The sequence below is a fragment of the Delphinapterus leucas genome, chromosome 21 (genome assembly GCF_059928025.1).
Source record: "Delphinapterus leucas isolate spDelLeu-1000000601 "Yukka" chromosome 21, BTC_Dleu_Yukka2, whole genome shotgun sequence".
NCBI lineage: Eukaryota > Metazoa > Chordata > Mammalia > Artiodactyla > Monodontidae > Delphinapterus > Delphinapterus leucas.
Window position 1 is genome coordinate 6,566,478 of NC_143149.1, and position 288,358 is coordinate 6,854,835.

The 288,358-nt window shown below is 44.3% G+C and overlaps 2 protein-coding genes across 10 annotated transcripts; one reads left to right on the forward strand and one right to left on the reverse strand.

The window, feature by feature from the left end:
• Positions 1–8,025: 8,025 nt before the first annotated feature.
• MCPH1 (microcephalin 1) lies at positions 8,026–240,942 on the reverse strand. Its single transcript, XM_089903583.1, is given in 14 exon segments — positions 8,026–12,263; positions 141,714–141,791; positions 164,930–165,092; positions 167,539–167,576; positions 191,535–191,644; positions 206,461–207,630; positions 209,084–209,173; positions 212,779–212,922; positions 213,630–213,770; positions 214,317–214,431; positions 217,437–217,524; positions 236,120–236,238; positions 239,435–239,526; positions 240,561–240,942. Coding segments are annotated over 14 exon segments (2,511 nt in total). The 5' UTR covers positions 240,601–240,942; the 3' UTR covers positions 8,026–12,140.
• On the forward strand, positions 73,834–150,651 carry ANGPT2 (angiopoietin 2). 9 transcript variants are annotated; one of them, XM_089903585.1, is made up of 10 exons: positions 73,835–77,045; positions 86,353–86,594; positions 114,751–114,906; positions 118,084–118,205; positions 122,778–123,010; positions 124,941–125,071; positions 130,190–130,291; positions 130,846–131,012; positions 135,314–135,411; positions 138,642–150,651. In XM_089903585.1, exons 1-10 carry the CDS (start codon positions 76,859–76,861, stop codon positions 138,800–138,802), a joined length of 1,599 nt encoding a protein of 532 aa, XP_089759711.1. In that variant the 5' UTR covers positions 73,835–76,858; the 3' UTR covers positions 138,803–150,651. The 9 variants fall into 9 exon arrangements, with proteins under 9 accessions (XP_089759716.1, XP_089759711.1, XP_089759710.1 ...); XM_089903584.1 differs by having other exon boundaries at positions 124,944–125,071; positions 135,314–135,444; XM_022570845.3 differs by having other exon boundaries at positions 73,836–77,045; positions 135,314–135,444.
• Positions 240,943–288,358: the final 47,416 nt, after the last annotated feature.

Genomic DNA, 288,358 nt, shown 5'->3' on the forward strand with positions numbered 1-288,358 from the left:
TAACCACTGAGCCACCAGGGAAGCCCTCTTGATTTCTTTTTCAGATAATTTGTTGTTAGTGTACAGAAACTGGTTTTTGTATGTTAATTTTGTATCCTCCAATTTTATTGAATTTGTTGTTTAGATATAACAGTTTTTGGGTGGAGTCTTCAGGATTTTCTACATATAAAATTATACCATCTGCAAATAGAGACTATTTTATTCTTCCTTTCCAATTCTAATGCCTTTTATTTCTTTTCTTGCCTGATTGATCTGGCAGGTACTTCCAGTATTATGTTAAACAGGGTGGTGAGAGTGGGCACCCTTGTCTTGTTCCTGATCTTAGAGGAAAAGCTTTCAACATTTCACCATTGAGCAGTATTAGCTGTGAGCTTGTTATATCTGTTGTTTATTATGTTGAAGTATGTTCCTTCTGTTCCTAATTTGTTGGAGTTTTTTTAAATCATAAAGAGATGTTGAATTTTGTCAAATGCTTTTTCTGTGTCAACTGCAATGATCATATGATTTTTTCTTTCATTCTATCAACATGATATATCACACTGATTTGTTTATGCTGAAACATCCTTACCCATGAGGGATAAAGCCCACTTGGTCTTGGTAAATGATCCTTTTAATGTGCTACTGAATTCAGTTTGCAGAACTTTTGCATCTATATTCATGAGGGATATTAGCCTATGGTTTTCTTTTCTGGTAGTGTCCTTACCTGGTTTTAGTATCAGGCTAGTGCTGGCTTCATAAAATGAGTTTAAAGGATTTCCTCCTCTTTGATATTTTGAAAGAGTTTGAGAAAGATTGATGTTAATTCTTCAAATGTTTGTAAAATTCACCAGTGAAGCCATCTGGTCCTGGACTTTGTTGGGACATTTTTTCTTTTTTTTTTGCAGTACGTGGGCCTCTCACTGTTGTGGCCTCTCACTGTTGTGGCCTCTCCCGTTGCGGAGCGCAGGCTCAGTGGCCACAGCTCATGGGCCCAGCCACGCTGTGGCATGTGGGATCCTCCCGGACCGGGGCACGAACCCACGTCCCCTGCATCGGCAGGCGGACTCTCAACCACTGCGCCACCAGGGAAGCCCTGTTGGGACATTTTTGATTACTGATTCAATCTCCTTACTAATAATTGGTCTATTCAGACTATTTCTTCCCACTTCAGTCTTGGTGGTTTGTATGTTTCTAAGAATTTTTCCATTTCTTCCTAAGTTTTCCAGTTTGTTGGTGTATAGTTGTTCAAGTAGCCTGTTATGATCTTTGTAATTTTGTGGTATCATTTGTAATGTCTGTTTTTCATTTATAAGTTATTGATTTGGCCCTTCTCTCTTTTTCCTTTGGTTAGTCTAGCTAAAGATTTGTCAATTTTGTTTATCTTTTCAAAGAACCAATTCTTATTTTGGTTAATCTTTTCTATTGTTTTCCTGTTCTCTGTTTCATTTATGTCTGCTCTAACCTTTATTATTTCTTTCCTTCTGCCAACTATGGTCTCAGTTTGTTGTTCTTTTTCTTGTTGCTTAAGGCATAGAGTTACATTGTTTATTTGGGATATTTCTTAATGTAGGCATTTATTGCTATAAACTTCCTTCTTAGAACAGTTTTTGCTGCATCCCATAAGTTTTGGTATGTTGTTTCCATTTTTGTTTGTCTCAAGATACTTTATTTCTCCTTTAATTTCTTCTCTGATTCATTGATTGTTCAGAAGAGTTTTGTTTACTCTCCATGTATTTGTAAAATGTTCACTTTTCCTCTTATTGATTTCTAGTTTTATACCATTTTGGTCAGACAAGATACTTGACTAATTTCAATCTTCTTGAATTTGTTAAGACTTGTTTTGTGACCTAATACATAGCCTGTTCTAGAAAATGTTTTATGTGCATGTCAGAAGAACATGTATTCTGCTGTTGTCAGATAGAACGTTCAGTATATGTCTATTACCTTCATAAGGTGTTGCTTAAGTCTGCTGTTTTCTGATTCTCTGCCTGGATACTCTATCCATTGTCAAGAATGGGATATTAAAGTCCCCAACCATTATTATATTGCTGTTTATTTCTCCTTTTGGCTCTGTTACTTTTTGCTTTATGTAATTAGGTGCTCTGATGTTGGATGCATTAATACTTAAAATTGTTATATCTTCCTGATATATTGGCTCCTTTATCATTATTATACTGACTTCCTTTGGCTTTTTTACCATTTTAAATTTAAAGTCTATTTTTTCTGGCATAAGTATAGTTACCTCTGCCTTTTTTTGGTCACCATGTGCTTGCAATATCTTTTCCCAGCCCTTCATTCTCAGTTTATGTATGTCTTAACACTAAAGTGAATTTCTTGTAGGCAGTGTATTGTTGGATCTTGTTCTTTTTATCCTTCCAGCTATTTTATATCTTTGGTTGGAAAATATAATCTGCATATATTTAAAGTAACTACTGATACCTAAAGACTTACTCTTGCCATTTTGGTCTTCTTTTCTGGTTGTTTTGTAGACCCATTCTTCTTTGAATCCTATCCTGCTGTCTTTTTGTGTGTGTGTGTGTTTCTTTTTTTTTTTTCCGTACGCGGGCCTCTCACTGTTGTGGCCTCTCCCATTGCGGAGCACAGGCTCCGGACGCGCAGGCTCAGCGGCCATGGCTCACGGGCCCAGCCGCTCCGCGGCACGTGGGACCTTCCCGGACCGGGGCACGAACCCGTGTCCCCTGCATCGGCAGGCGGACTCTCCACCACTGCACCATCAGGGAAGCCCCTTGTGTGTGTTTTGATGTCTTGTGGTATCACTATGCTTTGTCTTCTTTATTATGTTTTTCTGTAATTACTACAGGTTTCTTCCCTTATGGTGACCATGAGGCTTACATAAAATATCTTAAAATTATAACACCCTATTTTAAACTAATAACAGCTTAACCTAAATAGGGTTCTTATGCTTTACATTTTTACCTTTCCCCACCTCAAATTTTAGGTTATTGATGATTCAATTTATGTATTTTTATATTGTATAACTAATAACCGATTATTGTAGTTATGGTTATTTTTGCTACGTTTTTTTAAACCTAAAGTGGAGTTTTAAGTGAATTACACACCACCATTATCATATTACAGAATCTCTGACTATATAACATTACTGGTGAGTTTCACACTGCCTTCTTATGTATTTATGATGTTAATTAGTTTGATTAGACTTTCAGACCTATTTTATCAGTGTTTCCGAAGAATCACCTTTTGTTGGATGAATTCTTTCATTTCTTTATTTTTACTTTGCTAATTTCTATTAGCTTAATTGTTTCCTTCCTGTCCTTCTTTAATTTACTATATAGTTCTTTTCCCAACCTCTTTTGTTGAATATTTAGCTAATTAGTTTGTAGTGATTTTTTTCTTTACTAATGTAAGCAATTAGAGCTATATATTTCCCTCTAAATCTTGCTTTAGCTGAAGCAAGGAGTTTTTTCTTCAGGTCTAAATATTATCTTATTTATTTCCATTATGTTTTCTTTTATGTATCATTTGTATGATTTCAAACTTATAAGTACAGTTTTTGTACTCGTGTCATTGCTTTTCTAATTTTAGTTCATAAAACATGGTATGAAAGGAATGATTTCTTTTCTCCTTGATTGGAACTCCAAGCCAGACAGTCTAGCTTGTCAACTAGTATAGAATTTTTTCCTAGTCTCCTTCACTGAGTGTGTACTGGACAGAATTTCAGTTTTACCTGGAGGGTCTCCACTCCAATACCACTCACTAACACAGGCCCATAACCTCATCTGCTGACCCTGTTTTCTGTTATACAGAAGCCCCTGCTTCCCAGAGCCCACCCCCCCCCCCCCCCCCCCGCCCATTCCCGGGCAGCAGCCTTCAGCCCTCAGACTCAGGTAGTTCTCAGGATATGGCTCCTTTCTGATCCCCACCCACTGGGAATTTCCTTTCTTTTTTAGGGGTTCTGCAATACATTTATAAAGAAGTTTGTAATATTTTTCTTTAGTTTTCTAGATAGGTTGCAGCAGAAGTGTTTTTAGGTTATTAAGCCTATTCTACTTCTTCCCCAATATTTTGGAAGTCAAAAACTTGGCCATTATCTGTTTTCCTTGCATTCTTCCTAAATAAAGCCTATTCTCCTCAATATGATTCTCTCTAACCAAGGGAAAGGTTATGTGTAAGGAAGTAATGACGAGAACACAAAAATGTTTATGATCATTTTTTCACTGTATCTGCAATTAAGTCACCACTTGTTACATGAAATAAAATAGTGGCTTTAAATATAAACACAGAGGAGAGATAAGCTTGGTATTTATTTTAGTTATCAACCTACATTGATCCTCTACACAATACAGAATGATACGTTCTGTAAAATAGAGCTATTTCATGGAGAGGTGGCTGTTTACACATTTTGCTTTAGTTTCATGCTTTGGATCTAATTTTTTAATGCTTCACAGTAAATACCCTTGTTTTCCTTTCCTTCCCAAAGATCAGTGTAGAATACCGGTTTCACCCTCACTGGCACATCCAGGAGCACTGCATTCCCTTGAAAGGGCAGAGCTGAGAGATGCCAAACTTTAGGGTTAACTTGTCACTCCTCCCAGGGGTCCTGCTTTGGTCCTCTGAAGTGGCTCAGGAGTCAGCACTGCTGGTGACCCTGGGCCAGAAGGTCCCTCTCAGTGCTCTGAGAAACTATGCCAGTGGTTTATTCTCAGACACCTCATCAATTTGTTCTGATTTTTGTTTCTTCATGATTAATGCAGACCAGCTCCTGTGTTTCTGTTAGAACAAGAATAGTCATAGGTTACATTTTTATAGGGCCTAGTGGCTTATAAAGACCTTTCACACCTTCTTCTGATCCTTACAAAGACCGCTGCATTATTATGACAGGTGCAGTAAGTGCAGGATCATCACCACTTTACACATAACTTCCCTGACTCCCAGGATTCTTAGGTCAACCTGCCCTGGTTCTACCAAGTGGTAGGTAAAGACTAGAACCCAATTTTACCAAGAGGTTCCATGAAACTCCATGGATTCTCTCTGGGCTGGTGAACTGTGTGCCTGATGGCTTCACCCGGGTTAAAGTGTAGGTCCCAGTGTTCATCCTGCCTCCAGGAACCATCCTTGGTGGAGGGAGATGACAGGCTGGGCTCTGCTCCCCCACCCACCCCGTCAACACTTGAGCCTCCATCCCACGCTGCGAAACTGCTTAGATTCCTAAATCATCCATCATGATATGCCACCATACTTCCTTCAAAGCCTTCAAGGGCTTGTCAACTCCCCATGGATTCAAATCCAGGTTCGGCAAACATTCAAATACCTACTTTGTGTCACACACTGAGTGTATTAGTCAAGGTCCTCCAGAGACACAGAACCAATAGGAGACATTTATTGTAAGGAATTGGCTTGTGTGCTGATGGAGGCTGGAGAGTCTCAAGATCCACATTTGGCAGGCTGTAGACCCAGGGGAGCTGGTGGTGTGAGCTCCAGTCTGAAGGCCTGCAGGCTCGAGACCCAAGCAGAGATGATGTGTCAGTTTGAGTCCAAAGGCAGGAAGAGATGGATGTCTCAGTTCAAGGCAGTCAGGCAGGAGGAGATCCACCTTATTAAGGAGGTTCAGTCTTTTTGTTCTAGCCAGGCCTTCAACTGATTGGATGAGGCCCACCCACAGTGGGGAGGGCAACCTGCTTTACTCAGTTTACCGATGCAAATGTTAATTTCACCCAGGTACATCCTCATGGACACACCCAGAATGATGTTTGACCAAATATCTGGGCATCACATGATCCAGTCAAGTTGATACACGAACATCACACGGGCCTAGGGCATGTCTTCACCCTCTTCAAGGGGTGAATAGTTAAGTAAACTTGGGATAGTTTAATAGTTAAGTAAACATGCCATGGGGTACTGCTCAACAATAAAAAGTTACCAACTATTGATACACAGAGCATAGATGAGTTATCAGAGAATTATGCTGAGGGATAAAAGCCAATGCCAAAGGATACATATTGTATGATTCCATTTACATAACATTCCATTCCATTTACATAACATTCTTGAAAGGACAAAGTTATAGAAATGGAAAACAGATTACTGGTTGCCAGGAGTTAAGGAAGCGGGGTAAGTAGGTGTGGTTACAAAGGGGAATGTGGTCACGAGGGATCATTGTGATGGAGGTGGTCTCTATCTTCACTGTGGTGGTTGATACGTGAACCTCACACGTGATAAAACCGGTGTGCAGGGCAGAAGTTGAGACACAGATGTAGAGAACAAACGTATGGACACCAAGGGGGGAAAACCGCGGGGGTGGGGGGTGGGGGAGGGGATGGTGGTGTGATGAACTGGGCGATTGGGATTGACATGTATACACTGATGTGTATAAAACTGATGACTAATAAGAACCTGCTGTATATAAAAAAATAAAATTCAAAAATAAAACAAAAAACTGCACAGAACTAAACAGACAAATACCACCACCCCCCAACCCAAATATATGGATACCCAGACAAGTTAAATCAGAATCCTTGGCGTTTGTGTATTTTTAACCCCCCTCAGGTGATTCTGGTGTTCTGTCAGGGTTGAGAGTCACTGCCCTAAGCATTTTCAAAGAAATACCTTGGTCGAATTTTACAACGTATTTGCAACACACGGCTAGAAGCAGCAATTTGGTTTAAAAAAGACATTAAAATCTCCAAATCATTAATTCCTGTACAGAACTAAATGGTATGTAAAGTTATCCCTCTGAGTATTCCAAATCCTTGCAATTCAAGCAGCTTCCATGACATCATCTGGCAGCTTTTCACAAATGCAGCGTTTCGGGCCCCACCCAGATCTACTGAATCAGAATCTACCTTTAACAATATCCCCAGATGATTCGAATGCACGTTAAAGTTCGAGAAGCCAGCTCAGAATTTTCTCATACGCTTTTCAAACACAATTACAAGGCGGCATGATTGTAAGTAACTCTCTAGAAATTAAATCTTTTAATGCCCTAAATGGCACTTCTAAACACATGAGAGGATAATAGTATTTAATGTAACGCATGGTGAAAAATGTTTTATTAAAAAATGTGGCACTGGGTGTACAAGATAATGGGAGTGGCCAGCATGACACAAAGCAGCTTTAACTGACATCAAATGAAGTCTCATTTGTGACTCTACTTTTCAGTGTTGTTTGCCTTTCAAAGCAGTTTTCTGAGTTTGATCAAGGCTCTCCCTTATTCATAGACAATTTCAGTTTGTGCCGTTGTGAGTGGGGAGTTCTGATTTTAGATGGTTTTTGTAGGATTACTGCTCATTAGCTGAATGATGTTGAAGGTGTCAGCTTCTCTGCAAGTGAAGGGGAGGATTGGACCAGATGTAGTGGTTTTGAGATGATCCCATAAGTATCCACAGAGGCACTGAGGAGGTGATCCCATGGGGACGAAGGATCCTTTGGGCAAGGATTTGGAACCCTCTCTTCCCTCCCCATTCCTTAACCGGAGCAGTTCTGTTGCCACTTGATGCATCTATTGCAACTTTCATGCAACCTCACTTAAAGGGTTTTGCCATTTAACAAAGGCTGAAAACAACCGCTAATTACAGCTTCTTGGAAACACGTTGATTGAGTTTAAGGACATGTGTTTCATGAGGGTAGTTACCTGCACGTGGTAGGCATTAGTAAACGTTTTAAAAATCCATCATTACTAGTCCATTGGACATTCTCAGAGCTGCAGTTAAGCCTGACGAGCTTGCAGTGCCATGTAGGGATTCCGTGTTCAAACCCCAGTCCTTCCATCCACTGGTGTAATATCGCCAAAAAGCAGAGTATCCACAGATAAGAATACAAGTCCCACAGTCCCTAATCCACAATTCCCAAATCCAAATGCACTAAAATATAGGTTTTTTTTGAATTAGAGGCAAAATCTGACCTGAACACACGAGATGATCAATAGTTTTCTGTGTTCCACTCAATGTGGTATGTGTCATGGAAGAAATGTGAGGTTGCAGGTTGCTGCCCCTGAGTGCCTGGGCGGGGTCACATGCATCACAGTCCTTGCTGGCGGGGGTGGGGGGGGGCCTCGGGTAGCTGACGCTGATGGGAGTTAAGAGAGCAAGAGGTTTGTTGGGGGTAACTCCTAAGAAAAATAAAAATGGGAGGAAGCAGGATTCGTAAGGAGCGCTTGCGGACGCAGCTGTGACAGGACAGGAGGAAGGAAGAGAGGGTGGAGGAGAGGCCTCAGACACTGCAGGTGGGGATGGAGGTTCTGGAGCCCGGGTGCCTGTCAGGGGTCTTATATTAGCAGAATTGGCCAGGCCCCTGATGCCCGCTGGGCCCGATCCTTGCCCGGGTATGACCGCCCAGGAAGAGAGTAGCCTCGGCTTGAAAACTGAGGTGGATCTTTTTTTTTTTTTTTTTTTTTTGCGGTACACGGGCCTCTCACTGTTGTGGCCTCTCCTGTTGCGGAAGCACAGGCTCCGGATGCGCAGGCTCAGCGGCCATGGCTCACGGGCCCAGCCACTCCGCGGCATGTGGGATCCTCCCGGACCAGGGCTCGAACCCGTGTCCCCTGCATTGGCAGGCAGATTCTTAACCACTGTGCCACCAGGGAAGTCCTAGAAGATTCTTTCTTAAAGTGGGATCCGAGAGGCACAGCTCCAAGGTTGCCACAGTTTTTTTTAAAATTTATTGGTGTATAATTCATGCATGCACCATAAAAATTTACCCATGGCAAGTATACGGTTCAACGATTTTAGTTAATGTGTACAGTTTTACAACTAAAATCACAATCGAGTTTTAGACTATCTCCAACACTCCAAAATGTCTGCTGTCTATTCCCACTTCTACCCCCAGCAGCAGGAAACCAGTGACCTGTTTGTCTCTATAATTTTATCTCCTCTAGAAATTTTGTCTAAATGGAATCATACGATATGTAGTCTTTTGTGTCTGGCTTCTTTCAACTACCGTGTTCTTGGGGTTGGTCCAGGTTTTTGCCTGTATCAGTTGTTTGCTCCTTTTTATTGCTGAGTAGCAATCCATGGTATGGATATAGCACATTTTGTGTATCCATTTATCAGTTGATGGATTGCTTCTAGCTTTGGGCTGGTGTGAATAACGTTGCTGTGAACATTTGCGTACAAGTCCTCGTGCAGGCACATTTTCACTTCTCTTGGGTACATACCTAGGAGTGAAGTTGCTGCGTCATATGGCAAGTGTCTGTTTAGCTTTTAAACCAAACTGCAAAATGATGCAGCCACACCAGCAGCGCATGGGAGTCCTAGATTCTCCACATGCTGGTCAACTCTTGTGTTGTCAGAACTGTCGGCTGCAGCCATTCCCGAGGGTGCGTAGTAGCATCTCCTTGTGCTTTTACTTTGCGTTTCTCTAATGACTAATAATGTTGAGCATCTTTTCATGTGCTTATTAATCATTTCTATATGTTTTTGTGTGAAATGTCTTTTGCCCATTCGTTATCTTCTTGTTAATGAATAAAAAGTTCTTTACATAGTCTGGATACAGTTCATCAGCTATATGCTTCACAAATATTTTTCCTAGTCTCTGACTTGTCTTTTAAGTTTCTTAATGGTTTCTTTTGAACAGCAAAACTTTTTAAAACTTTGAGGTCCAATTTATGTTTTTATGAATTGTGCCTTTAGTGCCCTACCTAAAAAAATCTTTGCCTGACCTTTCAGAAAGATTTCTTGCTATGTTTTCTTCTAGACATTTTATAATTTTAGGTCAGTGGTTCTCAGCTGGGAACGGTTCTGCTCTCCAGGGGAAATCTGGGGATATCTGAAGACAGTCTGGACTGTCGCAACTGGGTGAGGTGTGCTAATGGCATCTAATAGATAGAGGCCAGCGATGGTGCCAAGCATAGTACGATGCCCAGGACAGCCCCTGCAGCACAGAATTATCTGGTCCAAAAATGCTGGTAGTGCTGAGGTTGAGAAACCCTAAGTTAGGTTTCTGGTCCATTTGAGTTAACTTTTGTGTATGGTGTGAGGTAGGGATCCATGTGCATTTTCTTTTTGTGTGTGAGGTAAGGACGTAAGTGTGATAAGGATGTAAGTGTGCTTCTTTCTGTTTTTTTTGTTTTGTTTTATCCTACTGCATTGAATTGACTTGGCGCCTTTGTTGAAATCAACTTGACCATAAATATGAGGATTTATACCTAGAGTCTCTATTCTCTTCCCTTGATCTGTAGTCTACCTCTATGCCAATAAGTTTTGAAATCAGGTAGTATAAATCCCCCAACTTTCTTTTTCTAAAGAAATGACTTTTTTCTACTAGGGGTTCTTTGCATTTTCATATACATTTTAGCATCAGCTTTTCAAGGTCTATAAAAACATCTGCCTGGTATTTTGAAGATTACATTGAATTTGTAGATCAATCTGAGGAAAACAGCCATCTTATCCATATTGAGTCTTCTAATCCATAAACTCGGTATATTTCTCCATTTATTTAGAACTTTAATTTCTCTCAGAAGTGTTTTGTTAAGTATACCGATCTTATACTTCTTTTGTTAAATCTGTTCCTATTTAGTTTATTTTTACATGATATTGTAACTGGAATTGTATTCTTAATTCTATTTTTGAATTGTTTGTTGATAGTATATAGAAACACAATTCAGTTAGCTTTGTATATAGATTTTGTATTCTGTAATCTTGCGAAACATGCTTAATCTACTTTTTTCTTTAATTCCCTATAATTTTCTACATATAGTATCATGTGATCTGAGAATAGTTTTACGTCTTCACTTCCAGTCTGTATGCCCTTAATTCCTTTCCTGGCCTTCTTCTCTCAGTAGAATCTCTGATATAATGTTGAATAGAAGTGGTGAGAGCCACATACCTTTCAAAATTAAAAAAAAAAAAAAGTTCAGAATTCTGAGACACTTTTAGCCGTATGTGTTTTGGGTAAGGGGTTGCAAATCTCTAGTAACTAACTTTTAGGCTTGTTGGCAGGATTAAATGAGGTACCACATAGAAAATGCTTAAAGCCAGGCACAAATCGGTGTGCTCATAAGAGATTAGCTTTTAGAGAGAGAATCTTCAGTGGCTCCTGGCAGGCTGGCATCAGGAATCTTAGCTGTGAGGATGCAGGCCTGGGTGGACACGTGACCTGGGTGGCACTCTGTGGCTGATGTGGCCGTGGGGTGGAGTTCTTTGTGGCTTGTCTCCACCAGGAGTCAGCACAGTTTTGTCAGCTGCCTCGGGAACTTGTGGTGCGATGGGAGCTCTGCCATAGTATTGATACCTGAGCCTCAAAGTCGCCAAGCCCAGGAGGCAGCGGGTGTAGTGACACGGGATTTACAAGGCGGGAGGAAGGCCTCCGGCCTGCCGAGCTGCACTGAGGCTCAACGTTGTTGAGGCAGGAGTATTATGAGGGGACTTGGGGTATACGTTATATTAACACCAAGAGAAAACCCTTCATTATTTCCATGTGCATCGTTACTGCCCTTCTAGGAGGGTTATTCTAGAAGTTGATCCCTCGTATTTGCTGAGGGACTTGACATTTATTTGAGGTAGAAATAGCAGCTGAGATGAGTGACAGATAAACAACATGGAGGGAACAGTATCACGAGGGAGTCTAATGGCACCTTCGGCCTTGCTGGGATTTAGCATCTCTCTCCTACACAAGGTGACTGGCCAGCGTGTGTACAATTTGGCCTGAATGCCCGTTTCCTGCAGGGGATGGTGAGCATCCTGGTGGCCTGCAGAGGCCCTGGTCTCCTGTGGGTGAGGCTCTCCTCACCAGAAACCAAGCTTGCAGAAGCGGGCCTACTTTGATGGTGCTAATTATCATTAATTGCGGCTCTTCACACCTGTCCTCATTATTATTTTGAGAAGAATCTCAGATACATAAGGTGATAACGGACCAACATCCTTCATACCTGGTAGATGATACGTTAATAAAGAAACGTAGAAACTCAGGGGGCTCTTTGTTCTCGGTAATAGAACAATGTAATTTCCATCCTTTATTTAACAGTATGGCTCTTCAGTGATAGAGGTTCTGGGACCTCTCAATTATGATCGTAACTAGGACACACAGACTGGCTTTAATAGAAAAGGCCCAACAGGGCAGGTCAGTGCTCCTCTGAGACACTCACTCAGGCATCAGAAAGCCACACAAAGGAGCTTTCTTCACATGAAACACACAGGCGGCAGACGTGATGGTGGAGAAAGGCATCCTTCCTGCGTCCACCCCTCCCCTCACTTGAGCGTCCGAGGATGCCGGGGCGGGCTGTTAGCAGCAGCCACGGGTTGAGCGGTATCTCCTTCACGGCAGCACCGGGTGGTTCTCTGAGGCAAAGGCCTTGTGCTGAGTGACTGAGTCTAGAGGAAGAGAAGCAGGTTAGCACTGACAATGGCCAGCATGTGGTAAGACGACAAACTCATCACAGATACACAAATCATATATAAATGATCCTGGGCGGCATGGTCCATATGTCCACAGGTCCATATGGCACATGTGGCTCTTTAAAATGAAGTAAAATCACATAAATGATTCAGTTCCTCAGTCACACCAGCCACATCTCAAATGCTCAGTTGTCACGTACCCTATTAGATGTAGCACACACAGGGCATGCCCTTCATGGCAGAACGTTCTAGTAGACAGGAGTGTCTGCCCAGTCCACGATGTGGGAGATCCAAATTCTAATCTCAGCTACAGCAAGTACTCTTTGGTACAAGGCAGAGTATAAATAATGAAAATCCCATGAAGGGCCCTGGCCCAGGATGAGCCACAGGTGCAGGGGAAGAGGCCAACACAGCTGTGCCTGCAGCCGCCTCCAAGCAGGCCCTTTACCCTTAATGCTGGATGGCTGACTGCTTCCGACCCTTCTGCTGCTGTTAGAATGAGAGATGTGCAATGGACTGTCAGTGCTGACTGACCGACAAATTAAAGTTAACTTATTGATTACTATTATTATCCAGAGGGTGAACAACGACTGTATATTTGAAGGACCTTAAGAAGCCAGGGTGATGAGCAATAGGACATGGAAAGCTGTGGTGGTTGTGAGATACAAAGCAGAAAAAATGGGTTTCTTTTATGAATAAAATAAAAAAAAATAGCTTATCTTAGTTATAGCTCAAGCCAGTGCGCCAGAATTTAATCACAGCCCTCCCACTACAAATGCACTTCCACACAGGCGGTCTGACCTGGTAGCTGAATCTCAGAGAATCATTAATGTTTGTTATATATATTATATACATTATATAATTATAATTAGTAATACATACAATAGAACCTTAACAATTATTATTGATATCCAGCATACCACTTAACTCTCTCTACAACACTGAAGTATTATTATGATTTACATTTTAATGTTAGTCCTTTATTCACGATTTGTGTTGCATATATTTTCTGTTTGTTGCTTGCCTTTCGACTTTTCTTATGCAAACGTGTATTTATATATTCAAATTACATCAATCTTTTATTGCATTTGGATTTTGAATCACAGGTAGAAAGCCTTCCCTATACCTGGTTATAAAATAATTCAGCCATATTTTCTTCCAGGTTTTAAAAAACCTGTTGATTCAATTTTTACATTTAGATTTCTGACACATGTCATTTTCGAAAGCCGGAGAAGACTGCCAAAAGGATGATGCTTTTTCTTAATCTAAAAATCCAATATAATCCCCAAATTCCAAATGTTTGTTTAAAAAAAAACTTGACATGTGTCTTCTGAAGTTTATATGGGGGAAAAATGCACGGGAAGACAACTTTGAAAAAGAAGAATGCGAGAGAATTTGACATACTAGATAGTGAAACATACTATAAAATTACGGTAGTAAAACAGGTAATTAACACAGAATAGGTAAATAGATCAGTGGAAGAGAACAAACTCCAGGAACCCACCCGTGCATATGTGGGAGTTTAAGAGCTGATTCAAGGGGGCATTAAAAATCAGTGGAGAATAGCTAAGTTATTAAAGAGATGGGATGATCCCTTATATCCCACAATGACTGCATTACAGATGGATTAATGCTCTAAACATTAAAAAACTGTGAAAGTATTAATAGAGACAGGAGATGAGATTAAAGTTCAGGGTAGGGAAACCTTCCTAAGTGAAACCTCAGTGTAGGTGCTGTGGAGAAATGGAGGTATTTGATTCCATCCAGAATAATAATTAAAAATTAGGGCTTCTCTGGTGGTGCAGTGGTTGAGAGTCCGCCTGCCGATGCAGGGGACACGGGTTCGTGCCCCGGTCCGGGAAGATCCCACGTGCCGCGGAGCGGCTGGGCCCCTGAGCCATGGCCGCTGAGCCTGCGCGTCCGGAGCCTGTGCTGCGCAGCGGGAGAGGCCACAGCAGTGAGAGGCCCGCGTACCGCAAAAAAAAAAAAAAAAAAAAAATTAAAACCCATAGAAAACACCATAAACAAACATAAGAGACAGAGAGGATCTTACATTTATCACAAAAGGTTACAGTCCATACTATACAAATATGCTGCAAAACAATGTGGAAAAGAGAAACAGCCCAATGTAAAAACAGGCAAGAGATAAGAATTGGCCGTTCATGACCTATGAATCCCCCCTCTAGGTACTCATGCTCATGAGTAACTGAGTAATTACGGCATATACATTAAGTAACGAGATCACCAAATATTGAAAATATGGGTAAAAAATATGGTACTGGTGAGGGTCTGGGGAACGGGAATATCCAGGTACTGTTAGTAAGACTGTAAGCTGGTACAGCTGTGTGGATCAAGGTTTAAGGTACACACACCCTAGGGCTCAGTAATTCCTCTTCTACGAATCTCTTTTACAGAAATATTCCTGCCTGGGACTGGGCCACACTAATTATAGCTCAAGACAGTCTCTTAAAATTGAATTCAAATCATTCCAGTTAGAACACACACACACACACACACACAGAATTTATAGAAGCAGAAGCAGTGGAAATAACCCCAAATGTCTAATTGTAAGGAGTGTGTAAATTAATCACAGCGCCTCCAATGGTTAAAAAGAATGAGGTTACTGTTTGTGTTAAAATGGAAGGATCTTCTAGACAGAGTTGGGATAAAAACTCATGAACGATATGTGATTCTCCTTTTATAGAAAACAAACCCTCAATGCATATGTTTATATACATTTATTTCTATGTAAATACATGTTAAATCTGAAACACACAGTTCAATCTTTAGTGTCGTTACTTTAGGGAAGGGTAGTAAGATTTTGGGTCTTTATGTATTTCTCTATTGTTTGAATTCTTTGACCATGAAATCAAGCGTCACTGTACACCATCCATCCATTCATCCATTCATCCATCCATCCATCCATCCATCCATCCATCCATCCATCCATCCATCGTGGTGGGGAAAAAAGACTGGCTGGAGAAGGGTCCAGTTTTTTTTTTTTGCGGTACACAGGCCTCTCACTGTTGTGGCCTCTCCCGTTGCAGAGCACAGGCTCCGGACGCGCAGGCTCAGCGGCCATGGCTCACGGGCCCAGCTGCTCCGCAGCACGTGGGATCTTCCCGAACCGGGGCACGAACCCGTGTCCCCTGCATCGGCAGGCGGACTCTCAACCACTGCGCCACCAGGGAAGCCCAAGGGTCCAGTTTTAAATTCAGATAAAACAGAAGCTACAACAAAGCCTGTGGCTGGCCCCTCCCACCTCTTCGACGGTGCTGCCTGAGGAATTAACCCCCTGCGCATGGTGCTGTGCAGAGTGGGACCAGGAGAACGCTTGAGGATTGAGTAATAGCTGAGAGCCAGGACAGCTGTGTCCAGGGAGCCCCTCTCGGCTCCAAGTTCCCCGCTGTAAACACACGCACGGAGAGTGGTTTCTATCCAAGTTCATTTGGCATCTGAAGACAGCCACGTCCCCAGATTCCAGTGTCACGTCAGGTGCACGATCCTCAAACACCCCATAAAGCATGACCACAAGACAGATGTTAGAGCAATGCCCGTCCCAGCCAGCGGAAAGGGAGACAAATAGTACACAAGCAGCTCCCATGAAATTTAAATTGGAAAGAAAAAAACCCAGGTTTTGTTTGTTTGTTTTTTGAACAGAGTTACTCAGCAGGTCTTGGCACACGTATCTGCACACGTTAAAGTTCACTGGCTATGATTCTGTGTGCTTGGGATGTGGAATCAACATGCCACCAATGGCTTTTTTTTTCTTTTTTTTAGTAGTGGGACAGGCAAGTCACTTTATTGAACTAAGACTCCAATTGCCAACAGCCGGATGTGGCTAACGGTCCTTGTGCAGAGTTTGGGGACCCTCAGGGCGCTGCTGGGAGCTTTATCTTGACTTACCAAAATGAGCTATGAATTTTAGGGCTGGGAAACCTCAGTATCTGTGTAGCCAGATATCCACGCATAGTAGTCACCTCTACTACTCTGCAGAGCGAGGGTCCCCCAGCAGACGCCAAATATTCCTGAAGTCCTTTCTGATGCTGAGCCCGGCCCGTACTTCTCTCTGGACCCACACCGAGCAAGTCTGTCTCCCTCTGCACGTTGATTCCTCTTCTGAATAAATCAGTCCCATCTCTGCTTCTTCACGGATCCTTACCGTTCTCCCGGGGGCTCAGAACCCAAGTCTAGGACTCCTCTTCTATCCTCTTTCCTAACACAGCACAGTGTCCAATCTGCCAGCAAGTGCAATTGGCTCCAGAGTTTTTATTTAACATATTAAACAGCTTCACACCACCTCCATCGATAGTACCCTGGTCCTAACCACCATCGTTTATCACCTGAGTCACTGCGAGAGCCTAAGATCACTCTCTCTGCTTCTATTTAAAAATATGTCTTAGAGCCCATTTCCCCTTCTTAAAATCCTTTGACTTCTATTTATTCTTAGAACAAAAACCACACCTCTAACTACTGTCCACCGGGCCTTGTGTGGTCCAGGCTCTGCTGCTTCCCCCCCCCCCCATCTCTCTGTGCTCTAGACCCACTGCCTCTGCCCACCTCTCATCCTTGACCCTAACTGTTCCCTTAGCTCCACATGAGCTCATCGCTCTGGACCACATTCAGAGCTCAGGTCAAACACAGCTCCTTGGTAAGTAGCACACCTCAATGTCTCTCTCCATACTCATACCCTGTTTTCTTCATAGCATTTATCACCGTCGGGATTAAAAAGAAATGCCCATCTTTAGAATGTAAGTCCCACGGGAAAAGGGCCGTACCCTTTTGAGAGATGCTCAAGAAATACTGCGTAAATGAATGAATGACCTGATGCCATGTGGAATATCTGAAGGAAATAGCAGTTCTCAGCATTTTTTTCCTGCTCTGATATTGGGCTGGAGACTTTCACATATCTGATACTTTTCCAAGGGTATAGCGCAAATTTGCACTGTGTCTTAGACAAGACAATCTAGTTGATTCCTAGCATGCCAACTTTTCCTTTCCACCCAAGAAACATGAGTGAAATGATATGACAGGGCTAGCTTTGAGTTCACTGTATTTCTGTTACATTTTACATTTACTACTGGGCATCGGAATACTAATGATTTTAGTAAGTGGATCATAAATAAAGACCAATCTTGCTGAATTGGTTACAACGATTCTCTTAGATTTTTCTAGATACACAACTATATCGTAGGCAAATACAATGATTTTTCCCTTCCTTTCTAATTCTGATCCTTCGTTTGTGTTTCTTATTTTATCCCCTTGACTAGGAATTCTAGAACGCTGCTGAGACACAAGGGTTAATAGCCATATGTATTTTGTACCTGACTTAAACCTTAAACTAAGATTTTCACTGTTAAATATATGTTGTAGGTTTTTTATAGATACCCTTCACTGTGTGAAGAAAGTGCTCTTATTCCTAGCTGATGAAGTGTTTTTTGTTTTTATCATGAGTGGGTACTGTATTTTCTCTAATGCTTTTTAACATCTACTGAGAAAAATCAATGGATTAGGAAAAAAGATTGAATGATATTTATTTCTACATTCTTTGGTTAAACCCTACCTGACTATATGTTTCTTAACACACTGCTAAATTTAATCTGTAAATATTTTATTTGGGATTTTTTTTTTTTTTCCCTGAGGTATGCGGTTCTCTCAACGTTGCGGCCCCTCCCGTCACGGAGCACAGGCTCCGGACGCGCAGGCCCAGTGGCCGTGGCTCACGGGCCCAGCCGCTCCACGGCATGTGGGATCCTCCCGGACCGGGGCACGAACCCGCGTCCCCTGCATCGGCAGGCGGACTCTCAACCACTGCGCCATCAGGGAAGCCCTATTTGGGATTTTTATATCCATATTCACAAACGAGTTTGGGCTAGCCTCGTAAAATGAGGTGAATAGCTTTTCTGTGCAGTAATGTGTAATGTTTGGTAAAATTTACTGTTAAAACTATCTAGGGGGAGGTGTCTTAAAAACGATTTTCTTGTGGCACAACGGTCATAACCTAAAATTTACTATTTAAGTGTACAATTCAGTGGCATTAAGTACATTCACAGTGCTGTGCAACCATGACCGCTCCTCATTTCTAGAACTTTCTCAAAATCCCAAACACGATCTCTGTGCCCATTAAGCAATAACTCCCCATTCCCCTCCCCCCACCTTAGACGCGATTACCCTCTGTTATAATTTCTCTATGAATCTGCCTGTTCTAGGTAACTCATAGAAGTGGAATCATACAGTACCTGTCCTTTTGTGACTGGCTTCACTTTAACATAATGTTTTCAAGGTTCGTTAATGTTGCAGGTTTAAGAACAGCTTTCCTTTATAGGGCTGGAGAGTATTCTACTGTATGTATGTATCACATTTTGTTATCCATTCATCTGTTAATGGACACTTGGTTGCTTCTGCCCCTTAGCTGTTGTGAACGATACTGCTGTAAACACGGGCGTGTAAATATTTGAGTCCCTGCTTTCAAATCTTTTGGATATGTATCTAGAATTGGAATTACTAGATCATAGGGTAGTTTGTTTTTTTTTTTTAATTTTTTGAGGAACTGCCGTTTTACATTCCTGCCAACAGTACACGAGATTCCACTCTCTCCACGGTTTGTTTTGATAATAGCTGTGGTTTTGATATGCATTTCTCTAATGATTAGTGATGCCGAACATCTTTTCATGTGCTAATGTCGTCACTGGAGAAAGGTCTAATCAACTCCTTTGCCCGTTTTTTACTCAGGTTTTTTTGTTGTTGAGTTGTAAGAGTTCTTTATAGCTTTCGGATATTAACCACTATTATTTCCAAGTAGCTTTTAAGAGCGGTGGTCACCTTTTTTCTTGCATGTGTCCAAGTCACTTGAGACAGAGACGGGCGAGTCAGTCCTTCAGGTCTCCCAGGCAGATGAGAGCAAATAAGGTCTCTGTTCAGGGAGGGGAACTGGGAAACCAAGACTGTCGGGATGAGTAAATGGCACAGGACTTTCCTACTGCTGTAAACATGGCTTTGCTTGGTTGGGCATTTGCCTGGTGGCCGTAAAGCTTTGATTTTTTTTCCCAGAGCTCCTGAAAAGTTGGTTCTGACGGCTTCTGCTTGTTTTTTCCACGTTTCTGTGGGAAGACAAGGGCTTGGAGCTTCCCAGTGTGCCATCTTGCTGACATCACTCTGCAGGCGACTTTCATGTCGGGTGGTGAGAGGCATCCTTCAGATTACAATTCATTTTTTTTTTAATGGTTGAAACTGTTTAGATTTTGTATTTCTTGAATCGATTTTGGTAACATTTTTCTAGAAATTATCCATCTTGCCTATTTTTAAATTTACTGGCATAAAGTTATTCATCACGAGCTCATGATTTTTAGCTACCCTTACTGTATCTGTGGTTGTAGCCCCAATTTCATTCTTAGTTTTGTTCATTGGACTCTTTTCTTTTTCACTGTTTCTAGAATTTTGATTTTGTTTTCCTCTCCCCCCCACCCAAAGAACTTTTTCTCTCAGATTTTTCTCTTTGCTTCAATTTTGTTAACGTTTGATGTTCTCTTTATTCTTTCTTTCTCCTACATCCCTCTGTATTAACTTCTTGCTACATATTCATCTTCAAGCGCCACAGTTTAAGAAAAATTGAGTCAAAAAGTAAAATGAGATAATTTAATCCGATGACTTTCCCTCTTCCTGCAAATTGGGGAAAGCTTCTTTGTGCCTGATCTTTGACGTGGACACGCTGGGCTCAGTCCAGCTTGTGGGGTGTCGGGGTCCGTCCCACGCAGTTTGAGAACCACCGCGGTGGTGGGTGCACGAGTGAGGAGAAGGTGCGGTGACCGAGCTGCATGAAATCTGACTCTTTACAAACGCAGACTCTCGGCTGGGAGGTGGGCAACCAGGAACTCTGGGTCTGCAATTCACCACGTGGCTCTGGCCCAGGAATTCAGATTCCTCACTTTCCTCATCTCCAAAAGGAGTCGTTTCCTGTCGACCATCTCAGAAATCATTTCGAGCAGCTTCACTCTGATAGGGCTGCCATCACCAAACACTGCCCATCGTGTGGCCTGAACGACAGACATTATTTTCTCACGGTCGTCAGCCGGGTGGGTTTCTCCCGAGGCCTCGCTCCTTCTGTGTCCTCACGAGGTCTTTCCTCTGTGCGCACGTCCCTAGTGTCTCTTCCCCTTATAAGGTCATCGGTCCACATAGATCAGGGCCACACTTATGACCTCATTCCACTTTAGTCACCTCTTTAGGGGCCTTGTCTCCACACACAGCCGCAGCCTAAGGTGTGGGATTTAGGACTTCAGCACAGGACTCTGTGGGGACCAGCTCAGTCCACAGCATGAGCTCCATCACTTAGGCAGTTAGCGATGAACACCGTAAACCTAACATGCAACAGCAGCGCAAACCTGGAACACAGACGAGATGCTCCTAGGATCCCTGACGGTGTCTCCGTGATCAGGAAACCCTAGGGCCTGGGGCTGTAACAAACGCCCTGTTGAGAGCGCGTGGGTCTGAGCCAGTCTCGTGTCAGCCCTCAGTGGAGACGGCCATCCTGCCAGTGTGCACGAGGCCCACACGCTATCAGCGATTTTTCCCTGAGAACACTGACATGGGGAGACATTCAAATCAAATGCTTTTTTATAAGTTATAAGAAAGTCATGCCGAGGCAAGACTTCTTTTTATTTTTTGGCAAGGCTGTTGAGACTTACATTATGTTCCCACAACAGTATAAAATGTATGTTTTATCACTTGAATGTAGCCCAGACAATAAAAGGGCGCCCGAGACTGGAAACGTGCCTATAAGAAAGGCCAAACCAACCTGCAGTGATAAGACCAGTGGGGATAAAAAGAGTGAAAAATGGTTACAGCTCAGGCCGCTGACCTGCGATGGATGCCCATGGGCCCCGCCACGCCAGCGGGTACCTCAGACACCAGGGTCTTCGTCTCTTAATGTGTAAGATGGGAACTATACTCTGTGGGCGTGCGGGGGAAACCAGAGTACTGGAAAGTGCTTCAGAACATAATACGTCTTTACCAACATCAGGTAAAGGTGACATTTTTCTTCCTGCTGCCGGAAATCTGACTTTTGTTTTCCCGTGTATTTTCATACATATTCAAGCGCCGCAAGTGTGGTCTTTCTTAAAAATCCCCATTCCTCCTCCTGGGTGAATGATTCATCAAGAATCTTGGCCTAAGTATGCTGCTGTTTCAGGGAAAACAGACACTGGGGAATGACTTGGGAACACAATCGGGACTGGTCCAGTGGCTTCGTTAGAAGGCAGCTCGGTGTGTGTGAGCTTCTGCTCGGAGCCAGTGAGTAAGACGTGGCTTAAGTTTCACGTGTGGAGCCCTAGTGGGAGACTTCTTAAGTTCACACCGTTCTAGGCCAGCAACACCAGGCGGTAGGATGATCATTTAACAGTTTTTAAAAAAATATTCAAAAACATTGGGTCATTGTTTTTAAGATACAGTGAAGGGATAAAAGTTTTATCGGACAGATTCCAGTGCTAGGACGTCAAAGGTCCTGGGGAAAGTGTCCACATCTGCCCCCGCCAAGGCGGAGTTTCTAATGGCCAAAAAAGTCTCCTCTTTGTCTATACCCTGTGACTCTATTAGGTCTGCAAAAACAAAGACCCCATAAAACATAGGAATAAGTGTAAAGGTACTAAAAAATCCTAGAACCTGGGCTTCCCTGGTGGCGCAGTGGTTGAGAGTCCGCCTGCCGATGCAGGGGACGCGGGTTCGTGCCCCGGTCCGTGAAGATCCCACATGCCGCGGAGCAGCTGGGCCCGTGAGCCATGGCCGCTGAGCCTGCGCGTCCGGAGCCTGTGCTCCGCAACGGGAGAGGCCACAACAGTGAGAGGCCCGCGTACCGCAAAAAAAAAAAAAAAAAATCCTAGAACCTTTATTTTGGAAGGTAAATTACAAATCTGAAAATGGGCACACCAAGCTACGTTCAAGATTTTAAAAACAGTTTGAATAAAATAATGAGCTCTCAGGGATTCGACCTCACACGGCACCTGATATTCTAGTTGGAACAACTCTAGTTGATAAATTCTGAGTACTGCTTTTCATAAGTTATCACAAAATGACTTTTAAACTGGTGCTTTAACATGGTTTTAATTTTAATTTAAAAGTGGTTTTATTGCTAATTTTAATTTCACATTTTGACAATAAAATATTCTCTGGAAGTGTGTGTACTGAAAGCTAATGGGAAGGATAAAAGTCTCCAAGAGAGACAATGCTGCTTTGGCAAAAGGTCAGGAACGATTTTTTACGTGTCAGTGGGTCCCGTTGCCCGGCGGTCCTGGACACTGCCCCCTGCAGATGGGAGAGATTTTGCACCCCCGTGTTGTCTCCTCCGATCATCATGTTTACTACTCTGTCTCGTACACGAGGTAAGTAAAATTAGGTCCAGAGAGACCCAAGTGACTTGCGTCTGGTCAGAGAATAAGCTAGCGGCAGAAAAGGTGATGCCCTAGATTGTGTGTTTTGTAGGTCTGTGCATATGTGTAGAGACAGAAAAATGAAATCTCCTTCATCTGCACAGAGCTGGAGCTATTGTATCGTACCTCCGTTCAGAAAGAGATGCATATAAACTAACAGAACATGTGTTTTTCAAGTATTTAACACTCATGCGACAAGGCTGGGGAGGACCCAGTGCAGACGGGGCCTCGGGACTGATGTTACAGGTGAGGACTTCACCATGCCGAGAGCCGAGGATTCCAGGACACACGGTACCTGGGAGTTGCCAAGGGCACACGTAGATGGTGCGATCAATGAGAAATCAGAAACAGGACATGAATTATGGGAGGGGAAAGAAACAAAAACCTAGGTCCGCAGTTCCAGCTCTGAGACTCAAAGAACTCCAAAGGGCCCTGTGGAAATTACACCCTGGGCTTCAAGCAGGTAAACATTCGCCTCCTGAAAATCCACCATCGGGGGGGTCAAGTGGCCAAACCCCAGGAGGAACCAGGCAGACAGCTGCCTTGTGCACAATCCATGCACAGAAGTGCACCAGGGCCAGGAAAGGGCCGGCTGAGGTCCCCAACCTGGAAATAAGAAGAGTGCAGACCTAGGCTTCGGCCCTCTGCACGGCGCATGACTGCAGACTTGGGAAAGACTAGTTGTTGCTATGGGCTGTTGATATCAATCCTGTGCACAGTTCTGTTAGCTGAATGAGGCTCCTTTTTTTTTTTTTTTTTTTTTTTTTTTGCAGTACGCGGCCCTCTCACCGCAGTGGCCTCTCCCATTGCGGAGCGCAGGCTCCGGATGCACAGGCTCAGCGGCCATGGCTCACGGGCCCAGCCACTCCGCGGCATGTGGGATCTTCCCGGACCGGGGCACGAACCCGTGTCCCCTGCATCGGCAGGCGGACTCTCAACCACTGCGCCACCAGGGAAGCCTGAGGCTCCTTTTTTAAAGCACAATTCTGGTCTCTAGTCGGTGTCATTTTGATACATGCACTTTTCTAAAAACCAAAACCAGAACTTCTGTTTCAGAACATTGGATGTTTTGAGGGCTATATTCTTGGCATTTAGAAAAGAGTAAACAGCCTCTCTTGGCTTCTGGACTGTAGCTAAAACCATAGGTATTTTGAAATTAGTTTCCAGGCAAAGAATAAATTACTCTGCACCAGAAAGTAAAAAATGACTTTTGATTGTCATACTTTAAAAATATATCAAAGGCTGACCAACAGTCACTTAAAAGATATTCATAAAATGTGTTAATTATAAACGAATGCAACCTGGACAAACATGGTCTCTGCTAATGTGTCAAAGGATAATGTCTAGGAAGGGGTGAGAAGAGCCAGAAGTTTGGGATTTAGAGTCAAGGGAAGCAAATGGGAAGATTGAAAAAGAAACCTAGGCAGAGAGGGAGAGTGAGCGCACTTAAGACGTAAGGGTCTTGGCCAAAAGCGCTGAAACAGGGCTCGTTCAATGTCATGGCTTGAACTGTGTCCCCCAAAGCCCACAGGTTGAAGCCCAAACCCCCAGGACCTCAGAATGGGACTGTGTTTGGGAAAAGGGCCTTTAAAGAGCTACTTAAATTGAGGTCATGAGGGTGGGCCCTAATCCAGTGACTGGTGTCCTTGTAAGAGGAGATGGGGACGTGCAGGGAAGGCCACGTGAAGACACAGGGAGAGACGGCCCCCTGCAAGCAGGAGCGACGCCCCGGAGAAAGCAGCCCCGAGGACACTTTGATCTCAGACGTCTGGTCCCCAGGGCTGAGAATACCTCCCTGCTGTCTCAGCCCCGTGGTCTGTGGTACCGTACCGCAGCCAGGCCGACTAGTACGTTCATCCAAACCCAGTGGAGCCCCAAGTTCACCCCACCATGCTCGACTGCATCACATACGCTGCCCGAGTCCGCCTCCCCTGTGCCCCCGCAGCCCCCAGAGCTGGGGTAACAGATGAAGCCCCTTGTTGCTGGTGTCAGCTTCCAGCCTCCCAGGAATCGGGGCTCGTCTGGCACACCTCCTCCCTTGCAGGCTTGAGGGGGGTGTTTTGCCCAACGTAGCAGAATCGACGCCAGACACACACGTCACATTCACACAACACTTGCTTTTAGAAATAAAAGCCCCAGTCCTTTTGTGCTAAAACGTACCACTTGGAGCACGCAGACAAACGAGTATCAGGACAAGTGCCTGAAAGGGAGGGACAGTGGCGGGTCCTGGCAGCCGGCGCTGGCCGAGACCCCAGACGCAGAGCGAGGCAGTCACGCAGTGGGAGGGCCCAGGAGCTGGGGGCGGCCAGGCCGGTGCCGTGGCCTCACGGCTGGGGCAGCTCGGGGTCTACTGGGTCTTTCACACGAGCCGGGAGATCAAGTGGCACAATTCTAACAGGATTTCCTCTGTCCCCACGAACTGCACCCGGGCTGACCGTAGAAAGCAGGAATGCCTAGGTGGGCTTGTAACAGATGAAAGTCGTAAGAGTGCTTTTCTCTTTTCACAGGACTCTGTTAAGGCAGATACGTGGACACTGAGATATCCGGCAGAGGCCCCCAGGCTGCGTGCAAGGGGTCACGGGCCTGAGGCTCCCCTCTGAAACCTGGTCCAGTGGCCAGGAACACACAACAGAGGCTCTGAAGGGGACCCCCAATGGCTACTGCAATCACAAGGCACCTCCCTGTCACTCCCGAGCCCCCCCAGGACACAGCATCGTCTTGTGCATGGGTTCCTACCTCAGGTCCACCTTTCCGACAGGTACGTGACCGTCGCCGCCTTTTTTCTTGGGACGGGTCCGATGAAGATGCTGGCCTGGCGAGGGATGTGCGTGACCCAAACCCCACACAGCACGACCAGCTCCCCCAGCTTGGCTCTGAGCGGGCCGGTGGCCGGGGTAATGAACATGGTCGGCTGATCGGCAAACAGGGCTCCGCGGTACCGCCCGGCGGACGAGAGGCGCTCCTGGTGGCAGAACTTTGGGCAAAGGCGGGGGGAGGGTTACTCCAAACCAATGCATTGTTCACAACAGGCCGACTGCAAGGCTCACGTCCTTTTTCAGAAAAAGAACCAACTGAAGGTGAGGTTGCACACACTCAGTGAATTCTGAGGATCCAGGGGAGATGATGCCATTTAATGATAACGACGGATAACAAGCAGTGACGTTTCCTGGAGCAGCCTACAGTCAAAACTCCAAGCAAACAAATTTATAGGCCAAAAAAAAAAAATGTTTAGGCCTTTGAATTACTACAAATTCTAAACCAAATTATTGAAAAGTAATCAACTGTTCAACTGAGGGAAGAGAACGGCCTCTGCATTCTGAGTAACCCAGAGGAATGTGGAGGCAGGAGCCTTGCGGGACACAAGTGCCCTCGGCACCGGGACAGCATCCTTCGTCCCGGGCTCAGGGTTCCCGGAGCAAGTGACGCCACAGCCCCGAATGGCTGTAAATCCAGCCTCATGGGGTCAAGGGTGTAAATGGCAAAGCACAGAGCAGAAGTCCTAGCTGTGCCCTGCTAGGCCAGGTGGGGGAGGGGTGCGTCCTGATGGAGGAGGGAGATGATGGGACGGGGTTCCGAGACGGGGGCCTTGAACTGCCCGCCCTTCTGTGCTGATAAAGTCACGTCGGCCGGCTGGCCAGAGGCACAGTGGGGAGGCCCCGCTGTGCTACACGCTCATGTCACTAACTCCAGGTTCATAAAGACTTCTCTATGTGTAAATGCCCTCTGGGACATGTTGACGGTTATCTGCCATCCACATCTGAGTGCTTTAACCCGCATGTTTCCCTGAGGACAGAACTGAACATCTGAGATCAGCAGCTCAGAGAAATTAAGGACTTTGACAGGAGGTTTGTGAGAAAAGAGATGAAGGGGTGCGTCTCAGAGGAGGGGCCCGGGTGGGCGGGTGAGGGAGCGCCCGTTACCCAGAGGACAGTGGGTGGCTAGTACGGGAGAGGGGCTGACCCCAGGGTGGGCAGGCAGCGAAGGTGTTCCTCAGTCCTCCACTCCAACAAAGTCTGAGAAAGAAGAAATTGTCCCCCTACTAGGTTTTCATGCTCCTTTCCTTTTGCAGAAGACGATCCTACTGTAACAGCGACATCAGCAACAACAAAAAACCCCCCAAGACCCCACGGCGACATCAGTGGAACTAATGTGATAAACAAGGCCGTGGATTCATTCTCTTTTCCCACCCCAGCCTTGAGTTTTGCCATAAGCTTTGATGCATTTCACAGCTTCCCTTCGACTTGGGTACCTAACAGGACAAATGACCATTCTCCCTGTGGGGTGCCTTCGTTCACACTGTCAGCTACTCCCAACACCCCTGAGGCGCAGCGAGTGGAAAGGGTCATTCCTTTCATTTTTGCGGATGAAGACACTGAGGCAGAAGATATTTGCTTTGGTTCAACGTGACTCGAGCTGCAAGGAAAACCCCACCATCCGTAAACTCAGTGAATCACTGGGCCACCCTGCCCTGAAGCTGGGGATCAAGAATCTTACTAAAGTTGGATGTAGTCACACGTCCTAAAAAGTAGTTGCAGAGGTTGATAACTGAAACAATACCGAAAGGAATACAGTAAGCTGAGTGTCCCTGGGCTTTCTGTTACTCAAATCCACTCCTGTCTTTTCCTCTTTAACGGCAAGGCATGGTGGTTTTTTGGGTGCTGACCTCTGCAGGGCCATGTGTTCAAGACAGGGGTCCCTCCTCAGCCCAAGGGGAAGACTCAGGCTGGGTCCAGGCCAACCACAGGGATCCCCTTTCCCTTTCGAAGGACAGGGTCAAGCGTGGGCTGGACCCGATCCCGGCCAGTGGGACCTGAGAGTGAGCCTGCTGGGGGCAGTTTTTCCTCACCTGCTAACATAAGCAACTTTGTCCTGTTGACAAAGGACACCCAGAATTCCTGAAGCCACCTGAGGACCCCGGACACCCTGAGAACAACCAAGTGGGAAGAGGGGATAGGCCTGGATCCTAGGTAACAAATGCTTCTAAGCCACTGGCCTGACCAAACTGGGAATTGTCCTCCTCTTTTCCTTTTAATGTCAGGAAAAAAAAAAAATCTTCATTTTTAAGCTACTCTTTGTTGAGGTTTTTGTTTGCAGAAGCCCAAGCGACCGAATGCTGCAGTTCTCATGACCCTGCCCCTTACCAGAGGTGAGAGTTTGCTGTATATTTTTCTAAATTCTGTATAACACACATATACTTGGGACACAGTTTTTCTTGATCAAGGATGTATCTTGGTACACAGAAGAGCAGTAACTCAAACCTGTTTTTAATCCAGCAGAAAGGACGTAAGTGAGCCTTTCTCATGTTTAGAATGAGACTTCGGAAGCTAATTTGATGCTTCCTTCTTCTCCCGCCCACATTTATTGAACACTTACTCTCTACCAGGCACGTGCAAAGTGCCAGGAAGCAAAGCTGATTGAGATGCAGTCCCTGACCTCAGTTTAAAGCACGTACTGCAAAAGTCAATAAATGAAAATGCTTCCCTTTATTTATTTATTCAGCTTGCAATCAGAGGAAGTAAAGAATTACAAGGATCTGATTCTTCACTCAAAATAATTGAGACTAGGTGCATGCTGACTTTCCAATCCTAAGTAAAATAGTTTCTGGGGAAGTTTAATCAAGATTTAGTTTACTTAAAATTAAATTTAGGAATTTATCCTCCAAATACACTCCCCGATGTATATAAGGACATGTGTGTAGAGGAGTTCATTGCCATAGAAACAGCGATGATTGGCAGGTTTTTTATAAATATAAATAGGACACCTGATTCTTCTTACTGCTGAGTTTTAGTTAAAACCTTCCACTTACTGAAATGAGTTTAAGTATGGGATACTCCCCCAATACTTCCTTTACTATCCTCAGTCCCCGTGCTTTTGCTTCCTGGGTCCTCGTGATTGATGGGCCTCAGATGTACCAGTGCAGCCTTACCCTGGAGCCCAGGCTCTGCTCTGAAGGCACAGATCATAAAATTGCTTTGCTACTGCCCTTGACATTGCCTTAAGGGTTCTGACTGCGGCAGTCAACTTTCCTGTCTAGCAAAGCATCATTCTGTCCCCACGGGTACATTGTAAACAATGAGAATTGTGAGGCTGCAAGCAGCCCAGGTTAACAGAGTGGCCGAGAGAGCTCTACATGCCCTCTGACACGTGCCTCCATCCAGCTTCCCCCCGACAGGCCTGCTTTCACTGCAAGCCTTTTGGTACAACAATTCATGGCCATTTGCTCTAAATCCTAATTTCATTTCAAACTTTTCGACACACATACACCTGCCACCAATGGCCAGAAAAAGGAGTCTGGGCGGGGCATGTGGGCATTATTACAGGGTGGTGGAGGGTGGTGTGTTATTGTTTCCCTCTAAGGTGACCTCAGAGATAACCAGGTTTATCCATGTGGACTTAGAAGGTTCTGGCTAAAAATGATTAAAAGACAAGTTAAAAACATCATAACTCATATCACTGTAAAATGAACATTTAAGATGTGTTCATTTTATTTAACTCTGACAGACGCTATACTGGTTCAAAGGAGAAACAGGTAACACATTTATAGATTAGAAATACTGAAATGAAGTTGCAAATGGACCAAGATATTGGCTTTTCCTTGGGGTAGGGGGATATTCCCTTCACCAGACATTTCACTTCTAGCCCACAGATAAGAATCGTGAGCACTGACAGTAGGTCTTTACGGGCTAGGGTTGTGAAACAGCTCAAAGGCAATGAAAGCTGGAATCAGATAACCTGGGGATGGTGTGGGGTGCACGGGCTGAGACGTATAGTTTTCCAGTGAAGCGCAACTTTTTCCCCACAGATCCCAGGATGCTTGTTTACCAAAGGAGATCATGGAAGGAAAGAGGATTAAGTGGCATTTACTGACAGCTCTGGACTAAAGGAGCCTCCAAAATAACAGGCCAGGCCAGTAGTCTGGGCGAATCTGGGTGGAGCCCCCCCTTTTCCCTGTGAATGGTGGCATAAGATGATCAGTACGCAGACGTGTGTGTGGACGCATGTGTACATACATGACAAGGAGGCAGAAATCTCTCTGTCATGAGATCTTCGTTTGAACCCTTGGTTGTAGCGGATCAGTACTACTGAAGGCTCTCAGTTAAGGCCAAAGAGCCACTGGCTCTGCTTTATAAAATGTGGCCTTTGCATTTGTGCCTTCATTAAAAAAAGCTATACTGACTTAATAGGTTAGCTCAGAACATTCCAGCCTCTTCACATAGAAGTCAGTCAAGGGGGACCACACTGTTTACAGAGCAAAGCTGAGGAGAACCGCCCCCTGCCAACCCTGTGCTTCTAGCTTCAGTGACCCCGGGGTATTCATCCCCGACCCAGACGTATCCCCACCCTGAACCCCAGACAGGGGAGGGTGTTGACGGTTCATTTACTCCGGACGTGGGTGTTGGAGTTCACTAGCGATTCTGCTTTTCCCTCTGGGTAGAGTGCACCTTGAGTGTTAGTTTCCACAGGTAGTTTTGAGCCATATGGGGAAAAGGAGGTACACATCCTTCACGTGGAATTCTCATGGCAAACTATTTCCCGTGTTTGGGACCCGCAGCTCAGGGAGGTTGGCTTCTTCTGTTTTGCCTGAGATCACACACCACAGAACTGAGGGGTCAGGCCCCAAAGCCCTGGCCCTTCCCAGAACTTCACATGATCTCTGCTCCTTGTGGCAACAGAGGGACAGGAATACCCATCTGTGAAACGATGCCACACCTCTTCAGAGCTAAGACGCACTCTCCCACATTTTAGCAACCATAACCTTAAGGACGGGGCTGACACCGCACCATGGGGTGTGGTTCCGATTGGCCAAATATACCACAGAACTCTCTAATTTGTGCCTTGGTGTTTTTCAATTCCCTGTGCTTAGTTAGGGTGGCTATACAAATCTATGTATGTTAAAACTTATCTGTATACCAAAAAGCCTCAATTTTTACGGTTAACTTAAAAGACAGAGTAACAATTAAAAAGTATACTTTTTTAGCATTATGTTTGTCTACATCCCATTTTTCTTTCAAGGACAATTTAAGTGCTTCGTCTGTGGAGCCTCTTCTGAAGGGCACTGCTCTAAAATCCTATCCAGCGCAGACTGGTCCACTGAACTGGAACTCAGCACGTACCAGTGGCCGTAATCCAGTGGTGCAGAGAGGCCAGGCTCGCAGTGACGACAGTCGATAGGGCATTTGTAGCTGCTGTGGCTGCGGAGGTTTCGAGGGAGAGAAAATGCGTGACTGATGTGATGGTTAATGTGTCAGGTTGGGGGGGGGGGCGGGGGCTCAGGGATGCCCAGAGGGCTGGTGAAACATGATTTCTGGGTGTGTATGTGAGGATGTCTCTGAAACTTCCAAGCCTTTAAGGGTCTAAATAGAACAAAAAGGCAAGGGAAGGGCGAATTTGTTTTCTCTGCTTGAGCTGGGCCATCGGAGCTCCTGGCATTGGGCCTTTGGACCTGGGCTGAACCTTCCTGGTTCTCCGGGCTGCAGACAGCAGGTCCTGCGAGTTCTCAGCCCCCGGAATCATGCGAGCCCACTCCTATAATCCATTTCCTCCTGCATGTCTCCGTGTGTGTATCTGTCTCTCGAGAACCCCTGTGAACACAGCTGAGTCAAGGAGGAGTGGGGCGGGCCAGGCAGAAGGTTGCCTGCCGGAGGAGACGCGTCACATGGGAGGGTGATTCTGGGATCTTTTCCTTCATACTTTTCAATAATAAAAAGGTGACCACGTAGTTAAGAGAGCTGAAGATGCCCACCCCAGAAGATGTGGCTCACCTGCTCCCACGGAGCACACGCAGTGCCTGGCCCTGTCGCAAGGTCCAGGTAGGAGGCTGAGCCGGTGAAGTGTCCCCTCGGTGTGAGGACAGCTGCACCCGTGTCCCACGTGGCCTTGCACTTCATTGCTGAGCCCAGAGATGCACATGAGAGGGCCTGGGAGGAGAGAGGGGGCAGAGCCAGACCACGAGCCACGGTGGACGCTTTAGCTCAACTGGGTACCTTCTGGCTGGGGGGCTGTCACAGAAGACAGCAGGGACTGCGAGTACCAGGAAGGATCCTGGAGATGGCCTCAGCCACGGCTCAGCTCGCCTTCACAGACGAGGAACCCGAGGCCCAGGAGACGAAGTTCCTTATCTGACGTCACAGCAGAGCTTGCCTGCACTGCCTAAGGTACAAAATCCTGGAACCGCTGCCCGCTACCCTACAGTCAGGGCTGGGTCCATGACGTAACCTGTTTATTCGTTTGTCTGTCAGGCTACGTTACCAGGATACAGCAACGTAAGGACACAGTGTCTGCTTCCCCAGGACTTCCTAGAAATCACAGCAGGACAGGACACGTCACCTCATGGGATGGGAAACGAGAGCCGGGCAGGCTTCCCGGAGGCGGCATGTGATTTGGAGATGGGACAGGAGGATATTTGCTCAGGGAGGGGCGTGTGGGGCGGCGGTGTCTGGGATCGCACACGCTGGCACGAACAGCTCCAGATCACTGGGGGGGGGGGTGAAGCGCACGGGACCAAGGGCCTGGTGGGGGACCACCGTGACAAAAGCTCACTGTTAAAAGCCTGTAAGTCTGTACCAAGGTGGTGAGGCTGAGTAAGCAGGCACCAGACGGATCGTGATTCTACTGCATGACGTACGGTTCATGGGGAGCCATGAGAACCGTGGGCACACCAGGGCATGAAATCCAGATGTTAGGAAGATCATGCTGCAGACGGTACAGAGGGGCTGAGATCAGAGACAGACGACGCCAAGGAAAGGACTGCAGTGATTTCAGCAAGAAATGAAGTCAGGCAGGGCACGGGGAGTGGGAAGGGCATGGATTCTAGATGCAATGAACCTGTTTCAAGCTTCCTATTACTATGTGGGGTTAACAGACCCATGCACGCGTTTGTAGGGGTGCTCAGCTGTTGAGGTTCTAAAAGTTCCAATAAATAATGCCCCTCTTTCCCCCCACCCCAGGTTCAATACCAGCCGGGAGACAGACACAGGTGTCTAACAGAGATCAAACCCACTTTCATCATTCATAAAGCCGGCGGGACACCTGGGCCTTAGACCTGCGGTGTGGTGAGTTTGCTGGCCCTGCCCAGAAGGAGGTACCCACAGGGCCGCAGCTGGCACTGGACCAACTGCAGGGGCTGTCAGCGTGCCCCGCTCCTCTCTGCAAACCCTGCAGTGTGAGAAGCTGGTCTTCCTCTCCTGGGGGTGGGGGTGGGGCAGAGAAGGGGAGGCGGCAAGAGACCATGGGAACACATGGGGCTCCTCTCTGACACCCACCCAGAAGGCAAATCTCTGAAACAGTGACTTGAGTGGCTCTCACTGTAACTCCCCCAGGCAGTTGGCCCCAGTGAAACCGCTAGCTCTGGAGGATACATCTCAGAAAACAGATCCTAGTGCTATTTCAAAGTAGAAAAAGGTAGACCCAAAGGCAACTGTTTGGAAACACAAAATACAGTTAGAAGTTTCACCTTCTAAAAATGTCATTGCCAGGCTTCCCTGGTGGTGCAGTGGTTGAGAACCTGCCTGCCAATGCAGGGGACACAGGTTCGAGCCCTGGTCTGGGAAGTTCTCACATGCTGCGGAGCAACTAAGCCCATGCGCCACAACTACTGAAGCCCACATGTCTAGAGCCCATGCTCCGCAACAAGAGAAGCCATTGCAGTGAGAAGCCTGTGCACCGCAACGAAGACCCAATGCAGACAAAAATAAAAATTAAAAAAAAAAAAAATGTCAGTGCCTGCACTTGACCACATTAGGGGGACTGACTAGATCACAGGGAAAGTGAGCTGCCTGTGCCTGAGAAAGAACAAATGATGTCTGTCTGTGGTCCTGGGAAATTTTTACAAAGCTAAAGAAACAAACGGAACACACCTTTAACAATTCTGATATTTGCCTAAATCCCATAAAGATAAAGACAAGGTCTTCAAATGAGGAAACATGATGATCCCTAAAATGCTTAAGTCCCCACAATTTTCCATGTAAACCTGTTCTTCTCTCTGCAGCTTCCAGACCCCACCCCCCCCCCACCGCCAGCTCGGAACCTCTCACTTCTGACCTTTTGTTTCCGGCCTCCCTGTCACCTCCATGACCTCTCCTGTCCTCTCAGTTCCTAGGACCCCTCTTTCCTGGTGACCTTGTCCACGGCCCCTCACCCGAGCCTCAGCCCCGGGAGCTGCAGACTCTCCTCCCTCCCAGGCGCATGCCCCTGTCCTTCCGGCTGCCACTGCCTTCTCACGGTCACCCCCGTGGTGCCCTCTGCCCCCCGACCCAAGGCTTAACGTCCATGGTCAGTGGCTGTAATTAGCCCCTATGACGCCAGCCTTCACCCCCAAACGCGGTCAAAGCACAGCCCTGGTTAAACCCAGCCGCCAGCTGACCCTGCCCTGCAGCGGCGTAGCTGGAGGACAGCCACCCCGGCGGAGTCCATGCCCGCCCCTAAATGCAGCCGGATGCTGCTGTCCCTCCCACCCCCCCCCCCCACCTGCCCCGTCCCTCTCCTGGCCGGCTGCGCGCACACCTCGGCCCTGCAGCCCGGGATGGGGACGTCATGCCGGACATCCGTGGCTTCCCTGCAGCACGTGGTCCCGCGGACGCGCCGGCCCTCCTGAGCGGATTCCGCGGCCCCTCGCAGGCCAAGGCCCCGCTCACCGTGGTCCTCCACGTCCCCGGCCCGTGTCTCTGCGCCCCCCGCGGCGCGTGGCCCACACTGCCAGCCGTGAATCTGTCTCCTCCGCAGGCCCTCGTGCCGCTGGTGCCCCCGGCAGCTCTCCGCCGCATCTCGCGGGCGCCATCGGGACACTACACGCCCTGGCTTTCCGTTTCCCCGGCGGCTGCTGCCGCGCTGGGTGTCTGCCTCCTTCCCGACGCTCCACAGCAAGGGCCGGGCTCAGGGCTCGGTCCTTCTCCCCCCGCACTCACCCCACCCTCGGTGACTCGAGCAGCCGCCGCGCCGAGGGCGCCCCCGCTCCCCTGCAGACCCCAGGCCCAGCTGCCTTCTCTTCAGGGCCCCTGGACGCCGCAGACCCCGTCCTGGCCCCTCCTCCTCGCTCGGGCCTCCACCTGCGCCTTCTCCAGCTCAGCTTTGGCTGGTCCACCCTTCCAGGCACCCCGGCCGGAAGCGTGAGGTCGCCTTGACGCCTGCCACCTCCCATCGCGCGATTGGGACGCCTTCAAATACACGCGGATGAGGACGTTCTCGGTGCTGTGCTCTCTGCTCCAAGCCCGGCCAACGTCACCTCTTACCTGGACCAATGCCGCGGAGCTGGTCTCCCTGCTTCTAAGTCAGACTCGCTTTCCACGCCAGTTAGTTAGGGAAGCCAAACTTACCCCCCTGGGGGGATCAGGGCAGCAGTGTCCAGACAAAAAGGATTCCAAACAAGGGCAGCGCTCAGGGTGGGCGGGAGCCCGGAGAGAGTCCCAGCGGGTGGCAGGGCCTTCAGCCAGCCTGAAGGAGCAGGAAATGGAGAAGCACCAAGAGGAGACCGAGCATCCCAGGGGTGGGAAAGAGGGAGACACGGTGGGCAGGGGAGTGGGGCAGCAGAGCAGAGGACGGGCCGGCAGAGGACGGGCAGGGGCTGCTAGAGCAGATCCTCAGCTGAGGGAGATGGGGGTCTAGGAGTCCGGAATAGAATCTGCAGAGGATGCGTCAGAAAGGGCAGGTTCTGCTAAAAACAGAACTACCGTACGACCCAGCAATCCCACTACTGGGCATACACCCTGAGAAAACCATCATTCAAAAAGAGTCATGTACCAAAATGTTCACTGCAGCTCTATTTACAACAGCCAGGACATGGAAGCCACCTAAGTGTCCATTGACAGATGAATGGATAAAGAAGATGTGGCACACGTATACAATGGAATATGACTCAGCCATAAAAAGGAACGAAACTGAGTTATTTGTAGTGAGGTCTAGAGACTGTCATACAGAGTGAAGTCAGTCAGAAAGAGAAAGACAAATACCATATGCTAACATATATATGGAATCAAAAAAAAAAGTGGTTCTGACGAACTTAGGGGCAGGACAGGAATAAAGACGCAGACGTAGAGAATGGACTTGAGGACACGGGGAGGGGGAAGGGTAAGCTGGGACGAAGTGAGAGAGTGGCATGGACATATATACACTACCAAATGTAAAACAGATAGCTAGTGGGAAGCAGCCGCATGGCACAGGGAGATCAGCTCGGTGCTTTGTGACCACCTAGAGGGGTGGGATAGGGAGGGTGGGAGGGAGATGCAAGAGGGAGGAGATATGGGGATATATGTATATGTATAGCTGATTCACTTTGTTATACAAAGTGTTATACTTTGTTATACACCAGAAACTAACGCAACATTGTAAAGCAATTATACTCCAATAAAGATGTTAAAAAAAAAAAAGGGCAGGTTCTGGTGCGGAAGGTGCAGAGTGGGTGAGGCTGGATGAAGCGTCACAGAGCAGAGAAGGCAGTGACTCTAAGGTAGATCTTAGGAGACAAGAACTATCGATCGCAGAGTGCAGAGGATCGCAGAGCAAAGGGGAGCTCCTGATTAATTCTCTAGTCGGGCGATCCTAAGGGCAGTGATTCCACTGGGAGAACTGGGCGACACCGGGGAGCCGGCGGGAGGGTGAGGGCTCGGTTCTAGGTACGCAGAATCGGACAGGGTGGCGCGTCACCACGTCGGGGGCTGGGAGGACGGTTCTGGAAGGTAGCTCACAACTGGAGAGCTGGTCCAGGAGCCGCCTGAACGGCGGGGACAGCAGAGCTGCGAGGGGATGGGATCGTTTCCTGCTTTAGTTGGAAGTTCAGAAGTTTGAGGTTTGGATGTTGTAATTCGTAACACTGTTAGTGAAACACTTTTAAAGAGGACTAGAAAGGGTTTTTGTAAGGAAAACCCATGTCTCATGTTCTCAGATTTGGGGAAATGGGCTAAGAGATACCTTAAGTGACCTCAGGAACATAAGAAATGGGTTCTGTTGATTCCAGGCCGGTGAGACCCACGGGGAAGCTGATAAAAATCCTTCCTTCGGCTGGAGATGGTCTTAGAGGGCTGTATTTTCTAAGCAGATGACGTTAGCTTTTTTGTTTTTTATCACGAGGAAAGAAGAAAGTCTTAAACCAGGGAGCTGGAAAGAAGGAAGGTAGGCGCTTTCCCCTCTCCGGTTAGTTTTGTCATCACTGAGAGGAATCTGATTTAAGGAAGATTATGGCTTTGGCCAAATGTTGAACTAGTAAGGCTGTAGAGACCAGCTAACTGCGTACCATGAGCCTTGACCCTAAACGCTGGGAGCGCTGGGACACAGAAGATTTAGGGTACGTGAGGATAGTGTGTTCTAACCAGTAACCGAGAAGACGGTTTGAAAGGGTTAAGAAAAAGGTCAAAACCCGCGAATAAACACACCTAATTGTAATGAACAATTTCTTAGTTTCATTTCACCAGGGCTAGCGTTCCCCAAACCCTGTGACAGCAGAGCACAGAGCAGCCCTCGTTAGAGTAATTTTCCTGTAGGGTCTCGTATGTAGTTGTTCTGCCCTGTAATATATCTGCTTGTTTAACTATTAACATGTTTTAAATTACTTCTCAGTAAGTAAACATAACAAACACGAGAAAGACGGGGCACAGAGCTCAGTGTAAAGAGCACAGTTGCAGTAACATCTACAAGTGGTACACTTCTCAAAGCTGCTCACATTTACGATGAAAGACTCCAACACGAAAAGGATTATTCGAGTCCACCTTTTTCATCTGACTGGTAAGCAGAGCAAGGTAGGTGCACGGGACTGCATTTGAGTAAACTAAATGGGTGTGGAACGACGGGCCCTGGACCCTGATTCCCAGGTCCCCACTGGGGTGGCGCCCGGGCTGGGGTGGGGGAGGAAGACGATGGGGATAAAACAAGGACACCCCCCCACCCCCGTCAGATCCTTCTCTGCCACCGAAGCCTCGACCCTGAGCTTCAGTCTGTGCGGCCTGGGCGACTCCAGGGCTGCCCGGGGGTGGGAACAGGGCGGAAGCCCACGGCCATGGAGTTAAGGTGCTCAGAAGAGTGTCTGGCAGAAGATGCCTTCACCCTGGCTGGATTCTCAGCAGCTTTCGACACTTGGAGACGTCCCCGCCCTGCTCTGAACCTCGTGTCATGTCCCCTTGGCCCTGGGACCCGTCACCCCTGGTTTTCTCCCTGGGCTCGTCCTCCCCACCGGGCCATTAGGTCCCGAGGATGGCTCACAGCCCAGGCGGTTAGAGCCCTCCTGGCAACAGATGGCCAGCGATTCACTTCTGTCCTCGCTGCTGACCTTCCCTGAGCTCTGGGACCAGAGCAGCGCCCCCACCCAACTCTCTCTCTGGATGACTTACAGGCGCTATACACTCCACACGTCAAACCTAACTTAACTCAGGTCTTCATTCCCCAGCCCGGTCCCATTAGATAAAAGCTAACAGTTACTCAGAGCCTACTGTGCGCAGCCCCTCTAAGCGCTTGATGTGAATTAGCTCATTGAAGCCTTGTCACTGTTTCCAGTTCACAGATGAAAATAAGGTGCAGAGGGTACAGGGTCACACAATTAGGAAGTGAAGGAGCCTTGGAGTCTAACCCAGGCAAGCCGCATTCGTGATAGTTACATCCCACAGCTTTCAGAATCTCAGGGGACGGAACCAGGAGCCGTCCTGGACCTCTCTCATCCCCTCACTTTCTGTATCCAGCTCATCACAAGCCTTGTGGGTTGTAGCATTCCAAGTCCAATCATTCATCTTCACCACCACCATGAGCATCCTAGTAGAGCTTCAATAATTTCTGTTCCAGGTGACTGAAATAGCCCACGAGCTGGGTCAGGCATGCACCCCTGCATCCTTATCACTCACCATTTTTCTTTTTTAAAATTGAGGTATTAAATGCATACAGTTAAGTCCACAAAGTACGCCAATCTTAAGTCACAGCCTAAGTTACGTACGCATCTACCTGTTTAACCACGGCCACCAAGGTGGTGGTCTCCAGGCCTCAGGGGGCTCCCCCGTGCCCACCGCAGAGAACTCTCCCCCTGCTGCCTCCACTGACATAACCTCTGTTCTGAGCCCTGTCATCATGGATGCTTCCCGTCTGAGACTCGACCACAACAATGGAGGCATGTGGCACATACTCTTTTGTTTCTGGCTTCTTTTGCTCAACACGCTGTGTACACACACACATACACATACACACACTCCCTCCTTCTCTCTCTCTCTCTCTCTCTCTCTCTCTCAAACCCTCCAACAGCTTCCCATTACTTGGAGCAAAACCCAAAACTCCTAAACGCTTTCCATGGACCAGCCCCTACTTCTACCTGCAGCTGAATCTCCACCCTCCGCCCCGCCTCTGTTCCGTCACACCAGTCTCCTGCCAGCCTCCTTCTGGCCACGGGGCCTTTAAACACGCTGCTCTTTCCTAAATGTCTTATAAATACTAACTTTTAGAACATATACAGATAGCCAACAGGCACATGAAAAGATGCTCAATGTCGCTAATTATTAGAGAAATGCAAATCAAAACTACAATGAGGTATCACCTCACACTGATCAGAATGGCCATCATTAAAAAGGCTGCAAATCATAAATGCTGGAGAGGGTGTGGAGAAAAGGGAACCCTCCTGCACTGCTGGTGGGAATGTAAACTGATACAGCCACTATGGAGAACAGTATGGGGGTTCCTTAAAAAACTACAAATAGAGCTACCATATGACCCAGCAATCCCACTCCTGGGCTTATATCTGGAGAAGACTCTAGTTTGAAAAGATACATGCACCCCAGTGATCACTGCATCACTATTTACAATAGCCATGTAAATAGTCATGGAAGCAAGCTAAGTGTCCATCGACAGATGAATGGATAAAGAAGATGTGGCACATGTACACAATGGAATAGTAGCCATAAAAAAGAATGAAATAATGCCATTTGCAGCAACATGGATGGACCTAGAGATGATCATACTAAGTGAAGTCAGACAGAGAAGGACAAATATCGTATGGTATCACTTATATGTGGAATCTAAAAAAATGATACAAATGAACTTATTTACAAAACAGAAATAGAGTCACAGTCGTACAAAACAAACTTACGGTTACCAAAGGGGAAAGGGGGAGGATAAATTAGGAGGTGGGGATTAACATATACACACTACTATATATAAAATAGATAAACAACAAGGACCTACTGTACAGCATGGGGAGCTCTACTCAATATCTTGTAATAACCTATAATAAGAAAAGAATCTAAAAAAGAATATATAACTGAATCACTTTGCTGTGCACCTGAAACTAATACAACATTGTAAATCAACTCTACTCCAATAAAAAAAGTACTTTCAATCCTCATAAAAATGTGAAGAGGCATTCTCTCTCATTTCCCTCATTTTCTATACGAGAAACCGAAGACGTGGAGAGGAAGTAAGTTGCCTGGGGTCACAAAGCCAACGGGTATGGAGCTGCTGGACCATCCACCGGCCCTCGGGGCCACACTGCTCCCCCTCGAGCTCCCCCAGGATGCGCGTACCTGTCACTCCAGGCGAGGTGCCTGGCCCTGGGGAGGCTCTCAATGAACAGCTGCATGAATGAATAGGCGTCAGCTCTTACTTTCCGATGACACAGCCCAGGTACCTTGTAGCTTACTGGTGGCCATGCATGTGTGTACGTGTGTATAGGTACATGTGTATGTATTTATAATGCTGCAGGGGCACATTTTGTTTTTTTTGTGTGAGATGCCACTTGGAAGCTGAAGCTATAAAACTAGCCACGAGGCGACAGCTTTGTTACGAACTCACTTCTATGGGACACATCCCCAGGCTCTGTTGCACAAGTCTGCGGACGTCTAACGTAACGCCTCTCCCATATAAGTCATCTTCCTTCCGTTCCTGTTTCTCTTACTCAGTCACTCAGTGTCAAGACTTCAGGAACACCTCTGATTTCTCTCTCTACCTGCAACAACTCCTGCGTCACCTCCGGGCAGTGCCTGTCCCCGGAGGCCAAGGGACACGGGGAGGCCAGAGCAGGCCGGGCTCCAGGAAGAACCTGGGTTTAAGTGTCGGCTGCCAGTGAGGCTCTCGAGTGGCCTCGAGTGAGACCTGAAATCTCTGAAGTCTCAGCTTCTGCCAGTGTAAGCGGTCATCCTGTCTACCTAGCAGAAATGCTGGAAGGCAGGGTGAAAGTCGAGCCAGCACGACGCCTGGCTCCCAGGGAGCTGCTAACAAACGCCAGCTGTCGCTCTACCACCTTAGTTCAGGCCCTGCTTCCTCTCTGGCTGGTGTGTCCCCGGGAGCAGGACGCCTAGGGGTTCGGTGGGCATAGCTGGCCGTTCGTGGAGATTAGGGAGGCAGCGGCTGTTCAAATGGACAACTGAGATATTAAATGGTAATCCACATTTGCTGAGCATTTACATACAGCACATTTGTTAAACTATTCCAGCTGTGTCCCGCAAAGCATCCCATTTTAATTGCTACAAAAATCCTGGGAGGCAGAGACCATCACTAGCCACATTCCAGTCGGAAAACTGGGGTTCTGAGGAACGTGGCCAAGGTGCCGTGTCGGCAGGTGGAGGGACGGACATCCAAACCAGATGCGTCGTAACAGACACAGAGTCCTTCACTGCATGAATGCCCTTCGCCGCACCATGTACTGCTTTAAATGACACCCCTGCACCACCCAGGGAGGACCAGCAACCTCGGAAGCCCAGAGTAGGGCCGTCGTTTCACACCCATCAGTCCTTGTGATAGAAATTATCTGAGGATGCTCAGGTCTTCTATTCTAGAGCCATCTTTGTCTTTCAGATAAGTCTGAAATCATGAAATTTCCCTAGTCCAACCTGGAGCTTGATTTCCTTGCTAACGTGGGATTGGGATTTACGAAGATCGCACGCGGAGTCCCAGCTTCTCATCCCGAGGCCAGGTGACGTCTCTGTCCTTGCCCTTCTCACCGTCACACAGGAGCCTAAGAGAGTGCCTGGTACCCGACGGGCCCGCACAGCGCAAGGGCAGGGCAGGGAGCTGCCCGGGGTGCCGTGAGGGAGACGGAGGCAACTGGGGCTCGGAGCCTGTGCTCCAAGAAAATCACAGCACCCCCGGGGGTTAGAACAAGATCCATGTCCTTAAGGAACCTCGCGTTGCCCAACGTGCTGAGCGCGTGGCGGAGAACGCAGTCTGCACGTGAGACGGCTGCCACGCCCTGTGCACGCGATTCCCCACGTCTGACTGGGGACAGGTGCAGTTCCTATCGGTGGGGTGAGACGACCTGGTGGCTAGTCACCCTCACGTCTGCGTCGATTTGGGAGAAGTGGAAGCAGGCAGCTGTAACAGTCTGGCAACGGGGAGATTAGAGCACCACCAAGCAAGGAGACTGAAGACCAGTAAAAACGGCGCGAATGCCTTCAGGAATCCTTAGGGTTCTTGGCAGAAAAAGCCTCGGGCAGAAGCGTGTGTTGCCAGGCATGCAGTATGGTTTCTATAAATCTCCGTTGGTTTTTGACATTTTAGCATTATTTTCTATCCTTTTCCAGCTTTATTGAGATATAGCTGATACGCAATCAGCAGAGATTTTCACACTACAATGTTTTAGAAAACATTTGAGAGAAATTCCGAAGAATTTAAACAAAAAAACCAAAACAAACAAACAAACAAACAAAAGAGAGATGAGGGTAGAGGAGAGGCATATACAGTAACCCTTGGTGTTGGCGCACCTGGCCCTGGCAGAGACGGGTGACATCTCTCGGTTGTGAAACTCCCAGTAAACATAAAATCCGAAAAGATGAAAGGAAAGGCACATCCAGCGTGAAGGCTCCACTTTCCTAAGACATTTTCCTCAAATTCTCATTTTATGCAGACCGAGAAATAAAGTGCCCAAGGAGAATCACCCCTGGCTTAGCTTTCCCCAAAGTTACACATGAATGAGCCTTCCTGTCTACCCCTCACAACAAACCGTGGTTTAAGCAAAGGCAGAGGCATTTTCCCCCTCACTTTTACTGAATTAAGACGACTGACATTGGAGCTCGGCGCATGCCAAACTTGGATTTTTTCAAAGCGTCATTTGAGTTTTAAAAGCTACATAAGTGATGGGAACATAATCGTCTAGGGAATCCACAGCTAACTTTTTAAAAAGTCATAAATCTGGATTTCATGCCTCATAGTTTTCAGCAACTGCAAGAAATAGGTCAAAGCTTGGAACACGGTGGGTTCTTTCCCTCCCGTGTCTGAGGGCTGGCTGCCCCGGGCCTGCTCCACACGCTTTAGTGGCAACCACATCGGCTTTCAAGCTGTACTTGGTTCTGAATTGCTTTTCATTGCTCTAACGCTCATTTAAAAGAAAAAAAATGGTGATAAAATACACATGGAAATAACTCCTTGGCTTTGTAGAACTTCTTAATTTGATCCTTTAAAACTTGTCAGGTAGTTGGCAAGAAATTTGCAAACTTATAAAAACACTAGAGCAAGTCCATAGTGTAATTTAAAGTTGGGGGTTCTTGGCAAAATTTTGGAAAGGGCTGAAAAACCAACCCCGCGGGCAGGGCTCTGTAGGTCTTGATTGTACGGGGCAGTCTAACTCGGGCTGCGTGGTAGCATCACTTGAGAAGCTTTAAAATACCACTGCAAGGGCTTCACCCCATGGCAGTCAGGTCAGAGCACCTGGCGGGTGGAGGCCTTGGCCTCAGGAAGTTTTAAAGCCCCCTGGGTGACTCTGGTGGGCTGCTGGGCTGAGACAGGATCATAACCCTGGTTCTTAAACTGGCCTGCATCCTACAGACCACCTGGGGAGTTTTAAAAATACCAGTGCCCAGGCCTGGGTAGCAGGAGTTGAAAAAAAAAAAAAACCAAACAACCCCCCCAGGTGATCCTAATGGGTGAGAACCACCGTATTATAATCCTAGAGGCTCTGCAGAGTGGACGGCTTCACGCTGGACGGGCCCGTGTGCAGTTCCAGCGGCCACAGGCCGAGAAGGCATCTGTACTAAATGCGTAGCAAGTGGGCACTAGTCGCCCTACATTGATCCATCGCCCAAAGAGGAATAAATACGGTCCATGACTCAAAAAGCTTGAAAGAGGAGGGGGCAGAAATCCTGACATTAAATCAGTTCAGCCAGTGCGATGTCCATTCCAAGGCAAATCAGCACCCGCTCAGAGATGAGCTTCCTTCCGCAGAGCCCTGTCCTCCGCTCTCGCTGGGGTGTTCTCTCTGGGTCGTCCTTCCTCTCCTGCCCAGGCGTCCTCAGGCCCGGGAGCCAGGCTCTCTGCTGGCAGCAGGCACGGTCTGGGGCTGGTCGGTCAGGGGTCCAGGGGTCCAGGGCTCCCTGAAGCTCTGGCCAGCCCTCGCCTCCCGGGACTGCCCGACCAGGGCCGGTATCCACCTGGCTGGCCCTCCTCGCCCAGAGCCCAGCCGAAGCCCAGCTTCTCGCGGGCATACTTGGTTGCTTCCCTGCCAAGCGCATCCTGGACAGGACCCAGCTTTGTGACATGGGCCTCCTGGTTTCCCATGGCTGTCAGTCCTTTTTTGGGGTTTGTTTTGGTCTCCACGTTTTCTCCCCCCGAGGTAGCTGCGTTCCATGCTGCCGCTCCCTGTGGGGACAGAAGAGGCGTTTGCTTCTGTCCCCTCCCTGGGGTTGACCATCACTGGCCGTCTGACTAGGGAAGTCGTCTAACTAGAGCACCATGGTGTTTTCATAGAAAGCGACCGTGGCACCTGACGCAGGTCAGGTGTTTTAATGAAGCTTTTATTCAAAGCCATATTTTGGATTGAGATTTATGAAATGGCCTACTGTGAATTTTATTTTTAGGTCAACTTATATCCACCATTCATTCTTAGTTCACTTTAAAATCCACTATTGTGAGTTTGCAGGTCTGAGTTGAGATGGATTTGCTTTCTCAAAAGGTCCCTCCCCCTCTTCTTTGAGGGTTGCTAGATGCTTTAGGTATTTTATTCCACATACAGATAAACGAAAGAACTTTGTCATTTGCAGGTTTCAGAAACCTATCTTTCCTTATGCTTACCATCAGGCATATTCTTCAGAGTATGAGAGAATATAGCAGCGTCCAGAATCTTGGAGTGCTATTGGATTTAGCAATTTGTGGGCTGCCGACAGGCACCAGTGAACTTAGCAAATATTTAAAGCCTTGCTTACACATTTTTTCCTGTTAAAATAAAACTTACCAGTCTAGATTTATTTTTTTACAAAGCAAATTAACATTTTTTATTTTATGGAAACAACTTCTTTAATTCCCAGTGCTTAAAAATGAAACACGACTTCTCTATATCCTTCGAATGATGGCACAGGCCAGTGTCCACAGACCCCTTCCCTTCCAAGACACAACCTGGAAGGCAAACGTCTCCCTTCGGAGGCCAGCACGTGCAGTCCAGCTGCTCAAAGCATAAGAGGATTGTTTCAGAAGATACTAGGGGTTTGCTGCGTCACGCCGGGGGTTTAAGCATTGTTCACATCTGTGATTTATTTGCTGCTGAGTCTCTGGTCAGAAATGCAACCCGGGCCGTAACATCTTTCTGATGATCTGCCTTGTTGTGTGGTTTCTGGGAACAAGTCACAGCGAAAGGCCAGGGGCCCCCGGCTCTTAAGTTTCAAAACAATTATCCCTGGGCTAAACAAGTTCTTCTTCAATGGATGTGAAGCCCCAATGGCGTAGGGGCCTAGGGAGGGAGGAGAAGAAGGGCAACTGAGAAACTCACAGGAAGGAGAGATCCCTTCAGGATGTCAACAGTTGGAAAAAGGGATAACAGATGTCCCAAACATGATGATGGTTCTAGATTTTAGGAGCCCAGGAAGAACGGGGGGCTGGGTGCCGGGAGGCCGGGCTTCCTTCTGGTTCTCTGCTCACAGCCGGCCGCGGGGTCATGATCCCGACGCTTCACCTGACCCTGCATTCCTTACAGGGGGGGCGTAAGCATGACAAGGAGTGATCGGCTTTCCAGGAAACAGCACAAGGGGCTGCAGCTGGTGGAACGACTTCTCCAGGCTTAGTTCTCACCTATAACGTGGGGTGATGGTGCCGGATAAGTTCCTAATGCTCTCTCGTGTGGCTGTTTTGGATTTGATGGTTCCTACTGATCGACTTCTTTGCTGTTACTCCTTTGTACTTATAGCGACTCATTTCATCCCCCAGCTAATTCCAAAAGCTTCTACTGCACTTAAGTTTATAATTCTCAGAAGTTCTGTCCGGATTACAAAAATGTGCTGGGGAATTCAGGTGTTCACTGGAACGTTCCATCGTACTGTAACCCACTCAAGCTAATAGTCCTGGAGGTTTATTACAGAATTATTTTTTTTCCCTTAAATTCATCACTTGGGTACTGGAGTCCCTACACAGACCAGATTTGAACGGTCTTGTTTCTGGCTCCTCTTTCAAAGGCTTTGCTTTTGGCTAAAACATCGCGGGCTAGTGGGCGCACACATCCGCTGGCCTTGGGGAGAGCTGTCACTGGGAAGCACAGTATGGCAGCCATGCAGCTGCAGCGACAGGCAGTGGGGACGGCTGAGCTGGGAGGCCGGTCCAAGGACCGGGACGCCCAGGTCTCCAGCCCAATCATTACAAAAAGCCCACTGACTTCAATGGAGATTGAATACGAATACCTTATCACACCTGCTTAGTGTCCCGTAGAATCACCTGCATACGGAATAGTGACTGCGCCAAGTTCAGGAAGGAGAGTGACTCGGGACGGGTTCAGAGTTACTGGCAGCCTACTTCCCATCTGTTGGAAACCCAGCCCAACCTTGTAAATAAGTCATACCTATGTAACTTACTGAAGGTGGGAGATGCTTCCACGCCCAACCGCCCGGCCCAACACCCCCCGCCGCCGCCGTCTTCACCGTCAATTACATCTCACAATGCAAACGTCCCTGGCGCAGGGCGCGTGCTGCCTTAAATTCACGTGAACGCGTAAACCACCAACGGCCTCATTTTCTGGCAATGCGTATGTGCTTAATTTATTCTTTTGTGATTAGCTTTTTTAAAATGGACTCTATTGAGGTATAATTTACAAAGGATAAAATGTTCCCAGCTTGGACGCACAGAGTCTGATGCTTTTGACAGGCGTACACACCCATGCAATCACAGCTCCATCAGGGTGGGCGTGTTCGCGTCATCCCCAATGTCCCCTGTGTCCCCTTTGCATTCCTTGCTGCCCCCATCCCTGGACCACCACGGGCCAGCGGACTAGTGTGGCCTGTCCTTGAAGGTCACGGGAAGGGAAGGACACGGCCCACGCGCTGTGACCGCCTTCGTTGGCTCGGCACAAGTGTTTGAGATTCAGCTACGTTGCTGTTTGCTCCTTTTTACGGTCGTATTTATTGTTGTGCTGTTGGATGAACATACCATAGTTTTCATGCATTCACCAGCTTATGGACATCTGGGTTTTTCCAGCTATTAGATATTATGAATAAGGCTGCTATGAACAGTTATAAATCTTTTTGTTGACAGATGCTTTCCTTTCTCTTGGGTAAATACCTAGAAGTGAAATTCCTGGGTCATTTGCTAGGTATGCATTGAACTTCAGTAGGAAGCTGCCGCACAGTTCTCTACAGGGTTTTACGCTCCTGTCAGCAAAGTACGAGTTCTAGTTGCTCTGCATCTTCGCTGTAACTTGGCATTTTAGTTTTGGCGTTAATTTGTCCATAGTGGGTGAGTGTGGCCATAGCTCACTGTGGTTTTAATTTGCATTTCCCAGATGACCGATAATGTTCAGCATCTTTTCATGTGCTTTCTTTGTCATGGACATAACTTCTTTTGTGAGGTTCTGTTCTTACAGCTTGCCCATTTCTAAGAAACTGGATAGGCTTTAAGAATTCTTTATACATTCTGAATACAAGTTCCTTTTCAAAAATATGGACTATGAATGTTTCTTCCCTGTCTGGAGCTTGCCTTTTCATTTTCTTAATGGTGTCTTTCAAAGAACATAACTTTTCATTTTCATGAAGTCCAACTTATCAATTTTCCTTTTATGGTCAGTGCTTGTGCTTGGGTTTGTGTCCCAAGAAATACACAACCCAAAGGTCATGAAGATTTTCTCCTACATTGTTTTCCAGAAGTGTTTTCAACCAGTATTTTTTTTTTTTTTTTGCGGTACGCGGGCCTCTCACTGTTGTGGCCTCCCCTGCTGCGGAGCACAGGCTCCGGACGCGCAGGCTCAGCAGCCATGGCTCACGGGCCCAGCCGCTCCGTGGCATGTGGGATCTTCCCAGATCGGGGCACAAACCCACGTCCCCTGCATCGGCAGGCGGACTCTCAACCACTGCGCCACCAGGGAAGCCCCTCAACCAGTACTTTTTGACGAAAGTGTAAGGTATGGAAACCTCACTAGAGACCAGACATGGAACGGGGAAGAGGAGGGAAAAAATAAGAAGAAGGATGAGAAATTTGGTGACAAAACAGAGCTGGCCCTCTTGATAAGCAAACATATTAATGGGATCATGAAAATAAGCACAGTCCTATAAACCCCAAGACCTCACAGAAACAGATGTACCCTAAAGGAGAATCAGGAGGCAGTAGGCACTTATCACTTTCTGATTTTTCTTCCTTTAAAAAATTTAGAGTGAATTCATTCCTGGGGAAACTGGGAGAACACAGGCTGCAGACTATTGCTTGGGAAGTGCCACAGCTGCCTCGGGCTTATAACACACTCGATACACACAAATATATATAAACATATACATGCATAAGATTTATTTTTTTACTTCAAGACCATGCTTGCTGGGCCATATTTAGCTTACCGCTTGTCTTAAAATAATCAAAATGGAATAGATTCCAACAGCACAAACAAGTCTCCTCGAGAGGGTAGTGAGAGGTCAGCCCCAGGGGCAGAGTTGAAAAGAGTAAAACACGCAGAGTTGGGCCAAGTAGTGACTAAGAGGGAGGGAGATAAGATCTGTCTACAAATACCTGGAGGCTGTAAACAACGGAGGGTGACACACCAAACCAGCTCACAACAAAGGCGGCCCAGGAATTCGCTGTGCATTCAGGAAAGGAAGTAGACAGGCAGGGGAGCCTTCCCACTGGCGCGCGTCTCGCTGGGATGGGCAAGCCCGGCCCTCCTCCCCCAACTCCCGCCCGGCCATTCTCCCCAGCTCCCTGGCGCTCCTCATCCCCTTTGCAGGGCCATCATCTAGATCATGGTTTCACATGACACGTGGCTGTCAGGCCACCTCCCACCAGGGCTCTCAGATCTAACTTCATCTGCCTTCACTCCACTGCCCAGAAATCCTCACAAAAACTGTGGAGACCACGTTCCTCTCTGGCTCCAAACGCTGCAGATAAAAGTATAAGGACCTTGGCAGCGACCCTGGTTTGGTCTTCAGGCCTCTACCATGTGGCCCCTGGAGACCTTCCATCCTTCCCAACAAGCACCTGTCCTGAATCTCTCTGCTCAAGGAGACTGGCCTTCCAGACCTCGACCCGTTGGCACCCACTGCCATGTCACCCCCTTCCAATCGGATTCAGTTTCAACCCAAGATATTATAGGTGTCTTCAACGTATGATGCAGGGGATTAAAAAAAAGAAAGCAAGTATGTGGACCTTGCTTTCAAGAAGCTCATAATCTAGCAGTAAGAGACACACAAACAATTAATTATAATTAATTAATTAATTAATTATATATGAATTATCCTTTTTATACTATAGTATTTATACCAGTGATATGAAAACAATACTGTAAAACCATAATAGAGGGTGAAATTAATTTTTCCTGGAAGGTCTGGGGACTGCTTCCCAGAAAGGCTTGTCCCAGGATAATCAGGAAAAGGATGTGTGTGTGTGTGTGTGTGTGCGTGCGTGTGTGTGTGTGTGCGTGCGCGTGCGCGTGTGTGTGGTGTGATGGGGGATGCTGATGGTGTGGCCTGGCAGGGGAGAGACGGACACACACAGCTCGGTGTCAGGCATGGTAGTGGGTCCCGGGTAGCCAGCTGGCATTGAGGGGCAGGGAGGCAACGGATGGTGGGAAGGTGGGCTGAGAACAAGTGTTGGGAAAGGTCTTGAATGCCTTGTTGCAGAGTTTGAACTTGATCTTGCAGGCAAAGGTAAGTCACCTGAAATGTAACATGACGAGATCTGTGTTTTCCAGAGACGCATCTATAAGGACAGAAAGCAGCGACAGCGGAAGTGGAGGGAGAAGGCGTCTGGAAGACACAGCTGGCGTGCCCTGCAGCCCCCGGGGGTTAAAGACGACTCCCGGGTTTCTGGTGTGTGTGGCTTGCAGGGCTACGGATGCAGTTCCGGGAGCCCCTCCTTCCCGCAAACCCACGTCTCTTCCTCGTCACCTCTTAATGGCCATTTTCTCTCTCTCTGCGTGGGCGCATTCAGCATTTATGGACTGACACTCCCTGCTTTTCTCTCACCTCAAGGTTTGCTCATCCAATTGTGTTAACAAGCACCGTGCTGCACTTTTTCCAGGTGATGCCTCTGTTCAGCAGGGTAGCCAAGGTGGAGATTAAGTCTTAGCAACACACCCACCTTTAGGTGGGGGGTCTGTAGCTGTAAAAGCAACCAAAAAGCATCTTGGGGGGTGGGGTGGGCTTCCAGACCTTTCCACATTACATTGCCTCATAGCATTTTTGGAATTATCTTATGTATCTCTTGCATCGTTTATCGATCCAAACAATGTTAAAAAGGAAAAAAAAACTGTATTTATACAAACTCAGAGGAGTGTATTACTTTCATTTCATAGTAATATTGTTTTGTTCAGTGTTATTCAGTCAATGAAGGAAAAAAACCCCACCTAACCAAAAGAAGTCTTTCCACGCAGAACCATAAAGTTTCTGTCTTGTCACATTTAGTGTCAGGCGAGTGTAAAAGCAGGAGGTGAGACATTGCAAGCCCAGACCTTCCTGCGGGACGGAGGCTTTGAGATCCCGCTCAGTGCAAGCAGGATGCGCATGTCAGGGTGATGTCCACGATGCTGCGGTCTCGTAAACGTGCCCAAGGCGGCAGGCTTGCAGACTTCAAAAGGAGGTACTGCCTGGGTTAGAAAGCGAGCCAAAGACCTTAACAGACACCTCATCGAAGATGGTCCTCAGATGGCAAAGGAGTGTATGAAAAGATGCTCCGCATGGTGTGTCATCAGAAAAATGCAGACTAAAACAACAGTGAGGTAGCACTGCACGGCCATTAGCATGACCGAAATCCAGGCAGATCCTTGTCACCAAATGCTGACAGGGGTGCGGGGCAGCAGGAGCTCTCGCTCACTGCTGGTGGGAACGTGAAACGGTGCGGTCACTTTGAGAGACAGTTCGCTGGTTTCTCATCAAACTAAACATGCTCTTATCGTCCAGTCCAGCAATCACACGCCTCGGTATTGATCCAAAGGAATGGATCAATGTCCATTGATCCAAAGGAATGGATCACGTGTCCATTATGTCCACGTGAAAACCTGCACACGAATGCTTACAGCAGCTGCGTTCATAATCGCCAAAATCTGGAAGCCATAATATCCTTCAGTGGTGAGTGGATAAGTAAACTGGGGTACCTCCAGACAATGGAATATTATCCAGCACTAAAAATAAATGTGCTATCAAGCCATGAGAAGACACGGAAGAACCTTAAATGCATACTTCTGTGTCAAGGAAGCCAATGTGAAAAGGCTATATACTGTATGATTCCAGCTCTATGACATTTTGGAAATGCAAAACTATGGAGAGAGTGAAAAGACCGGGGTTTCCAGGAGTTGGTAGGGGAGTGAATAGGTGGAACACAGAGGTTTTTAGGGAAGTGGAACTACTCTGCACGATACTATAATGATGCATACACGCATCCAAACCATAGGACGCACAACACCAAGAGCAAACCCTAATGTGAACTATGGGCTCTGGGGGACGAGATGTGTCAATGGAGGGCCATCAGTTGTAACAAACGTACCATCTGGTGGGGATGCTGTTAACAGGGGGAGTCTGTGTGTGTATGGGGACAGGGGGCGTATGGGAAACCTCTGTACCTTCCCTTCAATTTTGCTCTGAACCTAAAATTGCTCTTAAAAAAAGTCTTAGTTGAAAACGAAAAGAGGAGCGGCACAGCTGCTTCGGGGAGGGGTACCACTTGGTTAGCACCTGCCCCTTTTCAAAGCCTCCTGTCCCACTGTGTCTCTGCATCTTTCTGAGGTGTCTTTGAATGGATAGCGCACCTGTAACTGTGCGAATTTAGCAAAGGGCTGAGGCCCAGGCCACACAAGTTAGAGAAGGACGGGGGATCACCGGCAGGAATCCTGACTCCCAGGCATTCTCCGGGGACCCCGCCCTGCACTCCTTGCGAAGTTCCCCTGGAAGCAGCACCTGGCTTGTTAGTGCACCAGCGAGTTTTCATGAAGCTGAGCTCTTGCCAGGGTGGCTGCAGCTTCTGCATGTTTTAATACACCATCCCGGCCTGATCTTTCAGAAAAGGGTGGGAAATTAAACCTAAAGATTTCTGTGTTGACACAAACTCAGCTCAAGTCATTCCTATAAGGTGTTTTTTTTGTTTTTTTTTTTGGCTGTGTTGGGTCTTCGTTTCTGTGTGAGGGCTTTCTCTAGTTGCGGCAAGCGGGGGCCACTCTTCATCGCGGTGCGCGGGCCTCTCACTGTCGCGGCCTCTCTTGTTGCGGAGCACAGGCTCCTGACGTGCAGGCTCAGTAGTTGTGGCTCACGGGCCCAGTTGCTCTGCGGCATGTGGGATCTTCCCAGACCAGGGCTCGAACCCGTGTCCCCTGCATTGGCAGGCAGATTCTCAACCACTGCACCACCAGGGAAGCCCTCCTATAAGGTTTTAATACTAGGAATCAAATTGCTATCTAGCTTCTGCTATTAAATGTTTACTAAACAATAGCAAATAGAACATGAATCCACAATGCTTTTCATCTTTATTCATCTCAAATCCATTCCCCTGACCAAGGGTTGCTTTCGAAATAGCAGTAGCATTGAGGTAAACGTTTGTTTCACTTTGTTTTCCCTTATGTTGTACATAGGTAGCTACCAAAAATGCATATGTACAAATGTATAAGGAGAGAATGCCCCCTGCTTTATTTATTTAGTCTTGATAGCAGATATATATTTTTTGAAGTATACAATCTCTAATTGAATCTCTATGCAATTTCCTATACCCATCCAGTCCCACTGCTTAAAAAATACCAAAATGAAGATAAAAAGTAAATCCAGGGGAAAACTACCAGGAGACTATTTCCAACAACAGATGACTCAACGAGCACCTGAGAATTTGTTGTACTTGTATGTGCTGAGGTTCTGAACTTCCTGTTTCAATAAAATACCAAACAAGTTGTGTTTCCTTTATAAATAAGCTATTACATCAAGCCCTGTTCCTATAATTTCAGGTTTTTGTCTCCATTCCAACATTTTCTTTGGCAAATGTAGAAACATTCTAATTAAAGTGGAGAGGAAAACAAGCATCATTCATCACGATAAGAATAATGCACAAAAGCACATCCTCGTTTTTTCATTCTTTCGCGAAGTTATGCTGCACTTTGAACAGTGTGGGACTGGCGTCATGCAGTCCCAGGCTAATTCCCAGGTAATGACTTGAAGCAAGCCTGAGTCACTGGAGAATGGAATTAATTCCAAAGGTATCAATAATTCCTGTCACAAGCTTAACATTCTCTTAAAAATATCCTTCCGGGCCGAAGAGGAAGGCATTCCTTTAGGTAATCACGTAACAACATCAAGGTTTTCTTTTTAAGATTCCGAGATTAGAAGAGGCCTTCCTATTTATAACCACGCAAGCCCAAGTTGAAAGGAATATTCTCATTTCCCGGGAGTCTTTAAGTGTTCACGTTTATCAAAACTTTTAAAAGCCATATATTCGCTCTAAGAAGTACCATCTAAATAGGTGCAATGCTTTTTAAAATGCATGGTTGAATCACAATTAGGATCTTCTCACTGCTTTCCTGCTTCTCCCCAGTTAAGTAGGGTGTCTGTGTGTGTGTGCACGCGTGAGAACACCTGTGTATACATGTATGCGTTTTATGCAAATGAGAGCCAAAGCTCCTTTTCTTTTAATTTAAAAGCATTGTATTTTGGAAAGTCAAAATCTGAACTGCACCCAAGGGGGAAGCTGCAGTTCCGGTGTGACTGCAATAAGAAACAATCAAGTTCTTATTGCAATAAGAAACTGGAAAGTTCGAGGCTTTTCCACTCCCATCTGTTGCCAACCCTTTTCAGATTCCAGTTTCCTATCTTGGGTTACAACAGGCAAGGGAAAGCCCACCTGCTCACCCTGCACCCACTCTGTACCCTCCTTCCCTGGGGGATGTGCCGTGGCAGCAACATACAAGGTACAGGTGTCCCTCCGCCTCTGCCTGCAGACCCAAAGCTAAACGCGGTGCAGACGTGCGCGCTTCAGCTGGGAGAGCCGCAGAGCCAGGGTCTGGCCTGCCCTAAAGCACCGAGAGCGCCGACCTCTGCAGGCAGTCCTTCTGGGGGCCATGTCCTCCACTCCTCCGCTTCCTTTGCATGGCCGCTTGCCCGAGCGGTGTGCACGGGAGGGGCCTGGCCGACAGTGTTCACTGCTGACCCACGAGCTTCTCAAGGTGAGGGGCCCGGACGCCTTTCCTCTGCTGTTTGGGGCTGGCGCCAGGCTGTCTCTGGGGTCGGGAGCTTCTGCTTTGCTCGCTCTCTCCCGGCCCCTCTTCCCTTTCTGAGCCCTGCCCCGATGGTGGCTTCCTAAAGGCTGGAGCCGGCACTGCTTCCCGGGCGAGTACAGACTCTCCAACCTGGACCCCGGCCCGGGGCAGGAACACGCCATCTGTCCCGGTGACCCGCTGCCTTCATGTACCTTCCTCCTGCCCCTCCGCAAACTCCGTGTGTGGGACGTTCTCGCTGGGGGACTCAGGGGCAAATACAGGCACACCTTGCAATTGTAACACCAAAGATCACTTATTGCCATAAAAATATAATAAAACTTTGGGCTTCCCTGCTGGCACTGGCCAACGGAGGGGACACTGGTTCGAGCCCTGGTCCGGGAAGATCCCACATGCCGCGGAGCAGCTAAGCCCGTGCATCACAACTACTGAGCCTGCACTCTAGAGCCTCCGAGCCACAACTACTGAGCCTGTGAGCCACAACTACTGAAGCCCGTGCACCTAGAGCCCCTGCTCCGCAACAAGAGAAGCCACCGCAACGAGAAGCCTGCGCACCGCAACGAAGAGCAGCCCCCACTCACTTGAGAAAGCCCGCGTGCAGCAGCGAAGACCCAACTCAGCCAAAACATAAATAAATTTTAAAAATAAATAAATAATAAAAATTTGAAATACTGTGAGAATTACCAAAATGTGGCACGGAGACACAAAGTGAGCAAATGTTGGAAAAATGGTGCCAACACACTTGCTCGACGCAGGGAGGCCACAAACCCTCAGTTTGTAAGAAATTCAGTATCTGTGAAGCCCAATCAAACGAGGTGTGCCTGTACACACGTGCAGACGTGCTAAGCTCGCGTTGGCTGGAAAAGGACCGCATCCGCTGGCAACATGACTGTTGATTATTCAGCCCGCGCTGACCACCGTTTGCTACATGTGAGACTCTCGGAAGGTGCTGGGGGCAGAAAGACCAAAAGCAAGGACTTGCCCTCGGAAGCTCACCTTCCTGCTAAATGCAGGGCGAGCACCCACCTCTTGGGGGGGCGGGGGGGGGGGGAGGCGGGTTCACGAAGTGAAGCACGGTGTGCTTAGGGAAGCGGTGAGTTCGGAAGCAGCGCAGCGAAGTCAGAGTCTGATGCGAGCGGGACTGACGATCCTGAAGGACAGGCTGCCGGACCCAGACAAACCAGGAAGAGAGATGAGCCCCTTCTGCTTCGCCCCCTCCCCCTTCCAGGTGCCCCAGCTCCCAGATACAATCCAGGCAGAGAACTGGGCAGCATCCCGGCCGTCGGGGGGCGGGGGAGCGCCGGGAGGGAGTGAGCTCTGGCCCGGGGCCGTTTCCTGTACTTCATCGCTGGTATCTCAGTGCCGAGGGGCACCTGCCACCGGCACGTAAAGTCCACCTTACGTGTCAGGTTTACCACCTGTGAACAAAAGTGACCAATCCCTGCTCTAGAGTCTGTATTCCGCACTGGACTGGAAGGAGGCCCCTCCAGATGTGTAACGAGGCCCAGGAAGACGACGGCAGGAGACGCCGCGTCCTGCCTCTGTTTCCTTTCCTCAGTGTTTTCTCCCTACCGATGGTGATGATGGTAAAGATAGCCTTTGCGGAGCCTCTATGGGCACCCGGCACGCCACCCGGGACCAAAGTTAGCACAGCGACTCGTCCACTTCGTTCTCAGAGCAGGTGTGATCGTGGCCTCGCCAAGGTGCAGGGAGGTGACGGCACGTGCTGATCCGCCCGGGGAACTGAGAGGACTGTGTCCAGCCGTGGGGCGCCCAACCCGGTGCTCCAAGCCACCGTCACCTTCTGGGGGGCGGTTCGCTCCCTTCCTGTCCTCTGGGGCGGGGGTGTGCGGGGAGGTCTAGAGGATTCTCTCAGGTCCTCTGCTGATTTAATTTACCTATGGGACCAACTGTAAAGCTAAGTCTCACCATAGCATCTACATGAGGGTCTTTGTGTTCATCCTTTGCTTTTGTTCCCTCCAGCTTTGTTGAGGAGTAACTGACAAACGACAGCTGCGTACACTGAGCTTGTACGACGCGTGACGTTTTGTGTACGTACACACTGAGACAACGGACCGCAGGAAGCTCATTAACACACCCGCCTCCTCGCACAGTGACCTTTCTGTGGGCGGTGGGAACACCTAAGATCTACCGCTCGTTCTTCACTTTCCGCCCTTCTCCGTCGCCTGGGCTGGGCCTCGGCCATTTCACGGTTGATAGTGCTCATCGGCCACTGTGCTGTATCGCCCTCCAGAGACTAGGAATCCCAGCACACGAGGCACTTGTTTGGCCTGGATCTGGCTGGGTTGTGTCAGTTCTCGATTGTTGGCATCTGCCGTGTTCCAGGCTCCGCGCTGGTCGCTGGGCATACACGTCAAGCACTCCAGTCCACGGCCTGGTCCGCAGGCAGGCTCTTCTGTGCGCCTGCCCCCTCCCGCCGGCTACTCCCTCGTCCGTCCTCAGTCACGGGGTCACTACTGTTCCAGAGCCTGGACCTCCCTGTCTGTCATGAGCAATGGGGCCAACCGTCCTGGATGTGGAGTTGCTTCCCTCAACGGGCAGGTACCCTGGCCTCCTCTACTGTGTGTAACCCGTGAGGATGCGGTGCGGAGGGCTGCCCGTGAGGCTCTCCGGAGCTGCCTGAGCTACAGCAGGCGAGCTCACTGCATCCTTCCCCCGACCTCCCAGGCGAGGAAACTCAACCCCAAGGCGATGAAGGACTTGGGAAAGGGCACAGGCCCAGTTAGAGGCAGAGCTAAGATCTGAGCCCAATAAAACTATCAAAGTACCTTCCAACCTCCTCTTCATTTAGGTTAAAAATATGTCGCTCGCGGCTTACCCCCTTCAGTATAACACAGCAGAAGCGGCACTCGGGGAGCGTATGCTAACAGCATGTGAAAAACTGTGTCTGGAAGGACACAAAAATGTTATTTCTTTTTGTAAAAGAGGAAAAAGAAAAGAAACCTTCCCATTTGACCATTGTTTCAAAATCAGTTGGACATAAGCAGTGGTGCTTGTTTCTCGGTAATGCCCTAGGAGTTGCCTGGAGGGGCTCGGAGTGAGTCGGTAGGGCCACAAGGAAGGATCTGCACGATCCTTTGGGAGTGGGGCCCTCTCTCAGGGCCGGATCGCAGTGAAAGCGATAACGTTCTGTGACTGTAACTCCCATCGTAAGGAGCTGTTCTGGGTAAAACACTGGTCGTGTGTCGTCACCTGGCTCTCACTGCTCTGCGGATTTGCTTTGGTGAATTTTCTTAAGACAAACCATCCTCTACAAGAAACCCTCTCCAGGATCCTGCACAAGGAACGTGCCCGACTAGGTCCACGCAGAGCACACGGCTGGGGGGCCACGGGGACATGCCCGGCACTGAGCCCCACTGCACGTGGCCTCACCCCGGCTCTCCTCATCTCCCGCCGGTCACAGCACCGACTCAAGAAAACGGGGGCCCCGGGATGAGGGTGCCGTGAAGCCGGCCGGGGCCCATCACCTCTTTTCTCTCCAGAGCTCCTGTTTGCCCGCAGACAGACTGCAGAGCAGCCCGGATGCTCCGGACCAGGAGCCGCATTCGCAGAAGAAGAAAGCAAGAAACAGAGCCTGCTTTTATCAGATGACTACAATGTTAGCAGAGAAAAACCTTCATGGGGGAAAGGCGATCTTCTCCACTCGAGAAGCCCTCAGTGGCAATTCCACAGCACCGCACAGGCTCTGTAAACATATACTGATAACATTCCCCACACTGGGTTTATAAAGGTGCCCCAGACCTCCTCTCAGTCTGATCAAAGACAGAAATCCTCAGTGAAAAATAGCATCTGAACCGCAGCCTTGAGGCAGCCATTTGAGAGCAATAAAGCCCTAAAAAACCAAAACACAAGACAAAACAAAACAGAAGAAAAACAAGGGTCTAGATCACTTTAAAAGTAAATAAGTACAGCCTAAACATTATAGATTGACTTTGACTTAAAAAGAGGAAAGAGAAACTGACTACTGCAGGGAAACCGTTATATCTTCGAGTTAAAAGCAAATGAGATGATAGCAAATCTTTACATCCATGGTACGGAGCCCAGTGTAAACCAGAAGCAAGAGTGGGTAGGGGGTTTCTCAGCAGATGTTCCCTTCCGTGGCTGCTGGGCTGGCGGCTCTGTGGTGGGGTTCAGAGCCCTGAGAAGGGGTCACTGCTCCTCCTATTGGGCCACCAACCAAGGTCTGAGCATAGACCAAGCCCCTTCCTCTCCTGGGACTCAGTTTCCTTATCTGCAAGCTGAGAGGGCAGCTCAAGGACTCTGATACTGAGAGGGTCCCCTTGGGATTTACGAGCATCGAGTCAGAGTCCTGGGCTATTTCCTTTTGAAATGACTTTAAATATCTGAGGCTTTGATGTCCCACCACTCACCAGGTTCTCACCACCCTCCAGGAGCTGCACAGGTGCTTTCAAATGTCTCCTTTAATCCTCACACCAACCCTGTGTGTTGGGGTTATCATACCCGTTTAACAGATGGAGAAACCAAGGCTCTGAGGAAACTTACTCATTTTCTAGGAAGTACTAACATCTGCTTTTCTACCCGGCTACACTGGACTCCAAACCAGTGCCCACCTCCCGATGCAGGTAACCGCCTTGTCTGAAAAATCACAGAAAAATTCTGTGATAACCGGCAAATTCAGGATCGCTGTTGCATTCAGGGAGGGAGGGAGGAGAATGGAATGCAGGGATATAAAGGGAGCTCTAACTTTGTAATATTTTGTAAAATTTGCAGTATTTTATTTATGAAAAGCAAACAAATAATGGAAGCAGTGGCAATAGAATATTAACATTTGATCAAGCTGAGCGGTGGGGACATTTATATTCTACTATTTTATTTCTATAAGCTTGAAATACTTCACCAAATGTATGTATAAAGGAAAAACTTACTAACAAGACTCTGGTAGAGGTTCACAGTTTTCTGTTCTCAGTTTGCCTCATAGAATTTCCCCCTTCTGTCCCGCAGGCTTCGCCTGGCATTTTATTATGAAAAACTTCAAACATCCAGGGAAGTTGAAAGAATTTTACCGTGAACACAATTTATCCACGACCTAGATACAGACATATAATAAGTTTCCTATCCTTCTTTTGCATTTCAATAAACATAGAGTTTGCCACGGATCAAAATGAAGAATTCTATGGGTTTTAGACAAAGTTGCCACTAGTCGAATTTGAATGCCCTTGTATTCAAACCCAAAGCAGAAGCTATGAGTCTCTTCGTGTTATTTCTGTGAAATTCAACCATCAAACTTCACCAGTGATGCTGAAGCAGGTGCCAGAATTATTTGCTTCTCTAAGGGCCACATGTCCTGGAACGCAGTGTTTTATTTATAGCTTATTACCCAGCTGACAAAGCATGCTGGAAGAGAGACCCCAAAGAGGTTTCTAAAGGGCTCTTAAAATACTATTGTGTTTAAGGACATTTAGGAATTTTTAAAACCTAGAGGATGGGAGAGAAAAATACCTGTTGGTCTAACCATTCATCCCACTCCGGGGTTGATTTCAGTGGGGAAATTTCCATTATCAGCGCATATACTGACTTCAGGGGCCAGGAGAGAGGAATCGCTGTTACCAGGGTCTGTTCCTCGACGTCTGCTAACGTGTAAACAGCGCGGGAGAGCAAGACCCTAGTGATCGAACAGCCCAGCGTTCAGCCGCCACGAAGCCCACAGCACAGCGAGCCCAGCTACTGTCAGCTGCAGGAACGCAGCCGATCAGAGTGGTTGACAGTCGGTCACGGCGCCGAGTGAGGTGGCCGCGGGGCAGGAAGGCTCAGGTCTGAGGCCAGTCTCCACTGCCCCAGGAGGGTCAGAGTGGCCGCAGGCAGCTCGGGCTCCCTCCTCTACGAGGCGGAGTTCATCCTAATACCCGCCTCATAGAATTACTGTAGGAGCTGAATCAGCGAACAGGGGGCGGCGATGAACTTTGGGAACTCTCAACTGCTCTTTGGGGGCTTCCCTGGCGGTCCGGTGGTTAGGACTCGACACTTCCACTGCCAGGGGCCCGGGTTCGATCCCTGGTCGGGGAACTAAGATCCCATAAGCCGTGTGGTCCAGCCAAAAAAAAGAACAGGCAGTCTTCCACAGAAGATAGCCTTGAGAGATCTTTTCTATCAGTACCTTTAAGAGATCACGACCTGCTCGTTGGAACCTCACAGCTCTGATGCCAAATCCTTTCCGTAGGCTCCTCTAGTTCGCTTTGTCATGTTTCTGTGATAACTTACTGCTTGTGACAACGCCTCAACACAGATTGGCACCCGACAAGCCACATGAGGAAAATTGGTTTTAGAGCCACATTCCAGATTAAGCCCTTTGTCAGTCTGAACCCAGAAGCTGATAGATCCTCCAGTGGCCGGAGGCCAACTGGACTTGAGTTTGAGAAAGACCCCACCTCTTCCTCTTCCCGCCCAGGATGTCTTGTTCTTTGTGGTCACTGCTTTGTCTTCGGCTGCACTGGCTTACAAAACTTTTCAGAAAACATAAACCGAATGTTTTTCACTCTCTCCATGCCTGAAACGATTGCAGGCTGACAACATTTAAGACAATGTCATTCCCCTCCGCTCCTTCCACTACTGACCTTTTTGCTCTATGTTTCATTCTTATTTCTACGTGTAATGATGATACAGTCGGGACCTTAAGCTTTTTACTTACTGTCGTAACACACTCGCATGTTATTGAAAACCCTCTGCAAAAATAATTTTTCAAACTCTGCATAATTTACAGTCATTCTTCTGGTAATGAATGCTTGTTCCTCACTGCCTGACTTTTTGCTATTCTAAAGAACTTTCTAATGCAGGAAGTTTTAAAATGAGGGTAGCATTTGAAATTCAGTAGAACAAGATAACTCACAGGGACCACATGTGTCTTTTTAATGCACGTCTTTCAGGTATTTTAAAGTAAAAATATTTATGAATGGAAACTTCTCTTGAATTATTTTCATTTCAATAAGCATATATACAGAGAATTATCCAATGTATACTGCTGCATCGTCACACCTTGGTTTTATGACAAATAAGATACAGAAGCATTCAAACGCTGCACACTGACTTAAGAATGAATAAATCCTTGATACTCTGCATGTAATTTATTTAGCTAGAACAAGCACGACAGCAACATTTGAAAAGTCACTGAGGAAAACTGGGTTTTTAATGTGTTCTCATCGGACACCTTAGCAGAGCATCGCAACCAGAAGACAGGCAAAGCGCATGGCACATAGTAGGTACTCAAAGGAAGTTTCCCTTCCTTTCCCTCCCACGAACTCGTCTTCCTGAAAACAAAACTTTGTTGTTCAGGATTTCATCATTTCCAGATGCCTGCTCTTCAAATGACATCCAGAGCAATACACACTGATGTCACAAAGCCTGGAATGTCTGGTGGGAAACCAGCAGCAGGTGACCTCACTGGATACTAAGATCCTGTTTTCATGTCAATATCCTTAGTAATAAAATATGAGGAAAGAGAGGAAGTATAGCATGTAAGTGTTCCTCACTCACCATCCCAGCCTCAACTTACGTGGAAAAAGATTCCTATAAACTGAGGTGTCAGTGATTCAAGAAGGAAAAAAAAGAAAAAAAAAAAAGAAATCCTTAATAAGTGAAAAAACATCATTAAATACACCTCTGTGTCACTAACATTTCTCTAATGTCGGTCGCTATAGAACGAACCTGCCCTCCTGAGACTGGCAGGAAGACAGATGTCTGGGGAAAATTCTTGTAAATTTATCTAGGTAGTTTGATGACTTTTATACTCCAATTTTCACACATTGATTATTTAAGAAAAATCTGCTTGGAAAAGCAAAAGTCTGCTTTCAGTGATTGCCCTTTCATTCTTTCAACGTTGTCATTTCTGTCCCTTTACCCTTTTGATCATTTTTTCTGATGTCCTATAAGTAACAGCCGATTACAAACTATGTGAAGTCTCCCACTGGAGTCTCTTCCACTAGAACTGGGATTCCTGCCCTTCCAGTATGGTGCTAGCAGGTGGTGCAAGGCACGACTCTGGACCGAAAACAGCTGGGGGAGATGGGCAGAAATAGTAACCATGAGCCCAAGGCCTGGCCAAGGCTCACCAGTGTCCTGGGAAAGCCAATAACCAGGAACGTCTCAAGCATGGGGACCAATGCATGATTGTGCTCAGCGTCTATCCGGGGGCAGTGAGAGGGCAGGGCTCAGGGTGTGCCTACTGTCCTAAGCAATCCGGTGCTGGCCCACACTGAGCCATTCCACCCCGCAAACGATGGAGCCCTCCCTTGGGGCGGGTGTCCTCCTACCCGCAGGGAGCTGATCTTCCAACCACAAGGCTTGTGCTCCCAGGGACATTCTCATGAATGCAACTTTCTTTGCAGAGTTCTCCTTTTCTAAACCGTTTTTTCTTTTCCTTTCTTTCATTTTTTTTTTTTTTTTAAGTTTAAGTGAATTCAGTTCTTGCTCCAATAAAGGTTGCTGCCCTTTATAGACTGACAGCTTCGTGCTTGGCCCAAACCTCCTCCTGGCTCCCAAGTACACGGTTGGCCTGGGAGCTGCCGATACAGCCGTCTCCCCGTGGAGGTGAAGATGAGGGGCCCACATGCCTCCCCTGGTGGAGGCCAGTCTGCTCAGGACTGGCCCTGAGCTGGTCGGCACCCCCCTCACTGCCATGGACATGCCTCCTGCTCTGTCCCCCCATAGCCTCCCTCACTCAGCAAAGTGGAAATTCTTCCTTCACCTCTGTTTCCCAAAATGGCCAGACTTTGGGGAGCTTGAGACAGAATGGTTCAGAGATAACCCAGACGGCAGGGAGCCTGAACTCTGTGCACCTCTGTCCCCGGAAGGCCTTTGTCAAGTGGGCTAGACACACGTCAGTCAGAGGACGCTCACCTGCTCAGAGCTCACACTCGGCACAAGTTGCATCATCGGCTCAGGTGACAAAGCGAAGCATCCCCGCCGTATGCTCCTGGGGATGGCTAACTCACAGCCCTCTGACTTGCCTGTATCTGGGTTCTCCAGACAGGAGTTCCACAAGCACTCGCCTTCTTTCTCATGGACCAAAGCTCCCTTGCAAGCAAAAATGCCTTCTTACAGAGAAGCCCTGGGTTCAGCCTTATCACTGGGGGATTTTTAAGACCGCAATGAACCACCCAAGTCCCAAGACTGCTATCCTCCTGAAAAATTACCAAGTGATACGCAACCACACACAAACGTATGCCAAGAGTTGTAATCAGATTCCTAACAATCAAAAACCGGAAACGACCCAGAAGTCCATCAGTCACTAGATGCGAAACAAGTAACGCTCTGGATCTTGGGTGCAGTGGCGATCACACAACCGTGCGGCTGCCAGAAGTCGTCGACGAGGCCCTGGAAGTGGTGAATCGCACTGCGTGGAAGTCAGACCTCGATAAAGCTGGGAGAGAAGAAACCACGAGCTGAAACCACCGCCCAAATCTAAACCAGAAGGAGATCTTGTGATAGCAAAGTCGGAGGACGTCCAGCTGAAACCCCCCGTGGCCGAGGTAGAAGTCAGTTCAGAGGGTCCTGTATCTGCCAGACTCCAGTGAGTCATTTTTCCTCCCAGATTGTTTCATAAAAGAAAGGGGCACAGTACAGACTTCTGGTCTCCACAGCTCGGACCACCAGAGATGCTCAGGCCCGCTCACACCCCATCCACACGTGTCATCGACAACCCAAACCAGTGGGAACCTGCACAGGTGTCCTGGCTCCTGGCTGATGAAGAGCGCTGGGTGTGCAGGTCCCGGCTCCCTGCTCCCGGAGCCCTGACTCTCGGAGTATTTCCTTCAGATGGGGGTCACCACAAGGGGCTTCCAGCCAGGATGCCCGGGTCACGGGAGGCTGTGGGACAAAGGAGGTGCGCCACGGTAGGCAAAGCCAGTTATGGGGCTCGGAAGGCATGTTTCCAAACCCCTTATCTCTCAGCCCATCCTAAACAGCACTGCCAGACGAGCTCACTACTTTGTGCTCATGGCTTTTCCAAGGTCCTGCTGCCCCACAGACATGAACGGCCCCCATCTTCCTTCTCCAGATTTATCTCTGTCCCTAGGCCCATACTGGGGGGCTCATGGTTTCCTATCTCTACCCTGAACTTCTCTTCCTGTTCACCTTAATTCTGCGTTCTCTCCCAGAACACAAAACAAATTGTGTGCGTACTTCTAAACCCTAGGACTGGCACAGAGCAGACGCTCAGTAACTTTGCTCAGAAACTGGAGGTACCTTTGTGTTTTTCTTAAATTTGCCCTGCAACTCCCCTGGCATAATCGGTCATAAAGAATAAAATACAGACTGAGGTTTTCAGCCACCAGGCTTCATTTTATAAAGAGGAGAAAACAGCAGTGAACTGTAATTTCCCTCTCTTTTTATGGGCAGTACAGAAGAGGGACATGTAAATGTGCAGAAGAATCCACGCAGAATGATGGGGGTGAAAGCGACACCTAAGGCCACAAATAAATTTCAATGAAAGAAGAAAAAAACGAGAGTGTTCTCTCGTATCGTAACACTGAGAAAGGCAACCTTGAGGTGGAGGGGAAGGGAAAGCTTCCAGGACTTTAGGGCTGAGATATCGTGATTACATGTCTTATTTACCTGAGGTGCAAACGTGGGTGGACGGAGGCCCTGTAAGGCCCCAAGCCGGAGGGGAGAGTGTCCGCGTGAGGGCGCGCCTCCGGCTGGGGGGGACCACAGTCAGATTCGACTTCCCGAAGCGTTCACCCAAAGGGCCTCATTTAAACAGGAAACCGGCGGGGCGACCGCAGGCCATGCTGCTGGGGGTAGGGGGGGGCACAGCCCGCCACGTCACACGCACTGTGTTTGCCCGGCGTCTGTGTGGTTAAACCCAGGCCTCCTTCCCCGTGGAGTCCCAGGCAGGGCAAAGACCCCTCTGTGCGTGGCCGAGAAGTCATTCATTTGCCACAGAGACATTGTGTACTAGTTCAGACATGCTAGAAAATACAGTTTCACCCCCAGTCCTCAAAACTGAACCGCTGGAGGGTCGTTCATGTCTATAACATACCTGTGCTGTCAAGAATGCTGGAAGTGGGGTGGGGTGATGGGGCATCTACTAATTCTTGGGACCCATTAATCAAATTTGCCAATTAGACTCCACAGGAACCTTTCTATATTCTAGCTGGGCTTTCAGACTCTTAGGCACTTCTGAGACTGTCCTCGGCTCCCTATTTGTTAATCAAAAGTGGGGTAACTGTGTAACTGGGGGACACAGTTTGACCCAACCTGCTGAGCGGGAGAACGTGTTTGCCTTCAGGGGCTGCCCAACGTAGCCACTTCTTGTCAGAATATGAGTGCATTTGAAAAATGCAAGCAGGACAGGACCATTTTATTGTAAAGTCACTACGAACTGCTTCGGGTATTGTCAAATGCTGGAAAAGACTAAGTGAAGCTGTAGCCAGCACTGAGAAATGCTTTGTAAGATAACCTTTAACAAAATTTCCTCCCCCAGTTATAATGGGTTAGAAGGAACTGTGTCCTAGCAGTAAGCTTATGGTAGATTTGGATGTATCCGTACAGGCAGACAAAAAGGCCCGGGATAAGTAGAGATTAAAATTAAAAAGCATTAGGCCGGTAAGAGTTCTTTTAACAACAATCTCCATCTGCTATGTCTCCTTTTAAATTAGTTGAAATATTTTTGTGGGTGACTTTGTTTGCACTAACTTCCAACTTTTTATGGTTCACTAAACCCTGGATTGTGATAGGAATACAAACATTTAGGAGGAGGAGGAATTCACATCGCAGATGAACTTGAGAGTTCCTTCCTACCAGAGGTTCCAAATCCGTAGTATTATTTTTAAAGTGTGTATTGATTCTGAATTCAATATGTAATTTTAACGACAAATCCAACATGCAGATCTGAGGGTTTCAATTACAGACAAGCCTGGGAATTGGCAAGAGTTTCCAAGAAGTGACCGCGGCAGGAAGCCCAGGAGGGTTTGAAGGTGATCAGAGGCAGTGTATGGACAGCAAGTCTTGCAGGAAAACCAACGTATCCATTCGACTGGTGATAATTTCAAAGTAGAAACAAGTTTATACAATGAACCTCGAGAGCCACCAAAACAAAGTGCACCCACGTCAAGGTGGTAAAAACTCAAAATTTAGAACAGAAGGTACGTACAAAGTGCCAAAGAAGACGATGCTAAAAACAAGCAGACCAAGCAACCTGACGGCCACCTAGAGGAAACAGGACCTGGAGACACTGATGCTGTACGCATGGGCCTCTGGGGTCAGGTTGGCCTAGGGGCCTCTTCCACAGAGGAGCCCACCTCAGCAGACTCTATTTCTACGACGTAGGAAGGACCACTGCGTCCAGACGGCCTCACTCCTTCCTTTCTCACCCATTCCTAGCGTCCCCCAGCCGGCTTCCCGCTCTGCCTGCTCCTTGCAGGTCCTCTTCCGGGAACCGCCAAGTGCCTCACGCCCGTCCTTCACGCAGGTGTCTCACCTGAGATACCGGTGATCACACGCTACAAATCGGCACCTACCGGCACCATCTTCTATTCTTCTCACCAGCTTCTTTTTATTGTAAGGATTTAACATTCTGGACATCATATATGTATGTGTGTGTATTTTTTTTTTTTAACATCTTGATTGGAATGTAATTGCTTTACAATGGTGTGTTAGTTTCTGCTTTATAACAAAGTGAATCAGTTATACGTATACATATATCCCCATATCTCCTCCCTCTTGCATCTCCCTGTCCCTCCCTATCCCACCCCTCTAGGTGGTCACAAAGCACCGAGCTGATCTCCCTGTGCTATGCGGCTGCTTCCCACTAGCTATCGATTTTACAGTTGGTAGTGTATATATGTCCATGCCACTCACTTTGTGTGTGTATTTCTATTCGTTTATCTGTTCCGCTGCTCTAGTGTTAACACAACGCCCCAGGACGGCAGGGATTTCGTGTGTTTTGTTTATCGCTCTAGAACCAGTGCCCTGCGGGTGCATGTTCCACGTTCAGTACACATGCGTGCATGTTTGTGTGTACCAGTTAACACCCAAGGAAAATCTTCCATGGGACACTCCGTCGGTTGTCCTTGGCCTCAATCCTTTCTCCTTGAACCCTGCTCAACCAGTTTCCCGGGGGGGGCCCAGTCATCAGCCGGCACTGTGCTAGGCAGGGCGGGGTGTGCAGAGGTGAAAGTAGCATTTTCCCCGAGGAGTTTTAGTTGAACTACACAGCCGGACCATATGGGCCCAAATGCCTGGCTGTGCCCGTGAGCGCAGCCCTTCAGAGGCGAGGGCGAGTTCTCCCCAAGGACTGTGACCCTGGAGAAGACTTCGTGGGAAAAAAGTAGAGCCTTGAGGGGTGGGACGGCTTTGGAAGCAGAGAATGACCTCATGTGGACAAATGCTCTAGAAGAAAGAGCAGTAGAGGAGCAAAGGCCGAGAGACGGGTGGGCCATGATTTCCTGGAAACACAGTGTTTGTGATGGGAAAGAAGTAGAGAATTAGAAGGCGGCAGGGCCCGGATGACAGGGACTCCGACCACGGGGTCCCTGGGTGGGGAGAAGGCAGGGCATGGGCAGCATGGACATGGGGACAGAGGCGGGCATCAGAGTTGCGGCTCCTGTTTCTAGCGTGAGTTCACAGTATTCACTGCATTATTAAAAACAAACCAAGAATCCTAAAATCCAAAGATAAAGGAAGGCCGTGCACGGAGCAATGAAGTCAAGGACTGTGATTAATCCAACTCTGAGCATCGGCGGGTAAGTGAGTAAATACACACACAGATTGGTTATTTGCTTTGGAGTCAGACTTGGGTTTGAACTTAGCTCTGCAAGGTCGCTGAACTTCGCTAAGCTTCAGTTTCCTCAGCTGTTAAACGGGGCCCGGAAGAGTTATTATGAGGATTGAAAGACAGATCATGGAAGTAAAGTGGCTGAAAAACAACCAGTAGCAGCATCTATGGAGCACTTTGTTACATACAAGGCATCACTCCAAGTGCTTTACATACTCAAAAAACCACAGCTGCCACGTATGCTTCCCGGCACGCTGACGCTGGATCTGATGGTGGACGTGTCCGCACGGGACCCCCTCCCTCCCGCTCAGACCCCGTCCCGGCAATCACGGAGCCCAGGGCTGGAGGCTGCCCAAGGCCAGTGGGCGTCGGATCGGAGCCAATGCCGGCCAGGTACTAAACACTGAACCACACACAGTGAGGGTGTTTTCTTCCTGAACCTTCCTTTCCTGTAAGAATGTCTCGTAAGAACTGTTAGAACACGTTGCTCTGTTTTCACACGGGATCCTGATGTGTGTTACACGCTAATGATCAAAGAGAAAACCAAGGGAACGACGGGGAGTGATTGCTTTTATCCCTAAACTGTGCTCTTTTGGGTTCTATTCATGCGTTCTGTTCAATTGCCCTTCTTGGTCCCATGGTTACAAACAGTACCGGGTCATTAGATTTCAGGACAGCAAGTAAGTACTGTCGGCAACTGTATCGCCTCCTTAAAAACGAATGAAAGTAACGCAGCTATGGCCTGTGAGGGAATGACTATACTCACACTCAACGTACAAAAGTATCACACGTGCAGTTGTGCCACACTGGGTAGTGTCACGCCCTCTGGGCAAGTCACTTTGCCTTCCTGCATCCCTGTTTTCTATCTGCAAACGAGGGCTCTTTCTCAGTCTCTCTCCAGCTCTGGGATTCTTTCGATTTAATGTGATAAGGGGCCATAAGCTGAACCACCAAAGTGCCAGCCCTTGATACCAGTTCACGTTTGAATTATCGCGCGACTAACAGGGTGAAGTATTGGCGGGCATCGCGTCATTTCAGTAGGACAGGGGACCCTTTTCTGTGGTTGGCTGGTATCTGAGCACCCTTGTTTGCTGGGACAGCCCCCATCTCATGAGTCTTGGTGGGACGTAGGGCCGCCCGCCCACCGTGGAGTCTGAAGATGCCAGATTCTCACTTGCCCAGCTCACTTGGCTGCTAGGGTCCAGGTAACCAGCCAGACTGAGCCAAGTCGACCCACCCACCTAGGGGCTGGAATCTGATGCCAGTGACCCAGAGAAGCAGGCACGGGGCGAGGCCCTTGGCAGGGGCAGAACGACCCAGCTCGGAGTTGGTGCTGCTGGTTGGTGCTGGCCGCACATCTGTGGCTCCTGCTTGGGTAGCGGGGAAGTGACACCTCCCCGGGCCAGTCCGCGTGGGAGCTGACTGTGGCTTCAGCTACACAGCCTCATTACTATTGTTATTATTTTTAGAACTACCCAGTATTTTTTCAAAACATTCCATTTTTACACAAAGCAGAAAGCATCAGTTTCCCTCACTTATAACGAAGAACCCTTTCGGCAACTGCTGGTGACGTGTGCTTTGGGGACATAAAGAGCTGTCGGGTACCCTTTGCTTATTTTGCTAAAACCAGCCCATTATCTTATTTTCTCAGTCAGGATAATAGGCGAACCACTTGGCAAGGAGTGCTGAATTAAGAGGTGAATTTCACACTCACAGTAACAACAAAAGTATATATAAAGTGTCCAAAATCTACCTGTTAATTATATGCACAGCTCTTTTCATAAAGAAACCCAAGAGGAATATTTTACTTACTGCCAACGTTAGGACAGAGGGGTTTCAACACCTAAAGTCAGACCCATGGGCAGGCTGACTGCTGTCACGTGTCAAGGGGATGATCCAAGATGTCGCATTAATGAAGGCCATCTTTCTCTGATAATTAGATGGGGAATGGGCTGAGGAAGGGCTCTAATCTATGGACCAGACACGGCGCCCCATGTTATCAATGGCACTGAATTCTCCAGATCACTTTGCCGCTCATCCCATGGAACAGGGGCAGAGGGCAGGGGCTGCAGGTGGGTAAGACTGAGGCGGACAAGGGTCTGGAGGAAACGAATGAGGTCCTTCTACCCTTGGAGGCAGCTCCATCTGGGGCAGGTCCTAGTGACTGAGGCATCCCCGGTCCACTAGAGTCTTGGAATTCTGTCGTGGTGTGAAACATCCCAGACCCATCACCCAACTCCCATGCTGGTTCTTGGAGGGCTGGCCCTCTGCTAGGATTCCTGGGACATTTCTGCTTAAAACCCATGGACTTGGCCCTGTGAAGTAGCTCCAGAAATAATCAAGTCTATGGGCCAGAGGAGCCAAACTCTACTCCTAACACCTAACCCACCTCAAATGAGCTAGAATTAGAATTTGAACCATACGAGGCGTTATCTGTCTTTTCTGTTCATCTTCCCGGCTTCCTCTGAGAAGCCACACGTCTCCTCAGGCCCTGAAATGAGCCCAAGTTTGTCACACTGAGAACCTTTCAGATGGGTCTGTTTACCCTGAACTCTCCCTCTCTGTGGATGACAGAGCTTTTGAAATTGTTAGCGTCCCTGGGTTGCAGATGCCCAAAGTATATACATCTTGCATGCAGGGTTTTGGTTCCTGACTGAATTACATTAATTCTATTCTTTCTATTTTCTCCCACCTATATTGGCAGTTTGGTAGTAATGAACTAGTCTATTCTGGAAAAGAAGGGGAAAAACTCCCAATTACACGTGAGATTTTTAGATTGTGTTTATAAAATGATCCAGAAGTATTTTTCTCTTTTAATCGTTAAAGCACTTAATAATATTCTAAAAAAAAGGCCTAGAAAAGTTGGAAAGTAGCTCTTATGTTCTGAAAACAGTAATATTTTAAGCCCTAAACAAGCACATTATAGAAAGGGGTTTCCCAAAGTTTTATGCTTCAAGCCTTTTATTGTTTTCTCACTTTTCTTTTGCCAACTCAAATGTTGTTTAGAACTGATACTGGATAGCGAACAGCTGCAGGTCCTGGCTGAGTGTTTTCCTAGAAATACCACTTTGGGAAAGAATTTCCACCCTTTTCCCTCTCCCATGAGCCTTCAGAGTGGCTCAAACTTATTCTTCTCCAAGATCCCGGCCCAAAAGTTTATCAGGACAGTCGAGCGTCTGGAAGCAATGCCAGGGTGGTATCTTTAGCTGTTGGTGAAAGGAGAGGCCACTTCTGATGTACCCAGAAGGTGAGTGAGGGTCTCCCCAACACGGCAGGAAAACCCTCATTTCCAATTCAGAAATAGGAGATATTCTGCGTCTCATGGGAGGGTTCTCACGCAAAGGAGACCTTGGTGACACCCCATCTTGGGCTGGTTTGGCTTGTTTGTACAACTACTTTGACAGCAGGTGGAAGACATAGATTCTGGACTAATTAGGCTCTGGATCACTTAGATCCTGCAAAGAAAATTCACGAGAGTCATCCTAAGCTCTTTCTAGACTATTAAGAGAATCGAGAATTCCTTAATTTGTGTGTTGTGTTTTTTTTTTCTTACAACTAGCAGTCTTTCGTATTTGTTGAATTGAATAAAAGGAAAAACACTGAAAAGTGATAGGATTATAATAATATTATTGTGTTTAGTCACCTACTAAACTGCAATTTTATAGCAGCTGTTGAAAAGAAGCTCTAGAAATGTTTTCAAACACATGGACACCAAGGGGGAAAAGAGGGGGGATGGTGGGATGCATTGGGAGATTGGGATTGACATGTATACACTAATATGTATAAAATAGATAATAAGAACCTGCTGTATAAACATAAAATAAAATTCAAATAAAAAATAGAAATGCTTCTTTTTAAAAAAAATAAATTTATTTATTTACTTTTGGCTGCTTTGGGTCTTCGTTGCTGCACACGGGCTTTCTCTAGTTGCAGCGAGCCGGGGCTACCCTTCGTTGCGGTGCGTGGGCTTCTCATTGCGGTGGCTTCTCTTCTTGCGGAGCACGGGCCCTAGGCGCGTGGGCTTCAGTAGTTGTGGCTTGCGGGCTTCAGTAATTGTGGCTCGCGGGCTCCAGAGTGCAGGCTCAGTAGCTGTGGCACATGGGCTTAGTTGCTCTGCGGCATGTGGGATCTTCCTGGACCGGGGCTCGAACCCATGTCCCCGGCATTGGTCCCCGGCTCTAGTACGTTTATTAGACACTCAGTCATGCTGTGTGCATTCAGAATCTGTGAATGTGCTTATTGGGGCCAATTTACTCTGTATCAGGTGCTGTGCATGTGATAATTTAATTCAATGTGGAGGTGTTTACCTGCAGTTTTAGAGGCTTCATTCATATGCAACAGGCTCCAGAGGAAATGAGGTGATAGGACAGAGGTCCCATGAAAAAACTCCAGCGGGACCTCAGTTTAAAGAACAGAAGGCTGCAGATAAGGCGGCCATGGTGCAAGCACTGCAGATGGTCTGAGGGAAAGGCATCCAACTACTTAGAAAAGACTCAGCCCAAGGACTGGCACCAACCTCCCAGCATCCAGGCCGCCTCCCCTGCAACAGGACAGCAGGATGGCTGGGACGGAGGGGAGAATCCTGCACCTCGTCCAGAGTGGGATCCACTTGGCAGGACCCTCGGCTCGGTGGGGAGGGAGGCCTATCACAACAGGCAGCTGAGACAGAGAATCTGCAGGATGGGGGCGTGGCTCAGATCTCATCTTTATAGGCCGTTGTCTCTGGGCAGGTGTGGCTGGGGTGAATGCACAGACGCCATGTTGAAACAGCAGCAGCAACTGAGGAGGTGTGGCCTCGGGCGTCAACGAGTTCACGGTCAGTGCGGGTAATGAGCCATTGTCAAGGAGCCTCACTGTATCACCAGTGTGGACAGATAAGGGGCCTTCCTAAGGGTGGCATCCAACATTCTTCCTGCAGACTCGAGGGAGGATTCCTCTAGGAAGTGGCACTGGGCCTCCAGGAAGGAGGACAGCCTTACATAAGGGCGGATGCAATTAAAGAGCCTTAGGATTTCTAAGAAATTGTTTTACTGTTGCAAAATGAAGCTTTGCATGGTTACCACCATATTAAAATATCTGGGCTGCCTGGATTTTCCTCCCTGTTAGATTAAATAGCAAGCAAAACCACCAAATACTTAACAGTTTTTGGTGAAGGCTGCAAGGCAGCAACAGATTTTAATTCCCTTTCCGGTAATATTTTTTTGGGAGCTAGGGCAGGTGTAACTAAGTACCACAAACTGAGCGGCTTAAACAACCAAAACTTATTCTGTAACAGTTCTAGAGCCTGGAAGTCCAAGATCAAGGTGTCTGTCCCAGCTTCTGGTGGCGGCCGACAACCTTTGGTGGTTCTTGGTGGGCAGAAGCATCACCCTGATTTCTGCTTTCATCTTCACATGGTGTTCTCCCCATGGATATGTCTGTCTCCAAATTTCCCCTTTTCATAAGGACACCAGTCGTATTAGATCAGGGCCTGTCCTGCTCCGCTATGACCTCTTTTTATCTAATTACATTTCCAATGACCCTATTTCCAAGTAAGGCCAGATTCAGAGATACCGGGAGTTAGAACTTCAGTCAATGAATTTTTCGGGGACACAATTCAACCATAACAAAGACTCTCAAAGCAGTGACAGATTTACAAAAACTTACATGCTACTAATTATACCTTGCAGATTTTTTAATTTCAATCACTTGCAACATCTCAATGACACTATGAAGTACCTTTTTACTGACCAGACTGGGCTTTCTTTATTTACTATCATTATCTATCTCTTCCAGAGCAGAAATCTAGAGAATAGCACAATATGCCAGAATCCACAGAACTGGCACCACTGAAACTCCAAGGGTCAAGGTGGAGGGAGGCTACTTAGCTATTTAATTTTATCTAGAAAAACCTAGACTGTTAAGATTTACGCAATTTACAAAGCTGTTCTTTTTCATTATTTTCATATACTACTTAATGTTAGTTAAGATTATTTAACAAAACTGGCACTAATATTGATCATGAAAACAGGTCTTGCTGCTTCCAGCCCAGATCACTCTCTTGGGCTTCAGACCTACGTGTACAATGGCAAAACTCCTCCTGGGTGTTACACAACCAATTAAAACTGGGATTGTACAAAGGTGTATCCGTCACCTCCCTGCCTGAGCTCTCATGTGTCACCAGGCAGCCAGCTGCCAGCATCATCCATCTCTTACTCCTTTATCCAGGCTTGTTATTATCCTCTTGGTCAGTCACTGGAATTTTTGAATCTGTAGCTTGGTGTCTCTCATCATTTAGGGACAATGTTTAGCCACTGTCCCTTCACATACCGTCTGCCCTGTTCTCTCTCTGTCCTCCTCCTAGAGTTTGGTTAGACCTTCTCACTCCATCCTTCAGGTCCCTCCCCTTCCTTCCTAGTCCCCATCTCCTTGTGACGCTGCTGTTCTCAGGAGACTTCTTTTGATTTATCTTTTAGCTCAGTGAGTCTCTCTTCATATGTGTCTAATGTTCTGTTAAACATGATCTTTGGGCTTCCCTGGTGGTGCGGTGGCTGGGAGTCCACCTGCCGATGCGGGGGACGTGGGTTCGTGCCCCGGTCCGGGAGGATCCCACATGCCGCGGAGCGGCTGGGCCCGTGAGCCATGGCCGCTGAGCTTGTGCATCCGGAGCCTGTGCTCCACAACGGGAGAGGCCACAGCAGTGAGAGGCCCGCATACCGCAAAAAAACAAAAAAAACCATGATCTTTGCATTTTAAATTTCAATTCTTGTATTTTTTTCTTTAAGTTTCTTTTAAAATCTACAAGATTTTTTTTACTTTAGTTTTCTGCCTCTTTTAGGTGTTTACAAAATTTAATTTTATATCTTTAAGCATGGTGTTATGGGCTGAATTGGGACCCTCCAAAGGATATAAGTCCTAACTTCCAGCACCTCAGAATGTGACCTTGTTTGGAAACAGAACTGATGCAGATGTAACTAGTTAAGGTGAGGTCATAATGGCATAGGGTGGGGCCCTAGTCCAACCTGACTGGTGTCTTTACAGGAAGAGGGACACGTAAGGACACACAGACACATGCACAGGAGGACGTCATGTGGCGATGAAGGCAGAGAACGGAAGGGTGCAGCTGAAGGCTAAGGAATGCCGAAGATCGCCAGCAGGCCACCAGAAGCCGGGAAGGGCAAGGAAGGACTCCCCTGACAGGCTTCAGAGGGAGCATGGCCCTGCCAACGCCCTCATTTCAGACTTCCAGCTTCCAGTACTGTGAGGTAATACATTCCTGTTGCTTTAGGCCTCCCAGCTTGTGGAATAGTCTGCCCACCATACCCACAGGTGGATGCAGACATCCACAGATTCAACCAGTTAAAAATATTCAGGCAATAAAAATTCAAGAAAGTTCGGATAAGCAAGAGTTGAATTTGTTGTGTACTGGGAACTGTTTATGTAGCATTTACACCGTATTCGGTAATATAAGGAATCTAGAGATGACTGAAAGTATACGGGAGGACGCGTGCAGGCTATGTTCAAACACTATGCTGCTTTATACAAGGGACTGGAGCGCACACAGATTGCGGTATCTGCAGCGGGTCCTGGGACCACTCTCCCGTGGATACCAAGGGATGACTGTATTTACGGCAGCCCTAAGAGACAAAGACAGTAAGGATCCTTATTTTATAAAATGCGGCCAACAGCTTCCAGTCACGAAGCTCTTGCCAGTCTCTTTTTGCTATTCTTTCTGCTGACACTTGCTAGCGATACGTTTTCCTGTATGCTCATTTAGTCTGTCTACGAGTTGCTCATTTTCCTTGGGAGATTATCTGTAAGAAGTTGAGACCTATGGTGAAGGTGCATTCTTTTAGAAAGGATTCACATTTGCCATGGAACTGGGAGACGGGGAGGAGTTAACAGCACCAGCTGGGGACCACTTTAGAAAAATGCTCCAGGGCTGCAGGTTCTTTCTGACCATCTCATTTTTACTGTGAAACTAAAAGGGTGAGCTCGTGGCTACAATCCCCAGGGGCGGTCCCCCGCCCCCAACCCCGTTCTATTTAACAACAGGTCCGCCTCTGTTCTGTTTTCTTGCATTCTTTGCAGAGGTGGGGTGGACAGGTTTACTCCTGCTTCCCCGGGTGCTGCCGGTGGAGTCCTCTGGGGCCTCACGGTTATGGAAGGAAGTCTCTCAGACTCTCCACCATGTAGGGCCCTGGCCTCTGGCTCCTCCCCCCACCCACTGAGGCCCGGGTTTGCCAGCTGTTTACCATCCCACTTGATGCACTTGGTTCCTGCCTCCACTTAAATTCAAGCCTGATGTCTTTTTATCATCTTATCATTACACTGATGCTGTTAAAGTGATTTTGAAATTATTTTACCCAGAATTTTTAGTTAAGTGGAAGAATCAACCCCAACACCAGACCAACCCCATCACTGGAACCTGCATGGCCAGTCAACCTGGTGCCGCTGACTCTCCCTCTCACACACCCTTGGCCCTGGGCTGATGTTCTAGTTCAGGCACCTGAGTCACCACGTAGTTTCTCCCCAGGTCTCCCTCCAACCTCACTCTGCACGGCTCTCCAGGGGCCTCTCAATAGCAGGCTAGTCTACTCGCTCGGGGGAAAGTCCAAATGCCTAAGCAGATGCTTTGGAGCTAGTTCCCGTGGGGTCTCCAGGGCTCCTGCCTCCCCTGGCTCTCTGCTGAATTGCAGAGTGAATTTCCCATCCGTTCCATGGTCTCCTATTTACTGCACTAGCTTTCCACTGCCTGGAATGTAATTTCCTTCACTTCTAGTCTCTTTATTTTGAGGGAGGGACGAGAAGGCTCTTTTTAAATAAGTGAGGCATTTAGGTCTAGACAATCACTGAAAGTAGTTCTGGCTGTTCACTCCATCCAGGAGCCTTCCCCATGGGGCACTCTTGCCCGGTACCACCCAGGATCACCACGGAGGTGTCACGGCACTGTCCCTGCGTATTGGGAAGTAGATCTACCTCATTAAGACTCTACCAACTTGCTAAGAACAGGGTCAGGTCTCTACCCTCATCCTTTACAGAGATGGACAGCACAGACCTCTACTTCTTCTACTGTTGGAATGGTATGGCTTCACTCATTTGGGTAGCAACCTGATCACCAGATGATAGAGAAACAGCTTCTGGCTCTGTGTGTGCTAAACAAATGCTTAAAAGTATTTTTCACTGAGCGTGTGTGTGTGTGTGTGTGTGTGTGTGTGTGTACGTACGTGTGCGTGCATGCACAGTAGGTGTTTAACGTCTGGTGTGGTCTTCTTTTTCGCTAAAATTATAATGAAAGCATGCAGGGTTGTGTATTATCAGTATTGCTACTGATTTATGTCCTAACTTGCCTATCATTTGTATTAATGACTTTAATAACAACATGGATAATTTTGCCTGTTACCTGTTATGAGGCCAGCAGAGGGAGCAGGTGAGTAGTACAAGCAGATTTGATGTGTATTTTATAGGTATTATCTCTAGCAGCTTTTTGTTAATTTTTATTGCAGTCAAGCAAGACTTTCTGACCTATAAATTAAAAAGGTCACTGAAAGATACATCAGGATTTTGGGGAAAGTTAAATAATATATATATTTTTTTCTGTAAATATTCTACTAGAATAGTTTTAGGGCTTTAAAAACTATTGTTGAAATTATTTTTCTTGAGGGAAACAGATGCCAGGAACTAGGTATCTTAATCCTGCTATAAATGTCCTCTCTTCACAGGCTTTGTACAGCTTACTTCCTTTCATTTTTTCTTTTGTATCAGTCTTTCTTTGAATTTAGACCCCTTCCTTAAAATGAAACACTTTGGAAAGTACAGTTCATTATTAAAGGAGTACCAAAGAAATTGCTTGAGATAGGGGTTAAGAGGAAAAAGTAGAGCATATACATATGAGATTATTAGGAAAGACTTAAATCATCCGGTAGATACCATAATTAGATTCACGGAGGAACAAGAATGGCGGGGAGTATTTTTATACACTTGAATGCAAACCTCACTTCCTTTTATGCATAACTATTTCTTATAATTCTTCAAAAATGACTTTTAGGAAAAAAAAATGACTGTTAGCACAAATAACTCCATAATCAAGCCTAATTTCCCACAGGAAGATCTTTTATATCAAGTCAGTTAGACAGACAGGAATACCAAAAGGGGGTCATGTGCTTTTACTTTTTTTTACTTCTTTGACATAAGCAATTTTATTTATGTTAACCTATAACCAAGAGAGATAATATATCTTAATGGAAATAACACACATGACATTTTTATCTCTCTTATTTTAAAAGGTTTCTCAATAATTAAGATAAAATTTTTATAAATTTAGATTACACAAAGATTAATCTAGATGGCATTAGGCCACTTTCAAGAGAAAATTCATTCTGAGAGGAATTTGGATGGTTCTTTAGTAGAATGGTTATGACAAAGAGACTAGACACATTTTTCACAAGCAGCAGGATTTGAATTCTCTACAACTTTGCTGAAATGAATTTAGGAACATTTAATATAAAATTACAACTCATAAGCCCAGCTCAAAATCTCTGATGACTCACACAATAGTGTTAGTCAAAGGAAAGATATTATTGACTTTTCGTTGGTCATGGGCAAAACAGTAATCACTGACATCAATCCACTGAAAGGGAATGTTTAGCATTTTTTTTTCTGTGTACGGGCAGAAAACAGGACACAGAATTACTGGCAAAAATATTATCAGGCTAATGCACTCATCTATTGTTTTAGAATTTCATCCACTGCCTTTTTAAAGTTATGACTTGTATCTTGACCTTTTAGGCATTTTTTTGATGGAAAGATAAAATATTCCACAAAAATATTGGATGAAAATATTTAAAAATCAAACGGCATTTACGATAACTTCATGTTACCACGAGAAATATACAAACTAAAATATTCCTAAAAATTCAGGGAATTCATGATGAAATCTTAAAGAAAAATAGTAACTTGGATATTTCCCAAGTTTCTAGCAAATAAAAAGCGTTTTGGCTTGTCAAAGTCCTTAAGGTTACATATTGTACACAATGTGGCTTTACAAAACAAACTTTCTTGAGCAGATGCTGTGCTGGTTCATGGCCGTACAAACTGTAAAAGATTCAGGAATCTTTTAGGTTTCCTTTAAAAAAACAAAACAAGACAAAACTGTCTTCTCTAAATGTCTTTCAGACATAATGTCACAATAAACACTCAGATAAGTTAGAATGAATATTTGGTACCTTTTTAATTAAACGAACCTAAATAAGAATGACAGCCAATAACCTAAATAAGAATGACAAATAAAGATTTTTCTCCATATTAACTCTGATTCTTCCATCAGTACTAACCCCTGACACGTAGATTTCTATGGTTCCCTGTCAAACAGAAGTTACGCAGCTGCGAGAAGGAAGATAATTGTCCCAGATAAGGCGATGGTATCTAGGCCTCTGCCCTTTACTGCCCGGCACTTACTCTGTCTGCTCCGAGAATGAAAGCACGAGGGTCATGCAGGGGAAATGGCTGTTTCCCAGGAAAGGAAATTGCCTGAAAACACATCTGGCAAAGGCTTTTTCTCCTCCTCTGGCAGGCAGACACTTATTTTAACAAAATATACATTTCCTCACCTCCTGTAAAGGTGAATTCTATGGAGCCAATGCCCTATTCTAAGTGGACGACAATTTTCCTCTAAATAGAACGGGCCAGCTATTTTACGGCAAACGCTATGTGTGTTTAATTGCAACTAGCACAGGGAACTGTGCTAAACTAGGCATCATACTTCATTTCAGAAACTACGTATTCTCAGAGGTATATCACACTCTTGTAGCCAGCTACAACAGATGAAATTAAAGAGGCAAAGAAAGAAAAAAACTGTCAACGCCAGAAAATCAGAAAGGTGGCAAGAATGGATATATAAAGCACAACTAATGCAGTCAGACAGGAGGCTGGATTTCCAGAGATTCCGTCCTCAGGGAGCTCAATCTGACTTCAAGTCTGCATTGCTGTGTGCACTTCTGAGCGGACTATCCCGCTCACAGATGCCACGGGTCCAGGATACCGAAGCGGGCATGTGGTGGCCCAGCTCAAGTGACCAAAGGCCACCAAAGGTCTGGCAGTGAAATGGGTTCTGTCTCCGGGGTGTGTGTTTGGGCAGCACAAAGGCGACAGCCAGCGTCTCCAAAGGTTGATCTTTGCCATGGTAAAAGCGGGGTAAAGAAACCCATTGCTTTAAATTCTCCTTAAATCCATGAATGTAAAAGAAAGGCACAAGCAAGTCTGACGGAATCCTTGTCATCTTGCCTCACGGAGCCGTGGTTTCCACGTCCATCGTAGGGGCAAGGTTTACCTTCCACGGCTACACGTGTGTGTGTTGATATTTACGCTTTTACTCTTTTTCCTGTTTTTACAGTAGCTTTAAGGGGCTTTCTCTTTGGTACTGTTTTCAAATCCCACGGCTGGGGATTCTCCTTTGCGGCCCGCCAGACTCAGGGTTTAATATCGGTTCCACACGGTCAGTAGCTCTGGGGAGAGGCCGCACCAAAGCTTCTGCAAAACGGCTCCAGACGCCACCTGCGGTTCTTCAGGTTCAGTTCGACTAACATCAGAATGTAGTGGAAAGGGCTCTTCTGTGAATCACCACGGAGGGAGCCTGCTTTCGGAAGCTGAAATACTCATTTTTTCCTTTTCCTTTCCCCTTCCCCTCTTCCTTCCTCCCTCCCTCCTTTGCCTTTCTTTCCTTTTCGCCCATTGTGGCTGCTGCTTCTTCAGCTCTCATTCATTGCTGCCCACAGTTCGGAAAAAAAAAAAAAAAAAAAAGTAGCAAGAATAACTTCTTCTTTAGCAACAATTTTATGTCCAGTGAACTTCCTAATGGTTTCCCCGTGCACGGCACACTAAGTTGTAAACATGTTGATCTAATTTAGCCAATTTTAAAGAGGCCGGAACAGGGAGGCAGATGAGTGAGATGCCTCTAAACCCCCACCAGCCCCAGCCTGCCAGAGGCCTGGAGCCCCAAGTAGCCCGACGGTCTGAAAACAGCCAAAACCCAAGAGCGCCCCAGCCTCACTTCGTGGGGTATTTTGGCACTGAGGGCTCCTCCTACATCAACGCAGCACTTTCCAGAACTTAAGCCCGTGCCGGCCCTAGAGCTGGCCCCAATCACTGTCTCCAAGGCCTGCGGCCAGTGGTGACAGGACGGCGGTCACTGCGCTGCGTGATGGTGACCGGGCAGGTGTGAGACCGAGTCCGGGGACGTGCCCAGATGCGATGCAGAAAGACCCTGGCACAGAACGTCAATAGATGCGGGAGACCAGCGTGCCTCTCCAAGGACGCCTGAGTGGCGACTCCGTATTTTCCAATTAGCTACGGGCTTTCAACGGGGACAGCTGCCACTATGCTGGCTCCTCAGAAGGCAGGAACGCCCTCAGCCCCGCCTCCCCGGGCCAGCCGGTCCACCTGCGTCGCTTCCTTCGTCCAGCCGTAGACGTATTCCGGTAGATACTGAGTATTAAACTGGCTCCCTGGAAAGAGCAGAAGCCACGCAGGCCTCCCCAAATCCTGTTCGGTGCTCCACGCCTTGGGGGCTGCCCCACTTTGCACTGCTTTACAGTTGGCACCATATCTTGGTTTCTGGTTTCCAGGGCCACCCTTACACAGAGAGAGCCTCACAGGTGGCTCTGGGTGACCTGGAGCCTCCGGAAGGTTGGGGTCAGTTGGATGCCGTGATCCAGACAGAAGTGGATGCATGTCAACATCTGACCTACATTTTTGGGGCCATGACCAGTGGGAGATGCTTGGGCTTTCGCCACACGTTAAGCCTTCTGTTCAACAGGGCACTGAAGCAGAGGGGTCTTCGTCAAAGTCCTCTGTAAGGCTGACCTCTTTCTTTCCGGGAACAGGGTCACGTGGTCTTTTTGGTGCCATCAAATGAAGATTTACCTCACGACGGCAAAGCGTAAAAGGAGAACTTGAGGCCGTGCGTGCTAAGGTGATTAAATGGGAGCCTCCGAAATTTCAGCTGATGACATACAGTACGGGGGAGAAAACAAACGTTATTAAGAAAATAAACAGCACCACACACAGCTGTTCGGCAGAGCTGTTTGGACAAAAAAAAAAAAAATTGGTTGGGCAGGAAGGCAGCTTTGGGGAAGGCTGTGATAATATTTCTCGTTTTATAGCCCCATCTGCCTTTAGCGGTCCTGTCAGCAAGTCACTGAACGAAACTCAAGATTCTCTTTGAAACTGAACAGCTCTGAGAACCACAGTCAAGGCTGTGTTTAGCCTCCGTCCCTAGGCCTGGATGGAAGTAGCCTGCAGCTGCTGGTTGCCTGGTGCTTAGGAAACAAACAAGTATGGGGGGCGGGTCCGTAACCGAGGTGGGGCGGTCTTCCCGCCAGTCTGCCCTCAGAGCCCCCGCTCTGCCCCCGTCTGGGGTCTCCCGCTGGTTCTCCCACGTTGGCCACAGCGGACTGGCGCATCTCCTCTATGCTTCTTCAGTGACGCCTCGTTCCGGCCCCGTGCCCAGCCCTGACTACGGAAGGCATCGGCTTGTGCTTTGGGGCCCTGCCCACGCTGGCCCTGCACAGGTGGGATGTGTACCCTGGGGTCAGTTCTCCTAGTGCATCTGCCTCGTCTTACAGTTTAGATCCAGATTCGAAGTGGCACCGTCTTTGTGGTCAAACGTTCCTGCCCCTTCCCTAAGTCCCTTTTCCTTGGCCTGTCTCACACTCCTCAACTCTTGAAGAAGCCGGGCGGTGCTCGAGACATGGGAGGCTCCCTGTTTACACCGGCTGTGCCTTGAGAGTGGCCTTGCAACCATGTCACAGCCCCTGGCGACTCCCTCTGGTTGGCCGACTACAGCCCGTGGTCCCTTTGGAACGGCCAGTGAGCTAAGAATGGTTTTCGCATTTTTAAAAGGCTGACAAAAATCCAGACACTATTTCATGATGTCAAAATTATAATAAATTCAAATTTCAGTGTCCACGAATAAAACTTTGTTGGAACACAGCCACCTCCCATCGTCTGTGGATTGTCTCCAGCTGCTTTTACGCTATGACGGCAGACTCGAGTCGTCGTGACAGAGCCCGTGTGGCCCGCAAACCTGAAATATTTACTCTCTGACCCTTTACAGAGAACGTTTGCCAAGCCCTGGTCTAGCTAGAGCCTCCCCCCAACTCCTAGGTAAGAATTCCCATTTAGGGGCTTCCCTGGTGGCGCAGTGGTTGAGAATCTGCCTGCTAATGCAGGGGACACGGGTTCAAGCCCTGGTCTGGGAGGATCCCACATGCCGCGGAGCAACTAGGCCCGTGGGCCACAACTACTGAGCCTGCGCGTCTGGAGCCTGTGCTCCTCAACAAGAGAGGCCGCAATAGTGAGAGTCCGGCACACCGCGAAGAAGAGTGGCCCCCCGCTTGCCACAAATGGAGATAGCCCTCGCACAGAAACGAAGACCCAACACAGCAAAAATAAATTAATTAATAAACTCCTACCCCCAACACGCACACAAAACAATCCTATTACAAATCTGGAAAGAATAAATCATCACATTTAGCACATAGATTATCCAGTGTCTATTAGTAGAGTATTTAAAAAAAAAAAAAAGAATTCCCATTTAGGTGCCTCCAAAGAGCACTGCTCACCACACGTCTGGCCTTGAGAGGATGGGTAAGGAACATCCTAGCCAACTGCCTGCAGGACCAGTGCCCTTGGAGGCGATGCTGCCTTCCTGCGGGGTGTTCTCACCACAGCCCGTTGGTGAGGGGGTCTCCCTCCCTCTATTTGCTTATCTATGTCTGACACTCTGTCATGTTCCCCAGTACCCAGAAGACAAGGAGCATTTGTGGTACACGCTCTTCCTGTGGCTTCTTTTTAAACCACCATATCTGCCCGGATGATTTTTATCTGACGGATGATTTTTAAAACCACATATGCAATACTAACGCCTAATACTATGCGCTTTCAAACGAGGAAGAAACTTAGAAGAAAAAAGGTGCACCCCATGTTTCTGCTTCATGTTCAGCCAGAGAGTAACACAGTTATAATATCGGATGGCGCAAGAGCTGATTTTCATTTAATGGGAGGTGCTGATAAAGAAAGGAAAGTAGTATTCCTAAGTAACATGCATTATTCCATATCATTATAACTCTAAAGGTGCTACTGAGAAAGAATCATCTCATTTCACAAGTAGGGACATTGAGGCTTAGAGAAGTTAAGCATTTGCTTCAGATCTCAGTGAATCAGGGTTCTAACACTGGTCCCGTCTTCAAATCCTACATGCGTCCGCCTACAGTTAGCAGTCTGAATGAGTATATCTTCTTTAATTCGTTCCTTTAGTGGAAACCATGTGCCAGAATCAGGTTCTAGCTTTCCTGAGCCACTGAGCCCTTTGAGAGTCTGGGGAAGTCTACAAACCCCTTCTCAGAAAATGACACGGGCTGTTTTATTTGGAGATTAAATAACAGGATCTTGGGATAGATCAAATGACAATGTAGTGCTGAGTGCGCGTAATAGCTTGAGATATCCTAATAAAAACATCTGCAGTTCCTATTTGTGAGAAAGCCATAGCTATTGACCACTGCTGTTTCTGACCTATTCACAGCTAAAAGAAGGGCTATATTTCAGTGAGACTTCAGTGAAAAATAAAGATGTCTTTTCCTGTCAAAGTTCGTGGACCCCAAGAATTCTGTCCGGGGACCTTGGGTCAAGAACCCGTGCTCTGGAGGTAACCTCGGAGCCAGGCCGTGCACAGGAGGGACGTTTTTAAAGGTACAATTATTAGGTCTCTTGAAACAATTCACTGTACAAATCTCAGTCATCCAAGAATTAAAATCATAAAGTCCCCTGAAATCTGATCTTGCACGATTAGACTGACCCTGGATTTATGGATGGATGAGGTCCATCAGGTCAGTGCTGAACAGGCTGCCGCTGCCTGGAGAGAAACCTTGTGCACTGAGGCGTTAAGAGACCACCGCAAGGGCTCCAAGGCGTCCCCCCGCCCCCGCCCCCGCCCCCGCCGGCGGCCTCCTTGCACAAGCTGGCTGGTGAGTAAGCACACTGTCAATCTTTGAAGCGTTAAGCTTTAGCCATTGAAGGAAGTACCCTGGAGGGTTTATGGAGCCACAGAATTGAAACAGAAAAATCTTGGGAGTTACTGCAACCCTTGAATTTGACAGATGAGGACGTTATAGCTTAACTGAAAAGAAGTGATTCGCCTGAGTCCAACGCTGAGCGGGACTGATGTAACTGATCCTGGATAATGTGTTACAAAATGACGGGATTTGAGCAAATCCTGACCTAAGGAAGGAGAAGTTTAGGTATGCCTCTCTCAGCCTCCTCTTATTTAAATTCTGATTTCTCTGTGGATTATAATTTAGCGGGCCATTGATCAGTCCAGTATATTTTAAGTTTACTTTGAATACTGAAGTGGATATTTTGCTTAAAAGATGAAATGTCAGAGCTCAGGAACTGACTTTCCTAACACGATTTAATAAAGCGAGAGGTTGCTATCCCACTGTTTTAAGATGAAAGTTTTGCATACTTGGCTAATGGTTCACAAATCAAGTAATACCAACGAAACTGTTCTCCCTATGAAAAGGCAAAGCGTTTACCAGAGCGAGACCTCTTCCTCTTTGTTTGTAATAACAAAAATAAACCAAAGTCCTGACATATTTGTAGTATTTTTATTCCTAAAGGAAAAAACAGGAACTTTCATTGTACTTTAAAGTTATTGCCCCAGATATTTTACCAGCTTAGCACTGTGAAATCAGTTTCAGACACAAGAGACCGACAAGCTCTCTCTAGGAAATACTCAATTAGGGTGGTGCCTCTGAAATACCCAGGGGTCGTGTAACTGATCGCTTTTTCCCAGAGGGTTTCTGCAGCATACAGTCCTGGTTGGACAGTACACATCATGCAGAGATTTTTCCTGTGGCCTGGCTAGTGACCCCCCTACAGGAAGATAACGGACAAGCCGGGAGGGCGGAGCAGCCAGCTACACATGTCTGGCTGCTGTTATCAACTTATCATATAAGGAAAGGAAAGTGATTGATTCGGATCCTGACACCGCAGAATCTGGGGGAAGAGAGACAAAGGAGCATTGAGGCTGATCCGTAAGGCGAATGCAGCCCTCACGAGGGAGGATTATTCTTCCTCCTGCGATCTGACAGTTGGCTGCGGGACCGGGGAGAAGACGGCACTAAGAAAGCAAGGTCACTGCTGGGAAAGGAGGGAAGAGGAGACTTTCACTGATGGACCCTGAGCCATGGCCGCAGAGCCCCGTGTCTGAGAGGGCAGCTTAGCGCCCGGGAGTCTCATGCGCCTTGAAGTTTGCTGAGCTGGTGGTTTATTACCCACAGAAAGAAAGAATGTGGCAGCTTGTTTTCTTTACTCTGAGCTGTGATCTGCTCTTAGCCGCAGCCTATAGCAACTTTCGGAAGAGCATGGACAGCATCGGGAAGAGGCAGTATCAGGTTCAGCACGGCTCCTGCAGCTACACGTTCCTCCTGCCGGAGATGGACAACTGCCGCTCGCCCTCCAGCGCCTACGTGCCCAACGCCGTGCAGCGGGATGCGCCGCTCGACTACGACGACTCCGTGCAGAGGCTCCAGCTGCTGGAGAACATCATGGAGAACAACACCCAGTGGCTCATGAAGGTAGGGAGCCACCACTCCCTCGTGCACAGCTCCGACCGGCTCGGACTGAGCAACCAGCCTGGCGGGGTGGGAAGGGGGGCGATGAGCTTGGGAGAGAGCTGGTGGCTGACGCCTCTGAATGAGCTGCCACTTGCTGTAGTCTGTCCTGCCGCGTAAAGTGGTCGGGGGTGAAAAGTGACAAGGATTACTGGAAGGGAGTGCCAGGATCAATGGAGGGAAGTCTCTAAAGTCGGGAATCCTTATGCACAGAGGAAGCGCACTTCTCTGCACAACGTGTAGGCTGTTTTGTTTGTGCAAGTACTTTCAACTCGGTGATATCCTCTACCAGGGACGTTATAGAACCGGTTGCAGGCACGGGAGGGAAGCTGTGAGCAAGGGCAGAGACGGAGCCAGGAAAAACGTGACAATCACGTTAGTTACTGATCCATAACGGATGGAGTGAAGTGCTTTACCAATTTCCTGAATTTATTTACTAAAATAGGTTGGGGCTCTTGGTAAACAAGAGGAAATTAAATAAAGCAGACCTTCCATCTCTCAGAACCCGGGGGGCTTTATCCCGAGGGTTTGTCATTTGTCGGTAGGGGTGGGTTTTCCAGGCGTCTGAGGGGATTGGGCGCTGCGGCCCCTTCAGTTCCACCACGGGCTTATGAAGGTGACCCCTCGTGGGGCAGGCGTGCAGGGCATTTTGCTGCGGTTACGCCGTGACAAGACGGTCGTGTTCGCGGGGTTACCACGATCCCACTGTTTCAGGCTTTTTATAGAGAGTTTAACTCAAATAGGACACTGAAAGCTCAGTTTTGCTTTTACAAGCCATCGTTTTCACATGTAAAGCTATTTATACAAACCCCCAAATCACCCTGGAATTTTGCTTGATGTGGACTCGATATATTCTGCAGGAGGTTTAGACAAATTGCAATAAATAGATTAATCATTAACTATTACAATGACATCACATCACAGCGCTTACACAGCAGAGAACGTGACGGTTTAAAGCCATATGGGAACTTTAACAACAAGCTGATTCCCCTCATTCAAAACTTTGCCCCTGTCTTTCATTTCACCATAAACCTTCTGTCAGGACACCTTATCTTACTCTCAGAATAGATCTTGGCTCCGAATCTGTGTTTCTCATTAGCTCTCCTACCTTCAGAGAGGAAATGACCAAGTTATTACTCTGGTCCTGAGCTGAGATGAATGAAAGCCCTCGGCACTGCATTCAGTATAACAAGAGGGGTCGCTTCAAATCAAAGAACAGAAAACAACAAATGCGCATCAAAAAGACTCACCCTGTAATATGAAACTCATCAGTCGTATCTATAAGCACTATCCCTTCTGAGCAAATTCTCCAGTAATTTCTTTCTTTTCCTAAGAAGTCCCCTGTGGTGCTTTTAAAAATCTCCTAAAATTCATAGATGTGCAAATAATATTGTTAAACTTAAAAAGTATGCAGCAACACAGGTTCGAATATTTGGAAGACAAACCGTATCCTCAACAGCTGCTCACTCTGACTTCCCATTTCTCCCTGAGTTGTCATGCCCCCCATGGCACGGTTAATGCCAGGGCTGACGGCCACGGTGAGAGATGGAAGACACGTCATTCGTAGTAAACATTCTAATCTGCCCAACTGGTAAGTCGTCTCGTAAAATAAACGGTCGAGGAACACAGAAGAATGTTTTGCCAAATCAAGACCGCTAAATTGTATTTGCTTAATGAAGCCCACATTAGGTATACCTGAAACTCCATATACAGAGCTCGTATTTCTTTCCTAGATAAATAACCCCCTTCTTTTCGATCTCTGAGACGCTGTTTAAAGAAGGAAAAGGACAAGGAATTCTACATGAGGTGACCAACATTTTTTCCTTTCCAGGTTCAATCAGTAAATATTTGAACAGTAGCACAATGGTATTTCTGAATTCTTTCTTTAGCCATCTAGCTAAATGGCACCAAGAATGACTTCACGTTTATCTCTTCACGGGCTTAGCACCTGTCCTGGGGGCCTCTTGGGAAACGTGCACCTGAGAAAGTCAGTTTGTGCTCTCACTTGGCTTACTGGCCTCTGGTTTGGGAATGAAAGCAAAAAAGCAAACATGAAACCCACCTAAAGTGATTGAATGTAACCTCTCTGCTTGTTTTTTATCCCTGTGTTTTGTCACCTGTGATAATAAACACTGCTTTTCTCATAAGGGAGAAAATAATATATAATGGGATGATAGATAAGCCACAATGATCAACATCACAATCAAACCCCTATTGATAGATTATGACAGAAAGAAAAAGCACCATTCTGTGTTTTGCATATTTCCTTTTCTTTAGGGCTGCTTTTTATGATTCCGTATTTCCTTTCTCTCCCTGATCAACACTAAAAATGGGAGGGGAAAAAAAAACACAAAACACTTTTAAGGTTTTAAGAAAACTTGTCAAGAAGGAAAATAAGACCAAGTTTCTGGTTAACCTCAGGGTAGATGAGACGCATTTCAGCGTCTCAGTGGTTAGCATCCGTCAGGAGCCTGGACTAAGAAAGCTGTTTCGCACATCATCAAAAGATGCCACTCTGCCCCTTTAGTCTGCCAGGCAGAGGAAGTGTCAGAATTCTGAATGAGCGCAGAGGGACATGAATGGAGCAACACGGGGAAGGCTCACTTTCTGGTTAGCGGTTAAACAAGGACAAGATAAATCGTGATAGTCAGGACACCAAATACACCACAATGACCTATAAAACACTATAGGTCACATTCCCTTGCCAATCCTGCAACTATTCCAAACCTCTGCCCCCGTGACAGTAAACACACTTTATTAAAACTGACAAATAACTTAGCAAAATGGATTGTATCTTGCTAGGAGACCAGATTTTTTTTTTTCCCCCGATAAGAAGAAACAGGGAAAGGAAATAAACAGTTATTTCACATTGATGAATACTTTAAAGTTATCAACAACTGCGAAGTCTATTGTGCTTTAAAACAGTGTTTTGAAAAATAAAGCTAATGCCTGTTAAGTGGATGTAAACATTTCCTCGTAATCCTACTTATTTTTTTTTTAACGACAGAAGCACAGGCTGGGAGCTGTAAACCTGAATTGAGATCCTTTACTTTCTTTAAAATTAATACTATATCCTTTTAATAAAGTAGGAGAAGCATTCATCAGCTGATGTATAGGGAACAATCCAGTTTTGCTCCTAAAAACAAAACTGTTGTCAATGGGAAAAACTGATGGTGAGAAGCTCAGATGAACTCAGACTGTCAGCCCCTTCCCTACCCCTGCCAGGGACTGAGTGTGTGTGTGTGTGTGTGTGTGTGTGTGTGTGTGGGTGTGTGTGTGTGTGTGTGTGTGTGTGATCATGTGTGGTGGCAAAACACTCCTTAGCTGTATATCCAAACAAACAAACCAGAGCTTGGTTCAATAAAGGAAAGAAACAACTTCCCACTGTATCCACAGCCGATGTTCTACTACAGTACTGGAATAAACCCACCATTCCTGTACTGCCTTGCTGTCTCCTGAATCATGAAACGTGATTGTGTTTAGTGTTAGAAGCAAATTCTGTGCATTCAGATAGGCTGACTAAACCTTCTATTTAAGACTGCAGGAAGATGGTTACTATTGTTTAATTATCTATTAATATCATTATTGTAAGGAAGGCAGAGATGATTAAAGTTTCACTGTGGTAGGAGAAGTACACATATTTAAGGTTGGAAAATGCAGGTTTAACATACTGTTTACTATATACTATGTACGATTTATAGTACAACGTGTGTACTACATATATTATATAAGATATGCATATACTATATATAGTTTATATTATATATATATAGTATATATACAGTATTTGTTTTCCATGGTCAAGTGGCCTCTGCTTACTGAACGGGGCTGTCTGACATCCCGGGTTAACTCTGCAGGTGTCACACTGTGGGGAGATGAAGACTTGCCTGCAATCACGAAGTAGGAAGTGGGCTTGTGCATACACCTTCCATCATATCTGACTTTCTGTTTAGACACTAGATAATCCATATAGTCTCCTTACTGTATTTTGAAAATTGGTTGATTTTAACCAATATGGTCCTCTACAGTTTACAAACAGGTTGTACTCCAGGAGTTTATCTGTAAGCCAGTTACTGTACTATATGGAACTTGAAGAGGATACTAATCTTATAAATGGTGATCAGATGCTCAAGATGGCCCATTTTTTTTATGGATTAAAATAGTGCTTATTTTAATCCATAAAATAACTGAAACTATGTATATCTGTCATTCAAGAACAACAGTTCCAATCAACCCTACCACCATATGGATAACTTAACAATAACATAAAAATATGAGAGTAATATATGGGCCATGTAAAATTACAAAGTCAAACCTTTAAAACAGTAGAAAATAGGATGTAAATTCTCCTTCCCCTTAAACTTCAGCCCCTTTCTTCAAGATGAACACTTAGAGATGTATACTAGCCCTTTACTGTGACAAATTTAATATCAAAATGAACAAATTTCCTTCTTCTTAAAACCTGTACAGTGGTATTATACAGTGGTCAGAATCTTTTTCTTTTTCTTTCTTTTTTTTTTTTTTTTTGGCTCACAAGTGACATGAAAAGAGGTTGAAAGAAAGATTTTATTTAGGGGAAAAGAGCAAAATTTGGAAGACTAAGGAAAAGGAGAATATGGATTAAAGGGGTGTGTGTATGTATTAGAGAGAAAAGGAGACACGGGGGGAGGGAGAAAAAGGAGAGACTACCTGTGATGGAATCCATTGCCTATCAACACAGGAAAGGGGGCAGTAAATGGGATGGCTATTTTGACAAAAAGGAGGTGGCTTATATTGTTCCATATTCTGGACACCAAATGGTACCAGGGCCTGGACAGCTGTGGGTTTCCTGGGTTGAGATCAAGAGGGTATAGGCATGAATCATGAACATGCACAGATTGTTTCCAGATCAGATGCTCATAGTTTGCAGAGCATCTATATTACTTACTGATAATGACAACTCATCAAACTATTCTCTCTGTTATAGTAACTATACACATATATGCATATAATAATTATATATGTATACATACTTATTATAAATGTATACAAAAAGTATATATTATATAACATTATACACATCTATACCTATAAAATATAATTCATATGAGTCATATATATATATGTCATATATATATATACTAAATACTGTGGATTGTGTAGTACTGTAGTATGTATTTATTGAAAAAAATCTGAGTATAAGAGGACCCGTGCAGTTCAAACTCATGTTGTTCAAGGGTCCACTGTGTATGTGTGTGTTTGTGTATATATATATATATATTTTTTTTTTCTCTTTTCACTACATCCTTCTTTGACTTGAAGGAATATTTTTCTTCTAAATTTTTCTAGAACTTTTCTGATAAAAAGAGAGCCACTCAACTTTCCAGTGACACTTTTATCACTAAAGCAATAGTAGTAAATGGGGGATGGCAATCAAGTGGCACTGAATAATTTTAAAGCACTTTCCATACCTTACCTCATTTAGTCCCAGAAACACCTCTAGAACACAGACATGGTGGATATAATCCCACCTATTTTAAAATCACTCATGAACACGGGTCAGGGAATATCAGTGTGCTCTGCAGTGTAGGAGTCTTGCATGGGTTACCCAGAGAGGAGAAACAAACACGGAAAAGCACGCACGTCCCTCCTCTGACAAAGAGCAGACTTTTCCACGGGGCTGGAAAGACCGCAGAAAATCACTGGGAGAAGTGTGAGTGAATGTGAATATCGCGTTATTTCTTAGCTCATTAACATAAATGAGTGAACACTGCTCTACCCCTCCCACTCCTTTTGGGGTGTTTCCAGTTCAGGGCAGGCGTCACTGAAGTTCATTTATTTGTTCAACAAATATTTACTGAAGGCCCATGTGTGCCCAGGCAGTGCTCTAGGTGCTTGGGGCGAAGACAAAGACGAGGGTCCGCCCTGGTGGGGATACGCGGCATTACACCACCACATCCTGTTGGAACACGTGGGTCAGAAGGTGATAAGCGCCCCACAGAACATCGGGTGAAACGAGACAGACGAGCGGGTGCAGGAGATGGGAGTGTTGGAGGGCGAGGGGAGAGGGGAGCAGTGCCAGACAGTGTGGTCACTCCGCTGAAACCTCTTTTACGAAAGGACAATCAACTGAAACTACGTGAGAATGGTCATTTTTCCTGATCACCAAAGTCATCAGTAATAGGTGGATATTGCAGGAAGTAACACATATACAGGACATCCATTAAAAGTATTATGTATAATTCTAGCATTCTGAAGTAAGCACCTTACTACTCAGTACATAAATACGCCTATACAGGTATGACTATTTTAAAAACATGCTGTATATACTATGACATTATATACACCTATACCTATCTGACAACTTTTATCTATTTTATTAACAATAAATAAAGAAGACGGTCTGAGAGGCTAAGTAACTTGGCTGACACCCCAAGTCAGTAACAGAGGCGATTACCACCACCTGTGAGTCCTGTCTTAGGACAAGCACAGGTGTTCTGGGGCACAACCAGGGTGCGGACAACCTGGTCATCAGGTAACATTCGCAATCCTTCCTATGTGGGGTTGGTGCCAAAGCTGCAAAGAAAAAAAAAAAAAAAAAAAACGCAATCGGGAATATCCTGTGTGTAAAGTAATCACATGAAATTCCACTCTGTAGTTCAGAAGAGTAAAAGCAAACTATATCATAACCAAGAGAAAGTATACAAATTCTTACAAACCATACATACAGTAACAACCCTTCTCTGGAAGGTGACTGAGGGTGACGGCCTGAATTTCCCAGTACCACCTGAAAGTCTAGGCAAATAAAATTCAGTCCCAGGAAAGTAACGTGTGACCTGCCCTACCCTCTATTTGATTTTAAAACACAACTAGGGTGTATCTCTCATTTAGCATTCTACAAATAGATATCAAAAAAAATACCTTGACGTCATGCTGTCCATGTTTAGAATGAGAACGTAATGTCAAGCTCAACAATCTGATGTAAGCTTTCGATTACAGTAAAAAAAAAAATTCATGGTACTGTTTCAGAATAAAACTTTCAACATTTATCAGGATTAAAATGACTGTTTTATATACGGTTTGAAAATAAAGGGATGAGCTCTCCTCAGCCACCTGAACTGAAAGTCAGGTGTGCTAGCTGTCTGTCTTTAAATTAATATTTTAATTAGATATTTTGCCCATGAAATCACCTTTCTTTCTTATCCTAATCTTGGCATGCACCGCTGACAAAAGATGTTAAATGCACTAGAAATCTCTGAGAAGTGGGCCTGATCCTTTTACCATCATCACCCTTTCAACCAGCTAAAACCATTATCCTGGCAATTCAACTAGAACCTAATGAAAACCTCTGAAGGACCTGCCTGGGGGTGGGGGGTGCCTGGCCGGTAATTACTTTCCTCCAAAATCAGCCTCATTCCTTCTTTTCAGCACCCTTTTACCCGGCTGAGAATTATCTTTCAGAATCTTTCTATCAACCTGACAACTTAACACTACCAAGTATTCACTTCCAATGTTTAATACTTAAAAAACTAGCAATCAAGCAAACTAAGTGTATACATTAAGAATATAACCTGTCATTTAAAAAAATATGTGACTTTATATTTTTTCATGGACAATAGTGATTTTTAAGGGAAGAGAGATACAGAGGTCTTGGGAAATACACTATTTTATTGTGTTGACACAGTTTCCTAGAGTTTCCCATGGCTTGTGTGTGCTGAATATTCACAATAGTTGTTGGTCTTTTAGGTAGAGAATATTAATCAAGCCTTAAAAGGAAGCAAGCGTTCAACCTCCCCATTTCTCGGTCTTGTTACATTCTATCTAGACCGTATTAACACCGTCTCACATATTAAGTCTTCTTGATGTGAGAGGGACTGTTCCACCGGGGTGACTTAATCTACCGATTACCCTGCTGACAAAACCTGCCACCGGCATCTCCCCATCTTAAGATAAGTACTCAGGACATACGTATTAGCACCTTCATTGTGACAGCTCCAGCAAATTGCGGGGATGAAGGTTAAACCGAATTGTGGGTCAGCCTCTGTATGTCGCTAATTAACATTTAGGAATGGTCTGAGCATGCTTCACATGGGAGACTTCCACTCTGGCCGCCAGAAGCACACCTTGGTGGTTGGGTTCAATAGCAAAGTTGTCTAATGTCATGAACCCTCAGGAAGCAGGCCACGCTCTTTGGTATATAACCTGCTGAGTCGTGTGGGACTTGATAAGGACAGTTAGTCTGACAGTCTTCCTACACCAGGAGCTGCCCCCTTCCCTCTGTCTGAGGAGCCTCTGGGGCCCTCAAGACCACCACCCTGAAGGAAAAGGACAGAGGTAAAAAAAACTGAGACCATTCCAGGGGTTTCATTTCTGGACCAAGGCAGCCCCAGGAACTGAGCCAAACTAGAGCAAAGGGAATGATGTGTTCCTGCTCTCCTGAGTTTGGAATAAAGGGGTTCTATACCAAAAGAAGAGATCTCCTGGACACACTTGGTCAGATTCCAAGAAATCTAAATCTAAAAGAAACCGTGTTTACGCGTGAAGTGCATGCCATCACTGTTAACAAGCGTGCCTTTGGGCGGGCTTGTTATTTTCCTGCGTCTCTGTGTCTCCATGAAACAACTATATAGCCAGGGAGAGCTGGCTAGGTTAACTGGTGCAGTCTGAAGCTACGGAATGCAGGCTTTTCATTTGTTCCTCCTTATATGTTGCAAATGATAATTTTATAAAAAAGGCTGAATTGTGTAGAGCAGTTTTAGGTTCACAGCCAAAGTGAGGGGAAGGTACAGAGATCTCCTACATGCTCCCTACCGCCCCCCACATATACAGCCTCCCCGTTATCAATGACCCCACCAGATGGTACATTTGTTATAATCGACGAACACACCATCACCCAGGGTCCACAGCTGATAATTAGGGTTCACGCTTGGTGGTGTACGTTCGATGGGTCTGGACAAATGTATAAGGACGTTGTATCCACCATTACAGAACCATGCAGAGTGGCCTCACTGCCCTAAAAATCCTCTGTGCTCTGCCTCTTCATCCCCACCTCCTCCAACCACTGACAACCACGAATCTTTTTACTGTCTCCATAGTTTTGTCTCTTCCGGAATGTGATATCGTTGCAACCACACAGTATGTAGCCTTTTCAAATTGCCTTCTTTCACTTAGTAAATGACTTTTTTTTTAAGCATGATTAACTGTACATTTGTTTAGTGACCCCTTACCTTGATTATTCAACTAAGTTATTAACTAGCTAAGACCCTCACAGTGCACCTTCAGAAACGTAAGGTTTTCCTACCCACAGCAGGGACCTCAGGGGATTATTACGTGTTTCAGATAGGGTGATGAATGCACAAGTGTGCTGGAAACTGTAAGATGTCACAGTACTCAGGGACTGTCATTATAATTAATTTTAATAACGATACCAGAAACATACTTATCAAGTTCTGTACTATTATCTCACATGAAAGATTGTAACTCCACTCAGTCTTATCAGGTTAAATGATCTGACTGTATACCTCAAGGCACATCTTCACTGTAAGACAATGAACTTCCTTTCAACATGGAAAAGGACAGCTGCTAAGTGTGCTTGTAAAAGGTCCTGATTGTAACAGGTGGCTGAGTACCTCTCCGTAGAAACACTCAGCTCCAAAATCGTACGTGGCATCTTCTCCTAAACCACCCTACTTGTGCCCCCTTGCGCTTGCCGGTAATGCCATGAGCCCATTAAAACACTCAGACTTTACGGTTAAACTTACTATTATCACTTCAGCTTTCAGTAAGCTACGAGCAACGTTACTCTTCAGTATGTTGTTTTTATAGAAGACAATGGCAGGAACTATACGAATATTAAACAGCGGGTGGTCTGGGGTTAACTAGTCAACCTGCACATCTTGGTAGAAAAGATTCAAAATTCCTAAGAGGTATCGGTTCCTCTGGGCTCCTGCAAGCATTTTCTCTGCCATTAGATCTGTAGAATCAACAAGATATTATCAACTCTTGTTTATTTGCTGGATAATTATAAACATTAGTCTGAAGATAATTCAAGAATTCTTTTGAGTTTTATTAACTACTATCTAGTCTTTGGAATCTTGAAAAATTATTACATACAGATGTAGCTTCAAATTTCTCTAAGCAAAATGGTCTTCTTAATGGGAAATACTTGTACAAAAATGCTGCTGGAGAGAAGACATTTTGCTGAGTAACATAAAATAATCAGATTCCGACCAAAAGCCAATTATCTATGTTGAACATTTGGTTTTTGTGTATGAAATTCCTTATTATTTTTAGCTACTAAGGAATAGGTTCTTAAATTTCCTAAAAAAGTAAAATAAACTTATTCAGTCAAGCTTAATTCAAGAAAGTATTAGTAACAGGAATTCCTGACCCGAACTGGTTTTAACTTAACTTCAACAGTGAAATGCTCTTAAAAGCAGTGATGGCTGGGATAATTATATTACAAATTAAAGAATCAACATTAATCAGAACACCACCCCCTCAAAAACAATTGTTCATTTGGGGATGTGTAATTCATTGTCCACATTTTCAAATACGGTTCCCTTCTCGGTTACGACAAGCACAATAAACCTATATGTGCTTTCCCTCTAATTGGACGACGTTTAATATGTATCATTTATTTATTGCTACATGATTAGCCTGCCCTATGCCACTTAGGTTTTACAGTTGTAGTCTGATAGTATGCTACTTTTCCTTTCCCTTCTTCACCTGAAATACCACTACCATTAAAATAAATGGTCTCTGGATGAGGGGAAAAAAAGGATAAAAATATCTGGTGAATAAACAACTCTACTTATTTGGGACCCTTTCTCTATCCATTTCAATTTTAAGTGATTCAAAATCCTAAACACAGGTCAACCACAGCAGCTGTCGAGATAACCCAGCACCACTCCCTCACCTCTTCCCAAACAAGGGGGGGGCTTTCGACTCTACTTTGACACCAGCGTACTTGGCTGGTTTCTTTAAAAAGTCTATAGACTTCTTGCAAAAAGGATGCTGTTCATATGACAGCAGTCACGGGAGTTCAAAACAGAGAAAGCCTCTTTCTCCCCTTTGTTGTGGTGTAGTTGTTACTGTAAAGTGACAGAAGCAGGATGCTGCCGGTTGTCAGGATAGCAGCTGGTATTAACCAGGTGCACATGACCTGGTGACATCAGCTCGTTTAATCTCGCGACAGCCTACTGAAGGTAGATACCCTGTTCTTTTTTTGAAGAAACTCAAGCTCAGAGTGGTATCAGATGGCAGAAAGTTAGCAATACTAGGATAATTTCTTTATTTCCGAGCTTCTTATAGTAACACATCTTTTTGCGTGGAGCACTTCACGGTGGCCCCCTAACACCTGCCATTCTGATACTACACACAACGGTCACACCCTGAGTGTGTCCACCGCCAGGAGGAAGAACAAATACTGGAAATTGCGAGAAGACTAACTTGGGTTGATGTTATTGTTTTCACTGACCCCGGGGAAGGCTGAAAAGTGTTGAGATGTTGAGTGACTTGCTAGCTTCCAGAGATGTGAGGTTGCAGAGCAGGGATTTAAACCCACGTCTGTCCTGTTTCCGAGCACTGTTCCACCTCCTTCCAGCTCTGCTTTCTCACTCTCAGGACTGGAACCGAGGCTGATACGCAGAACAGTCAAACCCGGATGATTTGAGCCTCCATAGGAGGGCGACGCTGCACAAACGGCAGCCGCCGTCCTTCGGCATCTCGGGACACAGCAAGATGGCGGCTGCTGAATGTGCAGAGAGCGGCACACACATGGCTCCGTTTTCAGACATAGGGAGGGATTCATGAATAAGCAAGTGAATGAGACACTGAAATGTAACTCTTCCCAGGACAGCACTGTCGGAGTAAGGGACGGGCAAAATAAGAAGCTTGGAAGAGCAGGAACTCAGTCCATTCACACATACACCTCTGCTCCCCCAAACACTCGACTGGACCAGGTCAGCCCTTGCTTTTCGTTTACTCAGACGCTGGCTTAGACATGCCTCAGACTCTGAGCTGGCTCTGTTTTATGGAATCCAGCACTTTCTCCTTTTTTGAGGTATAACTTAGAATAAAATTAACAAATCCGAAGCGTGTACCTTGATGATAGATGTACACACCTGTGTAATGGCCACCAGGTGGCTCCCTCCTGCCCCTCCCACCCTACAGCCCCTCCTCTCAAGGCTGGCCTCTGTTCTGCCCTCTGCCACTACAGGTTAATTTTGCTAAGTTTTGTACTTCACGTAATCGGAATACAGTATGTATTCTCTTTGAGTCTTTCTTAAAAGTTATTATTTCTGTGATTCATCCATGTTGTTGTGTGTATTAAAATTTGCCCTTTTCCACTACTGTGTAGTGTTTCATTGTAGGAGCGTGACACAACTTATGTGCCCACCGTACTACTGTAGATGGATACTTCTGTTCTTTTAGGGAAGCTGACACTTCTCAACTGGACAAACCCAAGTATTGTGTATTGTCTTTCTTGTATCTTTGGAACCTGTACAGTTGGATTGACTTAAAGCTTCCTTGAACGATTTCCAAGACTAATCTACCTTCTAATGAAACCTGCTCTTCAGAAAATATTCCATACGTTGCAGAGTGGTCTTGGTGTTTATTCCTGAGGTGCTCAGAAAGGACTTCTGAGGAGTATTTTAAGTACTGCTCAAACATAATTCCGTCAAGGTTACAATGGGAGGCTAACAAAGAGATAAATAGTAGAGCAGACACCTGAGGAAAGAAGGAGCCGTATAAACATTCAATGGAAAAGAAAGCCTGGACATAAAATACAGGCCTGACCAGTACGACCTGCCATTCCCTCCGGCCTTACCTTCGCCTCTCCCCGACAACACCTTCTTTTCCAGCATCAGAGAGAGACGGTGCGAAACAAAAGCATTTTCCAGATTGGCGCTTGCTTTGGGAGCACCAGGAGTTTTCCTTTCTCAAATCTTTCTAAATGGTATTACACTTTAACACATATGACTTACGGTCATTGCTATGAAAACCCATTAGGTGTACTTTCTGCCTCATGGGGCATGTCAGCTCCTCTCTCCACGTGGGCGGCCTGATCTTGCTTCCTGAGCAGTTATGGGGACCACCAAGACCACAGCAACGGGGCCATGAAGAACCAAGAGATGCTTCCCTGAGGTCGGCCGGAGTTGAGCTAGTGGCCCCCAGGGAGAAGGATTAAGATGAGGGTTCATACCCCAGTTCTGAGTTTCCCACTGTCATTTTCAGGAGATTTCCAAGGCTAGCATGGACTTTTCCCCCCAAAGCCAATCACATTCCTGGAGACCAACGGTTTAGGGGTTCAGGAACAATTAAAAGAGGTCTACACATACCACCTGAAAGTGCTGGGATGCAGGATAGGCGTTTTGGGAAAAAAGCTTCACTTAAGTTCTATCTTTGGCCTCCTTAAGCCAAAGTGCTCCTAGAGTCACTCCAGGAGAGGGCCAAGATTCCAGTGGAGCCAACCACTCATAATCTGAGTCCCAAACAGCAGCCCAAACTCCAGTGTAGGTCCTTCCACCGAGGGGATTCAGCAAAGACGCTAAGCCACAAAGTTTAAGCTGGCGTGTGGACCACGTTAATTTGAAACCAGATTTCCACGACTGAGGGAAGCTTTCAAGAATTCACTACCGCTGATCAAATTAAACCGGCCTGTAGGCGTCAAGACCAAATCACAGCAGTGACCACAGTGATTTCTGGTTAAAAATGGGGGTAGGATGACTCATATTTTGATTGAAACAAACAAGCGAACCCTGACAACAGGAAAACTTCTGCCGCCTCTCCCTGCTCTCCGAGCCCTCGCGCCTCACTCCCACTTCCTATGTGAGCCCTCGCCCCTCGTTCCCATCTCCTGTATGAGCCCTCACTCCCCAGCCGCACGTGCACGTGAGCTTGTTGTGCCCACTGATTGCTCAGTGACACGTGGATCTGAAGTGACTCGTGTGAACGAGTGTCACGGGACTCTGAAAAAGACAAGGTGCTATGCTGCACTCTCATACACTACCCCTCAGAAAGCACTGGCTGATATAAATACACGACCCCCTAAAGATGAAGCAAAGTGAGTCAGCCATCCTCCGGTGGCTCAGAGTGATGCCGTGGCCCCTCCCCTCACTGATAGAGAAATCTCTCTTAAAATGATTATTTTTTTTCCCCTTCAAATTGTGAGTAAAAATTCAACATTGCAGAAGAAAAAGTCAGTCCTGAATGACATGCTTTTTATAACTCGTGGCAGCCGAGTGAAAGGGGATAGGAATTTTCCACTAGCTTCCATTGGAATGGACGTGCATGCAAGGCAGCAGGGTTAGGGAGACGGGGGCAGACCTACAGAGCTGAAACTAATTATGGGAAAATGACTCAAGTCCCTCGTACTTTTACCACAAGCGTTTGAAGAATCACACTGAACATTTGGTGTTCAAGTAAGCTGGGCTTCTCCGTGCGCCATAAAACGAGTTCAACTTTGAACGAATGAGGGTGGCAAGCGTGCAAACTGTAAATTACACGCAGAAATGGACCACGTTACTTTTGTGAGACTGGCACGCATTCGGTACTTGCACTACACCACCAAAAACACATCGGCCTGAGGCAGCCACGCCGTCCACAGAACACACGCACCGTGTGCTCTAAGAAGCTTTCTCCCCCAGTGCACGGTGCTTACAAAAGTCGTCAGCCTGAAAGCAGACACCGGGCCAAACGACAAGCTTGCGAGAAGCGTGGCTGTTTTTCTGAACGGTTTCTAAGGTTGGGAGACTATTCAAGTACACATCTTGATCAAGATCTTATATGATTTACTAAGTCTTTTTGATTTACTGGTTTTCCAATAAATATTATCAAATCATAGGGCAATTAAAGGCAGTATCTGGATTGGGCTTACACCCTACCAAACGCAAGGGTCCATACAGGATGTTCTAAAACTCAAGTAACCCCAAATACTTATGGACTCTGTTTGCCAGTTAGGCACTGCCCAGCTTCTCAAACTTCGGAATTGGGTCGGACACTGCCACCCCCATTTTAAGTTCCATGCTGACTCTTGCAGCGCTCTTGCTTTTAACAACAGCAAACCACTAAAAGCCCAGCTTTGCCCAGTGGCGCCATCTAAGAGTGTTGAAGCTGAGCTACTTTGGGCTACTAACCCTTCCAGTAGCTGACAGATGTTAAATACTGTGGGGTCCCCTTGAATATCTGAGCTGTCCCCAGTGTTCTCAGGAGTTTGCTGAGGGACCTGGGGAGGCTTGGCACACAGCTTGGGAACCCTGATTCACTTGTCCCATTTGATGTTCAGACGAACGTAGCACAGAATGCATTTATATACTCATTTTACCAATGAGAAATCTGAGGTTAAAAAAGCTGACCTGGTAGCCAGTAAGTATGCAGCTGAGCTAGGATTCACACCCAGGTGTGTCCGAGTCCCAAAACTTGTGCCATAATGATGGCCCTACAACAGCTTCAAAAATCACACATGTCACTTCTCTCCAACCTGAATCCAACACAAAGCGACTTTATTCAAGTTCTTATAATGCTGCTGAAAAGCAAGAGCTGCTTGAATTGGAATAACTCTAAATACAATGACGTTCAATAGATTAATTCATTTATTTTACTTTTCTCAGAGCAATTTTGTATTCATCCCAATGGGTAGCACAGCTATTCAAAGGATAAATCACTTTCTTCCTATACTTGAAGCCACTGAACTCCATCAAAATTGCAACCCATGACTCAGACATTTATTTATTTATTATTTATTTTTAGACTAATGGGAACTGCATGAATTCTTTCTCGGTCTTCCGAGAGCAAATGCCGTTTATGCTTGACCCGGAAAGAACTGAGCTTCGGAACGTTAAATTACTAATTTACCTAACTGAGTACTTTTAACCCTCTTTGGGCAGCTGGAACGGTTTAATCTACACTCTCGGCAGTCACTTTAAAACCACTTTTTCAAAGTTCATGCCTTTAGGCAGTACTTAGGTACAACCCGAGGAAAGCTGCAGACAGAGGCAAATAAAACCACTCATAGTAACTAGGGTTGTAGTGTCACGGCAAAAGTTATCAAACATTTCATTTTTAATGCCCTTGCCTTTAAAAGTATTTTTATCGAGGTCTGAAACACAAGGAGTGTACACAGTGTACTAACCTCGAGTTGACAGCCCCGTGAACTTTTAAAATATGCATTTACTTGTGTAACTAGCGCTGGGGTCTAGATATAAAACATTTCCCGCACCCAGGAGGTCCCCTCATGCCCCTTCCCCATGAATAATCTCTCTTGCACACGCCTAAACGCCTCCCAGCCAGAAACCATTATTCTGACTTCTGTCACCGCCCACAGGTTCGGTCCGCTCTTGAACTTGATATAAACGGGATCATACAGGAGGTGCTCTTTTGCATGGGTTCCTTTTGCTCCACAGGCTGCCCGTGAGGTGTTTAATTGTACCACTGATCTGTTATTTAAAACAATTGAGATGTAGTGCACTAACATATCAAACCAGTCCCCACGGGGCAATATTTACAAGTCAAAATAATAGTCTATTGTGAGAAAGAAAGCAGTGAAAAGTGCTCACAAAGGAATATTATTTAGCAGTTTCAATTTGGTATCATATGCTTGGCCACAAAACATTCCCAATCCTCATGATTTGGGCAGCTCGACAGGTTTTATATTGAGCAAGTTAGTATGTAAGAAAGGTTCATTTCACGACAAGGTGTAAATCTATATGGGTGCCTATTTATTTATTTTAAAAGTTTATTTCTTTATTTTCGGCTGCGTTGGGTCTTTGTTGCTGTGCGCATGGGCTTTCTCTAGTTGCGGCGAGTGCGGGCTACTCTTCGTTGTGGTGCACGGGCTTCTCACTGCGGTGGCTTCTCTTGTTGCAGAGCACCGGCTCTAGGCGCACGGGCTTCAGTAGTTGTGGCGCACACGGACTCAGTAGTTGCTCCGCGGCATGTGGGATCTTCCCGGACCAGGGATCAAATCCGTGTCCCCTGCATTGGCAGGTGGATTCTTAACCACTGAGCCACCAGGGAAGTCCCTGGGTGTCTATTTAAATGGATTCCTTCTCAGGGTGAAATTTTATTCAAAAATTAGGATGATAAGTAACTAACCACGTAGAAATATAATAATGTGCATTTAAGGTGACATCTTCACTTTATGGCCAAACTTTGCAGCTCTATTCTTACTTAACCACTGGAGAGAAAGTGACTTCCCTACACATGAATGACATGCCGCTGAAACAAACGACTGAAATAAACTCCCTCTAAAAATGAGTCAGAAACAACACCGTCCCTAGAACTGGTATTGCGTAAAGAGAAGATTGATACAACATACATTTTGTAGCAAGACACTCTTATTTTGGGTCTGGAGGTCTTGGAAGACGTAATTAGAAGGTCACTGATTTGTCCAAAGTCATCACCACTATTTGCAGCTCCCGGTGGAGGTTCTCTTCTTGTGGGACCAAACTTCAGCCGTCCGCAGCTCTGAGGGCCTGCGAGCCACAGCCAGATGGGGGACATGTGTAAAGCTTCCCCATGGCCTTCCAAAGTGAACTGCAGTCCCAGCTGGACTAGCAAAATATTTCATTGGTGAACAGTAAATACTGTGATATATACTCGATACAGTTATCAAATTTCAGATCAAGAAATAAAGATGAGTTATAATTAGTAAAAAAAAAAAAAAGAGCTGTACTATTCTATTTGCCACTTAGTTTGCTCATTGAATATTGTTCTGCTTTTGTTGCATCGTTTTCGATTAGAAAAAAATTTTTTTTTCTGTTGATCAGGTTTAAAATAAGTGTTAAAATGCTTAAAAATGCACTACAGCTTTAAAGAGGAATCTGCAAACAGCCTAATTAAACAAATAATCTGTATTTCTAATGTGAGTTTAAAAAAAGGACTGATCACTTTTAAGTTTCTTTGCTTTTGCAAAGCGTAGGCAAGTAATACGATTCCTTAGAGTATGCGCACACAGGCCACTGAATTATGTAAACAAATATAAAAATATGAAAACTTTTATAGCTTTTAAACCCTTGAGAGGACTGAACCAGAGGTCAAATTAGAGATAATCTAATATGTTAGAAGAGGTAAACTCTCCCTCCTAAATGGTTCAGAAAAGCATGAACTTTAGCTGCTATACAATCATAAAATTAAAAAAGCTGCAGCTACAGCTTTATGAACATGAAAAGCAAAATGAACACACTTGTCTAAATATTTCCCAGCGTTGTTACTGCAGCAAGTCTGACTACAGCGCGATGCTGAATGAAGCTCTCCGTTTCCTCACCACACACAAGGCACCGTCACACACACTCGGCTCTTAGAAATGTCAGTCAGTGGAGAGGGTATACACATACATGTTGTATCCATTTATTCAAATCCACTGTAAAGTAGATAGAATGGTTTTGGGGCAAGAGAACATGAACAGTTCAAAAGAGAGCTACCAGCCGTACCGAGAAAATACCGTAAGAACACATCTTCGCTGACGGTGGGTCAGGAGTACACCATCATATACAAGGGATGGAATGCTTGATCGCCGTTTTCACGCAAATCAATCTAGTGTACTTTGGGCACCCTCCAGTAGTATCCTCGAGGTCTCTCCGTTGGAATTCTCTCCACCTTTTGCTAGCAGAGGAGATAGAGCAGCAGAGGGGCTTGGCTGGAGTCTGTTCTGCTGTGCGGCGCTCAGCGGGGCGTGCAAGGCCCAGTTCTGACATTTCTCAAGCATTCCCATCTGCATTCCCAACGCCTCCCCCCATTCTTTTAAAGAAACAACACAAGCTTCCTGGCTTCCTTATAAAAAACTAGTTTGTCTTGAAAGTATCTTCAAGACAAAAATCATTTAAATTCTTTAAGTCTCTTCCCTTTCATAGCCATCTAGTATAGTAATCATGACAGTGTACCTTTATTTCACGTTAAAAAGAGAAAAAAAAAAAAAGAGAGAGAAAAAAATCTGCTTTTGCTCCAAAGATGATCACACCATCTTGTCCCTAGAAATCTACCCAGGATTTTTGCAAACCCACAGAATACAGAAAGAGCAGAAATGGGACAGGCATAAATAACCTTTGTGATCTGAATACTTCATCACGGAAGTGAAAAAGTAACACTGTTAACACTTGGTAGCAAAGTTTTCAGGTAAGCACGGGTACACGGGTGCAGTGGTAAGAGTCCTGGACTGGGCATTGGGTCACCAGGGTTTTAATTTTCACTCCGCTACCAGCTAACACTGTGATCCAGGTCCTAGAATCCTCATCCATATAATGAGAAAGTTCAGCAATGTTATTGATTTCCAAAGCCTTCCTCCCCACCCAGCTTTTGAAGGTCTGTCACCCCACAGCCAGGTGACAATGGATGGATATATCTGTATCTACATTTATCTCCACAACTGAGGACATATGTATGTTTATAAATATGTATATTCATAGATATACACATAATGTTTCAAAAGATTCTGCCTGCCGCAGAAAGACACTGAAATAATTTACTTACCTTATTTTTTTCTCGGTGCACCTTAATTTCAGACAGGCAAGAACACTTTCGTTTCATTAAAAAAGAAATCCTCGGTATACTGTAATCTAAATTAATCAAGTCTCGTTCCCAGAGCTGAATTTCAACGGCTCCCATTGTAATAACTGACAATTCAGTTCCTTTTATAAACGAGAGAATAGTCGTATGTTCCCTTTCTACCTCTGTAGGAAGCATCACTTGCATGTCCTAGGCTGAGAACAAAATATCCCAGGCACCAGACCAATGAAGCAGTCTGCAGAATGTCTTCTGTGCCGTCGGGCATTTGCTGAGGTTGAAGGGACGTTCTCCCAACTGCTTTGGCCTCTGCTAAGCTCATGTTTCACCCTCTGCATATGGCGATCGGTGATCGTGGCCTCGGTTTTGTCTCCGGCTCCACCCTTTCTCCAATCTGTTATAAACACTGACACTTTCAGGAGAGCTGCTTTCACGGCCGCTCTCTCAGCAACGTTACCAAACTGCACATGCCAGGGCTTTAACCCAATGATCCCACACGACCTGGGGCCTGGAGCCGCTCACCTTGGCCTCACCTCCCATCACAGCACAGTCAGGTCCACGGGGCCGCGGGTGAGGCTGTGAGTGCTCCGACCTGGGGTTTCTGGTCTGCGAATGAGGCCCGGGGTCGCCCCTGCTCCCAGGGAACACGTGGAGACCACGGCCAGTCCTCTGGGCCCCCCTCTGCCAGCCAGTCCCACAGGGAGCAGCCAGTGGGCTTCAGTTCCCTGAACGCCCACTTCCCGCCTGACCCCCAGCCATGGGGACGCCGGTGCACCCGCGGGCCCCTGGGGCACAGCACGCAGCTGGGGAGCTGATGCCGTGGTCGCCCTGCCCCGCGAGGGATGGGAGTGCGCTCTCTCTTGCCCCAGGCGGAAGGTTCTGAAACACATTTCCTACGGATCCTCAGAAGGTCCTGTGGGATTTCTCACCAAGGCCACAGCGGTGGTCAAGGGTGTCCACAGCGTGTGTGCCTGCCTCCTCCACCCAGCTTCCCTCGCTTGTCCCCCTAGGCTGCTCCCTGGGACCACTTCCTAAGTAAACTTCCTGCATGTGTGCCTTTGTCTCGGGCTCCGCTTTGGGGGAAACCCAAGCTAAGGCAGCATGAGAATCAAAGGAGATTAAACATATACATATAGGTACACATGGGAAGATAGATGAGATATAGATGCAGATACAGACAGGCATTTTACAGGTGTCAATTGCTATCACTAGCCTGGCTGCATATAAGGGTGTATATGCCCTAACAGCATCCACTGCATTTTATTTGCTCCTTGACTTACAAGTATCTGTGAGCGCTGTGAACCAGAGCTCTAGCACATACTTGGGTAAATATGTATGTACGTTAAGAGCCCTCTTAAGAGCTGTATCTTGTGTAAAACATGACCCCTCTTCCTGTATGAAATGCCCAAACAAATTTATGTTGCTATACCAGCCTCATTATGCCTGCATACATTTAAAAGGGATGCTACTGAGGAAAAGTAGCCTTTTTATCAGTAGGAAATGACGGGAACATTTTGAGGGGAAAAATACATTTTCTCCTTAGAGTTTGGAGTGATGGTAAGGGCAACATACAAAGAGGCAAAGAGATAGTGTATGGGATAAAAAAAAAAAAAACCAATTAAATAATGAAAAGGAATATATAGTTACACCCACAAATAAAAGCAAAGACATTTGACTTGATGGAGCACAGATACACTGGTGAGCTCAGATTATTTACAACTTTATCTGTCCCGGGGGACAAGCTGTGAACTTCAGTACAGCGGCAACCAGTGACTACGGTGCTGCGCCTACAACGTCTTCCAAGTTTACAGTCAGCCCAGGGCACACTTTTAGTCTCTCTGTACTAGCGGAAATAGGAACGGGGTTATCTAGACACAGGATCAGATAACAGAATGTCGTTCACAAATGATAAATAGAAAAAAGTGAAAACTAGGTCAGAACAAATTAGTTATAGGAGGTGCTTGAATGATCCTCTGTGGGGTGGGGTCCATGTAGTAGTTATGGAGGACAGAAGCAGGTGTGCTTGTTAACCACCCAGAAAACCTGTGCTGTCAGGGCCTTGCTTCCCTTGATATCCTGTCTGCCGGACCCTGGAGAGGACAGAAAGTGCCAGAATGGAAGGCAAGTGGCTTTGATATGGGCTCTTCTGGGAGACATGAACTCAAGTATGGCATCAATACAAAGAGGACATGGGAAGAGTCCCCAGCTCATGGGGTATTTGCGCATCATCTCCAAAATGTGGAGCAATGCATTTGCCCCTAGTCCCCTGCAAGGTTTGAGATGACAAAGGTTTGCCTGAGACGTGCATCTCCCAGCCTTTCCCCCTTTAACATCTGCATCTCTCCTTAAACACTGCTGAGGACACAACGGCTTGGGCAGTCAAATGTCCAGATTAGTAAACAGAACAAAACAAAACCTTATATGGAGGGAGAAGAAAGCCCAGTGTTGCCACTTTGCTGTCTGAAGACCTCCAAAGATGTTTTGTTTCCTCATGACAGGGAACCAAGAACATTAGGTCATAAGCCTTCCAAACAGAATATCCCTTGATTTAACGATCTTGCACTCACGTTTCCAAACTAATTATCGGAGCAAATGCTTTGCTCGTTGTTACTAGTGCGGATGGCTGGAGAGTGGCTTCAGGATTGCTGTATCCCAAGCAAAGAAGAACGTAAGCCTGTAGTATTAGGAGGTTTAAAAAATCAATGAGACAAAAAAGAAATGTTTTTGATATCAAATCGCAACACACAAGGACGTGGGGCTCTTTGAAGAGAGCGGGCAATGGTGTAGCACCTGACTGCAGAAAGGGCAAGGCCTCCTGGCAAAGGAGATGCAGACAAAGGCCGGAGGGATGAAGCAGCCTACGTGGTCTGGCACATCCAGGAGGCAGGTGAGCACAGGACGTGAGGCAAGGAGATTGCAGGGCACAGGCCAAGAAGGGTGTGTGCTGCACTTTGCCTCACAGGAGCAGGTGCAGTGCAGTATGTGAGCTGCAGGGGGATCAAGCTGCACCGATGCCCTGACCCTCAGGTGGGATGGAGGCAGAGTTAGGGGCTGCGTCACAACCCAGAAGACAAAGGAGGGCAGACCTTGGTGGGAAGAAGGGATCAAGTCAGAGGGATTAGTGAGGTAGGAAAAAACAGCTGTTTTTGGGGGGTGTGAGTGGAAGAGACAACAGTTATAGTATCTTGTTTCCAAATTGAAATGCTATAGAATAAAATGTTTCCAGTGAAACCTCAAGTTGTTTGTTAACTTCCTAGGGAAATTAGGTTATTCAGATGGACAAAACCTAATGAACTAAAAGGCATCAGGACACGGAGCTTTGTTGAAGTAGAAGTGATCTCTCAACCAGGACCTATATAGTTGGTAAGGGACCAACACCAAAATCTCGAAGTTAGGGATGATTTTTGTATACTATCTATGTTCTCAACCAGGATCTATATAGTTGGTAAGGGACCAACAACAAAATCTTGAAGTTAGGGATGACTTTTGTATACCATCTATGTTTTCCTTTCCCCAGCCAATTCTGAGATTACTTTCCTTTTGGTACAAAAAGTGATGATGATAATCTTGGTGAAAAGGAAGATGGCCAGGGAAACATTTTAGTGTGTAATCAATCTGCCACAGTTGCTTCGTAAATGGACTTATTTTTCCTGTCAAATTATTTTTCCAAATGTTTGGGGAGTAATGAAAAACCTCAGGACATATCTTACATTGAAACAAATATATATGTCTATGTTGTGTTAAAATATCTTCTTCTGGCTGCTTGAATTTCAATGCGTTGCCAACTTTTAAAAGATGGTGTTTAGGGTGTAATTCTTTTTAGCGAATAAAAAAATAACATCAAGCGAGAATCTATGCAACTATAAGCATAGCAATAGGCTTACGAGGTTCATTTAAGTTTGGATAATCCATCTGAACCCGAAGGAAACAGAAACAGCTCAAGGACCCACACATGGAAGCGTGCTTGGACCATTAATTAAGACGAGGACAAAATGAACGTCCACACAATTCTTTCTAACTTGTAACGGGAACCTTTCCGAGGCACTTGGACCCACAAGTGAGAATCGCTGCCTAAATCTTCAGACATGAGGGCAACGTCAAACATTCCTTCAAAATATGAGTGTGCGAAGCCACCCATGTGAAACGAGACAGAACCATATCCCTCCCTGGGGAGGCTCAAGTGTCTTGGAACTGTTTTGATAAGAGTGGCTAAGCGCAAACAGCAAGGACGGGAAACGTTTGCAGGAGGAGAGTGGGAGCAGGGCGCTGCCAGCGAGAGGAAAGGCCTCATTTGCTTCGTATTCTTTCTTGTACTAAGACCTCCTTATACTAGACTGAACTTTCATTGGGTCGATTTCTATACTGCTGGGTTTCAGTTGCAGACAATTAAATACAGGAGATACTAAACAGAAAGACGTTTTTAGGCAACAAACTAGAAAAGAACTAATTTGTCAACTTCAAGAGTTGGGGGAATTTCAAAGCACATGTATCCGTGTGTATCAGCCAAACTGGCTTCATTTCTATATTTGGTCTTATGCTCAGGCACATGCCGTAATTTAGGGAAAGCCTGCATTAAATGGGAAATTTTCACACTACGTAATGAATGTTCAGAGTCTTTCTCTCTAAAAATTACTACTAGTCTTTGGGGTGAAAACTACCCATTTGTCATGTCCCAGGAGATAAAAATCGTCACTGGTAGTCTTCAAATCTAGGCTTTTCTATTAGTAAAAATGACTCCCCCCCCCGCATTCCTTAACTGTGTGGTAGGTGGTCTATCTTTTTCTTTAAGGCACTGAGAAGCTTGGACATTGGAAGGCACGCTCACATCAATTTTGGGATGTACCACTTTTGGCTGTTAAAAGGCAGGAAGTGCGGTGTGCCCTCTGGGTTGAACTACCAGTCTGCTCCAGGCACCCCAGCCCAGAAGTGCCCATGTGAGACTGGGCACCTGTGGTCCATGGAAAGAGATGAATACAGTAACTGAGACATGGAAGCAGCCAACAAACATCAACTAGAGTTATTGTGGTTGTTACTGCTGCTACCGTTTCTGGGATTAAGTACATTCTTAATTCTTAGAGTACTCAACTGTCATATCACCCATCTCTCTTAAAACCTTAATTTAGGGCTTCCCTGGTGGCACAGTGGTTGAGGGTCTGCCTGCCGATGCAAGGGACGCGGGTTCGTGCCCCGGTCCGGGAAGATCCCACATGCCGCGGAGCGGCTGGGCCCGTGAGCCATGGCCGCTGAGCCTGCGCGCCCGGAGCCTGTGCTCCGCAACGGGAGGGGCCACTGCGGTGAGAGGGCCGCGTACCGCAACAACAACAACAACGAAAACCTTAATTTAATTTCGCTGCGTAGCTAGTTAATAAAAGGGTAACAAGGGTTACCCTTGTGTGAAAGCACAGATCTTGTTGAGAATCAACGCAAAGTATCTAATACTTGATATTCCTGTTTGTGTTTTACTTTTCTCTCAAAGACTTCAGTTAGTTAGCAATTGGGTCAGTATCATATAGGATTTTACTTTTTTTAGTTGTATATATTATATAAAGAAACTATATATGTATATACTATATATAATATCTATATACACACATCATGTGTATACACAGATCTGTAACTTGCTTCAGTGTAAGATTAACCTCCTCTCTGCAACATACCATACACATATACTTTCACACACACATAACTCGTACACAGACTTTGTCATCCTAAAAAGCCGAAAAAATAGTGACTTAAAAAGCATTTATATTCTATTGTTTTCAAGCTTAGAGAAAGATATGGCCATAAAGTTAAGAAATTTTATTTTAAAAAATTAGGTCTTTATGTCTTAAAGTTCTTGAGTCTAATTTTAAATTGGAACTTGACTTTAGAATGTCAAATTATAAACAATCCTCTCATGTGTCTTGTTGATTGTAACCACATTTGACTCATTAGTTCTACAGTCGGGGTTGAGGATGATGAAGGATTCATTTTCCCCTTCTAGTTATCCAATTTAGAGCGAAACAAGATAGAACCGTTTTTATTTAGCCCTTAAGTACTCAAATCAACAAGAAGATTAAGACTACTAGTTTGTAACTTATTACTTCAGAGTATGTACTTAAACCAAACCCCAGCTTAAGTATATCTTTAATAGTTCGAAACTTCCCAGAATAAGTCTTTCTAAATATTATCTTTGCTGGGTGTTAAGAGTAACTAAGACAACTCTTCTGGATGACTTACATAGCTTTAACTTTAACCTCAAAAATTCCATTATTCCCATGGTAGTGAGACAGAGAAAGAGAGAGGGAAACAGGGAGCAGACAGGGAGGGAGGGAGGGAGGGAGGGAGGGAGGGAAGGAGAAATTACGAACTTCTGTCCATGAGCTGTTTTATATCATGTATTTAAATTGTAAAAAGTTACAATTTTTAAAAGGCGGGGGAAAGGAAAAAGGAAAGAATGAATTAAGAAAGAAAGACCACAACCGCCAAAAGGCCTGAGCTAGTTAGTACTAGCTAGTTAATAAAAGGGTAACAAGGGTTATCACACTTCAGATTATATGAAGTCTATATTATACATGTTTGTTGGACTGCCAAGGAGTAGTACCTGATTTTTTTTCCTACGGCGGTCTTTTCTATTTTGACCACTTCTCATATTGAGAAGTAAAGGCTTCAACTACAAGATTTTACAAATGATCAGGATTCTAGTAATTGTCAGGTTTCATGCTATATTTGATCTGCTCAAACCAAGGGAGAACCAGGGGGTGACTGTGAACCATCAAGATAACCAGCACGGAGGGAGATGGGCAGTGCATGGGATGGAGGCGATGCAAACCAGCATGGAAACAGTAACCCTACAGCTCTCACACTAACCCCGACCCTGCACCACCACTCCGGACACAGTGTGTAAGCTGCACCAACAAAGAAGCCCTTGATTGTCGGGGGAAACTCGACCCTGTCCGTTCCATTTTCTCCCTCTTATAGGCAGAAGCATAGAATTACCCAGGGGTTAACACTTCAGGAGAAATAAGGTTTGATGACTAGCTCTATGCGTGGTTTCTCTGCAGAGAATGATGAGCTGTAAAGAAAGGCACTATAAGCAGATTTTGTTTTTAAATAAGCAGTTTGATGACCAACTTTCAATTATCCAATTTAATAAAAAAGTTTTTTTGAGTTATAACTATATGAAAAAGAAATGAAAATAAAAATAAGGTTTCTGTCCTCATGACCTTATAGTTTAGACCAATGACTAGAATTGTGGCTCCCATGATTGGATCGTTAAGAAAAACAAAGAAAGGAAATGAAATTTTAAGTACCTAGAGTCATACATGCACAATGCCTCTAAAAGCAGAGCTTAATTAATCCTTAAAACACTCCTCTGACCAAACCGAAACCCTATTATATATACGAGGACACTGTGGCCCTCCCCAAAGTCGAGCAACTTACCTAGAGTCCAAGGAAAACAGGGGAGCAGGTGTGCACAGCCTGAAGCCCACATGTTCCTTCCCACACACCTGGCTGGCCTGCGTTTGTATTCTTTTTTAAATTAATTTATTTATTTTTGGCTGCACTGGGTCTTCATCGCAGCGCGTGGGCTTTCTCTAGTCGCGGCGAGCGGGGGCTACTCTTCGTTGTGGTGCGCGGGCTTCTCATTGCGGTGGCTTCTCTTGTTGCGGAGCACGGGCTCTAGGCGTGCGGGCTTCAGTAGTTGTGGCTTGCGGGCTCAGTAGTTGTGGCACACGGGCTTAGCTGCTCCGCGGCATGTGGGATCTTCCCGGACCAGGGATCGAACCCGTGTCCCCTGCATTGGCAGGTGGCTTCTTAACCACTGCGCCACCAGGGAAGTCCCTGCATTTGTACTTAACTGTATATTTTTACTGCCAAAGACATAGGCACCTATACCCACGGCAATGAATTAGCTTGTTGACGCTCTTACACGTAAGCAAGTGTTAAAATGAGCAGGCATGCCCTCGGTCCATGGGAGAAGAACCAATCCTGACGGTCACGTGAGATAATGAATAGACTAGACTAGGATTAAGTCTGCCTGATACAGAAAATGACGAAACCGTGAAAAATGCACACGTTAGGAGAACTTCACAGGTCTAATGTGTGATGATCTCAGTAAGAGGGAAGGTAGGGGGGTGGTCGCTGCAGAATGTGGCCCTGAGTTACAGGGAAAATCCAAAGGTGCATCCCTCCTCATCATACTCTATCTTAGAGAGTCTTCTGAAGCCCATATTTTGAGAAACCGCAAGTCTAGAAACTGGTAGAAATAGTGATGCTTCTTTGTACCAGATTTTCATTTCCTGCGTAACGTGGATGCAACACAGCGAAATCCTGGTGGCCCTTCCTGCTGCACGGCACGGCCATCTGCCCACCTCTGAGCTGTGGTTTTACCACCTCCCTTGCCTGTGTGCACTTCTAGGGCTGTCTAAACCGTCTGTCTCCCACACATGCTGTTACTGGGCTGCCAGATTTTGAATCAACATAAAATCACACTGTCTTTTACTGCTAGTGATAAGAAAACCCCAGCAAGATGGCAAAGTCAGAACAAGGCACAAGCCTTCCAAGAGGTGCTTTAAAAGACAAGGGAAACTAATTAGGAATAAGGTTTCTGATCATTCGACTCATGACCGTCTCCCTGACACTTGTTCTTTTCTAGCTTGAGAATTACATCCAGGACAACATGAAGAAAGAAATGGTGGAGATACAACAGAACGCAGTGCAGAACCAGACCGCTGTGATGATAGAAATAGGAACCAACCTGCTAAATCAAACCGCAGAGCAGACCCGGAAGTTAACTGATGTTGAAGCCCAAGTAAGTAGCGAAATAGGAAACAGAGAATGGCCCAGCCAGACAAATACTAGCACAAAACCGTTACCTAATGAAACAAGGGAGAAAAGCAGAGGAAGCGCGAGGATAGCGGAAAAAAGGATGAATTGATGAGAAATTAAGAATTTGCGTCTAGATAGAAATTTAAAATCAGGAAGTATATTTTCATTTTACTACTGAAGTTACGTTACCTTTATTCTACTGAGGACGTACAAACCATTTTCATGTTATTCATACGTGACTACAAGAGAGATGTTCCTCTGCCTCATTGGTATTTTCTGGACTTGAGATAAACTTTCCATTTCTGAGCCCTTCGCTTTTTTGTGCATCTGAGACACGAAAAGCACTGAGGCAGAGTGCTAGAAGCTTTGTGCTTAACCCTAACTCTTGAGTTAAGATGGACGCTAAGTCTCACAGAACTGCCAAAACAATTTGTGGTGTGAATTTATAGAGAGAGAAGCAAAGAGAAGAGTAAGAAGAAGTGGTTGAGGCACAGAGAGTGTTTAGCCATCAGCCCAGAGCCTTGAGCTCCATGATTAACTGGACGCACGAATCTCAACAAGGCACTAGCTTTCCCTGGCCTCCGAGGTTGTGACTGTGAAGTGGGGGGACTGGCCAGGTGACTGACTGCCAAGTTCCCTTTTAGCTTTAAGATTCCATGAGCTATCAATTAATAGTAGTAGGAAAGAAGAATATGAAATACGAAAATATTAGAAGAATAACAGCAAAACATTAAAACAAAATTCATCTGGAGCCATGCTGAATGACAAACAATATGTGACCCAATGAGAAGAGTCCAGGTGGGGAAAAAGTGCTGCTGGGGGGATTTACGGAGATGCTTCAAGTTCAAGCCTTGTCGTCGGTGAAATGGCCTTCTGGGTCCTAAACCTAGCTCTTTAGAGTCTTATGAAGTTAGTATCTTCCTACCCTGAGTTATAAATAATGCTCAAAAAAAAAACAACGTAGATTTAATTGTAAACGATCCCCATGACATATTATTCTTATGTGCTACTAAAGCTAAAAGACCAAGAAATGCCAAACATCAGTCAGGAGGGGACAAGAAATAAGGGAAACGATAAGCCTTCCAACTGTAATAAGCCCACGCTGAGAAGCGCACCAGCATTCTTTCATTGTCTCTCGGAGAACTACTGGATAAGGTAGAGAGAACAGCGGGGGGGGGGTGGTGGTGGTAGGAGAATAACAGATTTTTATCTGAATATAGAATAAGAAGTTATTTGCTTACCAATCTTTCCATAACATCAGAGCAGTTTAGGACAAATATAAATATCTTACACAACAGGTCACAAGGTACTGAAAATTGTAATCCCCAGAGGTCATAAAATCCAAAAAGGAGAAGACACAAAAATCTAAAAGTAAATGTATCAATATACCCATTGTCAATAGTTAGGATAAATTAGTAATGCTTAGGTCATATCCCACCTTTGGGTAGTAAAACTGATGGGCAATTAAGCCCTTCAAAAAGCTGTCCTGGAAGTATAACATCGCCTGTGGTTCAGATAAGAGAAATAAAAAAGTATAAGATACAGAGCAATGATGTAAATCTTTGCTATCCTGTGTTAAGTTAGGCTTACTAGCATTTAATGAGGTTTTGTTGGGTCACATGATATAAAAAATCTATTGTGAAACTAGATATCACCTGATCCAGGATTACAGGAAAATAGGAAGATGGCTGGAAAGAAAACAGCCTATGAAGTCCAACTGAACACATTAAGACGGCGGAGCCCAAGCAAGGACATCAAGGGACCGAATTACGTACCAACTTACTTAAGGCATCTGCTGCGTAGTTACTATGTGAAACGGGTTAAATCCAAACATGAAAATTTCTGATATGAAGATTCTTCCAGCTTGTCAGGGTGTCAGACTATTAAACCAGACTGTGAGGGGTGGTTGGAGGCCTGAGAACTCAGAGAGAACGGACAACCATGTGACCTGGGTAACTTAGAGCCACCTGCAGCTGGAGGCCTTCGGAAAAGTGATGGAAAACATCGCAACTGGTCCTGGGTGGGTCAGGACCCACACGCCATCCTCCCACCCCTCCCCCACTGAACTCATTTTATAGCTCTTAGGAGCTAAATAAAAGACCGAGTTTCCAGGTCCTTCTATCAATAACCAACACAGAATGTCTGGGCCCAAAGAAGATGTAGGGCAAATCTATATTCCGGGTGTTAACATTAAATCACACCCTGAGGTTGGCCAAGGCCTTCTTTCATGCGCAGAAGTGTTCATGGTATGAAGGCATCCAGCTTTGACTAAGGACCAGACCGTCCCTAAACCTGCACGGTGGGGCTGGGCTGCCGCTTCCACGAATGACACAGACCCCGAGCAAACAATGCTTCTTTCAAGGACCCTCATTCTGGGCAACAATTCTGCCTGACACTTACACATGATGTCACATCCTGAGTAACCATGACACAGAGGATGTGAGTCATGGACTCTTCCTGCTAAAACGCAGCCAAACGCGAAAGAATTCATTCTTTAAGTTGTTTGAACACAATGGGAACAAGAGATACCGCACGTGGTCTATGTCAGAAAGGCCCACAAAGCAAAACTGAGCTCCTACTTCATATTGATGTTCTTGTTTCCTGATGGGTTTACATGATTTTTAAAATAGGAAAAAGAGCAGTGGAAAAGGGGGGGCGGAAGAAGAAAGAAAGACTAAACAAGTGAATACAAACAAGGAAATGCTGGGCTAAAAATGAGCTACGTTCTTATAGAGTGGAAGTATGTGACTTCTGAACACTTTGTCTACTGGCAGATGTGAGAACAGCATTTTGTCTTGAGCAGAGGAAAAGCCTCTCTTCATTTATCAACAACTTCCGATATATTAAATATGACCATTTTATACTCTCAATTATCTCACTGTGTGAAATGGTAAAACATGGCAGAACAAGAAAATGAACATTATTTGACACAAACACCATCGTTCAGAACTATTAAACCCTTTCCGAAACACATGATGAAAAAAATGTTTAACACACTCTGATGCAATCCAGCACAACAAGCCTTTTCTGAAAATGAAAATTATGCCAAATTAAGATGCTTGGGTAAGTAAGTAACATTTTAGTTATGTTTTCCTATAATTTAGGTAACTTTATGTCTAATTAAAAATAATAAATAGGAATTTTATTTTGTTACATTTAGGTATTAAATCAGACAACGAGACTTGAACTTCAGCTTCTGGAACATTCCCTATCTACAAACAAATTGGAAAAACAAATTTTGGATCAGACCAGTGAAATAAACAAACTGCAAGATAAGAACAGGTAATAAAAATACAAAGAAATGTATAATCCAGAACTGTACACTTTCTAGATATGAAAGCCTACTTCATATGACTATTAATTATAAGCGTGGCTTCCAAAATGCTGGATTTCTTAATGTATAGTACAAGGATCAGAAACCTTGTGAGGGGAAGGTAGGGAGAGGGTTTGGAGAAAAATGCTGCGAGGGCATCACCTTCTAAAACAGACTTCAACTTTGTTTTTGAATCCTCTGGCCCCTTAAAGATTCTCTTACACTAACCCTCCGAAGTCTACCTCCATATTATGCATGAATCTATGGAAAACTACTGCCAGGGTTGTGCAGTAAAAGTCACACCGGCTGGGGCATTCTGATATTAACTTTGCCAAGTTCTTTGTCTCTGAGGACTTAGTTTATCCCAATGCAAAACGGTCTACAGCAGGAAAACTACACTTTATTGTAAACCAATGCACATTTCATGATGCAGTATTTACTCTTAAAGCGTATGATAAAGTAAAAACAAAAGTTAATACTAAACATGGTTATATTAATATCTAAATAAATATTTTAAAAATCCCAAGAAAACCAATACAGAAACTAAGATTATGGATGACCAGTGGGGATGGTTTTCATAGGTTTATTCCAGGAGGGGACATATGAGGATAATTCTATTCACGTTCCAGGTGTGCTTACCTCCTTGTTTCTAATCGGGATATGTACACATGACATGGAGGATGGTCAGGCAACAAGACACTCTAATTCACAATTAAATAATTCTTTATTCTTAACCAAAAATGACTGTAAGCTTATTGTCTTATAATCATTCTTTCCTGTTAATCAAGAACCAAGCTGAAACAATTCTTCTGTTCTTTGAGTAACGAGTTGGACTCATTATTGATTTAGGGTTTTGAAAAGCAAGTAGATTTTTATTCCAAATATTTTAATGTTTCAAATTTTTCTCTTCTGCAAAGTAATAAATAAAATCTGAGACCAATAATTGAGACGTAACAGTCTCTCTAGTTTCATGTTGTTAAAATGGCCTTATTTAATGTTCTTTTGAGTGGGCTGCAGTAATGCTGGACGCCCTGGTACTGGACACGGTCCCCACCTTAGTTTTCTAATTTAGTACGCAAGGATGCTAAAATGATCACTTACACACGTCAGTTACGTTACCCAGGCACCATCTTTGTAAATTTTTGTCAAATTGTATTGCCCTTTGCCTATAAAAGTGTGCATCTTATTCCCAAATCAAGACACACTGCTTAATATTTTCATTTACCACAAGGTGCAAACTTTCCTACACAAAGTCAACTTGAATTGCTGTGAAAAACAACTGACAACTTTCACTACGTTTTTTGATCATCCACGATTTGACGAAATTCCTTTGTATGTTAAAGCTTTACAATGTACAAAATAGTGATTGCAACCACACAGAAATCTGCTGTGTTTTCTGATAATTCTTGCTTAAATGATCCTTCACATTTTTTTCTCCTTAATCCTTCACAATTTTTCCCAGGTTAATTGACATTTGACCAGTAATGTGCTTTTCCAATAATTTCACTCCATTTCTATATGAAATTATATTTGAACATCCCAACATTTTCTCCGTAAAACTACCTTGTCGAATAAACATCCCTAACAAACGAAAATCCTACATGACTTGCAGCACCAGAGCACCACAACTTGGACAGCAGACATCTAACTCAGACTGGAGTTGCGTAAGAACTGTTTCTGAATAACCTGCCATAGTGCGGACACTGAAAGGCGTAGCTCTTATCAGCTGACTTATAAAAACCATATGTAACAAATCTAAATCTATACCTGCACGAAGAATAATCATTTTAGCAGCTGCAGAAATCACGCTCTCTTTTGTCACAAATATGAAATGAAATGGCAATGATAATGGTTTTTTCATCAACAACTGTTAGTAAATACAAATAAGAAAATTGTGTTGATGATTCTACATCTTTCAGTGAGTTTGGCATGCTGTTTTCAGGTGCCTTAAATTTTGACTAGCCTAAGATTTCATCTGCAGGAACAACATTACAAAAATGTGTGAATGTGGGCTTCCCTGGTGGCGCAGTGGTTGAGAGTCCGCCTGCCGATGCAGGGGACACGGGTTCGTGCCCCGGTCCGGGAAGATCCCACATGCCATGGAGCGGCTGGGCCCGTGAGCCATGGCCGCTGAGCCTGCGCGTCCGGAGCCTGTGCTCTGCAACGGGAGAGGCCGCAACAGTGAGAAGCCCGCGTACCGCGAAAAACAAAAAAAAAATATGTGAATGTGTTGCACGTTTGACAAACCACATTTTAAATTATCTTCAATAATTCCCCCAATGTACAATTGTCTTCTTCATGGAACAGTTTCCAATGAAGTCAAAGTACTTATTAGAGTCAACATTTTTCTGAAAATTGCCACTATAACACTTTTTGATTCACCAGCTGAAGTTGAAAATTACTATGCCCTTTTCATCTTATCATCCTTTTTTTTTTTTCCTTCTAAAATAAGTGATTGATTTAGGGGTTACTTGTACCAGTTCAGTTAAATTGTGATATTGTTATATGATTACTGTTATTGAAAAATGTTGTCATTGATACTGTCCCCTTCTGAAGAGAGGCAATAAAAACTCATAAGAGAAACATGATTCAGCCTTGATGTTTCCACCAACAAGGATATTTCCCCACATTTCTCAACAGACCATGAATTATGTTAATATAAAGTTAAGCTGTACCTAAGTCCAACTGTTATGGTGATGATCAAATTGATCATCCTGGATCAGAAATTCAAATAAGATGCTAAAAAGCAAAGTGTCAGGCAATGCAGGCCTTCTCCACCCTGCCCCACCCTCCTCCCATCACCCGTCAACACTGACCCGTGGCATTTGCTGCGCCGCACAAAGTTCTTGCTATGAGTTTATGCTCTATTCTCATCTGTTTTATCCCGTTTATTTAATTTCCTTTTATTAAAAAAAAAGAAAAGCTTATTGCAACCCACTAAATTGATCGCACAAGCCAGTAACAGGTCCAGATGAGCATTTTGCAAAACGCTGCTCTAAAATCCGATCTCTGAGACCCTTTACAGCCTTAAACGCAACGATACACGGTGCTGCTTATGACCAGCCTGGTCTGGGATGACCCGATGCTGGGCTCACCTCTTCAGTACCTGCTCGTATTTAACCTTAAGATTAAATCTTTTAGATCAGGATGTGACTGACCTCTGGATTCTACTGGTAGAGGTTTGGGAGAAAGAAACAGATTATTTTTTTTCATCTCCATCCCGCAGTATTCACGCTCTCATTCACACTCTGGACCGTGTGACCATCACATCTTTCTTTTATGCCCCTTCATAGAGTATTAAAGACAACAAAAGATTGGCTGGATAACAAATTTCAGCAAGATCGCTTTGAAGGCAGTATAGATGAGTGATCTTAAAATGTCCGTACATTTTATGTTAATGGTCTAGGTGAAGCATTGTAGGAGCACTTCCTATTGCCTGTACGCTGATGGTCCTGGAAATGATTTTAGGTAGAAAAGAAAAAAATTATGCATTTATTTTTAGGTTACCTTCTGCTTACGGTAAGTCATCTTGGTTTTTAGATCAATGAAAGTGATACACAAGTTAAAAAAAATAAGTTAGCTGATATCAGTAAAAATATTAAGAAATAATAGTTGAAAAAATGGATATGGTGCAACTGACGAAAGTCGAAAGCAAACGTCTGCATCACGGTAACAGATTATTTCTTGACTTGGTACTTTGACAGTATACTTATTGTCACACACTGGTTTACAATGACTATTGTAAATTTAGTATATTTACAATATATGTAAATGACTGGGATAAATTTAAGAGCTGCAACTGTATTTCTGGTAATAATAATGATTCATACTGATTGTTAATGCTCATAGGTAAGACCTGTAGCGGGTAGTTTGTCCCTTGGCTGAGTAATGTTGTTTCCAGGGTTAAAGGTTCAGAAAATGTTACTGCCCCCAAAAAGGAACAATAGACCCACGGATTATTTGAACTAGAAGGGGTCTCAGAGAGCATCATCTAGTCTAACACCTTCACTATGGAGAGCGATTTACTTCTGTAGGTGGACTTTCCCTTAGATAGATATACACCTGAGATCCAAGGAGGGGATGGTCTGCCCCAGGTAACCCAGGGGGTCACGTGCAGAGGCAAGGTTCTCAGCCCGGGGCTCTCCCCACTGACGCACAGGTGTTCCCAAGCCAAGGGCACCTTGTCATCGTCCTTTGTCCATTGTCATTCCTCCTCAGCGGAACCACGGTCTTCAAGTGCACTGCATGTGGTAACTTCTAGTTACGAACCTTACATTTTCACTGGGGTACTTTCTCCTCATGTCACATCTATGTCCTCTCCCTGATCTCAGCAAGTTTGAGAGCTTCTTCAGGCCTGGGGCAACATCTTGTTACTTTATAACTCCTTTAACACCTTAACAGAGTGCCCTGGAGAAGCAGGAGTTCAACAAACAGGAACGACTGTATAAGGGTTATGACACTGATTAGCTGTTTACAAAGCACTTGGCTTTGACGGTGACCAGAAAACCCTTCACTAACTAACAATTATTTCCCTTTACAAGTTTCCTGGAAAAGAAAGTTCTAGACATGGAAGACAAGCACATAGTTCAACTTCAGTCAATCAAAGAAGAGAAAGATCAGCTCCAGGTGTTGGTATCCAAGCAAAACTCCATCATTGAAGAGCTAGAGAAACAACTGGTGACGGCCACGGTGAACAACTCAGTTCTCCAAAAGCAGCAACACGACCTGATGGAGACAGTTCATAATTTACTGACTATGATATCGACATCAAACTGTAAGTAAAGTTTACATACTAGTTTTTCTTCAGTTGTATCTGCCAGTAGTCGACGAACCTTTCAAAATTCTAAAAAAGACTCTCACCTTTCAGAAAAAGCACACTTCTCTTACATATTTCATATGAATGCTTTATAGGGTCTCAATATGGAATCGATTAAAAAGGAGGAAGAGGGGAAGGGGAATATATATTTATACTAATTATTATGAGGCAAACCAACCCAAACATTCTTTTTTGTTCATGGGCTCAGAGAGTCTACTCTTAGTTAGTTCCACTGCTAACTAGATGTTTGGGGCTGGGTAAGTTACTAAACCATAGTGGACATTTTTTTATTTTTTAAGAGGGAGAAACAATCCTAGGCCCGTAGGGTTGTTGTGAAGATTAAATGAGATAATATCGGTACTTGCAGTAACTGGCATAAGATTGGTACCCAAGAAATGCCAGTTGCCTTCTCTCACCACATCCTTAACTACATCTTGCCTTCCTTATTCCTTTTTGACCTTTCAACTTCTCTTCGATATTAGAGGGAAGAAGGGATGCATCTTCAGTCGTTAATTAGAGACATGATACACAACCTGTGTGGTATTTTTAAGTTTTTTTTTTTTTCTTAAACATTGGGTCTAGTTCTTGCTACGGTCTGTTTCAGTGTCCTTTCAACTGTATTCTTTTGACACAGATGCACTTTACATATGATTCATGTAGAGACCCTCTTCACCTCCATAAGAAATATGTTCTCACATTTTCCTTGACTCATACAGCTATCCCCACTTTAATTACAGAAACATTTACGCAAGGTCTCTACTTAAACAAGGACGCAAACAAACAAAAACAGTAGCACAACCTTGTGCTAAGGGGCAGGTTTCACACCAGGTGGCCAGCTTTCAGCATGTGCCTTCCAACTAGACTTTCACTCTCTTATAATTTAAAAAAAATCATATATTTTTCTCACATTCAGAGAAAAGGAAAAGACAACTATCTGATGTCTGGTGGGACCAAGACAGTGTGAGGTATTAGCTTGGATGAGCCAAAGTAGAGGAAATCACGTAGCTCAGATCCTGGCAGAACAAACGAGCACAGGTGAAAGAGCAGCAGGACAGGCTTCGTCTGTGCCGTGTGCTTCCGGCTGGTGTGCAGACGGGAGCCTCCACCTGTGATGCCTGCCCTCGCCACCCGGTCCAGACACCTAGGCTTTTGTCCGTCTCTAGAATGACGTACAAATACACACCTGCAAGCATACATACACACAAACACTTTTTCAATGTGGCAAAAAAGGGATTGGAAAGTCTAAATGTTGAGAGCAGAATAAAAATTTGAAAGAATTTCATAGCCCTAGACTTTTTAGACTTAAAAGGAAGAATTTCAAAGACGCAGATAAATAAATGTTAGGTTCCTCTTTAACGCAAGCTATCATGAGACGGTTGCTAAAAATCCAAAGAATACTAAATGTCTTCACCCAACGGTCTAAAGAAATGTATAAAGACTTGGCCTCAGATACACAGAAAGAAAGGAAAACAATCCACACCACTGCCTAGATGCGACGTGGCTAATGGGCTATGGATGCAGCCACTGTAGAGCCAACACTATTTTTAGGTACATTCTTTTTTATTCTTCTGTAATAACTTTATCTGATTCTACTCAAGATGGAAGATTTTTTTTAAAGTAATAGTTTATTAAGGCTGAGTGTGAAGTACTTGCATTACATATAGTTGATGAGAAGAAAAAGGAAGTATGGATTATTGGTAACAATCTTTGAGAGTTAACACGAAACAGGCTGAAGGAGTAACTTTTGAAAGGCTAAAATACTAGCATCTCCCTTTTACCTATTGTAAGAATTCAAATGTAATAAAACTTAGCAAATGAGTACATCTCGAAATAACATACTTTTATCTTTTCACGAACTCCTTTTAAAAGCTTTCCTATTTTTAAATAGCAGCCAAGCACTCCCTCATTGCTAAGGAAGAACAAATCATCTTCAGAGATTGCGCGGAAGCATTCAAATCAGGACTGACCACCAGTGGCATCTACACACTGACGTTCCCTAACTCCACGGAGGAGATCAAGGTAAGGCATTGTCTCCCATTTTCACCCCCCTGGCTTGAAGCAAGTCGTTTTAGAAGTGGAGCAACTGCAGACATAGTTCACACACCCCGGATGCATCCCAGCTCCACTCAGAGCAAAGCAAGAAACACTGACACACGTAAAGGTCTCACCAAGGGCTCCGAGCCCAGCCACTGGGCACAGAACACTGACGATGCACATGAAGGATGTAGAAATATCTATCTTATTATATGTGTCTACCTAATATATAAGATAATCTACTTGTTTTCTCCTTGCATTTGGCTTAGTCATGCAGAGTGTCAGCTGTTTGCCTTGAAGTGTCAGACTCGCATCATTAACTTTAAAGAAAATGTCTTCCAAAATACCAGAGTTCGAATACCCATAGTTTATGTTCCAATCGTTACTTCAAGCAGCAATCGTATTCCATCCAAAAAACAAAAGGCTTGTTCAACCTGCAACTGAAACAGTCACACAAAATTTCTCTTGGAGACAGCCATGGCACCTTGATGTGCAGAAGTGATCTATACTCACTTCCATTACATCAAACAGAAGATAAAAAGACGTGCCCGCAGCAGTAGAGGTTTAATAAGATTAATACTTTTTTTTACTGCTTTGTCAGAGACATCCTGAAGTGAAATTGGCTTTTCCCCCCCAAACAGCAAGTGTGTGGCCGAGGAACACAGTGACTCCGGCGTGCTCTGCACTAGTTAGCTCATTCTAGGGCACTGGCAGTTTCACCCACTAGTGCTTTTTGTACCATCAGTGCAAATGCTGTCACAGCCCCAAAGGCCAAGGACATGGTTATGGAGACAGTTCCGACCCTTTGGACTTGCTGCAGGGGGCTCAAGGCTTCCCTGGGTGGGCCATTCATACCCCAGCTGATGGGCTGGAAGACTTAACTCACACCATCAACGAGAGCAGGTCACTTTCTTCCCAAGTACCTGGAGTTTACTTCAGGGTGGAAGCTCGTAAGTGAACCAAGAATCAGAATTTACCATCAGGAGAAGCCAGCGTACAGCTTAACTCGGTTTTTCTTGGATATTCTGGAAAACTTGCTTTGGGAGATGTTAAGCTTTAGATGAGAAGAAAAAAAAAAAGTCACTTCCCCGGGGAGTATTTCAATGTGGCTTTGATAAGGTAAAACAACATTACATGAGAATCAGTGTGAAGTGTTATAGAACTCTGGGATGACTGTATATGTTAAATGCCTATAAGTATGTTTACGTCTAACTGTAAAAGCAGCTACACATTGAATGAACAGAAACACTTACAGAAAAGGCACTTGACGCTGTATCAAAATGGGGATTTTAAAGGCTCCTGAAAGTATCATCTCTTTGAACTCAGGGTTATCCTCAGTATTTAACATGGTCATAAAGGAAAACACTTTAAACATACAAACAAGGGCTTAAAGGTGTGGAATTTCAAACAGTAACATACACTTGATTTTGAATTTAAAAGATAAATATTCGATTTATCTTGAATAATAGCACAATATTCTTGTGCTATTGTTCACGATAAGACTTTCCAAAGAAATCTTTCGAATTCATTCGTGCTGCTTTAAATCAACCTTGAAAATCAGTTAATGTCCCTAGCATCCTAAAAGCAGTGTATTAAGGGGAGAAAAAACCCAAATATTCTGTTGCAGATGAAAAAGTAATGAGCAGACTCTATACTAAGCCCTTCAGTCCCCTGTGCTATCTGGTTCTCATGCCAGCTCTTTGGACGCTGTTGTCTGTCACCAGATGTCGGTCTGTTCTGGGTCTGGAGGTAAGGGGACAGGAGCGACCTGAGCAGGAGAATGGAGAGTAGAGTGGGCTGCTCCCTGATGCAGGCCCAGAGGGACTGTGTAATGTTTCCTGCCTCAGTGCGTGTCCCTGCCCCAGCTCGCCATACCAACCCCAAAGGCCTCACTGCCGGGAGAAGAAGATATACAGCTCTGGGGTGATGTGGTCTCAGGCCACGGCTGGAAACATTAGGATTTATATATGCCTTTTACTCGTACGCAGTGAAAACAACTCATCGACACAGCCGGGAACAACAATCTTTGAAGCCTCAATGTTTTCATCTCTAAAATATATGGTCCAGATGAGTTACCTCTGGATTCCCTTCCAGACTTCAGGTTCCATAATTCAATCTGAGGAAGTCCAAAAGATTTGGGTGTAAATTCTGACTCTGCCAACGTGTGCCTCTCAGCAAGTCACTGAACCTGCGTGAGGCTCCTGTTTCCTGATCTGCGACGTGACGCGATGTCCCCTGTCTTGGAGAGCGGTTTCGGGGTGATGATGGAGATGAGCACCCAGGACAGGGCTCGGTGCTTGCCATCCATTCAACATGCAATGACTGTGAGACAACCTCTCTGTGGGCCAGGGCACCCGAGCTTGGCCTGCTTCATCTAATTCAAGGAAAGAATGTTCAACAGATCTCTGCGCAGATCCTTCCCAAAGAGGCCTAAATATCATCTCAACCTTATTTTTGAAGAATTCATTAGGTTTTTGTACAAGATAGACATTGCAAGATGGCATTTATCAGAAGCATTAGGGTTACATTTTTGCTAGTCAGAGACATAAGAGTTTCCTTCCCTACATTTCCCAGGATACCTGACGCCTAATGTCGATCTCTTTGCTCTTTAATCACTCAGTCACCATGGCCTCAGAGCCGAAGCATAACATTTAAATCAAGCGCTATTTGCTGAAAGAAATCAAGCTTTAGAGCGAGATATCAGGTCCCTGGACCACACCATGGTGTGCTCATCAAAAGTATTAACCGCCCTCGGGTTTGCTGTAACTTAGCAGTGAGGTCATGGGCATTATCTGAGGACTTATGCTTTTCCGACCCTGATATAATCTACTTCATCATTTTCATCTGTACCTTCTGGCTACGTGGAGAACTCTACTTGAACACTATCTTGCTCTGGAAGCCTCACGAGCCAACTAGCCATGATACTCTGGTGTTTATAAATGCTCTGTTCTTTTTCTGAAGCTGGACAAAGTAATATTAAGACAACGTTCCCATGATCCCGTCATTGTCCCTAGTGGGGTGAGAGGATAGTATGGCTCAGACCCCAGCTCTTGGTCTTCACTGATTTGCACAAGAAGATGGACTTGTTCTCTGATTTAAATATCAGCAGTTGCATCAGGGTGATTCTGACACTGAAGAAGCGAGTGTTAGAATGAGGACAGGCTCCCTGAGAACAGTGTGCCGTCCTCTCACCCGCTAGCACGCCTTTTAGGACACACGGGAGCTAACGTGTGTGCGCAGGACTGCTCAGATCAATGGAGCTCATTCAGCTAGTTTACTAGACACGTTGACAGAAGTGAGCAGTACGGACCATCTTGTGGACCAGAGGCGAGTGAGAGGCAGTATTATTCATGAACTGATTTCAACGTGGAGCTGCATGGAGGGCCTTCTGACCTATTAACAAAACAGTCAGGTTTCTCTGTTTTCGGAAGCATGGGGGAGGAGAAAACACATCACAGAATTAGGAAATTAAAGAGACCTTATTCAAATCCTATATGCTACTTAATAGCTGAATGACTCTGATCAAATTAGCCTAACTTTACCAAATCTTTTCTCCTTTCAAACATGCAGAATGATAGTATCACAGCAGAGTTGCCGTGAGATTACAGATAATATACGGAAAGTAACTATCCTGGTGCTTGGAACAGAGTGATGCATAGCAATGATAACAACGATAATTAATAATAATAATAACGTCAACACAGAGAGATAATAACGGGTTATATTAAGCAGATCAATTTCATAGGGCTGATTAATTTAAAATGGGGAAATCATCTTATTCTTGATAAATATAATCTTCTTTCATGGAACACATGTTTCAAAACATGAGGGTCATTGGGGAAGCGATGACGGGCCGAGCGTCCATCCTGGAGAGAGTCTGGAATGGCGGTGGAGAGCGCGCAACAGGAGAAGCAGTGCTGGGTTCCAGCTGCTGCTCTTGGTTCCGCTCGAAACAGGACGGCCAACAAGCACTTACAATGAAAGGGCGGGTCCAAGTGCACTCTGGGTTCTCCTTCAGCCCCCATTCTCTAGGATTTCGGCTCACAAATGCAGTACAGTTGACGTGTAAACTTACTCTGCCAAAATTATCTCCATTCTTCCCCCCAAAGACCATGGAAGACAACAAAGGAAGAATACTTCTAATTGCTTTTGAACCTTAACTTTCACATTTACTACCTTGTAACCTGTAAGGAAATTCATCTTAACTTTTTGGAACACTCCTTCGTTCTACTATAATCACATTATTTAAAACTATTTGTGTAATCTTATTTTCAGGGGTTTTTAATTTCATAATAAAACTCCAGCTGAGTTGAAATTGAGCATGCATGCTCCTAGCCCAAGAAAGAATCCTGTATAGTGAACAAAGCTGAAACCCACCAAGCCCGTTTAAAAGCAGAAATCAAAAGAGCTGGGAAGAGAAGTAACAGGGGCAGTGAGCAAAGTGCAGAGAAGCATGAAGTCAGGGTCTGTGGGGTGGAGCTGCCAGGCCCCTCAGGTCACACACACACAGCGGGTACACGGGAGCCCCCGGTCCCTTGTCCTGAGGGATGAACCAGGAAACCTGACTTTGATCCCACACATGGAGGAAGCCGAACAGCCCCATGGCATCACAGGAGTCTTGGAAACCGCACAAGGCAAGAGTCTCCCTTTTACACCACTCTCTGGAGAGTCAGTCGGGACTGGCAACCACCATAAAGGTTTTCAGGGCTGTGAACACGAGGCGATGGATTTCTACAGGCTGGAGATGAGAGGTTTGGGGCCAACCTGCCAACACGTCCCGTTCCCAACGAATCTCTAAGGAACAGCGATCTCAGGGTCAGCTATCGGGATGGGTCTTTAGCCTAGAACACATGATGACAAGGTCCTAGTTTCATCGACACATCATGTTATATTACTGTTTATTTTTCATCATCATTTTAAATTCACGGTTTTCAATTTCTTTAAAATCCTCTGCCTCTTGGAAGACCACAAGATTTACCCCAGAGAACCCCATCAGCCCTGGTCTTATTATAAGTATCTCCGTTCATCTCGTTTCTGTTATTTAAGACAAAGACCCAAGTCACGAACATTTCCCAGGCAGTAATTGTGCGTTCCTGTTTGCAGGCTTACTGTGACATGGAAACAGCTGGAGGTGGGTGGACAATTATTCAGCGACGTGAAGATGGCAGTGTTGATTTTCAGAGGACTTGGAAAGAATATAAAGTGGTATGAATACTCTTTAAACCATCTGAAAATAATTTTCTTTGCGAAAACTAACTTTGAGAATGTGCAGGAACTTTACCACAAATCTAAAACTAACCAATGACTTTTGATCATTTTTTTTTAACCAAAGGGTTCTTTTTAACTGGTGTTTCAGTCTCCCCGTTAAAGAATGGTCCTGCTGCCAATATAATGTAAACTATATATCAAAACAAAGGCATGCGAAAGTTAGGCTTATTTTTAATGGCGGGCTCAGCATTTTTTGGTAAACTGTTTCATAGTGTTTCACACGTCTGTAAACTGAGATGTTTATGATACTGGTGGTTCCCCAAGTCGTTCTAATTATCCCAATACTAATTTCCTTCTGGTGACAGCTTAGTTTCCTAAAACCGACCTTTTAAAAATCTTTCTTATATGGAAGACCCCAAAGTTTCACGGTACGGGAAGGGATTTCTGTTGACTATTGAATGGTTATTCCGTGTTAAGCTGATGGACTATTGATTTCAAATACATGAAGAAAAAATAAATGAAGTAAGTGAATTTTACAACTTCGATTTCAGGGATTTGGGAACCCTTCAGGCGAACACTGGCTGGGAAATGAGTTTGTTTCACAAGTGGCTAATCAGAAACGCTACGTGCTTAAAATACACCTGAAAGACTGGGAAGGGAATGAGGCTTACTCGCTGTACGACCATTTCTATCTCTCAAGCGAAGAACTCAATTACAGGTAAGGAAATTATATGTCACTGAAAAAAGTTAAAGGACTTGCTGGGTGATGACTCCAGAAAGTCAGAACCCCATTGTACTAACCAGAATCTAAATTACTCATAGGCTACCTTAAGGGGGAAAAACATCTTGTTTCTTAGAGCTCTGTGCCGCCTTTAGGTAAGTTGCTCTAGTTTCAACATTCGAACTTTAATTTCAACAATATAAGGAAGGCTTCATGAGGACAGAATTTTGCCTGTTGTGTTTGCTGTGTAGCCTCAGGGCACAGGTGAACCCTGCGTGGCAGATAATGGGCCTTTAACAACTGTTTGTAGAACAGGTGAATGTTGTGTCCCTATAAAATGCCATGCCAATACCACAACAGATGTATACCCATGACCATACTGTTTTCTTCCAGAAGGTTTTAAAAGTTAAATCTATCTTTTTGAAGTTTAAACACATTCAACTGTTATGTTCCATCCCAAAGTCAGGATGAGTTGCCAAGTTCAAAAGAGGAAGGATTAGGTGGGCAGTAGGTAGCCAGACCCTCTGCCCTCTGCTATAGGAAGACCATCTGATTCACAGCACTGCCTCAGTATTTACCTACCTCCTCCCACCCACTGGACACAGCTAATCTTGAATGTTCCAAGAAAAGCACGGGCAATTTTGACTGGGAGTTTACTCTTTGGCTCTAAAGCCCCCAGAGAGTAGAGACAGAGCAAAGGGATCTGTACAACCTGCCGTGCCAGGCAAGGGCAGTAGGCACGTGCACCTGTGCTTTACAGGGAGAGGGGCTCAGACGTGCGTGTCGACGGCGGCGCAGAGCAGGGCGATGGGGGGCCTGGTGGCCACACGGGAATTGGTCTGAGAAGGCACAACACAAGGGTTCAGGCACCAACACACCCTGAGGGAGTCTAGAGGGCTCGGACTGGTGGTGTTTGGGGGTTTTGGTGATCACGGAGCACACGTTATGAAACACCAACTCTGAAGTCAGAAATAAACAAGCGAAGTTCCATAGGAACGTCACAGGAGACAGGCGTCAACTGGCCTGCCGTCCCGTCTAAATCCCACTGATGCCCGACTCAGACCCTCTGCTCAAGAGAAATTCCAAGATCTGAGTAGTTGGGGAAAAACCCACGATTTCGAAATCCTTGAGCTGGCTTCCTTGGGGAGGCGCGCGATGGACAGCACGAAAAAACGGGCCGAAAGCCAGCTTGCTGACAGCCACCTGAGAACTGCACAATGTCCAGTGTCCTGCTTTATAAACAGTGGACCAAAATTCGGAAGCATGTTTTGAAAACAGATAATGTACGACAAGCTTCGACACGACTTTTAAGAAGTCAGTGAAACAGCCCATCAGCTCTCATTACAGAAAGAGCCGGCTGTCCAGGGTGGACAGAAACTCAGATGAATGAAGAGATAGGTGTTGGGGCCTCATTGCAGCCCAAAGTTGACTCCACAGATCAAAACTTCAATGAATTTTTAGACATGAGTGGTTGGTCATTGTTTGACCTCCAAGCTAAATATTTTTTCAACTGGCAACAGTTAGGAATCTACAACACAGGAATTAAAAAAAAAAAAAAAAAAAAGCACACACAAAAATTAAGGATTAGACTGTTTATATAAGAAGATTTTACAATATGGGTCATTACCCTTGTATGCTGACATTATAAAAATATTTTAAACTGCGATGGTTCTTAACAGATATTTCCTTTACAAATGCAATCAATTTTTGGATATGCCATTTTAAAAAGCACACAGCTGTTTAAAGCTCAGTTCAATTTACTTGGCAGTATAAAACAGATACTACACTGAAAAAATTATTATCCTAATAAAACATGTCAATGTGATAAGAAAACTGGGATGTGACTAAAACAATAACTACAGATGTTTCAGAATGCCAATTGTATGTAGCAGCTAAGTTGTTTTTCACTAAAGGAATTTTGTCCCAAATGTAGGAAAACTGAAAAAATACACGTTACAAGAAGGGATAAATGCATCAATAGAGTATGATTATTTTTACTAACACTAAAAACTACTTGTATATTAAACCTTAAGAATTGGTCACTTTTCACAAACATTCTTGCAATTCTATACAAACACTGAGATTTAATTATTAAATGTTGGCATTACCTCTCCTTTCACTCCACTGTGATGTAAAAGCAATGGGTACCAATTTAAAGGAATTTCAAGAACGTGGCTATTCTTAACAATCAAATTTTACAAGAAGGCAACTTTAAAACAATGGGCCAGACTCCCCTGGTGGCACAGTGGTTAAGAATCCGCCTGACAGTGCAGGGGACACGGGTTCGATCCCTGGTCCAGGAAGATCCCACATGCCACAGAGCGACTAAGCCCGTGCCCCACAACTACTGAGACTGCACTCTAGAGCCCACGAGCCACAACTACTGAGCCCATGTGCCACAACTACTGAGCCTGCATGCTGCAACTACTGAAGCCTGCGTACCTAGAGCCCGTGCTCCACAACAAGAGAAGCCACCTCAATGAGAAGCCCACGCACTGCAACCAAGAGTAGCCCCCGCTCAGCGCAACTAGAGAAAGCCCACGCGCAGCAATGAAGACCAAACGCAGCCACAAAATAAAAATAAAAAATAAAATAAAACAATGGGCCACACGGCAGAAGGATCTGAAAAGATACAACTTTTCTCACAGAGGCTCATAAAACATAGTATTCTCCCTTCTTTTGCTTTGGGGAAATTTAATGCGTTCCAGTAGAACTGAGATTGTTCAAAGGAGACAGGAGAGTTCAAAGGAGGAAAAGCATGGGGAGTAGTTCATCTCAACCCTACCTACGATTAATGAGAAGGGCCTGGACAGAAATTAAAGTGTTTCAAAATCCCAAGGGTGAGCAGAACTTACAGGAAGGCCTTGCCGCAGGTATGCAGAGGCTGTGCTAGGGCCCAGGGTCATTTTTGAAGCGTGAGGATAACCCTGAAATTCAGAAATTCGATCAATGCCTGTGATGAGGCTTCCAGAGCTACAGTACTACAAACAAAAATCTGAGTTACCAACACAAACGTTACTCAGGACCAGCGCTTTATGGAACTCATTGGATATGCCCCCGTGCCCCCCTTTTCACAAATGCCTCCTCGATAACCAAGCGCCCCTGTGAAGGGGCGCACCAGCGTGGAGCCCTAACAGAGGTGCAGTCCCAGCTGCTGCCAGTCCCAGCTCCACCACTTACAGCACGTGGCTGTGGACGAGCTCCCACCTCCGAACCGAACCTTAGCGATCTTACGTGTAAGAAGGGGGTGGCGCCTGCCTCTCGGGGCCAGTCTGGGCATTCCATGCACGGGCCCGGGACAGTGAGTGGCACAGGCGGGTTAGAGACACGCCCCTGGGGAACCTTTCCTCTCAGCTCCACCTTCTGCTCCAGCATGAATTCCAGGAAATCCTATTCCCTCCCAGATAGCTGTTAGCAAATGTGAGCAGGTGTTCCCGAGATGAGCGGCGGCGGCGGCGGCGCTTGAAGTGCAGCAGGAGGGTCCCTGGGATGGGGAGACCTCACGCCCCAGGTCTCCACGCTCCAAGCGCCACACTGTGACATGGAGCTCGACACAGGCACCCGCGTCCCCTGGACCCTGCTCCGAGCTCCGGAGCCTGCCTGCCTGGGGCTCTCCTGGAGTCGGGCTCACAGACCTGCCCCTGCCCTTCTCCCCTCCTCCTTGGCAGGCACAGTGCTGGGGCGAGCCAGATTTCTGCAATCTTCTAAAAGCCTGGGCTATTATCTAGGGTCTAAATAGTACGGTTATTCTTTCTCAATGTCTGGCAGGTTTATTATAATACTATTCAGAAACAAGGCAAAGCAGCCACAAGGATTTGTTTCTCCACACAGTTCTCTAGATTTCTACTTCACATTCAGTGGTCATCCCTTGTTGTCTGCTGTCCTCCCCACACCCACCAGTCATCCTGGATTCTCATTTCTACAATAGATGGATGATGCCTGGAGACTTGGAAAGAGGATCCCATCACGATGTATTTTCCCCTCTTCTGTTTACCTGAAAGCAGCAGGAAAATAAATGACAGGGCCCCCAAGTACCCGCTGATGCCTGTGCAAGTGATACGCGTTGAAGGCTTCATGAAAACATTCCTCTTTGCCTAAGGATTTGATGATAAGTTGGTTCCTGTTTATACCAGCGCAAAAACATTTTGTCCAGAGTATGCACGCGTGCACTGAGCAGCATAGCACGTGTTTCTGTAGAATGAAATTCTTCATTGTGAAAAACTTTCCACTATGATAAATCAACCACCCAAGCCAATTATGTTTTGCCTTTTTTTTTTTTTTTCTTTGCATGCTTACAGGATTCACCTTAAAGGACTCACAGGGACAGCCGGCAAAATAAGCAGCATAAGCCAACCAGGAAATGATTTTAGCACAAAGGACGCAGACAACGACAAATGTATTTGCAAATGTTCACAAATGCTCACAGGAGGTGGGATGACGTTTCTCTCTTCCTATTTGTATTGGCAAGGAAGGATTTCATAGAGGGAAAGGTTGGCTCTTTGGACTTCAACCTGTGATTGGTGACAATGTCCCAATTTCATAAATAGACTTACTCGCTCAATACAGGGAAATTTGTTTTTCACTTTTTCAGACTGTTGAGTTTTACACACGAATGTGATATTGAGCTAGAATTGTCAGCAGGCCAACCGTGTCTCCTCAGGACCTACCCCTGGCAAGGAGAGGGGCCGTGTGATCCTCAGCAAGCTCTCTGGAGTTTGTGCTGAGTATCAGATGTTGGCACGATGGTTTAATTCCATTTTGCTTTATTAAAAAGGTTAAAAATTAAAAATGGCTACCGAAACAGGGATATAGATTCATCAGTATAGAAATGTTTCCAATTAATAATTTATTGTTCAAACAAGGATTTTTCAGTTGTCTTTTTTTTTTAAAAGTATTTCATTAATATATAGCAAATACTAATAATGCACAGAAAGTAATTAACCAAGCTCCCTTTCTGTGCATCAAATTAAAATGAATGATTGTCCACTTTAAGGCCTCTATCTTCAGGCTCTTCTTGCCTTCTACCTTTCATGTTAGACCTCTTAAAAACAAAAAACACACAAACAAAAAGAAACCATACCCATAAGCAAATGTGATATAAGTCACTTAATGGCCAGATGAGTTTTCAGAAACATTTCAGAGTTTAGTGACAGGAACCAACTGTTAGAAAACTTATTCTTCTGATTCCTAAAATTTTAAACATGGAATAACTAAAACCAGTTAATTGTGATTGAGACCAGGAAAAAGTCGGGCAAATGCTGTGGAGTTAGTTCTTAAAAACACTGAAAGGTTGAAATTAGCAACAAAAATTCTGCCAACAGTGCAGACGAAATGCAGAGGCAAACAGGAAATTGGCAGGGTTTAATTTGTAGAGACCATGAATTGTATCACCAAAAATTCATTCATTACTCACCCAGGAAAACCAGAGGAAAGAGCTGCAGTCAATATATTTTATAAATACGAGGTACTGCATAAACAAGTAAAGGGTCTAAACTTGTCACGTGTTTGTACTGCAGTTAAGAATCATTTACGGACAAAAGGAAGGATTTATTTACAAAAATAATTTGAAACCCAGTAATTTTCAAGTCTTTAAAATGATACTGAGAGAATTAGGCTCCATTAAGAAAATCAGTCCTATGGTTCCTTAGAGAATATATTTCATGTATAAATAGACGTTGGTAACTTAGGTCTTCCCTATTAGCCATACTTACTTCAGTAATTTTTTCAACCAGAGAAAGCTATTATGCTGATTGTGTAAAAGCTGCCTGTCTCTCCCATCCCACCACAGTAATCCTTTTTGAAGCCAACCAGGGGAGGGCGGGGAGGGGAGGGAGCACGCCGAATCCTGCTTCCTGTCTGTCATTCCCACACTGAGCCCAGATGTCCACGCAGAGGGTGGCGGTTTTCAGACCACCCGAATGTCAAGAGCTACTCAAGAGAGTATCAGTGCATTAATAACCAAGGAAACAACATATTTACTTACTCAGATCAAGATTTAGGGCTGAGAGTGGAAGTGGAAAGGAGATCGGGGAGAAGAAACGCAGCCCAAGAGAGACAGCAGAGCGGTCCCGACTGTAGAGGTCAGATTCCCAGCCGTGGTCTGGACCACAGATAAACCAGCGTAATGACCAGCTAGATTTTTGCATAGACAGTAAATTCTATAGTTGAGTCAGACAACAGGCTCTGGAATGGACATATCTATAAATCTGCAATATTCTTGAATAGTTTGAAGGTTTATGAGTCACACACACAAACGTCTTATCAAATCAACATCAATCTGCACCGACCTAAGTCATGGGGCTGTTACTATCAGGAAACGATCAGAGTTCAGGGTATAAATAATATAACAATTGCATCAGAATACTTTTTAAAGAAATAAAACATGCCCTACCAATACCTGTAACGTTCACATTATTGATTTCTTTTACTAGGTATGGAGAGATCGATAATAGTTTTTTTTTCTGTATTTTAAAATTTTATATAAATGGCATCATAATGTATGTGTCCTTCCAACACAATCTTGCAAAGATTTATCTGGATTAATGCTTGTAGACTGAGGGCATTCCTCCCCCTCCCAAACCCAGGGCCTCTAGGTAAGGGTATTAAAAGCCCAAGCCTAGTCCTTCAGGTGTAGGTGTGGATGCCCGCTGCTCCACCGCTGTGCCATGCAGCGGCCTCCCAGGTCCCCCACTTTACCTTAGTGCACACACCACTATACCTCTACATTTCCTTTCTGTCTCTGGGACTTAAACGTTTCCTTTTTATCTAGCTCCACTGAGTACTTAAAATTTGGGGTTACGTTTGAAACAAAAAGACTTTCTTTTTTTTTTTTAATAAATTTATTTATTGATTGATTTTTGGTTGTGTTGGGTCTTCGTTGCTGTGCGCGGGCTTTCTCTAGTTGTGGTGCGCAGGCTTCTCACTGCGGTGGTTTCTCTTGTTGCGGAGCACGGGCTCTAGGCATGTGGGCTCCAGTAGTTATGGCTCGTGGGCTCTAGAGCACAGGTTCAGTAGTTGTGGCGCATGGGCTCAGTAGTTGTGGCTCGCGAGCCCTAGAGAGCAGGCTCAGTATTTGTGGCGCACGGGCTTAGCTGCTCTGCGGCATCTGGGATCTTCCCGGACCAGGGCTCGAACCCGTGTCCCCTGCATTGGCAGGGGGGGTTCTTAACCACTGCTCCACCAGGGAAGTCCCAAAAAGACATTCTTTGTTAGGCGGAGGGGAGCCTGAAGCAGCCTGGTCCACCGTGTTGCTGGCACTGGATGGAAGGTGATCCTGGGCCGATGAGAGCCACCCATCGATTCTTCGGGCTCTGACTTTTCCACACTTTCAACTGTCCTGTGGGTCTCCTAGTCACGTCTGTGGGTGACTGGTCCTTCCCCACAGCACAGGGGAAGAGGAGTAAGAAAGCACGTAAAAACATGTGCCCCAGGGGCTACGGTTCCACCAGTGTAGAGGTGGAAAACCACACTGCCACCTGCCAGGGTGGCACCCTCCACTCTCAAGAAGGCCCGCACACACCTGCTTAAAATGAGCAGAATGTGACTCTCGGATTAGCCAGTATTTGTAACTCCGTGGTGAGATACGGCCACCTGGCTCCTAATTCCTTCTGTGTTTCACTTTCACAGGCTGGTGGTTTGATGCCTGTGGTCCTTCCAACCTGAACGGAATGTACTACCCACAGAGGCAGAACACAAATAAGTTCAATGGTATTAAGTGGTACTACTGGAAAGGGTCCGGCTACTCGCTCAAGGCCACGACCATGATGATCCGCCCAGCAGATTTCTAAATGCCTGTGCACACCTGAGGAACAGTGTCTTCCAGTTTTCAAAGACTTAATCCCAAAGCTCTGAAAGACACAGCTGCATGCTGCCTCCCTATCCAGCTCGGACAGACTGCCCACGCTCCAGACTGAGGGGACCCGCGAGCTCCATCAACGTCACCCCTTAAACCCGCATCGCTCAACGAACCGAAGCACAACCCCCAACGAGCCACAGCCTGGCATGGTGACCTGGTAGAAAGCCTACGGGAAGATAAATTTAAGCTTGCGAATGAGACTGACAATTTACAGGCTCTGTTGTCACAACCAAGAATGTTATGTGCGAGTCGATCAGTAAATAACTGGAAAACAGAACACTTATGCCATATAGTAGAGATAACCTTGGAACTGCATTCTTCTGAGCACTGTTTATAGACTGTGTAAATATCCATATGTCCTGAATTCAGCACCACTATCATAATTAAAAGGAAGGAAAAATTCTCGAAGCCATAAAAATATACTATATATTCAGGGATTTTTATGAGAAGTGGTTATTAGCGGTTTAATATTTGGAGAAGGAAAAACATAGTTAACGCATTCTGACTCCTCCTCTTAGGTGCTTTAGATTTTCATTTTGAGAACAGCATATTTGCATAGGCATTGATAGGTTAGTTTTAAGTTAATGCTCAAATATATATATTTCAAGTTTCTGTGGTGAAAACTTTCAGGATCTCTGAAATTATTAATAGAAACGTGTTCTTTTAGTATATATGAAGATTGTACTATTTTTTTTTTCAGCCTCGCTGTTAAATATGAAGGGATTTTTAGTAATTAAATATAACTTATTAGGTGAGATGACCACATTTAACTTTTATGATATTTACAACATTGTAATATGATTCTGAAACAAATGATTGTGCCTTGTGACAAGGAAAATCTTGATTTTTAATGATGAAGAAAATTATACATTTAATTTCGTGACAAAGAGGCTTTCCTATCTTTTACTCACTATTCTAATACAAAAGTCTTTTTTCTCTTCTACTAAGACGTATTTTAGGGAAGTAGGCTACAATGTAGTTTGTGGTTGAGAAAACGCTTCCACTTAAAACACTTACAAAGCTATACTTCTCAAGCTGGATTCACCCTGGAAGTTATTTACAGGAAAAAATAATTTGCGTTAGTAACATTAACTTAAATCTTACTAGAATTAAACCACCAGCAAATTAAAAAAAAAAAAAGGTGTTCTGGGGCGCAAAACCAAAATCTGATATTTATAGCATATTCAAATGTTTACAGAAAATTTTGAGAGCACAGATTTAAGCTCAGGACTGCAAAACCTTAAACTCCTAGAGTTTTAACTCCGTTTGAAGTTTTCATTGTACAATTAATACTAATGAACATCTGAGTAATGCTTCATAATTTGGAAGCAATTTCTCATATATTCGCTTTTGAGTCAGCTACTAGGAAGCTTAGAGCGAAATTTGCAGCCAGCATTTACCTGTGTCTGTCTTCACCTTATACTGTTCTACCACTATTTTTTTTCTTTATTCCATTTTTCTTATCTAATTTATTTTATCCCCACACCCCCCTCCTCTTCCCAGCTTAGTTTTATGACACTCAGGTGTTGCTGAGTCAACTTATGGACTCTGGACAAGTCAGGCCCTCTGCTTTCCCACCATGCTGCACTTGCCCAACAAATGTATTAATGAGAACATAACCTCCCATCCCAGAACAGCTCCTCTTATTACATGTAAGAAGGCGTCATAAGGTTAGCAGAGGTTGAATTTATACACAGCTTTGTATCAAGCTAAAAAACATCTGATAATAAGAAAATATCACCGCCTCAAAAGAAACAATAAATTTCCATGACATCTCAATGACCACATGACAGACACCGAGGTGGGAAAATGATAATACGGGAAAAATTGGCAACAACACAATTTATATTCACTTGCCCATGTAGGCGGATAAGGTGAGTTTCAAAGACAAACCTCACTATGTTATTCAGAGTTACGTATACTCTCTCGTGACAGTGAGTGGGGGAGAATTTGAGTTTTTACTTTACACTTCAACTCCTTACCCGGTATTTCAAACAAAGAGTCTTGCTGAGAGGAATTTTTTCTCTCCTTAAGAAAACATTTATAAAGTCCAGAGCAAATCAAAACAGCAATCTCAAAAATGAAAACAAAAACAACCCAACAACTAGATAACCACAGCGACTGGAGGACAGAGTTCAACTTCTCACTATGTGATAGTCATATGGCATACTCAAACAATTAAAAAACATGGAGACCACTCACAGATTACACATCATCATTTACCTTTCAGGTATTACTCTTTTGAAAGGATAAAACGTGACAAACCAGTTAACATTTGAAAACAAAAGCCAACTTCTGCACAATCCTGCTTCCAACTAAATCTGAAATTACCTACTTATTAATCTTTAAAAAAATTAGAACCTGGAACTTTCCCATTAAGCATTTGAAATACCTGAAAATCAGTAAAGCTGAAGCTGAGTTTCAGGAAAAACATCAAAACAGAAAGACCACATCACAATGCTAGCAGGCCACAATTTTTATACCTATCACTTCTATCTCTTTTAACAGTAACAGCATTATTTTTTAAGGCAGTAAGCAATATATAATAGTATCTTCTCAAGAATCTAGTCTTTTTTCATTTTTGTTTTTCTCAATCCTGAGGACTTTTATAATTAAATTTTTTGAGATTACATTTCTCACAACTTTTTGAGGAATGTTCTCACATTCTCACATTTATTCTCACAAATAGACAAAATGTGTTAAGTTCTGCAAATATGTCTTTTTAGTTATAGGCATAATTGCTCTTGATTTAATTAAAAAAACTTGAGTGTATATCTATGCTAATAATGACTTCCTGAAAACACCAAATTGTATTTACCACCATAAAATAATATGTGACTTACAGGAGCTGCAGGGAGGTAGTCTGACTCTTCAAACGGTTCCTCGGAAATCCAATGACCCATTTCCAAAGACCACAGTACCTATAAGTGAGAGAAGAAGCAGAACATTTTTTATAGACTTGTTAGGCTTTTAGTGGACAATAAACCAGTTTGAAGATACAGCAAAACCAAAATAAACAAACAAAAAAACCCTAGCAGTAACTACATACTACATTGATCCGAAGCGCATGTATCTTGAACACCAAAGTGCCATCAGAATCTTCAGGTTACAAAAGTGTTACAAATATTAATAAACGCTTGTTTAAGAAAAAAGTCTCCTGATGGCTAGAAGTCTGGGTTATTATCCTAGTGAGGATAACCACCCCGTTCCTAAACATATGAAATATTACGTCTTCCTAAATTCCAGTTTCCAATTTAAGGAGTCATTATAGACAATCCTTAGTAAATAATACAGAATTTTATTAATTAAAAAAAACCCATGTATTAGGAGAAGATAGATCATAAGCCTAAATTCAAAAAGCAAACCTTTTGGTGTGTAACTTTATTTCTATCATTAGCTAATATTTTTAGGAGAAGTTCTCCACATCCATGTTTGGAAATCCTTCTCACACTTTGGAAGAGTAAAATGTCTCATAAACAAGCTGTCATCATCATCGTTAGAACCCACACATTTTTAAGTAATCAAAACAATGTTTTCATTTTTAATTCAACATTTGAGATTCTGCACTCATCTCTACTCTATGACCAAACTCCTTGAAAAGCTGTATGTTTCTATGTACCAGCAGAATTGTACAACTAAACTAATCAAGCTGAATTACATAACTCACACTGATCTTTTTATCTGCAATTTCCTTCTTTCCTACATTCAGTAAATCCATTTTTTTTTTTTTTGCCCCTAGAGTTGCTATGTAAAACTCAAGGGTTTTTTTGCTGAATTAGCAGGAATGAGGTCTAAGTCTTCCTTTTTGGTAGTTCCTAAAGTTCAGAACCATCTATGGGCTATCAGTCTGAAATATTTCCTTTTTTATATATTAAATCTAATACTTACCCAAAATGAGACAGCAATGTTTTGTTTCTAAGAAAAAGTGAGCATGACAATGGAATGAAGACAAGAACGGAATACAGAATCTGAATGATCATTCTCAGCACTGGCCCAGATCTTACTTTCAATAGGTGCATTTACTTGTTCAACAACTATTTCCTTCTGCTCACTATCCATTCATCTGTGAACAACTTATTGAGAGCCTACCATGAATAAGAGTCCAAACTGGGTCCTGGAAACCCAAACCCAAACCTAGAAGGGTTTACCCTCTTGCAGGAGGCATGGCAGCAACCAAATGCTGGTTCCTCCAAAGCAGGGCTGTGCAAACCTGTGGTAGGAAGCAAACTAACTCGGGCTAGGAAAACCAAGAAAGGGTCCACAGAGGGGCTGACATTTAAACTGAGTAAAAGCTCATCAGGCAAAGGGAGAGACAGTGGGAAGGGGAGAGGGTATTCCGGCAGAGGGAGAATACCACGGGCCAAGCCAGGATTAAAGTAGCTTCTTTTTTTTTGGCTGCAGTAGAGGGAGCTTTGGAAGAAGTGGTAAGAAAATAGGGTTGGCTGGCTGCATATGGCAGGGAAGGTATGATAATATACCCTGTCCTACCCCTGTGTGCTGAGGACATCAGTGCAAGCACAACTGTTGGGCAGGAGAATCCGAAGACAAGCCAGAAAAGACAGGACAAACAGCTCCATGGGCACTGGGCCCAAGATGATATAGAGAGACGGAAAGCAATGAGTTGGGTTCTCAGGGACCCTGCTCAATCTTCAATAGATTTGTGTGTAGTCAAGCATTTTGTCATTGAAGTCCCTTTTTGTTTCCCCCTGATTTTTACTGCCTAACAAACATTACAAAAAAACAAAACAAAACAAAAAAACCTTACCTTAATAAGTCCAATGAAAGACAGTATTAGAAAATTGCTAACTCTACACTGAAATCATGTTTGTACACACAGCAAACATGGTTAATGGGTGGTTAAAATAACCCATTGAAGTAACAGTGTTTACCTTACTCTTATCAGTCAATGTATGTTATCATTTACAGAAGACACACTAGTTCCCTACAAACTCATGTGATTAGCCCAGGAAGTAAATTGTGGAAAGTTTCAAAATCAGGTTTTCAAGGCATGAGGCATGTGGAAGACTAGTATAGTGAGAAACACAACGTGGTAGTGAGAGAATCCAGGGAACCAGTCTTAAAAATGGCTGTGGCATTTGAGTTCAAATGTAAGCCACATTAAAATATCAACTGAATTTAAACAATCTCTTGGAGAAAATGTATGTTCTCTGAATTTGTTCACTTCTAAATGTTATAAAACCGTAAGGCATCTACAGTAGCATTTTGGAAAGTAAATTAATAAATTTAATTTATGTAGGCATCCCAGGAATGAGTATTGTACAGAGATAGCAAAAAACACTAATTTGATTGTAATGAAATCATCAAATCAGAAATAGAGTGTAAATTTTTTTGCTTTAGTCATTTCATTAGCTAGACTTATCTTTACCTTACTAGAGTGTTCAAAATAGGGAAAACCTGCTCTGCAAGATGGCAGTTAAGGCTGCAAGTGTAGTTAAAAATAAAAGGTTAACCTGAGATATTTATCATAATATACGTGATAGAATGAAAATAACTGAGAAGCTATATAAAGCAAGGAATGGGGTTGCATGGATACAGGATCAAATCCCATGTGGGTGGCCCTTAAAATGAGGGCTGAGTTATTTCAGCATCCACTGCAAATGAATATGACATTTTTGGCATTGTAAAATTATCACTCATAAAACTTGGACCTTGTTGATGAATTTAAATAGGACCCATTTTCTCGCCTTATTATTAGATTAATAGTTAATGATGAGACAGCTTTCCATAATGTAAGACTGACTTTGCAACTACTTTCATACCAGGCAAAATGCAAATGGTTTTCTCTCATTTTATATCCACCTAATCATTCTCCTTGAACAGGGTGAGGAGTGTAACTAGAGTGAACCCAAGCCAGACAAGGGCTCTGAGATTAAATGCAAGTCAAGAATAACATCAAACACAAAGGAGAAAATGAAGCCAACTATGTAAACATAGCAAAGTGGGCATAACTTATTTTCACCATCTCACAAGACTCAACTAAAATGATGGAGCTAAGAGGAATGGGAAAAGAGCCCACTGCAGATAAAAGCCGATGATGTTTTGAAAGTTGCAAAGCAAATGGATAAATGGTAACTGACTTAGAAGAGCAAAGAAACCTCGAGCTTAAATGTCTAGAGAGGGAGTCAGTAGGAAGCATCCAATTCCCTCCGCAGATTCCCAGAAAGGCTGGGAAATTGGGGGTACTAGAAAGCTCTGAAAATGCAGTGTAGAACAGGGTGAAATGGAGAAATCTCCTACCTCCACCCTCCTGCCCACCCTCCTCTGGAATAAGACAAAAGTAAAGTCAGACGGGCTTTTCTGGGAGCAGTGGTAAGAAGTAGCAGGGAAAACTTCTCCAGCACAGCCCTCACCCCGAGACATGAGCACAGAACTCCATGGCAGGACAAGGGCCTTTCTTTTGTGGAGAAACAAATCACCCCAGGGAAAAAAGACCTACAGATACTGACACGTGGACCTCCCTCTATCAAATACCTCCATCACATCAGATGATCTATACACTCAGATAAACAGAATTTCCATCAGCTTTTCAGTCCTCAATATTAAACATGACTTTCTACCCATTTGATAAAAGCCTCTAGCATGCAAACAGACCAAACAAAAAGGGGATTACTGGGATCACAGTGATGGGAAGTCCCAGGATAACAGCGGGACTGTAGACCTAGGGAGAACCAGTCTCACAAGGAGCAGAGCAACAAAGGGGTTCATGGGTGGTGTCTCCAAGAGAAATAAACGGGATTGGAAGATTATCTAATGTGTAGACAGTTTTGGAGAAAAACTACAATGCTTTTTAGAAATTCTTGTGGTGAGATAGTGATAGGTACATAGAAAACTAAGCAATGAAAATGACTGTCAATGATAAGCTCAAGAAAAACAAACAAAAAAGACCAGAAGTGGAATAGGATCATAGTACACTATACGGCTCAGCTCAACCAGCATTCACACAGTCATCCATGTGTGCAGGTAAATGTGAACAAGTATGTCTTTATATGCATATATAACGTGTTAAACAAAAAGCAAAACCACACTGGGTAGATGGGGAGGGGACGTGTATGTCACAGTGAAAGCTATATAGTCATATTTTAATCTTCCATAGAAGGAAGCCTATAGATAACGTCTAAAAGTGATTAAAAAAAAAAGCAGAAAAAGCATTTTATTTAGAAATATGAAAATAAAATATCAGAAGAATATTGTAGGAGTGAGAATCTGGGCTGGGAAACAGCAGGGCAGGGAGTGCCATTTCTATTAGAGGCCTCATAAATTACACTTGATTCTGAAAACATTTTGTTTGGGGTAATTGTGCCCTTACGAAAGAGTTGCCACAACAGTACAGAGAGTTCTCATTTACCGGTCACCTAGATTCCTCTATCGTGTGAGTCTCCAACCTTCTATTTCAAAAGTGCTTTGCACCTAGAACCAGTTGTCGATATCTACAAAAACATCTTGCTGGGCTTGTAACTGGAACTGAGTCAATTCTAGAGTTCAAAATGGGGAGAACTGACAGCTTTAAAAAATACCGAGTTTCCCAATTCATGAACATAGTATCTCTCTCCCTTTATTTAGGTCTTTTAAAATTTCTTTCTCAAGAATTTTGGAGTTTTCAGCATACAAATCCTGCAAATATTCTCTCAGACCTAAAGTTAAATATTTCAGCTTCTGGAACTGCTAATATAAATGGCATTTAAAAAATTAGAATTCCACGTGTTCATTGCTAGTACACAGAAATACAACCAAATTTTGTATATTTACCTTGTATCCTGTAACCTTGCTTAACAACTTACTAGCTGTAGTAGCCTTTCTGTAGACTTGTTGATATTTTCTAGGTAGACAATCATGTCTTATGTAAATAGACAGTTTTATTTCTTCCCTTCCCAATCTGTGTGTGTATTTTTTTCTTACCTCACTGCACTGGCTAGAACTTCCAATACAACACAGAAGAGGAGCAGTGAGAGCATTAAAGTTGCTTGGACAACTTTGTGAGGCAGATTAATTTGGTTTATTATAATAGCATAAACCCAAATTGCTCTTGTTTATAAATTAATGTGTCTATGTAAAGCACAAGGGGTTTTTGTTTGTTTGTTTAAGTAAAAAATGGTCTATTGTTATTTAGTACTGGTGCTGGCTAACTGTCACAAGCTTTTATTAGGTTCTTCAACTCTCTATAGAATAATCAGAACATTCTGAAGGATCAAAAGAACTAAATGCCACTTTCTGGATCAGAACCAATCAAATTAATTTTTTTCTTTAACATTCACTTTCACTTCTTAATATTTTGAGAAATTTTCCCAGATTACAGTAAGACAGTTCTTCAGCTGTCTTAAAAATTAATTTATTCACAGAGCATTTAATAAGCAAAAACACTAAACAAGGTACCCTTAATTTTTGGTTTCTCAAAAAAAAAATTAAAGAGAGGGAAAACAACAGTTATTTCCATGTACAAGTGATATGAGAAGATCAGGATAAGCAGAAAGCAACCTGTAAGAGGGATTTTAGGTTGCACTTAAAAAACTGAATGATGATGATTCACTGCTGGTGTTGATAATTACAAATTCAACAGGAAGCTGATTTAACTTACTTGAGAGTATTACTAATCGTGTTGAAACCATTTATTAACATTCACAATGTCTTACTGTAATTGTAATATTGTTTATTCCAAGTTTCTAAATAGCCAGGCTAACCAACCATTATTTTTGGACTTGTCTCCAGACCATACCACCTACCATATCTAATTGTTAAATTCAACTGCAGTTTTGGTACTAAGAATACTAGTGAGAACATAGCAGCTAAAGAAAACAATGGTGGGGGGCTCCTTTGTGGGAAAAGTCAACAATATTCTTTGCATACAGAAGACTTCATATTGTATAAAATGCCAACTGAGCGATTAAAATTCAAATCTGATGGTCAGAAACTTGTGACACAGATTTAACCAATGGGAATCCTGTTAATCTCAAACAGATTGAAAGTACACATTATTTTCTCCTTTACTCAATGAAAAGAGATTGGGCTTGTCTTCATCACCCTCTGCCCTTCCACCCTTCCCCATACCAACTGGGGTAAAAAACTTGGTTGTGAGAGTCTGTGGAGGTATAGAAACATATATTCAGCATTTGCAAATTCCTTCTTTCCTATCCAAGAGTAGCAAAAATGGTCCTCACTAATTTTTTTGCTATTTTTAGCTAACAACAGAATTATAAAAATTAAATTATATTTTTCCTGTCAGACCTCATAGACTCTTTGCCTCAGTTATGAGAGTAATTGATTCTCCCAAACAACAAAACTTTAAGAGAATTTGCTACTAGGTCCATTGTTTCGACTTTTTCTAGAGGGAGAATAGCAATCTTTGTGTTTCTTCCACAAACAGACAGTATAATGTACTGGTTAAGAACACAGAACTCAGGCCACTGGGTTAAAGCAATGTCCATCTCTTCACAGTTTTGTGACAAGAAGTCACAAACATGTAACCTTTTTGTCACATGAAAACATTATACATCATCACAGATTACAAAAATATCTGTGTAGTTAATGAAATTGCTGTGGCAATAAAGTTGATTCTAGGTTAAGCTTCAGGAGAAAAAATTGGGGCTATCAAAAGTATAACTTTTAATAACCATATAATAGGGTGCTTAAGTCCTGAACACTGTGGAGCCAGAAAGCAGAGGAGGTCTAGTCTCCCAGAAGGACCAACGTGAACTGGCACAGTTTCAAGGTAACGATGTTTGTTCCAAAATAAGTATTTCCAACACTTCTCAGAACACCAAGAAATGCGTTCTATAATGCCATCAAGTCATTTTAAAAATACAAAGTCAGTAGTCTCCCTCAGTGAGGCAATTTTCCACGTGATTTTTAAAATTCAGGCGAAATCCACATAATACACAAGTAACCCTTTTAAAGTGTATGGCTCAGTGGCTTTTAGTTTATTCACCATGTTGTGCAAACACTACCTCCTTCTAGTTTTGAAACTATTGCGTCAGCCCAGGAATACACCCCGTACCCATTAAGTGATGACTCCTCAACCTGCTCTCCGGTCCACCCCGGTAACTACTAATCGGCCTCTGTCCAAGGATCTTCCTCTTCCAGATCCATCATAGGAAAGAGACCCCACAGTATGTGATCTTTTGGCTTCTTTCACTTGGCATCATGCTTTCAAGGTTCACATGCATTATGATTTGAATGAAGACTAGTGACGGGTGTCAAAAAGTCTTGCCTACTAATATTAGTAAATCAATATCAACTTAGTGCTCACTGGACACTCACTGCCTTCCTCGTCACACAGCTGGGGAGTGGCAAGGCTGGCACCAAAATTCACTCTCTTAGCCATTAATCTTTTAAAAACACACAACGTGGGCTTCCCTGGTGGCGCAGTGGTTGGGAGTCCGCCTGCCAATGCAGTGGACGCGGGTTCGTGCCCCGGTCCGGGAGGATCCTACATGCCGCGGAGCGGCTGGGCCCGTGAGCCATGGCCGCTGAGCCTGCACGTCTGGAGCCTGTGCTCCACAATGGGAGAGGCCACAACAGTGAGAGGCCCGTGTACCGCAGAAAAAAACAAAAAAACACACAAGGTGGTGTGCAGTCACAGAATGAGTATATCAAAGTTTAAGGCAGCAAAAATCAAAATATCCCCTAGGCTATCTCTGGAAGTAGATACCAGAAAGGCTGTGGGCTACGAATGGAGGAAAGCTGAATTCAAACCCCAAATCCACCATGTTCAAGCGCTGTGATCGTGAGCAATTTATCAGAACTGTTCAAGTCTCGGTTTCCACAAAGGACTGTTATACTGACAAGCTGAGCGTTGGTAAGTCTCCTGACAAGACGGCCCCACCTCTTTAACTTTTCTACGTGGCTAGCATCTTCTGGAAGCAGCACCATCTCCACCCTCAGACATGCTCACTGGGCGCCAGCCCCTCCCTACGTGGTCCTGGGACCAGCAGCACCTGGGAGCTGGGAGCAGATGAAGAACCCGAGACCCAGACCCACTGAACCAGAATCTGCGTTTCAGTAAGAACCCCAAGTGATTCACGTGTTACTAAGGTTTAAAAGGCACTGCTCCAGCTGTCTCCGAGAAGGGGGCGAGGGGAGCACAGAAGGAAACCCAGAACCTAACACAGTGTATTTAACCAAGACGGACAAAATAAGCAATAAAGTACTAAAAATAAGTAGTTACGAATTCTTCTCTCTTTTTAAGAGATACTAACTTACAGAGACAAAACACCAGATGGTAAGAGGAAAAAGAAGCTACATGTTGATGTGTACCTTCTTACAAACAAGTCTGGCTATATCACACGCAGGCATTCAAGTTAGATTTGTTCCGCTTATGCTTTACTCCATCTTTTCAGGCTGCAGAAATGAAAACGGATGATTCTTGGATTTCAGAGCTTCACTGCTCATGGTTAGCTACTTTTTACGTCCTGCTAAGTAGAGAGCAGGGTGACCCAGCATTCCACCAGTGTAGCTAAATGTGAAGTCCAAACATCTTCATAAATAACACGAGCTCCACTTTTCCTATCAAAATGAAAACAGAGAAATAAATATAACACATTCCAATGTAACTAAAATAAATCGCAGAAACATCACTTCGCTGTGAAAACAAAGTAGAAATTATTATGACCATCCCTGACAATAAAGCAAATATTGTGGCTACTAACAGCAATCTCTGTTGTTTGTTCTTTATGTGAATTTGAGTTACAAAGATTTTTTTCTTCAATGAGCATCAGGTCATCTTATTTTCATGAATTTTAATGAGAAACACATGAACTACATGGACACTTCTGTAATTTATAATGATGTATAGTATTTTTAAATGACATTTTTAGCTCATCAGAGGCAAGAATAAATTCCAAGATTTTTAAAAGAAATAACACTATGTTTAGTCATCTACTCACACATTGATTCAACTAGAAAGTGCTATGTTCCACGTCCCATCCTGAGTCCTGGGCCACATAAGTAAAGACAGGCACAGCCTCTGCCCTCAAAGAGCTTCTAATCACTAAATAAATAACCAGTGTCTGCTAAAAAGGGGCTGCTTTAATGTTTCAAACCGTCTCTGTTTCACCCTCATCCCTTGTGCTAAGGAGGGTATGGCTGCCTCTACGCGAGGTTTTCTTTTTGTTTTGTTTTTGGGGTTTTTTTGTTTTTTGTTCTACGTGAGTTTTACTACCAAAAAATACTGTCCACAGTTTAACAGTTGAAATAAGTGTTCTACTTCGATAGGCACCCACAAATATTAGAAATGCCTAAAAGGAAAAAAGTCCTGTGCCTAATATTAATGCTTGTATACTGGTCTTTCTTGTTTTGCTATCATCCAACAAAACCAAAATAAAAAAGAGTTATAGGAAACAAAGTTCAGTGGAGATGTGCTTCTCTATTCACTGAAGGACCCTCTCCAATGGTGTGCGATATGGCACATAGCAGGCAGCCTGCAAGGAAGGCAGGATGGACCACGTGAAGGACGGAAGCACTTCATTCTGCCCCAGCGTCACGAGAGCCCACGACCAGAGATCACACAACTGCATTTATGTGTCAAGGCTGATGTCTCAAGTCTGTGAACTCCCTGAGAACCACCAGTGTTTGACAAATTATTAGGTTATGCAGAACTTTATTATTCAATCACAGGATATTTGTTCTTGCAAAAGATCAAGGACCAATTTAAAAGAACTAAGAAGTAGATCTATCAGGCATCTAAGGCAAGCTGCTATTTCAGTTGACAAAATCACTTTTTTTCTTTTTTTAAAAAATAATTTTATTTTATTTATTTTTTTGGCTGCACTGGGTGTTCGGTGCTGTACACGGGCTTTCTCCAGTTGTCGTGAGCAGGGGCTACTCTTCGTTGAGGTGCGCGGGCTTCTCATCATGGTGGCTTCTCTTGTTGCGGAGCACGGGCTCTAGGCGTGCAGGCTTCAGTAGTTGTGGCTCGCAGGCTCAGCAGTTGTGGCTCACGGACTCTAGAGCGCAGGCTCAGTAGTTGTGGCTCACGGGCTTAGTTGCTCCACGGCATGTGGGATCTTCCCGGACTAGGGCTCGAACCCGTGTCCCCTGCATTCGCAGGCGGATTCTTAACCACTGCGCCACCAGGGAAGCCTGACAAAATCACTTTCAGTTACGTATTTCTTATTCTCCAGTTAAAAAAAAAGAGCCTAAAAGGTTTTCTGTAGAGAACCTTCCAGGGCAATGAATTTTAGGAGAAACACATTGTGTGGATCATACATAAAAAGTATCAGGTTGGGGCTCCCCTGGTGGCGCAGTGGTTGGGGGTCCGCCTGCCGATGCAGGGGACACGGGTTTGTGACCCGGTCCAGGAGGATCCCACATGCCGCAGAGCGGCTGGGCCTGCGAGCCGTGGCCGCTGAGCCTGCGAGTCCGAAGCCTGTGCTCCGCGACGGGAGAGGCCACGGCGGTGGGAGGCCCGCATACAGCAAAAAAAAAAAAAAAAAATCAGGTAGCAAAATGTTGTCAATTACAGTTTTGAAAAACATACAATAGTTTTTTAAAATCCAGTATTTCTTGCATCCTCTCTCTTCAAAAACCTAATATTTCCACTAAAGCCCAATTCACAGAGGGTACTTGTGCAGGGATGAACAGAGCTCAAGTATGATGTTCTGTGACAATCTATTGTAACTCAGGAATAGAGCTTAGAAACCTAAAAGAATGCACAGTTAACAATGTCCCCAAGGTCACCAACAGATAATCTCAGTGATGGAGAGCAGAACCTAATTGTCGAAAAGGTCCAGAGAGTGAAGTCGTGGCTGCATCTTCTGATGAGAACCTGAAGGGAAGGCACTCTGTGCTGCTGACGGAGAGCACCGCTTCACTGGGATGCCGGACACACAGCTGAAAGTTTAGGAATCCAACACAAAGTTGCAAATGTTAAACAATAAACATGTACCTTTAGGTATAACTGAAGTTTTTTTCTAAAAATGAACTTTGAATTTGCAATTCAATTCCACATGGACTAAGTTGAGGTCCTAGAATTCTCAAGCATAAAGCGAGGAAGAGATAATTTGAAGTTAGGAAAAGTTAAGAACTGGCATTTCTACTTAGCTGCCCCTAGTTAAACAAAACAAAACAGAAACAGTGAGACCCCTGAAGGCCGTATTTTGAAAAGGATGGGCAGCAACAAGCCCCGCACGAAGGGAATCACTGGGTTTTCTCATGTGTAGCCTCGTGCATTTACACTGTTTGCCAAATACGGAAACTTCTGCTTTAACATACACAACCTTAATCTAGTATTTTTTTTCCCCTGCTAAAGCCAATAGATTCAGGTGCTTCACCAGACCAATTCCAATTCATCATAACAAAACCAAATTGTCAGGCCCCAGGAATGCTGTCTTTCAATGTGCCATGCTACGAGGCTTGAGTCACATTTCATGCTGCCCCGTCCAGACGCCAGGAGGTGCAGAGACAGTTCTACACTCACTGTTCCCACTTCTTTTCTCACTATTAACTCTTCAACCCTCCTTATCATTAAGCCTGATGCTTCTAAGGTCTCTGACCACATCCACCTGGTCAAACCTAATGGTCATTTCTCTGTCCTTACCCTCTTCACCTTTCAGTGGAATTCAGCACCGCTGAACGCGCTCTGCTTCCTGAGACGGTTCCTATTTTGCCTGAGAATCAGTTCTCCTGGGGGTCCCCCTCTGCCACCACCTGATCCTTCTTGGTTTCACTTGCTGGCTCTTCTTCCTTCTCCCCAGCGGTTGGCACCGCCCAGGGCCCAGTCACTTTTTCCTATCTGTCCTCAGTGCTGAGCCTATGGAGCTGGGAAAGCACAGCACCTCCCGGGTGGAAAGAGTACCCCAGGTCTGGCTGGGATGACAGGATGGCAGAGCAGGCGCAGGATCCCTACAGATCCACTACTTCCTGTGGTCCCAGGGTGCACAGAGAAGGGTCTTGGTCACCTTCCAGGAACCACCGCAAGTGAAAGGAGCAGAGGACGGCAGGCTCTGTGCCTGTCCACAAACAGAATCCATTATTTTAATAATGAAAAATTTTAAATGAGGTGTACTTTGAGATGACTGTTATAGCCAGTGCCTAGGGTAATACCTTTATCAAGACTGTTTCAAAGATTCACATCCAAGTCAGGTGAGCTATCCTTCCTAGTGTCTCCACCACTAAACAGAACAATGTTTACTATCTCACAGGGTCCTGGAGACAGTGGATGTGAAAACGTTTTTTAAAGTATAAGTACTTCATCGAGGTATAATCTGCGGGAGAGTGAAAATAACTTCAATTAAGGCAATGACGATTCAAAGGCCCAGGCTGGAGATCTTATGTCATCAACGCCCAGCATGTGGTTGCAGCCAATAAATGTTTGCTGGAGAACTTAGGAAAACAGCTCACAAACCCTGGCGACAAGTGTGGCGTATAAAGTACATTCTGTCTCAAAATTATTCAAAGTTAATATGCCAACTTAAGGTTTAAAAGAAAAAAGAGAGAAAACAGTTTCAAGACGATTCCTTCTGAACAGTCCCAGGAGGGCAGGGATGTACCAGAACACCAGTGAAAACCCCAGATTCCAGTCTGGTTCTACCACTTGCTGTAATTTTAGGAGGGTGACTAAGCATTCTTCAGAGCAACACGACAGGCATGGGCTGCAGGAACTGTTTCATTCTAATTCGGTTGTTTTATTCCACGCTCACACCAATAACATACAATACGTCTTATCAAACTCATTGCTTACTGAGTTGTGTGAGAAAGCCAAAACTGAATCACATTATTTCAAGACAATTGACTCACTATGACATCATGTTTTGATTTATGAAACACTTGATTATAAAGTGTTTTTCTGTTCTTCTGTTGAGTTCACTGCTTGAAATGTGGCTGCAGAACTGATTTCACTTCTAAGCCCTGGATTTGCATTTACAGGTGATTTAGCTTTTAAGACCCTCTACCAAGCCTTATTCAAAAGCAGTCAGAATCAACACTTTTAGACCTGAACATAGAGGCTGAGTCACTCCTCTGCGGGTCTCTGAAAGGGGGACAGAGCTACATGTACCGGGAGCAGAGGGGAGAAGAGGTGACAGGGCCCCTCCCCTCCCTGGAGAGAGGTGGCAAGTAAGCAGAGCGGAATCACAGGTGAGTCAGAAGGAGTGTGGCAGACACCAAACAAGTGAAAGTGAGACAATTCTGCTAAAGAATTCGAAGAGCCCACGCTTGAACAAAAAATAACAAACACACTTCAGTCTAAAGGGACACTTTGGTCAAACCGATTTCTCTGTTTTTCTTCCTGTCTCCTGTGAACAGGACACAGGCCTAATTTCTGTTTCTGATAGACAACTCAGTCACGAAGCAGGAAGAGCACAAGTTATTCTCTTTGCTGAAAACAGCAGAGTTAACAATGGAAGTGGGAACTGTAAACAAGTAGAAATCGCCAACAGAGTTTTCACTCACACACACACACACACACACACACACACACACACACACACACACCCCAGATTAAGTAAAAATTCAAACTGAATTGTGTTATAAAATCATCATGATTTTTTGGCTATGACTAACTGGACCACATACAACTGTCTAATTTTGAAGAGCTGCTAGAATTCTTCTTCACAAAAAATTTCCAGAGAATACCACACAAACCCTGGAATAAAAGCATTCCCAGCAATGCTTTTCTTGGAGGCAAGTCCATGGCGCTCGCCAAGAGGAGTATTTTAAGAACCCCCCAAACTGCGCTGGGGACAAGGAAAAAGGAGGCAGACCACAGGGCGAGAGTCACTCCTTTTGCACAAAAGCAACATGACCCTTCAAGTAAGTGTGTGGAGTCTTCAAACCTTGACCCTAAAAGAAGCTGCCGCCTGTGAAGCTCCAAAGTCGTGAACACGCTGCAGGTGAGTCTTACACTGTGCACTAAGCTTTAGAAACTAGCTGGTGTGGCTTTGTAAGCGGCAGGGGCAATTTCTGTCTCTCAAAATAGTTTATCATGCTTGTCCGATTGATTTCGTTTAGAAAATTAATGGAGGAGGCCATTCAAGAAGCAGCGAGGATGTCTGTCTTATTTAAGATGGAGCTGAACAGGGAAAGGGATTCAGTTCATTTCTACAGTTTTTTTAAGGCAATAATCTATATTAGTATCAATGAACACGTCATGCCCGCAAGAGGAAACCTTTGAGTCATCACAATTACATGACCAGGCATTTTTCTTTAAGCCACAGTGCATCCTGTGCTTTTTGATTTCCCAGGGGTCGGTGCTTTTCACGAATAGTGAGCGTTCGGGCATCGTTGGTAAGCTGTTTTCATTGAGAGACACAAATCCCAAAAGTATCCTTAAACTCTGAGAGCTCTCACTTGGAGTACTAGGATCTGATGGTTCTGGAGAAGCTTAAAATAACAATATATGAAAATCAGTACCACGGTGGCCTTAGGAGAAGCGGTGTCTCAAATACACTGAAATCCTCAGGATCAGGAAAGAGTCTATTCTTGGGTCCCCAAAGGCCAGACGCAGATACTCCTCCCTTTGTCCACCCAGACCACCCCTGTTCCAGCCTTCTCTCACAACCCCTTCCTCAATAAAGGGGCCCCGGAGCCTCTTCTCCTATGAGCGCCAACAGCGTTTACAAGCTTTTGTGGGTGTTCCCCAGGACCAGCCGTGCAATGAATGGACAGGTCCACGGCCAAGGGTTCACAGGTCCAGAGCAAGTGTCTTTTGTCAATTTTAGGGTTAATACGTTCTTTCCGTACATAAGACCACGGGGACAGGATGTAAGAAGTGGTATTTACAGCTCTTGCAGGGGATTAATAAGTTATTTCTGTTGTAAGGCTAACATACGTTAGGTTCTTACTTTTGCCGATCACCGTGAAGAGCACCACACACCCTTAACTCTTAGCTTTCACACAATCCTGTGAAGGACATCCTGTCTCTAGGTCCATTTCCCAGATGAGGAGCTGCAGCTCAGTGAGATGGAGCTTCTTACCTAAGGTTGCCCTGCGGGAAGGTGCCCACCACCCGGGCAGCTCAGCAGAGTCTATTCCTGTTTTATGTGGGGATGGATTAACTTTAAATCCCCAAATCCCGGGGCAGCCAGGTGGCTCACCATTTAACTGTCCCGTACTGAATTATTATTATTTTTTATTGCAACCGATAAAACACTGGAGGCCTGGACATTGTGTTATAGTTCTATGGGTCTTCCTCTATTTCAAAACAAGGTAAACGCACTGCCGATTTATACGTGGAAAATGATGATGACATAATGGAAATATACGGGAACCTCCACACAGAGCAGGCACGTATGGATTTACATGTGTGCGGATGTGTGTTTTCAGTGCAATCATGTGAGGGCCTTGTCATCCCATTCTTTCTCTCTGAACAGCTACCTGCTGATTCCTGTCTTCTTAGTAGAAGGCATTGGATGTACAAGATACTAGACAGACAAAACACAGGACCTGTCAGAAGTCAGATCTTACAGAAGAACCTGTGGCTTCATTAGTGCCTTAGCAAAAGGGCAAAGTACTCCTAAGGTTCTGAGGCAGCTGCTTTCCCGCCGTCTGACATCACTACACTGGCGAGTAGTGTGCTGTTTAAAGTTACCACTTGAATGCTTTCCTGCACTATGACAGCCCCGCCCCAGTCCTGCCCTTGCTCCAGTCCTGCCCTTGCTCCTGTCCTGGGGGGTCCACACCCTCCCCTGCCTCGCCCCCGCGGGTCAGCCTCGCTCAGGGCCAGCACCGCAGGTGAGCTCCGCGTCAGGAAGGACGTGAACAGACTGGGGACGGTTGGAGGCCCAGGGCAACCTATTCTTTTTTTTTTTTTTACATCTTTATTGGAGTATAATTGCTTTACAATGGTGTGTTATTTTCTGCTTTATAACAAAGTGAATCAGCTATACATATACCTACATCCCCATATCTCCTCCCTCTTGCGTCTCCCTCCCACTCTCCCTATCCCACCCCTCTAGGTGGTCACAAAGCACCGAGCTGATCTCCCTGTGCTATGCGGCTGCTTCCCACTAGCTATCTGTTTTACATTTGGTAGTGTATGTATGTCCATGCCACTCTCTCACTTTGTCCCAGCTTACCGTTCCCCCTCCCCGTGTCCTCAAGTCCATTCTGTAGTAGGTCTGTGTCTTTATTCCTGTCTTATCCCTCGGTTCTGTAAACGTTTCCTTTTCAATTTTTCTCAACGTGCTCTGTTTCCGAACGGTCTGTCTCCTTACTTACAAGGACCTAAGCCCATTCTGAGGACTAGGAATTTTACGTGAAGGCGTGGGCAGGGTCCCTGCTGGCGGGGGGCGGGGGGGGGCTCTGAGGGAGAAGGTGGTCCAGGCCTCCCTCCTGGAGCTGCCAGGAATCTCGGGCTCCTTGGCTTGCAGACACGTCACGCCAAGCTCTACTCTTCACACGCCTTCCTCCTTCTGTGTCTTCCTAAACTTTTAGAAAGCCTGTCCTTACAGAACTCAAATCAATTAAAAGTCATCAGCCGGGGACACAATAAACAGTATTACATGGCCTTTATAGAATTAATGCGTTTGTGCATGGGGGAGAAGGCAGGATAACGGCACCCACAGCTGTCCACAGGCGGGTCCCCAGGATCTGTGAATGTGTTTCCTTCCGCGGTGACAGGCACTTTACAGATACGATGAAGTTAACGACCTCGAGATGGGAGATGCTCTGGGTTTTCCAGGTGGGCTCCATGAGACCACGAGGGTCCCAATAAGTGGAAGACGAAAGCGGGAAATCACAGATTTGACTATGGAAGCAGAGGTCATGACCTAATCGCCGGAAGGGGACACGAGTCCAGGGACATGGGTGGCCTCCAGAAGCTGGAAAGGGCAGGAAACAACTGTTCTCCTAGAGCCTCCAGAAACCTATTTCAGATTACTGACCTCTGAAACTGTAAGAAAATAGATTTGTGGGGTGTTTTTCTTTTAGCCTCTGAAAAATTTGTTATAGCAGCCACAGAAAACTAATACAGTACCATGGATCCTGAAGCAGAAGAAATTATTCAAGGTGATGCTACCTTGTGTTATTTAGGAAAATTGGCCGAGTGGGCTGACTATCTGGCAAGGGTCCTATGGGTGACACGGTGGCTCCTGGGGCTACCATCACTTGTACTCAGCTGCAGGGAGTCAGGGGGGAACAGGGGCAGCCGCTGTGTCAAACTGCAGGGCCACTCATGCCGGATTTGTGGATCCGGTGATGCCTGGTGCTGGGTGGATGGCCCGTCCCTGCGCTGGTGCCTCTCACAGCTCCGTGGCGTCTGCCTGGGTGCGTAGGAGGAAAGAGAAGCCTCCACACGCACCCCTCTAAATCATTATGGATATTTGCTAAGTCATCTTCTTACCAACTGTTATGTGGTCGTCCAAGTCAACAACCCCGGGATTATCCCACTCCTCTGCCCTTACAACCTGCAGCCCACCCATGAGAAAGCCTTTGACCTCGACTGTCACGAGAGCATCCAAATCAGAGCGCGTCTTGCCGCCGCTACCCCTCCTGCCACCCACTCCGAGCTGCAGTCTCTCCCACCGGAATACTGACCGTAGCAGCTGCTAGCGCGTTCCCTGATGCCATCCTGCTCCCCTGCAGGGAGCTCTCCACACAGCAGCCACGTCCGCTCGGAAACACGTCAGATCACGTCACTCCCAGGATAGAAACCTTCCCATGTCTTACCACGACACGAGGAACAGGACACAAGCACTTTACCACCGTTCCCGTCACGATCTGGCGGTCCCACCTCATCTTCTGCTACTTTTTCTCTTGGTGTGCCCCAATCCGACCTTCTTGCTGTTCCTCAAAGACACCATTCCTGCTTAGGGATTCTGTCCTGGTATAACGTCTGGGGGCTCTAAGTCGGGGTCTGCAGTGCCGACCTTACAGGACCCGTCTGGGAACGCCAACAGCCCAACACCTGGAGGCCCAGGGTGCTGTGGAAATATATAGGAGTCCCTAAACAGAACCACCCTTTGTCTGGGTAGTTTGTGTTCTTATTTTTGAGTTGTGAGAGCTTATATATTCTGGATATAAGTGCTTTGTCAGATGAGATTTGCGAGTATTTTCTCCTGGTCCTTTCATAATATTCTTCACAGAGTAACAATTTTTAATTTTGATGAAGTATAACATTAACCTTTTCTCTTACACATCATGCTTTTGGTGTTGTATCTAAGGACTTTCGTGTAAACCAAGGTCATGAAGATTTTTATCCTATGGTTTACTTCTAAGAGTTTGATCATTTTACATTTTAGTCTGTGATCCAGTTTGACGTAAGTTCTGTGCAGAGCATAAGGTTATAGGTTAATTTTTTTGTATATGGATGTCCAGTTGCTCCAGCGCCATTTGTTGAAAAGACTGTCCTTTCTCCACTGAATGGCCTTTGCATGTTCATCAAAACCAGTGGCCATTTGCCTGGGTGTATTTCTGGACTCTCCGTCTGTTCCATTATGTCTGTCCTTTTGCTGAGACCACATCGTCTTGATTACTGAAGTGTCAAAGGATACCTTAAGATCAGGTAGTGTTATACCTCCAACTACTTTTTTGTTTTCTTTTAAATTTTATTTATTATTCGAAAGCCATACACAAGTAATATAGAAAATTTGGAACTTACAGGAATACCAAAGAGAAGAATTACAATTACTTTATTCCACCATCCACAGATAACCACTATTATTAACATTTTGGAATATATCCTCAGTCTTTTTATCATTTTATGTATGCAAGTACACACCTATATTAAAAGAAAAAACCAAAATTGAGATTACATAATACTCACTACTTTTATAACCTTTTTTAATGTTCAAAGAGCATTCTTCTTTCTAGTCAAATGTTCTTCTACGTGACTTTTAAGGGCTGTGCAGTATTCCGCCATCTGGATGGATACACAATAATTTACTTCAGCAATTCCCTATTGAAAATTTTCATTACAGCAGAAAAGAAACGAACCTCCAATCAGACAGTCACTTTCCTTTTTTCCTCTATTACAATGCTGGGATGAACATCCTATAAGTAAATCTTTAATGATCTTGTTAAGATAAATGACCGAATGTAGAATTATGAAGTCAAAGGCCATGGAAACTTTTAGGATGTTTGCCACTATCTCCAAACTGACATCAGGAAGCCTGGACCACCTGGTACCCCATATGCAATGTGCGGGTTGTTATTTTAGTACTACTTTGCCGATAACTGCGTCTTATTTTCCTGTTGCGGTTTGCTGCGGGAAAAGTGCTCTCCTTTCGTTAGTTACTAATGAAGCACACATTTCTCCCCGTGGTTCTATTCGTCTGGACGTCGGTTATGAGTCGGCAGGTAGGTCCTCTCACCGCCAGCTCCTGTTCCTTGAGGCTGTGTGTATAAAAATCCCAGGGTGGGGAAGCGGAAGCAGGATGAAGCCAAGGACACCGTCACGTGGCCCCATCTCTGGGCCGAGGGGGAAGACTGGAGACAATCGGAGAGGCGAGTAGATGGCTGGATGTTTGCCCTGGATGGCAGTGGCTGTCACCCTCCTCCTGGGGCGCTCCTGGTCTCTGTGGGCCCCTCTGCAGGACGCCCAGGAGGGCCTGTGCTCTCCAGGCCTGGTCCTTCCCGGGCCTTCCGCTTGCCGCTGTGCCCCCAGGCTGCTACTCCTCATTTCTGCCCCAGGACGGGTGAGGATGGCAGAGCTGCAGGGAGACCCTGCGGCCAGTGAAGCGAGGAGGGGGAGAAAGGACAGAGCGAGGTCCAGGGACAGAGCGACCTTTGCAGCCTGCGAGTGGACTCAGACCGCCCACCCCCTCGACCGCAGTCCCGCACACATCCAGCTTAGCCTGCAGAAGCGTGGGTTCAGTGACCTGCGGGGCCCCTAAATCTCTGTTTCTCATAAATGGAGACTAGGACCCGGCTCCCTACATACCTGCTGCCCCCAAACAGAGCAAACAGCTTCCTGCAGCCCCTGAACTTAGTCACCATCTCAGGCCGGGAGCCTGGGCCAAGGCCCAAGCACACCAGAGCGCAGGAGTGAGACTGGGTCAGGAGCTGGGGGTGGCAGGTTTACACCGCCTGATGCCCCAGAGGGGGTCACGTCCCACAGCCCACCTCTCCTGGATGATGGACGGGAGAATTTCCTGCCTGCACAGGCCTGAGCTGAGTCTCACACACTGTTCTGCAAAGTAAAGTGAGGGAAGAAAGAGCGGGGGCCGCCGGAACGCCACGGGGCCTGCGACCTGCTCTGGGGGGTGTGCGTGGGGAGCCCGGGACCACCTTGGCCTGGTGGGAGGTCAATGCAGAGGCTGTGCTGCCACCAGCCTCTCCCCAGCTCCCCCAGCTCCCTGGGCCAAGGTCAGAGGTAGGGAGGGCAGCAGCTTCTGCGAAAGCTGCTTTGTTCCCACTGCAGCCGGAGGAGTGCCTGGGCTCTGAGTCTGCACAGGCGGCTCTGATTCCCTCGGGCAGGCGCGGCTCTGTGACTCCCCACCTCGGGTGGAGAAGTGGAGATGCGGGCGGGTCTGAGGGTCCCATGCAGAGGTGAGTATCCCTGAATCCAGAGTCTGGGCCAGGCTGAGGAAATAAATACCGGGAAAGACAAGAGCGGGGATGACTGCTCAGATGGGAGCCTCCATGTGACCTTCTCCCTGAAGAGGAGCTTACTTTAGGGTGTCACCTGGAGAGGCCACTAGGAAAGGATGGGCACAAGGAACAAGGGTGGGGGGACACCTGGGTAGAGGGGTGGATGGGGTTTCCTGTGTTCCACACAAAGACCAGCCAACCCTGCTAGTCAGAGCCTCTCCCCAACCCCGTTCAGCTGGGCTCTCTAGTCTGAAACTGTTCTCTCTGGCTGGTCAGGCTGGCTGAAGGCTCTCCAAGGGGACAGGGTCCCCTTCCAGAAGGAGTCATCACTCCCAGCTCCGTCACCTTCCAGATGAGGGGAAGCAGCTCCTGTTCCTGGAAGCCAGGGGCAGGGGGCATATGCCTCCAGCGCTGTCCTTCTCTTTCAAAACTGTTTCATCTACTCTGTTCCTTTTTCTCCATATACACATCTTAGAGTCGGCTTGTCTATATCATCAAAGAATTCTCCTGTGAGTGTGAGTGGGAATGTGTTAAATCTGCAAATCATTTTGGGGAGGAATGGCATTTTAACCACACCGAGTCTTCCAATCCATGCGCACGGTATGTCTCTCTGTTGTTTGAAGTCAGTGTTTTGTCGTTTCCAGCACACAGATCCTGCACATCTTTTGATGTTAGATTTGTACATAAATACCTCATTGTTGACCTTGTATTACTGTATCCTTGTTTCCCGACAATTTGCTGAACTCACTTATTAGTTCTGAGAGCTTTTTGGTATAGATTTCTTGCAACTGTCTACATAAGCAATCATACTGTCTAAGAACAGAGGTAGTCTCACCTCTTCCCCTCTAACCTAAATGCCTTTTATTTCGTTTTCTTGCCTTATTGCACTTAATCCATTCACTTAGTCATGTGGGCAAGGCTCCTCCCTCAGGGCAGGAAGGCCCAGGCGGGGAGTCTTGTCTGAGCACCGGAATTTTATCAAATAACATGTTTTACTTCCTGCTTTGCTCACAGATAGTGGTTAATCCCACAGAGAGTGGTTAATTCCACATATGGTTACCAGAAGTTAAATGTGCACCTGGCTCCATTTCTATGTGTGATTAGTGGGAGAACATTGGCAGGACACGGAGCAGAAACACAGGGGGCACCCAGGCAGCGGCCTCCACGCCTGGCAGCAGTAAACGCTGGCCCTCGTGTCTGACCTCTCTGCTGGCTCTACATTCCAGGAGAACAGGCTGGGCACAGAATCAAGTACAGCTGCCTGGCCTCATAAAATATAAAGAACATCTCTCCCTCTGAGACACCAGGGAAGGAAGAGGTGACTGATAAACAGACAGAGACACTGTGAACTGGAGAGAAAGCAAACAGGATACTTATTCACGGAAGCTGGAGTTATTAATGACAGTTCATACAAATAAATGTGGATCGGTACTCAGACTTAATTAGGTAAGGTAATCCCCAATTGCCGCCAATGCAAATAGGACTTTTGGGGGGAACTGCAGCCTTCTCCACTTCATGACTCTAAGCACTAATGTCCTAAACCTCTTGTACTGACCGATGCAGGGTTAAATCATGATAAGGGAAAAAGACCACCACTGTTCTTGAAAATATATCTAGTTTGTTTGTGTATTATAATTCTACCAGTTTAAATTAACACACTATTAATGTAACACCATGCTTAGGGGAAGGAGAAGGGAGGGTGGGTACTTAGCAGATGCAAAATGGAAACGCAAGTAACAAATGATGCTACCCTCAGACAGCAATGCTTTGGAGTGACCACAGGTTGGGTATCAAAGTAAAGACAGAAAGAGTAACAAACAATTTCAATTTCAAGAATAATGAAAACAGTGATTACCCCCCCCCCCACCCCCCACAGGGCTTCCCTGGTGGCACAGTGGTTGAGAGTCCACCTGCCGATGCAGGGGACATGGGTTCATGCCCCGGTCCAGGAAGATCCCACATGCCGCGGAGCGGCTGGGCCCGTGGAGCCATGGCTGCTGAGCCTGCGCGTCCGGAGCCTGTGCTCCGCAACGGGAGAGGCCACAACAGTGAGAGGCCCGCGTACCACAAAAAAACCCAAAAAAACCCCCAAAACCCCAAAACCCTACATTTAATGCAGAGAAATAAGGGCAAGTAATGTTAAAGATAGATATGCATAAGATAAAACATATCCAAACAGGATTAAATGAACATGTTTCACCCTAAGTAAATCCATCTGTGAAAACAATCATTGAATTCTTTTGGCTTTTTAAACCATCATTAACATAGGTCACATTATTTCTTGGTCAAAAACGGAAGAAAGCGCATTTGACTGTGAGAACACGCACTGGGCGTTTTCAGGCCAAGTCTGCCCTATCTTATTTCTGCCTGTGGCTGCCAGGTCTATATCTGGAAGGCTACCTGCCCGTCCTCCTGAGGACCAGCAGTGGCTGGAGGTGAGGACAGCCAGAGGGGCCAGAGCAGGAGGACAGAAAGCATGATAACACAGATGCAGGGCCACCACTCGGCCTGACCAAAGCCATGGGACGCCCTGTTTCAGGACACTAACCCAAATGCGTACTTCGCTGACGCAGCGGCTTACCCGTTCGAAGGAGAGAATCCAGCAGCCGCTTGCGATGCCCCGCAGCACGTTCTGGGTGCGGCGGGGCTTCCTGGCGAGCACGTGCGTGGGGCAGCCACACGCCTCCCCGGCCAAGGAGAAGCCCTTCAGTTTATCCACAACCTGGTTGACCACGTTCTGCTTTCTGCCAAATAGGAAGAAAAACCAACGCAATGGATGTGCTTCCTGAGCAGAAACATCGAGGTGATGGCAATGAATTAAAATGTAAAAAACCGGAAGAATTCTACACTGATGTCGGCTATGGGGCTCATGTCAGTTTCTTTGCCGTCGATGACTTGAAGTGTGGGGAAATAAAAAATTTCAGATCTCAACTCCAACCACCTATTCTAATGGCTGAGAAGACGGTGGCCCCCAAGGCTACCAGGGGTTTCCCCATGTGCCTGGGGTGGGGCAGGCCAGTATCCCACACCAGACCTCCTGACACCTGCCCAGACACCACAGCAATTATTTACTTCTGTGTCCCGTTTGAACCAATTTGTGCATGGTCAGGACCAAGCTTCCCACTCATTTTATTTCGAAAATATAACATTTGCCGAGAGTCAAACACATTGCTTTTCTACTAAGAGGGGGAAAAAGGGGTCCTTTTTATTAAGTCATCGGATCAAATCTCAGGGCAAATTTCACAAAGCTCACCAGTGTTTATCTTCTGGTCTTTCATTCCACTAATGCCTTAAGAACGCTTTTTTTCTCTTTAAATATTCTTCCTCTCTAACTTCCTTCCCAAACAACCCTCCACTTTTCCTCTCCCTCGGTCTCCAGGCAAGTTTTGGAAATCCCCGATGAAACACAAACAATATGTAGGCTTTCTGAGCCACACTATGACGTGCACAGTGAGTTAAGAAATAAAATTCTCTCTTCTCCAAAAATTATACTCCAAAGGGAAGGAGGCAGGTTTGTCCATGCTTGTGCAGACCGTCTCTGACAATCCCCCATCCCCCGGCATTTCTTATTTTTAACACCAATGAACTTGGGTTTGCCAATCACAAGGACCCGTTTCTCCACTTGTGAAATGAAAGGCTTGACCTCTACTCTGGTGAGAAGTTCTCAGGGATCCCCAGGGTACAGAAGATGGATGGGTCACGGCTGGGTCCCATCACCACTTCAACCAGAGGATCTGCGCTTATTGGGGTTGTGGAAAATATTAAACTGGGGGGACAAAAGGCAAAGAAAACAAAAACAAAAACAAAAAGAAGTGAAAACCTCTAACCCAGATGCTCTTCAGAAACCTTGCTCGTTGCTGCATATCTATGATTTTCTCATTCCAAGTCTGGGAGCTGCTGGCTGTTTGTAGACGTGCTAATCAAGAACAAGGATCTTTTCAAGACACGGCTAATCAATATGGCCTCAGAACGTGTCTAGGTCTTGTTCTTACCTTCAGACAAGAAGTATATGTGGGGCAAGAAAGAATAAAAAAGAGGATATGGCCTAAATGAAGAGTTTGATTTTCAAACCTTCAACTGGGAAAATAACTAGTTATCACTGTTTTTAATTTGGGGCAAAAATATAGACTTTTAAAAATGCTAGACCCAGGGCTTCCCTGGTGGCGCAGTGGTTGAGAGTCTGCCTGCCGATGCAGGGTTCATGCCCCAGTCCGGGAAGATCCCACATGCCGCGGAGCTGCCGGGCCCGTGAGCCACGGCCACTGAGCCTGTGCATCCGGAGCCTATGCTCCGCAACGGGAGAGGCCACAGCAGCGAGAGGCCCGCGTACCACAAAAAAAAAAAAAAAAAAAAAAAAAAATGCTAGACCTGTATTCAATATTCATTTCTGTATCGGACTATTTAGGATGACCAATATATTTCACAAGACATTAACAGAAATTGTGAGTGTGCTCCTTTTTCACCAGATAATGTGGTTTGAACAACCAGTCCTTTTAACTTCGTGCCACAGGTGGAAAGGGATCCCACTACAGAAAGTGTTGGAAGCATGCACTCTTTTTGCAGCCTGTTTTTCACCGAGATGCCCCAATGTTTTCATAAATGTCTTAAAGCCCTAAAACCTCGGATAGATATAAAAAACACAGTTTTCCCATTCGAACAAGAATTCAAAAATCTGTTGCAAAGAATATGGCACTGTATTTTTGTTGGATGTGCTATATCGTGCTAAAAGTTTAGGGATGGTGATAAGAGCACGCCAGCAAGCTGTGAACTCTCCCACAAGATGTGCACACGGCTGCTTTAACGCAGCGGTAGAAAGCTTACCACCAAAGCGTTTCTTTAAGACCTTTAAGGGAAATGCTTCCACCAGTGAGGCTCCACTTACGGGGCCTTCACGGAGTGGGGATGGTGGACATGCAGAGCCAATAGGTACGAGACAACAAGAGGAACAGCAAATACCATAACGCCTCTAAATGCTGTCCAAACCACTCAAGAGGTCTTCAGTGCTGAACTGTTCACAGTCATTTAACTCTTTTCTTCCCAGTGACCTTCTAACTCCAATACTAATTATATAAAGTAACAGCGACACAGGACAGAGGTACGAGCTGCCCAAGAGCACAGCAGCACAGCATATGGACAGAAACTCTAAAATTTTATATTGAGTAGAAAGTTATCAAAACAATGAGTACTTACTCAGATGGCATGCTTGTCATGACTAATGTTCTTGTTGGCTAGAGATGTCAAAAGAGAAGGAACAAAAAACAGTCAAAAATATAAAAAATATTTTTCCCACAGAAATAAACTTTAATATGTTTTCTGAAAAGTTACATCACTTAAAAGTAAACATTTAAGCATATATCAAAGGAAAAAAACTTTATATTCCTGGAAAAAAAATAGCCCAAGAGATAGAAACTCAGACACTATCCCCAAACCAACCCAAAATAATCCAGGACGTGAGGTGGAAGAGAAAAAAAGTTTCCCTCCTGAAGTTCGTGCTACCAGTTGGCTAGCAGACCTCCAAAAGTGCCCAACTGTGAATAAACTTCCAAGGAAGGAGAGGGTAAGAAAGGCATTTTTCTTGCAGGCTTAGAAACCATTTTTCCTGAGGCTTCTAGGCAACCATTTTCTTGTCTTGGACATAGGTACACAGTAATGTGTGTACCTGAGTCAAGCAAATTCTTTAACTCCTTCCACACAAAAGCATAGATAATATAATGGGACTGCTTATTTATGTGTTGGCATCTCCTATTAACTGGAAATGTAAATTTTTAAAAATAGAAGTTTAAAAGTACTTTTTACTTATATAAGAAATGCATGCTGATGGCAAAGAATTAAATGCTTTAAAAATATGTAATTAGATATATAAATTCCCCCCAGTTCCACCAGCCAGAAATGACAATCATTTAATATCAATAATTTGGTATATATTAAGCCAAATGTTCTGTTTATTTAAAAAACAAATGTGAACACACATTATTCATACACTCTTTCAGCTCATACGATGTACGTCGAATGCATCCAGCTGCTTGGTATAACCACGAACCCACCACGGCACACGCGTCGGTGCCCTGAATGGTCCTGTGCATGAATGAGGAGGAACCAAAGACACCCAGAGGACCTGGGGACACGTGATGGGACTGAAGGGCCTGTGAGCCCCATGGGTGTATTGAGGGAGCGTGGAGGAAGAGGTAAGACGAATGAAACAGATACTCAGAGGAAGCCCTCTCACAAGTGGCACACGAGCCACCCAACAATGGATGACGCCACCCTATCCCTAGGTAATCCTCTGGATCATCCTGTGTCCGCGCTCCTCTGTTTCGGGGCCGAGCGGAACATGAGCGCAGCTCCCTGGGTTGAGTCTGGAGACAAAACCTTCACGGAGGAGTCTCTCATCACTGAGTACGAGTCTGGCTTCAGTGTCACCCTGGAACAATGACTACACAGGCCCAGTGGTGTGGCCATATCCAAGTAAAACCCAGAAGGAGGCCATTCCAAGGCACTTACTTTCTTCTGGGGAACCATCCAAGGACGCCTGTAAGGTTTCACCCGTGGGGAATACTCATTTCTAGAGCGAAGGGATGAAGGGGAATGGGAAGAGGAAGTTCTCCTGACTTGGGCATCACTAGGCTTCGTCTCCGTGACTGCACCTCAGGCTGCTTCTCTTCTTTACCTACACTCACTCCCCACGTGGCCTCTCACACAACCTCTGGGCTTTATACAGCAGCAACACGCCGAGCAGTCCCAGTTGCACATCTCCAGCTCAGAGCTACTCCTTGGTGCCCTGACTCAAAGACTCTACTGTCTATCTGACTCCTCTGTCAGGAGGGCCAATAAGGATCTCAAATGTGACATGTCCAAACCCAAGCCACTGCTCTAGCCAGGCAATCAAGCAAGAAAAAGAAAGAAAGGACATGCAAATGGGAAAGGAAGAAATAAAACTACCTCTGGTCACAGATGAGAAGATCTTACGTGCAGAAAACTCTAAAGAATCCAGAAAAACTGTTAGAACTAACAAATGAATTTAGGAAAGTTGCAGGAAACAAAAAAAAGGCACAAAACTTAGTTGTATTTCTATAACTAGTCATGACAAATCTGAAAAGGAAACTAAGAAACCAATTCCATTTGTATAGCATCAAAAAGAATAACATACTTAGGACTAATTTAATAAAGAAGACGCAAGCCTTGTACACTGAAAATTTTTTTGAAAATTGCTGAAAAAATTAAAGATGACCTAAATAAATAGAAAGACAGCCTGTGTTCATGAATTGGAAGACTTAATATTATTTAGATGACAATACTTGCCAAAGCAGATTCAATGTAATCTCTATAAAAATTCCAATGGCAATTTTTGTAGAAATGGAAAAATCCATCCTAAAATTCACATGGAATTCCAAAGAAACCCAAGTAGTCAAAACAATCTTGAAAGGGAACCACAAAGATGGAGGTCTCACACTTTCTAATTTCAAAACTTACTTACAGGGACTTCCCTGGTGGCACAGTGCTTAAGAATCCTCCTGCCAGTGCAGGGGATGCGAGTTCCAGCGCTGGTGGGGAAAGATCCCACATGCCACAGAGCAACTAAGCCTGTGCGCCACAACCACTGAGCCTGTGCTCTAGAGCCCACGAGCCACAACGACTGAGCCCACACGCCTACAGCCCGTGCTCCGCAACAAGAGGAGCCACCGCAATAAGAAGCCCACATACCGCAACGAAGAGTAACCCCCGCTCGCCGCAAATAGAGAGAGCCTGCACGCAGCAACGAAGACCCAACGCAGCCAAAAATAAATATAAAAATAAATCAATCTATACAAACAAAACTTACTACAAAACTACAGTATTCAAAGTGTATGGTACTGTCATAAGGATAGAAATGAATATAGAATTGAAACCCCGGAAATAAACCCTCACATCCATGGTCAACTGATTTTTTTACAAGGTTGCCAAGACTATTAATGGATAACCTATAGTCTCTTTGACAAATGATGCTGAGAGAACTAGATATCCACATACAGAAGAATAAAACTGGATCTTTGCCTTACACTATATACAAATTTAACTTGAACAGACATTTCTCCAAAGAAGATAAGCAAATGGTCCATAGCACATGAAAACCACTAGTCATTAGGGAAATTCAAACCTAAACCTAATGGGATACCACTTTCTAGCTACCAGGATGGTTCCAACAGCAAAAACAACAACCAAAAAAGAAAACCTCCCAAAACAACAAGTGTTGATGATGGTGTGAAGCTGGAAGCCTCATGAGCTGCAGGCTGGAATATAGAATGGCGCAGCCACTGTAGAAAACATTTGCTGGTTCCTCAAAAAGTTAAACACAGAATTACAATACGACCAGCAAATTTACTCCTGGAATACATCAAAGAGAATTGAAAACAAGGACTCATATACTTGTATGTGAATTTTCACAAGAGCATTACTCACAGGAGCTAAAAGGTGAAAACCACCCAAGTGTCCATCAAGAGGTAAATGGATAAACTAAATTTGGCACACACATACAATGAAATATCATTCAGCCATAAAAACGAATGAAGTTCTGATATATACAACATGGATGACGCTTGAAAACATTACGCCTAAGAGAAAAAAGCCAGACATAAAAGGACAAATATTGTGTAATTCTACTTCTAAAATATCTAGGGGAAGTAAGTTCATGGAGACAGGAAGTAGATCAGAAGCGACCAGGGTCTGGGGGCAGGGTGGGAACCCGGAGTTATTGCTTAATGAGTACAGAGTTTTAGTTTGGATTGAGGAAAATGTTTTGGAAATGTTAGCAGCGATAGTTGTACAACACTGAACACTGCCACAAAACTGAACACTTGAACATGGTTAAAATGGCAAATTTTTCTTACATATATTTTACCATGATAAAAGAAAACAACTAAACTACTGATCTTCTCTCCCAAACCTATTTCTTCCACAGCTTCATTTGTTAATGGCAATTCTGTACTTGTTCAGGTCAAAAGCATTTTCATCATTTTTGACTCTCTAATTTTTTCTCATGCCCCACACATCCAACTGTGACCTGAAACAAGAAGGCTGCCAGATATTTCTCCAGCAAAGAGGGGTTTATTCAGGATCAGCAGAAAATTGCAATTCCACGTGGGCAACCACAGCAGGTCACGTGCAAGTCCCCTCGGGGCAAACAAGGGAGAACGGCTTTTATAGAGGGAAAGCGGAATTGGGAGGGCTATCTCAACAGAGTCCATGGCTTGTCCCTGGCTGAGTCCCTGCCAGGAAAGAAAAGGAGTCCCTCTTCTTCCTGTTGGGCTCTGCTATCATTGCAGGGCGTCATGGGGTTTCTGTTTACTAATTTCGTGTACAATCCATTGACACATCCTATCAACTCAACCTTCCAAATGTATCCAAAGTCTGACCCCTTTTCATCACCTCCACCCCTAACATCCCATGTCTCACACAGATGAAGTGATGTTACTGTCAAAGCCCCTGAGATCATCTCCTTGCTAAAATCCTGAGCCTCCAATTTCAATACTCAACATAGAAGCCAGAGTCGTACTATTTAGACTTAAATTAGATCATTTCACTCCAATGGCGTCACATCTCACTCTGAGTACAAGGCCCTTTACAGGAATAAATGTATCGCTTATCTGATCTTATTTTTAAAATTTATTTATTTTATTTATTTTTAGCTGCGTTGGGTCTTTGGTGCTGCACAGCACGTGGGCTTTCTCTAGTTGTGACGAGCAGGGGCTACTCTTCGTTGCGGTGCGTCAGCTTCTCATCGTGGTGGCTTCTCTTCTTGCGGAGCACGGGCTCTAGGCGCGCAGGCTTCAGTAGTTGTGGCACACGGGCTCAGTAGTTATGTCTCGCGGGCTCTAGAGTGCAGGCTCAGTAGTTGTGACGCACGGACTTAGTTGCTCTGCGGCATGTGGGATCTTCCCAGACCAGGGCTCAAGCCCATGTCCCCTGCATTGGCAGGCGGATTCTTAACCACTATGCCACCAGGGAAGCCCCTTATCTGATCTTATAAGTTAGAAATTGGAAAGTATATCCAGTATAATTCTCTTGATTAATCAAGGAAGCGCCTTAAAAAATGACATGTACTGATATCAGCAAGTTACTTAGAAATGAACAGTAAAATAAGATGGCTGATGGAGAAATGGATAGATATATGATAAAGTCAATATAAGAAAGAACTGGGAATTCCCTGGCAGTCTAGTGGTTGGGACTCCACACACTCACTGCCAAGGGCCCGGGTTTGATCCCTGGTTGGGGAACTGGAATCCCACAAGCCTAGTGGCATGGTCAGAAAAAAAAAGAAAAAGAAAGAGAGTTGGTTGTAGAAGCAAGGCTGGAGGAAAAAAATGAGAAATACTTTTAAATGGAACAAAAGATTGTTGGGTGTCTTCAGTGGAAAACTGCACTGTTTGTCACACTTACCCTTCAGGGTTACCTGATTCTATGGGGTTTATGCCTTTCGTTGTTTTTGAGCTACTTTACAACTCTGTTTATTGTAGAAAACGGAAAGTAATGCAAATAATTCTTATCTATAGAAATGCAAAGTCTGTCCCAAGGAAGTTTAACTGACTTTTGGGGAAAAAAGCCAGCTCTGGATGTGTTAACAAGGCTATTTCAGAACTCCTGTGGTCCATCAACGTGTCTGCTCTGTGGATTCTCCTCTGAACAGGACAAAACAGCTTTCTGGTTCCATCACTAATTAATGAGTTAAGTAATGCATTCACTTTGTTATTAAGAGAGTTATGATGTGCCTTTAGAAAAACTTATCTTTTAACGGTCCTGAAGGTCTCCCACTGAGACGCCCAGCAGATTTATCTGAAGAGGTCGATAAACGTCATCACCAGTGAAGGACACTCCATGGGCAGCTTACATCCAGGCACACCTTTCACTGGCTCCAGAGGTGAATTCAGTGGCAACAGAACACTGCTGACTCTCTGTTTTTCTATTTTAATTGTCCTCTCTACTAGTTTTTTGTTTGTTTCGTTTCATTAATAGCTAAATTATTCTCTATCAGTGGAAACAACGGAAACTGAGCAGGACCCTGCAGGGCCCTCCTGCATACAAAATCCCCTCTGTGTGTCCCCTGTTTCCTGTTTGTAGAGAAAGGCTTTAGTCTCCTAGGCCTTCCCTGAGCTCCAAAGAGCAGACTCCGGCAGTTATTAATTACAGAAGTGAGGGAATGCAGAAACAAAGGAAAATCAGTCAAGAAACAATAAAACTGGGTCCTAGTTCCTCCTCGAGGGATACACACAATAACCTGACACGTACCTTTGAGCTGTTCTGCAAGAACTAAGACCCCTCCCACCTCCACCCAGGTGGAGGACGGTGACCACATGCTGAGCTGGAACCAGAAGGCTGGTGATTAAGACTCCTAAACTACCACCCTGTTACCTCACCACCAACCAATCAAAAGAAAGTCATGCATCCTGCAGCCCTCCTCCCAAATGCTGCCTTTAAAAGCCCTTCTCTGAAAGCCATCGGGGAGCTCGGGTCTTCCGAGCATGTTCTCTTTGCTGGGCCCTGCAACAGGTGCTGGACTTTCCCTCACCACAGCCTAGTGTCAGTAAATTGGCTTTGCTACGTGGTGGGTGAGTGGACCCAAGTTTGGTTCGATAACAAGTGTACAATCTTTCCCTTTATTTCTGTTTGAAAATTTTTATAAGAAAAAAGTTTAAACTATTATTCAGGTGAATATTTTGTTAACTGGCAAGGCATATGACAACTATTGCAAAAACAACTCAAAAGGTCAAGTATCACATTATCCCTTATAGTACCTGAAGTGTAGCAAGCATTCAGCATGCTCTGTTGAGTGGAATAAAATTTCTATACACAAAAGTCAAGGTATTTTTCCTCCTCTTAGAATGCTATCACTACTGGAAAATACCTTATAACAGTCAATTATACAAAAAGAATATATGAAGCATAAGAAATACAATCAGACGCTAGTAGACCCAGAATAAGACTGTAATTCAGGACAACTTTTTGCAGCTCACTCGTTAGCAATTTCGTATTTGACAGGCCACTTGGCCTTTCCTTACCTCACATGTCTCATGTAAGAAACGAGACAATGAATTACCCCTAGGGTGCTACGTGATTAATAATTGTGTTGAGAGCAAATATTAATCCTAGCAGTTTTGCAAATTACAACCTTCACAGTGTGTAATTTCATGAGAATACAAGCCATTTCTTTTTTTAAAAAATAAATTTATTTGTTTTATTTATTTATTTTTGGCTGCGTTGGGTCTTCGTTGCGGTGCGTGGGCTTCTCATTGAGGTGGCTTCTCTTGTTGCGGAGCACAGGCTCTAGGCACGCAGGCTTCAGTAGTTGTGGCTCGTGGGCTCTAGAGCACAGGCTCAGTAGTTGTGGCGCACGGGCTTAGCTGATCCACGGCATGTAGGATCTTCCCGGACCCATGTCCCCTGCATCGGCAGGCGGATTCTTAACCACTGTGCCACCAGGGAAATCCCAAGCCACTTCTTAAGTTAGCCCTTTATCTATGTAACCTTTGCTACATGTCACATTTCAATGAAGGTAATAAAAATGGGGAGAAAGTTCAGCCACTTTCTTCTCTGTTAATGATGATAACCTGATCCTCCTCCACCCCGGCCATGAAATCTGTATGTAAGGTGATATTCATAGCATACAAATCTAATAAAAGTATATCTCATTTAAAATTATTGGAAAAGACCAAGAAAGACCAGCTAACATTTATTAGAACCAACCATATTCAGTGTTGAAAAATTAAATAGTTCTTTAAGACTGAGATCTGGATCTACCTGTCCTATAAGATGCATTCCCAGTCTATTCAAAGTTGATTCTCCATAACAATCTTGAACTTTATCTGATCCCTGTGCCCCAGAACCTAGAACACTGGTAAAGAGCTCTTCCCACCCTGTTATGTTCTTAGAAAAGCATAATTGAAAGGACCACACTGCACTCTCCTTACTCCGAGACAGGACCCACCAACACTCTTCCTCTGTGACTCAGAAAAGCCCTCCTCCATCCTCCCCATGATTCCCATGAGACTTGCTGATGACCCCCTGGTTTACCTGTCTCTGTAGAGCCCCAGACCCCCTGCCTTTTCTTTGCAATGTTCTTCATTAGTGAACATGCTCCCTATTACATGAGTCTGAATAGAATGATCTTCATTGTCTTGTGCATTCCCATTTTCATGGCTCTGGTGCTGTGACTTGGAAGGGACTGGCCCCGTCTCCCCACCCAGGTAACCAGGGCTGAAGGTGTCCTTGTGCACCTTTCCTGAGTGTTTACCCAGGGTCCCAGTGTTAAGTCCAGTTCCTGTCCTGAAGTCCAGATTCTTGTCCATTGATACCGTGGTAAGAATTTGATTTTTATTCTGAGTGTTCACTCTGGTGCCAGCTTCTTTTGGTTTCATGGTCTGATCACCATAAACTGGTTGATGGTTCACAGAGATCTTGTCTTTGTTGCCTGATAGATGACAGAGAATCTGCCTTCTTAGTTTTTTCTGTTTATTTTTCTACTTTCAGCTCAAAACTATTAAGAATTTCATGCCACGAGGAAGGAGATATCTGGACTGAATTTTGTATTTCTGTGTTTATGCCATTAGAGAAATTTTGAGCTATGAGTGAAATTTTAAAATCGAAATTACAAGCTCTGTGTGTGTGTGTGTGTGTGTGTGTGTGCGCGCGCGCACGTGCCTATAATTCAGAAAGGCCATTCTCCCTCATCCTGAGAAAAGCATCCTGAGATGTTACCAATCGAGATTATAAAATCTCTTAAAGAAGCTCCTGACTTAGAAATAAGTTGCCTATAAACTGAATATTCCTAAAATTCTCAAATGTTAAGGAAATTGAACTCTCAGTATTTCAAACAGTGCTAAAAAAGTATTCTTTAAAAAAATTTTTTTTGATTTCCTTATTTTTTTTTTAAATTGGGGTATAGTTGATCTACAATATTATATTAGTTTCAGGTTACAAAACAGTGATTCAAAATTTTTATAGATTATACTCCACTTAAAGTTATTATAAAATATTGGCCATATTCCCTGTGCTGTACAATATATCCTTGTAGCTTATTTATGACGAGCCTGGTCCCTGGCTTACAGGGATCTCAGAGTAAGGGAGTAACTTTGCAGCAGGCCCAAGAACTACAGGACACAGTGGGGGCCTCAGAAGAAAGCAATTCACCCAAATTTATAGGCACTGCAGGTGAAATCTGACAACAAGCCCTTGGCTTGGCTTCCTTGCCCCAAGAGGCTTTTAAATGTTACAATCTAAGATTCCTTATGAAAACATCCTGCAAATCAAACCTAAGGCCTAGATGGTAAATTACCATTCTTGCTGCACCTATGTAAACACAGCTAATGAGACCAGGCTTATTCTGTGATCATAAATAATCTTTCTTTGATTATTGGGGGAGGGACTATAGAAAAAAAATTTGTTTCTATGGGAAACTCTGCGCTGTTTACAGCACCCCATTCCAGGACTTCAGATTCTAGCCATGTTCGCTGAGTTATTCTGTACCTCTGTGTAGACTGCAGGGACCTGATGCAGGTGAAAACTCTGTTTCGTCTGGTAGAGATTTACTTGACTTCCTCTTCCTCTGGCCCTATCTGCATATTGGCCCAGATCCTGTTCCCCTGCCCAAATAGCCAGTTCTCCGGGTTTCCTTCACTATCTCGCAACAGGCCCTCAAACTAATGTTTCGGCACCAGCAGGAGCTGGCACCAGTCTGCCCAGACCCCCCACCTGGACTCCAGTTATCCTGCAGCTGGCGCTTCTCCCCAGGATCTGAAGGAGCGCTGGGCACTGCAGCCCAACAACATGACCTCAGGTGGGCAGGGTCCTCTCTGGACAGGCCACAGGATGGTCTGGCACATGCCTTTGTGCGAGAGGTAACCATGCCTGTGGGCAGCCTCGCTCGAGACCCTCAGGACACTTGACAAGCTGTCCTGCAAAACCAACAGATGCTCCTCCAGCAACCCTGAGACCCCCTAGACCAGGCCCCTCGGGGCTCAGCTCCTGAGTCTTCACTATAATACAACCTTCTACATCAATTTGTTTTGCTCCTTTTCACTTTAGGAATCCCTCTTTTACAATGTCTGATATCCAGGACCCTAAAGCAACCAACATTTGCCATCAACAGATGGAACCAACACCAGCAAGAATCCCCTGGAGACTATGAGACTCAGCTTTGCCTCACTCAGAAGGTTTACGATCACTTCCAAGTTCTTTGCTGAGGAACCACATCCTTTGCTCTGGGACTGAGAACATGGAACCCGAGCCCTGAGCTCCTGGGAAATAGTGCTGGCTAGAAACACACCACCCTCGTGTCTGAAAAGGCTAACCCCAAAGGACCACTCTGCTCTCCACGACCTGCACCACCTCTCTTCCTCCACTGACTCAGATGAGACCATCTTCATTCTTGTCTTTGTTCCCAAAGACCCCTAGCGACGCCCTTGTTTACCCAGCTCTGTGAGACCCCAGCCCTCTCCTTCCCTTGAGTGTTCCCCATTAAAGAATGGCTCCATATTACAGCAGTCTGAATACAACCAGCTCCCTAATTTCCAGTGCATTTTGTCTCTCACAACTGCTACACTTTCGTTTTAACTGCCTGGGAACAGAGTTCTGAGAAAGGCTGTGAATACCCAAGATGCAATTGTCTCATTAGCTCTTCTACTGAAGTGTTTTAATTTCAAATGTCAAGTTTGTCCTCTTTGGTCAGTTCTGAATATAAACCCATGAAAACATGAGGAAATCCTTGAGTAATTAATGGAAACAGAATGATCCTATCCTTAAGAAAGAATATAGTCAGATACCAAATATTCATTTAGTCAATAAATACTAAATAAGCCAGAATACTCTATCAAACACAAAACCAGACACCAGAGATACAAAGAACAATGATTCCCGCCCTTAAGAGGGTGACAAGCTTTTTGATATAAATTATAATCCAGCCAACTTACAGGTATCATCAGATACACGCACAGTTGTGAGTACAAAGGGAAGAAAACCGTCTGCCTGAAGGGGGAAAGTGGTCAGGAAATCTTGAAGGAAAATGTGACCACGCTAAGGCTTGGAGGGGGAGAAGGAGTTTGGCAGGTAGGGTAGGACAGGATGGCCTAGACAGGAGGATAAGTACGCAAGGAAATGGATGTGACAGAAAATGGCTCCTTTGGGAATCTGAGTAGTCTGTATGGATGCACCAAGATGTCACTTGGGAGACCAACATTCAGAATAAGACAAATCACTTGGAAATGGTATGAGTTCACAGAGGGAAGACCTTTCCTAATTCTTAATAGGACGGTGGAAATGATACCCCTTAGTTTATATGTCTTGTGGGAGGTACCACCGATTTTCTCCTTATTTTTGAGACGACATAAGAACTCTTTCATCATTGCTATAGCTTATGATGGTAAGTTAACAAAACAACCAGACAATTCAAGGTGCAACCTCTGATGTCTTCCAGCACTGCCACTAGCGGGACATGGCTTGGATGTCCAGGAAGTTTACTTGTATTCATGGGTTATCCATGGGTTTAGTTGCATTCATCAGACGTCAGAAGAAACAGAAGCATAATGCATGTATCTTAACATTTTAGTTATAAGCATGAAGGTCTCACCAATGAAAAAAATACAATGAAACTGTATTATATGGACGACCTCAAGAAAAGTGGAAACCTTTATCTTATCATTTGCAGTATATTAATATAAAATGTAACCTTCCCACTCTTACTCTGCTCACATCTACTCACGGTTAAGCATGGCTAAGCATTTCAGGGTTTCTATTATAGACTGTCCATTACGAAGAAGAAAAACAACCCTTTTATGTTTTTAACATTGTTGTTTGTTCGTGAAAAAAGAAAACATAGCACCCTGTCCCTTAAAAGGAAGACACTTGTCCAAATACGGCTATGCAGTAACAAAAGGTAATCAAAGCAAACACTGAGAGGTAATCATGTGAAATAATCCACTAACCAGTGAGGAACAACTCACAAATATGAAACGCTGTACTTAATTTTAGCAAAAGCATTTTCTGGAGGTTCTAAAGTGGTGAGTGGAGGGGGGGGTGTTGAAGATGAATATTTGGGAAATAACCTAGTTGATTCTGTTTTAATAAGATCAAAGGGAGGTCAAATTAAACAAACGTACTTGTTTTATTAGTGATAAAAAAGAAACTTTAAAAATAAAACATTCTTTGAAATATTTTGGCTTTAGGTACCATTTCATAAGTAAACAGTAGAAATGCTTCTCCTAAAAAAAGAAGTGAAGAGATAATCCACACATTTGCCGAAATTATTGATTTCGTTCACTACTAATATAAGCCCATCTAGACACAGGGGCGCTGCCAGAATAACATGTTTGCATAAATTTTGACTCTAGAGAAAAGTAAAAATGAGCAAATCAAATAGAACAAAACAAATTCTAGAAAGTCTTCAAATCACATCCTGAAGATATTCTATTATCTAGATCCCTGGCAGCTACATCATTTAAGTGTCTTCAGAAAGACTCAATCCATGGATACAAGAGATCCCAGCTTTGGGCCTCTCACTGTTGTGGCCTCTCCCGTCGCGGAGCACAGGCTCCGGACGCGCAGGCTCAGCGGCCATGGCTCACGGGCCCAGCCGCTCCCCGGCATGTGGTACCTTCCCGGACCGGGGCACGAACCCGTGTCCCCTGCATCGGCAGGCGGACTCTCAACCACTGCGCCACCAGGGAAGCCCGAGATCCCAGCTTTTTAAAATAAGCAGCTCACTAGATGTGTCCTTCATATTGTTGATATCCCTCCCCCGCTTTTTAATTTGATGATAAAGTCTACGCTCTGAAGCTGGGTTCACTGCAGGACATTGGGGCAGAAATCTTTAACGTTCTTATGTGAATCTATTTGTAACTTAATTGTCCCTTCCTTGTATCTTTTTTTCCAGAGAATTATAGAGACTTTTAATATTCAGGGTATTTTTCTAAAAAATGTAATACCTCTAAACGTTCTCGAACAATGCAATAATAGAACTGATCAGTAAAGCGTCAGTATCAGTTTTGAATACTCATATGTTGGATAAAGATGAATGTTTATAGTACAAAAAACAAGCATAGAGAAAATGTATATGTGAGCTATGCATCAATACCCAATCTGGTAAAAAAATACACATATATCACCTCACTTATTAAGATGCTTTATCTAACAAACTTAACATCTAACACTGAAACTCCCAGGGGTCTACGCGTCTACCCATCTCCTGGCCCTGAACGTATGGGGGACTAGAGGCAATGAAGCCCTAATATCAAGGAGCACACTGTTATGGACGGAATGTCTGTGTCCCCCAAGTTCCTATGTTGGAATCCTAACCCCAAGGTGATGGTGTTAGGAGGTGGGGCCTTTGGGAGGTGATTAGTTTCTGAGGGTGAAGCATTAATCCCATGAGTGGGATTAATGCTCTTATTAAAGGGACCCCTGAGAGCTCCCTTGTCCTTTCTGTTGTATGAGGACCCAAGGCTGGGCCTTGATCTTGGACTTCAGCCTCCAGAAGTGTTGTTTATAAACCATCCAGTCTGTGGAATTCCATTACAGCAGCCTGAGCAGACCAAGACACCGAGAGTGCCCCGTCTTGTTTTTATGCAATCCATTTTCCACTCAAGGGAACCAGTTTCATGGAGAAACGGTGCCAGAGCAAGGAAAGGAAGCAGGAGCCCAGATCATCTTAGTGTTCTAGAAGGTAAGGAAGAGCATGAAGGGGAAAGGGGCTGGGGAGAGGGCAGCTCCAAGGGGCTCACACAGGCTCAACCTGGGACCACCTACCTGAACAAATGACAACCTGCTGAATGACGTGCGAATCTGAGTCCATGGGGCGTGTGGAGGGAGAAGGGACATACAGAGTGTCCAGGAGGGCAGGGGCAGATGGCTGGCCTGAGCCTGGCTCTCATCCCCTGCCCGTCACCAGTAGGCAGACAAGGACTGGCTTCAGGGATCGACCCCTGCCATGTGGCCTTTGAAAGAAACTTGCTCTAATTGCTCAGGTCCGGTGAAGGGCAGAAGTTCCTTCACCATATACTCTCAATATACCCTAAACTCACCAAGTCTGGCCCTTAGGAAACAAGAGGGGTAGATTTGGGGGAAAATATGCAACTTCATGGGATGTCCAGGCTAGACCTTTTACTTTGAGACAAAGACACACTTTGCTGTACACCTGAAACTAACAGAACATTGCTAATCAACTATGCTCCAATATAAAAATAGAAAGAAAGAAAGAAAGAGAAAGGAAAGAAAGAAAAGAAGAGGAAAGAAGAGGAAAAAAGAAAGGAAAGAAGGAAAAGAAAAAGAAAGAAAGAAAGAAAAGACAAAAAGACACACCCCTCTCCCCTCCGGCCCTGGTGCTTTGGGCTCCCACCGCAGCCGCGCCCTCCTCCGCAGTTTCTGATTCCTAGTTTCCCATCTTTTCTCCCACCTTTGTGTTCTAACTTCACCCGAGGAGCTGGAGGGACATGGTAAAAAATACCAGAAACAAATAAAAAAGCTGCAATCTGATCAATGCTGAGAAAGATTTCAGAGCCTTTTTTAAAATGAACAGAATTGGATTTTAACTCGTGAATTTATTCAGAAGTGAAGAGCAGAAGACATTTCTGCAGAAAAATAAGATAGCATAAGTTCAAAAAGGGCAGTTTTTGAAACTAAAGTCACTGATGATGAAGACCAGAGTAAGGACCCCTCCAGGCCAGGCTGCCCCGTTTCACAGCCATTGTACGCTACACCGACTCACCATTGATAGATGAACTAAATCTGAACTCATATCCAAAAGCCACAAAAGCATATGACAAAATCTATTTGAAATGCGTCCTATTTTATTTTCTAACAGTCTATAATAATGCCTCATTGATTTTGAGTTGTGGTTTCATCTGTCATTCTTCCATTTAGCTCCTTTCCATCTGAATAATGCTGTTTTTATTTCTTTTTTTAACTGCTAATATCCAATAATTCATATTCTTAAGTATTATTTGGAAAGCAATAACTTTGAACCTGAGTCGAGAGAGTTGAAGAGACTTAAGGAAAGAAGTAATAAATATCTTGTGATTGGAGAGGCCAGCGCCGCTCCTCCAGAGCAGACATGAAAAGCCTGCTTGCGAAAACCACCCACGTTTAAAGTGAGCTCCAGCTCTGTGTACACATGTGTGCAGCCCTGCGTCTCCGTATGTGTGCGTCCTGGCGTAGCCTAGCAACATCACAGACGCAGCGCTGGGTCCCTTGTCGCAACATCCCTCTGACGTCAGTGGGAAGAAGCCGTGAGATCGGAGGGCCCCCTCCTGCCTCCTCCCCGGGGCCCGCTCTTTGGCCCGGTCCTCGGGCTGCGCGGTTCCTTCCTCCGGGCGCGTCCAGCCATAACAAAGCTCGGAGGGGTTTCTTCCCAGGGCTGGCTCAAGTGAGAGGAGGCTTTTTTCCAGAAACCTCCCAGCAAGACTTCCCTTCGCATCTCATTGGGCCGAAGTGAGTCATATTCCCAAACCAGCTGCTGCTAAGAGAAGCAGAGTGACCACGGTTAGCGTGGACGGGCGGTCTGAGAAGAGAGACGGTGTGAGCCGGGGAGCCGGGCGGGGCAGGGGACCTGGAATCGACTCGCAGGCAGGAACGGCCCGCGCCACGGCTGTTGGTGAAGAATGAGTATTTACACGGGGAGGGCGGCAGGGGCCGAGGTGGACCCGGGGCTGCACCCGTGTCTTTCTCTTCCTTCTCTTCAGTTCCTTTACTCCCAAAGAAGCCGTTCTGATGGGTTTTTTAAAGTTTCACGCTTGCTACTTCGGCAAGTTACTGTTTTGCTTGAGGTTTTGCATATGTTTTTTAAAGATTATTTTGGACGTGGACCCGTTTTGAAGTCTTTATTGACTTTGTTACAACGTTGCTCCTGTTGTATGTTTTCGGGTTTTTGGCCGCCAGGCAGGTGGGATCTCAGCTCCCCGACTGGGAATGGGACCGGCACCCCCTGCATTGGAAGGCGAAGTCTTAACCGCTGGACCTCCAGGGAAGTCCCCATAGGTTTTGCATAGTTTACAGAGATGAATTTGATATTTCTAAGCTAGGTTACTGTGGTTTACTATCGCTTGGCTAACATCCCGCAAAGGTCCTACTTAGCAAGCTAGACCTTAGGAACCGGCAGCTGTGACTTCACATTTGGAAGGTGCATCTCAAATTGGCCCAGCCTGCCCAGTGCCCACCGGCAGATGGTAACAGGATTTCTAGCAGTTTCCTCTCTCGGCCTCATGACCTCCGCAGGGGGTGGGGGGCTCTACCCTGGCCCCTACCTTGACGTGGCCCAAGATGACTGCGGGCGCTCAGGAGAATGGCCTCAGCGCCAGCCCAGCGGCTCTCACACCAAGCACCTCCCGCACGGGACACACCTGAGGGTTTCTGAAGCACACACCTTAGAACACGCACAATGGCAGCCATGGGGCGCGGAAAATACGGTAAAGAAAAGGTGCTGCCGCTTGAAGATGCTCTTTGAATGTTTTCTCTGTAACTATTTTCTTCTCATACACAACAAGAAAAAAACAACATGCTAACAAAGCCAAAAGCAGCTGCTACACCACCGAGAGGCCGCGGGTTTCCGGGGCTTCGAAGTCACATCTGGGGGCGGGCGCGACACCTGTCGTAACCAACACACTCCCACGCCCCCACCCACTGCCAGCTTTGGGCGCGCTGTGCCAGAAACGGTTCATCGAAGGGATGGCGGATCCTTGAAACACCCGTGCTCGAAACCTAGGGTGCCTGCAGTCTCTGCCAGCTCATCTCTCTAATTATCTGTCTTCAAAGGCCCCCCGCCAGGAGACAGGCCCCATCGGTGGAGGGCAGGAGGTGTCTGAACAATGGAGTTATTTACGTGGAATTTACAGAGGGTGTCATCCTCCAGGAAGTGTGCCAATTCCCCGGAGTAGTAACAACATGCTCACGCTGAACTGTCAAGAAACAAAATAAATATCACCTGTCATGTGGATGAGTCACTGCTATTTCAACTTGAAAGTTAAACTTAAAAACAAAGCGGCCCACCAGATTATATGCTTCCAGCCAGGCACACTATCTAATGGCAAAGAGCCAAAGTCCTGGAATTACTGCAAACTGTAAAAGCACACTCACGAAACAGTGGAGTCTCCAGTAGGGCTGTGAAGTGCTCATTCAGGGACCTTTCCGAGGAGAGGAGACACCAGGGAAAAGAACACGAAACGTGGCTCAGACACCCGACTTCTTTATTCCGGAGGCTTCCGTCTCCCCAGCCCTCCTGGCCCCTGCCCCGGACAGCCCACCCACCCAGGCTGGACCTGCGCTCAAGCCCCCACGGCCGCCCCACGGCCCAGCGTATCTTCTCGTGCCCCTGTGGCCTCCCTTCTACCTTCTCTCGGCTGCAAGCTTCCTTCTTCGGAGAAGCCCGACCCGGACAAGCTGTGATTCCAAACCTACTGCCCTCCGAACAAGGGCTCGCTGGGAGTTCTCTCCAGCACCTCCGCCTGATGGCGAGATGGAAAGCTCTTTCTGGAAGAGGTCTCGGTGCTTGAGGAACGGCCACGATGAGCAGTGACAGTGAGCACGTTATGTACACCTCCCGCAGGCCTCCTAGGAGAGCCCGGGGATTTTCAGACAGTTGTAATGGTATGAGAAGAGAGAGGGAAGCAAATCACCAGAGCAGGGATCCGGGATGGGAAACGCACACCGCCTGCCTCCGGGTAAGGCGATGGGGGTTGATTTCACGCTAGAGACCTAAAGAGACGAGGCTCCATCTAACCCTGTAACACAGGTTCTCACCTGGGGGGATGATCGTCACGTCTGAACCATGTGGGGGGCTTCTCAAAAATGCACCCCAGCTCTCCCTCCCCCCCATGCCCTGAGGTGCCGTTTTGGCCCAGGCGTGACTGTGGTCAATGAATCCAGGAAGAGACATAGTTTGGGCCATACTGGAACCTTGAGGGCCATTTTCATTACAGACACGTGCCAGTCTCTGGGGGGGCTAGGGAAGCGGGTGGCAGAGTGACCCCCCCAGTCTGCTTTGAGTCCATATGTGGATGTCATCTTCACCCACATTTGTGCTGGAAAACAGAGCTAACTTTTGTTGAGTGCCCATGAATATCAGGGATCTATCATCCTCAACTCTTTGCAGGTTTCGACTCACTTAATTAGCACAAACCCTTTGAGATTGGCGCTATTATTATGCCTGTTTAATATAAAAGGAAGCAGAGGCACAGAAATACTAATTTACTTGTTCAGTGTGACAGAACAACCACATAGTGGAGTCTGGCTCAGGAATCAACGCTTGTGGCAACAATGTCCTGCAATGGAAACCTTCCTTCCTTCACTAATACGAGGCCATTTCACAAGTTCAGGAAGAATGTTCAAAAAGAAATGAGGTATACTGTGATGATTACAACATCACTGTGTGATGGTTAGAAGCACCAGAAATGGTGTAAGACGTGAACTCAAAAGCAGAAGGGAAATTCGTGCAGCCCTTATTCACTCAGCAAATATTTACTAAACACCAATTTTGTGTGTCATACTGTATTACGATGAGTATTAAAAGATTAAAGCTCGTGTCCTAGAGGGCTCATATCCTAGTAAAAATGTGAGAACAAGCAATTATTGGAACATACGTAAACCGTTATTCATCATTTGCTTTCTACTCTGTTTAAGAAACTTGGATATTTAAGCACGTGATCTAGTGTGTAGTGTCTTTTTTTTTTTTTTTAAACCACGGTCAAAATAAGTGTACTTGTACAATTTGAAGTATTTGGCCCTTCATGTCTGTCTAAGCCTCCAAGCTTGTGAGAGCTACCTGGACACTTCCTGTGCTCTGACCCAGAGTTCACCCTCTGACGGGCAATCCTGCTAGGCAGAGAGGGCCCCAAAGCAAGATTTAAAACCACAGCCACTAAGGAAAGCTGGGTTTTCTTGTCCAGTGGATGACTTACCTTAAAAGAAAAATTGGGGGGCTTCCCTGGTGGCGCAGTGGTTAAGAACCTGCCTGCCAATGCAGGGGACATGGGTTCGAGCCCTGGTCCGGCAAGATCCCACATGCTGCGGAGCAACTAAGCCCGTGCGCCACACTACTGAGCCTGCACTCTAGAGCCCACAAGCCACAGCTACTGAGCTCATGTGCCACAACTACTGAGCCCGCGAGCCACAACTGCTGAAGCCTGCGCGCCTAGAGCCCGGTGCTCCACAGCAAGAGGAGCCACTGCAGTGAGAAGCCCGCGCACCGCAATGAAGAGCAGCCCCCGCTCGCCGCAACTAGAGAAAGCCCGCGCGCAGCAACAAGACCCAATGCAGCCAAAAATTAATTAATTAATTTTTTAAAAAAAGAAAAATTTTGTTAGGGATAATAATATTTGAACAACAATAACAAGAATAACAGAAGTAGTAGAATAAACACTTTGGAGGAAAAACCCCACATTTTCATATGCGTTCACCGTATCACTAGCATTAATGTTATATTTACCTTCTTCAGGTTCTATGTCTGACAATATTAAACAAGCAACTAACAAGATAGGCTACGATCTGTCAACATTTTATATTTCTCCCTGTGAAAAGATGGCAGAAATAGATTTCCTTGTCAATGACCCATGTATTGTAAGCTAAGATTATGGAGGTGATGATATTGCTTAACTGGAGTCTCAAAATATAAAAGGTTCAATGAATTTATAAGCATATGTTAAAAGTAATAAGTCTTGGGCTTCCCTGGTGGCACAGTGGTTGAGAGTCCGCCTGCCGATGCAGGGGACGCGGGTTCGTGCCCCGGTCCGGGAGGATCCCACATGCCGCAGAGCAGCTGGACCCGTGAGCCATGACCGCTGAGCCTGCGCGTCCGGAGCCTGTGCGTCCGGAGCCTGTGCTCCGCAACGGGAGAGGCCACAACAGTGAGGGGTCCGCGTACCGCAAAAAAAAAAAAAAAGTAATAAGTCTAAAAAAGATAGTTTCCCACTGATGTACAAAATGACTCTTCCCACTAAAAGTGGGTACTAAACCAAATAATCACTAATGGAAATTATAGCTCTGAGATTTTGTAATTCTTTATTGAATTATATCTGTTTTCCCTCTTTAAGAGATGGTTAGTGTGTCTTTTGCAACCAATGACTTGCATGTTCATCTGAAAAATTCTGCTGACTTGGTCTCTCATTGTTCTTTTCTCAGAGAAGGATTTATCCCATCTCTAATGAGAGGAAAAAAAAGCTGTTTTAATGGCCATTAAAATTCACCCATTATTTCCAGGAAGGATCGACTAAGTAGTTCGGAACAACCTCCCCATCGTGAACAGTTAGTAAAGCTGGACGGACACAAACCCACGATTCGGAGACACTGCTGAGCTGATAAGACAGTGAATCATAGGAGGAAGAGAAACCCTCAGGTGAGCAAGGGGAGAGCTGGCCTCACAGAGAGGGAGGCTCAGCCTCAGATCATCTCAATTCCTGGTAGGAAGACATGCCAAAAGTAATAAAGCATATTAGAGGAACGTACAACAGAAAACTAAGAGAAGCAACAGATAATAAAGACAGAAACTAAGGGAGCCAGAAAACGGAGTCACCTGGTTTAGATTTCAAAATAAATGCTAATTATGCATAAAGAAATAAAAGACAAAATTAATAATTTTGGCAGAAAGCTGGAAATTTTTAAAAATCCAAATAGAATAACAAAAACTGAAACATACAATAATGAAGTTTTCAAATGCAATATATAGGTTTATCATAAGAGTACACCTATAATATAAAGAGGGAGAGGTGAAAGGGAAATCAGTAGAAAATACCCAGAATGAAATAAGGAGATAAAAAAGGAGAGAAATATAGAAATATAGAAAAATCATGAGGCATGGGATACAGAAGGCTCAGGTAACACATGTGAGTGAATTTCCAAAGTGGAAGAAAGAGAAATGAGACTTCTCCAAAGCAGATGGAAGACCCGAAGACCTGCGACCTGCAGCAGGCTGGTGACAAAAGCAACACCGGCAGAGTTGCAGCAGAACTACAGAAAACCAAGAATGAGAAGAGTTCACCCAGAACCTGCTGGGGCTGATTTCAGCATCTTTTTTGGATGCACCAGCATCCTTCCCAGGCCACACCTCCTACCCAGGCTGTGGTCCCTACCCACAGGCTGCCCACTTTCCACACTGCACTGTTACACAGCACAGAACTTAGGATTCACAGCTTCACAGGCCTGCTCTGCAGGGCTGCCCAGAAGGGACATTACCCGTAGGTGCTACGTCAAGTTTAAGATTAAAAAGATCACTAGGGTCCTGGGACACATCCGCTTCAAACCGTTTTCATATTGACGGAAACAGCATGGACGCTAGCTCCCATGTGAAAATGTAAAAATGCAATCCTATACTCTAGACCCAACAGTTCTCCATTTCAGTAGAGGCATGTGGTTTAATTATTAGCTGATGAAAGATATTTCCTGTAAAGTTGCTTTACTCAACATTAAAATCCAATTACAAGATATTTTTTAGGAAATGTCAACAATTGTTGTGCTCGATGGAATCTAATCCCTTATATATACTTATACATAAAAACGTGACTATGTTAAAAAGTCTGAAATTTCAGTTTAACACAGGTTGTCTTGAAATCTAATAAGGAACAAAAGCAAGCAGGTAAGACCTCAGTTTTGGTAGGGAAAAAAGGGAATGACTGGATACTATCATAACCCTCAAGACTAACATTATATTTGTAAGTTACAGATCAGAGACCTGTATTTAATTCACCAATTCACAATCCTTGTGCAGCTCCATGGTAGACTTTTAATACCAGTCAACTAAACTTAGTGTTTTTGCTGACTTGCTATAACATAACAATATAAACTCCACTCCCCACACCCATACTCCAAGATCTCAAACTGCCAGGAAGCTGTATCTTTAAAATTTTAAATTGCATTTTAAGAAATTTCTATTGTCCTTTGTTTTAACCTGTGCGATGACAGACCATGACCATTCATCTCTATATCGGTATCTAAATTTAAAAACGCTTATCCCATAAGCAAACAAATCAGGATTTTAAGTTTTTGTGTTTGTTTTTTACAAGTCTAAACAATAAAATCAGTTTATATGAGACGTGTTTAGAAGCAAACAGAACTTCTTCCAGAATAAATTACTTGTTTGAACTATGCTAGACAAAGTCCCTAAGGCACAAAAGTGGTTTCCAAACTTTGCTTCATGTTAGAATTAGCTCAGGAGTTTTAAAAAATCCTAGTGCCCAAGAGGCACCCCATAGTAATGACATCAGGATGTCTGGGGGTGTGAGCCAGGAATCTTAACAAAATTCAGATCCCCAGGTGATTGCAATGTGGGGCAACGCTGGGGGCCACTGCCCCCAGGCGTGACGAGTTCTCGATACATCAGAGAAAAGGCTGTGCAGTGAATGGGGATAAGAAATGGATTAGGAAGAAGGCCACATGGAAGACAGTAGATCCAGGTTCTGTTCCTTCTGCCCTGAGGGAGACGTGGTACCCACAGTGAATTTTCTGCCCTGAGTACCGGTTTCTTTCTTGTGAAGAAGGAGATTCTACTCCATGTGGGGCTTTCACAGCTCATTGCTGTGATGTAAACATCACCTGGGAAATGCCAACTCAGAGGGTCCCAAGTAGGACCAGAGAATCTGCACATTTAAAAAGTCCTCCAGGGGCAGAAGACCTAAATACACATTTCTCCAAAGAAGACACACAGATGGCCAACAGGCACATGAAAAGATGCTCAACATCGCTAGTTATTAGAGAAATGCAGATCAAAGCTACAGTGAGGTATCACCTCATACTGGTCAGAATGGCCATTATCAAAAAGCCCACAAGTAATAAATGCAGGAGAGGGTGTGGAGTAAAGGGAACCCTCCTACACCGTTGGTGGGAATGTAAACTGGTGCAGTTATTATGGAAAACAGTATGGAGGTTCCTCAAAAACTAAAAATAGAGTTACCATTCCTGGGCATATATCCAGAGAAAACTCTAATTCGAAAAGATGCATGCACCCCAACGTTCATAGCAGCACTATTTACAATAGCCAAGACATGGAAGCAACCTGAATGTCCATCAATAGATGAATGGATAAGGAAGATGTGGTACATATATACAATGGAATATTACTCAGCCATAAAAAAGAACGAAATAATGCCATTTGCAGCAACACAGATGGACCTAGAGATTGTCATACTAAATGAAGTCAGACAGAGACAGACAAGTATCACACGATAACACTTATATGTGGAATCTAAAACATGACACAAATGAATTTATTTACAAAACGCAGACTCACAGACGTAGAAAACACACTTATGTTTACCAAAGGGGAAGAGGGGGTGGTGAGAGGCACATTAGGAGTTTGGGAAAAAGAAGTCCTCCAGGCGATTCTTTCACACCGAACCAGCAGTGATCACGCCCTTCAGCACTGACGGAACGCATCCGGAGAAGCAGGACATGGACAGCACCGCACACTTCGTAAGTATCAGTGGAATGAATGCCAGACAGGTTTTTTTCTTAATTTTTCCAAAGGAAAAACATGAAGTGGCCATGCTGCAACTAGGAAGAAGACTGGAACACAGGGCAACAAAACCTAAATGCAGCCGCAGGGCACCAGCTCTCTACCGAGGTCACCCACGGGGCAGGTACAAAAGCTGTACCAAGATAATGAGTGGCTAATTCAAAAGTTCAGCAATGAGAGTAGATGCTGAAGAATCAACAAATGTAAAGCCCTCCCCACATTATCCGAGTAAGCCTCCAGTGCAAGGAGAGCGCCATACAGCCTCAGAGAAAGAGCCGGGTTCCGAGGCTGCAGCCACAGAGAAGTGGGTGCCCGAGCCTCAGGACGAAAACCTTTCCCTCCGATGGCTTCGGGTCAAACCATGATTAGCTCACAAATGGAAGATGGTCGGGTTCTTCACCTCCTGCCTAGTGACTGTTTATTCAGATTACAGAACAACAGCAGTTGCTGGCACAACCAACCTTCCCTGCCCGAGGGAAGCTGGCGGCATTTTTACAAGCGAGAAATGCGCTGGCAAAGGGGCAAGAGGAGGCCTGCTCCGCCAACAGTAACTCTCTGCTCTGAATGTGACCAGCGTCCTTGGTTTTACTGTCAGAGTTTCCCAACGTCCACCCGTAATTAATTTTTAAAAATCAAATACAAGCTGGGCAGAGGAGCTTAGGTTTCATGAACCCAGAGCAGAACATCATGATGCCTCAGCATCGGAAAGTTTAAAACAATATTTTCACACACCAACCTTCTGGCCTTTCTCTCTCTTCCTTGATTCCTCATGAGGTCTGACGAGATCCTTGAAGCCTTCCCATGAGCCATCCAAAACATCATGCCTTGTTGGTCCTCTTTTAACACCTAAAACCCAAGTGGGTTGAAGATTAGTTAGAACTCTACATGGACTGAATACTAACGCAACTTAAGCTGAATAAAAAACTTTTAATTAATTTACTTATGCACTGTGGTAATAAGAAAGTATAGCCTTTTAAAACAAACATTGCATACTCCTTGCTTGTTGAGATCTAGTTAGAACATTCAGTTTATTCCACTCCAATATCCCAAGCAATTCACTAACTCAAGGGTCAGAAACAACTGTGCCTGTCACATGAAAATGTACTAGTTCGACAGAATCCCATGCATCCCGTGATGATGCAAAATGATGCCTATACCTTATGCACTATTCAAACTCCAATTCTTAGGTTTTTACATACTGACCAAAACCCAGCTTCTCAGAGAAGGCAGTTCTGTATTAGAGGAAATAAATAACCTTAGCTTTGGGGTGAGTCTGAGTTACTCCAGCCAACAGTCTTCAGTACAAAGTTTCAGCTTACAATCTACAAATGACAGGTGGTGATTTTACTCCCCACAGACTTCCATCTTAGACCAACCTCTTGTCATGAAGACACACAAACCAAAAAGGAGATATTCATCACGTGAAATCCAGTCTCGTCAGATGCTAAACGGTGTAGAAACCCTAAGTAGCCAACAATGGAGTGTGAAATGTTTGATTCATCCACTGCTATGACTTTACGTTGTGCTCCCTACGCTCATTCTTTCCTCCCCAAATACTTTGCCTGATGTCTGACTTTGTTGATACTTTGAAGAAGGACTAAGCGTACCAGCCACCACTTACACGGTCTCAGTAGGAGAATTCGCACCTTGACACGAAGGGCACACAGCGGCCTCGGGGATGCTCAGGTCCCGGCCACTGCCATGCCACACACCCACCTTCCATGTCATCCCCCTCTGTCACTGATGGGCTTATCAACAAATATCTAGTGCTCAGGGGCCGCCCACCAGAGATGCGAAGATACGCAAATACTGTCCCCGCCCTTAGGGAGCTCACAACCCAACACAAAATGTAGACATAGAGAAATGAACATGATACAAGGCTAAAATGATTTCAGAGCCATCGGGAATTAAAATCATAACGTGAGAGTGACTGTTGTGCAGATATTTCCATAAAATAGGATGCTCTGATAAGACAGATATAATTAAGTTTGGAGGATCTGATTTGAAACTTTTAACTCTTCTTTCAAAAATGGGGTTTTAGCTCAGTGAAAACAAAATGCAGAACAACAATGCTTAAGTATTTCACTGAATTCAAACTAGTTATCTTCAACTTGGGCCCCCAAAATGTTTTAAAGTCAGGTCCTGACCCACCTATACACCCCAATACTGGATTCCTTCGGAGGCTCGAACCAGTCACATGCTGATCCCACCATCTCCCCAGCAAGCTTATATTTTTCCCTGTGTTTCACTCCTCTCCCAGTCCTATTTCAGTCCCAGGTGACTGCCCAGCCCCGGCGATGGCTGCAGCTAGCTAAATGGAGACCTACTTGGAGTGGCTGGGTTGGTAGGGCTCGTAAAAGGACATTCTGCGTACAACAGTTTGTGCTAAGATTGGCTATGCGACGTTTCCCACTTGTACTCATTTTGCCTCAGTTCTAGCTGAGAACAATGAAACAGGCTTTAAAGCACCTTGTAGACATAAAGATCCAGGTTACGCATTATAGCCATTTAAAACTTAAGACAGACTGACACTGCTAATGACATGTTTTCACAATCACGCCGTCACAAAATGATATAAGCAAATGATTTCTTATGTGGTTACATTAAAAGAGCATTTCACAACAGCTACAGTCATTGACTAAAACGTTCTCTTTAAGGGCGTCATCAGTAAACCCAAAGCAGCTGAGACTGCCAAGGAAGGTGAGAACAGGCAGATCAGTGAGCAAACACTGACCCCATCTTCCTGGCTCCCTACCTCTTGGAGACGCTTTGCTACGGTTGCTCCTTAAGTGGGCTGTCATTGCCTCAAAGGTGATTTCACCATAGCCCATGAAGTCATCCTTTACTGAAGGGTCCTAGCTCAATGTCCCTTGCTAAGACCTCCCACCTGAGGTGCAACTTGATAAACCCAACCACCTAACAGACACCTATCATGAACGCCCCCGAGACATTTCAGATGACGTGCCACGGTCCACCCTGTAGCTGTTCTTCCTTCGACATATCCCAGGGTGATGGGTGTTATCAATCGTCCAGGACCAGACATAGATCCTAGACTCTTTTTTCTCCCCTCATTTTCATTCTTCATTATGTAAGTGATTCACTGCCTCGATTTTCAAAAAAGGATCAAATACAGAGAAAAAGAACTTCACAACCCCAGGCTGTTTATTATTGTTATGTTGCCTGAATTTTCACCATTCAGAAATTTGTCTGGGTCACCAATATCATCAAATACTGATACATCAAGGTGAGAAAGTGAACTCACTCGCCTCTCAGAGTCAACCAGTTAAATCACTACCTTCCCTCACCCCATGGAAATGAGCAGGATTAAGAGATACTTTTGATACTAAGGGAAGATCTCTCTGGAGGCAAAACCAAGAGAAGGCAGCATGAGAACATACAGTTCAGAAAACCATTAAATTTATTGAGAGAAACTTGGTCCATGAAGACTAGGGGACATGGCTTCCAGATGGCGGAGGAGTAAGACGTGGAGATCATCTTCCTCCCCACAAATACATCAAAAATACATCTACACGAGGAATAGCTCCTGAAAAACACCTACTGAATGCAGGCAGAAAACCTCAGACTTCCCAAAAGCCATGTGGCTGACAGGGTCTTCGTGCTCCAGCGGGGTGTCAGGCCTGAGCCTCTGAGGTGGGAGAGCCGAGTTCAGGACATAGGTCCACCAAAGACCTCCCAGCCCCACATAATATCAATCGGCAAGAGCTCGCCCAGAGATCTCCATCTCAATGCTAAGACCCAGCTCCACTCAACGACCAGCAAGCCCCAGTGCTAGACACCCTATGCCAAACAACTAGCAAGCCAGGAACACAACCCAACCCATTAGCAGACAGGCTGCGTAAAATCAAAATAAGTTCCAAGACACCCCAAAACACGCCACCAGACGCAGTCCTGCCCACTAGAAAGACAAGATCCAGCCTCATCCACCAGAACACAGGCACTAGTCCCCTCCACCAGGAAGTCTACACAACCCACTGAACCAACCTTACCCACTGGGGAAAGACACCAAAAAGAACAAGAACTACGAACCTGCAGACTGTGAAAAGGAGACCCCAAACACAGTAAGGTAAGCAAAATGAGAAGACAGAGAAACACACAACAGATGAAGGAGCAAGGTAAAAACGCACCAGACCAAACAAATGAAGAGGAAACAGGCAGTCTACCTGAAAAAGAATTGGGAGTAATAATAGTAAAGATGATCTAAAATCTTGGAAATAAAATTGAGAAAATACAAGAAACTTTTAACAAGGACCTAGAAGAACTACAGAGCAAACAAACAATGATGAACAACACAATAAGTGAAATTTTAAATTCTCTAGAAAGAATAAAAAGCAGAATAACTGAGGGAGAAGAATGGATAAGTGACCTGGAAGATAAAATAGTGGAAATAGGGCTTCCCTGGTGGCGCAGTGGTTGACAGTCCGCCTGCCTATGCAGGGGACACGGGTTTGTGCCCCGGTCCGGGAAGATCCCACATGCCGTGGAGCGGCTGGGCCCGTGAGCCATGGCCGCTGAGCCTGCGCGTCCAGAGCCTGTGCTCCGCAACGGGAGAGGCCACAACAGTGAGAGGCCTGCGTACCGCCAAAAAAAAGTGGAAATAACTACCACAGAACAGAATAAAGAAAAAAGAATGAAAGGAATTGAGGACAGTCTCAGAGACCTCTGGGACTACATTAAATGCACCAACATTAGAATTATAGGGGTCTCACAAGAAGAAGAGGAAAAAAAGGGACTGCGAAAATATTTGGAGAGATTATAGTTGAAAACTTCCCTAAAATGGGAAAGGAAATAGTCAAGTCCAGGAAGCACAGAGAGTCCCATACAGGATAAATGCAAGGAGAAACACTCTGAGACACATATTAATCAAACTATCAAAAATTAAATACAAAGAAAATATATTAAAAGCAGTAAGGGAAAAACAACAAATAACACACAAGGGAATCCCCATAAGGTTAACAGCTGATCTTTCAGCAGAAACTCTGCAAGCCAGAAGGGACTGGCAGGACATAGTGAAAGTGATGAAGGAGAAGAACCTGCAACCAAGATTACTCTACCCAGCAAGGATCTCATTCAGATTTGATGGAGAAATTAAAACCTTTACAGACAAGCAAAAGCTGAGAGAGTTCAGCACCACCAAACCAGCTCTACAACAACTGCTAAAGGAACTTCTCTAGGCAAGAAACACAAGAGAAGGAAAAGACCTACAATAACGAACCCAAAACAATTAAGAAAATGGGAATAGGAACATACATATCGATAATTACCTTAAACGTAAATGGACTAAATGCTCCCACCAAAAGACACAGATTGGCTGAATGGATACAAAAACAAGAGCCATATATTTGCTGTCTACAAGAGACCCACTTCAGACCTAGGGACACATACACACTGAAAGTGAGGGGATGGAAAAATATATTTCATGCAAATGGAAACCAAAAGAAAGCTGGAGTAGCAATTCTCATATCAGACAAAATAGACTTTAAAATAAAGACTATTACAAGAGACAAAGAAGGACACCACATAATGATCAAGGGATCAATCCAAGAAGAAGACATAACAATTGTAAATATTTATGCACCCAACATAGGAGCACCTCAATACATAAGGCAAATACTAACAGCCATAAAAGGGGAAATCGACAGTAACACAATCATAGTAGGGGACTTTAACACCCCACTATCACCAATGGACAGATCATCCAAAATGAAAATAAATAAGGAAACACAAGCTTTAAATGATACATTAAACAAGATGGACTTAATTGATATTTATAGGACATGCCATCCAAAAACAACAGAATGCACATTTTTCTCTAGTGCTCATGGAACATTCTCCAGGATACATCATATCTTGGGTCACAAATCAAGCCTTGGTGAATTTAAGAAAACTGAAATTGTATCAAGTATCTTTTCCGACCACAACGCTATGAGACTAGATATCAATTACAGGAAAAGATCTGTAAAAAATACAAACACATGGAGGCTAAACAATACACTACTGAATAACGAAGTGATCACTGAAGAAATCAAAGAGGAAATCAAAAAATACCCAGAAACAAATGACAATGGAGACACGACGACCCAAAACCTATGGGATGCAGCAAAAGCAGTTCTAAGAGGGAAGTTTATAGCAATACAATCCTACCTTAAGAAACAGGAAACATCTCAAATAAACAACCTAACCTTGCACCTAAAGCAATTAGAGAAAGAAGAACAAAAACACCCCAAAGTTAGCAGAAGGAAAGAAATCATAAAAATCAGAGCAGAAATAAATGAAAAAGAAATGAAGGACACGATAGCAAAGATCAATAAAACTAAAAGCTGTTTCTTTGAGAAGATAAACAAAACTGATAAACCATTAGCCAGACTCATCACGAAAAAAAGGGAGAAGACTCAAATCAATAGAATTAGAAATGAAAAAGGAGAGGTAACAACTGACACTGCAGAAATACAAAGGATCATGAGAGATTACTACAAGCTACTCTATGCCAATAAAACGGACAACCTGGAAGAAATGGACAAATTCTTAGAAAGGCACAATCTGAAAAGACTGAATCAGGAAGAAATAGAAAATATGAACAGACCAATCACAAGCACTGAAATTGAAACTGTGATTAAAAATCTTCCAACAAACAAAAGCCCAGGACCAGACTGCTTCACAGGTGAATTCTATCAAACATTTAGAGAAGAGCTAACACCTATCCTTCTCAAACTCTTCCAAAATATAGCAGAGGGAGGAACACTCCCAAACTCATTCTACGAGGCCACCATCACCCTGATACCAAAACCAGACAAGGATGTCACAAACAAAGAAAACTACAGGCCAATATCACTGATGAACATAGATGCAAAAATCCTCAACAAAATACTAGCAAACAGAATCCAGCAGCACATTAAACGGATCATACACCATGATCAAGTGGGGTTTATCCCTGGAATGCAAGGATTCTTCAAAATACGCAAATCAATCAACGTGATACATCATATTAACAAATTGAAGGAGAAAAACCATATGATCATCTCAATAGATGCAGAGAAAGCTTTCGACAAAATTCAACACCCATTTATGATGAAAACCCTGCAGAAAGTAGGCATAGAGGGAACTTTCCTCAACATAACAAAGGCCATATATGACAAACCCACAGCCAACATCGTCCTCAATGGTGAAAAACTGAAAGCATTTCCACTAAGATCAGGAACAAGACAAGGTTGCCCACTCTCACCACTCTTATTCAACATAGTTTTGGAAGTTCTACCCACAGCAATCAGAGAAGAAAAGGAAATAAAAGGAATCCAAATCGGAAAAGAAGAAGTAAAGCTGTCACCATTTGCAGATGACATGATACTATACATAGAGAATCCTAAAGATGCTACCAGAAAACTACTAGAGCTAATCAATCAATTTGGTAAAGTAGCAGGATAGAAAATTAATGCACAGAAACCTCTTACATTCCTATACACTAATGATGAAAAATCTGAAAGAGAAATTAAGGAAACACTCCCATTTACCACTGCAACAAAAAGAAAAACACACCTAGGAATAAACCTACCTAAGGAGACAAAAGACCTGTATGCAGAAAACTAGAAGACACTGATGAAAGAAACTGAAGATGATACCAACAGATGGAGAGATATACCATGTTCTTGGATTGGAAGAATCAACATTGTGAAAATGACTATACTACCCAAAGCAATCTACAGATTCAGTGCAATCCCTATCAAACTACCAATAGCATTTTTCACAGAACTAGAACAAAAAAGTTCACAATTTGTATGGAGACACAAAAGACCCCAAATAGCCAAAGCAATCCTAGAAAGAAAAACAGAGCTGTAGGAATCAGGCTCCCGGACTTCAGACTATACTACAAAGCTACAGTAATCAAGACAGTGTGGTACTGGCACAAAAACAGAAATATAGATCAATGGAACAGGATAAAAATCCCAGAGGTAAACCCACACACATATGGTCAACTTATTTTTGATAAAGGAGGCAAGAATATACAATGGAGATAAGACAGCCTCTTCAATAAGTGGTGCTGGGAAAACTGGACAGCTACATGTCAAAGAATGAAATTAGAACACTCCCTAACACCATATACAAAAATAAAATCAAAAGAGATTAAAGACCTAAATGTAAGGCCAGACACTATAAAACTCTTAGAGGAAAATATAGGCAGAACACTCTATGACATACACCACAACAAGATCTTTCTTACCCACTTCCTAGAGAAACGGAAATAAAAACAAAAATAAACAGATGGGACCTAATGAAACTTAAAACCTTTTGCACAGCAAAGGAACCCATAAATAAGATGAAAAGACAACCCTCAGAATGGGAGAAAATACTTGCAAACGAAGCAACGGACAAAGGATTAATCTCCAAAATATACATGCAGCTCATTCAGCTCAATATCAGAAAAACATACAACCCAAACGGGCAGAAGACCTAAATAGACATTTCTCCAAAGAAGATAAACAGATTGCCAACGAACACATGAAAGGATGCTCAACATCACTAATCACTAGAGAAATGCAAATCAAAACTACAATGAGGTATCACCTCACACCAGTCAGAATGGCCATCATCACAAAATTCGCAAACAGTAAATGCTGGAGAGGGTGTGGAGAAAAGGGAACCCTCTTGCATTGCTGGTGGGAATGTAAATTGATACTGGCCACTATGGAGAACAGTATGGAGGTTACTCAAAAAACTAAAAATAGAACTACCATATGACCCTGCAATCCCACTACTGGGCATATACCCCGAGAAAACCATAATTCAAAAAGAAGCATGTACCACAATGTTCATTGCAGCTCTATTTACAATAGCCAGGACATGGAAGCAACCTAAGTGTCCATCAACAGATGAATGGATAAAGAAGATGTGGCACATATATACAATGGAATATTACTCAGCCATAAAAGGAAACGAAATTGAGTTATCTGTAGTGAGGTGGATGGACCTAGAGTCTGTCATACAGAGTGAAGTACGTCTGAAAGAGAAAAACAAATACCGGATGCTAACACATATATATGGAATCTAAAAAAGAAAAAGTGGTCCTGACGAACCTAGAGACAGCACAGGAATAAAGACGCAGACGTAGAGAATGAACCTGAGGCACGGGGAAGGGGAAGGGGAAGCTGGGACGAAGTGAGAGAGTGGCATGGACTTATATACACTACCAAATGTAAAATAGCTAGCTAGTGGGAAGCAGCCGCACAGCACAGGGAGATCAGCTCAGTGCTTTGTGACCACCTAGAGGGGTGGGATACGGAGGGTGGGAGGGAGACGCAAGAGGGAGGAGATATGGGGATACATGTTTATGTATAGCTGATTTACTATATTGGACAGCAGAAACTAACACACCATTGTAAAGCAATTATACTCCAATGAAGATGTTACAAATAAAAAAGAAAAGAAACTTGGTCCATGTTTTGTCCAGGGCAGAGAAATACAAAATAAACTTATTCCCAACAATCTATCCTCCTGCACAGCCTACTTTCCTACTTCCAAGACACAGAATTAAGACTAGTAATACTGTTACTAATAATATATTAAAGCAATTAATATTTACAGATACAAGCCACTCTAAGATCAACTATATCAAAGAAAAAAAGGCTTCTGAAGGCTGATTTTTAAGAATCTATAATTTTAACAATAAAGGCGTATACTAATCAATAGAAAATGTTAACGCGGTCCCAGTGGGAAATTTCTTCTGAGCTCCTAAAATCTGAATAATGAATTATTTAAGAACAATGTAGAACGCAGAATATTAAAACTGTGGAAAGAGCCTTAAAAGACACCCAAGAAAAATCCTTTTCATATATACTTTTGGGATTTGGATACGTGCCAGTTCACAAGTTCTATACAAGCAATACTCAGGTGACAAGAGAATACACACACACACACATTCATCTGCTAAAATATCAAGTTCACTTTGTTAACCAAGAAAACAAAAATAAAATCTAATGATGATCTTCAAAAGATGATGTGGAATCTTTTCCTTTATAATCATTGTAGAGATAATTAAAATCTGGATTTTAAATACGTATATCAGTTTTAATACCATATAACCTCTCCCATTGGGGGTCATCTCTCCATCTTTTGAATTGCCTGATCCTCGTATATGGATTAACTTGACTCCGTCTTCCCTGCATGTCTAAGCTCCTGAAGGGAAAGGGACAGAGCTTTACATCATTAACTCCCCTTGTGCTTATGTGCTGGACATAGGTGATTAGCGAATAAATGAATAAATATACAAATAAACAAATCAAGCAGTCAAATTATCAGTGGGTTCTAATATCCTCCTTGTAGCCACATAGGTTGAGTAACTTACGTCAAGCTGTTAGGATTTCTTACCTCCAGTGAGTGGTCTGGCAGGTTCTGGAGAAGAGGGCGTGGAGAAACACTCTTCTGAATATATTTGTATTTTACTTGAATTATCCAGAAGTACAATAATTAATCTTCAATTTTAAATACTTAAGGGATACATGTACACGTATGCCTACCTACTTGGTACAACAGTAAATCATACTTTCTCTTAAATGAAGAAATATTCAGAATATACAAAATGTTCTACACTGAATAAGAATATGTAAGTGCCTATAATTTGCTGGGCTTTGTTTTCGTAAAACATGTATGAAATAGTTTTAATTAATTCAACTGAAAATGGTATATCTGCTGATGACTTCAGTGAGATGTATCAATTACATCAAAATAAGATTATCACTTTCTCAAAAGGCTGCAAAACAAATCTGAAATTATAAAAGCAATTCCCTGCCTGGGGTTACAAATGAAGAAATATACAAAATACCTTCTACAGACAATTACTATAGCATTTTTGCCTGTAATTCTCCACCAATTAAAGTGATAATCCAGATAAACCCGCTACTGAAGCATGTCAATCACTTCTCCAAGCAGACACTACTATTCATGTCACCTTGTCCTTCAAAGCCAAGACCAAGCCTCATAATCCTTCCCAACTCAGAGACACAGGCAGTGACCACCAACAAACCCACCAAAGCCAGCACAGACCCCTCCTGCCATTTCTGTCCCAAGGATTAGTGCACCAAGACAGAGCAACACAGTGTCGTGAAGGCTGTAGGTTAGCACATTTCATCACAGACTGCGTGACATGAAGTACGTGAGCTACTGCTTCCCTATCAAGACACCCCCGCCAGTAGTGGTGAGCTCACAGAAACATCACACTTTAGAGACAACTCCTATAAACCCTCCCGCCCAATACTAGATGCTTTGTTAACCGGCAAAATGGATGAAAGAAATGAGTGGTAACTGGTGATATCGTCGGCTTGTTAATCAGAGTAATGGATGCCAGGAATGTTTCTCAGTTAAATTCATGGATTGGCTAAAATGTCACAGGGCCCTCCTACCCACGCATGAGTAGGCCATGTGCCATAGCTGGTACCCAGGGGTCATATCCAAGACTTGGTCCCTAAATGGTCCTATAAGAAACTGCAGGGCTGCGGGTTATCTAGTGGCCTGATGCTGCCCAGTTTCCAGAAATGAGCCCCGAGAATCCCGTCTGCCTCTACTAAACCTTTCAGATCAGGTACAGACAGTTAACTTAAAGGACAAGACCTGGGACTTCAGCTTACAGGTCTGATCTGTGGACGGTTCCCCATCTGCATGCCAATCATGTTTTATAATATCTCCGTGTCTGGAGACTTGCTTTCAGTAAGAGCTGGTAGACAGAGCTTGCAGAACAGGCCAAACTAGCCTTCATCAACCTCTACTGGCGACTATGATTCATCAAAGAGAACCTAATAATTGGACATGGCCAAACTGTTTAGATAAAGCACGTGTCTGTGCTGACATGCAATCCCATCATCCACAGCAAAGCCTCTCTCAGACCAAGGACCACAGTGAGGGCGTGGGTGTGGAAAGGATTTCCTTCTGCTCCTGCCGGTGGCCACGTGGCACCCATGGGACCACTCCAGCCACCTTTGTTACTGAGAAACGAGCATCAGCCAAGCTGTGCGCTAATTCAGGATGATGAATCGGCTTTACCTAGTTGACAGTGAAAACCGACCTCAGGTGGGCATCCGAAGAGCTGTGGTCAGCAATGCCACAGGGGGTGGAAAGCCATTTCCACACGTAAGTGACATCTAGCAGCTTTTACATACTTCCTGTCCTGCGGTGCCAGAAGTTAAAACAAGAAGATCTCCATTGTCGTGCTAATTTGATGTGGATGTATCTCCCACGAGCAAGCTCCAGTTCCAGCAACGTTTTGCAGACCTTGAGGCAAGAGCAAAGGGGATTTACTCAAACCCCACACGACTGCACAGCGGAGGAGCTTCACCTGCTCCGGGAGGACCTGCTACAGGGCACACGCAGCGGACACTAATAAAAGCCTGTAGATCTTTCCTAGGCAACATGTGCTCGATGAAAACCGCCTGCTTTGGGAGTGGTAGGCTATCTGTGTGAAACGGCATTTTCAAAGGTGAAATACATAAAATCTTATTACACGTCAGCCTTAATAAACATTAGCGATCAATTTTGATGAGATCACTCAATCTGAACCCCAATTAAGTTATTCCTCCCCCAAAGTAGAATTCTACTCTCATTAGACTTGTATTACAAAAAACTTGTATTACAAAAAAGTTATACTCAACTTTCAGTTTAGCCGATAAAAATTTTGTAAAAATGTCTTTTTCTCATTGTATAACTACCTATGTACCTTGATTTTGCCTCCTGGTCCACAAAGTCTAAAATATTTACTATCTGACTCATTACAGAAAAATTTCATTGACTCCTGAAACATATTTTAAAATGAGGTAGACCTATTGCTCTGTTGATACTGATATAGAAACGACGTATTTTTCAAAAAAACAGATTTTAAGGCAATAGGATAATGTAATCCTACGTATGCGATAAAATCCCCCTAAACATCTTCTTGCACTTGTGTGTTTGTACACACACACACGCACTCACACAATGTCTGGAAGGAAACACAACTGCTGGCTGACTGCCTCTAGCAGACACTCCCAGGGTTACATCCAAAACAAAAATCACAACTGGTTACTCCCTGCTTGAAACCCGCCCGTGGCTCATCACACTTGAAAACAAAACAAAGCCACCCCAGGCTTGTCGGGGCCTCTCTGACTGTACTTCCTGCCCGTCTCGTCTCCCTCAGCCCAGAGAGCTGTCGCCATGGTGGCTTCCTTGCGGCGCCTGTGGGCATTTTCTACCTCAGGACATTTGCACTTGCTGCTTCCTCAGGCTGAAACATGATCCCCAGCCACAAGGTACCTCTTCTCCCATGCCCAGGCCTGTGAGCCAAGGTCACCTCCTCCGAGAGACCTTCCCTAACCTAACCAGCGCCCTTGTCTCACGCGGCGCACTACCTGGCATGATGCTGACGTACACCTGCTGTCCCCTCCTCCTCACTAGGATGTAACCTCTGGGGGGCGGGGGCGCTGCCTCCTTCTCTGCCGTCTCCCTGGGAACTAGAAGGGAACCCGGGACACGACAGGTGCACAAAACCCCTGTTAAACGAACTAACAAAAAGGGGTAGATGAGGAGAGTAGGACAGGATGATTTTACCCTTTTTAGCAGTTTCTCTTACACTGAGCATGTATTTGTGTATTTTTATGAAACTAGAGAATGAAAAGCTTAGAAAGAATACAATTATTGGTTAATATGATTTCAAAGGTTATTGTTTTTCTAAAAATCAGAAGTTTCTCCCTCCGTTCTTGTTCTGTTAACGTGTATCACTGAGTGTCTTTGTAACCTCTTCTCACAACCTTTGCTGCACACTATCTATCTTAGACACTGACAAGGGTGATGAGTAAAAGTGAACGGAAACAGAAATTGAAAAAAGACTTTTATTGCAACATAAAAGATTTGCAGAGGTACAACTTGGAGTACAGAGTGGGTTTCACCGCTTCGCAATTTCAGCATCTACGAAGGTCTAAGGTAGCCCGCAGGCCATGTGCTTTTACCTGGGGTGGGGGTGGGGCTCCCAGAGAGAGGTGGGATGCCAGGTGGACTGACTGTGGACCACCTAAGACATCGGTGGGTCTTTATTTTACCACCATAAAACAAAGACCTAGGTTTAGGCTAAACAATAGGTAAGTCTTTTCCTGTCCTAAATTCAATGATTTTCTCTCTCTTGGGATGACGTAAAACAAGACCAATCTACATGTCCTTACGTTAGGGAACACAGAATATCTGATTCCGTCTCTGAGATTCAGTTACGCCAGGGCCCTGCCTACAGCCCGTGATCCCTCACCACACGTGCCCCAGACCCCTCGGGGCCCTGGACGTGGCGGTGAGCCCCAGAGCAGGACCATCACACTGTGCACAGCTCTGGGGCTGCAGAGTGCTCACACCACCTGGAAGCAGATTTTTTTTTTTTTACTTGACTTATATTTGCATGTCATTAAGCATTATTCAAAAGCTGAAAGAATACACAAGATGAAAACTGAGAACGAGAATGTAAGCTTCAAGAACGGGATATTCTTAGCTACCAAAATAATTCCGTACACTCACTGTTTTATATTAATGTTAGGCTTGACATGATTTTAAAATAAATATTTTGAAAACACATACTAACCCTAATGGAACGTAAAATATAGTTTTATGTCAAATTTTATATATTTTATAAATATATAGTAAAGTTTTATATATATCAGAAAGCTCAGACATAAAAAGAAGGTTAATGATATACAAATTAAATTCTTTTACTGAGATGATTTTGGGGAGTTCATACCCAAGGAAAAGATATGCAATACATCCGTGATTATATTTCAATCCATATAACTTCTCCAACTTGGAAAGGGTGGTTAAAATGATTCAAGGAGTAGAGAAATAATGAAGAATAAACTTGGCCTTATCGAAATTTTAACCCAATCTTTAGGTGAAGGTGGTTTAAGTTCAAGATTTCTTCACTTTTGATTGCTGAAGCCTGTCTGTGCTTATCAGCAGAAAGCGCAAAATTGTTGCTACTTTTGCTATGACATAGTTCATTACTATGGTTACAACTAAATTACAGACAGGAATATATCTATTTAAATGACGTGCTTAAAGCAAATAAATAGAAATCTAATAAGGCCTGTTACAATGAACTATTTACTTAAACAAAATACTTAAAAAATTTCTTCATAGCTAAATTGCCCAGTTTCTTCAAAAATAAATATTAACTTGTTTCCAGATTTATTTATCTTAACAGAATGAATGGCTTACACGCCTCAATTTCCCTTCTAAAATAAACGGCCTCACCATTACAAACTGAGAGTTTTAAAAGACCTCCACTCACGTGTCTCTTTGCACAGTGATGCTGCAGTGACAGGCTGCACTGAAACAAGGAAAAGCGCTCACTCTAGTCCACTGCTCACACAACACATCCAGACATCACCTTTTCTTTTCACCTATAAGACTTAGAGAAATGTATTCCTAATAACAGGTTTGACCAAGGAACCTAGAAATTCCATGGGGCAGTAAGCTGTCTATTCCTCAAGAAGTTAAAGAATTTATCACTGTAAATATCAAACATACATTCTTTAAAGTTTAATAAAAGGGAAAAAAGGAAATTTTGATTATGAAAAAGTTGTGATAAACGTGGAAGATGGACGCACTACTACATATTCTTATAGTGGAGAGACCGGTAAAGGAGGTTCACATACTTTCACTGCATCCTCAGGGTAACTCTTCCATTGCCTCTGCAGACTCTTCCACATCCCAGTCGCCTACAAAGTTTAGCTTATCGTCACTTTGTGCTTCACCTTCAGGGGAATTCACCATTTTAGAAGGAGTATCTTCTTTCTGTGTGCTTTTTATGTCAATCCATCCTTTCACTTCTTTATTGCTTCCTTTTAAAGAAGTAAAATCACCTCGAAGTCCCTTCTGAGGACTGAGTCCGTTGAGGGTATGGGGAGAGTCACTCCCGCCCGGGCGGGTGTCTTCCCCTCCCCGAGCCTCGGCCCAGGGACAGTCCCCTGGGGTTCCTTCAGCAGCAGGCGTTTCCTTAGAAGTCACGCTGCTCAAGCCCGGATCAGCTCCGTAGTTTGCAGGCTTCTGGAGACGGAAGCCAGCCTTCACCGTTGAGTCGGTACCACCGGCTGACCTGGGGCTTCTGCCGATGCAGGAGAAGTCAGCCCTTTCCAGGAGGCTGGTCCTCTCTCTCCTGGAAAGGCTCCTCATGCAGTGGAGCAGGGCAGGGCCGGCAGGCGGCTGCATCCCGGGAAGGAGGCTCTCCGAGTCCCTCTCCTTGAGGTTATCGGGAGAAAAGTAATCATCGTATGAGGACTCCCCGCGGCCCAGAGTCTCCACGGCAGAGCTGCTGGCGCACTTCGGGCTGTTCTCCAGCTGTAGCCGGGGCGCGGGGGGCCACCTGAGGGACCGCCTCTTGCTCAGTCTCTCCTCCGGGGGTGGACTGGAGTTCGCCGACACCCTTCTTCTCGTGGCTGAGGGGCTCTGGGGACATGAAGGGCCCCCGGCGGGCTCCTTTGTTACAGATGGCGTAGGAGACAGGCCCCTCTTCTCATCAAACACCCCCTCAGCCGGCTCCCGTGCTGGCTTCACGTCGGGGGTGATGACTTGGCCCGCAGCAACCCCCTGCCGGTGGGTGTCTCCCTTGGAAAGACTGCCGGGGGACTGGTGAAGGGTTAACTGACCAAAGGAGCCGGGAGATGCTGGCGGACGGACACTTCTCGTTTTCAACACAGCTGAGGAAGCACACGCAGCGCTTTTACTTGCATCAAGGAATCCTCCCAATTTCCTCTGCTGAGTCCCACATCCAGAGCTCCCACAAAGATCATCAAAAGACAAGTGTAGAACACCAGCAAAGGAGTCCTCTGGAAAACATTAATAGAGAGCCAACTTTTTAATGGCTCACATTATCGCAAGACTAATTCTCAGTCCGCCCATAACGTGATAACGCGACCCTCCCTCAGCACGGCTCCTGCCTCAGAAGGGCGCCACCCACACCCGCTTCTCACTCCTGGCCAGCGTTTCTAACCAGGGGACCCGGGCTTCCCCGTGCGCGTGGAACAAGGTGGGGTCGGAGAGGGAGTGCTGCTCTGCATGTTCACACACCCGGGCGCCTCGCTCCACAAACAGCGTCCGCACCCCGTCACTGAGGCCTCGAGGAGGCCAGGAGTCCGAGAATGAAGGACCACTGCGTTCAGGCTCTAGTCAACCACCATGAACTCGGCTGCCCAGACTCCCTGCTGCCTGCCAAAGGCCTCACTCTGTATTCATATTCCAGGAGCCGCCTGGCACATCTCAGGGCTCTGGCTCTCCACGCACCTTCCTACACGTTTCTTGAGGGTAACGCGAAGCTCTGCCCAGCTCCCGAAAGCTGCCTTTACACTTCCCCTGCTCCACGCTCTAACCTGGATAAACACTACCCTTCCTTCGAAACCCACCTCGGACGTCAGACCTCTGCAAATCCTCCCAGACTTCAACAGCTCTGCTCTCGCACATCCTCCTCTGCTACACAGAATTCCTTTAAGAGCATGTGTATCACCGCCCTGTGCTTATACTCCTATCTGCCCCCCTCCCTAGCCTAGAGGCCCCCAGCACAGACACTGCTTTCTGGAATCTGGAGCCGCTGGCCCAGCACTGGCTCCTCTGATAGGAGCTCGGCGCTTGCTGAACAGATGGAGGACCCCCAGTTTATAGGATCTCCACACCAGAGGCAACAGAGATGTCTTAACTTACTGACTGACACCACTAAGGCTCTACTTTTAAAGAGGGAGGAGAGGGGCAGCCCCCAGGGAGCAGAGAGGAGCCCAGCGGGCGGGTGGTGCTGCGTGTCTCTAAGTCAGCAGCTGGAAACATAGGACGTGTTTAATTTTAGCAGCTGAATAAGCTTAGCTCACTTTTCAAAAGGCTGGCAAGCAGCATGACACAGCATAAGAGAGTAAACTCTGAGGTCAGACTGCCTACTTCGAAGCCCGGCTCAGCCGCTCACAAATGGTGTGACCTCTTACGAGCTGTCTGACTTCTCGCTGGCCGGGCTTTCTCACCGGCAGGAGGGGGACAACGACGGGGCCTGCGTCATGGGGCTAACGGGACAATCAGACGAGATACAGACACGCGAGCAGCGCCCACAGCACAGCCAACGATGAAACTGAGCTAGTTACTGTTGTCACTTGTTTCCAACTTATAGGCAACACATGCATCAAGTATGAAATAAAAAGATGGCGATTACTTAAGATACGTGGGCAAATAATTTCAATACACACCAAAGAGATTAAAGAATAAACCATGCACAAAATGAAGCTTTTGTGAAAATAATTTTACCTGAACACAAAGAATCATGTGAAAGGTTCAAAGATGCTTCACACAGAGAGTTAACGGTGTTATCGTCAGACTTTTCAACGATCTGGGAAGCTGAAAACATAATCAAAACTCCTCATTAAATAACAACTCTGATCTCTGGCAGTAGATGAAGCCAATACTAGGTGCACTCATTCCACTCTTGTGGCACTGACACACCCACCCACCCACACACACACGACTTATTCCTAATACGTGCTATTCTAGAGTTCTTACTCAAATCCATTACAGACGATGAGAATCATTAAAATATAATTTATACAAATCATATCATAAAAAAGGCACAGAATCCTAGGATAATAAAAGTTGGAAGGGCTCTTGGAAAGTCGGTCGGCCTAGACCTAAGCAGAAGCTCGATACGGGTAGAGAACCTTTCAGTCAGTCTCACTTCTCAACGATCAAGGCTTTTCCCATGATGACCACAGACAGCTGCCTCTATGACCAGAGCGGTGGTTCTCCACCAGGGGCGGCCTGGCCCCTGCAGATGCTGCTGGACGTCGCGGGTGGGGCTGCGGTGGACAGTGAGCCATGCTGCCGGCATCTAGTGGGCAGGGGCCAGGGATGCTGTGGATCACTCTGCCAGGCACAGGATGGCCCCAGCAACAAAGAACCACGCAGTCCCAAGTGTCCGGAGGGCGGGGGCTTCACAGAAAAACATCCAGGAGATCAGCGATTCAACAGCTAAGGCCACAGGCATCACCTTCAAAGGCTGTGCATGCAACAGAGCACAGACAAGAGAGAGATCTCGGTCTCACGGTCAGAGATTTTTTTTTTAATTAATAATTAATTAATTTATTTATTTAGTTTTGGCTCATTGGGTCTTTGTTGCTGCGCGCGGGCTTTCTCTAGTTGCAGCCAGCAGGGGCTACTCTTCGTTGCAGTGCGCGGGCTTCTCATTGCGGTGGCTTCTCTTGTTGTGGAGCACAGGCTCTAGGCGCACGGGCTTCAGTAGTTATGGCACGTGGGCTCAGTAGTTGTGGCCTGCGGGCTCTAGGGCACAGGCTCAGTAGTTGTGGCACATGGGCTTAGCTGCTCCGCGGCATGTGGGATCTTCCCAGACCAGGGTTCGAACACGTGTCCCCTGCGTTGGCAGGAGGATTCTTAATCACTGCACCACCAGGGAAGTCCCCAGAGATTTTTTTTTTTTTTTTTTTTGCAGTACGCGGGCCTCTCACTGCTGTGGCCTCTCCCATTGCGGAGCACAGGCTCCGGACGGACGCGCAGGCTCAGCGGCCATAGCTCACAGGCCCAGCCACTCCATGGCATGTGGGATCCTCCCGGACCGGGGCACGAACCCGTGTCCCCTGCATCGGCAGGCGGACTCTCAACCACTGCGCCATCAGGGAAGCCCCCCCAGAGATGTTTTTTGAGGAGACTTAAAAGGATACACTTCTGAGAAAACTTGGGCGAACGATTAGAAAATGAGAATAAACCAAGATAAGAAAGGTAAGCACACAGATAACATTTTCAACTGCTGAATTTAAACTTAACTGCGGGAGGCTGTTACATAGCAGAATTAACACTGTAAAGTAGTGGAATAAAGTTCAAGGCAAATTAGTTTGCACACATATATAATGATTTGTCGAAACAATCTGGACAGTCCCCTGGAACACTGCTAGTTACCTAGCTCAATGGCCATTCCCACCTGCCTCTTGCAACAGAGCCTGATTTTATGAGTGCAGACACACACCCTAGTTAAGACTACTCTTCAGTCTTGCTTGCAGTGCCCTGCAGGTGACTTGTATTTTGTTTCCTACTTCCTAGGCTAAAACTACCGCACTCCCCTTAGCTATGCCATCCTGAATGCCACTGCCCATTTTAAATTAAACTGGCAGATTAAATTAGATGTACAAACACAAAGAACTGTATTGTATTTCTTGGCTCATCCAGAGTGGTGTTTTGCCTTTGTAGCTCCTGGGCCACACACGGTCGCACTTAGCTTGCAAGCAGGAAGAGCCACAGGACTGCGCTCTGGCCAGCAGAGCTCGGCAGCGGCAGCGGCAGGAGCTGGTGAGGTTGCTCACAGGGAGCTGGCTCCAGGGAAGCCAGGCAGGAGGTCGGGAGCCCACTCTCCAAGACACCACAGAACAACCTCCCCGAACCCTGCCTGCCTCTTTCTTTGGCAGGATGGAGAAACACAACTCTATCTAAGTGCAGCCATTGGTTTTTGCATTTATCCGTTATCGGCGGCCACAACTAACCTTAACTGATACACATGCCCATTGCATAAATATAGATATAAATTCAGGACAGATGAAACAACTAACCTTAAAAATAAACCATACAAGTAATAGCAGAAAATACAATTTTGAAAGCTTGTGGTGGAGGAGTTCTAAGCGTCACAGGAATCCTAGAGGCCAGAAGGAAAAGACAGACAGAGCAGATTTGTCTACCTTAAACATAGTATTTCTGTTTCGCAAAAGTCACTGCATTATGACAAACAACAGAGTTCGTGTATCTTAACCTAGTTTCCCAAGGGTGTGAAACTGCAGTTCTTATAAACAGCTGGCAAAGGGTAAAATGACACAAACTTTTTGAAGGGCAATGTGACAATATCTACCAAAATTTTTAAATTCTGCCTTTATGAATTATTATTGCGATACATGAAATACAGAGGAACGTAAAGATTCATATAGAAGCATGTCCACTGGCGTGTGGGTTATAACAGTAAACAGTGGGGGGGAAAGCCTTATGTCCAGAGAGGAAAACGGTTACAAAAGAACAAGAACCACCATACCGTGTAGTTAAAAAGAATAAAAACTGCAGCGCTGTTTCTAATAAAGAAAAACTGGGGGAATTCGCTGGCTGGTCCAGTGCCTAGGACTCCTGGGGCCTGCAGTTCAATCCCCTCCCTCATCGGGGAACTAAGATCCCGCAAGCTGCACAGTGAGGCCAAAAATTAAAAAAAAAAAAAAGAAAGACAAAATGGAAAGCTATCCAGCAACAGACGGATGATTCAATATCAAAAGTCTAGACTACTATGCGACATCTTTAAAACTTAAAATAAAAAAAGATGCAGGTCCACACCAATACACTCTTCAGTAAAAAGAGAAAGCTGAAAATGAGAGGTATGCCATGATCCAATTGAGGTAAAGAAAAGTTACACCACCACAGAGGAAAATACAGAAGTCTTATCTTTTTCATGTGTACACAGACGTGTGACCCACTGAAAAAGATCTGGAGAAACACATCAACATAAAACATGCGTTACCCAGGGGCAGAGGAGAATGAGGTGGGAACCAAGATGGATGTTTACTACAAACGATGTACTACCGGTCAACGTTCTGTATATTACTTAAAAACTTTCAAGATAAAAGAAATAAAGGAAAACAAACTGAAGCATTACTTAATCTAAAGCAAACTCCTTCAAAAGAGGGGCCCAATTAATTAAAAAAAAATCCCAAATATATGAAAAATTACAAAGGAACAACAGGATTTTAAACCTGGAGAAAACTACATACCCAATATACTCTTTAAAAATCTTAATAAAGCATAAGATTTTCTGGAAGAAAATATCAACAAAGTCTACGCTGATAGAGGTAAAAAAAAATGATTATAATCTAAATTAACTAAAACAGCTATGTAAAGGGAAAAAAAAAAACCCTTTCCACAATTTATTCACCTACTTTGTAATTTCCATCGTATGGAGTGTCACTTACAGGTGGGGGAAAGATTCTCCCGTTTCTCCTTCATCTCCTGCAGTCTCTTCTCCATTGCACTGTGGTGGCCACTGCAGATTTTAACTGTGGGACTGTACACCAAGGAGCCATTAGATTCAAACAAGAGAACAGGAACATCATTATCTGAAAAGAAACAAAAATCCAGTTTTAATCTCAAAAAAATGCCTTCCTCCTTCAACAATATGATTCCTCTTAAGGACACCCCTGTCCCCTACTCCATGGGTTCCTCTTCCCCTTTTTGTTTTTTCTTTTTTTTTTTTTTTTGCGGTATGCGGGCCTCCCACCACTGCGGCCTCCCCCGCCGCGGAACACAGGCCCCGCGGCCACGGCTCACGGGCTCAGCCGCTCCGCAGCACGTGGGATCCTCCCGGACCGGGGCACGAACCCGTGTCCCCTGCATCGACAGGCGGACTCCCAACCACTGCGCCACCAGGGAAGCCCTCCTCCTGCCCTCCTTTCGACAGACACACACATAGACCCGCACGTGAACTCGGCGGCAGGAAGGAGGTCAGGGGATCCTTGGGCCGTGAAGTAAGGGGCTCAGTGGTGGGGTGAACAGTGGTGTGCTTCCTGGAATCCACACCTTGCAGGTAATGAAAGAACTTTAGGACCCTGACCACCTGTCCCCCCCGCCCCCTTAAAAAACAAACCACAAATCATTCAATAGCCTCTCCTTTGCAACTCTTAGGCCTGCACAACTTTTACTGCACTTCTGGCAATATGCAGACATACGTTAGTTGAATCTTTAATACCTTATAGTTGTAGTTTTTAAAAGACAATTCAGACATGAATTTGGTCTAAAAAGAGAACTTTTTTAAAGCTATCATTACCATTTTGCTGAATTCTTTCCAAATACACTATCACTGGTGCAGGAAAGATGGCCAAATGGCAGAGGTATGAAGGCTGACAGCAGAGAGGGGCAGAGCTGAGGTGAGGCTGCAGGACAGGCAGATCAGATAGGACGTGGTCGGCTGCAGGACACGTGAAGTACAGGATTTTACCCTAAGTATCTTTTCCTTAGGACGACACTGAGGACCGTTAAAGCCCGGGTGGGGCGGCCACGTGAGCTCGGACGTACACCCTTCTGACTGAAGCAGGGAGGTGGAGGCTAAGGACACAGCGGCTGGAAGGCCAGCCAAGGAGCTGCCGGACACCCACATGGGGTGCTGCAGGCTTGGGAGAAGAGGGCAGAGGAGGAGTTGGGAGACCACTTCAGAGCAGGTCTGGGGTCCAGGCGGGTGACAGGCACCAGGGCGGACAGATGCCAAGGAGAACTCCACGTCTGTCTGGGGCAGCAGACCAGACGGTCATGTGGGATTTGTCAGGGAGGCACCAGCACAGCACTGAGAGACTCGACTCATCAAGCAGTGGGATGACCGAGCGCAAGAACAAAGGATTCAGCCAATGTTCTGGAAAGGCATCGTGCGGCACTGCGCAGGCTAAAGGTTCTGCTCAGTTCTGTTGCTGCAGAAGTACAGACACAAGCACCGGGGACTGACCTGCATTTCTCAGCTTACCCGCAGTGGTTTTCTGCTGCTGCAGCTCTTTAGCCATTTTCTCAAACTTCTTTTGCAGTCTTTTATCATTTTCTGGTGTTTTAGGAATAAAATCTTTGGGCTGCATACACTTGCGCTGTACAAAAAGGACATAAAAATAATACTGTATTGCGATTGTGTAAGACAGGAAAAGAACCCTTCCATACACATTCCTGATATCTTTTGTAACATCCATAATACAATCTACTTAAAGAGATATTTCTCCACCATATGTGAATTTGTAATGTTTATTCTTCCTATAACTGTAAGAATATGGACAGAATTTTCAGACTGAATAAAGAGCTACACACTAAGTAGCTATGTTTTCTGAGGCATTTTCAGGACCCCAGCATTCTTAGTTTCCATGAAGATTCTTAAACAAAATTAGTCTCCTTTTCCTTATTTTTTGCTACTTTTATGTCTATCTCCCCCCTCCCTAAAAAGTCATGACACAGTAATAAAACACGAAAGTAATTATTTTATAACCACCAAAGAAGAGAACCATAATTTAATCTTGTCTTACTGTCTTTACATCACAGCAACTCCATTCAGCCAGTAAAAAACAAAACCTGTGACCACACGTCCAAAGTGTAGGGAATGAGGAAACCTCGAACACGTGATGTCCGGGTCACCGTCTCACCCTACCGTCCTCATGTCTCCTAGCACTTTTTACACCGCAGGCCCCCAGGTCCCCTGCGGAAGAGCCCATTTGGGCAGGCTGCCACCGTAAATACAAAAGCTGAGCTTGACACCGACTTCACCTACAGTTACTCCTACACCCGAGGGTCTCTGAAGGACGCTAGGGAAGCGTGTCTTCTGTCCAGGCCTCTTTAGGCGTCCAGCCCAAGTGTGTTCACATGCGTCCCGGTCTAAAGGAAGAACTTCTTAGCCATTCAAGGCTGCTGCTACACTGGGCTCTTGTTCAGCACCCTGCTCTATCTGTTAGTAATGCACTCATTCATCATTTAACAAAAATGTTACTGTGTGTCAGTCACTGGTCTTGAAACAAAGAAAGATCCCGGCATCAGGGAGCTTATACTCTATGAAGGAGTGACAGAAAATACACATGACAAATAAGTAAACTACATCGTGTGTGTGTGTCAGGAGGATTAGTTCCAGCAGGCCTGGAGCTGGCCTGAACTGTTTTTGCCGAAGTACCTGGAAAGCATGCAAGGCACTAATTTAACAGTGTTGCTTTGTAACTATGGGCCCCTGGTGCTCGGGGAGTTTCTACCCCCAAAGCTCGTGAACACTGCCCATTACCAGTGGGAGGGCCCCGTCTCTGGCAGAGGTAATGCAGTTAGAACAGGGGCAGGGGACCAGCATGCGCTCTGTGGACTCGGGAGCACTGCCACGCGGGGTTCTGGGGTCTTCGCGAGAGTCTGGCTGCCCGCACTTCTGCAGTATGTTACCAAGGGGCAAGTACTACAATAAGGAAAAAGCAGGCCGGGGGCTCAGGATGGCTGGCATGGTGGGAAGGACCTGCCACTGTAGACAGGGGAGTGAACCACCGCTTAGTGAGAAAGGACCAGCAGTACAAAGCCCTATGGAAGTCAGAGAACCATCTGTGGATGGATGGGGGGAAGTGTGTTCCAGACAGAGGGACAGGCAATGCAATGGCTCTAAAACACAAACAAACGTGGTATGTTTGAAGAACAGCAAGCAAGAGGGTCAGGCTGGCAGCAGAGTGAGGGGAGCGAAGCAGAGACCCTCCCCAAAGACCAAAAGAATAAGGTCTGGAGTCAGGTTTAATCTGCAACTGCATTTGGAGAAAGGAAGGAAAGGGAATGCTTGTAGGGACTAATAAAACCTTAAGTGGTGAAGGGTACGAGCAGACATTATTAGTACTTCAGATTAGGAAAAATTTAAAAGATGACTAACATCCAGCATTGGTCAGTGTTAAGAAAAAGTACCCTTGTGCACTGCTGGTGGAAATGTAAGTCCCTTTCTAGATATTCCGCTTGGAGAAATAAACTCAAATACATCACACAAACAACACACTTCGTAAAAATCGCCCATGATCTAAGGGTGCATGAATCCAAGACACATTCACGCTGTTTAACACAAAGTAGAAGGAAGTGGAGCCATGTACACACACTGACATGAAAACACACGGTTAAGTGAAGAAGAAAAAGCAACCCACCAAATAGTACACGTAGTAGAACCTCGTTCACTCAAAGCACATGTACTGAAGACCATCTGATCAGCAAGGACCCAAGTCAAACTGAAAAGTGCTTATTTTGAGGGAAGGGAAATTAGGAACGATATGTCTGATCTGTGTTCACTCAACGTACTACCAGCTGCCGCTGGTCTATCACAGTCATGAGACGCTCCATCTCACTACCGTCCGACACAATCTGGATGGAGACAAGTGAGTTTCCATCACTGCACGGGTGCGTTCCAGCTTGTCTGAGATGAAATGTGATGGAGACACAGGATTTACTATTTCAGAAAACTTGGAGACATCCATGGGAATGTCTTCCCTAATCTACAGCTCTCCTCTGCCTCACTCAGTGTGGAGAAAGTCTGTAAATCTTCTCTCCAACAGGGATTCTCACATGACAATAAAGTGACTGATGTCACAGCGAACAGTTTACCCTCAGATACAGAAATCAATTAAAACTTTTAAATAATAAAAAACCAAAAGGGTTGTGGTTCAAACGTGAACCAGACCTCAGAGGAAAGCAGCATCTTTATATTTGCACAGATTTTCTGTAATAAATAACTGTGTACACTTAGCTATTTCTGTCTCAGACTTTTGAGATTTTCCAGCCAAACAGATCAAATGTATTTTACTACAGATGTTAAGAACCTGAATCCTGAAGTAGTTACCAGAGCACCTGAAAGGGTGCTAGTTTCTTGGCAACTTTTAGTTCTCCTTTGGGCAAACAGTCTCTTCCATTTATCACAAACTACATCAAAGCATTCATGGGATAAAGTAAGCTCTATAACTCATTAAAAAATGCTGTGTGAGAAGAATAATACAATCAATAGCAATATTAAGACAACTCTTGAATATATTTCTAAAATTTTTTTTTTCTAGGAAGAAAAAAATGAATAAATTGATGACTGCCAGAGTCCACACTGAAGTCCCGTACTTACTTTTTTTTTCATTAGGCTTGGTAGGTGCTCATTGGGATTAGCTGCAGGGAACAGCGATTCATCGATGTGCACTCCAGCTGTCCTGCATCTGTGTGATCAAAGCGAACGGTCATGAGCATGTTCTATTAGAGTCACACAACATTAAATCTGCACACGTGTCAGTTAGCAATGAAAGAAATCCCTACACAGGTCATTCTAATAGACATGTCCTTTAACATAAGTACATTTATTACCAAACACAAAAGGCAATACAAATTCAATTTTCCAAAACCTTCTCTATTTGTTGTTTTTTAGTGTAAGAGCAGAAGAGAAATGAGAGGCAGGTACAGGAAGTACAATTTTTATGCAATAATTTGAGACCTGCAACACTCCAAAATGATCACTGTGTGGCACTCATAAAGCACATGCTATTAAATGCACAATTTAAGAGTAAACAGGCCATAAAATGAATAATCTAGAGCTAGAAGGGTCCTAAAGAAATTGAAGCCAGAAAGCTTATCTATCCTCCAAAACCAAGTTCTCCTTCCTGTGTGTTTCTGTCAAGGCACCACCATCACCTGGAGACCTAGCTCTGCGGTCCCAGCTACCCTGAGCTGTACCTCCTGCTTCCACAGCCCGCCTGTCCTCACATGTGCCATTTCCCCTCCTGCATCACCCTTCACCTCCCTACCTGCCTTGGGAATCCCTCGACCATTACCCACTCCTAAGCATTCAGCTGCTCAAATCTAAACGATTACAATGATTTTCTAAATGATCTCCTTCGCTATGGTTTCTCCTCTTCTGATTGATTCATATAGTACTGAAACATTAATCTTAAAACATTTTATTCATCTCTCCATAACCCAGATCAATCACTCCCATGTTTACAAAATCATGTCACCAATCTAAGTCTTTTTAAAATAAGGCCACTAACCCCATCTCCAACTATATTTCATTAGACTATTACTGTTCAACATTTAGTACACAAATAATAGCTGAAAATATAATAAAATACAGTGCAATAAAAAAAGAATGAGGCAAATCTATCCCTAATGATACAGAAAGGTCTCTAAAATAGGAATGAAATGTGCATGCGTAGGGTACTGTGCAGCGAAGTATTTCTCACTCTAAGTCCGGAAGGTGACACACCAAAATGTCAGCAGCACTCATCAGCCGTGACTCTCAAAGTGTGAGCAGAGAAGACGGCTGACGTGAGTCAGGACTACTGCCGTCATGACAAGGAGGCATTCCCGGCCTGCCCACTCCTCACCCTCAAGAGCACACGGCGGAGCTGAAGCGAAATGACATGAGTCATCCCCACACACCAGATGCAGAAGCAGATATCAGAAGATATTAGAAGGCAACTGTCTTCTATTAAGCCAGACGTGAAAGAAATTTTCAAAAATGTAAAAAAAAAAAAAAGAAGGCAGCACAATTATTAGGACAAGAGAAGAACAGCAAGGTGGAGCAGAAGCCAGACGGCACAGGTGACAGGACAGGGTCAGGAAAGGCTGCAGGTCAGAGGCCACCACCAGGCTGAACCGGATGAGGATGCAGACTTGGGAGGACGCAGATCTTCTGTCTGGAGGAAGAGCAGAGACAAAAGCACAGCGAAGTGAAGAGGGTGATAATTTCGGGAAAACATCCAGCATTCGGCGTGAGTGAAGTGAATGAACAGGAGTCAGGAGACCAGTGACAAAGATGACACCCTTGTCCTGAGGGCTCCAGGGCCCGAGAAGGTGTCAGGGGCCCTGGACAGGTCCCTCTGAGGGACAAGTTCCAGGACAGGGTCACCAAGACCAGCCAGGGCTAGTGGGGTAGGAGACGCCAAAGATTTCAGCAAGGCTGTGGGGCTGGGCTGGGGACCCGTAACCGAGCAACGCTTAGGAGTAAGAACAGCGCACGCCTGGCCTCTGGTTAGAGCTGATGGGCTGAGCACATGTCTCTCTCCTCCGCCCGCCAAACCCCAATCAAATGACAGTAAAGGAAAACAGAAGGACACAAACCAACAGAAGTAAAGAGCAGGTAAGAGAGAATCTGGGGGATTGAAGAACAAACAGGAAACCCCAGCCTTGCAGCTGGGGGCAGTGGGTCGACCAGAAGGGTCCGGATTCCTCTCCTCGCACCTCAAGGGAGGCCAGGGTAGGTCTGAAGAGCAGCAGCTCTACTCCTAACTGCTGCACCCCACTCGCTCCTCCAGCAGAGCAGAGGTGATGGGTTCTGTCCTCAGACGCCGTGGACCGAAGACACACTGGACTAAGGACACCAGGCCCAGCTCCGGTGGGACAAAGACATGCAGGAAACAAAATGTATTTGTGGTGCATCTTCAGATTCAGCTAAAAACCACTTTCACAGTCATAATAACGTCAATAAAACTACTGATTTAATTGAATGCGTACACTGGAATAATGAGAGGATTAAGAATCATGGGGGGGGTGGAGAGTATGTGCACGCGGTAAATGCATGTACATGGGGACGTCGGGGTGTGTCCCCCAAAGGCAGCTAGTTGGAAAGCTAGCCTCACCTCCACACCAAAAAGTCATTAGACAACATCAAAACGAACATCAAGGCAGCAGTGGAGCCACAGTAATGAGGAATCCGGAGGTAAGTCAGAGCTCTAGAAAGAGCTGCAGGAGTGGAAAGGTGATGCCTCCAGAGAACAGGAGCTGGGGATTAAAAGGGACTAGTGTTTTTGCTGTAAGCCTCGTAAGACGAGCTGGTTTTCCTCTCTGCGGTGTGTGTGGGACCCTGCTCTCTCTTCCTAACAGGACAGCAATGGGAAACGAAGCATCCTGATTCAAAGGCAGGACAACGGCACCACAGACCAAGACGGAAGATGGAGTTTAGAAGCGGTTAGGAATGAGTTCAGTTCTGGACGTATTTAAACCCAGATGACTCATCCAAGCAAATCCATCTAGCAGGCAACCCCTTACGTAGCTCTGACGCTTAGGGGATGTACTAGGATAAAGACAGATGTGGGTAAAATTCTAATCCCTCACCCAGGTCCTGAAGGAGCAGGTCTCTGTCCCAAAGCTTCCTTTTCTCACTAGACTCCAGGCACTGACCCTCCGGCGTTGTCCTGCCTCGGGCTGGACCTTCTGCTCCCAGGACACAGTCCCCCAGTTCAGGGAAAGACTAGCTCCTTTGCTGTCTTTTTTGCCTCAGCTCAAAGCTCCCCACTGACTCCAAAAGCCCCCCGGCCCCCCCAAAAGCACTCTGCCCAAGCAGGGCAACCCACCCCAGGGGGCCTCCTGTGCCCTCCAGGGCCTTACAAAACCTTTCTAGCACTTACAAAACTTGTCTTCCTCATTAAAAGTATGTTCCGGGAAGGCAGTAAATATGCCTGTCTACTTAGAGCTGTAACCCCAATGCCCGGCAGAGAGTAAGCACTCAAAAATATTTTCTGAATAATCAGTAATCTGTAGAAAGACAAACACTGTTGAGCTCTTTATCTTACACCATACGTGTACACAAACACCAAAAAGAAAAAGAACAAGAAAAAAAAAAAAAAGCTCAAAACAGATCACAGAACTAAACGCAAAAGCGAAACCTAAAGCTCCTAAAAGAAAACGCACGAAAAAATTCATGCTTCTGAAGCAGGCAAAGATATTCAGAGAGGATGTCAAACATAAAGCACAAAAGAAGAAAACGAAAAACTGGACTTCAACAAAACAGAAAATTTGTATAGTTTGAAAGACACAATAAAGAAAACAAAAGTCTCAGACTGAGAGAAAATAATTACAATATGTGAATCTGCCCAAAGAAATTAGTATGTACAGTATATACAAAAATCACATACAACTCAATATTAAGAAGACAAAAACCCAATTTAAAAAAAAATGGGCAAAGGATTTAAACCAAAGACAATACACAAAGATTCACTAAGCACATTATCTTATGCTCAGCACTCGACATCAGGAAAATATAATTAAAACCAGATGAGATCCTCACATTTATGGTTAACTGATTTTTGACAAGAGAGTCAAGACAAGTCCCTGGGGAAAGAACAACGGAAGTCTTTTCAACAGATGGGGCTGGGACAACTGTGGGACAACCACACGAGAAAGAAGACATCAGACCCCGACCTCACACCGTACACAAAACTAACTCAAGATGGACAAAACCCTCAATGTAAGAGCCGAAACTATACAATTCTTCGAAAAGAGATAGTAAATCTTTGTGATCTTGGATCTGGTAATAGTTTCTTAAATGATACCAAAGCACCAAGAAACAAACAAAAATAAATAAACTGGACTTCATCAAAATTAAAATCTTTTTGCTTCAAAGGAAACTGTAAAGGAAGTGTAAAGACAACCCACAGAATGGAAGAAAATATTTGCATATCGTATACAATATGGATATATGTGAGACAGCCATACAACGGAACACTATTCGATCATAAGCAATGAAACTCTGACACAGGCTACAGTATGGATGGATCTTGAAAACATTAGGTCATGAGAAAAAAGCCAGGCCCAAAGCTCACATACTGTATGATTCTGTTTACATGAAACATCCAGAACAGGCAAATCCACGGGGACAGAAAGGAGACCAGGGCTACTCTGGGCTGGGCAGCACAGAGGGATCAGTGATGCAAAGGTTTTCTTCTGAGGTGATGAGAATGCTTTCAGCTGATTGTGGTCGTAGCTGCACAGCTCTGTGACTATATTAAAAACCACTCAACTGTACACTGGCTGAATTTTATCCCAAAAAACTGCTACAAAAAATAAAAAACCACATGAATACCACTACACAGCCACTAGAAAAGCTAAAATTAAAGACTGACAAACTGCAAGTGCTGGTGAAGACTCGTGCCCTGATCGTAGGAACGTGAAGTGACACAACCGCCTTGGAAAACAGTGTGGGTAACGACCCAGGAGCATGAAGATATACAAGGTCACACACACGACTGTTCATGGAACTTTACTGGTAACAACCAAACATTGAAAACTACCCAAACGTCCATTAACAGGTGAATGGGTAAACAAACTGGTATATCCATGCACTAGAATACTATTCTGCTATAAAAGAAATGAAATTATTGACGGGGGGACGATGGATAAATCATGGATAAATCTCAGCACGGATAAATCTCAAAAACATCACGTTAAACGAAAGAAGCCAGGCACAACCTAACACATGCCGGATGAGTGCACTTACAGGAGATGCTGCAACAGGCAAAGCTGATCAATACTGACAGGGACCAGGTGATCGGGGAGTGTGCTGGCGGGGGCGGCGGGGGCGGGAGGGGGGGGCAGGGGGGAAGCCGACAACAAAGGGACACAAAGGAACCCCTGGGGTGATGAAAATGCTCAGTGTTTTGACTGTGATGGTGGTAGCATGGGTATGTACCTTTGTCAAAGTTCAGTGAACTATATACTTAAAATGGAAATATTTCATCTTATGAAAATCATTTTTATAAAGTTGATTTTTAAAAAACCAACTAATCACCGAAGCCTGTAGGAAGCCTACAGCTAAGAGCTGGGCAGAATTATGGATCTAATGAAAAGAGATGAGAAACGGGCAGCAAGGATGGAGAAGACCAGGAGAGAGAGGTTTCTTAAGGATGCCTCTTTTTAAAAAAAAAACCCTTTGATTTTACCAATTTCTGCCTCAAGCAGTGTTTACCAGCTCCCCCCACTCGGGAGAAATGTCACCCATTTTCCACTGTTATAAGCAACAAAGTAGCCAAAAAGGGGTGGCCGGAAGCACCCGGATAGAAGACTCGGATGGGAAGACCTGGGATCATCCCATCATCACTGAGACGACGGGAAAGTTATAACCGGCAGCGTCATGAGGCTCAGTCAGCTCCTGAGAAGCCTCACTCTAGCCTGGTGGGGAAGCAGTACCTTTCCCCCCACTGAACGACTGAGGAAACTGAGGCTCACACAAGACCATCTGCCCGAGTTTACAGAACCACCGGTCTCCTCTACTAGTCAGTAACCTGGAAAGGCTCGCCCCATCGGGCTGGAGGTGCGCCTGACCCCAGACTCCCGACCACCCGCCCCCATGGGGTAGGATGGAGCCTGGCGTGGACATACTCCCTGAACCCACTCGGTTGAACGTCGGTCCTTCCACGATACAAACATAACGTGCGCCCACACGCGGAGGAAAATATTGAAGCCTCTACCTCGAAACCACGTTTATCAGGCACTCAATCAAAATCTACTGAATAAACAGAAAAAGCTCACCAGCTGCATTTCTGCTTTTCTTCAGAAATGTACAGTGATGACATCATCCCCCCATCTAGTGGTTAAGAAGAGAAGAGTTTCAAGAGATGGCCCTAAAAGCAGGACGAGCCTTCCGCCTCTGTTTTCTGGCTGCCACTCTCAGAGCCCTGGGCTCAGCCCAGCACGTGAGCCCTGCCCTGGGAAGTCCTGCCTGGGATCCGGGGCCGAGCGGTGGGACCTGCGGCACTGCCCGCCCTGCCTGCTCGGGACCCCGACGCCCGTCCCAACCTCAGGACCGGCCACCTCAAGCCCGGTCAGTAAGTCATTAAGCACAAGGGTCTTAATGCCCAGCAGAAGGGCAGGGCGCTAAGGAGAGACGAAACACCGGGACTACCGGGATGGCAACTTTGAGGGGGCGCCAGGCTCCAAGCACACAGTCCTGACAGAGGGTTCAGGTCTCGTCCCCACCCCTACCAGCGGCGCACGGGAGAAGGCGAGGGGTCACAGAAGTTCGGGGAGCAGCGCTGCGGGCAGAGCACCGACCGCCGACGGCGCACGCGGGGAGCAGCCGGCCCGGTGGGCGCCACAGCCCGTGGCCTGGATCCGCGCTCCAGGCTGCTTGCTGAAAAGCGATCAGAGGAGAGGCAGGATTTGACAAGGCCGTAAGGGGAGAAAAGAAGTTTAAGACCTGGATTCGAGGGAGGGGCACTGGAGGGGAAACACTGGAGCAGAGCACGGAGCAGCGCCAGCGGCGCCCAAGAGCTAGCGAAGGGTCCAGGTGCGCGTCCCTCGGGCGCCTGCGCGACGCGCACTGCAGCAGCAGCTCGGCCCCCGGCCCGCCCCGCTGCGCCCGCCCGGCCAGGTCCCGGTCCTCTCCCAGGAGGGGGCACGTCACTATGCCCACCGCTGCTCACCGATCTTCAAATGAGAGCGTGTGCATGCCGGGGAGACATGAACGCCTTCCGAACAGGAACCGGACGGACGGGGAGAGCTTGCGGCTAGAAACTTTCCCAGCCCCACCCCCGCTAGGTTCCTCCTGAGGACTGTCTTGAGGCCTCGGTTCCCGAAGGCCCGCTGCTCTCCACGCGCAGCCCCGACTGCTCAGGCCACGCTGAACCCCGCGGTCCCTCCGCCAGGAGCCTCCGGACGCCCACCCCGGGGCCTTTGGATTTGCCGGTAAAAGGCCAACCACCTCCATCCGGAACCGTATCAGAGAACACGCTGGGGAAATAAAAACCCCTGGCACAAAGTAGGGACAATTTATGTGACTGGTGTGATGACCCGCCTTAATTTGTCAAATCCCAGTACACGCGCCTTGGTCTATCACAAATACTTCTGTCAACAGTGAAATAAGGCTTTAAAGCAAAGTATCCTGGCCAGGGCCGAAGTGCAGACCCCTGTCGAGTGGGGTGGGCACGACTGCCTTCTCCGCCTGCCAAGTGCTGCGTCAAATGCGGCGCAGACCAGGGGGCACCCAGGACAGCAGAGCACATGTCTGGTGCCCAAGTGGCCTTTCCCCCGCGTGTGTCAAACAGCAAAACCGCTTCGCAGTGCCATGTCATGAGCTAGCGGGAAAGGCAGCTTTGGGCTGGAATCGCAGGTATCCGTGGGAACTCACTGACTCGCTATACGTGGATGGCTGCAGAAACAAATGCATGGCACCGATACAGGTACATATCACCAACTCTGCCCACAAGAAGGCGTGGGACCAGCACCCCTTGGCAATGAGCATGCCTACCACCCAGATTTTGGATTCAAGTACTATTTTTCCACTAAAAGGAACCAGGGCTCCTTGGAGAAAAGGCTGCATGCAGGGCCGGGAAAGAGAACGTACAAGCTGAGCCTGGACTAAATTGTGCCAGAAGAGAAAAGAAGTGTTCAGGGAATGATGGAGAAATGATAAAATAATGACAATGACAAAAGTCAACTTGAACAGGCTACCACTGGCCAATGGAGGACAATTCAAACCTTAAAAGGAACAATGATAGTAATGGATTATAACCCACTGGATAAAGTACAGACACACACAGTGTGATGAGGGAGAGTTATTTACAGAGTGTGAAAGTCCCTCCGTCAAAAGCCACACTGACTAATTGCCAAGGGGGCATATTCACCCCAGTGGAGCGGCCTGGAAGGCACCACCATCACAGAGAGGAGACACCCATCACCAGTCCCAGGTCATCCCTGCAAGACACAGAACGTGGATCATCTCACCAGGCAACACCAGACACTCCCCGACTCAGTCCCATTTGTAGCCTTCAGCAGCATCAAAGGCAGGAAAGACGAAGACAGGCCGAGGAAGGGCTCCACGGGGAGAAAGACAGGGAGATGCAACAACCAGACACAATGTGGGTTTCTGGGGTGGAGTCGACGGCTGTCAGGTGTGTGACTGGAACAGCCGGTGAGATCAGCGTGGACGGCCGCATTGTTGTTGTGCAAGGAAACATGCTTGTTAGGAAGCACTAAAGGCAGGTGTGAGGGGCGGACTCTCAAACACGTAGGGATGTCGCCTGAGAACTGTGTCCCCAGTTATCTGTTTCTCTGTGACTGTTTAAAAAATGTAACTTCAACAACCTTCTCCAACTGAACTTAGAGGTGATGGTCAAGCTGACCTTCATTCCTTTCACCTTTATTTCTTCTCCCTTCAATATGGAAAAGTGTGTCCAAAGAAAACATCAGAATTTTATCAACTGCAGTTACAGCTGTCTGCTCTTAGAAAGAACACACCCAGAAATAACCCAACAAAATGGGATTCTAGTGACACCTAGTGACCTTATGTATTTCATGAAAGTTCACATCCTCAGTGGAAAACACGAGCAATGGTCTGCACAGGCAGTTAACGAAAGAAGAACGGATACATGACACAAAAAATAAAGGTCAGCTTGGCTGTTACCTCCAAGTTCTGTCAAAGGAAGTTCAAGCTCACTAAAAATCAAGGCAATGCAAATGAAATCAACTTTATCATTTCACCTGCCAAGTAGGAAAGATTAAAAAGTCTGATAACTCATACTGCTAGAAAGAAAGGAATTTGGCACATTCTTTCCAGAATGTAACTTGATGGCATCTATCAAAAGCTTAACTATGTAAGCCCTCTGAACCCAAAAGTCCATTTTTGGAATTTAAACCTATGGAAAGACTTATACCTCTGCAAGAAAGTAATGTACACAAAGGTTCAATGTTGCTCTATTTCTGATTGGAAAGAAAAAGAAGAAATGGAAAACTTCATACTCATTAATAGGAGATAGGTTACATAAATTACTGGGTATCTATTACAAAAGACCAATATATGTTTTAAAAATCAAGATACACCTCTACGTAAAAACATGGAAAAATGTTCTCTCTTATACTGTTAACTAAAAAAGCATATGTGCGTTCCATGAAAAAAAAAAACCTACTTATTTACTTGGATGTATATATATAAATGTGAGTGTATACATGCACGATTACACATTTCTTATTGCTCAGTAAAAAACAATCTGTAACTATATACTCCAAATTCTCAATGGTAGGTTTCCCCCAACTGAGGGGAGTGCTGGAAGATAAGGCATAAGGTAGATTAAGTAGGGATTTTTCACTTTAAAAATAGCACACATTTAAATATAAATATATTTAATTCAAAAGAAAGTTTGTTTTCAAGATAGCAGAAGGAAATCTAAAAATCAGTAATTAATTGTATATAATAGTTAAAATCTGATTGTGTTACAACAAACAATAATAATAAACAAGAAAGAAAAGAATTTGTATTAAAAATGTGATTAAATTCACTTTTAAAGAGACCTTAGGAGATTGCCTTCAGGTACAGTTACAGTTATTTTGTAGTTTCTATGCGCCCCTTGAGCTAAGCAGTGGCAGAGATGAGAAAGCGGGTAGAGGGGAAGGAAATTAGGGAACAGACCAGCAAAGGAACAGGATAGCAGGAGAAAAACTGTTGGTGAGAGGTTCCATGTCAGGACTGGCTGGAGGCCTCACTTCAGGACAGGAGTGCCCAGCTGTCTGGTTACATGTTCGTCCAAGCTTCTCCATTAACTTCAAGCTTTCAGTAAAGGTCTATTTTTCTGTACCCACGTATCCATACAACCTTTTACTTGTAGCTCTGATATCTCCTCTGTTCATCAGTTGTTGGGACAAATACTTCCGGAGCACCTACTATGTGTTAGGTGCTTAGTGGAAACACAACTACAGAAGACGACAAACACGGAGGTTGTGCGTACAGTTTACTTCATAATGGAAAGACCAAAATGCATGATGTGGTAGGTAGACAGACACACAAATGAACGAATAAGCTATACCAGCACAAAAGAGAGTAACAAAGGGGGCTCTACTATAGATGGGAGGAGACAGAGAGCACTTCAGGGAAGGTGACCCTGAAATGGGACACATATGAAGGAGCTGAGGCCAAAGCAGGGTGAAGCAGGAGGAGAAGGAAGCAGAGTCAAAATGGTTGAAATAAAAAGCAAGTAAAGGAGGACCAACATACATATAATTTAAGCCCTTGAAGAAGAAAAGCAAAGCAATGGAACAGAATAATACTTAAATCATCCAAGAAAAATTTTCAGAAATAAAGACCTGAATCTCTTGAAAAGGCCAATCTAGAATTAGAATGATCAACTGGATCAATTAGAGACACAGTAAGAAAAGACCATTAAACTTTAAAAGAAAAAAAACAAATCCTTACAGCCCCCAAGCAGAAAGAATAATTTACAAGGAGAAAAAAATTAGACTGGCACCAGATGCTTCAAAAAGAACATACTAAGTTCCACTGTATTTATTCCTAACAAACCAAATCTCCCACAAATAAATAAACTATAAGCCACACATTCTGGAAATATCAAAAAAACCCTCCAACTACCAGAAGACTTTGGAGGCTAGGGAAAAACAAAAACAAGCAAATATTGAAAGGAAGCAAAAAAAAAAATCTGGGGCTTTACCACAGTTTCTGGGGCTTTACCCTGAAGTAAAACATGACAGTTTCTATGGCAGTGGTAGTGATGGGCAGCTGCTGTCTTGGCCAAAGGAACTGGGGATAAAGAGCCTGGGCAGCTAAGGCCACCAGGAAATGATGCAAGGATCCAGGAAGCAAAAAACCAGAGAAGGGGCACCTCAGATTCTGAGCATGAAGTCCAAGTCCCTGGCTGACCCCTGATCCAATGTCCATGGGGCAAACAAATATGCCTGCAGCTAAGGCTTGAACGGAACAAATCCAAGCAATGCCCAGCACAGGCTGTAAAATGACAGTGCACAGTTTACAGCTAAACAATTCAACTGCTTTTGCTAAAACAAAGTCAATACCCTTTGGCGTAACAGAAGAGAAACCAGACTCTATATAACATTTACAATGCCCAAAATACAACCCAAAGTTGTTTTACGGAAGAGTCAGGAAAATGTGACACATTCTCAAGGAAAAAACAATCAACAGCCACCAACCTCAAGATGCTGAAACGACCAGACAAGGAATGGCTGTAACTATCCTCCACCAGGGAATGGAAGATACGCTTTTAATGAAAGACAGAGAAAGCAAAGACACGCAATCTCAGCTGAAAAACAAAACATATAAACACAAAAAAGAACCAAGGGGAAATGTCAGAACTGAAAAATATCTGAAATACATCTAATTAATGGACTTAATAACAGAATGGAATTGATGGAAAAGAGTCAATGAAATTGAAGAAAGATCAACTTGGAGAGAAAAAAGATGACTGAAAAACAATAAACAAAAACCAGGGCATTAGGGACAAGTGGGAAAATTTCAAAAACTTTATCACACAGAAGGGAGTGGCAAACCATGGCCCGCAGGCCACCCGGCCCACCACAACGTTTTATAATAAAGTTTTACTGCAACACAGCCACACCCATTTGTTTGTTCTTCTCCAGGGTTCTTTCCACACCAGGGCAGGGAGCAGCTGAATAAAGACTATGCGGCCCACAAAGCCTAAAATATTTACTGCCTGCCCCTTTACAGAAAAACTTGGCCAATTCCTGATATGCAGCTAGAGTAGTACCAGAAAAACAGGCAGGAAAGATATTTGAAGAAACAACGGCCCAAACTAATCATGTTTTTGGAAAAAAGATGTATAACCTCATACATTAAAAAACTCAGCAAAATCTTAACAGAATAAGTTAAAAAACACCACACTTAGACACTGAAACTTCTGAAAACCAAAGATAAGGAGAAAAACTTGAAAGAAGCCAGAGATAAAGGACACATTACTTACAACGCAGAAATTATTTGAAAGACTACAGGCTTCTCATGAGATACCAGAGGACAGAAGACTCTGGGAAAACACCTTTAAGCAGTTGGGGTGAAAAAAAAAAAAAAACTGTCACCCTGGAATTCTATATCCACTGAGAATACTATTCACAAATGATGGTGGAATAAGGACATTTTCAGATGGAGAAAACCATGGAAACCTACTGTCATCTGATTAAAAGAAATGCTAGACTGCCAGAACTGAAGGGAGAAATAAACAATTTAACATTAACATTTGGAGACTTCAATACCCCAATTAGTAACGGATAGAAATGGGACTTCCCTGGTGGCGCAGTGGTTAAGAATCCGCCTGCCAAGGCAGGGGACACGGGCTTGAGCCCTGGTCAGGGAAGATCCCACAGGCGCGGAGCAACTAAGCCCGTGCGTCACATACTACTGAGCCTGCGCTCTAGAGCCCACGAGCCACAACTACTGAAGCCCATGCACCTAGAGCCCATGCTCCACAACAAGAGAAGCCACCGCAATGAGAAGCCTGTGCACCGCAATGAAGAGTAGCCCCCGCTCGCCGCAACTAGAGAAAGCCCGCATGCAGCAACGAAGACCTAATGAAGCCAAAAATAAATAAATAAATATATTTTTTAAAAAATAGAACTAAACAGATCAAGAAACAAACAAGAAACTTAGAGAAAGCCCGCGTGCAGCAACGAAGACCTAATGAAGCCATAAATAAATAAATATATTTTTTAAAATAGCACTAAACAGATCAAGAAACAAACAAGAAACTTAGAAAACAGTATAAACCAACTAGATCTAACAGACATCTATATATGGAACATTCCATCCACAACAACAGAATGAATACACATTCGTATCAAGTACACATACAACATTCTCTGGGCCAGATCAAATGTTAGGGCATAAAAACAAGTCTCAACTACTTTAAAAAAAAGAACTGAAATAATATAAAATATGTTTTCTACCCATAACAGAATGAAATTAGATACCAAAAACAGAATGAACTTTGGAAGGCTCACAAATATGTAGAAATTAAACAAGAAGCTACAAAATAACGAATGGGTCAAAGAAGAAATCACAAGAAAAAATGGTAAATACTTTGAAATAATTGAAAACAAAAATATAATATACCAAATTTCAAGAGATGCAGCTAGAGCAGTGCTTAGAAGGAAATTTATAACTATAAACACATATTAAAAAAGACTAAAGATTTCAAATGAATAATCTAATGCTCTACCTAAAGAACTAAGAGCAAACTGAACCCAAAACAAGCAGAAAGAAGGAAATAATAATTATAGTGGAAATTTAAAAAGTACAGAAAAACAATGGAGAAACATCAACAAACCAAAAGTTGGTTCTTTGACAAGATCAGTGAAATTGACAAGCCTTTAGCTTGGACTGATCAAGACAAAAAGAAGTGATTACTAAAATCAAGAATGATTTTGGTTTTTTTTAAGGTCACTACTGACCTTATCAAAATAAAAAGGATTATTACAGAATACTACAAACGAGTACATGCCAACAAATTAGACAACCTAGATGAAGTGAACACATCCTAGAAAGACACAAACTACTCAAACTGACTCAAGAAATAGAAAATGTGAATAAACCTATAACAAGAGATTGAATTAGTAACCAATAACCTTCCCACAAAAACAAACCCAGGCCCTGATGTCTTCACTGAAGTTCTACCAAATGCTTGAAGAATTAACATCAATTCTTACAAACTTCAAAAGACAGAAGAACACATCCCAACTCATTCTATGATGCCAATACTGCCTGACACCAAAACCAGAAAAAGTCATCACAAGTATTGACCAATATCCCTTATGAATACAGATGCAAAAATAAAAGTACTAGCAAATTGATCCAGCAATTAAAAACAAGCGTATACAACATAACCAAGCAGGATTTATCCAAGGAATGCAAGATTGGTTCACCATATAAAATCAATCAATCTAATACACCACATTAATGGGATGAATGAAAAAATACCCACATGAATATTTCAATAATTGCAGAAAGAGAATTTGACAAAATCCAACATCCTTTAATGATAAACAAACAAACCGAAACAAACAAAAAAAAACTAGGAATAGAAGGAAACTTCCTCAACCTGACAAAGGGCATCTATAAAAAAAAAAAATCCAAAGTTAACATCTCACTTAATAGAGAAACACAGAAAGCTTTTCTCCGAAGACTGGGAGCAAGACAAGGATGGTTACTCTCACCACTTCTATCCAACATCGTGCTGGAGATTAGGGTCAGGGCAATTAGAAAAGAAAAGGAAATATACGGCATCCAGATTAGAAAGGAAGAAGTAAAGCTATCTCTATATACAGATTACACAACACTGTATACAGAAAATCCCAAGGAAATCACAAAAACACTTTGAGCTAATAAACAAGTTCAGAAAACTTGCAGAATACAAGATCAACACACAAAAGTCAGTTACATTTCTATATTTTAACAACTAAACAATGAAACAATTCCATTTATAATAGCATCAAAAAGAAAAAAAAATTATGAATAAATTTAACCTAAGAGGTGTAAGGTTTGCACCCTGAAAACTACAAGGCATCACTGAAAGATATCAGACAGCCAAAAAAATGAAAACACATCCAATGGCCATGGATTGCAAGATTAAATACTGTTAAGATGGCAACACCTACCTAATTAAAGACTCAATGCAATCTCTATCAAATATTAGTTGCCCTTTGCTTCTCCCTGAAGTTGAAGCTAATCCTAAAATTCATACAGAAATGCAAGGGAATTGGAAGAGGCAACCAATCTTGAAAAATCAAAATTGGAGAAGCCACACTTCCCAACTTCAAAGCTTACGGTAAAGCTACAGGAATCAAGACGGTGGTGCTGGCATAAAGATACACACAGATCAATGAAACAGAATTGAGAATCCAGATATAAACCCATGTATCTATGGTCAATTAATTTTCAGCAAGGGTACCAAGACAATTGAATGGGGAAAGAACAGTCTATTCAACAAACAGTGCTGGGAAAACTGGACAACCACATGCAAAACAGTGAAGGTGAAGCCTTACCTCACACCATGTGCAAAAATTAACTCAAGTATAACTGCAGACCTAAATGTAAGGATAAAACTATAAAACTGGGAAGAAAGCATAGGTGTACATCTTTACATCCTGGGATTAGGCAGTGATTTCTAAGATGTGACATTTAAAACACAAGCAACAAAAGAAAAAAATACACACAATGGACTTAAGAAAAATTTTAAAACTTCTGTGCTTCAAAGGATATCAACAAGAAAGTGAAAAAATAACCCACAGAAAGGGAGAAAATGTCTGTAAATATTGTATCTGATAAGGGTATTATATCCAGGATAAAGAGCTCTTACAACTCAACAAGAAAAATAACCCAGTTTAAAAAAAATGGACGAAGTATTTGAATAGACATTTCTCCAGATATGCAAAAAGCCAGTAAAACCACGAGAAGCGGCTCAACATCTCTGCTCATTAAGGAAATACAATTCAAAACTACAGTGAGATACCACTTCACATTCACGACAATGCCTGTAAACATGAAAGAGGGATAAAAACCCTCATACATTACTGGTGGAAATGTAAAATGATGCATCCAATCCAAAAAGTAGTTTGGCAGTTCCTCAAAAAGCTAAACAAGCAGTGTCCATGCGACTCATCAATTTCATTCCTAGGTGCATATATATCCAAGAGGATTGCAAGTATATATTCACACAAAAACGTGTACACAAATGTTCATAGCAGCATTACTCTCAATAGCTAAAAAGTGCAAATAACCCAAAGGTCCACCTGCTGAAGATAAGCAAAACATGGTACATCCTTATAATGCAGCCACTCAAAGGAATAAAGTACTGACACAGGCTACAACACGAATGAACCTCTAAAACATATGCCAAGTGAAAGAAGCTGAACATAAATAGCCACATATCGTACGATTACACTTACACGAAATGTCCAGAATAAGCAAATTCAGAGAGACAAAGCGTAGATTAGTGGTTGCCAGGGGGTGGGGCTGAGGGGACAATGGGGAGTGACTGCTAATGGCTATGGAGCTTATTTTGGAGTGACACAAATGTTCCTGAATTAGGCAGTGGAAACTGCTACAAATCTTTGTGAACAGAATATATTAAAAACCACTGAACTATACACTCAAAGGGTGAGTTTTACGGTATGTGGACTTTATCTTAATTAAAAAAAAGAAGAAATACCAAACATAATAATTCACACTGAAAGCAAATAAGACCAGAAGACACTCAGATCCTCAGAAATGAAGAGCAAGCATAAATACACAGATAAATACGAGAGAATTTTTTCTCTTAGTTTACTTAAAATACAGACAACTGTTGAAAGCACAATGACAACACTGTCATACAGATGTGCATATGCATACAGATGTGATACATATGACAACAGTAACACAAAGGATGGCAGGGCAGAATTACCAGGATTCTACATTTTATGTGAAGTGGTACAATGTTAAGTCTAAGTAGACTCAGAAGTTAAGGATCCATTTTGTAATCCCTAAAGCAATCACTAAAAATAAAAAAGAGAATGGAAAGAGTTTTAGTTTAAAAACTAAAAGATCAAATAATCCAAAGTAGGGAAGGAAAAGGGAAGAAAGGAACAAATATATTTCCCACCTTTGCTCGAAAGGCCAAGAAGCCGTGATACTCCCTGGCCGCGAGCCCACCAGCACCACATCTTAGTCTCTGATACTATTCCCCACTCAAAGGAATCACGGTCTTTGCAGAAATGGCTGGCGCCATGGCTGGGGTAGAGCAGGTACAAGGTGTCAGACGGGACACATCACGGTGACACAAGAATCAGCTGAAGGGGCTCCCTCTACCCAAAACTGAACGATCTGAGCACCAAACAGACAGGAGTGAACTACAAGCCACAGAAAAGTACAGGAACGCGGCAGGTGACACTATCAGTTAACCAATCAGCGTGGGAGAAGAGCACGCTCTTTACTACGGTACACAGCTGGGCACAGCCGGGGGAAACAGGAGGAAGTGCTGAACTTGGAAAAGAGTCGTCTTGTAAGATTCAGAGTTAAGGTTGGTTCAGGCAAGAACCATCACCGACGCTACACCTGGGGGGTAGGGGGAGCAGAAGGTCTGCATGATCTTAAATTGCCTTCCCACAGGTAGCTTATCAGTCTCAAGGGAAACAACAGCCATTACACAGTGGAAAAAGCAGCAAACACCTTGCCAGGTGACCAAAATTAAGATGCGGATGAACACTGCAGGTCTCTGGGTAGGCACACCTCACTCATGGAGCCTTCTGGGTGGGAAACCATAACCTGGGTCTAAACACGGGGCACAGATCACATCCAAAATGAAGAACATCTCATTTTAAACAAAAGGGTGAGGCTGGAGTTTTCAAAACTGCCCAGGCCACAGAAGATCAAGAAATGGAATCAATGGCCATGCCTTACTGTTAAAGTTTTTAAATTAATAGCCTTTATTCTTCTAGAGCAGCTTTACACATCAACAGCCAAAGTCTATGCCTTCCTTATATTTTACATCACTGCTTTCATGTAAACTCACTCTAGTTTTCTAGAAAAGCAGCAGTATGACTCCTTTACATCTGGATTTCAGGGAACTCGATTTATATCATCTGAAACCCCACTACCCCTGACCTCAACCTCCTCCTAAGCTTCCTCTCGACCACTCCTGTATGGGCTCAATTGTGTCCCTCAAGTTCACATGAAGTCCTAACCCCCCAGTACCATAGGACGTGACTGTAGTTGGAAATGGGGCCTTTAAAGAGACAGTGAAGGTTAAATGAGTCACTGGGGTGGGCCCTAACCCAGTGGGACTCGTGTCCTTATAAGAAGAGGAGATGAGGGCAAAGAAACACGCAGACCAGGTGAAGACACAGAAATAAGATGGCCATCAGCAAGCCAAGGGGAGGCCTCATAAGAAACCAACCCTGTGGACACCTTCATCTTGGACTCCTAGCCTCCAGAACGGTGAGAAATAAATTTCTGCTGTTTAAGTCTGCAGTCTGTGGCATTCTGTTACAGCTGCCCTAGCAGACTAGCACAATCTGCTTCCTTATTTTTTCCTGAATACACCACACATACCCCGTTCTCAGGGCCTCTGGGCAGGCTAGGAGTTATACCACACCCGTCTTGCGACTCAGGAAACTGAGGATGTTAAAAGACCCTAGTAAGAGGCAGAGAAAAGATGGCAATCAAACTTTATCTGGTTCTGTGATTCATGCAAAATACCTCCACACTCTACCAATACTAGGTAACTTAAGGGTAAAAAAACAAAAGAAACGACTTACTTTTCAACCCAGAGCACTGAGACGAGCTTCACGCCTCTCTTCTGCGCTTTGGCCCAGGTGCTCTGGTACCCGTCTTTGAACACGACGTGAGTTACTTGTTTGTTGAAAGTTTTTGAAACCTGCAGACAAAATGCAGAAAACTAAAGTTAAAGTACTGTTATACTATTTGCACAGTTTCTTAAGTACAAGCCAGTGTCACTCCTGTGACACTGCATTTGCAAAAAAATAAGCAACAAAATAATTAGCAAAGAGTATCAAAGTATAAAAAGGATAATACATTCCTAGCACTTGAGTTTATTCCAGGACTGCAAAGTTGGTTAACAACAAAAATTCAATCATTATTATTTACTACATTAACAAAGTAAAAGAGAAAAATCACAACCATCTCAATATATGCCAAAAACGCATTAAAGTTAAAAAGTTTATTCATGAGGAAAATTCATAGTAAATTAGGATCTGAAAGTTGGTACAGAACTGCATGATGGGAAATGCTAAAAGCTTTCCATTGAGAAGAGGATCCAGATGAGGATGCCTGGTATCTCCATTCTATTCAACTGGCCCCAGCCAGTGCAGGATGGCAAGAAAAGGGAATAAAAAGTGTTAGGATTAGAAAGAACAGAAATAAAACAGTCTTTGCACATAAGGTTCAATTGTGCACACTGTTAACATCCCCAAAACGCCACAGAATTCATAAATGAGTTTGTGAGAAACTCACTGAGAAAACTTACCGTTTTCTGGACACAAGGTGATTATGAAAAAATGAACTATTTCTATATAACAGTGGCAGTTAGAAAAAAGAATTCAAAAGATACCATTTATGACAGCATCAAAAACAACCGGAGAAAATTATAAAACATTACTGAAAAAAAAGAAACCCAAATCAACAAAGGCATACATCATGTTCACGGGTTAGAAGATTCCATTTTATAAAAACGTCAGTTCTCTCCGTACTAGTCTGTTGTTATCAATCCAATACCAATCAAAATCCCAAAAAAGCTTTATGTTGTAAACGGATAAACTGACTCTAAAATGTATTTGGAAAGGCAAAAGGCTAAGAATAGCCAGGACACCTTGAAGAACAAGGGGAAGACTTATGAAGAGTTATGATAAAGAGTAATTAAGACAGGGTGGTTTGTCGTGAGAACAGACTATATGGACACAGAAACATGGTTACCTGACTGATGACAAAGGTGTTACTGTGTAGCCTGGCTAAAGGACAGTCTTTTCAATCAGGAGTGTTGAGATGAATGACCACCCACATGGGAAAAAATGAAACTACTTCACACCATACGCAAAAATTTAAATCTAAATGTGAAAGGCAAAATGATAAAGCTTCTGGAAAATAACAGAGGAGAAAAACCCTCATAACCTCGGTGGAGAAACAAATTTTTTAAAACAAGATACACACACAAAAGCTCACCATAGAGAATAAACTACTTTACAATTATCATCAAAAGACACCGTTAAGAAGGTGAAAAGGTAAGCCACAGAGTGACAGAAAATACTGCAATTCACATGGCTGACAAAAGGGTCAACGGAGAAATACAGAGAATGCTTACAAATCAAGAAGAAAAAGAAAAACCCAATGGAAATATGAGCTGGAGACTTGAACAGGGTTTTCAAAGTAAATATGTGAAGATGTGCAGGAAAATGCAAATTTAAACCAGCATGCTATGCCCAGAAATGCACCGGGATGACTGAAGGTAAAGACAGACCTAACCAAGCAGATACAGCAGCGGAGCTTTTATATGCTGGCAGAATGATAAACTGATTCAACTACTGCAGAAAAATGCTAGGAAATCACCGATAGTTTTCTCAGATGTGACAACAGTCTTCCATCACACAGAAGTGTCCTTGTTCTTAAAGATGCAGACGAAATATACTCAGGGGCAAATTATGCTACCTGCAACCTACTTCCAAATAGCTGAGGAAAAAAATACACATATAAATATACTGTTTAGAAAGACAGAGTCAAAGCAAGTATGTAAAGATGTTAATTGCTGGATCTATGTTCACTGCACTATTCTTTCAATTTTTCTATTTGAAAATTTTCTAAATAAAGGCGAAAAAAAAAAGATTCAAGAGACCTAAGACCTTAATACTACTCTCAAAAGCCATTTTGCCAATTCCTGTGTTCCACGGTTTTTTTTCTCAGCCACAATAACACGTGTAGCCCAAGTCTGCGGTCGGTATCATCAGGTGGAAACTCTCCCGGATTCCTACCTTCCAGTGTCAGAAAAAAGGTGTCTTCTCAGGTTCACAAGCAAGCCCCGCCCTGCATTCTGACTGTCCTCCACCCTAATCTGCTCTTGGCCTTTACATCCGGTCTCATCAGGGCAGGGACCAGGGCAAATCAAAGGAAATTCGGGAGCACACACGCTCTGCCTGACGGTGAATGCCGCCTTGCAGTTTCCCTGATGTCCTTGCTTCACCCTAATCCCTGCCCTGCTACCATATTAATCTCTCCCTTCGCCAGCCTATCGGCCACCCTCCCCCAAATCCCAACGTACACACACACACAAATAAACTCTGTTCACAGCTGAACTCACTCAGAGAGCGTCTGCCTTCACCATCTTCATTCCTCAGGTCTCCATGATTCCCGGGCTAATTTCCACCCGCTTCACCCAGTTCCCTGAAAACTGCGATACACCCAACACTGACCTTACAGTTCTCAAGCCTGAATACTTCCCAATCTTAACTTTTCTTAAGATTCTATAGTGTTTTAAAATTCCATCTTTGAAGCCCGTCCCTCCTCCAACTTCCAGGCTTGTTTTCTGGATTCTCCTGGCATCCTTCTCCGCCTGGTTCCATGGCTCCCACCGCCAGCCCTTGAAATACTAAATAGGCTCCATCTGCACCACTTTTCATGCTAACCACCTGGGTCGTCACCACACCAGTGGCTTCACCTGACCCTTAAGGCCTTGACGCCTAAACCACTATCTCTAGCCCTGAAAATCTCAAGCTCCGGATCTGTACATCCAAATGTCTATCAGATACTTCCAGTATACCCCAAATCCACAACGTTTCCATTAAAGAACAGCTCCTTTTCCTGTATCCCGCACTTGCATCAACAGCATCACGCAGCCAATGGCAGGACCAATATTTTTATCCTCAAGCTCTCCTCTCCCATCACGTACAAGCCCAAATGTTCTCAATTCTTCATACCATGGCTTTCTTCCTCCTCCTGCCATTTACCCACTGTCTTCTTTGTCCTTCGTGTTCTAAGTCAAAACTCTCAAAATAAGAAAATGCAAGTAGATCTCCGTATGTTTCAGAGGGCTGTCAGATGCGGCACTGGTAAAATGAATTTCCTACCTTTGCCCCCATGTCCGCAAGTTGATTTGTAAATGTCTTTGAATAATTTTCTGTTCCACTGGCTGACCACACTTCTACATACGCCACAACATCTGAAAATAAACAGATACTAGTGTGAAATATACCTGATATTCCAGCATACCTCGCCCAAGGATTTCGATATTTTTCTCTTGTTCTATTTACATTCAAATGTAAGTTTTACATTTCTTCTGTTAAAAGCCTATTCAAAATAATATTAGTGCTATTAGAGTTTTTAAAATTTCAAGGGGAAAACAACTTTACCCATACACACGTCACCGTTTACATTCTCAACTGGATGGTCTTCCCAAATTCCTAAAACCAAAGCCTAACTTCTTCTAGTGCAAGAGCCTGTTTTCTGTAAAGAGCCAGAGAGCAAACACCTGAGGCTCTGAGGGCCATATAGCCACTCAACTTCATGGCTGTCGCACAAAAGCAGCCAAAGACAACACATTAATGGGCAAGCATAGCTGTGTTCCAACAAAACTTTATGAACAAGGCAGTCTGGGTTTGATATAATTTTCATCTGTCCTCCCGTCTTCTGCTCCCCCGCCCCCAGCCATGTAAAAAAGGCAAAAAGCGTTCTTCACTGGCAAGCCCTACATAAAACAAGCAGCAGGCAGGATCCAAGGGGCAGGGAGTGCAGTTGACTCGCGCCGCTCCGACCCTGATGCTCTCCACGTGTGCCTAGAGGCGGTGATTGCTCACTCAGCGGTCGAGACGCCAACACTGACAGATGCACGCGAGGGGCGCTACCCTTTCTCCCCCAGATATCACTACTGCCCTCCCCCCAAACCCACCTGGCCAAAGACGCCAGAACCCAGAAAACGGTGAAAATCAAATCCACCCACGTCTCCCACCCCGCCGCGCCTCCGCACCGCCGGCCCCACCGGACCGAACCCACGTGGGGCGACCCCGGCACTGGGCTCGGAGACACACCCCACCCCACACGGGTGGTCCCGGCGCCGAGGCCGGGGACAGCCCCCCAGCCCCCGGGCCGACTTCCGGGAGGGCCGGGTTGCGGGCCCCGCGCGTCCCGCGAGCCCGGTCCCAGCGCCTCCCGACCCCGGTACCCGTCCTTAAGCCGGCTCGACCCCCACCCGCTCACCTTTCAGGACGGGGCCCCCAAGGGTCTCGGGGGCCGCCATGAGGGGCGGCGGGGAGCTCGCCGCTGCTGAGCCGCGAGCCTGACGGAGCGGCGGCACTGAGCATGCGCAGCGCGGGCGCGCGCCGCTCAGCTCCTGCTGCGCGGAAATCCGTTGCTCCGCGTTTTCTAAGCCGCCGATGGAAGGCCGCGGTGGGGGAATAAGGCCCACCCTCGCGAGAAGTGGAGACAGGCTCTTCTCGCCCAGACTCGCATGCCCCGCAGGTCTACACTGCGGGTCAGGTCACGCGCGGGGACCCCGGGCCTCCGATATCCGCACGGGGCCCCGGATCTTCGATTCCCGCCGGGGGGGGGGGGCCCTGTTGCCTGGCCGCCTCCTCGAGCTCTGCGGCCCGCAAATCCCGGAGCGGATGAATCCTGGCGGGAGTGGGCGAGCCCGACTCTCAGGAGCAGCCCAGCCGCCTGCCGCTCTGCCTCTGGGTTTCAAACCTCCCGCCCGCTCCCCTGCAAGCCCGCCCCCCCCCCGAGGGCTGTGCGCATGCGCCCCGCGGGGAGACTGTCCCAGCCCCCAGCTTCCTGGCGGTGACGTTTAGGAAGGGGAAGGTCTTGCCCACCTGTTGACAAGTTCTCTGTTTAATCTCCCTGAAACACCGAACTAGTTAATGGACTCATGCCGTATGTAGTGTAAAAAGTTTCATTTTCAATGACCTGAGTACCATCTTTGTGTTCTATCATGTAGGATATAGTCTATTCCCAAGCTTAAAGAAAATAGTAATCTTAAAGGGATTCCCTTATAATCAAATGGTTAGAAGAACAGGCTTCATTTTGAAATCAGACTGGACTTGGAGTTTGGAGGCTAATATCAGCCACTAACTAGCTATGAGATGTTGATGAGTTACTAACACTCTCCAAGCTTCATTTTCTCATAAAAAAGCAGTAATAATAGTAGAGATAACTAATGTTTAGCGAGCACTTATCATGTAAGTGATGTATGATCCAAGTTTAGATGTATTATCAAAGTTTATCCTCCCTATGAGGTGAGTGTTATTATATAGCACTTATATGTATTTCCTCCTGGATTCTCACTAAAACTGTTATTTTTATAGGCATTTATTATTGTAACCTGGAGACTAACAGTGGACTCCTCCTTTGCCCACCCCCCCCTTTACAATTAAAAAAGCTTTCTCTTTATACTTTGTGTCATTTGATGCTTACAATGGGCCCTGTTAGGTAGAAAGTAAGCAATGTTATACAATTTATACCATAAGTAATCAGGTTCAAGAGAGGTTACCTGACTAGTCCAAGGCAACAAACAGCTAGTAACAGATGATGTTGGTTGGAACTGGAAACTATACAAGTTTAGTTCTTTCTACTACATCCAGTGGCAGGGTATGTGTACAAGAATATCAACCACTCATCTTTCATTCATTCATTCATTCATTCATCCCTAGTTGTTATACCAGCTGTTAACAGGATCCAACGAGCCCACTGTGGTTCTAAAGAATCACCTTGAGTATATACAGCTGCCAAACCCCACTTCCTGGACTCAAATCTCTGGTCAATAACTATATCACTATCACAAATTGTTGACCTAATAAACTCTACTCTGAGGAAATGGGGACACAGTCTACTTGGGAGTGTGAACTCAGCTCAAGAAGGAATAACAAATAACAAAAAGTGTTAAAATGTGGGTAAATCTAAATGCACTTTGTCTAAATGACAATAACAAAAATGGATTGTATAAAACAATAATAATAGTCTCATGAGGTTAAAATACAGTGTACAGAAGTCCCCCCTTATCCATAGTTTCAAGTTCCAAGGTTTTAGTTACCCTCTTCTGATTTGATTGACTACCTCTTCACATCAGGAGACTCTATCATCTAAGCTAAGTTGATGTGCACCTCATCATTAAGAACAAAGTTAATTAAACTACTAGGTTCAAAGAAATGTGACCTTGACACTAATATAGTGTAGTTTCATTTTTTGTCATTGCATTTCTATTTGGGGTTTTTAATAAAATAACCTAAAGAAAGGATCTAGTGAAGTCTAAAATAAGTTATCCGTGCTTCTACATTTTTGCTCTCTGCAAAAGGATCAAAGATGAAAGCTATTTTTCTCTGCCAATACTCACAATAAAAGGGATAAATACTTGAAAGCCCTTTATACACATTCAGGACAAAGGGAAGCTGAAAATATTGACTTTCGTGAGATGCACACTTCAGCTCAGCAGGTGGTAGGTTTTCAGAGGTTCCTTTCTGACAACTGACCACCTTTGGACAGGAATTGGGATGAGCCCACCTCTGAGAAATCCTGCAGACAAGTCAGATACAGGGCCCAGGTCTTCAGAAGGAAACCCTGTGCCCCGGAATCTGAAGTTCCCTCTGGAATCTTCCATTTTCTTTTTTTAATTTATTTATTTATTTTTGACTGTGTTGGGTCTTCATTGCTGTGCACAGTCTTTCTCTAGTTGTGGCGAGTGGAGGCTACTCTTTGTTGTGGTACGTGGGCTTCTCACTGCAGTGGCTTGTCTTGTTGCAGAGCGCGGGCTCTGGGTGTCGGGGCTTCAGTAGTTGTGGCACGTGGGCTCAGTAGTTGTGGCTCACGGGCTTAGTTGCTTCACGGCACGTCGGATCTTCTCGGACCAGGGCTCGAACTGTGTGTGTCGTGTTCCCTGCATTGGCAGGAGGATTCTTAACCACTGCACCACCAGGGAAGCCCTGGAATCTTCCATTCTTAACAGTACTGCATCAACATTTAGGGCAGAAGTGGATCTGTTTTCCTAGGAGTTCATGAATTTCAAAGGTGAGGCACAGATCGCTGAGTTACATTTTCCTTTATGGTGTTTCTACAAAAAAAAAAAGAAAGAAAAAAAAAGAAAAAAGACAGTGGAGAGAGACTTGACTAGAACACATTAAATGTAGTAGAAAACTTTAAAACTTTATAATCTCCTAGTGAAAATATAAATCTCTAATTATTAGTATTAAAAGGGAATTTAGCATTTTCTTTAATAATAGCAAAATATGCTTTTCTCAAACTTAAAATTCTTAAAAATAAAGGTTGATGTGTTCTAAAATGAAAATATTATTTGATGGTACAGAATAACTAACACGCTTGTCCTCAAAAATTTGAAAATATTGTAAAAACCATGAATACATGAATTAAGTGAATGACTGAAAAAGGAAGAAAGGGGGGAAAATGCAATGAAAAGTTGAAGAACTGAAATGATTTGCAAGAACAATAATGAATTATTTTAGTTTTGTGTCTTGGTCATGTTTTACAGCAATAAAAATAGTACTTTATAGCTGACTGAATAAGTAATGTTCTTATCCTAATAAACTCAAATATGAGTTCAAATAAGAAGGATTTCTTACGAGCGCAGGGGAGTTTTTACCTAGACCAGCCACTTCGCTTAATTGCCAGGAAATACGTTGTTCATTATCCTTAATCCTCCCAGGATCTGTGTAAAATTCAATCCGAAAAACCGAACAATACTGCCCTTCTGTGAGTAGAACAGATGAAATACAGTGAGACAGATCTCCAGGGAGCTGCTTCTCTGCCAGTGCTGGCTTTTTTTTTTTTTTTTTAATGTTGTTTTCAGTTACCCCAGTAACCGCAATTTTAAAACGTAACTTAGCGTCTCTCCCCGCCCTTGGTGTTTTGACTGCACTTAGTATCTACCTCTTCCTTCATTTATTGACAGTTGTTTACCATGTCCAATGACCAGCGACTTATAAAGGGGACTAGACGCACCATTAGGAAGCAGGTCGTTGAAAAGAATTTTCTGTGGCCTGAAGTAGGTGCCCCTCAACACTCTGATTCAAAATGAAATTGCCTGAAATCCTTTTTGGAAGCAAAGGGCTGAACCCAAAAAGTGTCCACCATGGAAAAATGCACACAATATACCGTTAAACTGAAAAAAGTAGGGCACCAAGTTATATATGGTATGAACCCAAATTTGTTAAAAGGCCTCTATTCAGGGGACATATTCAAGCCAAGGCACATCAGTACAGCGACACTGGTTCCTGAAATACTGGATACTTATGGATCATTTGGAAAACAGCTGTGGTCTTAAACCTCCCTAGGCTTTGCTTGTCTCTCTCCCGGTACTACCTTTGCCCCTTTCCATCTTGCTTCCCCATTATGGGTTAACACTGGGCCCAGTGCGGGGACCTTGGGATCTGCTGTAAACCTCTACTAATGTCCATTTTCATTGGTTGCCACCTAGGCAAATATTTTTATAAATATTTTAGTATATTTTATATATTATTTTTAAATATATATTTAATATATTATGCCTGTTTATATGCAGAAATAATTGGGTTTTTTTCCAATACCTAACCTAACAGCAATGACTCTTGCTTCCTAAGACAGATTTTAATTTTTCTCTAGAATACAAATGCTTTTGTTCACTCACTCACTCATTCTCTCCGTCTCATTTCCTCACTCTTCCCTTCCTTTCTCCTTCCCTGTCCCCCTCCTTAGTTCCCTCCTTCCCTCTCTCTCTCTCTCACTCTCTCTCTCCCCCTCCGTCCCTCACTGTGACTCACGTCACTCCCCCAGCCCGCATGCAAGGACAGCTGGAGAACAAATTCTGCAGGAAGAGCCACAGTTGTGCAGAGGCTCTGAGCCAACGCAGCGGCTGGGGAGTCAGAGCCCCGGGAAGGCCACTGGGGAAGGCGGTGCAGGTTGGAGCGAAGATCTGGGCGGGGCCAGGCCACTGGGCTCCTTGTAGGGCGGGGCGAGGAGTTCGGGCTTCTATCGAAGCACAATGGGAGAACTGCGGAAGGTTCCCCGCCCAGTGCCCAGATTAAACTCAAGGCAAGAGATGGTTCTGGATGCTGCGTGGAGAATGGAGAACCATGAGGGTAGAATTGGGAAGACAAGTTAGATGCTACCTCCGGGACCCAGGCGGGAGGTGTTTGGAAGAGGGTGCTGTCAGAGGGAGAGTGGCAGACACTGCTGGTGTGTCCTGGTCCCCTTTCGCTGTTCCGTTGCTGTGCCCCTCCCCTGACAGCACAGGTGCGCTGGCTGAGGGCTCCCACCTGCCCCACTCCAGGGGATGCCCTCACACCCCTGACGTCCTGGCCGCTGGGAGGTGCATCACCTTCCAGCCCCACCCCTTGGCCAATGACCGTCCCTCCGGTGAGGGAGGCTGAGTTCAAAAGCCCTGGACAGTGTATATATGTCCATGCCACTCTCTCACTTTGTCACAGCTTACCCTTCCCCCTCCCCATATCCTCAAGTCCATTCTCTAGTAGGTCTGTGTCTTTATTCCCGTCATATATACACTACCAAACGTAAAATAGATAGCTAGTGGGAAGCAGCCGCATAGCACGGGGGAGATGAGCTCGGTGCTTTGTGACCTCCTAGAGGGGTGGGATAGGGAGGGTGGGAGGGAGGGAGACGCAAGAGGGTGGAGATATGGGGATATATGTATATGCATAGCTGATTCACTTTGTTATACAGCAGAAACTAACACACCATTGTAAAGCAATTACACTCCAATAAAGATGTTAAAAAAAAAAAAAAGCCCTGGACAACAGCCGGGATAGAGATGCACTAAATGATTTTTACTCAGGAGCTCCCTGTGGAGCTAGGCTGAAGCTGCGCTTCACCTGCTCACCCATGGTCAGCTCCTCTGCTGACCCTGCCCCCTCATTCCCTGCTCCTGGCCTCTCCTGCTATGCAACAAGCCACCCCCGACCTCTGTGACTTAAAACAACCATTTATGACAGTGTCTGATGGTCTGTGAGTTGACTGGGCTCAGCTGCTTGGTCCTCACTTGCATTCTCTGATGCAGTTACCCTCAGATGGCAGGTGGGGCTGAGCTCCTGAGAACCCTCTCAAGGATCCTCCCAGCATCTCAGCTGGGCTGGCTGAAGTCCCTGGGCTCTTGTGTGGCATCTCCTTCCCACTCCATGTGGCTGGCTTGGGGTTTCCTCAAACCTGGTGGTCCCAGGAGAGTTGGATTTCTTTCTTTTTTTTTTTTTGAATTTTTTATTGGAATAGAGTTGATTTACAATGTTGTGTTAGTTTCAGGCATACAGCAAAGTGAATCAGTTATATATATATATATATATATATATCCACTCTTTTTCAGATTCTTTTCCCATATAGGTCATTACAGAGTATTGAGTAGAGTTCCCTGAGCCCTACAGCAGGTTCTTATTAGTTATCTATTTCATATATAGTAGCTTGTGTGTGTTAATCCCAATCTCGTAATTTGTCACATCTCCCCACGTTTCCCCTTTGGTTACCATAAGTTTGATTTTGAGATCTGTGATTTGGTTTCTGTTTTATAAATAGTTCATTTGTATCATTTTTTATTAGATTCCACATATAAGTGATATCATATGGTATTTGTCTTTCTCTGATTTACTTCACTTAGTATGATAATCTCTAGGTCCATCCATGTTGCTGCACATGGCATTATTTCATTCTTTTTTATGGCTGAGTAAAATTCCATTGTACATATGTACCACATCTTCTTTATCTACTTGGACTTCTTAAAGCAAAGCTGGCTTCCCCCAGAACAAGTGTTCTTAGAAACCCGGGCAGAAGCTGCAAGGTTTCTTGTGACCTAGTCTCAGAAGACACACAGTGCCCCTTGCACCATATTTAATTGGTAGGCAATGGCTCACAGGGCCAGGTCAGACTCGAGAGAAGGGGCTACACAGGGGTGTAAATGCCTGACAGGGAAGGAATGGGATCTGAAACTCGAGATGGCCAAGTCTGAGTAGATGAACCCTCTGGGCCTGTGTGAAGAAATGGGCAGGGTCTGGGATTTTATTTCTTTGCAAGCGGACAAATTAGCCTGCACTGCTTCATGGATGCTGGCAGAAAAACACAGGACTCCGGAGTCAGAGACATAGGACTTTATTACTCACGGTAAAAGCATTAACCAAAGCTCCGAGCTGGTTGGTTCCCATGCCCTTTGATTCCCACGGGAGGTTGCAAAGGGCCCATGATGGGTGTCTGTACACACAGGGGTTGAGTGTAAGAGAGGAGCACTGCGTGATTGTGATAGTTCCCTACAACCTTATGTTCTGCTTGTTCTATCCGGCTCTGAGTGGGGTGGGTGCAAATCTCCAACTATGGTTGCTAATGACTTCTCCCTCATTATGCAAGTTTCATGAGTTGTTGCTTTGAACATCTTGAAGCATAAATGCTCATGAACAATTACCCATCCTATTTTAAGTCTTCAGTTGGTTATCCGTCATTGACTTCCAACCCATGCTTCTTTTCCCTACCATATCCTGTCAGTCTTTGGGCGCAAGTCGCCAAAGTTTGTTTAGTGTGAGTCTTACAGCTTAAAGTTTGTGTGACTCTTACTGTGCCCTGGTTAGAGACATCCTCCCTCTGGGAGCAGGACCTCCAGACCCACAGAGCTTAGGCCTGTGGGGGGATGGGACGCACGAATTCCCTGATCGAGTCATTGGGAGTGATGGGAAGCAAGGTCACTCCTGCTTTCACCCCTTGGTTCTCAGATCCATGTATTTATCAGAAGATAGAATAGAAGAGGACATAGCACCGTAAAAGAGCCCCTGGATCCAGGTTTACACTGCACCCTAAAAATGGCACACTTCACAGGCCTCCAGCTGCAGGGAGTGTAATTGATCCAGTGCCCCGGCTCCTTTGTAGGCCACCTTATCTACTACCCTGGGCCGTGTTCACAGCTCGGGCAAAGAGTGGTCGTGGTAATAAGGCCGGGCTGTCCCTTGAAGAGATGGGGCGCTGCATTGCCACTTTCTGCTGCTTGCAGAGACTATATGGCAGCAGCAAAGCCCCCAGCACTCAGCAAACCACTAGTGAAGGAGAAAAATCACAGCACTGCGATGAACACTCAGTGTATTTTTGTGCCCATGTTGGAGAATTTTTTCACAGGATATAGATCTATCTTGGGTATAGACAGTGAGATTTGCTGATTTCTAATGTAATTGCAAGGGTCAAGACCTAAGAAAATTACTGGAAACAATCTAAATGACTGTAAATGGCAGATGTGCTACATCAACAGTAGCTTGAGGGGCTGGGACTGAAAACTCCAACCTCTAATCACGAGTTTGGCTCACCCGCAACCAGTTCCCATCCTCAGGGCCAAAAGTCACCTCGTTAACACAACAAAAGACAACTTTGTCACTCTCATCACAGGAAGTTCCAAGGTTTTAGGAGCTTTGCCCTAGAAATGAGGACAAAGACCAAATTGATTATTCTTATTCCAAATCGCAGGTAAACCGTTCAGTAGTCAAGTATAAGTTGCGCTTTACACGACAGTTTGCTGTGCGAGATGTAGTGTTAAAGGTATTCGCATTTTTCAACTCGCAACCCTGAAACTCCATACCCATCAAACCCTAACTCCCTCTTCCTTCTTCTCCCCCAACTCCTGGCAATTATTCTACTTTCGGTCTCTGCGAATTTGACTCCTCTAGGGACCTTGGATAAGTAGCATCGTGTTCTACGTCTTTCTGTGACTGGTTTATTTCACTTAACAGAATGTTCTTAGGGTTCAGACGTGTTGTAGCACGTGTCAGAATTTCCTTCCGTTTTTTTTTTAAACATCTTTATTGGAGTATAATTGCTTTACAATGTTGTGTTAGTTTCTGCTTTATAACAAAGTGAATCAGCTATACATATACATATATCCCCATATCCCCTCCCTCTTGCGTCTCCCTCCCACCCTCCCTATCCCACCCCTCTAGGTGGTCACAAAGCACCCAGCTGATCTCCCTGTGCTATGCGTCTGCTTCTCACTAGCCATCTATTTTACATTTGGTAGTGAATATATGTCCGTGCCACTCTCTCACTTCGGCCTAGCTTACCCTCCCCCCCCCCCCCCCCGCCGTGTCCTCAAGTCCATTCTCTATGTCTGCGTCTTTATTCCTGTCCTGCCCCTAGTTTCATCAGAACCATTTTTTTTTTGGATTCCATATATATGTGTTAGCATACAGTATTTGTTTTTCTCTTTCTGACTTACTTCACTCTGTATGACAGACTCTAGGACCATCCACCTCATTACAAATAACTGAATTTCGTTTCTTTTTATGGCTAATATTCCATTGTATATATGTGCCACATCTTCTTTATCCATTCATCTGTCGATGGACACTTAGGGTTGCTTCCATGTCCTGGCTATTGTAAATAGTGCAGCAATGAGCTTTGTGGTACATGTCTCTTTTCTTTTTTAAAAAAATTGTTTATTTACTTATTTATTTACTTGGTTGTACCTCATCTTAGTTACGGCAGGCGGGCTCCTTAGTTGTGGCATGTGAACTCTTAGCTGTGGCATGCATGTGGGACCTAGTTCCCCAACCAGGGATTGAACCTGGGGCCCCTGCACTGGGAGCTCGGAGCCCCATCCACTGAACCACCAGGGAGGTCCCCATGTGTCTTTTTGAATGATGGTTTTCTCAGGGTATATGCCCAGTAGTGGGATTGCTGGGTCATATGGTAGTTCTATTTGTAGTTTTTTAAGGAACCTCCATACTGTTCTCCATAGTGGCTGTATCAATTTACATTCCCACCAACAGTGCAAGGGGGGTTTCCTTTTCTCCACACCCTCTCCAGCATTTATTGCTTGTAGATTTTTTGATGATGGCCATCCTGACTGGTATGAGGTGATACCTCACTGTGGTTTTGATTTGCATTCCTCTAATGATTGGTGATGTTGAGCATCCTTTCATCTGTTTGTCGGCAATCTGTATGTCTTCTTTGGAGAAATGTCTATTTAGGTCTTCTGCCCATTTTTGGATTGGGCTTTTGTTTTTTTGATATTGAGCTGAATGAGCTGCTTGTATATTTTGGAGGTTAAGCCTTTGTCCATTGATTCGTTTGCAAATATTTTCTCCCATTCTGAGAGTTGTCTTTTCGTCTTGTTTATGGTTTCCTTGCTGTGCAAAAGCTTTTAAGTTTCATTAGGTCCCATTTGTTTATTTATTTATTTATTTATTTATTTATTTTGTGCGGTATACCAGCCGCTCACCGCCGCGGCCCCTTCTGCCACGGAGCACAGGCTCCGGACGCGCAGGCTCAGCGGCCATGGCTCACGGGCCCAGCCGCTCCGCGGCATGTGGGATCCTCCCGGACCGGGGCATTAACCCGCACCCCCTGCATCGGCAGGCAGACTCTCAACCACCGTGCCACCAGAGAAGACCCCATTTGTTTATTTTTGCTTTTATTTCCATTTCTCTAGGAGGTGGGTCAAAAAGGATCTTGCTGTGATTTATGTCAAAGAGTGCTCTGCCTATGTTTTCCTCTAAGAGTTTTATAGTGTCTGGCCTTACATTTAGATCTTTAATCCATTTTGAATTTATTTTTGTGTATGGTGTTAGGAAGTGTTCTAATTTCATTCTTTTACATGTAGCTGTCCAGTTTTCCCAGCACCACTTATTGAAGAGGCTGTCTTTTCTCCATTGTATAATCTTGCCTCCTTCATCGAAGATGAGGTGACCATATGGGTGTAGGTTTATCTCTGGGTTTTCTATTCTGTTCCATTGATCTATATTTTTGTTTTTGTGCCAGTACCATACTCTCTTGATTACTGTAGCTTTGTAGTATAGTCTGAAGTCCGGGAGCCTGATTCCTCCACCTCCGTTTTTCTTTCTCAGGATTGCTTTGGCTATACGGGGTCTCTTGTGTTTCCATACGAATTGTGAATTTTTTTGTTCTAGTTCTGTGAAAAATGCCAGTGGTAGTTTGATAGGGATTGCATTGAATCTGTAGATTGCTTTGGGTAGTATAGTCGTTTTCACAATGTTGATTCTTCCAATCCAAGAACATGGTATATCTCTCCATCTGTTTGTAACATCTTTAATTTCTTTCATCAGTGTCTTCTAGTTTTCTGAATACAGGTGTTTTGTCTCCTTAGGTAGGTTTATTCCTAGGTATTTTATTCTTTTTGTTACAATGGTGAATGGGAGTGTTTCCTTAATTTCTCTTTCAGATTTTTCATCATTAGTGTATAGGAATGCAAGAGATTTCTGTGCATTAACTATGTATCCTGCTACTTTACCAAATTCATTGATTAGCTGTAGTAGTTTTCTGGTGGCATCTTTAGGATTCTCTGTGTATAGTATCATGTCATCTGCAAGCAGCGACACTTTTACTTCTTCTTTTCAAATTTGGATTCCTTTTATTTCTGTTTCTTCTCTGATTGGCTAAAACTTCCAAAACTATGTTGAATAGTAGTGGTGAGAGTGGACAACCTTGTCTTGTTCCTGATCTTAGAGGAAACGGTTTCAGCTTTTCACCATTGAGTACGAGGTTGGCTGTGGGTTTGTCATGTATGGCCTTTATTATGTTGAGGTAGATTCCCTCTATGCCTACTTTCTGGAGAGTTTTTATCATAAAAGGGTGTTGAATTTTGTTGAAAGCTTTTTCTGCATCTTTTGAGATTATCATATAGTTTTTGTCCTTCAGTTTGTTAATATGGTGTATCACATTGATTGATTTGCGTATATTGAAGAATCCTTGCATTCCTGAGATAAACCCCACTTGATCATGGTGTATGATCCTTTTAATGGGCTGTTGGATTCTGTTTGATTTATTTTGTTTATTTTTGCATGTATGCTCATTAGTGACATTAGCCTGTAGTTTTCTCTTTTTTTGACATTTTTGTCTGGTTTTGGTATCAGGGGTATGGTGGCCTCATAGAATGAGTTTGAGAGTGTTCCTCTCACTGCTATATTTTGGAAGAGTTTGAGAAGGATGGGTGTTAGCTCTTATATTTCCTTTCCTTCCTTTTTAAGGCTGAATAATATTCCATCGTAAGGAAATACCACATTTCGTTTGTCCATTCTTCCCTCAATGGGCACTTGGATCGCTACCTCTTGGCTGTCACTGCTATGAACAAACATCTCTATGAAATCCTGCTTTCAGTTCTTTTGGATGTATACCCAGAATTGGAATTCCTGGATCAGATGACAATTAGTCCCCTCATGTTTTCCTTCTTTTTTTTTTTTTGGCCATGCCTCGAGGCATGCAAGATCAAACTTTGTTCCCCAACCAGGGATTGAACCTGCATCCCCTGCTGTGGAAGCGTGGAATTTTAACCACTGGACCACCAAGGAAGTCCAGTCACCGAAACTTTAAAAAATATTTTTAAAAAGGGTATGTTCTCTACATGTTTTAATTGCTGATAAATAAATGATCACCTGGGCCAAACAAAGAAACCTGGACATTACTTCATACAATACAAATGTCAGGATTATATTTTGACATTCTTTTTTTCTCCAGTCGCTATCCCTTAGCCTTTTTACTACTTAACTCTGTAGTAAAGAGGAGGTACAATAAGTCAGCCAGGTAAGAGTAGTATAAATACGACACCTCAGGGAGCAGTATTCAGTTTCAACAGCCCTGAAGAACTGAAAACGACCAAATAAAAAGTGGGTGGAAAATGGAAAGATCTGAAGCCAAAAAATTGAGAGAAAATGAAAAGACTACTTTTAAATTGTGTGGGAGAGTGTTATCTATGCTCCCATTTAAAATTTTAGGTGACTTCTCATATAAGATCTGGGTTAAAAAGTTATATAAAAGTGCTTTTACAAAACACGTTAGCTAGAGCTCTTCCCTGAAGCACTGTTGGAAATGCCTTTGGGAACAATGATGGTCATCATTTTTTCTTTCTGGCAGAAACACTGAACAGTATCACTTATGTTTTGTATCAATTTTTTTTTATTCTTTCAATTTCATTTGCTAATATTTTCTAGAAGAGAAATTACCTAGAGGGCTCATACTTTCCTAGCAATCCTTTAAAATATTCTGATTGAATTAGGGCAGAAAAAATTTCAATGGTTTTAATAGATAGTATATTTCAAAACTGTTCATAAAATTATAAAATTAATAAGGGATGTATCAGAATAGACTTTGAAAACTCAAGCTAATCAGTTCCTGAGAGGATCAGACGTGTGGCCAGCTCCATGGGATCACCTGGGACCCTGCTTTCTGCACTCTGATAACTCCCTGGGGAAGGGGATGAGATTGCTGACAGAAAATGCATGATTTGAGCACTGATCAAAGTAACTTTATTAGAACTATTGATACCTCCTTCAGTTCTGTTGAGTACTCTACAGAAGTGAATGTCAAGGTTTCTGCAATGTGGGATCAGAGCGTGACATGGGGATCCCAGAACTACTTGTTATGATGGACCCCTTCTCTCAGCCTGCAGAGCTACACAGCTCAAGTGTGGAGAGACGTACAGATGGCAGGATCAGCTGGACTCAGCACAATGGCTGATGTGGGACTTAAGGTCTGTGTTCAGTAAAGAAGTGAGTTTAGTTTTTAATATCCAACTGGCTGCCAACACACTGTCTCCCCAGGTGAGTTTTTTGTGTTAAGGTGCATCGAAGGCATTAAATATTTCACACCCTAGCCTTGTGGTAGGAGAAATATGTCTGCCAAGGTCGTGGACTAAACGAAGTCACATGTTGAAGTCCTAACTCCCAAAGTGACTGTTTTTGGCCTTTCAGGAGGTAATTAAGGGTAAATGCACTCCTACAGGTGGGGCCCTAATCCTACAGGACTGGTGTCTTTTTAAGAAGAGACACCAGAAATCTCTCTCTCTGCGCCTGCACAGAGGCCATGCGAGGACACAGCGAGGAGACGGCCTCACCAAAAACTGAACCAGCTGGCACCTTGATCTTGACTTCTGGCCTCGAGAGCTGTGAGACAATAAATTCCTGTTATTAAGCCCCCCAGTCTGTGCTATTTTGTTATGTCAGCCTGGATAGATGAACACAGTAGTTTACCTAATCACTACCAGCTCCTTTCACGACATCCACAGTACATTTGAAGGAGAAGGTTCTTTTTTTTTTTCCAAAAGAAAGATTTCTTATTACTTGCAGCAAGTAAGGAAAACCCCGGGGATCTTTCCCAAAGCAGCGTCTCCCCAGATAGCAAAATTGGGGAAGTTTTAAGCTAAGGGAACATGCATGTTCATGAAGGGACTTGAGCTGAGGAGAATTCAGCATAGAATTGGGGAAAGGTCAACAGAGTCCAAGCTTTAGTTCAAGTCCAGTAGGAAGTTCTTTAAATACTTTGGACTCCAAAACAAAAAATTCTTGTGATAGTTCCAGTAAGACTCTATGTTGTAAGCATAGCTACAACAGTCCTTGGTAATGATGGGTTTATAGTTACAACAACAACTTCATGTGGAAACGGATGGTCCAAAACATTCTGCTGATGGTATGTTCATTTCTTCACCTTCACATGGAAGCTCACAGAAAAGGATCCAAACTGGACATCCCTTCTGGGGAGAGGAATGGCTTTATGGTGGAGTCAAGGTAGGTGCTCACTTTTCCCCTATGTGCTTAAAATCATTTTTGACAGTGAGCACATATTCATGTATTACTCTTGCATTTTATTTTATTTTTTAAAATTTTTATTCATTTATTTATTTATTTATTGGCTGTGTTGGGTCTTCGTTGCTGCACGCAGGCTTTCTCTAGTTGCGGCGAGCGGGGGCTATTCTTCGTTGTGTTGCGCGGGCTTCTCATTGCAGTGGCTTCTCTTGCTGTGGAGCACGGGCTCTAGGCATGCGGGCTTCAGTAGTTGTGGCACCCAGGCTCAGTAGTTGTGGCTCGCGGGCTCTAGAGCGCAGGCTCAGTAGTTGTGGCGCACGGGCTTAGTTGCTCCACGGCATGTGGGCTCTTCCCCGACCAGGGCTCGAACCCGTGTCCCCTGCATTGGCAGGCATATTCTTAACCACTGCACCACCAGGGAAGTCCCACTCTTGCATTTTAAAAGAAAGCAATAACAATAATGAGGGAGATAAAAAGATCACATTAGCGGCTGAATTGGAGAAGAGCGATGATGTATGTGAAGAAAGTATTTTGAAAGCTATAGAGGTGAACCAGACCAAAAATGATGGTGGATTTCCCCACTCCCATCAGCATAGTGATAACTCTTGCATGTATCAGTAATTTGTAAAATGACATGAACAAGTGAATTATAGGCTAAAAGTCACTGTGATGTAATTCTATAAGAGAAACAATCCTTTCATCATTACAACATGTTTATCTTTAGGCAAAATGTGTCTGACTTTGCCAACATAATCCAACAATTTGTAAAAAGGTTTGAAAAGTTATTGCGACCGTTTACAGGAAATACTGGATACATGCAGCCACAACTTAGGAAGAGTTTGGGGCTTTTGACATTTTGGTGATCGTTTATAAGACTTGCATCACTAACAGGAACACAAATTCGGCTATAATTTTCTTCTCAACGGAAGGGACGCAGTACCGAGGACCTGCCCTGGAGTCACGGCAGGTATTGCCTGCAGCTCTGGTTTGTACCACCAGATGGCACTGCTCCGCTTTGAAAATTTTAAGGACTGAAACGCACAGCAAGAGTTCATCAAGCGTATAACCAGCGCCTTTTACCTGTAAACATGTATTTGACTTTCGCTTAGCAACACTGTGCATGTTACGATTAAGGTGACCATTGTGGAAAAGTGTGTCACAAGCACGTATTTCAACCTCCAGCATTCTGTACGCAGATGCCCTTGTGCTATATATATGCACACACACACTATATAATATATATGTATATGTAAATATGTATGTTATATATTTGGAAATATATATATATATGTTTTATATAGATTAGGACATATACAAGAACTAGTGAAATTAATCGGGATGAAACAAGAAAACATTGAACCACTTAATATTGCTTTAAAAATATTACACAAATAATCTAGGTTCAGTTTAGGAAAATTAGAAAATCAGATTATCAAAATAACAATAAATTTATTTACAATCTTTCAACACAGCTTTTACAAAAGCAAGGCTGGCTGCTTTTGGAATATTGCAAATCCAGGAAAGCAAAAGAGCCCTCAATGTTGCCTGTTTTTAACACTGTTGGTCCTTCATATTGTTCTGGGGCAGTGCTAGTCTTCCTAATTTTCCCCCTTACTCCTGCTGTAAATACTGGATTTCATCAGTTCTGCGTTGCAGACATGTTTTACCTTTTGCATCTCTGAAATTGCGATACAGTCTACTACCGGTTTTTGCTTTACCGCCTCTGAGGGCCAGGGGGCAGTGCTGGCGTGGCTATCAGTGAGCAGGCGGTGACAGCCTTTGCTGAAATAACCTGGAAGCCAAGGTCTCCATCTGTAACTTCTAGAGAAAAAACAGTCGTGGGAGAAAGTGGGAAAGATGGGGAAAGAGGTGTATTTGTCAACATTCCTGAGTCAGGATCAAAAGTAGACCAGTACTCCATAATTGCAAAGCAGGCTTCAAAGTTCAGACATAATAGCTTTCAGCTGAGTTACGGATTCTTTTAAGAAGTGCTACATCACCAGCACTTCAAATGGTACAAAGGGTGATTTGGGGTAAAAAACAGATGTGTATCTCTGAGACAAAAAGTATTTCAGAAGAGTTGGACTCACACATGAAACAATGTTAGAAAAGCCCTAATGATATATTTTGCTTTTATTTTCCCTTGTATTATAAAATTAGCATGAAACCAATCTCAATCTAATTAATTCTAAATGAGTTCTTTCAAGAACTATACATAAAAATTCCAGGTGGTAACTGTGCCACAGTTTAATAGGCAGAATTTTTTTTTCTCTCTCCATGGAACATAACACAATGATGCATTCTATGATCAATGACATTTTAGATTAGATGGAATTAAGATAGCAAACGTAAACTACTTATACTGATGGTAGTACAGAGTCATGGTCACATTTTGCCAACTTTAGACTCGGAAGTGACACTGTTTGTGGGAGACACATCACTTAACTTCTCTAGTGCTCAATTGTCTTACACGTAAGAGAGGGTAATGACGGTATCTATCTCCTTAGGAGATACTGTATAATTCACTTACTGTTTCAGGCGCACAGTATACAGCAGCGAGTGCTGACAATTCACTAATAGTTAGACATTATAGCAAGTGAGCATCACCAGAAATGGCTGTTGGTGGCCACAATTTATTCCATAATTTTTGAACTCTACTCCATAACACACCCATAGCTGTCTCTTATAAAAATCTTCTTTTTCTTCCCCAAATCTTCTTGTGAGAAGATAAGTTCTCTACAACCCTCTCATCTGAGGTGAGTTCATCTGTTCCCATGGCCTCGAATATTAGCTGATGCCCTCAAGTTTACATCTCTATGCTGGACTGTTCCCCTTAGCTCCCATGTTATATATCGAACTGCTTACTCAGAATCCATGCTTAAACATCTCAAGAATCTTAAACTTAATATAGTCCAAACAGAGCTGATTTGCTTTCATTTCCCTTCCCCAAATCCAGTTCCACCTAAACAGGCCCGTCTCAGCAAAAGGCAGCAGTATCCACACACTTCGGAGAGACACCCTGACCCCTCTCTTACCCTCTTCCCGACATTCCATCTGGAAGTACATCTTGATGGCTCTACCTTCTAAGTAAGTATATGTGGACCCTGAACACTTAGCATCTCCACTGCTAAAGCCCCAAGCTACACCACCTTCATCTCTCATGGCCAGCTTCCGCAGTCTCCTTCACGGTCAGTCCTCCTGGCTTCAGCGCACCTCCTTCTCTCATCCCACAACCCACAGGGCAGCCAGGAGTGATAAATCCTGGCCTTCCTTCTGCGTCTTCAACACACCATTCTGATTAGATGGACCTTTGCACTTTGTGTTCCCTTAGCTTTTCTTACTCCTGTTTACCATTTCAGTCTCCACTGAAATGTCATCTTTTCATAAGGAGGTGATGACACTTATTCAGCCATTCTCCTAACATATTACCAATAATACCTCATTTTATCTTTTTCAGAGAATTTGTCAGTGCCTGAATTTTTAATCTATCTATTTTTTTTCTAGCTCCCTATATATCCACTGTGTGTTTATTTTCTGACTTCTTCTAGTAGAATGTATACTCCTTAAGGGCAAACATCTCTGCTTTCTTCACGATTCCATCCTCAGCCCCTGGGATAATGTTGATATATGGTGGGGACTTATTCACGGACTGAGCCTGAGAAGTAGTAGTTTGTAGAGTATGGCAGTCTAGGAAAAAGAAAAAAAGCACAGAATTTAAAAAGAAAACATCTGGGTTGAATCTTAGCTGTACTTAGTAGCTGTTGGTTTTTATGCTGTAAGCATTTCAGTAAGCCGCTTCAAAACTTTCCAAAAGATTGGGACTATAAACAAATTTACAAGTAAAAGAAATATAGTGTGACCCAGGGGAAGTCATTTTATTTCCAGATGGTTTCTTTGTTGTCAAGAAGAAAATGCCAATCTACAGATGTGTGATCAATGAATTTTCAACAAGAGGCCAAGATAACGTGACGGGAGAAAGGATAATCTTGAAAGCAAAAGGTACCCGAGCAACTGGATATCCATTTGGGAAAATTAACCCTAAGCCCTACCTCACATCATACACAAAAATGAACTCAAAATATATCTTAGACTACATGTAAACATGAAAACTGTAAAACATTTAGAAGAAAAACATAGAAGAAAATCTTAGTGATCTTAGAGAAGGCAAAGTTTTCTTATAGAAGATACGAAAATCATGAACTATATAAACGATGGCATATTGTACTTCATTAAAATTTAAAACTTGTGCTCTTCAAAAGACACCATTTAGAAAACAAAAAAGCAGTCGCAGGCTGAGAGAAAACCTTCATAATATGTATATCTGACACGGGATGTATATAAAAATATTTAAATAACTTAAAGTTCTTTAGTAAGATAACATAATAAAGTGATGTGGGCAACAGATTTGAATACAGATAAAGAAGTGGCAAATGGGCTTCCCTGGTGGCGCAGTAGTTGAGAGCCCGCCTGCCGATGCAGGGGACATGGGTTCGTGCCCCGGTCCGGGAAGATCCCACATGCCGCGAAGTGGCTGGGCCCGTGAGCCATGGCCGCTGAGCCTGCGCGTCCGGAGCCTGTGCTCCGCAACGGGAGAGGCCACAACAGTGAGAGGTCTGCGTACCACAAAAAAAAAAAAAAGAAGTGGCCAATGAAAAGATGCTTAACATCATTTGTCATCAGGGAAATGAAAACTAGAACCACAATGTGATCCCCCAGTGCCGGCCAACATGAAAGACTAACGATACGAAATGTCGATGAGGCTGTAGCCCAATTAGAACTCTCATCCACGTCTGGTAGGAGGGCAAAATGGCACAGCTACTGTGGAAAATAGTTTCTTATAAAATTAATCAGACACATACCATAAAACTCAGAAATTTTACTCCTAGGTGTTTACTTAAGAGATAGCAAAACTTGTGTCAATCCAAAGACTTGTTCATGAATGTTTATAGTATGTTACTTCATTAGAGCCTCAAACTGGAAATAACCCAAATGTTTATCAACAGATGGATGTATAAATAAACTACAGTATATCCATATAATGTGTACAGTGAAATACTACTCTGCAATAAAAAGAAATGAAGTACTGATAAATGTAATGCCATGGGTGAACCTTGAAAACATTATTATATACAGTTTCATTTATATGAAAGTCTAGAAAAGGTAACAATAAGTTACAGTGACATAAAGCATATCTGTGGTCACCTGGGGCTGGCATGGGGCAACTTTATGGGCTGATGGACATATTCTGTGTCTTCCTGTGTTGGTAGTTAGGTTTATCAAAACACATCAAACTGTACACTTAAAATGGATGTATTTTATCGGATATTAATTATACCTCAATATAGAGGATTTAAAAAGAAAATAGGGAGTACTCATCACTCAGAATTATCATCAGAACATCTGTAAGAATCTGGCTCTTAAAAATGCTCAATAAATATGGCCGATTCTGAATCTAATTGGGTTAATATTTTCTATCCTTTTCATGATTGCTTTCATGAGGTATCAGGAAGTGCCTTGGGATCTGGAAGATTGGGTTCCTTGGGCAACGAGCTCATTATTCTGAGTGAAGGATTCAGAGATTCAGCTTGGCTTCTCGAGCTCAGGAAGGAGATATGGGAGTAGGGGGCTCACTGAAGTCTCACTACAAAGTGACCCTTACTCTCTATTTTCCCTTTTCATACGATAGAATCATAGGTTGTTGAGTGGGAAGAAACCTTGGAAATTGTCTAGTTCGACCTCCAGTTGCTTCATCTTTGTCATGATCTCTGACTTGCTTTCTCATTTTCACCCCTCTAGGAGCCAGAGAATTCTTGCTCTTTCTTTTTCAAGTCTTCCAGGAGTCTGGCAAGGGCTGATTTTTTTGTTTTCCCCTTTCCTTAAGACATGCTTTACTCCACTGCTTTGACTTTTGTATCTAAATTTCATGTGCCCAAAGTTGAAGTTAAAATTCATTATGCAAAGTCAAGTGAAACTCATATTGAAGATATAATGTAAATCAGGTGTGTTTATCACCATTTCCATAAAGACATACATTAGGAGATGTGTAAAATGTTGATCTCTCTTCCGTGGCCTTGATGATATTCCTGGACTAATTTACTTTTCAGTAGTGTCTTTTCACTTAATGATGCATGCCTTTGTTCACGGCAGGGACGGTGAGGTGGGCAAGTAGCTCTGTTGGGTCTGATTCTTTTCTGTAGTTTACTGTTAGTGAGACTGTGTTGGCCTCAGCCAAGTTATCCAACTTTCCCGAGTAGGAGTGATATTATCAGTGTATCAATAGAAAGCTTTTTTCTTTATTGGGAATTATAGAATACATATGGAAACAGTTTGGGCCATAGAAGACACTCAACAAATGTTAATTTCTTTGTCTCTCCTGCATCTCCCCCAGATTCACCTGGCTTCCCAGGGAATCCAACTCTGGTAGAAGAGTTGTACAAAGCAGAAAATTTCTGGGGTGTTCCAGAGCAGGGCTGATGTAAAATTTGTAAAACTGTTTGTAAATTTTGTTAAGTATTTGTAAAACCTTTAGTTTAGCTTGCCTGAGCCTTGGCCCAGCCACTGGTTACTAATTAATAATTTCTTTCCCAGGTTTTATGTCAGGGGTTCATAGGTAGGGACATTGAAAGTACACCTCTCTCTCTTTACTCAAAGTTGCCGACACAGGAGAATTCTGTTTTTCCTCCTGGACATACAGGGTGAGTCCCTCTAGCTTATGGCTGCTCACATGTCACCTTGGTATAACTAGAAAGATTCATGTTGACCGCATCTGTTACCCTTAAATCATTGAGTTTCCAGCCTTTGCAAAGGGATCTCAAGTTATTTTTAATTTCACTTAAATCGTGAATGTATTTAGGCCAAGCTATCTCATATACAGAGTTACTGCCTTTTTCTAACTAAGATTCCCATTTCTTCAGTATTTTGATTACAGTGTAGTAGGTAACCCACTTCTGCAAGGAAGGAAAAGTAAGCAGACCATTGGGTGTGAAATTGTGAGCTGCAGTGTCTCCTACAAGTTACATGTGATGCAGGGTGAAGCAAAAAGTCCTCAATGAATGTTTCTCAAAATAAGGACAGTGGCCGATTAAGAGAGAAGGTGGACAGGAGCGTTTTGTCCTCCTTTGCTGTCAATCAGTAAGTGGCCATATAGAGTTCAAATGCAGGCAACATATTTATTGTTTAAAAATTCATATATTAATGAGAAGACATTATTATTATTCAATCTGTATTCTTTATCGTGAATAAAAGGATAAAACTACTTGTCTCTGGATTATAAATTCTGTTTTCAAATTTTTAATCAGAATAAATCTCTAAGAAAGCACTCTCTTTTCTTAAAAATATTGTTTGGGAGGATACAAAATGACCACATGGTATTACTTTTTTTAATTTTAATTTTTTGGCTGCACCGCGAGGCATGTGGGATCTTAGTTCCCCGACCAGGGATGGAACCTGTGCCACCTGCATTGGGGGCCCAGAGTCCTAACCTCTGGACCACCAGGGAAGTCCCCACTTCGTATCACTTAAAAAATTTTCTATGCACAGACTATTTTACTTATATTGTAATTTTATTATCATTTGGTTTACACGTAAGTATTATTTTTCCTTCTCTCCATCCCATCTCATTTTATTTTTTTCCCTGTACAACAATGGATTTTAGCTTTTCTTTCTTCTGGTAGTGGTTATCAAGGGCTTTCTCTACTGAGCACAAAGTAGCCTGACTAGGACATATTTTGGAGAGAAGAATAAAATGTGGGAATATGAATATTTTGCCTGTAGAACAATGTTTATACAGTTTTCATCTTTGATAAAGTTTTGGTCTTTTCATCTTACCCCACGCACAGGCTCCCATTTCACTCTGGGCTCTGGGCTCAGGAGTATGGAGCCTCCCTGTTTATGAAATTCAGACTTTTTCAGTGCCAATGACCTTCATTTCTTCTCCAACCCAGAATCTCAGCAAGAAGGTGTCTCAATGTTCATTCTCTTTACTTTGTTTTCCCCTCAGCTTTAATGAGGTATAATGGATATCCAAAAACCCAGCACCTCATTAATGTGTATAATTTGGTAAGTGTGGATATACGGGTACACATGTGTTACCATCATCACAGTCAGAGAAAGTAAACATATCCATCACCTCCAAAAGTTTCCTTGTGTCCGCTTGTGGTTTTGTGTGTGTGTGTGTGTGTGGTAAGAGCTCTGACCATGAGATCTGTCCTCTTAACAGATTTTAAGCACACAGTACCGTAGAGTTAACTGCAGACACTATGATGTACAGCAGATCTCTGGAAATTACTCATCTGTGTAACTGTAACTCGATACACGTTGACTTCCCCCCCCGCCCACATCCCCTGGTAACCACCAGTGTACCTTCTACCTCTGCACCTTGCAGGGGACACTAGTATCTTTTTTGTTCCTCTGCAGCCTGGTGAGGATGGTGTAGATAAATTCCTTTGCATAAATGCAGGAGAGGCAGCCTGGGTGAGAGCCACATGTGTATCTTGGAGTCTGACTCTCCTGAGTTTGAACTCCATCCCCAGAGCTATGGTAAGAAAACCTCACTTTTCAAATGAGGGGATAATAGCACACCCATGTTTGTAGAAGCATTATTCAGAATAACCAAGAGGTGGAAACAATGCAAAGGTTCATAGATGGATGAAGGGATAAGCTAAATGTGGTCCATCTATACAAGGGAATATTGTTTCACATTAAAAAGGAAGGAAATCTGACACATGTTATACCATGGATGAACTTTAGAGACATGCTGAGTGAAATAAGAAACTCATGAAAGGACACATATTCTATGATGCTACTCACCCGAGGGACCCAGAGCAGTCAATTCACAGAGACAGAAGGTAGAATCATGGTCACCAGGGGCTGGGGAAGGAGGATGGGAAGTTATTGTTTAATTGGTACTAAATTGAAGTTCGGGAAGGTGAAAAGCTCTGGAGATGGATGGTGGTGATGGTCACCCAACAATGTGAATGGACTTGATGCCACTGCACTTAAAAATGGTAAATTTTGTGTTACGTGTGTTTTACCACAATAAAAATAAAAGTAAAAAATGGAGATAATGGTATCTATTAGGATTGCTGAAAGGATTAAATGAGATATGTACTTAAAGGGTCTCAAGAAATGTTAATCCCCTTATCCTGTCCCAGGGATAAAACTTGGTGATCCTGTTTGTCCAGAGAGGGGACAGCCTTAGAGTTAGGGGTTTGGACTTCCACTCTACCACCTGCTGTAGGACATAAACTCTCCTCCTAAAATAACCCTTGAGCTCTTTTGTGGAGGGTTGGGGGTGGAGGTGTGATGCGGGTAGGGGTGGTACACACGCGATACCCCTTGACAGCATCATAAGAATGTGTGTGTGTTTGTGGGCAGTTTCAGCTCCTTTAGGCATGAAAATAATACAGGATATCAAAGCGAGTTTTGCATGGAAGGAATAGAACTTCTGGGGAAGGGTGGCATTTGGGCAGGAGTGGAGAACATTCCAGAATAAATGAGTGCAAGACACACAGTTCCAGGGTTGAATTTTATTATATTTATCTCCTCCACTTCAGATGATACCTGACATAGAGAAAATGCTTTGTTTATATTTGCAAAAAAGTGACCTTAAGCAAATGTGGGTGAATGACGGTGGCCTGTGGATGGTGCATAGTGGGCACAGGGACTGATGGACTGGCTCACTGGATTCTTAGGCTTCCTGTGGGTCAGGCAGGCTGGTCGTGAGGCTGCGTTAGGAAAGGTGGCAAAGAATCAGAAAAGGTGTTTGAATTTGCAAGCCAATCAGAAGCCATGACAGATTTTTCTGTTTGTTTGCTAATTTTAGCTAGAGGGTAGGAGTGGAGAGCTTTTCTTTTTGGATCCTCTTCTCACAGCTGTAAGACTCAAAATTAGACCCATTGCTCTTGTTAAGGTTTCACAAGAGATGAAAAGACCTCAAACATAACCTGCCTGTTTCTCTTTGGCTGGCATCTGCCTGCCCCCGACGGCTCACGTTCACGTCATTTCCTACATTGTACGGTGGATGTCTTCAAGTTCAGTGGGAAGGAAGGCAGGAGGAGGCATGGGCGTCTCCAGCAATAAGCACGTTCCCGAGGTTTTGCACATTGACAAAATATAATAACCGAGACATCATAACTCAGGAGCTTACGGAAAATGAGCCAGGATGGGCAATTTTCAGCGGTCATGCAGAAGACACATAGACAAAATCTGAAGACGCTGAAGAATAAAGAGTAAATCCAGGTTTTCTGTTCAGTTTCTGATTTTTTACATTTTCTCATTCATGAGGATGTTTTGTTTTACGTTACCATGTTTGTGAGGATTTAGCATTAACTTCTACTACAAAGACAGTCTTTTTAGCAATATATCCAAATGTGCTTTAAGTTCATGTCACAGCTGTTATTTGATGTATTCACAAAGACGTTGACTCTCCAAACAGACTTTGGTAGTAACTGCTTTTCTGTTTTCACTGGATACAGGTGAGCCAGTGTATTTTTTATCTAGCTGGCGCTGCGTTGATTCTTGTAAGCCAGTGGCCATTGCAAAATCAAACTTTGTAGGTTGAAAGGAGATTTACAATGTAAAGATGTACATGTAATATAAAGAAGATAATCTCTAAGGTTATTTTCAAAACGAGACATCCGTGGTGGGAAATGATTACTTCGGCAGGGAAATTACTTAAAATAACACTTGGATTTGCACATTGAAGAACATTAATGGGATAATTCATAAATGTGCTCATTTCCTCCTTGCTGGTTATTAACCAGGAATATAGTATGGCATATGGCTTATCATTGTGGTAGTTGGCGAGAACAGAAGTGAATGCTGAGATGAATGCTTGTTTTCTCATCCAATTCCCAGCCCTTCCACCTTGCCAAGAACTGGGTCCTTCTGGTATGTGGTTAGGCTGTGAGACCGAGGGTCCAGATAGGAGTAGGGGAGGGAAATACCCATGGGGTAGCCCTATCCCTCAGCAGAGACATCACCTTGACACAACCTTCAACCCTGGCCGAGCAGAGTCGCCGTGGGGCAGGCTGGCTTCTGGATTGACACATGGTGTACAGGAGGTGGAATAGCAGTACTTTCTTCTATTCTTCCTGCTGAGTCGACTAAAAACACTGGATATTATCTATAAAATGAACCTGAGGAGACTTTGAAAGGTGAGGAGAAGGCAGACTGGCTAGGACCTGGGACCTCGGGACGTCATGGCGCCAGGGTGTTATCAGCACAGGCTCACAGAGGGAGCTGGACCCCAGCTCCCACCCAGTGGTGATGAGGGGTTCTTCCCACCTTGGGGTGTCAACAGAGACTGCGTGGGGAGACCAGACTTCCACCTCCACCTGGAAGGAAGAGAGTGGCATCCCCCTTCCGCTGACACTGGGTTTTACGCTTGCTGCCTGTGGCAGCCTTGGGTTACGTTGGAGCTACTGAACTGGATGCCCCTCTATTCTGTTCTAAAGCACAGCTGACCTCCCTGGATTCCTTCAGATGACTTGTGATCTTCTGATGAGGAGTTATGAGCTCCTCTACTAGACTGTGGTTTCCAGAGTGAATCTCTTTGAATTAGAGTCTAAATAGCCCTTTGTATTTAGTATGATGTCTGGGCCCACAGATGCTTGAAAAATATTAGTTGACTTCTTTATGGAACTGTTGAAAGTGTAAGTGTTGCTTAAGCATTAGGAGATCTGACTTTACACTAACCAACCAAGCCTCATGTCCTGTAGAGACAGACCTAGACAGAGAGGCTGAATTTCCCTGTTACCACCATTGAAATTGGCTGCAGTGATGACAAGGCGGCCATAGAGAAGCTCTCACAGGCCCGGAAACTCCATTACCGGGGGGTGGGGGGTAACTGTTGACAAAAATTCAATTAATTAACAAGTTAAGAAGAAAAAAGGGAATGTTATTCTGGCCAAACTGAGGATTATAACTCTGGAAGCAGATTCTCATAAAGCTTTGAGAACTGCTCCGCCTGTTAGCAGTCGAAGGCACAGTCATATACATTTTTGAGACAAAGGATCACACATCAAAATGACACGCTATGGGCTTCCCTGGTGGTGCAGTGGTTGAGAGTCCGCCTGCCGATGCAGGGGACACGGGTTCGTGCCCCGGTCCGGGAAGATCCCACATGCTGCCGAGCAGCTGGGCCCGTGAGCCATGGCCGCTGAGCCTGCGCGTCCGGAGCCTGTGCTCCACAACGGGAGAAGCCACAACAGTGAAGAGGCCCGCGTACCGCAAAAAAAAAAAAAAAAAAAAAAAAGTTAAAATTAAACAAAATGACATGTGGCTATTTTACGTAAAGTTCACCAAGGATCCATAGTCCAAGTAAACACATGCAAAGTGAACAGCAAGTCACCATGACCCCCTACAGAACTGGGAAAGAATGCTATTCTTCTAAGAAGTTACACTGCTAGCATCAGAAGAAAGACAAAAATTGATCTGTACGGTTGAGCAGGGCTTCCCATCTTTGAGGAGCTCTGGTTAAGGTGTAATGCAGGTGCACACGGCACAAACAAACAAAGAGAGAGAATTTTATGTTTAATTTTTTTCTTGTCCTGCCTTAAAATATAAATTTTATTTCATCAGGACTCACAGAGTCTGGAGAATGCCTCTCGGTGATCAAGCTAGCACGACGGTGGTGGATAAATCGGAATGACCGTTTACTAATTAACCATGAAAGTGAAAGTGCTAAGGGGATTGGTGTCTTCCCCTCTGGAAAAGCACGTGGAGCATCTATGTGAAACAGATGTTTGCTTGGTGCTTGGGGAATCTGAGCAATTGTCGGCCCCGCTGGTTAGTGACCTCCAAGCAATGAGAGCTTGAAAACTCCAATTTTGCTGCAGAGAATTACCTCCTTTAGGAACCAGAATCCACCACTGAGACTGTACTTTTCTCTGGACAGTTTTGGAGACATTCAAATTCTTACTTTTCTATTAAAAGGTTATGGAATTTGGAGTCAGACCTTGATTTAAATTTCAGCTCTGTGCTCTTGGGCAAATTACGTGGCTTTCTCACACTTCCATTTTCTCACCTGTGCAGTAGAGGTCTTCCCAAATTGTTGTGGAAATTTAATGAAAAAGAATACAGGAAAATTCTAGCATGGCAACTCGTACCTAGATTATCCTAACTTTTCATCCTCTAAGACAGCACTATTCTTCAAACAGGGTACAGTGTAAGTTTTCTTCAATTATAAGCAACATCTTCTAGTTGACTTCCAGTGGTACAAATGATCACTTGGGACAGGTAATTCCTTCTACACATGACTGGGCTTATTTGTTACAAGCCCTTCCCTCTAATTTTATTAGGGAAAGTAGCTTTGAACCTCAAGTTCACATTTGAGACCATGTAACCTGTCTCACAGATATACGTATTTGAAATAAATAACTAATGATAATATGAACAAGTTTAACATAGACCTGCCTTTATTTCAGTTAATGTGTAAAAACAATAATAGGTAGAAAGCCCTATTTGGAAGATTCTAAGCAGAAGAGCCCTTACTTCTCATGGCACGCTCATATCACTTTTATTAAGATGCTGGGCTTTGTGAGAGGTCAACGAATTCCTGGCCTCGTGTATTTATGTCCGTGGCTAGAGTATTCTTTGCCTCCCATCCAGCTTCTTATTGCAAAGGCCTGGAGTTAAGATAGATGACTTCGTAAGGCGTAAGTAACCACCCTTAGGAGAAAAACAGGTAGCTGATAAATTAAGTGAATATGGGAGGTGAACGACCACCATCTATTAACCAACTTGTATCCAAAAGTAAAGGCAAGTAGAAAAGCTTTTCAGTATTTACAATGACAGGTGTCAAGTTTACCGACCTCAGCCGGTGATAAGCTGGAAAGAGCACAGACTTTGGACTCGTACCTGCCTTAGGACCTCGGCTTCGACATTTACAAGCTATGCTACCCGGGGCAAATTACTTATTCTCACGGAGACTCCATTTCCTTGTGAAAATTTTTAAAAATGGCTAAGATTTGTTGATGTTTATTACACACTAAGAGCTGTGCTTTGTAATTTACAGATGATATCACATTCAGTTCCCACAAAGTCCAAATAAACTTGTGATTCGTGTAACCCATTTTTCAAATGAGGAGACAAAGAGCTAGAAAGATTAGGCAACTTACCTAAGGTCTTATAAATTGTAAATTTTAGAATCTGTAAGGGAATCTGTAAGCCAGGTCTGTCTGGCTCTGAAAACTGCTTTTAAAACTGCACTATACTGGTTCATTTGTAAAACTGGTAAAAATAAGACCAACCTTGAAGGGGTTTAAAATAATGAGATGATACTTGTAAAGTTTCCAGAGTAGAGTCTAGCCCAAGAGTATATGCTCAGTAAAGGTAATTATTATTATATTATCCAGAAACATCGTAAGAAAAGTGGCACATAATATTTAAGAAAATGATGATTGCTGTTTAATAAGCCCAATACATGCCAAGTTTTCAGTGAAGTGAATATATGCACCATCGCAATTACTGTTCATAAAACTCTATTATTTAGATTTAATATTTTAAAAAATTATCTTCCTTTTTTTTTTTTTTTTTGCGGTACGCGGGCCTCTCACTGTTGTGGCCTCTCCCGTTGCGGAGCACAGGCTCCGGACGCGCAGGCTCAGTGGCCATGGCTCACGGGCCCAGCCGCTCCGCGGCATGTGGGATCTTCCCGGACCGGGGCACGAACCCGTGTCCCCTTCATCGGCAGGCGGACTCTCAACCACTGTGCCACCAGGGAAGCCCCCTATCTTCCTTTTATAAATGAAAAATTTTTGGCTCAGGGAGATCAAGTGTTTTGTATAAAATCACATCACATAGTAGCGAGAACCAGAACCAGGGATGCTGATTCCAAAGTTAGTTTTTGTTGTTGTTGTTTGTTTTTAGTTTTAATCCGTTTGTTACGTGGCCTTCCTAAAGAAAAGAAGCTTCTGGATTTTGGAGGAGGTATGTACGAATTTGTGTTAGAGGGCTCATTTTAGGTGGACAGTCTTCGTAACAGCAGACAAAGAACAAAAAACAGAATTTCAGAGATCAGAAAGCTGAGCAGGAAAGGAAATATTTTAAACCAGAAAGTGGTGAATTAATTCATCTGGGGGAAAAAATAACCCCAAACATCTATTCGATGAACAATAAAAGCTTGGAAAGCAGCATAGTGAATCTCGTTAGAAAGATTGATTTTGGCTTCCTCCTGTTCTGTTCATCACACCTGAATAATCACTACACTCTAATCTATAAAGGGTAAAATTCCTAAATCAGAAGAACTGAGATCTCCCCTTTGTAAACCCTGAATTAATTCTGTAAGACATTTCAGTGCCATGCAAAGTTATTGATGGCATAGCTAATTCTCTTTGGTCTTTCCACCAACCATAGCATTTTCATTCCTTCTGGAGATAAATGCCATTATAAAACATTCAAAATCCTATAATGTTTCACTTGGAGTTTTACTTGAGGGCTATTGCCTCACAACTAACCTTATGTAACACTCTGATGTGTCCTTACATCTTTCCTCATCCTTGCACACCTCAGCCTGTCCTTCTTGGAGTGGTTCCTGAAATGCCCCCATCTGCCCCTGCTTCTGTCCGGTCACTGGAAGTTTCCTCTGCTACCTGCTCTCTGTGGCAACGCCCACGACATAATTGTAACAATGTCCAAGGTCAGCTTTCCCTGCCGTAAGGGCAACCCGCAGTGCTGCTTTGCTCTCTGCTCTGTCCTCTGGATAGCTTTATTTAGGCTGCAACCCATGAAATTGCCAACAACTGGGCCTAACCCACGAAAATGACAATTTCTCATGGTGTAACCAAATTCCTGTTTATAATAGATGCTTTATGCATATTTTATGGATGTTGAAATATCTGTAGTAAGTCTTTTAAAATTAAAGCCCCCCTGATTCCAGTCCTACTTCCTATTTCATATAGGATGGCAGGGGTTGGGATGGGTCACACTTCAGAGGACAATACTCCTCCTTGTAAAGCACCTTCCAGAGTCATTTCCAGTTCCTGTAACTAAACAACTGAGGGTAAGGGATCTGGGAAGTCCCAGGGCTATTAGTCAGCTTGAGCTGATCCTGAAGCCAGTGCAGGCGCCTCATTAAACACAAAACCATTAAGTGACTGTAGGTTAAACTTTCAAGGGCTGTGTACTAACTGGAATAGTAAATAAAGGATCGCACGTCTTTCTTTTCTTCAGTATGTTGGAAAGAAAAAGAAATTGCTAATTATTGACTCTTCCCCCCCCCACCAAATTTCACTGATCAGTAGAAACTTGAGCAGTACCCACGTTGACTCATTTGCTGTAGCCAGTCTCTACAAAACACACTCCACAATAAGGCTTCAAGCAAAGAAAAACAAAATCCCCAATTAGAAATTATTGAAGGTCACAACCAGGTTACAGGTACATGAGACACAGAAACCTAAATCAAGGGGGGTCTGGGACTTCAATGAATCCTGGGTATTGCAAAGCTAGGGCTGCCAGATGATTTCTGGGGAAAAAAAGGAAGAAACTTAATCTCCAAAGTATCTGGATATTCAGAAAACAAACTTGTCAAAGTCAAGTAAATTAAAACCAGAAAGTTTTACGTACTTATAAAAAGATATTATCAAATGAGGCAAGAGTTCTAGAGAAATAAACTGTCCATCAACTACACCATGTGCTGTAAAGTAGACACCTTACAAAGAAAGAACTACTTCATCATACTTCCATGGCGCAGCGGCCCCAATCTTCCACATCTTGACATTTCTCGGGTGAGTTGAGAGCATCGTTATTTAACTTTAATTTTTATTTTTTTAACCTGTACAATGGAATATTATTTAATAATAAAAAAAGAGTGAAATACAGAGATACATGCTGCAAGAGGGATAAATCTTAGCAAGGTTATGCTTACTAAAGGAAAGAAGCCAGAAATAAAATGTCACATAGTGTATGAGTCTACTTATCTGAAATGTCCAGAATGGGTAAATTCATTGAGAAAGAAAGTAAATTTAGTGGTTGTTAAGGAAATTAGCTGAGGTTAGAGAGAAAATGCTAACGGATATGGAGTTTCATCTTAAGAGTGATGAAAATGTCCCAGAATTAGGTAGTGGTGATGTTTTTAAACCTTTGTGAATATACTAAAAACCATTGAATTTTACACTTAAAAATATATACATATATTCTTTTTCAGATTCTTTCCCCTTATAGGTTTTTACAAAACATTGTGTATAGTTCCCTGTGCTATACAGTAGGTTCTTGTTGGTTACCTATTTTATATATAGTAATGTGTATATTTTAATCTTGTTATTTGACTTTTAAATACAAATGATTATGTTGGTAATTATGAGTATTATAGTTCCATCCAGGAAAAAAAAAATCAATACATATTGTCCTTTCTCTTTTATGTAAAATGCCCCCAATAGTAACATGAAACTTGAGTGCTGTATTTATTTGTTCCTCTGTTTGTTGTCATCCGGCATTTTCCCCCCTTCTCAACCAACACAAATTCCCTCTGGGGAATCACCATCCCGCAGCCTGTGCAGTCAGGGGTGGCAGTGGGTCCAGGTGCCCTTCTCCCACTCCTGGAGCCGAAATGTCCGTGTCCCTTCTCTCCCCACCGTGAACAGCTAGAGAGAAGCAGTCGGTTGGCCACCTGGACCATTTCCCAAGACTTTAACTGTTTGAAAGAGTGGGTTCAGGAATGAAAGAAAGTTGTGCTGGTCTCACCACCTTGGGTGTCTTTTAGGTGCTTTTGCTGTGAGATGCTGGCTGTGGCTCCTGCATCCTAGTTTCCCTGGGTGGATGCCTGTTCTTCAGCCTCTCATATATTTTGTGAAGCTCCAACATGCTTATAATAAATGGCCTTTGTTTAAGTTAATCGGAGTCAGTTGCTGTTACTTATAACCAAGGAGCCCTAACTGAAACACAGCTTTATGCTACTCGCACAAGGTAGGAGGATGATTTCATAAAGCAAATGTTATCATTGAAGGAATAACTGTGTGTCCTTGGGTAGGTCTCATAATGTTTCTAAACTTCATTTTAGAAATTATGCTAAAATGGCCATAAGAGTACTTCCTTTGTCTAGAGCTGTTATAAAAGCTAAATGGATACATGTGTACCAGAGTATTGTAGGCTCTACCTTTCTGTCAATAGCTCGGCATCATCATACCATGGGAGAGCCGACCATCTCTTAAGCTTTCCCCTACAGCACGGGGCTCTGGAAAGCTGCTGACGGCAATCTGTTATTCACTTATTCAATCCACAGACGTTCATTGAGAGTCTCTTGTGTGCTGGTAACTGTTCTAGGCAATTAACTGTGAGACAAAGAGAAGAGACAGGTTTGTCATCAAGAGGTCAAATCCAAAGAGAGGAGACAGAAACATAAGCAGAAGACTGCAGTTCCCTGTGACTTGCACGAGCTGAAGGTACCCAGTGTGAACGCTGGCTGCGTCTGGAAAGAAGCAACCATTTATTTGGCTTACGGGAGTCAAGCAGCCCCTGTACTTGCCCTTGGAAGAAGACTAGATTTTCACCAGACGGACAGAGGAATGGTGTCCTAGGCAGAGAGCACTGCATGGCACGCTGCTGTCCGGGCTGCATGGCGATTGACACGGCAGAGGTGTGACATGCATGTCCATGGGCAGGACATGCGGGTGCCAGGGCTCTTTGACACTCCAGATGGTACGTGGACCCAGGCCTCTGTGGATGAGGGGGCAAGGCATCCTGAATAAACACAAGAGGGGTGAGTCCTCCCACGGCTCTGCCCCACTCCGCCCCCACTCCTTGCTGCTCTGTCACTGTGGAAGTACTCAGGCACCATGAACACCTCCAAGGGGAATGTGGGTGTCCCATCCAACATCTACGTCCAGTGACCCACCTACCGCAAAGGGATTAGGCTCGCTCATGGAAGCTGCTCATATCGCTTGTCTCGAAGGAAGAGACAGTTGTACTCACCATTTTGCTCTCAGCAAGGATTGTTTTCATGCTGAGAATTCAATAAAACCAAATTCCACTGTAATAGCCTAAGGAAATCAACAAACAAGCCTGAGATGAGAAGCGGTTGGGAAACACAAGGCAGGGGAGGCAGGGCATCTATGGAGATGGAAAAGAGGAAGCATGACAGCAGAGAGATAATGGCTCCCTTGTCTTCATGTTTCCATTTGCTTTCCTTTCCATTCTTATTTATTTTCTTTGGTTATTTCTCTTTCCCAGTTCCTCCCCCGCTCCCCCCCCAGGGGCCAAGTTATTAGGAAAACAAGAGTCCCAGGCACAAAGATGCCGCTTCCTTCTCCTGGGTTACGAATTGTGAGGGAGGATGCTGCACGTCTCCAGGAGGACCTGCCTCTCCTGGAAGGAGCTGGCTCTTACCTAAGTCACAGTCTAGACCAGAGGTTCCCAAACTTGTTAGATTTATGGATCCCTCAGTGTCTCAGTAACTTTTTCATGGAATTTCTAGGCTCAAAAATAGGTCTAAAAAAATTAAACATACACTTACCTTATGACCCAGCAATCATACTCCTAGGTATTTACCCCAAAGAGTCAAAAACTTATGAGACAACTTGCACACAGACGTTTATAGCAGCTTTATTCATAATGGCTCAGACTTGGAAGCAACCAAAATGTCCTTCAGTCAGTGAATGGATAAACTGTGGTCCATCCAGACAATGAGTATTCTTCAGCAATAAAAAGAAATGAGCCATCAAGCCATGAAAAGATGTAGAGGAACCTTAAGTGCATATGACAAAATGAAAGAAGCCAGTCTGAAGAGGCTCCATACTGCAGGATTCCAACTCTATGACATCCTGGAAAAGGTAAACTATGGAGACAGTAAAAAGGTCAGAGGTTGCCAGGGGTGGGCGTTTGTGGGGGAAGAGGGATGAACAGGTGGAGCACAGAGGATTTTTAAGGCATTGAAACTATTCTGTATGATATTATAATGATGGATACGTGTTATTATATTCGTTCAAACCCATAGAATGTGTAACACCAAGAGTGCACTGTAAGGTAAACTACGGACGTTGTGTGGTTATGATGCACCGCGGCAGGTTCATCCTCAGTGAAAAATGAACCCTTCTGGTGAATGATGTTGATAATGGGGGAGATTGTGTGTATGGAGGGACAGGGGCTATATGGGAAATCTCTGTGTCTTCCTCTCAATTTTGTTGTAAATCTAAAACTGCTCTGAAAAAGAAAAGGTCTGAAAAAAAATCTAACGCTTCTGTTTTTTCCATAAAGTTCAAATAAATTAATTTTTACAACTTACCAATTTATCAGCCACTGGAAAAAAAAACAAGTTGAAAAATAATATATTTCATTCTGAAATAACAGCAATTACTTACAAATGGAATATGTATGTCTATTGGGCACTGCTACCGCACAATTTCTCAAATGTTGGAATCAGATTAGACACCATCACCCTCATTTTTTATTCCATATTGATTTAGTATGGTGCTTGCTGTTTATCAGAGCAACTTTCAAAAACCCACTTTGGCAAAGATATAATGTCACCAGACGTGATATCCTTTTAAGTTTTGCTCACTCTTTGTTTTAATATGGGGGTCAGCAAATTACAGCTTATGGACCATATCCCAGTCACCACTGTTTTTATATAGTCTATGAGCTAAGAATGGTTTTTATATTATTAAATGGTTGAAAAAAAAGAAGAATATTATGTGACACATGAAAATTATATGAACTTCTAATTTCAGCATCCTTGCATAATTTTTTTTTTTTTTTTTCGGTACGCGGGCCTCTCACTGCTGTGGCCTCTCCCGTTGCGGAGCACAGGCTCAGCGGCCATGGGTCACGGGCCCAGCCACTCCGCGGCATGTGGGATCCTCCCGGACCGGGGCACGAACCCGTGTCCCCTGCATCGGCAGGCGGACTCTCAACCACTGCGCCACCAGGGAAACCCCTTGCATAACGTTTTATTGCAACATAACCATGGTCATTCATCTATGTTTGTCTATGGTTGCTTTTGGGTGCCAAGAGCAGAGTCTGGATATGTGGACCTCTCATTAGCTCATGCTAAGCATACTACACATCACAGTGAACTCAGTTATAACCTCAGCATTTCAACCATGCCATGACATCTTATTTATTTTTTTTATTACCCAATGCATACACTTCATCTCAAAAAAAACAATGAAGGCAGAAGTGGACTTTGAATGTCACACTTTCAAGCCACAGTAGAATGCCAATTACTTTATTGATTTAGATGGTGAAGAATTCTATTTATTATAGAATGGCACTATAGATGAGCTAAGAAATATACTGTGTGGCATTGTTATCAGACGAAGCAATCATCACCATGTTCCTAACTCACAGGAAAGCAAAGGTCTAAAAAATTAGAAAATTTAAAACTATACCTCATCACAGCAGAATTTCTTTGCAAAGATTAACACTGTAAGTGAGGGTGCAGGAAAAGTAAGTTTCTGAGTGGCTCATTTATTAGCTAAGCTAGGAAAGCTGTTTACCGATGGTGAGCGAATGGCATCACGTTTTACTGGCAGTCAAAGGAATGTGTCCAGAGGAAAAAACTTCTTTAAGACTATTAGCCTTTTAACAAGAATAGTTGCACGAAGTGTTGAGGAATTTGGTAGTAACATCAATAGTCAAAAAACAAAGCAAATGATTTTAAGTAGCTTTCCTTGCCTCTTGATGAGTTGACAAATGTTACCTATACTACTCAGTTGTTGTTTTCTGAGGAATCAACTCTGAGTTTAGAGTGAGAAAGAATTAGCCTCTGAATAGTCTTTGTGTTGCGACTTCTTTTGTGGAGAACACATTAAAAGAAATTGAGACAACACTAAGTACAACCTGAAGGGGAATCTATTAAGACGTGTTACAACTGAGGTTGGTAAAATATGTATGGAGCAGAAGTCGTAGTTGGAAAAACTTACAAGCTTGTGAAAATGTGAAGTGTTTAAAGCCTATGGTTATTTAGTTTATTATTCTTCAGCAAGTACTATGCAGAAAATATTTGAATATATCATATCATATGTTATTGAACCAGTAGTATCAGTGATAAATTTCATTTGCTTTCATAGGCTTAACCATTGTCAGTTCTGTAAAATGTTGTTAGAAATTAAAGCGGAATATCCTGACTTGTGCTGCCTTATAGTGGTTTGATGGCTCAGCAGTGGTTAAGTTTTATTGTGATTTTATAGCTTAGGGTAAAAATTGAAATCTTTTTGAGTAAGAAGATCTATTCTCGACCACTACTGTGAAACACTGAATGGCTTTGAATATTAGTTTTTGCTGCAGACCTGATGACATTTTAAAATGAATTTAGTCTAAAATTACAAGGCAGAATGGGGCTTATATGCAAACCTTACATTGCTGTAAAGTAATTTTGACAACAACTAATATTTGAGTCACAAATGCCATCAACCTACTTACAACACTTGCAGAGTTGTCAAAAGTTAAAGCAAGAAGTAAGATCTCTAGTCTACACAATTTGGTAGTGGATATAACTTTTAAGCTCAAACTATACAGATCTTTCTGAACTTATGATGGGGTTACTCACTAAATATCGTTAAGCTGAAATGCATTTAATATAACTAACCTACCTAACATCATAGCTTAGCCTAGCCTAACTTACACGTTCTCAGAACACTTATATTAGCCCAAAGTTGGGCATCTAACACAAAGCCTATTTTCTAATAAAATGTTGAATATCTCGTGTAATTTATTGAACATTATACTGAGAGTGAAAAACAGAATGGTTGTCTGGGTACTGAATGTTGTGTGTGTGTGTGTGGGCTGATTACCCTCATGATCTCATGGCTGATGGTGGGCTGATTACCCTCATGATCTCATGGCTGATGGTGGGCTGATTACCCTCATGATCTCATGGCTGATGGTGGGCTGATTACCCTCATGATCTCATGGCTGATGGGAGCTATGCTCACTGCCACCGCCTGGAATCATGAGAGAGGATCTCACCAGCCCAGGAAAGATCAAAGTCAGGACTTCTGAGTATGGTTTCTGCTCAATGCACATACCTTTCTTACAACTGTAAAGGAGAAAAATCGTAAGTCAATCACTGTAAGTTGGGGACTGTCGGCAATTACAGCAGCGTTTTTTGAACCCTGATGAAAGAGCAAAGGAAATTTCCATATTTCAAAATCCATTTAACTGTGCAGTTAAGGAACTTCCACCTAAACTTTAACTGGGAGTGATTCATCTGTAACGTAGTAACATGCTAAAGCTATTGGGAGAAGAATCTAACAGAATTCTAAAAAAATGATTTCAAGTGATATATATCCTCAATTAAAATTACATGTTCATGGATTTATATCAGTACTTAGTAGTTCCCATCTGTGTGAAAAGGCATTTTTTTGTTTTCTTCCAGTCTTTAAAATTATTTTAGTTTATTTTTTATTACGGTATAATTGACATTTAACATTGTATTAGTTTCAGGTGTACAACATAATGATTTGATAAAAGTATATATTGCAAAATACTACCAGAATCAGCCCAGTTAACATCCATCAACACACATAGTTACAAAATTTTTTTCTTCTGATGAGAACTTTTAAGATCTGCTCTCTTAGCAACTTTCAAATATACAATATGGTAATATTAACTATAGTCACCACGCTGTACATTACATCCCCAGGACTTACTTATTTTATAACTGGAAGTTTGTACCTTTTTCCTTTTTTTTTTTTTTTTTTGCGGTACGTGGGCCTCTCACCATTATGGCCTCTCCCGTTGCGGAGCACAGGCTCCGGACGCACAGGCTCAGCGGCCATGGCTCACGGGCCCAGCCGCTCTGCGGCATGTGGGATCTTCCCAGACCGGGGCACGAACCTGCGTCCCCTGCATCGGCAGGCGGACTCTCAACCACTGCGCCACCAGGGAAGCCCGGAAGTTTGTATCTTTTGACCACCTTCGTCCATTTGGTCCACTCCCCATGTCCTGCCTCTGGCCACCACCAATCTCTTCTCTGTATGCATGAGTTCCGGGTTTTTTTCTTTTTATTCCACATATAAATGAGATCATATGGTATTTGTTTTTCTCTGTCTGACTTATTTCACTTAACATAATGTGCTCAAAGCCCATGCATGTTGTTGCTAATGGCAGGATTTACTTCTTTTTTATGGCTGAATAATATTTCATATATATGCGTGTGTGTATATATATATGTGCTACGTTTCTTTTCCTTTGTCTATTCGTCCATCGATGAGCACTCAGGTTGTTTCCATGTCTTGGCTATTGCAAATAATGCTTCAATAAACATGAGGTGCAGATATCTTTTTGAGTTGGTGTTTTCATTTCCCTTGGATAAATACCCAGAAGTGGAATTTCTGGGTACTATGGTAGTTATTTTTAAAAGTTTTTTGAGGAAACTCCATACTATTTTCCATAGTGGCTGCACCAATTTACATCCCCACCAACACACAAGGATTTCCTTTTCTCTACGCCTTCCCAGCCTCCCAACACATGTTATTTTTCTGTGAAAAGACATTTTCAAAGATCAGATTAATGAAATGTCACTACAGATCAACACTAACATTTATAATAAAGTTTTATGATAGGGAATACTAACTTTGATTCCTAATTAAGTGAACTGCTATGCTTCTTCAAAAAAGGATTATTATATTTTAAATTTCATCAATGAAAAATTTGTAGGAAGTTTTTTACTTCTTATTATATAATACCCACAAAATACCTTTGGTTTTGCTTTTTGGCTTGAAAAATCTACTATTTCCTATCTGGCCCTTTACAGGAGTTTGCCAACTCTCGTTTTAATGCATGAAGAGTATGAGAGAATGAGCCATAAGTTTTTGGTTTATTTTTCTCACAGTGGAAAACTACATTATGAGGTTAATCACTTGACCATGAGTTAGTCATTGCTAGGACACTCACAAACATTCATATCAGAGCTGGCCAGCCAGGTTAGGAAAAAGTGTGTTCTGAATCGGAAGTCAGGCAGAGGGTGGGCAAACAGGAAGTTAGCAGGAGGACAGGACAGTAACTGGACAACAGAGGTCAGAGATCCAACTAGCAGGGACCAGGCTACAGTGAACCAGAGACCCTAGCACAGAAATGGGGTTTGGAGTTGGGCCAACAGTTTGCTTCATGACAGGAGCTAAACAGGGTTTGTGGTTGGAAGTTAGCTAGGATCACTAGCTTCATGGGGAGAAAACAGGTGGAAATTAAGAGGTGGTAGAAGCGAGAAGAAGCTGTGAGTAGATGCCCTGATACTGGAGGAGAAGGAGATGGACAACATGTATGTATCCAGTATGGACAAGCCAAACTCTTGCCCTGGCTTACAGAGAGGTGGCCTAACAAGAGATCTGAGTCTAGTTATACATGTAATTTAGTGCAAAAACAAGAAAGTCTGTCTCTGTCTCTTCCTCTTTCTATATATCTTTTTTGGGTGGGAGGTCCTAATTTTTGTAGGATAAGTAGAAAATTTGGACCAAGTTTTTGAAAACTAGTGTCTTTCTATCATATCTTATTCTATGTCATTCACTTCATAATCTAGCAAGTACGTTTTGACCATATTTGCTGAGCTCAGCTCACTCTTGTTATCCTGGGTCAGTCTTTGGAAGCCACAGTCTGTCATGGAGACCATATCCTGGGTTGAGAGAAAGAGCTATGCTATGGTCTAAATGTTTATGTTCCCCCCAAATTCATGTTGAAACCTTACCCTCAAGGTGATAGTATTAGGAGGTGGGGTCTTTGGGAGGAGGTTAGGTCATGAGGGTGGAGCCCTCAGAATGGGATTAGTTCCCATATAAAAATGGCTTGGGAAAGCTCCCTTGCCCCTTCCACCATGTGAGGACACAGGGAGAATCACCATCTACGAACCAGAAAGCTCTCACCAGACACGGGATCTGCCAGCACAATGATCCTGGCTTCCCAGCCTCCAGAACAGCTGAAGATTAGGTTGTTAGAGGGTGTGTTACCCAGGCACACGCTCTGTTATCCTGAGACTCAGACCATAGCTGCCCAGGATTCTTGACTTACCAAACTCTCTTATTATAGGAAAAGGCAATAAAAACAACAGCAGCAACAACCCACCCACAAGCATCATTCATCTCTCACATCAAAAGAGCTAAGAGGGAACCATGGGAATTTCCTGGCTGTCCAGTGGTTAGGGCTCCACGCTTTCACTGCCAAGGGCGTGAGTTTGATCCCTAAGATCCCACAAGCCACAGGGTGCAACCAAAAGAACAAAAGAAAAAACAAAAAAGAAGAAGGAATCATTTGTAGCTCCTGGTTTTCTTGAGGAGAAAATAGAAGTACATACACTTCTTCAAATAAATTCAGTGAATTTATCTTTTTAGAGACACCCAAGGTTTCCAACCAATTGTCTCATAGTCTTCCCCAGTGAATCACTTTTCTAATGTCTAGTTATCATTTAGGAATGGGCCAACCTCTCTGAGGGGAACTTGGCAACACGTAAGCAAAACATTAAAACGTGGATGTCAGGGAATGCCCTTCTAGTCGCTAGGTGGGATGCTGCCTGACGCATGAATAACCTATTAAAGCTCCCTCTCCCAAAAGGAGTGTGTGTCATTTCACAGATTAGTTTTTAGTTGTAAACGGGAAGAGGTACCTTTACAATTGGAAGAATAACCTGGCAGACAACACCTTAACCAAACAATCAAAAATTGAGCGTCAACCATACAGGAAAAAGTTGACATCACGTGATTCCTGATGTGTGTCTTGAAGGACACAACATCACCTATTAAATATTGGTGCCATAAAAGGTTTAACCTGAAGCAAATTATAAACAATCAAACAAACCTAAATTGAGGGGACTTTTGAAAAACGATTGATATGAAATAGATCAATTTCATGAAAAAAATCGGGGGTAACTGCTCTAGGTTAAAGGAGTGACAGGTGCAATGAGGGATCTTTGTTTTGTGGATAGAAAAAACATAAAGGATATTTTTGGAACGACTGAGGAAGTTTGCACATGGTGGGCAAGTTAGATAATAGTGTAGTATCAGCGTTAAATTTCCTGAGCTTCATCATTTATTGTTGTTATGGAGGATATCTTTGTTCTTGAGGAAAAAATACTAAAGTATATTAGGTGTGAAATGTTGAGAGCGAGAGGGGGAGAGACAGAGAGAGAGAGAGAGAGAAAGAGAGAGAAAGAGAGAGAAGTAACAGATGAGAGAGAAGTACAGGTAAATGGAGAGAAATGTTAACAGTCAGTGAGTCTAGATGAATGGTGTAAGGATTCTTGTGCTGTTCTTACAACTTTTCTGTAGGTTGGTCATTTTTCTAAATAAAGCATTGAAAATGAGAGATATTTCAGTAATTCTACTTCTATGAATTTATCCTAAGGAAATAATTGTAAAGTTGTATAAAGATATATGTGTGAGTACATTTATCATAGCCTTATTTATAAAAGTGGAACACTTTTAAATAATTAAAATTTTTATCAGTAGAGGATTGGTTAAGTAAATTATGGTACTATTTTTCTAAATATATGGAAGAGAATAGTATGCATTCATTTAAATTATTTTAAAGGGCACTGTTTCTTGACATGGAAAAATAGTAATAACATATTGCTAAGTAAAGAAGGCAACTGGCTAAAACATGGTCATATCTCTCTCTCTAAAAAAAAAAAAATATATATATATATACACATATATATATAGTCACACATTCACAAGCATTTAAATATTAAATATTTAATATTTAAAATATTAAAAGAACACAGATTCCCTGGTGGTGCAGTGGTTGAGAGTCCGCCTGCCGATGCAGGGGACGCGGTTTCGTGCCCCGGTCCGGGAAGATACCACATGCCGCAGAGCGGCTGGGCCCGTGAGCCATGGCCGCTGAGCCTGCGCGTCCGGAGCCTGTGCTCCGCAACGGGAGAGGCCACGACATGGAGAGGCCCGCGTACAGTAAAAAAAACAAAAAAAACAAAACCTTACCCTTTTAACCATTTTTCAGTGTACAGTATAGTGGCATTAAGTACATCTCCATTGTTGGGCAACCGTCACCACCATCCATCTCCAGGACTTATCTTCCCCAGTTGAAATTCGATATCCATTAAACGCCAATTTCCCATTCTTCCCTCCTCCTGGAAACTACCGTTCTATTTTATGTCTATGAATTTGACTATTCTAGGAATGAATCTACAACTTTGTGTAGTGACTAAATTTTATACATTTCCATTGGAGAGTCTACAGCTCTGCCACCAATTGTAGGAAAGTTCACCTTTAATGTGTTGATTATTGATAACATATAACAAGTCCTAACAGATGGTCTCTTCTTGAGTTGATGGTTTATGGCATTTAAAAAGGAAAGTTATTTTCCATTATTGGGTATAGAATTTAAGATATATCAATAAGATATACCTTATTCATTATGTAATGGATTTTCTATACACATTATCATTATTGCTTTAGTGTATTTGATTTGCTATGGACTGAAAAAGGTAAATTTAAAGGACTCCACACCGAGGGGAGGACTTCCATTCCCAGTCCAGCTGTCTGGGGAACCCAGTCATCGGGAGCCCCTACCCTTTTGTGAGTTTTCCCTTGTGGACCTTTCCCAGGTGCTCACAGCGAATATCAGGGAAAAACTCCCTCGTGCTTACAGCAAGAGCAGGGAAAAGGAGTGGTTTAAAATACACCAGAGCATTCTGTTCTTAGCAATGTCTGCCCTCAGGAGAAATTATTTTTTTATTTTAATTATTTTTTGCGGTACGCGGGCCTCTCACTGCTGTGGCCTCTCCCATTGCGGAGCACAGGCTCCGGGCGCGCAGGCTCAGCAGCCATGGCTCACGGACCCAGCCGCTCTGCGGCATATGGGATCTTCCCGGACTGGGTCACGAACCCGCGTCCCCTGCATCGGCAGGCGGACTCTCAACCACTGCGCCACCAGGGAAGCCCGGGAGAAATTATTTGACCAGAACCTGCTGGGCTTATATCAGAGCCTAACTGATCCAGAGGAAGGGAAATACCCCACTGTAGTCCCTCCATGATTCCTACCAGCTGACATTCTGGAGACGGTATAAGATCGAGGGTCCTCAGGGGTGGGGAGGAAGGTGGGATGAATAGGTGGAGCACAGAGGATTTTTAGGGCAGTGAAAATACTCTGTATGACACGACAGTGATGGATACATGTTGTCGGGCTGCAGGTCTACAGGGCACCTACAAGGCCTGCGCTTGCCCAGCTTCAAGACCGAAGAAAGAGCCCGGAGTCAGCATCCGTGACAGCGATGGTTTCCCGGGTGGGGGAACGTAAGTTCCTGGAGTGGCACCCACCGTGGGCAGCGGATGGTAGGCAGGACAAGGTGGCTGTCTTTGCTCCTGGGGGGCAGGGGCGCGGGGCGGACGGGGACAAGGAGATCACCAGTTACAGGGGAATGGACATCAGGTGGATGCATTAGTCACCAGGGACACCGGCAGGGGTGACCCACTGCTCACCGCCCCTTTGATAAGGACCAACAGCAGCTGGGACCTGGGGCAAGTAGGTAGGAAGGTCAGTCGTGTGGGGAGGTGTAGGTGAAGCAGGTCCTGGCCTGGCAGGGGATGGACAGAGGGCAAGAGAGCAGCCATTCTCAGTGGACTGACCACACACACGTCATGATGCATCTGTCAAAGCGCATAGAACGCACACCCAGTGAACCCTAATGTAAACTGTGGACTTTGGGTGATTATGCTTGCTGGGTTCTCTGTCACTGATGTTGACAGGAGGGATGGCTGTGCACGTGGGGAGGGTGAGGGAACCCTCTCTACTTTCTGCTCCAATTTGCTGTAAACTCCAAATTGCACTAAAAGATAGTCCATTAAAAACGTATTTTTAACTACTAACTACGTGACCTCTTTGCTTCCTTTCTCTGCTTAATTATTTTGTTAATTAGTAACGCTGGTATTTCTTTAACTAACTCCATTTCTTTAACTAACATGTATCAGTTCCCTTCAAAGAACAATGATACAATTAGGGTGTTTACTCTGCCTCCCCAATCTCACTCTGCAGCCACTTACTTTATATTTATTAATATGATTATTCCTAGTTTTGTCTTGTACAATTATATATGGTTTTTTTTGTTTGTTTGTTTTTTTGTGGTATGCGGGCCTCTCACTGTTGTGGCCTCTCCCGCTGCAGAGCACAGGCTCCGGACGCACAGGCTCAGTGGCCATGGCTCACAGGCCCAGCCGCTCCGCGGCATGTGGGATCTTCCCGGACCGGGGCACGAACCCATGTCCCCTGCATCGGCAGGCGGGCTCTCAACCATTGCGCCACCAGGGAAGTCCTATTATATATGTTTATGCTTTAATTACCTTATCGGCTTTAAGCTATATTTGAACCCCTCCTCCCACCAGCTCTTGAGGGTTAAGCATTCAATGAACTTGTTCTCATTTCCCATTTTTTTTCCATTTTCGGCCACACTTCTCCTAACTGGACGCTTTCCATGTTGTTTCAGGGCCTGCAACATACGTATCACAGTCTAGCACCCTAGTCCTGGTATTTGTTTATGTCTTAGCTCTCTACTTAAACACCACAGGGGTTTTTGTTTTCGCTGTTAGTTGCCTAACTCATTTGGCTGAATTTCAGCCTTTATTAATTTCCTCAGGAAGTCTCATGGGAATAATGCTGTCTGGTGTAGTTTTCGTACTTAGGGACAAACTCTGGCTGCTGCGGAGACAGACAGCACACCTGCCTCACCTGAGTGCTTCCTGATGCTTTGGTTTACCTGCGCCACCATGGGGGTCTCCCCCGGCCAGCGTGCTCTTCTCGGCTCCCACCCACGATGCAAAGAACGGATAGAAACTGGTGCCTTGTTCCTTCACCCTCGGAAGGTGCGTTTGTGCTGCTGCTTTTTAACATTCACCTCTTGCTGCTGTGCCCTCTTCTTCTTTTTATTTTGTTTAATTTTATAAATTTATTTATTTATTTTTGTTTTTGGCTGCGTTGGGTCCTCGCTGCAGCACGCGGGCTTTCTCTAGCTGTGGCGAGCGGGGGCTACTCTTTGTTGCGGTGTGTGTGCTTCTCATTGCAGTGGCTTCTCTTGTTGGGGAGCACGGGCTCTAGGCACGTGGGCTCAGTAGTTGTGGCGCACGGGCTCAGTAGTTGTGGCTCACGGGCTCTAGAGCGCAGGCTCAGTAGTTGTGTCGCATGGGCTTTGTTGCTCCGCGGCATGTGGGATCTTCCCGGACCAGGGCTCAAACCCACGTCCCCTGCATTGGCAGGCAGATTCTTAACCACTGCGCCACCAGGGAGTCCCTTTTGCAGTGTATACATAATTTGCAGTCTGTGGGTTGGATCTGTCTCCTAGTTTGACTGGGAAAAAAATGGAGTTTACAAGATGGCTTTGTTCTCCTTATTGCTTTTTTATGATTTCCAGGAGGAGAGGAGAAGGATGCTAACTCGCAAAGCTTTGTTTGCATTGACGCTCAGAAGCTTTTAAGTTCCAAGTATATGGCTCTCTTTTTGTTGCACTTTTGGGATGTTTACTTCTAATTTTCTTGCTTTATGGTCAAAGAACATGGTCGATTCAATGACACTGGTGGGGAATTTCTGTGCTGCTCAGCACCTAAGCAGCTTTTTTTTTGGCCTCACCATGCGGCACGAGGGATCTCCAACGAGGGATCGAAACCGTGCCCCCTTCATTTGGAGCACGGAGCCGTAATCACTGGACCGCCAGGGAGGTCCCTGCCTAATCAGGTTTTATAAATGTTCCGTGTGTACTTGAAAAGAAAATGTATTTTCTGATCGGTGGGTGCAGGGTTCAATATATGCTCCTGAGTTTGTTTATTGTTTTGTTTACATTTTCTCTATCCTTTAATTATTTTTTCTGCTTGTTCTATCATTTGTGAAGAGTGGTAAATTACAATCTCCACCATGACTGTAGATTTGACCATTTTCCTTGTAATTTTCTCATTTTTTTGGTATAGGTTTTGTATCGTGTTTGTTATTTGTATAGGTTTTGAGGCTATGCTGTTTATGTCACAAAAGTACGCAAGTTTTTGATACCTAAAATGGACTGACTCGGCTGGTAGAGTAGAAAGCCAGAGAGGGTGGGACCGGTGTCAGGATGGTCCTAGAGGGCCCACCTCCTGGATTAGTCTTTGCGGGTGTCCTCACTGGGACCCAGCAGGGAGGACTGCCCAGGGGTCAAGAGGTCAAGGTCGTGGTCCGCATCATGAGTCTAACAGACACTTGGAGGCATTTACTGGTCTCGTCTTTCCTCATGTTCTTACTTCCTTTCCAGCAGCTTCATTTCTGCCCAGATTGGTCTGTTTTTCTCCATTTCCTTCGAATATAATTTTTCTGTCCCAATTCTTGCCTTTGTCAGATTGTATGTCTCCTCCGTGTTTCTTTCTGAGAACTTTGAAAGCTCCAAATAAAAGTGCATGTATTTATGTGGAGTGAATAATGCATGAACCCATTCTTTTCAGCGCATGAAATTGCTCTCCATATAATGTCACTCATTAATCTTTATGGTGAAAGCCGTGGGAGAAGGTCGATCGGGTTCAAGGCAATTAGTAGCTGATTAGCACCTGAGAAGCTAAATAAAAGGACACATTTTCCCCCATGGGCTTGAGTTGATAAAACCAGAATTCTTGCTGGAGGCAAGTCATAGTATTCAGGATGGTGACGGAGAAAAATCTTTATGTTAATATGAGCAGAAATCAAGGTAAATATTTATTTGGGAAAAGAGACAGGAACCATTCCGAAGTATTCATTATAAAATGTTCTGTTAAAGAATATCTGTCACCAGAAATCTAAAATCTTTGTAAACAGTTAGTGGTAAAAATGTGTACTAGTGATATTGCAACACCAGTTAAGCCTCCTGTTTTCCCAGTATAGTCAGGATCTTAAAGGAGGCTATTTCTCTTTGGGATCTTTTCAGGTAGACTCACAAAAGCCAACTCTTTCATTGGAAATAGTTTTGTGCAACTGAATGGTGACAGGGCTGAGATAGCTGAGAAGTGGGGACAACCCTCCCCCAGGAGGTAAGAGCATGGGGTGTCATTCACAGTTTTTTCTGGAGCCTTACACACAACTGAACACCAAACATGCCCAATATATCCTCTTGAAAAGGAAGAGGGGCAGAGATTTCCAATGGATGTAAACGGCTTCACCCTGGACTCAACTTTTTCTCTGCTTTCTGTTCTTCCACACTCTGAACCTCTTATTCGTCTCCTGTAACCGAGCAGGACCCTACGAGGCCTTCCCAGAACAGACCCCCACCTGTGTCCTCCACCTGCCTTTTGTCTGTAGAAAAACTTTGGTCAAAGAACACATTTCATCAGAGAAGCGAGAAAACGCAGAAAGAAAGGAAAATAGTCAAGCAAGAGAAAATAATACTTTAGCCACTGAACAAAGTCAAGGACGTTTAGCTCTTCCTCAAGGGCTGAAGATAACACTCTGAGCCATGTCCTTTGAGCTGTTTTGCAGATACCGAAACTCCCAGCAGGTGGAAGAAATTAACCGCAGGCTGCCCACCAGCACGTAGACCGCAGACCGGGTGGCGCCAGAAGGCCAATGATGCTGATTCCCCATTACCTCACCACCAACCAATCAGAAGAACGTCCACGAGCTGACCACGCCCTGCTCCTTGAACAC

What these genes read in the sequence shown, in the direction of transcription:
- ANGPT2 (XM_022570845.3), top strand. Translation starts at nt 76,859, where the DNA reads ATGGGGCACTCTTGCCCGGTACCACCCAGGATCACCACGGAGGTGTCA. An exon ending in CTTCTTCTACTGTTGGAATG is followed by an intron (nt 77,046 to 86,352) that starts GTATGGCTTCAC and finishes ATCTGCTCTTAG; the next exon opens with CCGCAGCCTATAGCAACTTT. An exon ending in ACTCCACGGAGGAGATCAAG is followed by an intron (nt 125,072 to 130,189) that starts GTAAGGCATTGT and finishes TCCTGTTTGCAG; the next exon opens with GCTTACTGTGACATGGAAAC.